Source organism: Leucoraja erinacea, chromosome 27 (genome assembly GCF_028641065.1).
Source record: "Leucoraja erinacea ecotype New England chromosome 27, Leri_hhj_1, whole genome shotgun sequence".
In the NCBI taxonomy this organism is placed as follows: Eukaryota; Metazoa; Chordata; class Chondrichthyes; order Rajiformes; family Rajidae; genus Leucoraja; species Leucoraja erinaceus.
Genome location: NC_073403.1, coordinates 22,481,731 through 22,767,102, shown reverse-complemented (window position 1 = coordinate 22,767,102; position 285,372 = coordinate 22,481,731). Strand labels below are relative to the sequence as shown.

Here is a 285,372-nt window from a genome sequence, read left to right as displayed (position 1 = left end):
AATTCTGCAGAATAATTTGGTTCAGTCTGCATGACGTCTGAAGAAGGGCCTGGACCCAAAACATCACCTATTCCTTTTCTCCAGAGATGCTGCCTGACCCGCAGAGTTACTCTAGCATTTTAGAAACATAGAAAATAGGTGCAGGAGGAGGCCATTTGGCCCTTCGAGCCAGCAATGCCATTCATTGTGATCATGGCTGATCGTCCCCAATCAATAACCCGTGCCTACCTTCTCCCCATATCCCTTGATTCCACTAGCCCCTAGAGCTCTATCTAACTCTCTCTTAAATCCATCCAGTGATATGGCCTCCACTGCCCTCTGTGGCAGGGAATTCCACAAATTCACAACTCTCTTAGTGAAAAAGTTTTTTCTCACCTCAGTCTTAAATGGCCTCCCCTTTATTCTAAGACTGTGGCCCCTGGTTCTGGATTTTGTGTCTATCTTTTGAATGATGTACACGCGGCTGTCTTGAGAGTGATCACCAATGACTGCTCCAAAAATCCCCCGATATTTTTAAGGTGCAGATTGACAGATTCATGATTGGTAAGGGTGTCAGGGTTATGGGAAGAATGGGGCTGAGAGGGAAAGATAGATCAGCAATGATTGAATGATAGACACAAAAAGCTGGAGTAACTCAGCGGGACAGGCAGCATCTCTGGAGAGAAGGAATGGGTGATGTTTTGGGTCCAGACGCTTCTTCAGACTGGTTAGGGATAAGGGAAACGAGAGAAATAGACGACGATTTCGAGAGATAAAGAACAATGAATGAAAGGTATGCAAAAAAGTAACAATGATAAAGGGAACAGGCCATTGTTAGCTGTTTGTTGGGTGAGAATGAGAAGCGAGTGCCACTTTGGTGGGGGAGGGATAGAGAGAGAGGGAATGCCGGGGCTACCTGAAGTGAGAGAAATCAAAATCTACTTGCTAAATTTTTGTAAGGTGTCCTTGAGACTCTTGAAAGGTGCCCATAAATAAAATTTATTATTATTATTATTATTAATATTCATACCACTGGCCTTAAGCTGCCCATGGGAAATGTGAGCTGCTGTCCACCAAGATTGTGCTACATGAGAACAACATCATTTGATGTGAAGATAGACACAAAGTGCTGGAGCAACTTAGCGGGTCAGGCAGCTTATCTGGAGAAAAAGGATGGGTGATGTTCTGGACGGGACCCTTCTTCAGACTGCTGATTGAGGTATGCCTGCAGCGGAAATAGCACCTGGTGTGCAAATGTAACTCACGCCACGAGGCATCCGCTCAGATTTCCAGCTTGTCTCAAAACCACCCGGAAATCTTTATTATCACATTTCACTCCATCCCAAGTCTATTATTAAGACTTGCTGCTGAAATAAACTGCTTTATGGGGATCTAATTTCCAGGCCATACCACAAATGTAGTTTCTTAGTTTGAAATATCTTAGGTACTTAACAGGAATCTGAGGGGTAACCCTTTCACACAAAGGTGGTGGGTGTATGGAACGAGCTGCCAGAGGAGGTAGTTGAGGCAGTGGCTACCCGAAAGTTTAAGAAACATTTAGACAGGTACATGGATAGGACAGGTTTGGAGGGATATTGGCCAAACGCAGGCAAGTGGGACTAGTATAGCTGGGGCATGTTGGTTGGTGTGGGCAAGTTGGGCTGAAGGGCCTGTTTCCACGCTGTATCACTTTATGATGTTCTGCAAACGTGAAAGCTAATGCCTCACAGCGCCAGAGACCTGGGCTTGATCCTGACATCGGTCGTTGTCTGTGCGGTGTTTGCAAGGTCTCCCTGCAACTGCGTGGGTTTCCTCCGGGTGCTCCGTTTTCCTCACACATCTCAAGGATATGCGGGTTTGTAGGTTAATTGGCCACAATGAATTGTCCCTAGTGTGTACGGACTGGATGGACTGGCCATTGACAACGCCCAGAGGATTGTCGGCTGCCCTCTCCTTACCTTGGAGGACTTACACAGTTCCCGCTGCACCAAAAAATCCCAGAGCATCATAAAGGACATTTCCCACCCCGGACACTCCCTGTTTGAACTGTTGCCGTCAGGCAGACGGTACAGATCTACAAGGACAAGGATGAACAGACTAAAAAACAGTTTTTACCCCACTGCTATAAAAGCACTAAATGTAGCCGCCAAGGAACGCAGGGGCGATACATACTAAGGGACTGTGGTACACGGTGAAATCGACAGAAGGATGGAGGGTTGGGTGTTTATGCGTGCTATTTTCGTGATATTTATTTAGTTGTTTATCTTTTAATATTTTACCTTGTATGTATCGTTAGCTTTTAGAAATGTTTGAATGGTGCACTGACTGGCTGACATTTTTAAATTTCGTTGTACATGGTTCATGTTACAATGACAATAAAGAAACTATTCTATTCTATTCTATTCTATTCTGGATGCATAAATGCGATAACAGAACTAGTGTGAACGGGTGATCAGTGATTGACTCTGTAGGGTGAAGGGCCTGTTTCCATGCTGTTTCCATCCAAACTAATCTAACCTAATAACTAATTTTCAGTCTTTATTATTTAACCTTATAACTAGTTCTACCTATTATACTTGATATCTAGGTTTACATCATGAAATTAAATTTAGATGTTTTCCACAACACACCATTAGACGAGATGTGGATTCTTCACATACCTTGTCCTCCTGTCACTGGCAAAATAAACTGGCAAAATAATTTAACCCAATGAATTTTGTAATATATTTTACAATATTTTACCTGATGGTTAACTTGTGGGAATATATCCAGGTGGCGCAGCGGTAGAGTTGCTCCCTTGCAGCGTCAGAGACCTGGGTTCGATCCTGACTATGGGTGCTGTCTGTACAGAGTTTGTACATTTTCCCATGACCTGCGTGGGTTTTCTCCGGGATCTCCGGTTTCTTCCCACACTCTAAAAGGTACAGTTTGTAGGTTAATTGGCTTGGTATAAATGTAAATTGTCCCCAGTGTGTGTTGGATAGTGTTAGAATATGGGGATCGCTGATTGGCGCGGACTCGGTGGGCCAAAGGGACTGTATCTTGAAACTAAACTAAACAAAGACACTGGGAACGTGATCGATGGTGCTGAAAATGGATGCCGTACTCGAGAAAGGAGTACCCATGAAGACAGGGGAGAGGAGAGAAAGACGGAGAAGAATGCCAAGAGGGGAAGAAGAGGACATTAAGAAGGAGGACTGACCAGAAGGATTTGGTGCATGCTGAAGTTACAGAATAGATTCAGCAGTAATAAGCGAGGTTGGTAAACCCCAAAAATGTGGCATAAAACCCCCAGGAATGCTCGATCCGTAAGCCTTCAGATTGAAAATGAATGGTGATACGAGCCTGTCACTGGAATGTGCTCTGCCTGCCGATTACTCAGGAAGTGAACAGTTATTCTTTCCACAACAGCTGTGGAGGCTCCCTGTTCCTGGACTGCATGGTAGGACAGTAACAAGTAACATTATGTGGAAGCAAACAGCTGGAGAACTCATTTATTTAGAAACCGTGAATTGGCTTATTTTTAACATCGGTATTGCCCAATGCCAATTGACACTTGGGAAGAGGAGAACACTTGGTGCTGTATTAAGAGATCTGGAGCTTCTTTTTAACCCTTGAGTTATAAACATAGAAACATAGAAAATAGGTGCAGGAGTAGGCCATTCGGCCCTTCGAGCCTGCACCGTCATTCAATATGATCATAGCTGATCATCCAACAGTATCCTGTACCTGCCTTCTCTCCATACCCCCTGATCCCTATAGCCACAAGGGCCACAATTAACTCCCTCTTAAATATAGCCAATGAACTGGCCTCAACTACCTTCTGTGGCAGAGAATTCCACGGATTCACCACTCTCTGTGTGAAAAATGTTTTCCTCATATCGGTCCTAAAAGATTTCCCCCTTATCCTTAAACTGTGACCCCTTGTTCTGGACTTCCCAACATCGGGAACGATCTTCCTGCATCTAGCCTGTCCAACCCCTTAAGAATTTTGTAAGTTTCTATAAGATCCCCCCTCAATCTTCTAAATTTTAGCGAGTACAAGCCGAGTCTATCCAGTCTTTCTTCATATGAAAGTCCTGACATCCCAGGAATCAGTCTGGTGAACCTTCTCTGTACTCCCTCTATGGCAAGAATGTCTTTCCTCAGATTAGGGATAGAGTTGTGATACTTTCACAGCATTTTAGGGTGGCACAGTGGTGCAGCGGTAGAGTTGCAGCCTTACAGTATCAGAAACCCGGGTTCAATCCTGACTACGGGTGCTGTCTGTATAGAGTTTGTACATTCTCCCTGTCCTGCGACTGCGTGGGTTTTCTCCGGGTGCTCAGGTTTCCTCCCACACACCAAAGACGTGCAGGTTTGCAGGTTAATGGTAAGATTAAACGAGAACTTACCAGTTCGAAGTTTGATCATTATTTTATGAGGAGTACGTTGAGGGAATACGTGAAGAACCCCGCCAGGATGCATGCGTGTCATTCTTCAAAGCAGCGGTGTGAAATCACAGATAACTGTAATGACTAAACATAGTAAGATTAGAGAAGAAGATACCAGTTGAGTATATGATCAAGGGTGGGAGCGGAGGGCACGTATTCCCTCAACGTACTCCTGATAAAATAATGATCAAACTTCGAACTGGTAAGTTCTCGTTTAATCTTACTATTTTACTTCGGAGTCACGTGAGTGACTACGTGAAGATTTTAAAGCTCTGTGATTCCATGCCGTGGAAACGAGTCCATGCATCACATCTGCTGTGATTATGGGGAGAATAGTGTTAACAATATTAGACATCAATACAATATTGAAAAACAACGATAAATTTATTAACACCAAATTATAGCCCCTATTTATGGGGTAAAATTATATTATAGAACTTAAAATTGTTTCTGCAAATGTTCCAGGTTCAATTACTGGTTTGGTATAAAATCGTTGGAAAGTTTTCTCTGTTGACCATCCTGCTGTCTTGAGGATTTGGTCCATAGGAACATCCAACTTCATAGCTGCCGATGTAGCTGCAGCCCTGGTGGAGTGAGATTTAAAAATGTTAGTGTCTACTCCAGCCTTTATTAGGACATGTTTTAGCCATCTCGAGATGGTCTGGACTGTCACTTTTTTGTGTGGCTGTTTGTAGCTGATTAAAAGTGCCATTTCTTTGCCTCTGATGATCTTAGTATACTCCATATATAATAGCAAGTGTGTTACAATACAGAGACGATCATCTGTCGGGTAGGCCCTGAATTCTATTTTTAGGCCTGCTGACCCCTGTCTGTTCTGTTTGACTAATTCATTGATGTGAAAAGTTAAATTTCCAGATGAAATAGTCATGTTGTCCAGCCTTAGTTTCTGTAGCGACTGGACCCTTTGTGCCGTGACCAAGGCCATCAGCATGACTGTTTTCATAGTCAGTTTCTGTAGGGACAGAGCTGTAGCTGGAGACCAGTTTCTTAACATGGTCTGTACAATGCTCACATCCCATATTTGGGAGTACCTGGTTCTTGGGGGATTAACATTAAAAATGCCCCTCATGAGTTTGGTTACCAGGGGGTGTGTCCCAACAGAATGCCGCTCTGTTCCATGCCACAGGTATGTTGACAGAGCACTTCTGGCGCAGTTGATGGCACTATAACTGAGCCCCTCATCGTAATGGAGGCTTGCCAGGAATTCCAGAACAGATGGGATGTTCATAGATCTGTGGGTAATGTTATTGTTGTGACAGTACATTTCCCATTTTTTGATGTACACCAAGTACTGTTTTTTGGTGGACTGTTTGTGGGCCGCTGAAATAATATCCACTGTTCGGTCCATCAGTCCCAGGTGTAGTAGAGGTGCTTTCAAACTCTACAAATTAATAGGTTTATATAATTATGACATGGGTGACTTTCCCTTGTTACGTGATGAACCAGTAAATTAGGTCTATGATGGATGGTGATGCATGGTTCTAATACCATGTCGAGTATCACCGGGAACCATGGTTCTGTAGGCCAGTCGGCTATTATCAAAAAACCAGACGCAGAGTCTTGCTGTATTTTCTTTAATACCCGACTGATGAGGCAGAAAGGAGGGAATGCATAAATAAACAATTTCCCCCAATGCAGCGAAAATGCATCTGTTGCCGCTGCCCCAGGGTCTGGTTCCCATGAAACATAGTTCAATAACTGGTGATTGAGCCTGGATGCGAATAGATCGATATCTGGTGTTCCATACCATGCTGTAATTTCAGCAAATACTTTTTTATTCAACATCCATTTGGTATTTTCATTGAATTTGAATGACCTAGTGTCTGCCACTAAATTTAGTTTACCTGGTAAGTAGGTAGCAGATATCCAAATATCTCTCTGGATACACCATTGCCAAATTGTGTTGGCCAGATTGTCACATGATGTCGATTTGTTTCCACCCATATGGTTGATATATGCTACCACGGTGGTGGTGTCAATTTGTAGTCTAACATGCTGGTGATATAACCCAGAACAATATGACTTAAGGCCATGGAATGCACCTAACATTTCCAGGTAGTTTATGCCCAGTGTTTGTAATAATGATGCCTCCTGTGCATTCCATCTCCCTCCACAGCTGGAGATGGAATTGGTAGCACCCCAACCAAGTGCACTGGCATCAGTTTGTAGTACCATAGACGGGTTTCTGATAATGATTGGATTGGAACAATGGCCAATGTTATCTTTCCACCATTTTAGTTCCATTATGGCCTCTGTTGGTAGCTTCATTGGTCTGTCAAAATGACCACCATTAATTTTGAGTGCTCGTATTTTAGCCCTCTGTAAATTTTGATAATGTAAAGGTCCGAATTGTGTGGCTGGAAACGCAGCCACTATTTTGCCAATTATTCTTGCTACCAGTCTGATGGATGGTTTACTGATGTCAATGATTTTGCTGCAAGCCTCTATTAAGGCTGTAACCTTTTCTTTCGGAAAAGTCACTGACATGTGAACTGAGTTAATGGTGAACCCCAGATAATCCATTGTGGTTGAAGGCGTTAATTTAGATTTAACTGGATGGATGATAAACCCCAGTTTTTCAAATAATTGTTTTGTGGCTGTTACCGTTTGTTTAGCCAATTCCAAAGTTTTGCCCACAATAAGTATGTCATCTAGATATGCCATTACCATGTGTTTTTGTTTCCGCAGAAACGCTAGGGCTGGTTTCAAAATTTTAGTGAACAGCCTGGGGGCTGATGTTAGCCCATTAGGTAGTGCCCTGTACTGCCAGTGCTGACCCATCCAGTTGAATTTTAAATAACATCTGTGGTCACCTCTTATGGGTACTGTATAGTAAGCATCTTTTAAATCGATGCTTGCCATGTAGTAACCTTTGGAAATCAATTGCTTAGCAGTAACAAAGGTTTCCATCTTGAAATGAATATATTGTACGAAAGTATTCAAATTAGTCAAATCTATGATGATGCGGCAACCACCATCTTTCTTGTTTTTGATAAAGATATTGGACACAAATTCCTGTGATTCGTGTTGGGTTTTCTCAATTACTCCTTTTTTATAAAGCCGCTGTAGTTCAGCATGTGCTTTTGATTTTTCTTTGCCTGTAAGCACAAACATTCGGTTCGGTACATGCTGAACTGGAGGGTTATGTTTTTGTATAAATTCTATGGCATATCCCTGGATACTGTTTAAAATATAAGTGTCGGTAGTTAACTTATTCCATGCATCCAGATAGAAGTGTAATCTCCCACCAACCTCCATGCTCCCTTCAATTCGTAAGGAACCAGACCCACCTACCTCCATGGTTACCAGTGGTAGGTTTATTACTTTTTCGGTATCCTCCGTGGACGTTGAGGCGCCGGTGTCTGGGTCTGTAGTTGGGTTGGTGTTGAGGGTTTGCGCATTTTCCAGGAAGGCCGGTCTGGGCCATGGCCTAAAAAAGACCGATGCTGAGTGTACCTGGCCTTCGAGCTTTCACCAGTTTGTCTTGTCCGACTGGTGGGTGCGTAGGGGTGCTGTTTCTGGCCGAAGTAGTTTTTAGACGCTGCTTTAATAAGCCCCAGGGTTTTAGCCTCTTCGTCAAGTTCTTTTACCTGTTTGGATAAGTCATCTCCAAATAATAATATTAGTGGTTTGGAGGTTCCGGGTTTGCACAGGCCTGCAAATTTGGGGTCTAAAGCCAGTTGGATGGCACTCTTCCTAATACTATTTAACTCGTATTGGGAGTTGCAAAATAAAGCCAGTGCATCCTGCTGATCTTGTGTCATGTCTTTTTTGTTTATTGTGTGGGCGAAAGCCGTAATTCCCGCTTGTAGGACTTTCAGAACTTTCTGTAGTTTCAAGTCCCTGGCTCTGATTGAGGCTCCGACATGTTTCCAAATACATTGGTTGACACTGGGAACATTCAGTGATTTGCAGTTCCCTGGTAGTAAGTGTCTTGCTGTGGTGTCCAATAATGCCTGTCCTTATAGCTGATTGAATGACATGTAGTCGATACTTAAAGTTATTTTAGGTTCCAGGTTTTGGCCAGTTTGGTCGGGTTGAATGAACTGGGACACCATATCCAATAGGTTTTTGTTTTCTTGCACCCCATGCACACTAGGAGTATGTTCTGCACCCCTCTTCAGGGTCAGCCCAGAATTGACCCCCCATACTCCCCTCTGATGAGGGAGAAACACTGTGCAGCCCTACAAGAGGTACTGCTGTAGGACTTACTAGCTGCCCACTGTGACTAGTCTCCATCTCCCGGAGCCTGTCACTTTGGAGCATTTGCTCCATCAGCCGCTCCAACCGGCTCCAATGCTCTCGGGCACTGGCCGCTCGCGGCTGCTCCTGAAGCCGCTCCAACCGGCCCCAATGCTCACGGGCACTGGCCGCTCGCGGCTGTTCAAAGTCGGACTCATCGGAGTCAACGACTGTCAGTTTTTTGCTTCGCTTTACTGCCCGGCCGCGGTGTTGATTTGGCCGGTGCGGGGGCGAAGTCGGGCACAGCTGTTCCCATTACGGGAGATTGGTGTGCCGTTGGCCGCTGCTGGCTGCCCGCAACTCCGCGGTTCTCCCCCGCCAGCTTTTTCGCAGCCTTCTTGTTTTTCTTGGATCTGTCCATGCCTCCACCTGTGATAATAGTAAGTGGAAAGAACGCTGAGTCTCCTTACCTGCTGTTCCCGGCTTTTAAATTCTGCCGCTAAGGGGAACGTCGTTCCCCCTGCTGTGACTCGTTGCAATGCGTGTAGCGATATGACACGCATGCGTCCTGGCGGAGTTCTTCACGTAGTCACTCACGGTCACTCGACTCCGAAGTAAAATTGGCTTCTGTACATTGTCCCTAATGTGTAGGATAGAACTCGTGTATGTGTGATTGCTGGTCGGAGTGGACTTGGTGGACCAAAGATCATGTTTCCACACTGTATCTCTAGGCTAAACAATCAAACCCCCCATCCTGAACTAGGCATTCAAATTGATTGTAGGTCCATCTCCATGTTCGGAAATGTCAATGCACTTTACAGACCAGAGTAGTTCGTATTTGGCCAAGGAAGCAAGTCAAGATTAGAAATCTCTTCAATTACTTCAAGTGAGTCTATGTCAATGGTTATGATAACAGCAGAACTAAATCTCTTAGGTCTGTAAGGTGATAGGGGCAATGGTTTGGCTTGGATGGCTGTGGTCACAATTTGGGCTGTTCTTTAATTTCACTACGGGGAAGCTGGGATTGCTTTCTAAGATATCGGTCAGTTCTAAGTGTGAAGGAAGGCCTTGACCCAAACCGTCACCTGTCCATTCGCTCCACAGTTGCTGCTTGACCCACAGAGTTCTTCCAGCACTTTGTGTTTTGCTCAAGGTTCCAACATCTGCAGTTCCTTTGTAGTCGTTTCTGTGGTTCTTTCAGGAGGATGTTTTCATCAGGAAGTTCACAGAAATGTTGTTAGCCCTTGCTGTCTCCTCCGCTTCCTTAGCCCTCGAGCTGTCTCCTCCCATCCCCCAGCCCTCGGGCTCCTCCTCCTCCTCTTTTTCCTTCCTTCTCCCCGCCACCCCCTATCAGTCTGAAGAAGGGTTTCGGCCCGAAACTTTGCCTATTTCCTTCGCTCCATAGATGCTGCTGCACCCGCTGAGTTTCTCCAGCATTGTTGTGTACCTTCAGGAAGTTCAACGTGGGTAATTTCAGGAAACCACTCACGTTATGTAGGTCTCAGTGGCTTCTCAGATATGGATATCATGTTTTTCTATGAGGCATCTCCTGAGTCAGGTTGAGCAGCAGTATTCTAGTTTGGTAGACCAGGGCAATGGAAGCAGTTGGCTGAACTGCCCAAATGGTATCAACGAGTTTCAGCATGAGATGCATTCTTATCGACCTTAGGTCCGATGTTCTGGAGGTGTTACCAGTAAGTCTGCAATTAATGATGAGTGATTCCATGCAATTTCAGAGTTGTGTTATGGGCAAGTGGTGATCTATGTGAGTGATGGTCCCTTTACCATTGTTTAAGAATTTAATCACAAAGGATCATCAGAAATAACTAGTTTTAGTTCTTTAGTTTTTTGTTTTTAAAGATACAGCAATGAAACATCGAAACATAGAAATTAGGTGCAAACAGGCCCTTCGGCCCCCCGAGTCTGTGCCGACCAGCGATCCCCGTACACCAGCACTATCCTACACACACTAAGGACAATTTACAATTTTACCAAAGCCAATTCACGACAAACCTGTCCGTCTTTGGAGTGTGGGAGGAAACCAGAGCACCCGGGGAAAACCCATGTGGTCACAGGGAGAACGTACAAACTATCTACAGAAAGCACCCATAGTCAGAATCAAACCGGAGTCTCTGGCGCTGTAAAGCAGCAACACTACCCGCTGCACCACCATACCGCCCTCTACTCTCAGCATCACAATATTCCTTATTCTTCTTTAGGTCAACTAGGACACATGCTATATAAACTGGCTAAATAATTTCATCAAAGGATTAGAATAATTTTAGCAAATGTGGTTGAATCGTTTAGACACTGCCCTTTATTCAATTTGACTTCTTTCCAATCCTTTATAATGGGACGTATCTCCCCACCAGCTGCAAGGGTTTTAACAGCAACGCATTTTGGCAATCCAGATTCACTAGTCGATTGGGGTTTACAATGCAGCACAACAATCTGATCTCAGCAGGGCAGAGCTGAACGTTCAGTGTGCTGAAACAGGAAAGATAGGAGGAAAGAACTGCAGATGCTGGTTTAAACTGAAGATAGACACAAAAAGCTGGAGTAACTCAGCGGAAAGGCAGCATCTCTGGAGAGAAGGAATGGGTGACGTTTCGGGTCAAGACCCTTCTTCAGACTGGTTAGCGATAAGGGAAACGAGAGATATTGCTTGTTCTTCAAATATATGGTGGTCACCTTTTTCAATCTAATTGCACTTTTCACAATGAAGATCTTTTTTGAACCATTGAAACACCAACCATACCGCTTGATTTTCAAGTTGATTGAACATGACAACTGGCTGCTGAGAGGGTAACCATTTCATTAACTGAAAATTGGCCAGTGCCGACCATCTTAAGAAACTAATTTATTGCTGGAGTCGTGCAAGAGATATATAGAATGCAGGCATAGAACAGTACAGCACAGGAACAGGCCCTTCAGCCCACAACACCTATGCTGAACATGATGCCTAGATCAACTAGTTAGTATGTCGGATCTATTTTATCGAATGTTTTTGAAACTCAACAGAAATGTTTTGATTTGATTGTTTATCAAATAAAGGTCCTAAATAATCTGAAGATGTTTTTTTAGTTCAGTGAATGAGATATCCCAATATGCAGAATGTTGGGGTTTGATTCATGTTCATAAGTCTTAGAATCACAATTAGGCCCTTCGGCCCATCAAGACTACTCCACCATTCAATCATGGCTGATCTATCTTTACCTCTCGACCCCATTCTCCTGCCTTCTCCCCGTAACCTTTGACACCGTCACTAATCAAGTACCTGGCAATGTCTGTTTTTAAAAACACGCAAAGACTTGGCTTCCACAACCATCTGTGGCAGTGAATTCCACAAATTCACCAACCTCTGGCTAAAGATATTGCAGCTCCTCTCCTTACTAATGGTACGTCCTTTTATTCTGAGGCTGTGCCCTCTGGTCCTAGACTCTCCCACTAGTGGAAACATCCTCTCCACATCCACTCCATCCAGTGGCTTTCATTGATTAATTTCATTGTGTGAAGGCGGGTAAGTTAATCAAACCATGTTAAATTAAGCGCAGGAATGCCTGCTCGGAGAGTTAGCTGAAGACTGATTAAGCACTCTTTTTATTATCTGAGTCTTTCAGTATGAAGATAGATACCATGAATAAACACTGTCAACCAGAGAACGTATTATTCCCAGGGATCCATCCGTCTCTCAGCTTTATAATTTGGATGATGTTTCTTAAGATTTAGCTTTCTATAAGAATAACTTCTTGTTACCCCTTCCTTCATACCAAATTTGTGAAAGAAGAACTCAAGAAGATGGCATGGTGGCAGAGTGGTAGAACTTCTGTCTAACAGCACCGGAGACCCGGGTTTGATCCTGACTAAAGGGCCTGTCCCACGAGCATGCGACCTGCATGCGGCAAGCGCGACCTAAAGGGCCTGCCCCATGAGCATGCGACTGCGTGCGGCAAGCGGGACCAAACCAGAAGTTCGAGCGAAGTCCGCGGGAAGTTCACACGTGACGTACGGCGTCGAGGCGGCTGTGGGCCGGCAGGCCGTTGCTGCGCTGAATTTTTGAACACGGTCAGTTTTTCGGAGCCCCGCGCGATGTTGGGACCAGCTCCACACAACGCCATATGGCTCCGGCGATCGAAGTGGGACCGGCACCGCGAGGCCCTATGGCTCAAACGACCAAGTTAGGTCGCACTTGCCGCATGGAGTCGCATGCTCGTTTGACAGGCCCTTTAGGTCGCGCATGCCGCATGGAGTCGCATGCTTGTGGGACAGGCCCTTTTAGGGTACTTGTCTGTACACAATTTGTACGTTCTCCCCATGACCTGCATGGGTTTTCTCCGAGATCTTTGGTTTCCTCCCACCCTCCAAAGCCGTACAGGTTTGTAGGTTATTTGGCTTGGCATAAATGTAAAAAAATGTCCCCAATGTGTACAAGGTAGTGTAAGTGTGCGGGAATCGCTGGTTGGCACAGACTTGGGTGGCCGAACGAAGGGCCTGTCTCCGTTCTGTATCTCCAAACTAAACTGAACTAAAGGTTGATCCAAGATGGAGGGAAATGGCTTATCAACATTTTTAAAAGTATTAAGCATTTCATTCACTAAGTAGTTCTGGTTTGCAGCTATCGGATCTCGTTGATACCCTACTGGGGATCATGTGTCAGTAACATGCACTGTTGTGATCACAGCAGGCTCTCTTAGTCACTGGTATAATCCCTGCACCACATTTAACTGCCTTTAGTCTTTTCATGTATTCATACCACGGTATGTATGAAATCGTAGACGGCATTTACAGACTATAATTTAACCATAGGGTTTAGATTACATGAAGAAACCACTGGATGTTTGTGGAGATGGCAGGGGACGTCTTTTCTGTTTTTGATCGGCAATTTTAATCGCCAGATTCTTCCCACTTCCCGCTTCAGAAAACATAATTAAACAGGCCACCGTCTCTTAGCCTGCTGCAGACAATTGTACAGCCCAGCAGCCAGTATCACCGAATACAATCCAGCATTGAAAGCCGTGCCTGGCCCTTTGCTACCGGCCATATATTAATATGTTCCGGCTGCCTCCTGGAAACACACGCGGAGGGCAATAATAATTGATCTCTGGCAATAATAATTCTACGCAGCCTCAGAATCACGACTAGGAGGATTGGCAGCCGTGCAGTTGTACGACTTGCAACAATTGCATGCTTTCATTTTTCTCATCTCTCCATCAGACATGTCTCCGATGAAGCCACAAGAATGTTACCAGCAAACGTATCGTGACTCAAAGACCAGGGTAGCATGTCTGTAGATCACTACAGCAAAAAGATGCTTTTAACTTGAGCGCTTGGTTTCAGTTTTAGTTTAATTTAATTACCAAGGTACAGTAAAAAGCTTTTAGTTGCGTGCTAGTGTCAAGTGATATGGGGAGAAGGCAGGAACGGGGTACTGATTGTGGATGATCAGCCATGATCACATTGAATGGCGGTGCTGGCCCAAAGGGCCGAATGGCCTACACCTGCACCTATTGTCTATTGTCTATTGTCTAATCAGTCAGCATAAAGACAATACATGATTACAATCAATCCATTTACAGTGTAGAGACACATGATAAGGGAATGACGTTTAATGTAAGGTAAAGCCAGCAAAGTCCGGTCAAGGATAGTCCGAGGAACATCAAAGAGGTAGATAGTAGATAGTTGATGGATATGTTCCATCAGAAGTCCAAAAGCCATTTTCTGTTGGTTTCCAAACATCACAGCAATGGTTTACAGGGTTGGAGTTTGCTGGCAATTGCTGGCACTCTGCTGCAGAGCTGAAAGCAAGAATCTCTGCATTCTGGTGTGATTGGCAAGTACCAGCCCAGCAAATCTGAAGTTTCTTGTGCAATCTTGTCTACTTTGATTCCAACGAAGTGCTCAAGGGTTCAATGGCATGTACCGACGTACAATGAAACTCATTTTGGCATACAGTTCAGTACAAGTATTACTAGACATAAGCACCTTAGATACAGTACAAGTATATAGGAAAAATACACCAAGCCAGTTTACAACAATCACCAGGCTTGGCACCATTTTCAATTCCCAGTTGTTGTAAGTGCAAAGATTCTTAACCATTCTTAATAAATGAGAAACTAATTAGTTTTTAGAAGTTGAGAATGGAATTAGGCAAAGTTAATTGGAAGGATCTGCAACTTTAAAATCCAATATCGAAAAGAAATGTACTTTTATGTCTATTTAGTTCCTCCTGAGAAGAATGATCGATGAATGCAATCATTTATAGATAATGTTTTGTACGATTCAACCTGTGGTCACAAGCATAGCCCAAATGAAGGAGCCTTACACATAAATTGCTGAGGAGATTAATTTAGGTGGACATTAATTTAACCAACTATAAAATAGCATTCGTAAACCAACATCAATTGACAAACATTTCATTTGCTCTGTGTCGAACCACTTGCTGTAAAGCAAGGAAACACAAAGTTTTATAGGGGTGGAAAAAAAAAATGATGAGCAAAAAATTACCCAATTAAAAATCTAATTAAGTACTGAAATAGACAAAGAGTCACTCATTGAATTAATTAATACATTTATAATGAAAATACAGTAAAATATGGATAGAAAAGGCCTTATACTCCTTGCAAAATATGACTAAATGGTGGAGAGACTGAGGCTATAGATTCATAAATAATGAGAAATGGCAATACAATTTAAATATACCAAGAGACACTGCACATAAAGAATAACAAATTATGACAAGGGTGGGGACTGGAGATGGTGCAATGCAGAAAAGATTAACAACCTGGCTCATTGTTCTTTAGAAAAGGGAAGATCAGGGTTTGACCTGATAGATCTTATAATGGATATTTCCATCTTAAGATAAAAGGAGTATAGATCATTGATAACCTAATCAAATTCAAGGTGTTGTAACTGCCCCCTTATTTGTACAGGTATATTCTATCTGCTCAAATTAACTGAAATTAATTTAGAGATGGTCGCGACAAACCATTGTTTGTAATATTTTTCATATTTCCTTGTGATAAAGGGGGCCATTCAGAGTTTGTGCGTACATGTGGAAGATGCAGTAATAAATCCAATAAAGATTTTTGGGCAACAACTTTACATAGTCATTGGTTAGATTGTGAAACTCACAAGAAACAGCTGAGATGACAAGTACTGAGGCACCAAGGAGGAACTTGTCCTGCACCAGCCATATCGAAACAGTGACCAAGAAAGCACACCAACGCCTCTACTTCCTGAGATGGCTTAGGAGGTTTGGCATGTCCCCAACGACTCTCACCAACTTCTACAGATGTACTGCAGAAAGCATTTTATCAGGATGCATCACAGCATGTTTCTGGAACAGCTCCATCCAAGATCACACGAAATTGAGGAGAATTATGGTCACTGCCCAGACCATCATGCAAATCAACCTCCCTTCCATTGGCCCCATCAACACCTTCACGCTGCCTCTGCAAGGCCACCAGGATAATCAAGGACAAGCCTCACCCCAGACATCTGCTCTTCTCCCCTCTCCCATCAAACAAGAGGTGAAAACACACCACTCCAGGTTCAGGGACAGTTCCTTCCCAGCTATTATCAGGCAACTTAACTATCCTATCGCTAATAACTAAATGTTATTCTTTTTAACCTATGTCTGTAAACTGTGGATGCTTGGTTGTGATCATGAAGTCTTTCCGCTGACTGGATAGCAGGTAACAAAAAGCTTTTCACTGTACCTCGGTACATGTGACAGTACACTAACTAAACTAAGCTGCGAGAGACGGAAATGATGAGATTGGAAATTATTACCGTGAGGGGAGGCTTGTGAGGCATTTAAATATTGGCAATGAAGTGCTGGGCTGAATGTAAAATCAAATAGAATTTGATGCCAGCTGCAAAAAGAAGTGAAAATCAAATCATTGTTTGGTAATGCTTAGAAAATGCTTCCTCTGAAGTCCCTTCCAAAACCAGGTCACTTCCTCCTCTTCTTTTGATGGTGATCCAGCTGCGTCTTCCTTTGGCACCAGGGCTCTGCTCAGTTCCTTCCAACATCTGATGAAGTAACTTGTTCCTAACCATCAATTATTCCAAATTGATATATCCAACAAGCCAAGAACCCGTTGCATTTAGTAAAGAGGCGGTCACTGCCAATGTGAATCTCTGCCGCAGTGAGTCACACCCAGACTGCACAGAGGGTCATTCTACAGCACTGTCCAAAATGCCTCAGGTGCATTCCTTTCAATTCATGTCTTTATTTATTATTGCTTTCTCAAAGGAATTTCCTATTTGAGAGATCTAAATCTTCTCAGTGTTTCTGAGTGTAATATTTGTATAGTTTCTACCATTCCCAGGCCAACTTCTATTTCTTCCTGCCCAGTCCTCAACGTCAGTGAAAGTCATGCTTTGAAACGAGATTCCTTTCCTATTTTTCTCATGGTTACATCTCCAAACATTGAAGAATACATCCATTCTGCCAAAGATTGCTTCAGAAACAACTTCACTTCAGAAGAAGCTCTCTACGGTGTGTGTTTTCATTGCAAGCCATTATATGGCCCGGATGGCACGACAGGAAGGGTTCTGAAGGAATGTGCAGACCAGCTCTCCGAGGTCTTCACGAAAAAGCCTGTTATCAGCAGCCTTAATGACTACCGACCGGTCGCTCTCACACCAGTCATCATGAAGTGTTTCGAGAGGCTGGTCCAGCAGCACATCAAAGCCAGCCTCCCGCCCACCTTCAATCCACACCAGTTTGCCTACAGAGCAAATAGGTCCACTGAGGATGCCATCGCCACTGCTCTTCACACTGCACTGACCCACCTCGAACACCAGGGGAGCTATGTGAGGATGCTTTTCATTGACTTTAGCTCCGCCTTCAATACCATCATCCCCAGCAGACTGGTCACCAAACTCATGGATTTAGGACTCTCCCAACCCATCTGCCTCTGGATCAAGGACTTTCTGTCTAACCGCCCACTGGCCATCAGACTGGGCCATCACCTCTCCACCCCCATCACACACAACACCGGCTCCCCACAGGGCTGTGTGTTGAGCCCCCTCCTCTACGCCCTCTACACACACGATTGTGCCCCCGCCCACTCCACCAACACCATCGTCAAGTTTGCGGACGACACGACTGTGGTTGGACGTATCTCAGGAGGAGATGAGACAGCTTAGAGGGAGGAAGTCCAAAGACTGGCAGCGTGGTGTTCAGACAACAACCTAATCCTAAACACCACAAAAACAAAGGAAATTATCATAGACTTCCGTAAGAACAGTGCAGCCCCCAAACCCCTATTCATCAATGGGGACTGTGTGGAAAGGGTCTCAGACTTCAGATTCCTGGGCACACAAATTACGGAGGATCTCTCCTGGACTACAAACACCACCACAGCAGTCAAGAAGGCCCAGCAGCGACTCTACTTTCTGAGGATCCTCAGGAAAAACAACCTGGAGGAGAAGCTGCTGGTGTCCTTCTACCGCTGCTCCATCGAGAGTGTGCTGGCGTACTGTATAACCACATGGTATGCCAGCTGCTCTGCAGTGGACAGGAGAGCCCTTCAAAGGGTCATCAACACCACACAAAAAATCACTGGCTGCCCACTGCCCTCCCTGAAGGACATCTTCAGCTCTCGCTGCCTTGGCAGGGCAGCCAACATCCTGAAGGACCCTTCCCACCCTGGACACAACCTGTTCCACCTGCTGCCCTCTGGCAGACGGTACAGGCCTTTCAAAACTCGCACAAACAGACTCAGAGACAGCTTCTACCCCATAGCCATACGTGAACTTAACAATGCAAAATAAGAAATAACTCTCACATTCAACTGTATGGTTCTACCTCAGCTGCTATTGTTATTTATCTGTAATTTTTTTTTAATATGTATATATTTTTACCTTTTCTTATATATTTAAAATTGCTCTTGTGAATCACACCGTGGGATTGACTTTTAAATTTTGTTGTACCATGTGCAATGACAATAAAGAGATTCATTCATTCATTCATATAACCAATATTAACACAATAATCTGTATGGCATTTATCAAAGAAGTTAACTAAGGTCTGAAGAAGGGTCTCCACCCAGAATGTCACCCATTCCTTCTCTCCAGAGATGCTACCTGACCCACTGAGTTACTCCAGGTTTTTGTGTCTATCTAAGCAAGGTCATTATTACCAGCCCACATGGTATAAATAATTCCTATAATATACCTCCAGATTCAGGAACAGGTTCTTCCTAGCTGTTATCAGGCAACTGAGCGATCCGCTCATCAACTCCCACCTGGAGACCTTTGATCTATCTTTAATCAGATTTTATCGGATTTCAATGTAAAATCTTGCACTAAATGTTGTACCCTTTATCCTTTACCTGTGCACTGTGGACGTCTTGATTGTAATCATGTATAGACTTTTCTCGTACTGGATAGCACATTAATGAAATGTACCATGGTACACATGACAATAATGAATTAAACTAAGCAGAATTTTGGACATTCATTTCCAGTTAATCAAGAAGTCTTGGAACTCCGGTACTTCTAGATTCGCAGATTTTCCAGATAATTCAATGTTATTCTTATTAATACATCAACGTACACTCGGTTCACTTTTATTTAGATGTTACACAGGAAAGTTGTAGTGCAGCATTACACGGATAAAGGCATTTTGCTCACGGTGTCCACTCATCTGCACTAGGTCTCATTTACCTGCATGAGGTCCATAGCCTTCTAGGCCTGGGCAGATTACGTGATTCTTAATGTCGCTGGAGAAACAGCCTCCACCCCCCCCCCCCCCCCCCCCCCCCCCCTCTCGGGCAGCACATTCCAGATTCACCACCTCAGGCAGCGTATTCGAAATTCAATAAATAAATAGTCTTATTTTTTTCTCCCATTGAATCCATTAAGTTTATAGGATGCTTGAGAATCATGCACTAGTGAAAGACACAAAAATGCTGGAATAACTCAGTAAGTCAGGCGGCATTGCCTGGAGAACATGGATAGGTGATATTTCGTGTTGGGATCCTTCTTCGGATTGAATTCAAGGAGTGGGAGGGGTTGGGGGGGGGGGGAGATAACTAGAAGAGTGGAGGGGCAGGACAAAGCATGGCAGGTCGTGGGCGAATCTATGGCCAATATGCGACCGATTATTTTTTTTTGACAGGTCAATGGTCAGAGATTTACACATGCAAGGTGTGAGACTAAAGGATTAGGGAGTTGGGAATTGTGAAGCTAGAGGATTGATGGGACATGTAGGTGGAGGGGGAGAGGAGGGGAGAAATAGGTGCAAGTTAGCCAGGGCTCAGGACGGGGGTGGGGGGGGGGGGGGGGGGGGGGGGGGGAAGTGAGGATGAGGGGGGGGTGGGGGGGGGGGGGGGGGGGATGTATTGTAGTGGTCACCTAAAGTTGGAGAATTGGCAGCAGTGAGTTTAGTAGGGACATACAGTGCCCTCCATAATGTTTGGGACAAAGATCCATCATTTATTTATATGCCTCTATACTCTACAATTTGAAGTTTGTAATAGAAAGAAATCAGATGTGGTTGAAGTGCACATTGGCAGATTTTATTAAAGGGTATTTTTATACATTTTGGTTTCACCATGTAGAAATTACAGCTGTGTTTTTACATAGTCCCCCCCATTTCGGGACTATGTGTTTAAATGCCTCCTTAATGCAGGTATAAGAGATCCCTCAGCACCTAGTCTTTCCTCTAGTATTTTGGTGACTTTTAATGCTGTTTATCAACATGAGGATCAAAGTTGTGCCAATGAAAGTCAAAGAAGCCATTATGAGACTGAGAAACAAGTATAAAACTGTTAGAGACATCAGTCAAACCTCAGGCTTACCAAAAACAGTTTGGAACATCATTAAGAAGAAAGAGAGCACTGGTGAGCTTACTAATCACAAAGGACTGGCAGGCCAAGGAAGACCTCCACTGCTGATGACAGAAGAATTCTCTTTATAATAAGGAAAATTCACCAAACATCTGTCCGACAGATCAGAAACACTCTTCAGGAGTCGGGTGTGGATTTGTCAATGACCACTGTCTGCAGAAGACTTCATGAACAGAAATACAGAGGCTACACTGCAAGATGCAAACCACTGGTTAGCCGCAAAAATAGGATGGCCAGGTTACAGTTTGTCAAGAAGTACTTAAAAGAGCAACCACAGTTCTGGAAAAAGGCCTTGTGGACAGATGAGACGAAGATTAACATATCAGAGTGATGGCAAGAGCAAAGTATGGCGGAGAGAAGGAACTGCCCAAGATCCAAAGCATACCACCCCATCTGTGAAACACGGTGGTGGGGGTGTTATGGCCTGGGCATGTATGGCTGCTGAAGGTACTGGCTCATTTATCTTCATTGATGATACAACTGCTGATGGTAGTAGCACAATGAATTCTGAAGTGTATAGACACATCCTATCTGCTCAAGTTCAAACAAATGCCTCAAAACTCATTGGCCGGCGATTCATTCTACAGCAAGACAATGAGCAACAAAGTAGTTTTTCAAAGCTAAAAAATTGTAAATTCTTGAGTGGCCAAGTCAATCACCCAATCTGAACCCAATTGAGCATGTATTTTATATGCTGAAGAGAAAACTGAAGGGGACTAGTCCCCAAAACAAGCATAAGCTAAAGATGGCTGCAATGCAGGCCTGGCAGAGCATCACCAGAGAAGACACGTAGCAACTGGTGATGTCCATGAATCGCAGACTTCAAGCTGTCATTGCATGCAAAGGATATGCAACAATATACGAAACAAGACTACTTTCATTTAAATGAGATTGCTGTGTCCCAAACATTATGGTGCCCTGAAATGGGGGTACTTTGTATAAACACTGCTGTAATTTCTACATGGTGAAACTAAAATGTATAAAAATACCCTTTAGCAAAATCTGACAACATGCACTTCAACCACGTGATTTTTTTCTATTACAAATCTCAAATTGTGGAGTACAGAAGCAAATAAATAAATGATGGGTCTTTGTCCCAAACATTATGGAGGGCACTGTATGAAGTATAAAGGTGGGGGCAGGAAACAGGGCTGTGGTGTGTTTAAAATGAATGCAGGTTGGAAAAGGCCCTAGTAATTTTTAAAGAAGTGCAGGAAATGGGCCTGGGTGAGTTTAGAGTAAGTGTGGAAAACATAATCAGGTGTGTTTAAGGGGAACACTGCAAATTGAGCTTGTTGTGCTTACAAGGAGCACGGGAAACATAATTCAGTGAGTTTAAAGAGAACGGAGGAAACAGGGCCCCAGAGAACCAAACACTGAAGCACTGGGATCTCTAAACAATCAGGATGGATTATTAGTTTTTCTGCTTCCCTTCCCTTCTCTGCAAAATGTTTAAATCATTTTGCTTAGATAAGACCCAATTGGTGAAAAAATAAAGTTCAGACTTACCAATAAAAATAAATTATTTATTGTTGATGTCCTTATGACAATCACAAACGCGAGGACAAATCTTCATTTTATTTACTTTAGAGATACAGCGCGGAAATAGGCCCTTCGGCCCACCAAGTCCGCACCGACCAGTAATCCCCGCACATTAACTCTACTCTAGGCACAACTTTTTACATTTATACCGAGCCAATTCACCTTCAAACCAGTACATCTTTGGGGTATGGGAGGAAACTGAGGATTGCGGAGAAAACCCATGTGGTGATGGGGAGAACGTACACACTCCGTACAGACAGCACCCGTAGTCAGGATCGAACCTGGATCTCTGGCGCTGCAAGGTATGCCACGGTGCTGCCCATAGATTCATAATTTGTATATTATTATTTTGGTGGGAGATGGTGGTGTGTTTGTGTGTGCTAGGGTACTGAGAAGGCTAATGCAGAATTAGGGAGGGGGGTGAGGTGGGGGGGGGGGGGGGGGGGGGGGGGGGCTATGGCAGTGAGGCTGCAGTGAATGGGTAGAGAGTGATTGCGCGGGGAAATACATGTAGTATTAGTGCTGCAGAACATACCTCACAACTCAGACAACACGGCTTCAATCCTTACCTCAGATAACTCTGCATAGAAACAGAAACGTAGAAAATAGGTGCAGGAGTAGGCCATTCGGCTCTTCGAGACAGCACCGCCATTCAATATGATCATGGCTGATCATTTAAATTCAGTACCCATCCCTGCTTTCTCACCATATCCCTTGATTCCATTAGCCCTAAGAGCTATATCTACCTCTACGTGGAGCTTGTGCTTTTTCTTCATGTGATAGGATGGGTTTCCCATTTCCCATCACATGCCAAAGCCATGCTGGTTGGTTGTCAGCATCTTATAAATGTCTTTAGTAAAATTATCCCGAGTGTAGTTGTGCGGTAGAAAAATCAGAGAGCGAGTTTAGTTTAGTTTAGAGATACAGTGCGGAAACAGGCCCTTCGGCCCACTGGGTTTGCGCTGACCAGCGATCACCCCACACACTAACACTATCTTACACACACACTCGGGACAATTGGCATTTATACCAAGCCAATTAGCGTACAAACCTGTACATGTTGGCGTGTGGGAGGAAACGGGTTTTCCCTGACAAATAATGTGTCACAAATTATGGAAGTAAGAGAGGCAAAGGAACAGGTGGGAAAACACTGAGAGCTGACATGGAGTGAATGGGTCAAATGACTTTCTGCTCCATCATAAGAAATGTGAAGTGTTGTATTTTGGGAGCAACATGAGCAGGACCTCACAGTGAATGGTCAAGCTCTGGGATTGTTGTAGACCAGAAGGATCTAGGAGTACAGGTGCATAGTTTGTTGAAAGTGGCATCTCAGGTAGATGGGGTGATAAAAAAGGCTTTTGGCGCATTGGACTTCATCGGTCAGAGTAATGAGTGTAGATGTTGGGAGGTCATGTTGCAATTATATAACACATTGGTGAGGCTGCATTTAGAGTATTGTGTTCCGTTTTGGGCACCATGATGTAGGAAAGATGTTGTAAAGCTGGAACGAGAGCAGAGAAGATTTGCGAGGATATCGTCAGGAATTGAGGTCCTGAGATACAGGGAGAGCCTGAGATTAAGCAGACTCGGGTTCTATTCCTTGGAGTGCAGGAGGATTAGGGGTGATTATAAGATCACCTCTGTCAGGTGAGAGGAATAAATCAGTTAGACACAGAGTCTCTTGCCCAGAGTTGGGGAATCGAGAACTAGAGGAATTATGTTTAAGGTGAGGGGAGAAAGATTTAATAGGAACCTGAGGAGTAACTTTTTCACACCTGGTGGTGGGTGTATGGAACAAGGTAGTTGAGGCAGGTACTATTGCAATGTTTAAGAAACATTTAGACAGGTGCATGGATAGGACAGGTTTAGAGGGATAACGACCAAACACAGGTAGGTGAGACTGGTGTAGATGGGACATGTTGGTCGGTGTGGGCAAGTTGGGCCGAAGGGTCTGTTTCCATACTGTAAGACTATATGAATATGTCACTATGACTAAGAAGATATACAAAAATAGGAATGTGAAAAGAAGCACAGATGTTCCCAAATAAATCAGGGTTGGGATCAGGCTGGGGGGCAACTTAGAAACTTTTATTCCTTAACCCTAGATCCTTTTGATTGATCCGTATTGATCATGTCTCCAATACCTTACTGCTCCAACATATTAATCGATTATGTCAAAATCTGATCCTAATTAAAACCAAATTCCATGACTGCAACAATTCATGACTTAACTGGAAAATAAAATCTTCAAATGGCAGAATCCTTGTATCTAACCACTTTCTCGTTGGCACGGATCCATCTCAGCTTCTAGGTAATGCACCTTCACCCTGATGAACAGTATTGGCATCAGCCACTCTGTGGCCAAATTCAACACACCTCCCTCAGCCCACAACAATGCCGTTGATAAACTGGCAGAGCATACCACATACTGTGCCATGAGCTGGTTTCTGTGAGCTGTGCACTCTGAAATTTATAAGTTTGCATTTCTAAAGTTACAAAGCAGTGGCCAGATGAAGTATCTAAAATTTCAAGATCCTTATAACGTAATTATTCAGAATCGTACAAGTGATTCAACGAGACGAGGGGGTTGCTGTTTTGTTAACAGTTGAAATGATTAGGATCCCAGTTACTGAGGTCTAAATTCCTAGATCCCAGAGCAGGTAAGGCTGACTGTGTGGGCTTCATTATACAAAAGATCCACAATCTTATACACCCCTTAATTATGAAAGGTACAAAAACTGCCTGGAGCATAAATAGGGTTATCAACATGTTTTGTCCTATCAGCTTTCCTTCCTATATTGGCAAGTCAGTGTTTATGCAGTTAACAACCAAAGAAAAGCAGTAAAAGCAAAGAATGCTTGCCTTGCTTAGATTTTTTTTTAAACCTTGATAGATCCAAATCATATTTGAATGCGTCTTTACAAGAGGCAATGGTAATAAGGGATACTTTTCTTTTGGTGTAGTGATGAAAAAGAATGAAAAATCATACAGATGATCGCCGAGTCTACTATTATTGTTAGTGTTTTTGAAGTGTTGGAAGATGAAAAGATAGATCTTATGCTTTCATTGTCAAATGGAATGTTGCTTCCTGAATGCTCATATTTATCCCCCTGAGTGTTAAACTGAGTGCAGAAAACATGCATTATCATATTAACCGACCATAATGCCCCATCTACACTAGTCCCACCTGGCTGCGTTTGGTCCATATCCCCCTAAACCTGTTCTATCCGTGGACCTATCCAAATGTCTTTTACGAGTTTATGTAATATGTCTTTGCATATTCACGATTAGAAATTGTTGAAGATTCACAACAGTATAAAAAGAGCTATTCCTCTCAGTGTTAAATGGTGGACTTCATTCTGAGAATATATTCACTTGTTCTAGACTCCCTACCAAAAGAAATATCCTCTCAGCATTGCCCTGTGAAAACCCCTTAGGATCTCATGTTGCAATGAAATCGACCCCATTTTTCAAAACTCCAGAGAGATTAGGCCTGTTCGTCTCTCTTGCTCCTCATAAGGTAGTCCCTTCATCCCAAGAATCAACCTAATGAACCTTCATTGTGCCACCCGTCATGCAAGTAGATACTTAAATAAGGAGATCTTATAGAAACATATAAAATTATTAAGGGATTGGACATGCTAGATGCAGGAAACATGTTCCCGATGTTGGGTGAGTCCAGAACCAGGGGCCACATTTTAAGAATAAGCGGTAGACCATTTAGAACTGAGATGGGGACAAACTTTTGTGGAATTTGTGGAATTCTCTGCCTCAGAAGGCAGTGGGGGCCGATTTGCTGGATGCTTTCAAAAGAGAGTTAGATAGAGCTCTTAGGGCTAGCGGAATCAAGGGGTATGAGGAGAAGTCAGGAACGGGGTACTGATTGTGGATGATCAGCCATGATTACATTGAATGGCAGTGCTGGCTCGAAGGCCTACTCCTGCACCTATTGTCTATGTATCTATGTATCTCAAATTATAGTTTCACTGGATTACAATTGCTCCAATAACTCCGTGCTCTTTCACTTTACAGTATCTCACCTGCACCAGACGCCAACATTTTATTTACCTTCCAAATTCCTTGCTGTAGTTAAACAAATAACTTTCTACATTTCTTGAGCAGCGACTCCCAGATCTTAATGAACTGCCACACCTAGGGCAATATTTTAATAATGAACTATTATTCTTCTCCATTCTTTCTAACAAAATGTTAACCTCATATTTCCCAATGAAATATGATATCTGTCATCACAATCCCCATTCAGTTAATCTGTCCATATCCCCTTTCAGAATCTGTGTGTCCTCCTGACATAGAAAGCACACTTTCTCACTTAAATACACAGCAAATTTTTCTTGAGGTACAGTGAAAAGCTTTTGTTGCGTGTTCACCAGTCAGTGGAAAGACAATACATTTGAGCCAACCACAGTGTACAGATATTACAACGCACCTTCATTATCATGTCACTAAAATGGTTGTAAATTCCCAAGACCCAGCTGATTATTGCATCATCCCAGTAGTCACAGGTCGCCAACAAAATCAGTTGTTTAACTCTCCTTTGTGCTTAATATGTTAACCAACCTTCTGTCCACGTTGATATACTACACATGTATGGTTTCCTTTTACGTAACCTATAAACCTCAAAAGCTCTTGTTAAACCTCTGCCATCTGGTTTGTGATTCCCTTACCCAGTGAGAAAGACTCTGGGCTTTTGTGCTATCTATTCCTCTCATGATTTTATACACCTCTAAGATCACCCCTCAACCTCATGCGACCCAGGGAATAAAGTCCAAGTCGGCCCAACCTCCCCCTATAACTCAGGCCGTCGAGTCCAAGCAATATCTTTGTAAATCTTCTCAGCCTAATGGCATCTTTCCCACAGCAGGTTGTCCAAAAATGAGCATATTCCTCCAAGTGCAGCCTCACCAACTTCTTAAAAAGCTGTGACCTCGACCTCAGAAGCTCAGCAAAAGTTCCCTCACATAAAGCCCTGCTACCACTTCCTGAAGAAGGGTTCTGATCCAAAACGTCACCTGTTCCTTTCCTCCAGAGATGCTGGCTGATCCAGCACTGAGTTACTCCAGCACTTTATGTCTACCCCTTCCTAATCACACATATTTTTCTAAGTGTTGTTAGCACTTCCTTATTAATAGATTGCAGCATTTTCCTGATAATCCTGGCTACACTGGCTTGTGTAGAAGGGTCTCGACTGAAAACATCACCCATTCCTTCTCTCCAGAGATGCTGCCTGACCCGCTGAAATACTCCAGCGTTTTGTGTCGATCTTCAGGCTAACTGGCTTATAGTCCTAGTGTGTCTCCTGAGGCTGGTTGAAGCTACCTACCTACAGTGCTTTGTCTCACATTACAGTGTCTCAAACAATGCAGCCCCCCAAGAAATTAACAGCTGCTGCCGTGCTCAGAGCAATTAGAGTCACTAATGAACCTTGTAGATAATCTTACACCATTATACATACATCTGCTGATGCCTCTCCAGAGAACACAAATCTCTGTTTAAACTGCTTTTGTTAGGGCCTGTGCTTTCAGTGTATGGACCCTGTGCTTTGGGTGAAGCCTCCATGTATGTATGTCTGTAGTTCCACTTCTTGCTTTCCTGACACGTGTCCTCTTGTGAGCACGTCATCCAACCCACAATGCAAAGCACATCTGAGGGACTGTGCACAGTTGGAGGTGACAACGTTTGTTTGGGATGTTAATCCAAAATTTGATCCAAATTTTCAAATGGATGCAAAAATTCCCTTGGCACCATGTAGAGCCATGGACAGCATGGAAACATGTCCTTTAGTCCAACTTGCCCACATCGACCAACATAACATACCTACACTAGTTTAGTTTAATTTAGAGATATAGCTTGGAAGCAGGCCATCCGATCCACGCCGACCAGCGATTCCCCCTACACAAGAATTTCATTGTCCTATCAGGGACACATGACATTAAACTCTCTTGAATCTTGAATCTTGAACTAGCACTGTTCTACACACCAGGGACAATTTCCAATTTTTTACCAAAGCCAGTAACCTACAAACCTAGTCTGAAGAAGCGTCTCGACCCGAAACGTGACCTATTACCTTCGCTCCATAGCCAGCCCAACCTCTCCCTATAACCCACAGACTCGAGTCCTGCAACATCTTTGTAAATCTTCTCTGCATCCTTTCCACTTTAACAACATCTCTCCTGTAGCCGGGTGACCAAAACTGAACACAATACTCCAAGTGTGGCATCACCAGCGTCTTGTACAACATAATGTTCCAATCTCCTTTCCAAAGATCTTAGCTCTGCGCTAAGATCTTTGCTCCTTTCCTTTTCTCCCTCTACCCTGTGCCCCACCTGGAGTTGCTCCTTCAACCTACATTCCTTCCTGTGGCTTGACAATTTGTGCCTCTTCTATCCTTATCTCACACTTTTTTGTCTTTTCATCTTTGATCCTTGCCGAACCACCTTCCTATCAATGCCATCCCCTCCCCCTTCATTCACCTCTCACTTAACAGATTTAGTCTTCCTCCCCCCCTCCCAGCTTTCTTCCTCCCCCCCCCCCCCTCTCTCCCACCACAATCAGTTTGAAGAAGAATCCTTACCCAAAATGTCACCTATCTATGTTCTCCAGAGATGCCGCATGACCCACTGAGTTACTCCAACAGTTATTGTTTTTAAACCAGCATCTGCAGTTTCCTGCATCTCATTCCATACTCATTTCCATGTTTGAAGAAGGGCAGCCTGCAAAAAACGCCTCTTCACCACCCAATCTACCTGCGACACCACCTGTAATATCTACTGTGATCAGCAGCTAACATTACCTGTGTCGCTTGGGAACTTTTCACACCCAGCAATGTGGAGTGTGCCCATTGAATCCCCCTTCCCTGGGCCACTGACTTGCCAGTTAGCCACTGATCATGTCCAAAGATCACATTGCATCCGCCTCCACCATCACCCCTGGCAGCATGTTCCAGGCACTCGCCATCCTCCGTGTAAAAAACCTGTCCTGCACATCTCGTTCTAAACTTTGACCATCTCACCTTAAAGCTAGGTTCTCTATCTTTGACATTTCCACCTTGGGAGACTGTCCACCCCATCCATGTCAGAGAAGTGACTTCAAAGTCCATCAGCTACTTTGGACACAGCATCCATGCATTCAGCTGGACTGGGACCACAGCGTTGCCAGTGGTATGTGGAGTCATGAGAAACATTGATTGAGCTGAGTTTTTGTTTATTGCCATGTGTAGCGAGGTACAGCGAAAAGCTTTTTTGTTGCATGGTAAACACTCAGCGGAAATACAATAAATGATTGAAATGGAGCCATCCACAGTGGGGGAGTCTAGGACCAGAGGGCACAACATCAGGATAAAAGGACTTGCCTTTTGATAGGAGATGAGGAGGAATTTCTTCAGCCTGAGGGTGGTGAATCTGTGGAATTCATTGCCAAAGGCGGCTGTGGAGGCCAAGTCAATTGGTATTTTTAAAGTGGAGATTGACAGTATGCTGAGGGACTAGAGAGTATTCTGATGGATAGGTTATACATGCAGTTGGATGGGCAAGGGATGATTAGGGATAGTCAGCATGGTTTTGTACGTGGGAGGTCGTGTCTCACAAATCTGATTGTTTTTTTTGAAGACATGACCAAAAAGATCGATGAGGACAGAGCTGTAGATGTTGTATACGTGGATTTCAGCAAGGCATTCGACAAGATTCCTCATTGTAGGCAGCTCTGGAATGGTAGATCGCATGGGATACAAAGAAAGATAGCTGAATAGATAGCAAATTAGCTCCATAGAAGGAAGCAGCGGGTGATGGCGGAAGGTTACTTCTTAGACTGGAGGCCTGTGACTAGTGGTGTACCTCAGGTTTGGTGCTGGGCCTGTTACTGTTTGTCAACTACATCAATAATTTGGATGAGATCATACAGGGCAAGATGAGCAAGTTTGCTGATGATACAAACGTGGGTGGGTTTTTGCAGATGGTGAAGATGGTTGTGAAAGATTGCAGCAGGATCTGGATCAATTGGCCAGGTGGGCTGAGAATGGTTGATGGAATTTAATACAGACAAGTGTGAGGTGTTTGCAAGGGCAGGATCTAAACATTGAATAGTAGGCATCTCTGGAGTGTTGTAGAGCATAGGGATCTAGGAGTACAAGTGCATGGTTCCTTGAAAGTCGAGTCGCAGGTAGATATCAGATTCAGATTCAATTTTAATTGTCATTGTCAGTGTACAGTACAGAGACAACGAAATGCATTTAGCATCTCCCTTGAGGAGCGACATAGCAAACGATTTGAATAAATAATAATAAGTGTCCGGGGGGGGGTGATTGGCAGTCACCGAGGTACGTTGTTGAGTAGAGTGACAGCCGCCGGGAAAGAAGCTGTTCCTCGACCTACTGGTTCGGCAACGGAGAGACCTGTAGCGCCTCCCGGATGGTAGGAGGGTAAACAGTCCATGGTTGGGGTGGGAGCAGTCCTTGGCGATGCTGAGCGCCCTCCGCAGACAGCGCTTGCTTTGGACAGACTCAATGGAGGGGAGCGAGGAACCGGTGATGCGTTGGGCAATTTTCACCACCCTCTGCAATGCCTTCCAGTCGGAGACAGAGCAGTTGCCATACCATACTGTGATGCAGTTGGTAAGGATGCTCTCGATGGTGCAGCGGTAGAAGTTCACCAGGATCTGAGGAGACAGATGGACCTTCTTCAGTCTCCTCAGGAAGAAGAGACGCTGATGAGCCTTCTTGATCAGAGTAAAGGTATTGTGGGTCCAAGAGAGGTCATCGGAGATGTTGACTCCCAGGAACCTGAAGCTAGAAACACGTTCCACCTCCGTCCCGTTAATGTGGATGGGGGTGTGCATGCCACCTCTGGACTTCCTGAAGTCTACAATGAGCTCCTTGGTCTTCTTGGAGTTAAGGGCCAGGTTGTTGTCAGCGCACCATGCTGCTAAGTGCTGGACCTCCTCCCTGTAGGCCAGCTCATCGTTGTTGCTGATGAGGCCAATCACCGTTGTATCATCTGCATACTTGATGATGGTGTTAGTACCATATACGGTAGTTAAAAAGGTTTCTGGCACATGGGTCTTCATCAGTATCAGTCAGAGTATTGACTACAGACATTGGGAGGTTACGTTGCAGTTGTATAAGACGTTGGTGAGACTGCATTTAGAATATTGTGTTCAGTTATGTGCACCATGTTATAGGAAAGATATTGTCAAGCTTGAAAGGGTTCAGAGAAGATTTATGTGGATGTTGCCAGGACTAGAAGGTGTGAGCTATAGGGAGAGGTTGAGTAGACTGGGTTTCTATTCCTTGGAGCGGAGGAGGATGAGGGGTGATCTTATATAGATGTACAAAATCATGAGAGAAATAGATCGGGTATATGCACAGAGTCTTTTGCCCAAAGTAGGGGAATTGAGAACCAGAGGACATAAGTTTAAGGTGAAGGGGAAAAGATTTAATAGAAATCTGAGGGGTAGCTTTTGCACACAAAGGGTTGTGGATGTATGGAACAAGCTGCAGACGAGGTAGTTGAGGCCGTGACTATCCCGACAATTAAGAAGCAGTTAGACAGGTACATGGATAGGACAGGTTTGTTTGGGATACCAACCAAGTGCAGGCAGCTGGGACGAGTGTAGCTGGGACATGTTGGCCGCTGTGGGCAAGTTGGGCTGAAGGGCCTGTTTCCTTACAGTATCACTCTATGACAGATTCTTGATTAGTGAGGGTGTCAAAGGTCATGGGAGAAGGCAGGAGAATGGGAATGAGAGGGAACGATAGATCAGCCATGACTGAATGGCGGAGTAGACTCGATGGGCCGAATGGCCTACTACTGCTCTTATGAGTTATGAACTTATGAAAAGCATTGGGGAGGTGAGCGGGACCCGGGCCATTGAGAAAGTGGGAACATTTCTCATTATACAGACAGTGACATTGTGCAAGGAGGGTTTAGGGTCGCCTGGTGCAATCTCTAACTCCCTGGAGCTTCAGGCATCCTGTCGCTGTACAAGCAGAGCACTGGCCCTCGCATGCAGCTGTCTGTTGGTTATAAGGAAGGAAGTGACATTGCATGTTTGAGCAACCAGGTTTGACACATCAATGGCGACACTGATGTCTCCTGTAAAAGGCTAGTACGATTTCAAAGATAAAGGTTAAGGCAGTTATGACCTTGCCAGATAATGACAGTCTCACGCCGCTGGAGGAACTCAGCTCCATTCCTGGATAAAGCACGCTGTATCATTCAGTTCTCAACCCAGAGCGTTTACAGATGGGAATATATATTGTCTTCCTGCAGATCCCCCATTACAGAGTTGAGTAGATAAGTGAAGAGCACCTCTGGTGAACAATGCTTGCCCTTCCTGAGTCGATCCCCCTTTTCTTCAGCTAAGCTGCTGAGATTGTGGAAAAAATCCCAGCAGAGAACCTATTGTCATCTTCCTGGAACTAATGAGAAGCAGTAGCACACTTTGGCAGGGTGTCAGGGGTTATGGGGAGAAGACAGGAGAATGGGGTTAGGAGGGAGAGACAGGTCAACCATGATTGAATGGCAGAGTAGACTTGATGGGCCGAATGCCTAATTCTGCTCTTATCATTTATGACCTTTCCTACAATGTTCCTGATAACCAAAATTGTAACAGGGAGCATTTATATACAAATAACTACCCATCCCTTTGAGATAGGGCTTTGTATTTGACAATTTTCTGACCCGGATTTTCTTACATGTCAAGTGATAACTTGGAGCTTAGGTCAAGCTCAGATGGGCGGCACAGTAGACTTGATGGGCCGAATGGCCTCATTCTGCTCCTCTAACACAGTGTATGAACTTACGAACTGCGCTGCTGAATTAATGCTGTTTCCAAAGGAAAACGACACATAATACATTCAATAGAACGTTTTTGCTTTTTAATGCAAATACAAACAAGCTTTACATGTTATGAGGCCGTCGATTCAAATTGTATGCATTCTTTGTAGGTATAGTAATTATGCAAATTCAAACCAGAATTTACAGAAAAGGTGAACGAATTGATGTTTTTTTGGGCAGTTGAATGTTTCCACCTCAGTGAGAATAAATCGGATATACCTGCTGCCGCCCCTGGATTTTAACCATATGCTGCGTATAAGATAAATTCCTCATGCCACATTGGGCAAAGAACACCCAGAGGGCCGTACAATGGCACAGCGGTAGCGTTGCTGCTTCTCAGCGCCAGAGACTTGAGTTTGATCCTGACTATGGGTGCTGTCTGTCAGGAGTTTGTACATTCTCCCCGTGACTGTATGGGTTTTCTCCGGGTGCCCTGGTTTTCTCCCACACTCCAAAGACGTACAGGTTTGTAGGTTAATTGGCTTTGGTAAATTGTACAATTGTCTCTAGAATATGTAGGATAGAGTAAGTGTGTGGGGGTCGCTGATCGGCATGCCGAAGGGCCTGTTTCAGCACTGCATCTCTAAACTCAACTAAGCTCATGATTCCAACTGGTGAAAGCCCAGGTTTCAGTGCTAGAGCAGCAAAAACAAAATTGGATGAGCTGCAGTGTAGAAGGTACACTGTGCAAAGCTACCATTTTGTGCTCTGTCCTTGGGTCCACCATTGCAAACCCTGGTAGCACATTTTGCCCTCGTCTGGGGTCTGGGAACGAAAGCAGGTCAGTATTTGGGAATCCATTCGGCGTTACATCAAATATTCAATCAGGACCTTGTTGGAGGCTAAGGAGGTGTTTGAAGAATAGGATAAGGCACTCAAAAAGACAGCTAACATCATCAGACACCCACACTATGCACCCATTTCACTCCCGCCTTTGGGACGAAGGTGCAGGAGCCTGAAGCCAGTAATATCCAGGTTCAGGAGCGGCTTCTTCCCAACAACCATCAGGCAATTAAACACGGCAACCTCAAAATAAGCTCTGAACTATATGGAATTGGGGACATTATGTTTGTACTATTATTGTCTATTTATTTATCTGTATATATAGAAATATATATGTGTGTGTGTGTGTGTGTGTGTGTGTGTGTGTGTAGATATGTGTGTGTGTGTGTGTGGTGTGTGTGCAGTATATATATATGTATAGAGAGAGAGAGGAGAGAGAGAGAGAGAGAGAGAGAGAGAGAGAGAGAGAGAGAGAGAGAGAGAGAGAGAGAGAGAGAGAGAGAGGAAGGAACATATAAATGTATTTTGAAATTTTGTCTTGCCTTTACAGAGTACTATGTTTACATACTTGTTGTGCTGTTAAACACATGGCACATGTACTGTGGCAATGATGGTGGGGTGTGGGTACTATAGACGAGAAGCCATGTTATGTGATTTAGTGCAATCCCAGTCCAGAGCATGTGGTGTAAGCAAGGTTGTTCCAGGGGTGTCGGGCAACAGTTGTTCCCATCAGCATCATGGTACAATTTCCCATCTGGCAATATTCCAGAAGTACCATGGCATAGATGAAGGATGTCCAATCCTAAACTACACCAGACTTGCAGACTCTCGTTGGTGCCCGATTGAATTTCCATAGTAACGTGGAGCAAGCAATCCTCTTTATTTTCAGTCATGCAGCTTTGGAATAAATAATTTGCAATCAAATTTTTAAGCCAAACTTTTGTAGGGATGGAGCATAAGGGTTGACTACTCAATGAGTGGGCCATGTGAGAGAGGTTCAAGGGGGATGGTGTGGGAGCAACGGAGGCAAGCGGAGGTTGATTGAGGATTTAACTTGTTTAGAAGAAGCATTATAAACAAAAGTTGGTACAAAAATGTGAATGATAAAAAAGGCCAGTCCATCACAAACTCGCTTTAAGATTTTTTTCTCTCTCTCTGTTTGACCAATTATGGTCCGGTTTATTTTCCCTCAGGGTGGAACAGTAACGACAACATTGCGGCACGGTGGCACAACTGGTAGAGCTGGTGCCTCACAGCACCAGAGACGCAGGTTCAGTCCAGACCTCGGGTGCTGCCTGTGTGGAGTTTGCACGTTCTCCCTGTAACCGCTTGGGTTTCCGCCAATGTACTCCGGCTTCCTCCCACACATCCCAAAAAAGTGCGGGATTGTATGTGTAGGAAGGAACTGCAGATGCTGGTTTACACCAAAGGTAGACACAAAATGCTGGAGTAACTCAGCAGGACAGGCAGCATCTCTGGAGAGAAGGAATGGGTGACGTTTCAGGTCGAGACCCTTCATCAGATTGATTGACCCCTGTAAATACTGTAGCTCTGAGCGTGTAGGGAGTGGATGAGAAAGTGGTGTGAACGGGTGATTGACTCGGTAGGCCGATGGGCCTGTTTTCTAAAGCTAAAACTAAAACCCGCACTTCCATGTTCAGCTGGAGAGAGGCAGATGTCAGAAGTTGTCCGATCTACTCCTTGGTATCGTGCTCCACCAAGTGCTGGCAATGGGAACTCCCAGCATTTAAAAACATCACAACACACTCCACCCATCTCCTATCATGTTTACCAGCAAAGCATTTTAACTGCAAACAAGCATGAGAACAGAATGTGAGTGAGAAGAAGCAAGGAATGAGCAATCATCTGAACTACTAGTAAAACTAAAAGTTGAAGTGCCCTTCAACAGTCAACTATTGTTTCATAAGTTAGAATGGGTATTGCTATTATATCATTGTTAAAGTTTGTTGTCTACTATTATCAAAATAGAAAATGGGGTCAAGGAAAGAGCATTCATGTCGCGGCCCTGTTTCCACCAATCTTTCCACCACCAAGCACAAGCACAAGACAGACACCATTGTATGCAGATGCCGAGAAGTGTATTCAGCTCCTGCTGAACAACTTCTAACCTTGTGTGTGGACTCGACAAGACGAAGAAGAAAATAGATGAAAACACACGATGCCTCACCTGCTGTTTGTTTCCTGTTTTTATTTCAGATTTCCAGCATCTGCAGTTGTTTTGCTTTTTGATTATTGTTATTCACGTGAACCTTTTCACCCTTGATAATGTGGTTGGATGCTAGAAGTGGCCAAGATGAGGTATGTTTTGTTATGCTGTAGAATTCGCAATTATTAAAGATCCATCCAAAATAGGAATTTCACAAAAATGTTAAGATAATTGTTTTAATTCCATTAACCTAGCGTCAATGAAACCAATGAAAAATGATGTTAGTCTTGATGGACACAAACTAAACCATGAATTTCCAGTGATGACTATGCTTCACTAATATTACTGCCCTTCTCTGTGGTAAACTGAGGAACATTTCATAGGACAAGCCTCGCTGATCACGTTGCATGGGTGACAAATTCTGTTGATCTACCAAGTGATCCAAAACAACAGAGACTGATAAAGAAAATGGTAGTTCCAGCAGATGTGGTACATTAAGCTGCAGCAAATGAGAATGTCATTGTTTTGTTGGTCGGTACATGTTTAAGGTGAGAGGGGGAGAATTTATTAGGAACCCGAGGGACAACTTTTTCACGCAAACAGTAGTGAGTATATGAAATGAGCTACCAGAGTAGGCGCTTGAGGCAAATACTATGACAACATTTAAAAGACATTTGGACGGGTACATGGATAGAAAGGTTTAAGAGGAATATGGATCAAATGCAGGCAGGTAGGACTAGTGTAGATGGCGTATCATAGTCACATGGACAACTTGAGCCAAAGGGCTTGTTTCGATGCTATATGACTTCATGACTATGACTGTATGACTATGACAAGTAAACGCTCTTGACTCTTGAATATTACCAATTCAGACCACCAGCCCCGATCCCTGAATTTTGTTCAAGGGGTGTGGGCATTCAAGTTTACATTTATTGTCACATGCATCAATTGGTCCAGTGAAATTTGAGTTACCATACAGCTATACGAATAAAAAAAGAACACAACACACAGTAGAAGTTAACATGAACATCCCCACACAGCGGAATCAACAGCTCACTCTATCCACAGTATCCCCATTTATCCTCAATGGAGTGTATGTCCTCGGATGATGTGCCCTCCTAAAGTCCACGATCAGCTCCTTAGTTTTTATGATGTTCAAGAGGAGGCTGTTATCCTGGCACCAGAGTGCTAGATCAGCCACCTCCCCCCAGTAGGCCTTCTCATCATTGTCTGAGATCAGGCCCACAACCACAGTGTCATCAGCAAAATTAATTATTGAGTTGGAGCTGAACCTAGCCACACAGTCGTGTGTGTACAGGGAGTACAATAGGGGGCTGAGGACGCAACCCTGGGGCGATCCTGTGCTCAGGGTGAGTAAGGCAAGGCAGCGCCTTTACCACCTCAGGCAATTGAGGAAATTCGGAGTGTCTCCGAGGATCCTCCAGTGCTTCTACTCAGCGGCTGTGGAAAGCATCTTGTCCGGAAATATTACCATCTGGTTTGGGAATTGCTCTGCCCAGGACAAGAAGTCTCTGCAGAAAGTAGTGCGTTCGGCCGAACGCACTATGGGAACTTCACTCGCCCCCCTGCAGGAACTATACATCAGGAGGTGCAACTCCAGAGCCAATAAAATCATGGGAGACCCCTTCCACCCCAGCAACGGACTGTTCCAGCTGCTACGGTCAGGCAAACGCCTCCGTTGCCATGCTGTGAGAACGGAGAGGTTGAGAAGGAGTTTCTTCCCAGAGGCCATTCGGACTGTAAACTCCTATCTCACCAGGGACTAACTTTACTGAACGTTTTTCCTTCCGCACACAATATTTAATATGTAAAAGAATATGTGATTGTGTTTATAGTTTGTTTGGTTGTTTGTTTGTTTGTCTTTTTGCACAAAGTCCGCGAGCATTGCCACTTTTCATTTCACTGCACATCTCGTATGTGTATGTGACGAATAAACTTGACTTGACTTGACTTGAGGAGGGAAGGCAATAAAGTCCAGTCATCTTCCTCTTTGTTGACTAGCAGGGCCAGATTTAGGGGCTGCACAGTGGCGCGGCAGATAGAGCTGCTGCCTCACAGCGCCAGAGACCTGGGTTGGATCCTGACCTGAGATGCTGTTGGTGCGGATTTGAATGTTCTTCCTGTGACAACGTGGGTTTTCTTCGGATTTCCTCCCACATCCGAAAGACGTGCAGGTTTGTAGGTTAATTGGTGAGTAAAAGAAGCTCCTGGTATGTGGGGAATGGATGAGAAAGTGGGATAACATAGAACTAGAGTGAATGGGTGATTGTTGGTCAGCCTGGGCTCGGTGGGCCTGTTTCCATACTGTACCTCTGGACTAATATAGTCATTGGAAACCTCCTTTGTGCTAGTAGAGACCTCATTCCTCCTTTAGACAATAGACATTAGGTGCAGGATCAGGCCATTTGGCCCTTCGTGCCAGCTGGCAAAGTGCCTTCACCAAGAAAATGGTGCCTGTTCCACATCTACATGTCACAGCCTGTGCATTCGAAACACCCTTATTTGCCACCATTTTCCATTTGGGGAGTAAATGCTCGAAAGGGCAATTCCAGCAAGAGGCAGTTTAGGATTGCCCCTGGCTAGAAGGGACCGTGCCAAAGATGACGGGGAGAAGGTAGGAGAATGGGGGAAAATAGATCAGCCAAGATCGAATGGGGGAGCAGACTCGATGGGCTGAATTTCCTAATTCTGCTGAAGATAGACACAAACAGCTGGAGTAACTCAGCGGGACAGGCAACATCTCTGGAGAGAAAGAATGGGTGACGTTTCGAGACCCTTCTTCAGACTTCTGAATTCTGGTCGTATATCTTATGAATCTTATGAATCTTTATCCCCCACAATCAATATTCGCCTCAAAGGAAGTCTTACTTTGTGCTTTTGAAAATGGAATCCTTCAGTTCCACTTGGTTAATCTTCATTTTTATGGAGTCAGGCCTGCTCCTCCGTGCAGGCACACAGCCAGTTTGCTCTGTACGTTTGCTTTCATCTGCAGGGCCCTGGCTTTACTTCTTTTTAAAACTGTCCCATTTTAGAACAAGTTGCAGAATTGTGCCTCAGTGTTTGTTTACAGTCTGCAGGAAGTAGCGTGGATACCACAAGTGAAATAGCTGCAACCGTCGAGCATTTCTGACACATTTGTAGAGATGAATCATGAAAGACGTTCTGTCAGGAGGCAGTGAACGCTGGGTCAGATCATGCGCCGCTGAGAGTCAGGGGGTGAGCGCTTACAAAGCAAATTAAAAATACTGGCAGCGTTGTTTCCAGAATAAACATAATTGAAGCAGCAATGTTTTTTCCCATCGATTTTTGCCAGATGTTGTTGCTGGTGAAGCATCGCCGCTGCAGAACTTAGAGCAAAGGACCATGGCATGTGCAAAGAGTTTACTTTTAATTCTGTGCCTTGCCCAGCCTCGGATAGGAGACAAACAGCAGACAGGATTCCTGCTGCTTATTGCCTCCTGTTCAAGTGAATGCACGTCTGTATGTATGTGAGTGATTCTAACTACGGGTGCTGTCTGTGTGGAGTTTGTACATTCTCCCTGGGACCGCGTGGGTTTTCTCCAGGTGCTCCGGTTTCCTCCCACACTCCGAAGATGTACAGATTTGTAGGTAAATTGTCACTGGTGTGTAGCATAGTGCTAATGTACAGAGTCGACTGGTCGGCATGTACTTGGTGAACCAAAGGGTCTGTTTCTGCGCTGTATCTTTAAAAAAGGATGTGAGTGTGAATGAATGAGGGTGTGAATGTAAGTGTGCGTCAACATGAGTGAGATCTAGTTTTTGTGAGTGTACATATGCATAGAACTACATATTTATGCTATGTTGTGACGTCCAGTCCTCACTGATTTAATCATGGGCATATGTGAACAGCTCATGTTTAGAGATTGCATACCAGTGAGTATCAAAACCATCAGAACACATGGGAAAGATCTGCTGGAATGAAATTGTGGGAAAATTCTAAGATATGAGCAGTTCAAAATAACACATATTTTTTCAGGAAAACGAACAAGCTATCCAATTTAGCCTTTTGCTGCATTCTTTCCATTTATCTCAGTCCATTCTCAGGCTGGGGAAGTGCCAGAATACCACTGCGTGATAATTTCGTAAGTTCATAAGTTCTAGGAGCAGACTTAGGCCATTTGGCCCATCAAGCCTACTCTGTCTTTCAATCGTGGTTGATCTATCTTTCCCTCTCAACCCCATTCTCCTGCCTTCTCCCCATAACCACCAACATCTAATCAAAGAGTGATACGCGAGACAAAAGGAAGGTGATGCTAAATTTGTTTAAGTTAAAATGTTTAATTGGGAACAAAGATACATAATTGTACATGAGCTAGATCATTTTTCATTAATTCATCTGATGCAAGGGTGGACATAACTGAGAGAAAAGTGTGAAGTGTCTCAAATGGATAAACTTTTAGCAATTGCACAATCCTGGCCATCACCCAACTTAACTAATCCATGTTGCACTCATTCATGGACTGTGCAAAATCACTATCATCCATCTTGAATTGATTTTCTGTAAGATCATGACACATTTGATAAAAGTCACAGCAATTCAGTTATTCAACACCAAATTGAGGCATTCCAGCATTTGTTAAATATGTGAATACGAGAATATTCACGAGAGGGGAGCTAATGTTTGTAATGATTCCCGTTTGCTTTTTATCCCCACTTTTAATTAATTAAAAAATAATTAATTATGTTTGTCTTTGGATTTTCCCTACTTTATCAACAACGGTGATAGGGTGAAATGGTTCTGCAACGATAGAGTTTCTGCCTGACAGCACCAGAGACCCGGGTTCGATGCTGTCTATGGGTGCTGTTTGGATGGACTTTGTACGTTCTCCCTGTGACTGTGTGGGTTTGCTCCGGGTGCTTCACTTTCCTCCCACACTCCAAAGATGTACAGGTTTGTAAGTTACTTGGCTTAGGTAAAAAGTTATAAATTGTCCCAAGTGTGTTGTGCGTGCGCTGGAGTAACAGGGAAAGCTGGTGAGTGAGGACTCCGTGAGCCGCAGGGCCTGGTTACGTGCTGTATCTCTAAACTAGAATAAACAACTAAACTTGTCTTCCAACTTCAATACCATCATTTCCATATGGGAAAGATGGCATTGTGCTGGAGGTGGATTATTGCCAGGACTGGAAAATTCCAATGATGTGGAAAGGTTGACCAGACTGGAGATGTTTTTATTGGAACAGAGGTGGTTGAGGTGAGATTTAACTGAGGTGTGTAAAATCTTGGAGGGCCTAGATGGAGTAAATAGGAAGGATGTATTGACCTTGGAAGATTGAAAGATAACCAGGAATTGACTGCCTGTGAAGCAAATGAAAAGAACAGATTATTATTTATTTCTATTTTCTTCAGCACAAAGAACATCTGTGCTGAACATGATGCCAAGACCAACTCTTATCAGTCTACACATAATCCATATCCCTCCAATCCCTGCATATCCATATGCATAAAATTAAAGTAATGAGTGGAAGGATTAAAGTGCGGGTGAATAAACTTTCTGTTTAATGAGAGGAAAGTGGAGACCTGCAACTTATTATTGGAATGATGGTCGAGCTGGAAACCTGCATCACATTTAGACGGTACGTGAGGAGTTCTGATCTGCCTACTTTGAAGAAGTTCTCCTCCTCTCCATGTTCTCCAGAGATGCTGCCTGACCTGCAGAGTTACTCCAGCACTTTGTGTCATTTTTTTGTAAACCAGCATCTGCAGTTCTTTGTATCTATTGTGAGCTGGCTAAAGAAATTCCTCGTTATCTCCATTTTACAGGTACGTCCTTTTATTTTGAGGTTGTGCCCTCTGGTACTAGACTCTCCCATTACTGGAAACAGCCTCCGCATCCATTCTATCTCAGCCTTTCATTATCCAGTAAGTTTCAAGGCGATCACTCCTCATCTATACTGCAGTGAGTACAGGCCCAGAGCCTTCTAAACGCTCCTCATACATGAACCCAATCATCCATCATGGGATCATTTGCGTGAACCACCTCTGGACTTCCTCAAACGGCAGCACATCCTTCCTAAGACATGTCGCGGGGGTGATGCCTGTTTGGTCGTGAGTAATCGCCCAAACAGTCGTACCTTTTTCTGGTCACTGCTGGATTTTCAACATTTTGAACATTTTCGGTGACCTGCAGCGACCATGACGGGTGCTGGCAAGTCGCCGAAAATAAGTGGAACAGGCCCTAAAGAGTCGTAGCGTCTTTCTGGTCGCCGCTGGATTTTCAACATGTTCAAAAATTTTCAGTGACAGTAGGCGACAGTGGGTTGACGCCCATGAGCGTAGCTTGACTTCTCCTGACGTAGCTACTGTTGTAGGTTGTCGCCAGGTGACGTAGGTTGTCGCAGATGCTGACTTCGGTGAATTCCATTGGCGACTATCAACATCAACATATATCAACCCGCGACAGGTACCGCCGACTGAATTGTGTTCAGTTGTCGCCGACAGGGTTGTAGCTTGTCGCCGGTGGACGTAGGTTGACTTCGGTTGTTGGAGGTTGGCGCCTGTGTCATCGTAGGTTTTGTAGGCGGACGTCCTAATGGGTCGCCGATTGTCGGTAGCTTGATGTCGACTTGGTGGTAGGTTGTTGTAGCTTGTCGTAGACATTGTCGTAGCGGGGGGGTATCCAGTCGCGGGCTTATCGGCGACCTGCTACGACGATGACAGTCACCTAAAAAATCGCCTAAGTGGGAGGCCCTTTACTTTTATATTCTAGACCTCTTGAAAGGAATGCTAACATTGTATTTGGCTTCCTTACAACTGACTCAACCCGCAAATTAATCTTTTGGGAATCTTGCACCAGCATTCCCAAGTCCCTTTGCACCTCTGATTTCTGAATCCTCTTGCCATTAAGAAAATAGTCTACGCCTTTATTGCTTATTCCAAAGTGCATGATCGTACACTTTGCTACGCTGTATCAATTTGCCACTTCTTTGCACGCTCTCCCAACTTGTCCTTTTGTTGATGCTCTATTTACTTAATACTACTTGCCCCTCCACCTGGCATTTTTCTCGTTGCGCGCTACCTATAGTACTAGTATTTGGCATGAATGTACTCATGTACAGCATTATCTGATTTAATAGGATAGCTTGCAAGCAAAAGCTTCCCACCTCAGTATCTCAGCACATGTGACAATAACAAGTCAATCCGATATGTCTAAGGTAGTACTATGAAGTGTTTCACTGTATATCAGACATTAGGTAAATGCAAACTATTGTTATCACAAGATATTTGTAAAGAAGATACAATTCTCTCAACTGGAAAAAGGACACAAAGTGCTGGAGTAACTCAGCGGGTCAGGCAGCATCTCTGGAAACACGGATAGGTGATGTTTCGGGTTGGGGCCCTTCTTGAGACTCAACGGGACATTTGTCCGGAGCAGTTTGCCGTTGTTATATTGTCACTGGTTGCTTTTCCCTTCCACCACTTTGGGTGGGTTTGGGAAATCAGTGATTTTTCTGTACTTGTAACCCACAGCACGTAGATGATAAATGTAGAACTCCAGAATGTGCATGAATGCAGGATTTATGTAGTGAAAAGAAATTGCCAAGTCTGAGCAGCACTCAGGCCCCTGAAAGAGAAAAGGAATTATCAGTCATTCATCAAAAACATAGAAAAAAACAATCTTTTCACAAGTCTTTTTAAACAATGCACATCACTTCTGTATACAAAAATATATAGAACATAGAACTGTACAGCACAGGAACAGGCTCCGGCCCATTATGACCAAACCAAATATGATGCCAAGTAAAATTAATCTCATCTGCCTGCACATGATCCATATCCTATCATTCCCTGCATATCTATGTGCACTTCCATGTCACTGTTGTATCTGTCTCCACCACCATCCATGGCAGTATGATCCACGCACCCACTACTCTGGGTAAAGAATTTGCCCCACATGTTTCCTATAAACCTTTCTCCTCTCACCTTGAAAGTATCCCCTCTAGTCTTTGATATTTCCACCGCTGGGAAAAAGGTTCTGACCATCGATTCTATCTATGTCTCTTATAATTTTATATACTTCTATCAAATCATATATATACCCTAACTATATATATCATATATCAAGAGTCAAGAGTCAAGAGTCAATTTAATTGTCATTTGGACCCCTGGAGGTCCAAACGAAATGCCGTTTCTGCAGCCATACATTACACACAAATAGACCCCAGACACAACATAATTACATTTAACATAAACATCCATCACATAGCTGTGATGGAAGGCCAAATAAACTTCTCTCTCCACTGCACTCTCCCCCCCCCCCCCCCCGATGTCAGAGTCAAAGTCATAGCCCCCGGCTGGCGATGGCGATTGTCCCGCGGCCATTAAAGCCACGCCGGGTGGTGCGAGGTCGCACACCGGGTCTTGATGTTGGAGCCCCCGGTGTGCGCTCGCAGAGTCCGCGGCCATTCCAGCCGCGCGGGGCAGTGGTGTCAGGCCCTGCTCCAGGAGCTCTTCGACCCCGCAACTCGGGCGGGAGAAGTCGCCGCCGCAGAAGCCCCGAAAAGCGGTCTCCCCCCAGGGAGCCGTGGGCTCCCGGCGCCGTCGTCCACAGACCTGTAGAGAGCCTCCGACTCTCTGGTAGCAGCAGCAGCAGCAGCAGCAACAGCATCAGCAGCAGCAGCGCTCCTCCACTGCTCCGGACTCGGCCAGCTCCGCGACGGCAACGGTGAGTCGACACCCGAGTCCCCGGTCTCTTCCTGTTGGAGGCCGCTCCTCGTTGCGGCCTCAACGACGACTGAGACCCGACGAGAAAAGGTCGGGTCTCCAGTGCAGGGAGAGATTCAAAAAGTTTCCCCCCCTCTCCCACCCCACCCCCACCCCCCCACACACACACCCCCAACATAAAATAACAAACACTACATAAAAACACAGACAAAAATAATAAAAACGCGGACAGGCTGCAAAGGCCGCTGCTGGCCAGAGCCGCGCCGCCTACCGGTGCCCTATCTGTGCTGCTTATAATTTTATATACTTCTATCACACATATACATCATATATACCCCAGCCTCTGACATTCCAAAGAAAACAATCCAAGTTAGTTCAAGAAAGGCACAAAATGCTGGAGTAACTCAGTGGCTCAGGCAGCATCTCTGGAGAAATTGAAATAGTTCATTTTTATTCCAAATTAGATCAATCTCTCCTTTTTCCCTAAAACCCTCTAATCCAGGCAGCATTCTTTTATAAACCTCTTCTGCATCCTCTCCAAAAAGTCCACATCCTCCATGTTACCGGGCAACCAGAACTGTACATAATATTCCAAATGCCGCCTAACCAAAGCTGCAGCATGACTTCCTGCAGAGGCCACCCCATCTGAAGTCCCGTCACCCCTTTGCTCCATATGAAAAACAACTCCTAGCATCCATCCAGCCAACTGAGACAAATACACTGGATAGCCACCAAGTGGTCACAGGAGTGGAAGGCAACCTCATCTCCATTACACAGCTACACCAGATAAAAGCTGTCCAGGGCTTTTTCCTCCCCAGAGGAGCATGGGTGAAGCTCAACACGCTTCGTACTGGAGTTGGGCGTTTCAGTGCCAGCATGTGGAGATGAGGACTTCGCCAGAGCCCGGCTTGTGAATGCGGAGCAGAACAACAGGCAGCTAACCATGTCATCTCTGGGTGCCCACTCTACCACCCACTTAATGGAGCTCAGGTCCTGGCAGACATTGACGCAGAGACAACAACCTGGCTGCTCAACACCCGGCTTGATATCTAACTATTCCTTTGGTTTATGTTTCATTCACAAGAAGAAGACTTCCTGACTCTTGTTGTTAATGGCCTGACCAGATGAAGGCAAGATATGAACATCTTCTTTCGCCAAAGTAGCATTAAAGAAATTTCAAGTTACAAAACAATGTGCTAACCTCCATCTAAAGATTGTTGTTGATGTGCGAGGTAGATGGAGGAAGTGTAGATGGCTCACAAGTTTGAATTGCTACTTTACAATATCATTAATTAATCTGTTAATTAATTAAAACAATAACTTTATAAAAGATTTACATTCCGGTTTGAATATTTTGGTAATACTTCAGTTTTTAATGAATTCTGAGTGCAACCTTTTTCCTCAGAGATAAACTTATCCAACTCAAAATATAATTTTCCATTATTACAAATGGTGAGTCTTAACCAACCCGGGTCTTTCCATCACCATGAAGTTTACACGTTGCACTCTAGTTCTGGGTTCAGCTCATTATCATTTAATAATTAATTTTCGATCCTCTTGGAGATAATTAAATGACAATAAATCAACCATATTTTATGTAACCTCTCACTCTAAGTCTCCACATAACCCACTAGACATCTCATTTCTGATTAGAAACCAAATGTGTTTTTGCAACAGGAGCAAAGTTCATCCATCACAATTTTTTGTTCATGGCAAAGCTAAAGTGTTGGGCAGGAAAGCAAGACAATTTGCAGCTCTTTCAGTGGAGATTTGATTTGCAGACACCTAACTTGTATTGTTTGAACATGAAGTTGAAAATTAAACCTACTCAATCTAAACATCGTGCCCCACATCATTGGCCAGTTTGAGATCTGTTAGCCCTGAAAAAGGCAGAACTTCCGAAGACGAGTCCTGACCCAAAAAGTTGCCTATCCATGTTCTCCAAAGATGCTGCCTGACCCGCTGAGTTGCTCCAGCACTTGGTGTCTCTTTTTATCAGCCAGAGGTTACACTGGTGTCAATCTTCGTTGAGATGGGACAACATGGTGGCCTCGCGGTAGAGTTGCTGCCCTACAATGCCAGAGACCCATGTTCGATCCTGACTGCGGGTGCTGTCTGTACGGAGTTTGTATGTTCTCCCCGTGACCCACATGGGCTTTCCCCAGGAACTCTGGTTTCCTCCCACACTCCAAAATGTCCCTAGTGTGTAGGATAGTGTTAGCTGGTGATTGCTGGTGAGCATGGCCTTGGTGGGCAGAAGGGCCTGTTTCCACGCTGTATCTCGAAACTAAACTAAAAATAAAATGAACTAAGTTGTCCATTGCACAAATGTGCCGATCAATACGATAGCGAAGAAAATATGGTGCATTCACCTTAGGAGTCAGCAGAGGTTTTTTTCGTATTCAGATCAACATTTAGGCACAACCCAGTAATTAAACCTTGTATCTGTTGATAGGGATGGATTAGCTATAAACTGCAGCAGCTGTCACTTGTGCAGTTGTTGTTGATCAGTTGATGAAAATATATGACCTGCATGATAGGTTTTAGATGTGAAACATATGGTAAGCTTCAGCAAGAGGAATAAAGTTTCAAGGATACAAACTGATAAGAATGCGTCTTGCTGCACCTGCACGGTGGCCAAATATTATTCTCGCTCCAGGGTCACAACAACATAACTAGCACAGTGTATTGCTCACAAATTCATCCTTCAATGGCTGATGTTTGCTCTGCTGACAATTCCTTGCTTGCCATCTGCCACAAAATGAGTCGAAGGATATAAACCCATGAGATTACAAAACACACAGAGAACACCTGCCGACCTGTTGAACCAAAATGGAGGCTCTCAGAGTGAACAAGGATGATGGTGATAAGCTGTACTTGCTGGGGCCATGCCATAGGTAAACCATTGCCATGTTCTAATAAAAACATGCTCGTAATTTATTTTTATCATTAATCTTTATAATAGAAACATTAAAAAAAAAAATAGGTGCAGCAGTAGGCCATTTGGCCCTTAGAGCCAGCATCCAACTGATCATCCAAAATCAGTACCCTGTCCCTACTTTTTCCCCATATTCCTTGATTCCTTTAGCCCTAAGGGCTAAAGAATAAATCGGCATGGACCATTCTCATGGGAAATTGCAGACAGTTTAATTCCTCATGTATCAAGCTAACACTACTGCATGATATTAATTCCACTAATTTTGATTTGATTTTTTTTTTACAGGCTATCATGCCTGATATTATTGCAACATCATGTTTGCTAAATCGATCTTTTATTTGGAGGATGGAACTGCAGATGCTGGTTTAAACTGAAAATAACACACAAAACGCTGGAGTAACTCAACAGGTCAGGCAGCATCTCTGGAGAAAAGAAATAGGTGATGTTTCAGGTTGAGACCATTCTGCAGACCAGATCTTTTATTTGTTTGTCCGTTTCCTCACAATATGTGTGTGGAATGCACTACCTTTGATCTCGAGTGGCAGAGTGGCGCAGCCGGTAGAGCTGATAGCTCACAGTGCCAGAGACCTGGGTTCAATCTTGACCTGGGTAAGATCCTAGCCTCAAGGTTCTGCCCATGTTGAGTTTGCAAGTTCTCCCTGTGACTAAGCGAGATTCCTCCCGGTGCTCCGGTTTCCTCCAACATCCCAAAGGCTTGAGGCTTTGTAGGGTAGTTGGCCTCTGTAAATTGCCCCTACTGTGTAGGGAGTGGATGAGAAAGTCGGAGAACATAGAACTGGTGGTCAATGGTTGGCGTGCACCTATTGGGCCCAAGGGCCTGTTTCCATGTTGTATCTCTAAACTTTAAACTCTAAACTTGAAATATTAACTCTGGTTATCTATCCGCAGATGCTGCCTGGCCTGTTGAGTATCTGCGACGTCCTGAGAGAGAGGCTTCACTGTCAGAGATGTTGTGGCTTGAGTGAAGCAGGGAACACGGGCAACGATCACCCTCTCTGGTGAATACAGAGGATCCATTGGCAACACTGCAAGGATGAACAAGGGACTGCAGAGCATTGGTCCATATTACTCAGCAGATATCACTGAAACAATTGTCCAGTGGTCACATCATAGTCTTTATGGGATGTTGCTGTGCTTAACATAGGTGCTGTTTATCCCATATTACATTAGCACAAAGCTTCAATGAGCTGTGGAGTAATTTGGACACATTGACATCACAAAAGTGTGGTCTAAATGAAGTTCTGTCTGAAGAAGGGTCTCGATCCAAAACGTCACCCATTCCAACTCTCCAAAGATGCTGCTTGTCCCGCTGAGTTACTCCAGCATTTTGTGTCTACCTATTCTTCTAACCTTTTTCCAGATTCCTGATATGTAGGTTTTGCCTCTTTATTTTCCCCAGGTTTTGGAATTCCTACAGAGCAAAATATTCTCACAAGTGTGAATTTTAAGCCTCAGATTAGCCTCCGGATTATATCATTCACACTGGTATGTCGGGAGTGGATGTGAAAGTGGGGCAGCATAGAGCGAGTGTGAGCGTGTGATCGATGGTCAACGTTGAGTCACTTGAGCCAGAACAACTCAGTGAGGGCTTTCTCTCGGGTTGCTGCAGACACCCAGCAGGCCAGGCGGCATCTGGGGACTGATAATCAGAGTTAAAACGCTTTAGGTTTAGATTTTAAAGTTTAGAGATGCAGCCAGGAGACAGGCCCTTCGGCCCACCAAGTCCACAGGGGCCATCGATCACCCACTCACACCAGGCCCAAGTAATCCCGCTTTCTCATTCAATCCCTGCACACTAGGGGGCAATTCACCGAAGACAGTTAACCTACAGATTATCTGTATCTCTAAACAGATCTCATGGTCTTGGTCGACAAAAATGCTGGAGAAACTCCGCGGGTGCGGCAGCATCTATGGAACGAAGGAATAGGTGACGTTTCGGGTTGAGACCCTTCTTCAGACTGATGTGGGGGTGGAGTGGGGGTCACGAAGAAGAAAGGAAGAGGCAGAGAGACAGTAGGCTGTGGGAGAGCTGGGAGGGGGAGGAGAAGGAGGGAGAAAGCAAGGACTACCTGAAATTGGAGGTCAATGTTCATACTGCTGGGGTGTAAACTACCCAAGTGGAATATGAGGTGCTGCTCCTCCAATTTGCAGTGGAACTCACTCTGGCCATGGAGGAGGCCAGGACAGAAAGGTCGGATTTGGAATGGGAGGGGGAGTAGAAGTGCTGAGCCAGCGGGAGATCAGGTTGGTTAATGTGAACTGTGCAGAGGTGTTGGGCGAAGCGATCGCCAAGCCTATGCTTGGTCTCACCGATGTAGAGCAGTTGACACCTGGTGCAGTGGATGCAATAGGTGAGGTTGGAGGAGGTGCAGGTGAACCTCTGCCTCACCTGGAAAGACTGCTGGCGTCTTTCATTAAAAAAAAGTATCATATCTTCGTCAAAAAATATCACAACCAGACCTGCCATCCTTCTGAAAAACTTCTTAAACAATCACCACAAACACTAAATATTGCAGCCCCATCACAATGTCTACATTTCACACTCTTCTATGTGGTGATGTGGGCCACCACCCACTTGGAGTTTGGGATGAATCCTTTTAAAGTGATCAGCTGTATTTTTATTGCTTGCTGCAAAGTTTGCCCAAATGCTTGTAGGGCATTCAAATTCTAACCTTGATCTGTGTTATACCCTGTGACAAACCAAGATAGAATTATTTTCATTGAATGGGCTATATTAAAGGCATGTCTGATAAAGCCTGCATTGATATCAGCAGTTATCACAATGCAAATTGTTTATACTAAGTCCAGCTGATAGAAACATCCACAGTCATTAACTTTTATCATTTCAACACAGGAATGGTGCAGGAAAGTGTGTGGTGGCTTCACATATATTGATGAACTGCCATTCGGTTTACAGTGGCATTGAGGGACCAATGTCTTCATTGTGTCTGGCATGTCTGACTGGTGTATCAACAAGACTATAGACCCTCGTTCAGAAAGACCCTACAAAGTGGCTTTTATAATCATTGCAGCTTTTACATTGAAAAGTTTCTCACTCACTCTCTCTCTCTCTCTCTCTGCATTCCGCAGCGAGTCAAGGTTACACTCCCATGCCAAAGCAATCAGTGAGCTGGCTGCTTCCCACAGAGAGCAAAACTCTTTCTATAAACAAGGTCAAGCCAGCTGCTTTGATGGTTTGGAGGAGAGGATGCCGGAGATTCTTGGTGAGGTGGTCGTGAACCAGGAATGGGATGGTATCTGCGGACCCACATCCCTATCCCAGTTCACTACACTGGGCACAGGCCAACTGTAATATTGTGAACGGGTGCCCTTCCTGTTGGAGTGTAACCGGTTCGCTGGGTTGTGGAAGAATTTCACTGCAGCACCTTGCCAAGGCATTCAGGGAAAGTGAAAGAGTTTCAGAAACCCACACTCCAACGCTGCCTTGCGGTGACCAATATTTTAAGGGCGTCCGCAATCAGTTTCAGGGAGGATGTTGATCAGCCGTCCAGTTTCTCGTTTCCCCACCGGGTCATCACAGGAGAGGTCCACCACACAAAGTGCTCACTTCCAGCAATGTTCAGGAGGTAAAAATGGACAAGTCAGAGGAAGTCGGTTTCACCTTGGTTTACTATTTTAGTTTAGGAGATATAACGTGGAAACAGGCCCTTCGGCCCACCGGGTCGGCACCAACCAGTGATCACCATACACCTTTTGCCCCTGTCCCACTTGGGAAACCTGAACGGAAACCTCTGGAGACTTTGCGCCCCACCCAAGGTTTCCGTGCGGTTCCCGGAGGTTGCAGGTAGTTGCAGGTGGTGGAAGCAGGTAGGGAGACTGACAAAAACCTTCAGGAACCGCACGGGAAACCTTGGGTGGAGCGCAAAGTCTCCAGAGGTTTCCGTTCAGGTTTCCTAAGTGGGACAGGGGCATTACACTATCCTACACACACGAGGGACAATTCACAATTTTTGCCGCAGCCAATTAACCTACAAACCTGTACGTCTTTGGAGTGTGGGAATGAAACTGGAGCACCTAGAGAAAATCCATGCAGGTCACGGGGAGAACGTACAAACTCTGTACAGACAGCACCCGTAGTCAGGATCGAACCCGGAACCCTCGCGCTGTAAAGCAGCACCTCTACTGCTGCATCACCATGCGCTCTTCTTTAAATTTACTTTTTAAATTAAAATAATATTCATCCCTCCTGTCACAATATATACTGGAGCAAGTCTACTTGTGTAGCATGTGCATGATTTTCAACACATCAAAAAAACACATTACTGTGACAAAACAGGAATAAATAAGCACATTAAAGTAAAGTATTTTAATTATAGGAATGTAATGTTTAATTTACCTAGATTATATCTAGATTTACCTCATTCTGTCTGAATGTTTCCATTGTGCTACTGACATGTCTCCCATCTCCTTTCCAAACCATTGATTCCATCTGCGTTTGACGCTGCCTTGGAAATGCAGCCAACACAATCAACACAAGAAAACAAATCTTTTCCCAGCTCCCGTTGGACAGAAGATACAGAAGCCTGAAGGTACGCACTACCAGACTCAGGAACCGTTATCTTCCTCGATGTTATGAGGCTTCTAAATGTCCTTGCATAAGCTAGGAGACTGTCTGATTCACCTCTACCCCATTGTGGACATTGGACTTTGGCTGTAGACTGGTGCACTTCAAGGCTAAGAACTATATTTTGAACTCTGTATCTACCGTACTTAAGTTTGCTGTGTATTTATGTATAGACCTCCACTCTCCACTGTGCCTCATTGGCAAGAAAAAACACAAATGGCAAATATCAGGACAATTTCAGAGGACATTCTGGGCTTCTACTGGTTCATGTGTCATGTGTAAATGTGCAGTCTCTGGGTATGTGTTCAACCTGGTGTGTGCATTTGACCTGTACTGATTTAGAAAAATCACAGTGGGCTTCAGGATGTTCAGAGGACATTCTGGGTAACTGGTGTGTGCATGTGTATGTGTGTGTATATGTGTTTTGTGTGCATGTGTGTATGTGTATATATATGTATGTGTTTACGTGTTTGTGTGTATGTGTTTGTGTGCGTGTGTATGCATGAGTGTATTGTGTGCATACATATGTATGTATGTATGTATGTGTGTATGTGGGTACGTATGTGTGGTACGTATGTGTGTGTTTGTGTGTGTATATGTATGTGCATGTATGTGTGTGTGTGTGTGGGCGCATTTGTGTGTGTATGGGTGTTGCGTGCATATGTGTACACACATGCCTTATCTTTGCCACGTTATATCCTACACCCCAGCTGTTTACACATCAATTAGCTCTTTGGCATGGGTCCTTATTAGGCTGGACATTTTACCACATTAATGGGTGCTACAGAAATGCGTACTGTCATTGACAGTAAGTAGTGGACTTACGTCTCCAGATGTGTAATTGATGAACTTCCAGAGCCAGAAGTTTTTGGCATACCGACCTCGAACCAAAAGATTCTCCAGTGAAAGGGGCAAAAACGTCTCTCGTTGGTGGTTATCTCTGGAATCTCCTGGTCCAATTCCAAGTGTCTCCATGCATTTTCCCAGCGCCACGTCCTCCACATGGGAAGTATGATGGCAGGTCTCATCTTTGAAGGCTGTCACATACCTTTTCAGTGCTTCCCTGCTCAAAATGTAACCCGCCCCTCCGCTCATGTAGCCCTGTTTGTGGTACATCTTAAAGTGCCTGCCCATGTACACAGCATCATCGGGGCTGTACTTGGAGAGCAGGAGCCTGAGATTCTCAACGATGACATAGGTATCATCGTCGGCCTTCAGAAACCACTCGGCCTGGTCAATGTGATGTTGGTGCACATAGTGGAAGGCTTTAATGGTTTTGTGGTACAGCTGATTTCTGCCCTCTTTGGTTTCCAGTCCAATTGCAGGGAAGTCCGGGTTGCTTTCGGAGCTCATGAACAGCAAGATGTTACAGCGCTTGCCCCAGGTGGCTTTGATGTGCCTGGCTTTAGTCTCCAGGTTGGCAGGTGCCGTCATCACCCAACAAAGGATGCGCACCTTCTTGTACAAATCATCTGATGCCGAGTGATTTCTCTCTGGCAATAATAAAAACACATTGCAACACCGTCATTAAATCCAAGCTGACAACTTCTGTGTTTAGCTTAGTTTAGAGATACTGCACGGAAACAGGCCCCTTCGATCCACCGAGTCCGCACCGACCAGCGATCCCTGCACACTACCACTATCCTACTTTAGGGGTGATTTACAATTTTACCACACAAATTAACCTACAAACCCGTACGTTTTTGAAGTGTGGGAGGAAACCGGAGCACCCGGAAAAAGCCCACAAAGGTGACTGGGAGAACGTACAAACTCCGTACAGACAGCACCCGTAGTCAGGATTGAACCCGGGTCTCTGGCGCTGTAAGGCAGCAACTCTACCGCTGAGCCACTATGCCAGCACCTATGTAATGGAGTAAATCTGCTTCAAGCATCATTCAAAAACCAAATTACTGGTAACAATTATAATGTGGGAAAACCAGTATAGGACCATGAGAAAAAAGAGACAAAGTACTGGACTAACTCAGTGGGTCAGTAGCACCATCGGAGAACATGTATAGGTGACGTCTTGGGTCAGGACCCTCCTTCAGAAGACTGAAGAAGTCCTGTGTTCACCTATTACCACTCTTTGACATGCTCCTCCTATCTTCTAGCTTTCCATCCATTCTGCCCCCCCCCCCACAATCAGTCTGAAGAAGGGTCCTGACCCGAAATGTCACATATATGTTCTCCAGAGATGCTGCCTGACCTGCTGATTTACTCCAGCGCTTTGTGGGTTTTTTTTTTTGTAAACCAGCATCTGCAATTCTTTGTGTCTACATGGGACAATGAGGGTTTGATTGAAAGATACAGCATGTAAACAGGCCCTTCGGCCCACTTCTCTTTCCACTTTTTTCTCCTCCAGAAGTGTCCCATCCTGGAATGCTGCCTGTCCATTTCCTCCCCAGATGCTGCCTGACCCACTGAGTTTCTTCACAACTTTTTATCTTGTTCAAGTTTCCAGCTTCAGCCATCACATGTTGAATGGACTATCTTTTACTCATCTACCCTATAATTTTTTACCAATTAGTTTAAGGCTATGCCTCCAAGTCAGTGACTTCAGCGAGAAGGGAAATAAGTTTCATGATATATTGTCTAGACCTGCCTAGGCCATCCAAAGACGTACAGGTTTGTAGATTAATTGGCATGGTATAAATTTAAGCTGTCCCTAGTGTGTGTAGGATAGTGTTAATGTATGGGGATCGCTGGTCGGTGGGCTGAGAGGCCTGTTTCCACTCTGTATCTCTAAACTAAACTATAATAAATGCCCAAGTGCTGTTTTAAAGCAAAGATACTTAATGGCAGTCAATTGTTGATCTATGCCTCTTCACTGAATCTGTACCCTTTACTGCAGTGGCCCTCTCTCCAATGATAGGACAGGACTCGGAGATATGTCCTCTCACTAGCCAGAGAATGGGAGGCTAGCTGATGTTTCTCCGAGTCTGAAGAGGTATCCCGATCTGGAATGCCATCTACCCATAGCCTCCACAGATGCTGCCTCAGCTACTGAGTTACACCAGCAAATTGTATTTTACTCAAGATTCCAGCATCTGCAGTTCCTTGTGTCTGCCGTTTCTCTTTCGTCATGATTGTTGTGAACTCAGGCTTCACACACACTGATCACAAGGTTCCTGATCATCAACTCATTACAGCAGGCTAACTGGCTTATTTACCAACTCATCCACCTGATGTCATAATAAATTGGGATGAGCAGATAACTATGCTGGGCTGTGATAGATTTCACTGTTGACTTGGTTTATCCTCCCTTTGCAACTAAAACAAGTGATCTGACCTGGGATCAATAGTGACCCAGAGATGTCCATATGTCAATTACTTTATAATTATACTGTGGGATGTGATTTCTCAATTGGAACTTTGAGAATAACTTTACACGTTTTGAGATACAGCACATAAACAGGCCTTTCGATCCATCAAGTCTGTGCCGATCAGTGATCACCCTGTACACAAAACGCTATCCTGCACTTGGGACAATTTTTACAATTTTACTGAAGCCAATGAACCTACAAACCTGCACATCTTTGGAGTGTGGGGGGGAAACCGGTGCACCCGGAGAAAACCCACGTGACGCAGCCACAGGGAGAATGTACAAATTCCTTGCAGACAGTACCTGTAGTCAGGTTCGAACTAGGATCTTTGGTGCCGTAAGGCAGCAGCTCTACCGCTGTGCCACTGTGTTCCCTATGCTGGTGGATAATAAGCACAGAAATTTTCCTTATATGCAGTCAGCCTTTCCTTTATCTACCTTGGCAAATCCTACGAGATTGCCAGACAAGGTATGGAGTTAAGGAAGATAACTAAACAGCCTGGCTCTACTAGATTCAACCAGAAAAGTTCAATAATTCCCACATCACTATAATTGCCCAGCAGATAAAGACTTGGTGATCAAATTGGGCCTCCTTTTAAATATTATCAGTCTACAATTCATTAATTCAAGGAAGACCTTTTAACTTTGAGAAGATAATTGCCAGCTATAGAAGAATGAAAATCAAATTATCATAGAAACAGAAAATAGGTGCAGGGGTAGGCCATTCGGCCCTGCGAGCCAGCACCACCATTCAATATGATCATGGCTGATCAAACCAAATCAGTACCACGTTCCTGCTTTCTCCCCATATCCTATGATTCCGTTAGCCCCAAGAGCTATATCTAACTCTCTCTTGAATGCATCCAGTGAGTTGGCCTTCACTGCCTTCGGTGGCAGAGAATTCCACAGATTCACAACTCTCTGGGTGAAAACATTTTTCTTCATCTCAGTCCTTAATGGCTTACCCCTTATTCTTAAACTGTGATGCCTGGTTCTGGACTCCCCCAAAATTGGGAATATTTTTCCTGCATCTAGCCTGTCAATCCCTTAGGAATGTTATACGTTTCAAAAAGATGCCCTTCTAAATTCCAGTGAATATAAGCCCAGTCATGCTATAAAGAGGTTAAATAACATTTGAACTGCAGAAGCTTTGCTAACTATTGCAGGTGAAATGATCAGTCAAAAGATTACTTAACAATTTCAGCGACACAAAACAGATTAGTTACTTACTTGAACTATAATTCATCATTCCATTTCCATGAAGCCAGTAATGATGGAAGTTGTAGCGATTATGATCATTTTGCGTGCTGCCTTGAATATGTAATTTGGCCGTGTTAATGAAATAGGAGCTGGTGAAAATTCCGACTGCAATTCCAATGATGTATTTGATAAGGGACCTCATGGATCTTGAAACTGCCATTGTGTTCTGAGCACGACAAAAACAAATCACTGTTTAAGTCAAGAAAGGCAATGAATTAAAATGCATTTAATCTTACCAGGGCATCTACTTTATCAACTCACATTCAAAATAGATTTCAACATGACTTGTTCAAGGACACCTTGGTAGGTTAACTGCTAGCTTAGTAGCAGCTGTAATTCAACCCAAGAGCGATTTTTTAGTATAAGCAAGTTAGGGTTTGGAAGGAAAAAAAAAAGAAAAATGTACTTTCAAACATTTAAATTTTGTTTTTGAAAATTAATTTATACATCCAATGAGATTTACCCTCATTGGATGTATAACCTACATAATACAGAGTGTATTATTATCAGACCAATTAACTGAGGGATTGATGTTGAAGAATTGCCAGCAGTTTAGTTTAGTTTTGTTTAGAGATACAACATGGAAACTATGGCCCACCGAATCCATGCCGACCGGCGACCCCCTCACACTAGCACTATCCTACACACGAGGGACAATTTTACAAGTTTTACCAAAGCCAATTTACCTACAAACCTGTACATCTTTGGGGTGGGGGAGGAAACCGGAACACCCTGAGAAAACCCATGCACTAATAGGGGAGAACGTACAAACTCTATATAGACAACACCTGTAATCAGGATCGAACCCGGGTCTCGGGCGCTGTTAGGCAGCAACTCTACCGCTGTGCCACCATGTCGCTCTGTTCTATAGTCACAGTCAGTTCTCTACAAATAAAAGACCTAAAGTGCTGGAGTAACTCAGCGGGTCAAGTAACATCTCTGGAGAACTTGGAATAGTTGACCTCAAACCATTTTGTATTCCAAATCTATGTTGTAAAATGTATGTGCAGTTCTTTGGATCTCAAGAGTTCAACACATGCATGTTTATCTATTTTGATTAGCATTCAATGTTAGAAGAGAGCACCATGTCATTGTTGATATAAGAATACAAATTAAGATACAATTCCAATTAGTTTAGGCTCCATTCTAACTACTGTAAAGGCCAGGCGATACTACTGTCTGGAAGCAGTTTGATACGTTCTCACTTGACCAAGTCAGATTATGATCTTGACTTTGAAATTATGAAATTAGATTTGAGGTCACTTGCACCACCAACCATTTTGCATTCATGTAATGAGCTGTAGAATTTGCACATTTCAGTTGCATTATTACATATCCTCCTCAATCAGCAGAGTAACCTGAAATGTTAAATAGCCAATTAGGTAAAGAAACATTTGACTGGTCACTCCTCGTGCCTGATATTAGATGTCGTTGCTTGAGAACTAATTAAATCTTGGACCTCACAGATAGGGCTGTTTTTGTCACCTCTCAATTTGAGCACATTGTTGTGCAATGGATGGCAGTTACAGGGGGATTTTGCACCAAATTATTTGAACTTCCCCAGTCTCAAACCATTGAAACCAATCAAGGATTTCTACCACAGCGGTTAGTTAACTCAGTTGAGGAATATACATTGAAGGCTTCTATCAAAGAACAATTCTATCTTCCATTAAAATGTTCCTTAAAACCTCTTTTATCCTGTTCCTATCATTTCCTATATCACTTCATATCAAACTTTCAATTAACATTCTACTTTACTGAACTACAATACAAATACAAGTTGTGTTAAGTTTAGTTTAGTTCAGTGTAGTTTATTTTATTTTATTTTAGTGTAGTTTTGTTTAGTTTAGATACAGCATGGAAACAGGCTGTGATGCAGGATGGTTACTGCTATGCCACTGTGCTATCTGAAATGGTATGATGCTGTTTCCAGCCTGGGCTAAGTGTTTAATGGTGGAGGAAACCAATCATTACTGCAGGATCAATGTATTTAATACTAAGAATCACACAGCCTGTAACCATTTCTTATCTGTGACATCCATTCCCGAATACTCTAGACCTTATTATTGCCATCCCTTTAAATCAGGTTTAAACCATTTCACCGACCTTGAAAATAATCTTAATTTGCTGTTTCTTCCACGCCCTCGGACTTTCTTTTCTTTGGGCCTCTCGATCGACGAATCACCTCTCGTTCTTTTCCTGGACTTCTTCAAACAGCTATTTGATTCTTTTCTCTGTGACAAGCTTTTCTTTATTTCATTGCTGCTTCGGATCTGCATTTGGATTAGATAATGAATGTGACGATGAGAATTGTTCTTGTCAGTTAAAAAAGAGCAAACAACAGTCACCTGTGTTCTTTCAGTGTTAGCTCATTGCTAATTATCCCTACCTGTCTCCTCCAAGAAAATGTCCTGAATCACAAATTACAGATGTATAGTCACAAATTATTAACACACTTTATAACAGAACATTCACAATGACTGTTGGTGCTGAGGCAAACAAATGTATTTTCATCATGCATGGGTAAAATTTCAGTTGGAGAAGCTATTACTTGGTTTGTAAAACAAAAGCCATCTGAATACATAAACTGAATTTAGTTCAGTTTAGAGATACAGCACGGAAACAGGCCCTTTGGCCCACCGAGTCAACACCGACTGGCGATCCCCGCACACTAACACTATCCTACACACACTAGGGACAATTTTTACATTTATACCAAGCCAATTAACTTACAAACCTGTTTGTCTTTGGAGTGTGGGAGGAAACCAAAGATCTCGGAGAAAACCCCCGCAGGTCACGGGGAGAACGCACAAACTCTGTAGTCTACCGTTGTGCCACCATGCTGCCCAAATTCAGAAAGCTTTGAAGAAAGATATCAACCCAAAACGTCACATATCCATTTTCTCACAAGATGCTGTCTGGCCCGTCGAGTTACTCGAGTGTCTATCTTTTGGTGTAAACCAGCAACTGCAGTTCCTTTTTATTCCATAAAGGGAATTGTTTGATAGCATAACTTGTATCATTGCACCTTCACAGCCTGTGTCTGACATTAACTCTTTATTAGCACCTCAAAATGTTATGGACTTTTAAAATATATTGACAACGGAGATCAACTTTGTCATGTATCTGAGGAAGTGAAATGTATGATTTGAATGAGAATTTCTTTCACATTTGTTTTTTGAACAATACCTTGCAGTGGACTACATAGACTTTTTGTGGCCAATGCTGTAACTAGAAAATTATCAGCTTTTATTCTCAGTCGCTATATCGGAATTATCATATGGTAATTGTGAGAAAGCATCTGCATCACATTTTATTTGGAACATGTGACAGAACTAATCTAGGCAAGGTCTTATACTTCCTGGACAGTGTCCAGTTCTCCATTGTTCTGTGGAACTGCCATCAGCTGCACTTCACTGTAAAGAAATTCCCATCTGTAAGGATGTGGAGTTGGAAAAGTTACTTGAGAGTATTCAGAGGGATAGGTTATACAGGCGTTTGGATGGGCAAGGATGTCTCACAAATCTGATTGAGATTTTGAAGATGTGACCAAAAATATTGATGGGGGCAGAATTGTATATATTGTTACATGGACTTCAGTAGGGCATTCGACAAAGTTCCGCATGGTAGGCAGCTCTGGAAGGTTAGATTGCATGGGATCCAAGGAGAGATAGCTGAATGGATTGCAAATTGGTTTCATGTAAGGAAGCAGTGGGTGATAGTGGAAGGTTGCTTTTCAGACTGGAGGCCTGTGACTTGTGGTGTGCCTCAGGAATCGGTGCTGGGCCCGTTACTGTTTGTCATCAACATCAATGATTTGGATGAGTTTAAATTCCAGTTGGAATATTTTGGAGGACCAAGAAACCAAGAACATGCCGTGCAAGATTAGCAAATTTGCTGACGATACAAAAGTGAGAGGTTTTGCAGGCAGTGAAGATGGTTGTGAAAGATTGCAGCAGCATCTGGATCGATTGGCCAGGTGGGCTGAGAAATGGTTGATGGAATCTAATAAAGAGAAATGTGAGGTGTTGAATTTTGATAAGTCTGACAAGGGTAGGACCTACACAGTGAATGGTAGGCCTCTGGGGAGTGTTGCAGAGCAGAGGGGTCTATACAGGTACATGGTTTCTTGATGGTCGAGTCGCAGGTAGATAAGGTGGTCAAAAAGGCTTTTGGCACATTGGCCTTCATTAGTTGAGTATAGAATTTGGGAGGTCATGTTGCAATTGTATAAGACGTTGGTGAGACCGCATTTAGAGTATTATGTTCAGTTCTGGGCACCATGTTATAGGAAAGATATTGTCAAGCTTGAAAGGATTCAAAGAAGATTTATGAGGATGTTGCCAGGACTGGAGGGTCTGAGCTATACGGAGAGGTTTGCTGGGTCTCTATTCCTTGGAGCGCAGGAGGATGAGGGGAGATTTTATAGAGGCGTATAAGATCATTAAAGGAATAAATTGGGTAGATGCACAGAATCTCTTGTCCAGAGTAGGTGAACCGAGGACTAGAGGACATAGGTTTAAGGTGAAGGGGAAAAGATTTAATAAGAATCTGACGGATAACTTTTTAACACAAAGGGTGGTGGGTGTATGGAACAAGCTGCCGGATGAGGTAGTTGAACCTGGGACTATCCCAATGTTTAAGAAACAGTTAGAGAGATACATGGATAGGACAGGTTTGGAGGGATATCGACCAAACGCAGGCAGTTGGGACCAGTGTGGCTGGGACAAGTTAGTCGGTGTGGGCAAAGGGCCTGTTTCCACACTGTATCACTCGATGACTTTAACTAATCATCTTTGGCTTTGGATTTGTATGAAAATGCTATATGCATCTTTTTTTTTTTGATGGTTAATACACATTTAAGCAATGTGAAAGAGGTCCTGTAGTGAGACAATGTACCTCCTGAGAGTCACATCAGACTTCTCAAGCCCCAATTCGCACCTGCACCTAATTTCTGATTGCTTAGGATGAGAATTATTCTTTAACTTATGTATTGTTTATTAAACTAAACTTTTTTCCCCTTTTTTATTGCTTTCTGTGATATACTAACTAGCGATTTCAATTAGAATAGCTTTTAATGCACTCCAGTATTATCATGTTCCTAAGAGCAGGAGCTGCTCCACATATCGAGCGCATGGACTATTTGTAAATGGTGACAAATATGACTGATCTGTGCATGCCTGATCTGCGCAAAAAGAATTTCACTGGGCAGTGCACACATGACAATAAAGCACCATTGATGAATTAGGAGCAGAATAAGGCCATTCGACCCATCGAGTCAGCTCCACCATTTGATCATGGTTGATCTATATTTCCCTCTCAATCCCATTCTCCTACCTTCTCCCTAGAACCTATGGCTCATCATTTTATATTAGCACATCCTCAACATTATTTCCTTCTTAAACAATTCCCAAGAAATCTATGTATGTGCTGGAAGACTCACAGATGTGAATGCTTATATTAAGGGTCCCGATATAAACAGTTTGAGGCTGAGCAGCCATTTTATCGTCATCTACAGGACGCCAAAATCTGCGCCCAAGATGAGGCGTTCCATACCAGGTCATCGGAGATGTTCTCATTCTTTAGGGAACAGGGGTTCCCCTCTTCCATTACAGATGAGGCCCTCACATGGGTCTCCTTGATATCCCGCAGCTCCGCTCTTGCCCCCCATTTGTCCTCACCTTCCACCCCATCAGCCGTGGCTTACAGCACATAATCCTCTGACATTTTGGCCACCTCCAACGTGACAACACTTCTAGCCACATCTTCCCACCTCCACCCCTTTCCACTTTCCACAGAGACTGTTCCCTCCACAACTCCTTGGTCAACTTGTCCCTTCCCACCAAAATCATCCCCTCCCCAGGTAATTTCACCTGCAACTGCAGGAGGTGCTACACCTGTCCCTATACCTCCCCCCTCAACTCTGTCCAAGGACCCCAACAATCTTTTGAGGTGAGGCAGAGGTTCACTTGCACCTCCTCCAACTTCATCTACTGTATCTGCTGTTCCAGGTGTGGACATCGGTATATCGGAAAAAAACAGCATCTCATATTTTGCTTGGACAGCTTACATTGGGCAGTGTACCCATCACCTCTGCCACCAGGTTAGATCTGCTCATGAAAACACCACTCCCTGCAGATTTGGATCGCAGGCTTGGATAGAATGGATATGGAGAGGATGGGAGTAGTGGATGAGTCTTGGACCAGAGGTCATAGCCTTAGAATTAAAGTACATTCCTTTAGGAGGGAGATGAGGAGGAATTTTTTTTTAGTCGGTGGGTGGTGAATCTGTGGAATTCTTTGCCACAGAAGGTTGTGGAGGCTATCAATGGATATTTTAAGGCAGAGACAGATAGATTCTTGATTAGTACAGATGTCAGGGGTTATGGGGAGAAGGCAGGGGTTTGGAGGGAGACATGGATCAGCCATGATTGAATAGTTGACCAGACTTGATGGGCCAAAAGGCCTAATTCTGATCTTATCACTTAGGAGTCATTTCCCTCGATGTTACACAATGTACTTAACTGCAAGTATATTCACTGTCATAGGAATGTGCCCAGCAACACTGTCTCTTCAACCCAACGTTGCATTTGTTCAAGGCAACAGCATATCTCACCTTCTCAGCACACCCCTGCCTTCCCGGGTCGGGGGCAATAAACAGCCATCCACACCTCGATCCCAAAGTAATTACTCTATTCCCTTTGAGAAAATACTAATATACCCCACTTTTAGTGGAAACGCAATGAAAATGTCTTCAGTAGAAAACATCTCAGCTGAATGAATCTGGTCAGTGCCCAGTCTGAGAGTGGACCAGCAATTCACAGGGTTACTTACGCGAGTCCATTGTTTCATTTAAAGGGTTGGATTCACGACCACCTGACATAAATGAACGTATTTCCCGACCATGCCGCTGCTTCAGCTCGTTTGATTAATTGCATCGTTTCATCATTTTCTGCTGTCTTCATTTCCCTCTTGGTTCCCCGAGATTGTTTCAACTACCACAGAGGGCTTGAGGTGCCTGAAACACCCGGAGAATTTAACGACTACCCGTGATGGTGTTGTCTGATAATTTATTTTTATCTCATCCACTCAGCTGTCGGGAAATGTAGTCACGCAGTTTCTTATCTTTCCTCTCAGAGGCGGGAGCCTGAGATGAAGGTGCGCTAGACAAGGCGACCTTACCTACACTCCAAGGTGAACAGCGTTAGAACATGTGTAGGAAGGAACTGCAGATGCTGGTTTGCACTGAATTTAGACACACAATGCTGGAATAAATCACCGGGACAGGCAGCATCTCTCAGGAGCCGGAATGGGTGACGTTTCGGGTCGAGACCTTTCTTCAGACCAGACCGAAACTTCACCCATTCCTTCTTCCCAGAGATGTTGCCTGTCCCGCTGAGTTTCTCCACCTTTGTGTGTCTATCTTCGGATTAAACCAGTATCTGCAGTTGCTTCCTTCACATCAGGTCTGACATATATTGTTAATGACAGGCTTCAGTCCAGTATAGGGTCATCATTAAATACTTCCCTCCAGTACAAATACATATTGCTTCTCATTGCAACCTTCTGCCTAATTAATCACCTGTTCATAAAAAAAATGCATCTGTAGACATTCTTCTCCCTATCACATTAACCGCCCATTACAAATCCATGTTGACTTTCTCTTATCAATTCAAATTTATCAGAGTGCTCAGTGACGCTCCGATTGTCACAGATTTTATCACTGCATTTTTTTCAGAAAGCTGAGAGGTTACATAGTAATTACCAAAGATAAGGTATGATAATGGTGTAATTTAGTTCCACAGAGGAGGGGGTGGTGGGTGCACAGTAGTATAGCTAGTGGAGCTGCTGCTCCTTCTCCGTGTTACTGCATGGGTTTCCTCCATGTGCTCTGGTTTTCCCTCAGGTGCTCAAAGAAGCTTAGGCCAGTACATAAAACGGCTGCCGTAGCATGTGAAGGGTAATAAATGGGGGGAATATGTATGCCAATGTGGGGAGAATACAACGGGATTAGTGAGTTATGAGTGTAAGTGGATGCTGTTGTTTGGTAAGGACTCAGTGGGTGGAAGTACCTGTTTTTTTAGTTGTGTGACTGTCAATAACCAGCAGGGGATAATTTATTAATTTGATTGAAAGATGCAGCGTGGAAACATGCTGGTGACACAGTGGTAGAGTTCCTGCCTCACAGCACCAGAAACCCGGGCTCTTTCCTGACTACAGGTACTGTCTGTACGGAGTTTGCATGTTCTCCCAGGGACTGTGTGGGTTTTCTCTGGGTCCTTCGCTTTTTTTCCCTCTCACATTCCAATGACATACAGGTTTGTAGGTTAACATAGAGCTAGTGTATAAGTGATTAATGGTTGGCGTGGACTTAGTGGGTCGAAGGGCCTGTTTTCATCCTGTATCTCTAAACACAAAAACAGACCCTTTGGCCTGCTGAATCCAAACCTACCTTTGATAACCCGTACACTAGTTCTGATATCCCACTTTAGCATCCATTCCTTACACGTGAGGGACAATTTACAGAAACCAATTAACCTACCACTCATCTTGTAGGATGTGAGTGGAAACTGAAGTACCTGGAGGAAACTTATGCAGTTAGGGAGAATGTGCAAACTCCACACAAACAGCACCTAAGTCAGAATTTAATGCAGATTTCTGGCACTGAGGCAACAGCTGTGCCACTCTCTAAGTTTTGCAAATAAATATTATACATCAAATACAAGATTATCTATATTTTATGTTGAACAGATTCAGACTCAAATGCATTTGATTATTGACCAAACGTTTCCTTTAATCTTAACCTGGTTAGATTTTAAACCTGTAATAGTTGAAAAGGATTCATTTTACTAGCCATTTCCTTCAATGACTATTTTAAAATACTGGTCACATTGTACTCACTGAAACCAGACTAAGTAACGTTAGTTGGTTTCAGGGGGAGATGAAGTGAAGGCAGCTCTGCTATAGCATATGTTTCCATAACTCTAGTTGGATATAACGGATGGATGAATTGGGACAAACATTGTTTACGTACCTGAATAGAATTGGTTATAATGTGATTTTGATTGGGAATGAGAGAACCACTTAAAAGTTACTTTGAAATTGACCAGCAGAAAAAAGCTGTATTGGGGGGGAAAAAAAAACCAGTTAAAGTGGGAGAAAACAAACGCTTTCTCTGTAACCTCACCAAAGCTTTCAGGTACTGTTGGCTGCTAATTTCACCATGAGTGGCCATAGAATTTGTCAAGCAATCGCTTCCATTGACACATGTATAGTGATACTCTGGGTGGGAGATTGCAACCTTCACATAGTCCACCCTGTTTCGACTAATGCAATCTACCCGATGCGCACAAACAAATAGATCAAATAGAACAAGTTGACCTACAACTTTAGGCTGTACACGCCATATGCAAGAAGAAGAAGAAGTGATTATTAATCAATGTAACATAAAGCTTTTGTTTCAGAATGGACTGCAGATGCTGGAAAAATCAGTCTGAAGAAGGGTCTCAACCCGAAACGTCGCCTATTCTTTCTCTCCATAGATGTTGCCTCACCCGCTGAGTTCCTCCAGCATTTTTGTCCAACATAAAGCCTTTAGTATTTTTAGGTTGCACTAAAAAAAATAAACATAGTTATATAATTTAAAAAAATTCTATTTAAAAATCCTTGTGAAAAATATCTTGTTATTCTGAATCTGTAACTTAATAACCCCAAGCCACCGTTCTCCATTCACTCAGTCATTTTTATAATTAGACTAGACCAAGTAGTGGGGTGGAGAGTGAGGGCAGAGAGAGAAGGGAGAGAGACAGAGAGAGGGGCAAGAGGGATAGGGGGGGTGGAGAGGAGGGTAAGTGAGGCGGGAAAGGAGGGGAGGAGAGAGAGAGGGTGAGAGTGAGTGGAAGAAAGAGGGGGTGCTGAGAGGGGGGTGAGGGGAGCAGGGGGGGAGGGTGGAGGGAAGAGCGTAGTGGGTGTGGAGGGGAGGGGGTTTAGGGGAGGGAGGAAGGGTGGGGGAGGGGATGGAGTGGAGAGAGAGGGGGAGAGAGAGGGTGTGCTGAGAGGGGGGTGAGATGAGGGGAGGGGGAGAGGTGGGGGAGGGAGGGAGGCAGAGGGGGAGAGGTGAGAGGCAGGGGAGGAGGGGAGAGAGGTGGGGGAGCAGGGAGGGGGAGGGAGGAGGATGGATGGGAGGGGGGTTTAGGGGAGGGACGATGGGGGAGGGGATGGATGGGAGGAAAAAGAGGGGGGGGGGGGGGGGAGAGGGGAGAGAGGAGAGGGGGGAGAGGAGAGGGGGGGGAGAGAGGAGGGGGGAAAGGAGGAGGGGAAGGGGGAGAGGAGAGGGGGAAGAGGAGGGGAAGGGGGGAAGGAGAGGAGAGGGGGAAGAGGAGGAGGGGGAAGGGGGGAGGAGAGGGGGGGAGAGAGAGGGGGGGGGGGGGGAGGGAGGGAGAAAGGGAGGGGAGGGGAGAGAGAGAGAGAGAGAACGGGAAAAATCCTCGGCACACATATGGCGGAGGGGGACTCTGAGCGAGGTGGTCAAAAATGACGGCCGTAGGTGGCGGCGTTCTCTCGGAAATCGCACCACAGATCGCCAAAATCCGGTCAAGAACAGAGTTTTAGTAATATAGATTTTCAACATGCAAGATTTCTTAGGAACACAACTACTTTGTTATAGCAGAACGACCTGTTCTGTTAAAGTCTCTGTTGTGCAGATTTACAAAAATAGTGAGAAAGCAAGATTATTTGATGCGGCTTTAAATAAAATCCAACTTTTGTTGCCTTTTATGCCAATAGTGTATTATTATAATCAAATATTAAGACCTTTGCTAAGATGATGATAGCTAACTTCCAGCAAAAAATTATCATTACAATCCCATATTCCAGTTTACAATTTCACAACCAGTTGGTTGCTTTGGATTTTGGATTAACTCTCTGTAATAATTAAACCTGTTTCTTTTCAGTTAGTCTGCATTAATCCAAGTGAACCAGCAGAGGGCAGAACTATTTCTAGAATTTGCCATTCTTGGGGGAAAAAATATTATTTTAGAGACGATAGGTAAATATTCAGGGTCTATTATCACTTCATTGAAAGCAAGAGAAGTGTCAAGATGATATCCTTATTCCGAAGCTTTAAATATTTCATCTCCTGATGAATCATCCAGCACTGGGGCTGGGGCCTGGATCAGCGCTGCAGAGCCGTCAGGAGGGGCCCCGGCGGAAGTGGACGGGCCATGTGGGAGTCGGGGAATGCGCCGTAGGGAACAAAGGAGGACCTGGCGAGGGATACTTTATAATTTTGTGCTATTTATGTGGTGACTCTTTGCATACCTTGGGTATGTGAAACAAAGAACATCTGTGTGACTCGTCACGTCACAATAAAGTATTCATTCATTGGACTCCTGGCAAAGGGGGACCTGGTGTGGATACTGTGTATACTTTGTCAGCGTCTTTATGTGGCGACTATTTGCATACCTTGAGTATGCAAACAAAGAATTTCACTGTGACTTGATAATAAAGTATTCTTTCATTACGTCAGTTTAAAGACACAGCATAGAAACGGGCCTTTGACCCACTGAGACCATTGATTGCCTTTGCATACTAGTTCTGCTATCCCACTTACTCATCCACTCCCTACAGAGGCCAATTAGCCTACAAACCCACATGTCTGGGATATGGGAGGAAACTGGAGGATTGGGGAAATCACCCCGTCACAGGGAGAATGCACATAACCCACACAGACAGCACCCGAGGTCAGGATTGAACCGGGTCTCAGGCGAGGGTTTGATCCCGATCTCTGGTGCTGTCAGAGAGGCAGCAGCTCTACCACCTGCACCACTGTGCTGCCCTTCATGATCTGCCTTTTCAACCGTGCTCTAAGATGGGAAGATGGGTTACAGACGTATAAAGCTTCTAGTTTATCATGACTATTAAATATGGTATTTGCCCTAAACCACCTAAATTAAAAAAAGCAACTTACATCTACGAAGTGCCTTTAATGTAATAAATTGTCCCAAGGAGACACAAGAAACTCACAGTCGCTGGAATCTTGAGCAAAACAAAAAATGCTGGAGGAATTCAGCAGCGCAGGCAGCATCTCTGGAAGGAATGACCAGGCAATGTTTCGAGTCAGTACCTTTCTTCAGACCTAAACCTGTCCCAAGATGCTTCACACCAGTTTAACTAACAAAATTTTACTCCAGATCACATATGAATCTCTTGAAATAGGGTAATTTATTAAGGAGTATCATAAAGTGGAGATAGGGGAATGGCAAAGCTTATGTTGAAATTCCAGAACTTTGGAGCTAGACACTAAGCCAGGGATCAGTCGAAAGTGTTTTAATTATTATGTACCGAAAACAGAAAAATGAATTTCTTACTTGCAGCAGCATAACCGGTCTGTAAACACAGTACTCATAGATGACACAATAAACAAAAGAACGTTTAATAAATTAAAAATATATATATATTGCTGCAAAATAAATTCCCCAAGTTCTTTACATAACCAAGACAGTTTGTATTCATTGTTTAAGAGGGAACTGCAGATGCTGGAGAATCGAAGGTTACACAAAAAAGCTGGAGAAACTCAGCGGGTGCAGCAGCATCTATGGAGCGAAGGAAATAGGCAACGTTTCGGGCCGAAACCCTTCTTCAGACTCTGTCTGAAGAAGGGTTTCGGCCCGAAACGTTGCCTATTTCCTTCGCTCCATAGATGCTGCTGCACCCGCTGAGTTTCTCCAGCTTTTTTGTGTAACCAGTTTGTATTCATTGTTTAGTTGGTGTTTGTTGTGTTCAACAGCCAGATGGTTGTTGGTAAGATGATCCTTAATCTGGCCATTACAGTTATCAGACTCATACTTTCTTCCCGATGGCAGAAATGAGATGAGAGTGTGGCTAGGATGGTGTCAGTCCTTATGATACCGGCCCCTAAAGATCCATTTGATGGTGGCTTGGTCTATCCATAATAGACCGGGGAGTATTTACGATACAACTTTATTCATCCCAGGAAGGAAATTGATCTGCCAAGTCATAAAAACACAAAATACATGAAACATGATATTAAAGTTACGGTTTTTACTACATTTTGTAATCTCCTACATTCCTGGGTATTTGACTTGTCAAACCAGGTCATAATGCAACCAGTCAATATGTTCTCCACTGTACACCAATAGAAGTTCAAGAGAGAATTCGCTGACATACAAAATCTCCTCTGTCTTCTAAGGAAGTAGCATTGATGGACAAAACTTCCGAGATATACACAGCCAGGAACTTGAAGCTGTTGACTCTCTCCGCTATCGGCCCGAGGATGAAGAATGGTTTGTGGATCCTTGGCCTTCCTCTTCCAGTCAACAATTAGCTCCTTGGTCTCACTTGACGTCGAGAACAAGGTTGTTGTCTGGCACCATTCAATCACACAATCAATCTCACTCCTATATTCTGTCTCATCATTACCCGTAATTCATTCACCAATGGTGGTGTCGTCGGTGAATTTGAAGATGGAGTTGTAACTGTGCCAGGCAGTATAGAGTATAGAGTATAAGGCTGAGCACGCAGCCTTATTCGACCCACCGAGTCCGGGCCAAGCATGATCAGCTAATTAACCTACAAACCTGCACGTCTTTGGAATGTAGGATTCAACCGGAGCATCCAATAAAACCCACGCAGGTCACAAGGAGAGCGTATAAAACACGGTACAGACAGCACCTGTAGTCAGGATATCAACCATATTATATTAAATACAATACAATCAGTTTTATTCGTCACATTGCACATAAAGTGCAAGTGAAATGAATTTGCCAACGGCGGTAAAATGTGCAGGGAGCTGGTGTCAACTGCGTTGTTAACATCATTCAAACACATGCAGTTTACAGCAGCTCTCTGCATATTTGATATATGGTTGATATTTAAAAAGAATGAATTTAATAAATGGCACAGTGGCACATCTGATTAATTAACCTCGGCAAATTGCCTTCTGGTGCGCAGCGAGTAGATGTGAAAGTGGGATAAAATAGAACTAGTGTAAATGAGTGATCAATAGTTGCCGGAAACTCAGTGGGCCAAATGTCCTGTTTCCATGCTGCATCTTTGCTAATCTGGACTATAAATCAAAATGTGAGATTATATTAATGTGTATATTGAAATTTTACGATCACTAACAAACTCAGAATGAACAGCGTTTTGGGCGGCACGGTGATGCAGCAGTAGAGTTGCTGCCACAGCATCAGAAAAACCCCGGGTTCTTTCCTGACCATGGGTGCTGTCTATGCAGTTTGTACGTTCTTCCCGCGACCACGTGGGTTTTCTCCAGGTGCTCCAGTTTCCTCCCACACTACAAAGACTTACAGGTTTGTAGGTTAATTGGCTTCAGTAAGAATTGTAGATTTTGTAGGATTGTGTTAGTGGTCGGGGATCACTGGTTGGTGCGGACTCGATGGACTGAAAGGCATGTTTCCACAACGTATCTCTAAAGTAAAACTAAACTAGCATTCTGGTCTGCTGGATTGAATATTGCTCCTCTAACATTCTATGGATGTGGGGAAACTAAGTGAAAGATGTACATTTTAATCCAGATTTCTGAAGGCGCGCAGTTTTTTCCATTGGTCGTGGGACCGGAACCAAACGCCCACGGCACCGACTGGCTCTGTTCCGCCCGGACCGGCGAGGGGTTGGTTTCCGGTTGTGTGCCGGAAGTGGCGGAAAACAACAACGGTCAACGGCGCGAGTGGTTGCCGATTGTTGGAGCTTCGGAGCCGCCGCCGCCACAACCGCGGGCCGGAGCCACAACTACAGGCCGGAGCCCCAGCGCGAAGATGCAGGAGGATGCCCCGCAGGAAGGTGGGCGTCTTGCCGCGCAGCGCCGCCTCGCTCGCGTCCTACCCGCGGGTTTCCCCCGATCGCGGCGGATTCCTCTCCAGCCCCCTCCTCTCCTCACCCGCCCACCGCGGGGTCGGGCCCGGGCCCGCTCACACCACTCGCCCGTCCGCCGGCGGGGAAAGAGATGGAGGCCGGGCCCACCGGCGCCGCCGCAGCCTCTCGGCCCACGGAAAACTCCAGAAGCCGCTGCGCCGAGCGCGGGGCCCGCCAACGCACCCGCCCCGCCCCCCTCCGCCCCAGCCCCGCTGCCATTGGCAGAGCGTCCGTCACTCAGCGGCGGTACCGCGCCCCCTGCGCCGCTCCCATTGGCTGACCAGCCGTTTGTCCCGCCCTCACCCGTCGCCGGCTGCTCCGATTGGTGGAGGAGCCGTCGCTCCCCGCCGAGCCCGCCCGCTGATTGGTTGCTGGGGAGCGCGATGGTCGACCGATTGGTTGGAGCTGCTACCACTCAACACAGACCCCGCCCGCTGATTGGATGCTGGTGGAGCGGAGGCGTAAACCCCGCCCTCGCAGCCCGTCCGCTGCTCCCATTGGCCGCACGTCTCTCACTCAGCCCGTTACCCGCTCAACCCATTGGTTCCTGGCGAGGGCGTTGCTTGTTCTGCCCTCGGGCTTTGCAGGAGAATGGACGCGGTCTGTGCAAAATAACACAGTGGCAGCTGCTCATAGTGGGGGCTGGGGCCGAGCCTTGCAGTGCAAAGCAAATGCCATTGCATTTATTGCGTTGCATGATAATTTGAAACTACCTGATAACTTAAACTACATTTGTTGCATGCATTCGACATTAACTAATAACCTTGGAGCAAAGCTGTCATTTCCAGATCAATGTTTCCGGTAATGATTTACAATTTTTAATTTTGGTTCCTACTTTCGAATAATTTTCCAGTATCTAATGCCTTGAACCTTTTTTTAATGTTGCAATTCTGTTTCGAGTTGATAAAAAAAACACGGAGTACTGCAGGAACTCAGCGGGTCAGGCAGCATCTATCGATATGGTTGTGAAACCTTCTTCAGTGTGAAGAAGAATCTTGACTCGAAACGTCACCTGTCCATTCCTGACCGGCTGAGTTCCACCAGCAATCCGCGATTTACTTAAGATTCAAGCATCTGCAGTTCCTCGTGTCTCTCAAGTTGGTGAAGCTCTTTTAGTGACGATGAACTTTTGTGATTTACTTGTACTGTTGCTCCATGTGTGTAGTTAGTTCATTGCAGTTGCGGGCAGCCGATCAGTGAACATGCACCCGCCTGCCCGATTACCTTCAGTTTCAAAGTTATTTTGAGTAGCATACTTTTACATATTTAGGCATCATAGAAAGCACTGTAAGTTTAAAGCCCTCTGACGTTTTGTACACTTGTGTAAACAGTAGTAATTTGTGTAAACAGCGTAGTAAATGTTTCCATTCCTCATGGACCCAGTTTCATTTCAAATATAATGCATGAAACAAGTAAATCTCTTGCAAACACTGCGCTTCGTTCCAGCATTTTCTGCTCGCTTCTTATCTCCAGTGTCAACTGTATTTTGTTGTTTGTCCTTGAGGTGCCTTCTTGTGGTTGATGATCAACATACTCCATATTTGCAATTAAAGTTATATTTCCAACTCACTAAAAATGGAAATATCATTTAAGACGTGTTTGTTCTTGGCATCATGTTCGGCATAGATATTGTAGGCTAAAAGGCTGTACTGTTCTATGTTTTTAAAAAGATTTGCATTTAAGTGGCAGATTTCTGATGTGCCAAGATAATTTATACGTAATTAAACATTTATGAAATACAATCTCTGTTGTACTCAAAGGACAGAAATTATAGAAATTAGGATTTCTATAAATTAGGACACTCCTGTCAATGGTGAGATTGATTGAGAAGTAAATATTGGTTGGAATATCAGCGTTAATTGTTTTGAAAGATATCATGAACTCTTGCAACTAATAGAGAGACACAAGATGTTACAAGAAAGAATGCATCTCCAACAATGCAACACGTTCCTATTTCTGCTCTGTATTTATGGTTTTTAGTTTACGCTTTGTACGCTAAGTTATGCTGCAATGGTTTTCATAAAGAGGTTTGTCTCTTTAACAAGTGTGTACTGGAAACTGCCTTACCTGCTGAATAAAAGCTGGTGACAATCTTCTTTGAGGTTAAGATTACTGCAAGATGACATCAGATCTATCTGCTCTGGCAGATTCAATAATCTGAAAGACATGTAGGTGTAAAGGTCAGTTCTGAAAGCTTGAAGAGTCAACTACACTGTACAGTACCTATCTAGTAGGTTTGTGTTCTTAGGTAGTCCCTCAGGTAGAAGATGGCTTGCTTCCACTATGCGTCCCACGTCCCAGGAATGTTATGAGTATGTGGTAGACTCCGTTGTGGTTGGTACATGTGAGTTGTTTGAATTGTCAGTCACTCATTAAACATTTTGCTTGGTCTCCAGGTGCTTCTATGAGAGAGATTTGAGCTGTCTCATATCTTCTTGACATTGTTTTTTGCCCATTGTTATTTTAACTAGTTTAAAATTTAGTTTAATTTGAGCAGCGTAGGATCAATTATTTTCTTGCATCACCCAGAGTTGTTAGTTTTGTGTAAGGAAATGTTGAAGATGTCACTTAAAGAAGTATTTTCTTGACTTGGGAATCGCTCATCATGTTGGAGGTCGGAGTGGAGAAGTTGTTTTGGCATTCTGATGTGTTTCTTTGTATTTATCCTATTGATAGATGTGGTTTTTCATTGGAGCTCGTTGAGCTTGATTAGTACCTCTGTTGCCATGGATGGAGAAGAACCTAGCATTGGGTGGCCTGTCCTGCTAGTGGCCTTGTAAGATTTTGCAGAGGCATTGTTCACAGTGCATTAATGACACTTCATGTTACTTGTATATCAACATGGACAGTAACAGTAGATTAGTGAAGCACTATCATTTTACAGATGTTTAGTATGCTATGAAGAAAGAAACGGCAATGATTTCATTGAATTGTTGTAAATATATCACCTAAACCACTTAATCTCACTTTCTGGGCTCCACCTTCATGGTCCTGCAGGTCAGGGCTTTTCAACAATCCATCCAAATACTTTGGACTTTAGAGATACAGCGGGGAAACAGGCCCTCAGCGATCACACTGTACACTAGCACTATCCGACACACCAAGGACAATTTACAATTTACGGAAGCCAATTGCTACACAACTGCATGTCTTTGGGATTTCGGAGGAAACCAGTCCACTGGAGAAAACCCACGCAGTCACAGGGAAAATGTATAAACTCTGTACGTTGCCACTGTGTCGCCCTACTGTTTGAAAAGGATGAGAGTTTCTATTTCTACCAGTCTCCCAGGCAGTGTTTTGAGCCCCCACCATATTCTGGATGGAAAACGACCACCATTGGTATCAGTTTGGACTTTAGCCTCTGTGCATGTATTTCATCCATACGTCTTTGATTGGTTTGGGATTTGGAGACTTTATGAACTTGGGTATTCTTGGAGTGAGATGGTCACAGTTGTCATAGCAGCAATGCTTGTTGAATGTTAGTTGAATAACATGGGTGTTTGCTTCAAGAGACTGGTGATGGCACACATTAACTCCAGTGGCCAGCCTTGATCCACTTCAATTTGCTTACTGTCGCAACAGGTTGACAACTGACGCCATCTTCCTGGCCTTAAACTCATCTCTCGAACTCCTAGACAACAAGGATTCCTATTTACCTACTATGGCTCCATCAGCAACACCATAATCATATCCAAGCTCATCTCTCATCAAAGCTTTGACCCAGGAATCAGTTTCCCCACTGCCGTGTGATCCTCTATTTTCAGACCCACAGACCACAGTCAGTAGGATCGGTGACAGCATCCCCTACACAATAATTCTCAATGAGGTCCTGCAAGGATGTGTTCACTTCTCAGTTCTTTACTATGCTCCTTGTGTATACACAACTGTACTGCTAAATTCAGCTATAATTCCATCTATAAATTTGCAGATGACACCACTATTGTGGGCCGAATGACGATACCGAGAACAAGATGGAGTACTTAGTGTCTTGGTACCAGGGCAATAACCTCTCCCGCAATGTTAGTAAGATGAAGGAGCTGGTAATTGATTTCATGAAGCATGGTGGAGTATATGTCCCAATCAGTATCAACGGTGCGGAAGTAGAAATAGTTGAGTGCTTCAAGTTCCTTGGAGTTAATATCACCAATGATCTGTCAGGAACCAACCACATTGATATGAAAGCTGAGATGGCACACCAGCACCTCTACTTCCTGATGAGATTGAGGAAATTTGGTACGTCTCCAGTGACTTACAAACTGCTACAAATGTACATTGAAAGCATACTGTTGAGTTGCATCACCGCTTAGTTTCAGAACAGCTCTGGTCCGAGTTGTAAATGTAGCCCAGTCCATCACACAGACCAAACTTCCCACCATCAACTTCATCTACATGCCATGCTGCCTCAGAAAAGCAGCCAACATAATCAAAGTTGCACCCCAGTCTTTCTTCCTTCTCCCTACTCCCAAACAGCCAAAGCTACAGAAGCTTAAAAGCATGCACCACCAGACTCCTGAACAGCTCTTCCCCTCTGTTATCAGGTTTCAGAACGGTCCTTCCATATGCTAGGGTATTGTCTGATTCACGGCTACCCCTGGTGAACATTGGACTGTCTATGAAACTAATGCATTACGATACCATATAACCATGTAACAATTACAGCACAGAAACAGGCCATCTCGGCCCTACAAGTCTGTGCCGAACACTTATTTTCCCCTAATCCCATCTACCTGCACTCAGACCATAACCCTCCATTCCTTTCCCATCCATATACCTATCCAATTTATTTTTAAATGATAAAATCGAACCTGCCTCCACCACTTCCACTGGAAGCTCATTCCACACAGCTACCACTCTCTGAGTAAAGAAGATCCCCCTCATGTTACCCCTAAACTTCTGTCCCTTAATTCTGAAGTAATGTCCTCTTGTTTGAATCTTCCCTACTCTCAATGGGAAAAGCTTATCCACGTCAACTATGTCTATCCCTCTCATCATTTTAAAGACCTCTATCATGTCCCCCCTTAATCTTCTGCGCTCCAAAAAATAAAGACCTAATTTATTCAACCTTTCTCTGTAACTTAGTTGCTGAAACCCAGGCAACATGATATTGAATGATACTGAAAGCTATATTCTACACTCTGTACCTTCCTCTTTGCTCTGTCTATAATGTATGGCTCTGACAATTGTATTTGTGTATGGTACGTCTGATCTATTCCGATAACATGCAAAACAGCAGTACACATGACAGCAATACACCTAAACCTAATCTTTGTGAGAAGAATATGGTCACTATGTGGTGTGATATTTCTCACACCAAAGTTCCCAGTGATCAAGACCAAAACTAGAAGGTGTTACAAAGAACAGAAATATTTTCAACTGAAACAGATCCAGAGGTTTATGTAACCCTTAAATTCAGAGGGGATGTATTTCTGAAAGACTCTGTGACAAAGTTAGAGCAGTGATACCATCCTGAGTTCTAAGAAGATACTATTATAGCTGGGAACAGAATTTACTTTTTCTTTCTTAGAATCTCTGTAAACTCTCAAACTATGTAATTTGTTAAGTGTTTGCCAGACTTTGGACTGATCAATGGGCGGCACAGTGGCGTAGCGGTAGAGCTATGGCCTGACAGCACCAGAGACCCAGGTTCGATCCTGACTACAGGTGCTGTCTGCACGGAGTTTGCATGTTCGCCCCGTGTCCTGCATGGATTTTATCTGAGATCTGCGGTATCCTCTCGCTCTCCAAAGACGTATAGGGTTTGTAGGTTAATTGGCTTGGTGTAAATGTAAAATTGTTCCCAATGAGTGTAGGGTAATGTTAATGTGCGGGGATGACTGGTCGGTGCGGAATCGGTGGGCCGAAGGCCGCTGTATCTCTAAACTAAACTAAATTAAAACAAAATGACAAGCTGATAGCTACCCGTATAGCCAGATTTCAGAGGTTAGCAATAAGTATCCAGTCACCATCCTAAAATTAGGTTTCTGCTCCTTGCTTGGTAAAATCGCCCTATGCCCACGGTCACTATTCACTATCAGTCGTCATTCTGCTTGTTTCCTCTCTTGCCCTACTGTGTGTTTTACTACTAAGCATGTAGGAAAAAATACCTAGCCTACCAGCCTTTCCTTATTACTCAGACCAACCTTCCAGACCTGGTAACATCCTTGTAAATTTTGTTCGCATTTTTTCCAGTTTAATGACATCTTTCCTATGCAGAGTGATCAGAACTGTACATTGCACTCTAAATGTGGTCTTCCCAACATCTTGTAGAGCCGTAATGTGTTAACGTTTGTACTCAATACCCTGACCGATGAAGGCAAGCTTGCCAAATACCTTTTTCACCACCCTGTCTATCTGTATCGCCACTTCCATGGAACTATAACTTGATCTCTGTGTTTTACAATATCCAGTGCTCTGGAAATAACTATTGAAAAGAAAATCAGCTGGAGCAGTCACACAAATCTTGTTGCTGTGAGAGAGAGAGGGGATATCCTGGTTGGAGACTGGATATTCCACAATGAATGACTCGCCTTGAGCTCTTTCACCATGTACAATACCCCAATCTACAACACGCTTGATGGAATACTCTCCATATGTGTGGATGAGTGCAGCATTAATAACTGTCAAAAAGCTTAATGACATTCTGGAGAAAACAGCCTGTTTGATTTGCGCTCCTATCAACCACCTTAAAAATGTATTCCTTCCAGTTCTGTTGTTTAGTGGCATCTTTCTGAATTATCTAAAAATGTTACTCCGTTCTTCAAGAGGGAGCGAGGCTGAATTCAGTGGTTGCTAAGAGTCCATTATTAAAGATGAGGTTTCCGAATACTAAGAAGCACATGATAACATAGGCCAAAATCAACATGGTTTTGTGAAGGGGAGATCTTACATGACAAATCTGTTGGAATATTTGAGGAAGTAAATAACAGGATAGACAAAGAAGAGTCAATGGATGTTGTTTACCTGGATGTTCAGAAAGCCTTTAAGGTGGCTAAACAAGATGAGAGCCCATAGTATTGGATGGGAAGACACTTGCATCGATAGAAGGTTGGCTGAATGGCAAAGAGTTTTTTTTTTCTGGTTGGCTGCCAGTGACTTTTCCAGAGATTTTTTCCTGGTTGGCTGCCAGTGACTAGTAGTGTTCCGCAGTGGTCAGTGTTGGGTCTGCAACTTTTCACGATTGCTGGGTTTCAAGAAGACAGCTCACCCGCACTTTCTTGAGGGCAATTGCAGATGGGTAGTAAATTCTGTACTCGTCAGCATGTCCACATTCTGCTTTATTTTAATATGTAGCTAGATGTTGGTGTAAGTTTGAGGTAAACTGTATCACAATATCTTTAACAGACTGTTGTGTTCAATTTAGAAACATAGTCATAGAAAATAGGTGTAGTAGTGGGCCATTCGGCCCTTCGAGCCAGCACCGCCATTCAATATCATAGCTGATCATCCTAAATTAGTACCCCGTTCCTGCTTTCTTCCCATATTCCTCGGTTCCGTTAGCCCTAAAAACTATATATAATTCTCTCTTGAATACATCCAGTGAATTGGCCTCCATTGCCTTCTATGGCAGAGAATCCCACATATTCACAACTCTCTGGGTGACATTTTTTTTCTCATCCCAGTCCTAAATGGCTTACCCTGTATTCTTAAACTGTGACCCCCTGGTCCTGGACTCCCCCAACATCAGGAACATTTTTCCTGCATCAATCGAGCCTGTCCAATCCCTTAAGAAATAAGGACTTAAAAACTAATTTGAGGATTACGGACATTATTACAGACCTCTTTACAATGGATTTTGTTTCTAGGGGACTGTCTCTTTAAGAATACAGGCTGCTAGTTACACTGCGAAGGTCATTGAAAATGACAAGCATTGAAATAAACGAGCTCGGTATTCCGACTGCGCATGCCCAGGTCATAGGTCACTCGCCATAAACATTATTGGTAGTTGAGCAGCTGAACCTTGGTTTCATCCATATTTTCCAGCTTTGTTTCTTCTAGGTAAGAAATGACTGCTTTCAAACTATGAATTAGTTGTATTTATTGTTCCTTTGTGCAAAGCCACGATGATTTTGTCGTTTTTATTGCTTTATGCTTCGGTGAGTGAGCGAGATTGTGCTGCTGCGTGGGGTCAGTGGTCGGGGTTGGGCCCGGATGTCTGGCGCTGCGGGCACTGTTGAGTTGCTGCTGGGCCGTCCCTTCCTGGATGTCCTGTCCCTATCCGGGGGCGGCCAGAGGTGTCCGGGGTGGCTCTGGGCTGGTGGGGCGCTGGCTCCAGCTCGGCTCTGCTCCGGCTCCTGGGCAGGCCGTGGAATGTCGGCTGCTCCTCTCTACTTGTCCAGTGGGTGTCGGTTGGCCCCCTCGGTGCCGGCGGTGGCTGAGTGCCGGTTACCGGCAGGGATACACAAGGGGTGCTGCGGTGGCTTGGCGAGTCAGGGTCTCGACCCGAAACATCACCAGGGATGCTGCCTGTCCAGCTGAGTTGCTGCAGCACTTTGTGCGAATCCCCATTGATGGTTGGTTCTCGCCTTTCACCGGCGGGGTGGGGGGGGGGGGGGCACGGGGGGGCGGTCCGCGGGTCCGGACCGTTGGGGAGCGGGTTCCTCGAGAGTTAGAGTCGGGTTGGGCTGGAGTTGGCGCTTCTTCACCGCTGTGGGCCTGTGGGCCGCTGCTCGGGGCCGGTGTCCTGTCGGTCCGGGGCAGCTGGTTGGCCCAACGGGGCAGGCGGAGTTCAGCTGCTGTTGGTGCTTCTCCGCGCTGGCTGTGGGCTTGGGGCCGCTGGTGTCCCGTCGGTCCAGGGTCGCCCCGGAAGGCTCCGGCTACCCCCTGGGTGGGGATGGGATGGCTGGGAGGGGGGGTCCGGTGGTGGTTCGGCAGCGCTTGTGGCGCCAGAGACCCGGGTTCAATCCAGGCTGCGGATGAGGTGCGGGTGTGTGTGCGCGCGCTCTCCCCTGTCTCCCACTCGCATCCGACCCCTCTCGCTAATGCACCGTGCTCTCCCGGTACCTGGCACCCCTGTTCCTCAGATTTAATATATTCTTACACATAAATTATGAATAAAGATAAGAATTTATACGCAGTCTATACAGTCAGCGCTTTATTTGCTTTTTCGTTATGGCGAATGACCTTTGACAAATTCCATGATTCCTTGCGTTTTTTGGAATATCGAACTCACTTATTGACAATCAATTGCTTCCAGGGACACTGAACTCTTAAATAATGTAACAAACAACGTTTAGTACTTTAATTTGCAGCAACAAAAATACATGTTTAACTGTTAAAAAGAACTTTGTACATTCGGCAGGTTAGGGCAGAATAATGTGTTTGGAAGGAGAAATATAGTTAGCGTTTAAGGTTGATATCCTTTCACCCTGGCGGGCAGTTTGTCGTGAGAGTCTCACTTAGAGAGTGACAGGGTTTCCTCACCACCTTGCCACCCCAACATCTTTTGCTCTGAATACAGGAATCAGTAGTAGGGCAGCAGTTATGCTGTTCCCCAGCTGCGCGAGACAAGGTGGTACCAGGCGATCTTGAATGAATGATGAATGAATGAATGATGATATGATGAATGAATTATATCTTTTTATTTCAAACGATTAAAAAAAAAGAAGAAAGAAAAGATGAAAATGAATAAATAAAAAGAAAATTATATATATATATATATATATATATATACACATATACATATACATATACATATACATATACATATACATATATATATACATACATACATACACACATACATATATATACATGTACATATATACATACATACATATACACACATATATGTACATACATAAATTAAAAAATCAAAAGCCAATTTCGACATAATACACATTAGACTCGTTCTAAAAGGGATAGGAAGAAGCCTATGCTTGTCAAGTCCTACCCCCATTCTTCGTGGGCCGTTGAGATCCGTGTGGTGAGGGAGGTCCCACTGGGCTCTCAGTGCCAATGCTCCAGGAGGAAAAGCCCTTACTCGGTTATTAGTGGACCATTGGCAATAATGGACACCATTCCCCCCCCCCCCCCCCTTCCCCCCCCCCCCACTATGCTCAGTTATACCAATGGCTTACTGGAGTTATTATAAAGTTATATTCCTTTCAACTACTTCCATCCTTTTTACATAGTAATAAACTGAAGTCAGCTGATGATTCAGTTGTGGAACATGCATGGTAATCCTTGGTGAATTTAGGCAGCAAATAAGCCTGTTCAACATGCTGGCACCTCTACAGTGTTCATCACTTAGCAGCACAGTTGCTGTTTTACATGCTTATTAATTTTGCAGCAGTCCCTGGTAATTTATGTTCAGAATTATCCCTCTTGGTTCATAGTGCAATCATTTTGATGCGGATTACTCAATGACTTGTTGCTATTGCCTTCCCCTTTTAATGCAGAAGGAGGCAATAAATAAAATGTTGCCAACCGCTTCATGTCTTGCACCTTTTAATTGTTTTATGTTTGTAAGTTTCAATATTCATCTGAGATTGTCCTTTCATCATATGATTGGTGAAACTATTTTCCACTTTGCTTTTCTTCTGGGTTTTTGTTATGTCTCAGATCAAGGCTGATCTGAGACATATATTCTGGATGCTCCTGATTATGTATTTAATAATTCCATGAGGAAGAATGTCAATATACTTCAAGCAAACCTTTCTTTCTCATTTATTGGAACCTTTCCCTCATCTTAACATCTCTTGCATCCATCCTACGGTGTAAACTTTGAGGTGTCAGTTACACTGAATTGCGCCCAACATTTGCTTCTCCTATCTCTGATTTCCCTTGCCCTTTCCCCCTCTGTCCCCTCTCTCAATCACTGCATCTATAAGATCATAATCATGTGATAGGAATAGAATTAGGTCATTATCAAATCTACTCTGCCATTCAATCATGGCTGATGTTTACATGATCCTCGTAGAGCAGGAGGTAGCTTGCTTTATCCTATAGTGACATTAATTGATCCCTTTTCTTTTCAACACTGCCATTCAGCTGGGTGTAACTGGTATCTCACCTCATTTGCTACCAAAGCTTTCGTCCATGCCTTTGTTACCCCCAGATTTCATTGGTCTAATATATACCTGGCTGGCATTCTTCTTTTAAACAGTCTTTAAACCAAATCCGAGAAGAACCAAAATTGCTCCAGACTTTCATTGATTTGCATGTTGTTTATCACTACTGTGCTACTAACACAATTCTCAATGACCTTTGTGATATTGCCATTCCTGATTTTTGAACAGCTTCCAGTCTTTATCCATTTGAGATACATGACTTGCTTTGGTTTGTATCATTCCACGTCTCTGTATTTAATCACTTCACTCTTGGTCGTAACACCTTCCTTCAAGTGCCAACTCCAAGAGCTCAGCAATTCCTTTCCTGACTACATCTCTCTCTCTCCGTCTTTGAGATGTTGCTCAACACAATTTTTTTTTAAATTTACTGACATAAAGTACCATCGGTTGTTTGCTGCGTTAGATATCCTACGTAAAAGGAGCTTGCTGTTGATTTGTCGAACTCTGATGCCATTTATAAAGTCTTAAGGTCATCAGTGATCTTAAGTCTTAAGAATGGGTAGACTGGGCTTGTATTCACTGGAATTTAGAAGGAAGAGAGGGGATCTTATAGAAACACATAAAATTCTTAAAAGGCTAAATGCAGGAAAAATGTTCCCGATGTTGGGGGAGTCCAGAACCAGGGGTCACAGTTTAAGAATAAAGGGTAGGCCATTTAGGACTTAGATGAGGAAATACTTTTTCACCCAGAGTTTTGAATCTCTGGAATTTTCTGCCACAGAACGCAGTGGAGGCCAATTCACTGGATGTTTTTAAGAGAGCGTTAGATTTAGCTCTTAGGGCTAAAGGAAAAAGCAGGAACGGGGTACTGATTTTGGATGATCAGCCATGATCATATTGAAAGGCGGTGCTGGCTCGAAGGGCCGAATGGCCTACTCCTGCACCTGTTTTCTATGTCTATGCTTCTAAATTGAACACCACAGTCTTTTAAAGATATTGTGATACAGTTTACCTCAAACTTGCACCAACATCTAGCTACATATTAAAAGAAAGCAGAATATGGACACGCTGACTAGTACAAAATTTACTACCCATCTCCAATTGCCCTCAAGAAAGTGCGGGTGAGCTGTTTAGGGCTAATGGAATCAAGGGTTATGGGGAGAATGCAGGAACGGGGTTCCTGCATTTTGAATGATCAGCCATGATCATTTTGAATGGCGGTACTGGCTCGAAGGGCCGAATGGCCTACTCCAACACCTATTTTCTATGTTTCTATCAGTTATTGCACTTTCTTGCACGCGCGTACAAATTTCCAAAATTAGTTATTTCTGTCCTTTTGGTTTGTTTCTGTATCTATATTCAAGGTTACACGTCTTTGTCCCAGTTACCAGTAAGCAAAATTCCTCTGTCATCTTTATAAGTATGTTGTAGGCCTATCCATTTATGGCAATTTCATTGACATACCTCGAAAGTTAGCCAACCAGATATCTCGATGTTCCATGTTTATGTCGTTGCTTCCACAAATTCTCACGATAACGCTGTCACAAGATCCCTGGGGAATCAGAGCTTAATACTAACGCGACTTGGAATTATACATTGTTCAGCAATTTATCCAGAAAAATGTTGTTTCCTTGAGTTTTCAATATACATAAAATGCTGTTAGCTTTGATCATATTTCACTAAATATTAATGAAAGATTACATTACATTTAAAAAAACTTCACCTTGTAACTTTCCCTTTAGTGTAATTTAATCTCTGGAGGTTGAATTTATGATTAGTTGTGGCATTAAATGATACTCATTTTATAAATAACCATTTGGATGATGTGCCAAAGCATTGAAATCTGTAAATTGTCCCCTAGTGTGTTGGGAGTGGATGAGAAAGTGGGATAACATAGAACTAATGTGAAGGGGCGATCGATGGTCGGTCTGGACTTGAGCCAAAGGGCTTGTTTACATGTTATATCTATCAATTAATCGATCAAAATGAATGATATGGAATCTTTTTTTCTGAGGGGGGGGGGGGGGGAGGTGTAATTTGTGTAATATTGTTTCTTATATACGAGTTCCTACGTGAGAGTATTCATTTAATTGACAAAGATCTTAGTACGTTTTCGCAGGTGACTTTGCGTGTGGGAGCAGTAATACAAAAGTTAGGATCTGTTATTAGGAATGTAGTATTAGGACTGTTTGGAAAGGGCAAATGGTGAATGGCCTGTTAAAGACTTCAGAAGAAAAACATCAAAAATAATTTGACTGTTTCCAGATAATAATCCAGAATTAACATGGTTATTAAAGTTAAATACTCTTTGGCATTGATTCTGGTCCTGAAAAAGAATTGCAGTACCTATCTTTTGTATAATGCGATCCCAGTCCCAATCAGAATGAGTTCAGTGCTTTCTTGAAGGAATTTGATGAAACTCTGAACCTATTCCAGGGTCCTCTTGTTTTCTGGGAATGGAATTTGTGGCATGACTTCTAACCCGTATCTTGAATTATATGTTGAAATATGACCAATTGATTCCCCTCACTTAGTCTGAAGAAGGGTCTCGACCTGAAACATCACCCATTCCTTCTCTCCAGAGATGCTGCTTGTCCAGCATTTTGTTTCTACCCCCTCACTTAGTTCTCTACTTAAAATATATTCTCATCATCACTACGGACAATTAACCTACCGGCTACTCCTCTAGTGTTTGTATGTCAATGCAGAGTTGGGAACCAAAGAATGAATAGGGCATGTTCTCACTGTTTCAGTCACACCATGCTGATTGTGTTCCCTCAGGAGGCATCCTAACAAGGTGAAGTGGAGGCCTAGTGTGTAAATGGACAGTGATCGACGGAGGCAGGTATGGACATTATGACTATATGTTTGGGGAAAGCGGTAACAGTGTGATTAACCCATGAACAATAAGTAGTAAAGGAATGAAATGTTACGTTTTTGAAAAGAGTAATTTGGAAATGGGACTTTTAATGTTTACTTTTAAATTGACAGGATAAAATAAATGCCAAAAGAGATTACAAAATGCTTCCTTATGTTTAGGATGGTGCTTTCTGTTTGAATATCGGGCTAAATGTCTTTGGATTGAGAATTAATGTTGTAAATCCTTTATGCAACCCCTCATCGTTTAGATCATTGAAACACATTGCTTTATCCTCTTTGAGGCTATGGCAATCTCTCTAAATAGTCCTGCTCTGTAACCAGTGTTTTATAGTTTAATATGCTTTCTGATTGGCGTCCTTGATTGACCCTGCCTTTCCAGGGATTTGCATGATTTTAGCTGCCCATTTTACCAATCCATATTCGGCAGTTTTGTGTTACCAGCAAACTTTGACAATTTTCCTTTAGTACCACTACTTCAGTCACCGATGTACTTCAAAAGCAACTGTGAAACAAGTGCAGAGCCCTACGGATACCAATTCCCTCATATTTGATATGCAGCCATTTATCACTTCTGTTGCTTCTGATGCTTACCCAATTGCTAATTTCATGGGCTTCTATATTGCTACCAGATCTGTTAACCAGACTTTATCCAACATCTTTTGAAAGTCTTCTTATACAATATCATTTGCACCACCCTCAAAGTCCTTTCAGAATACACAATTGAATTTGTTGACCACAATATTTCTCCAAACTTGGCTATCCTTTATTAATTTATTCTACCAACCTAGCCTATCTATACATTTTAAAGTGTGTGTGTGTGTGCCGTCCGAGCCGCCTGTGCACCGAGGTCAGGTCCGCCCTCTCCCTCCGTACGCATTTATGAGTATACTAGTCCAAGTGGGAACCCATTGGGTCCCTGTCACATGGGAGGCCTGGTCCCCCAATGCGACCCATTCCCCAGCGCAATATTCCATCACTCACCCATTCCCCATCACAGGAGGCCTGGTTCCCCCAACGGAACCCGTTCCTCCAACACAATATTTGACCACTCACCCATAGCGAGGAAATCCTGCATTTTCTTTAGTCGAATTGTCACGTTGGAAAGTTAGCAAGTCTTTATGATAATACTAGGCCAAGTGCAGACCCGTTGGGTCTGTTCCCCCAACGTGCAATTGTGTGGGGGTGAGAGGGGGGGGCGTCACGCAGCGTCACACACACTAACTATCCCCCCCCCCCCGCACTCACGCTAATTACCCCCCCCCCCCCTATTACTTATCCCCCCTTTTACCCAACCACCCTATCCACCCAACTAGATTAGGGAGAGGAGGAGGGGGAAGGAGGGTCCCCCTGGAAGGATCCCCCTCCCCCCCCCCCCCCAACCCCCTAAGGGGGATGGGGTGGATGGGAAGAGGGGGGAGGGGGAGACCCCTGGGACGCATAGCCCCCATGGGGAGGGGAGGGAGGGGTGGGGAGGGGGGAGGGGGGGAGGAGGAGGGGAGGGAGGGGGGAGGGAGTAGAGGGGGGTGGGAAGTAGGGTGAGGGGGGGGGGGGGGTCCCCCCCCCCCCCCCCCCCCCCCCCCCCCCCCCCCCCCCCCCCCCCCCCCCCCCGGTGAAATCTTGGTGGGGGGGGGGGGGGATAGAGGGGACTTGGGGGGGGGGGGAGGGAGAGGGGAGGGGAGCAGGGAGGGAGGAGAGGAGGGAGGGGGGGAAGAGGGGGGGAAGGAAGGGGGGAAGAGGGGGGGGGAGGGGAAGAGGCGGGGAGGGGGAGAGGTGGGGAGCGGGGGGGGAGGGGAGGGGGTGTGGGGGAGGGGGTTTAGGGGAGGAATGGTGGGGGAGGGGATAGAGGGGGGAGAGAAAAGAGAGAGGGAGGAGAGGGGGAGAGGGAAGGGGAGAGGAGGACAGGAAAGGGGGGTGAGAGGAGAGGGAAAGGGGGTGAGAGGAGAGGAAAGGGGGGGGGGAGGAGAGGAAGGAAGGGGGGGGGGGGGGAGAGGAGAGGGGGGGGGGGGGGGGGGAGAGGAGAGGAAAGGGGGGGGAGAACCTAAAACAACATTTTAGAACCAAAAAGGACACATTCTGCAAGCGTTGTGGAACCAAAAGAGACACTTTTTGCAAACATTTTAAAACCAATAGACACATTCTGCAAGTGTTTTAGAACCACTAAGGACACTTGCATTTGAGTAGACATGTGTTCAGTGTTATTCACAGCTCAGAGAAACGTGACCCTCTGCCTTCCTCCAGCTTGCAGACACTGACCAATTCCTGGTTTTATAGTCCCTCCCACCTGCCGCCTGCAGGGGCAGCAGAGAGAATGGGGAATTTTGTAAAATCATTAATATCTCTGTCATTTTTCATCGACGGGAACAATCCTCGGCACACACATGGCAGACGGGGGCTCTGAGCAAGGTGGCCAAAAATGACGGCCGTAGGTGGCGGCGTTCTTCGGAAATCGCAGCACAGATGGCCAAAACCGGTCAAGAACAGACTTAGTAATATAGATAATGCAAAAAAAATCTATTCATTGTATTTTGTGAACCAGGATGAGGCAAAGAAAAGAACATATTGCTTCCACTATAATCATTCTGAGTTGAAGTTTAGATGATAACAAAAACAACATAAAAAGAATATGGAGAATATGGAGCATACTTAATAGTATTATCAGAAATGGCCCGGGGAAAACAAACTACCCAAAATATTTTATTGATAAGGACAATGAAAATTATAATATGGAGGATGTAGCTAATAGCTTTAATAATTTTTTTGTAAATGTTGGACCAGACCTAGCTAAACAAATCCCTGACCCAGGGACATCTGGAGAAACTCATGAGAATTTATTGGAGAGAAATCCCTGCTCTATGTTTCTTATGGCAGTAGATGAAAAAGAACTGTTGGACATTGTTAAAACATATAAAAACTAAATGTCTACTGATTTCAACGACATTGACATGTCGTTAGTTAAGATGGTCATTGAGGGGATTTCCAAACCTCTAACATTCATCTGTAATTTATCTTTCCAAACCGGTACTTTTCCAATCAAAATGAAAATAGCAAAAGTCATACCAATATACAAAACTGGGAACAAGCATCATTTCACAAACTATAGACCTGTTTCTTTACTCCCTCAATTCTCCAAAATACTAGAAAAAATGTTTAACAATAGATTAGACATATTTGTAGAAAAGCATAAATTAATCACTGAAAGTCAATATGGATTCAGATCAAACAGAGCAACATCACTTGCAATAATAGAATCAATTGAAGATATCACAAACGCTATTGACAATAAACTATATGCAGCTGGGATATTTATTGATATAAAGAAAGCATTTGATACGATCAATCATGATATTTTATTAAAAAAATTAGAAAGGTATGGCATCAGAGGTCTAGTACTGGATTGGATAAAAAGCTATTTAAGTAACAGGCAACAGTTTGTGAAGCTGGGTAGCTACAGTTCTACATGTTTGGACATTGCTTGTGGTGTCCCCCAGGGGTCAGTGTTGGGTCCAAAACTATTCATCATGTATATAAACGACATTTGTAATGTGTCCAATGCCTTGAGGCTTGTCTTGTTTGCAGGCGACACAAATATTTTTTGTTCTGGGGAGAATTTAAAACAACTACTGGACAAAATAACAAAAGAAATGGGCAAACTGAAAACATGGTTTGACAGGAACAAAATATCTTTAAACTTGAGCAAAACCAAAATAATGTTATTTGGTAATTGCAGGTCAATTACACAAGCAAATATAAAGATAAATGGGGTTGAAATTGAACGAGTTCATGAAAATAAATTTCTTGGGGTTATAATGGATGATAGAATCAGCTGGAAATCACACATTAAACATGTACAATCCAAACTGTCAAAAAGCATTTCTGTATTACACAAAGTTAAGCAGGTTCTGGATCACAAATCACTCCGCATTCTCTACTGTTCACTAATCTTACCCTATTTAAATTACTGTGCAGAAATCTGGGGCAATAACTATAAAAGTTTGCTACATTAATTAACTATTCTGCAAAAAAGAGCAATACGTATTATTCACAATGTCAGGTATCTGGGTCACACTAATCCATTATTCTTACAGTCAAAATTATTAAAATTAGAATATTTGGTTGCATTTAAAATAGCACAGATAATGTTTAGGGCCGTGGAGTAGGATTGTGGAACAGTTTGAATGTGGAGTTAAAGCAATGTCCAAATGTGAACCAGTTCAAAATGACATACAAAAAACTTTTTTTCACAAGGTACAGGGATGAAGGGGATGGTTGACAAACAGGGGTTAATGTTTATTTATTATTTTATTTATTATTTATTTATGTTTTTTGGTTACTTCATACATATTACTTGTATGTGTATATCAGTTGTATGTGTGTGTGTGTGTATATATATATATATATGCCTGTATGCATCTCTAAAAATTGTCTAGGGTACTATTATTATTAATTCATTATTAAATATGGAAGAAGGGTTTAGGGAGAAGGGGTGAGATTAAATAAGTTATTCTTCTTCTCACTCCTTTTCGAGCTTGTAAAGAAAAAGTGTTGGACATTTAAATTTTGCTTTATGCTTTTCATTGCTTTGCAAATATTGCCTGGAATGTCCAATTGTTTGACTACTTCGATTTTGTTGTTGTTATTTATTCCTATTTATGTCTTTACTTGTTCGGAACAAATAAACAAATAAATAAATAAATAAGTTTATGACCTGCTTGCATGATGGAACTTAGGCATTGCTTGCCACGGTGCTGGTAAGGATGTAATTTTTGGTGTAAGGAAATACTAAGCAGATCATTCAGCAACTAATGCAAAAGAAACTGGGTTAATATTGAACTGTCATTGAACTGAAATGTTATTCCAAGTTCCCTCTCCCCAGCTATGGCCTGATGTGCTGAATTTTACTAGCATTCTCCTTTAGATTTTTCTGAAGTATCCATCTAATCTTTTACCATCTTTGTTTACGCTTCCAGATTTATTGAACGTATTCTTGTGACTTCTTCTCTTGTAATATTTCAATTCCTTAGGAACAGGAATAAGCCAGTCATCTCACACAGTCCTGCCATTCAGCTGGCTGATTTAAGTATCAACACTTTTTTTCCTTGTTCCCTTGTTATTGGTTCAAGTCTTATACCAGAGATTTGAGCATGAAAAATATAGGTTGACATTTCAGTACAGTGCTGAGGGTGTGTGGCACAATTGAAGATGTTGCCTTTTTTCTAAATGAAATTATTTGACAAATTCCCCAGATTATCTCAAGTGGAAGTTAAAGATTATTTTGTAATAATCTTTAACTTATTGTCCAAGATTCCTTTGAATCTTGGACAATATTTATGTCTCACATATTACAAATCAAACAGATTATTGGATAATTATCAGATTTTGGTGTAAACATGCTTTGGGCAAATTGTCAAGTTTTGTTCATCGGTTATGACAGAAGTACCCTAATTGTTTGCAGCACATTTTGTGATATCCTGAAAAAGGTGTGAAAACATTATACAAAAACAAGAAACAAACAGCAGTCTAACCATCTAATTTGTTTAATCATCTTTTACACCCATGATTATTAAAATTTAATGGATTTCTAATTTTAAAATAGTGCACCAAGCAAGCATCTATTGCTTTTTATGAGGGAATGATTAAGCTTTAAGCCCCTGTTCCAATTACGTGTGCTTGACACGCTAATTACGCGACCTCGTGGTCGCGTCGAGGCGCTACGGTCCCGCGAAGGTTGTGCGCGACTTCATGCGTTCGCACAGCCGTCTGGAGCGCATGACGTCATTTGAAGATGGACACAAAATGCAGGAGTAATTCAGCGGGACCGGCAGCATCTCTGGAGAGAAGCAATGGGTAATGTTTCGGGTCGAGATTCTTCTTCAGTCTGAAAGACGGGTCTTGACCCGAAACGTCATCCATTCCTTCCCTCCATAGATGCTGCCGGTCTCGCTGAGTTACTCCTGCATTTTGTGTCTATCTTCAATTTTCTTGGCCCTGCTCTGGGAGTAGGAGTGGGGGCAGATCCGGACTGCAACGGCTGTGAGCCCCAGGCTGAGTTTGACGATCATTTGCCTGCTTCTGCTGCTGTTAGAAACATAGAAAATAGGTGCAGGAGTAGGCCATTCGGCCCTTCGAGCCTGCACCTCCATTCAATATGATCATGGCTGATCATCCAACTCGGTATCCTGTTCCTGCCTTCTCTCCATACCCCCTGATCCCTTTAGCCACAAGGGCCACATCTAACTCCCACCTGTTGGAGGTGAGACGTGGTGTCACGCCAGGGTCTTGGGCCTGTCCCACTTTGGTTGTCAGTTACGCGACAGGCTGGTGGCGCGCAAAGATTTTGTTTGCTACAAAATTTCATAGCCCCGCTCAAAATCGCGCACAACTCCATGCCGCTCCGCGCGGCCACACAATGCCCGTGCGCCTCAACACTACGACGATGTTGCGATATTTGTGTGCTAAGGACACGTAAGTTTTTAGTACCATTAGTGATACTGTTTTCCAACCAAGTCTTGCTCTGATTTCGACCACCATTTTTTTCATTTATTCTATCAATTCTTTTGGATGTTCTGGAATCCTCAATCAATTCTAGTTTTTGAATCTCCTCAAACCTTTCGACAGCCATTCACGTTGCTGCACGTAATATCAAAGTGTTCTTTTTGTACAGTAATGCCCAGAAATGTGGAATGGGGAGATTACCCAGCAGAAAAAGTACAACTCTCTCCCCTTTTTTTTTTTTTAAACTTCTTTGATTGTTGTCTTAGTTTTTTGTCTCTATCCACTTAGTAAGCTGTTTAAATGAATCCCAATTCATGTAGGATTTTTATTGATCATGTTTTTTTTATTGGATGTTGTTAGCTTTTTATCCTTTAAAAAAACAGAAAATACAATGCTATTAGTTTTGGGTGAAAATAGGTAACCTTGTATCAACTCTACACGGTGGTGTGCATGCAAGTATTTATCTGCCTCTTTTATTTTCATGTTCTATTCCATAAGTTTGCGTATTAATTCTTGCTATTTTATTAACTGTCTCATCTTCTAATCTTGATTGAGATCCAGTTATTTCAGCCTCGTACTAACTGACAAACAGCATTGCATACTGCTCGTAAAAAAATGAAAAATAAACATACATTCAGGCTCTTCTTAATTGGCTTAAATTGAGGGAGGGGGCAGATAATTTTCTTCAGTGCAATCATTTGAAAACACATTGCATGACTGTTAATGGTGGTGATTGCTTGAATTTAAAAAAAAAAAAGAGATTTTGATTGGAGCTCAAATCATCAGATGTGTCTTTTGCATAATTCCATGCTGCTTCCATATTTACGATATGATAGAACTTTATTTATCCCAGGAGGGTAATTGGCCTGCCAACAGTCATAAAACACAAGATACATGAAACAAGGAATTAAAGTGATGAGTGGAAAGGATTGGGGGATGTGCAAAGATTGGAGAGGGGGGGGAGGGGGGGGGGTGGGAGAGGTGGGTGGGGTGGGTGGTGGTGGGAGGGGGTGGGAGAGGAGGGGGGGGGGGGGGGAGGGAATTCAGTCAACCCACGACAGAAGGGGTAGGAGTTGTATAGTTTGATAGCCACAGGGAATTGTAGCCACAGCAACAGAACATTTCTGATAGTTCTTATCCCTACCAACAATTTATGCCTTTCTTTCACCATAGACTTTGTGTCTTCCGTTTCGCTCAGCTTTAGTATTAACCTTGTTTCTCAATTAATGCATTTTAAATGTCATCATCACTTCATGCCAATCTTGTTCTGTCTTGAAGTGGAACATTTATTATCAGCTTTATCTATAGGGTGTTCTGCAACGTTTAGGTGGATTGACTGGCTAATTTATCAATATTTCTGGGATACTTCCAGAATGCATAATCTGGGAAGTTTACAATGGAAAAAGTGTTTTTTATTGTGTCAATTTTCTCTGCTTTGATTTGTTTAATCCTCCTTTCTGGCCTCTTGATCTGATGCTGCTGGACAGCTCTTGACACCTGCTGTAATCTGTCATTAATTTCCTGTGGCTCATTGTTGTAATTAGGCTATTTAACCGCGGATGGATAATGGCCAAGTGATTGGTCAAAGAAGCTAATAAATGCTGCAACTGCGTATCAGCAGTGTACATGGGTACATGGAATCTCTTCAGGGCACAGGTTAATGATCTAGCGAATGGGAAGTATTGGATATTTTACAGTGGGATAGATAATTGAGCGAGTTAACTTGCACATCAGGAGAAGTGTAGGGAGGAACCGTGTTCAAATGTGTCAAGCGCTTAGACCTTCTGCTAGGAAGATGAGAAGGGATAGATAATAATGGGAATGTGTTGCCCTCATCAAATGGAGGACAGCAGTACTGATAAACAGAAGAGTGTTCTATTTTTGTTTCTAGTATAAACTAGGTATGTTACAAAACCTACCTGAATCGTGGCTGAGCATCTGCCCTACCCCGTGTGTGCGATTTTGGCGCTGTTTAGAGGGGGCGGGTTTAAAACGCGATTTTTACTAGGCTGGCGCAATCGAAAATGTTCAACCTAGTAAATCATTAACGGAAAATCGCTGAAAGACCCCGTCGCAAAAGGTATTATTATTTTTTATGGCCATGTATAATAATTATAGTAGTTTAAAAATCACTCTCTCAACCCGCAACCTCTCGCAGCCCCAGGGTTTTATAAAGCAAACAATTAAACGTATGTACCTTATTTTTACATTAAATGGGGCTTGTATATAACCCTGTATATAAAGTTTTCTACAGCGAATAGTTCATTTTGGGCTCTTTATATCCCGCAGTATTTTTCTGGGCACTTGAGGGCACAAATCCACTGCAATGTGAACGTTCTAAACCAGCGCGTTCACAGGAACCCACTAGAAAGCCAATTTAAATGGACTTTAATTTACAGCAATTGAACACTAAATTCCTTCCATTTGGCCTATAAATTGATGTAAATGAGATTTAAAAATCATGTTTTATTTCGAATTATTTGTGAATATTATTTGGACACTTGGGCTATTTAAAAATGTTAATCATTTATTAAGAAATGGATAGATGTTTAGATCTAGTAATTGAAGTTTGAAATTAGCTACAATTGGGTAACTAACTAATTATATGCTTTAATTTCAGGTCATCCAAGTAAGATTATTTTATATTTGTTTCAGAATGCTTCAATCTATGATACTGAAAATTTCATTCAGTTCCCTTAATTTTTAAGAAGGTTATGTGCTTTTGACTGTCCACGATCACAGCTTTTTTGTTATGTCCATAGAAAATCAATAGGGAACAAGATGCTAATTTCCGAGTATGAAAATGGCCATAACTTTTTTATTACTTGAGATATGAAAGCGAATTAGGTGTCAAATTAAACTTATTGTTATGCTTTATCTGATGGGATAAATTGCAGACTTGATTTTTTAAATCTCAAAATTTTGTAACATTGCTATATAAACATCAAGATTTCCAGGGTCAGGTAGAACTTTGGTTAAATGTGCAATGAAGCTAATGTTTTCACTGCTGCAACAGCTTCTCTTTGAATGATCAACAGGACATTCCCTGCTGTGCAACACTAAACCATAGGATTTTCATTACATGGGGTTTTTAAGCAGATTTGCCAATATGTGCCAAATTATGACCGACATCCACTATAAACCCACTGACTCCCATGGCTATCTGGACTACACTTCTTCCCACCCTGCCTCCTGTAAGGACTCCATCCCCTACTCACAATTCCTCCGTCTACGTCACATGTGCTCCCAGGATGAGGAGTTCCACGTCAGGGCATTGGAGATGTCATTCTTCAGGGAACAGGGGTTCCCCTCCCCCACCATAGATGAGGCTCGCACCAGGGTCTCTTCCATACCCCGCAACACTGCCCTCTCTCCCCATCCCTGCACTCGCAACAAGGGCAGAGTCCCCCTAGTCCTCACCTTTCACCCCACCAGCCGTCACATACAACAAATAATCCTCCGTCATTTTCGCCACCTCCAACGTGACCCCACCACTCGCCTCATCTTCCCATCTCCCCCCATGTCTGCCTTCCGCAAAGACCGCTCCCTCCGCAACTCCCTTGTCTATTCTTCCCTTCCCTCCCGTATCACCCCCTCCCCGGGCACTTTCCGTTGCAACCGCAAGAAATGTAACACCTGGCCCTTTACCTCCCCTCTCGACTCCATTCAAGGACCCAAGCAGTCGTTCCAGGTCCGACAGAGGTTCACCTGTATCTCCTCCAACCTCATCTACTGCATCAGTTGCTCTAGATGTCAGTTGATCTACATCAGTGAGACTAAGCGGAGGTTGGGCGATCGTTTCGCTGAACACCTCCGCTTGGTCCGCAAGAACCTACCTGACCTCCCGATGGCTCAGCACTTCAACTCCCCCTCCCATTCCCAATCCAACCTCTCTGTCCTGGGTCTCCTCCATTGTCGGAGTGAGCAACACTGGAAATTGGAGGAACAGCACCTCATATTCCGCTTGGAGAGTCTGCATCCTGCGGGCATGAACATTGAATTCTCCCAATTTTGTTAGCCCTTGCTGTCTCCTCCCCTTCCTCAGCCCCCGTGCTGTCTCCTCCCATCCCTCAGCCCTCGGGCTCCTCCTCCTTTTTCCTTCCTTCTCCCCGCCACCCCCTATCAGTCTGAAGAAGGGTTTCGGCCCGAAACGTTACCCATTTCCTTCGCTCCATAGATGATGCTGCACCCGCTGAGTTTCTCCAGCATTTTTGTGTACCTTTGTGTCAAATTATAGGTAGTTTTATGATGTCAAGTCAAGTTTATTTGTCACATACACATACGAGATGTGCAGTGAAATGAAAGTGGCAATGCTCGCGGACCTTTGTGCAAAAGACAAACAACAAAACAACCAAACAAATTATAAACACAATCATAACACACATATTCTTTTACATAATAAATAATAGAAGGAAAAAAACGTTCTGTAGAGTTAGTCCCTGGTGAGATGGGCGTTTACAGTCCGAATTGCCTCTGGGAAGAAACTCCTTCTCAACCTCTCTGTTCTCACTGCATGGCAACGGAGGCGTTTGCCTGACCGTAGCGGCTGGAACAGTCCATTGCAGGGGTGGAAGAGGTCTCTCATGATGTATACTGATTACCAAAGAATCTATAGCAAGTAAGATAGATCACTTGACGAAAAAGACGTAGTACGGTCATGGGCAGATTCATGGGTATTTTTCAGCCCCATTTCCGTAACCGGATTCCGTCTCCGCACCAAAGATCCCATAGCGGAGCAAAGATAACTAGTGCGGAGACGGATTGCATTTAGAAGGAGTGATCTATCTTGCTCCGCTATAGGATCTTTGCTGATTGCAAGTAAGTGATTTGAGATGCTAATTTAATGTTGAATGATAAATAGAGCCAAATAAAAATGTTATTAAAAATATGAATTTCTGGTTGGAAGAAATAGATCATCAACCAGACTGGTTAAAAATGGAAAAGGAAGATTGTTTACCTTTTGATATCGGTTCGATACTATTTGCTACGTCTAAATTAAACAAACAAATTTATAGGGGAAACCCTATAATATTTAGTGCTATACGAATTTGGAAACAATTAAAAAAGACATTAAAATTAGATAATTTATCACTTTTTCTTCCAATTGTGAATAATCCTTTGTTTAAGCCTTCATGGTTGGACGGGGGTTTTACACAATGGAAGAATTACGGAATTAAAAATATGGGACAACTTTACAAGGAAGGCACTTTTCTGACATTTCAGGAGTTGCAACAGACTTATGGACTTCGATGAAATGATTATTTCAGATATCTTCAACTTAGAGATTATGTAAAATCGAACTCTCAAAATTTTCGAATTAGAAACTCAGAAATTCTTGATGAATGTTGGAACAAACATCCTAATACAGAAAAAATAATATCTTATATATATAATATCTTATTAGACAGTGATATTCCTTTGACGGGCTTACACAGACAAACATGGGAAAAATAATTAAATCAAGTAATAACGAAAGATACTTGGGAAGAAAGTTTGCAACACATACATCAGTGTTCACTAAACGCCAGACATTCTCTAATACAATTTAAAGTAATACATAGGTTACATTATTCAAAAACAAAACTACATAAAATGTTTCAACATATCTCACCTATATGTGATAAATGTCAACATTTAGAAGCTACATTATCTCATATGTTTGCAAACTGTATAAAAATTAAAAAATTCTGGGTAAATATTTTCAGTATAATATCTAAAGTAACCAACACACAATTGGACCCAGATCCAAAATTAATAATACTCGGAATATTAGAATTAAATCAAACATTTAGAATAACACAAAGAAACTTTATTGATTATAGTTTAATAACAGGAAAAAAATTAATTCTAAAATTTTGGAAAGGCCCTACGGCCCCCACAATCAAAATGTGGATTATAGAAATGACGGAGACCTTAAACGTGGAAAGAATCAGATTTTCCCTGTTGGACAAACAGGAATTATTCGTTGGAATATGGTCTCCTTTTATTGATTACTTAAAGGGTCAGAATAGTTCAGCACAGGAACCTGACTAGCACTCGGGCTAAAGAATGGATGAAATGCTATACTCTGAAATGTACGAACATATCTCGAACGAAGTTTTTTATTTTAATAAATTTTTCCATTCTTCTTTAACTATCTCTTTCCTTTTTTTTTTGTTTTGTTTTTTGTTTTTTTGTTTTTGTTTTTCTTCTCTTTCTTTTCTTTCTTTACTTCATCTAGCTCTTTAGTTCTATCTAGTTTAAAAAAAAAGGAAGAAAAAGGCAAAAAGTATTGGAGACAATGTAATAATAACTGACAATATTATCAATTTAAAAATGTAAGACTGTAATGATGTAATAGGTTATGTACCTATCTCCAATAAAAAATATTTTCAAAAAAAAAAAAAATAAAAAAAATAAATAAAATAAAAATGTTAGCAGATTATTTGATGGTGGATTGCACCTTTGGACAATAAAGCCACAAGACTTGCACATTATCGTTGTTGCACCAACTTTAAAAGGAATATTGATTGATCCTGTCAAAATGTTACCTTTTCAATAGTTAACCATTTCTTAAGAGACTAAATGTATGTCAATGGTGTATTCTGGGGTTTTAAAGTTGACCTGTTGTATATTCTGTTTCAGCGCCAGGCAGGTAGCAGCTCTGACGGCACCGAAGATTCAGACTTTTCCGCTGATCTGGATCATACGGACAGTTCCGAGAGTGATGGACAGCCACGCAGATCTACCAGATTAACCAGGTCTTCATTACGGAATAGCCAGAGTTCTCAAGGTATGACTGCAAGATATCAGGAGGAAAATTAATTAAGATTCACTGCAAAGAAAACGGTTTGATCACTTTTTCCATGCTGGCCAACAATGAACTGTTTGGGCTAATCAGTTTTCAATATGTAGTCTTGTCGACTTTGACATTAAGAAACGTGTTTTATCATGCACTTGAAATATGAGAGGTTCTATATTGAGCATCTTTTCAAGAAAAGGATTCCAGGCCACACCAACGTTTGCCTGGAAATATTTATTTCTCGACTGCATTCTAATCCTACTTAAAGTGATCTGTAGTATGACTTCTGGCACATGGGGCAGTGCCAAATGTAGTCTCTTCTAAATTTGCTAACCTTTTTGACCATGGGTCTCAAATAATACAGCTGTACATGTTTCAAATAACAAATCTCTCCTGACCTTGTGCGTTTAATCTACATCTTTCCAAATGACAATCCCTTAGAACTTGGTTCAGTAATTTTCCCATCACCGATGTTATGCTGATTAACCTTTAATTGTTCAGTCAACTGCATTCTTTTTAAACAATGGAGCTCTTTTAATGCTTTTAAATTCCTCCAGACACATACTTATAGGTTGGAACAGTGGAGTAGAATAGACTAGTAGAGTTGCTGTCTCACAGCGCCGGATACCTAGGTTAAATCCTGACATTGGGTGCTATGTCTGTGGAGTTTGCACAATCTCCGTGCATGTGAGTTTAATTCTGGTGTTCCAGATTCCTCCCACTTCCGTAAGACATGCTGATGGGTATGTTAGTCAAAGTCAAAGTATCCTTTATTGTCATTCAGACCTTTCGGTCTGAACAAAATGTTGTTGCCTTGTAGTCATACATATAATAAAATAACAAAACACACAATAAACACAAATTTAACATCCACCACAGTGAGTTCATCAGACACCTCCTCACTGTGATGGAAGGCAAAAATCTTAAAGTCCTTGTCTCTTCCCTCCTTGTTCTCCCTCCATCTATATGTATTGTCTTTGGTTTCAGATAACACAGTCTTGGTCTGTTCTCATTTCTTTGAAATTGGGTTTCTCCAATTGTTGGAAAAAAAAAGAACTTTTGGGTAATTCATAATATCAAGTGTTTTGAAGCATTTTATTGTGTTCCTGTTTAAGACACGGACATAATTAGAATTAAGCGAATAATTAATTACGAGGTTCAAGGTGCAGCACAGAATAAGTTATTGGGATCGTTACATAGTAATGATGTGATTGATATGTGCATCATTTCCATAAAAAATAATCTTGCAATACATTGTTTGTGTGCAGTTCCACAACTGCCTTTCTGAAGTTCAATACTTTTTAAATATACATTGAAGATTTTTGTTCCATTGTTCTTGAAGATGTTTACATTAAGATTATTGGAAGTTTTTGAACAGAGCAGAAAATAATACATTTGTGGAGAAAACAAAATGCTGGAGTGACTCAGCAGATCAGGCAGTGTCACTGGAGAACATGGATAAGTGATGGTTAGGTCGTGCCTCGCCCCGAAAAGGGTCTTGACCTATAACGTCGCCTATCCATGTCCTCCGGAAATGATGCCTGACCATCTGACTTACTCCAGCACTTTCTGTTCCAGCACCTGCACTTGCTTGTTTAGACAGTTGTGGATGTTGACATTATCCTCAAAAAAGATGAAATGCAGCAACCCTCACGGAAAACAAGTAGCAAATTTTCAAAGTATAGAGCTTTGATAATTTCGGCACAAATTGTGCTAGTAATCACATTAAATAGTAAACATATTTAAAACATTACTTTGACTGATTAATAATTGTAACAAAAGCTGAAACGCGATATACCACATGCCATCCCCAGGTTATGAACACCAAACTTCTAGACATTGCTACATATGAGCGAACTCCCATATTATTGAATTCAAAAGTCTGACATACATGCCTACATTGGCTTCTAAGGACAGCAGAACTAGTTTCCTCTCCCCACTTTTAGATTTTCTTTCTCATTTGTCATCTGATGCAATTCATTACAATACTATGCCGGTACAGTTACCATATCAAATGTTTTTAATATATTTTTCGACTTGTCAAAATTCGCTTCTGAACCTCTGTAAAAAATGAAATTTATTTGTTACTTGGGGATGGCCTCTGTTATAAATAACATTTTGCATATATAAAATATATATAACAAGTGCTGGAATTTCACGGTGTGTAAGAGTGAATGATCATCAAAAATGGTCTTGTGCTGATAATTTGACTTTCAAAGTTGTGCTTAGTAATTGTTTGTTAAATTAAATAAATAGGATAAATCTCGGCATTTTCTTGTGTGTTCTGGTCTGCATAAGCTCAGTTACCTGATTTATTTACTCTGAACCTGTTTTCAAATTGGTTGATCCAAATTTAAATTATCTCAATTAAAACTGGTTGTATGGTTAAAATTTCAAAGGGTTTTAAGAAAATAAACAATGCAATGCATATTAAGCACCAAATGATATTACTTTATTTTAAATTCAATTTAACAAGGGTTGGTTGTAGTTTGTTTCTCTAAGTCAAATATTGTTGATCTGATTTTAGCCTCAAACTTTTGACAGATTCCAGTCCAGTGCGCCAGATAACTTCATATGCTTCAGATGAGCCTGCTTATGCCACAAGAAGAGTGACACGCAGCCAACAACAGACCACTCCAGTCACACCGAAGAAATACCCTCTGCGACAGACCCGCTCCTCTGGATCAGAAACAGAGCATCCTGTCGAGTTTTCTGACAAAGGTAAAATCATTGATGACTTTAGAGCTTGTTGCCACCACCTGCCAGTTTCCTCATGGTAGACCTTAGGGTCCCCTACCATCATCTCCACTACCCCCTACTGGCACACGGAGTTCCCTCTTGGAATGTATCTTGTTTATCAGGATTGTCACATACCTTTGAGTGTATAGGAGAGCCATCTCCCTAAACCCTGTCATCGCCATGGGAGACAGTGTGTAATACTGAAGAGTGTTCCTTTAACTCCTCTGCTGTGTTGAATTGACTGAGCTCCAGCAAGGAATCGTGTTAAGTTCTATTTTTAGCCTTGCCTCTGAGTATAAATCACTTTTGTGCTGTTTCCCAATGGATTTTAGCCATTTTTGTGATTTTTTTTTTGTTTGTGGAGTACTCGTTTAATGTTAATGACACTATATTTTAGCAGTTTAGATATAAATAAATAAACCATTTTTAGAAAAGTAATTTCATTAATTTTCCATTTCCGTATTTTTTCTTAAATTATGTGCTGGTATCTAATTTATTTTTTATATAACCACCTTCAATATTTCCTCTTTATAGCATGTGTATTTTACACACAATCAGAAAAAAGACCATACAGCTATAGTAAAATTAATTATTTTGGTTATTTGTTCATAAAACTACAAATTTTTATTGTGATGGTTAATTTGTTTTACAAGGTTGGGCTGGGTGGGAAAGAGGGATCTAAAGGGGCTTGAGGTATTTACAATTCCAACAAAATATTACACGATTTGAAAGTTTGTAAAGATTGTTTTAAAAAAAAAAAATTAGAATGCCTATCAATCATCCAATTTTTGAATTGTAGGTGACAATGATTAATATTCCGTTAAAATAGTTTGTCCGCTTCACCTATATCTGATTTGTGTCTCTGCTCATATTATAGATTGATTGAAATAGTTCAGTTGCGATCCAGCTTCGCTGTAAACTGTCCTGCCTTTTTAAATCAAGGCCACGCAGTGAGATAACAAGCTTCTTGTTTTGTATTGTAACGTCAATGAGAAAAGATTCCATCTATTCAGTTGCCAACAAATTCAGATCCTACTATTGCTGAGATTTTACGTGGCTTATCTGGGAGCTGTGAATTTATCTGAAGGGTCACCATGCTTGTGCTGGAGCTGCTTTTAAGTTCTTTCATGCTTTCATTGAAGCTTGTTTATATAGCTTATTGTTCTGTCCACAGCAGACATGTGCCCTGCGCTTGTATTGAACACAAAAGGAGGTTTACGGTGTCATGGTAACCATATTTGTCTTCTCATTCACTCCACATCATGTTTATTTGGAAATGCTATGTTCGTGCTATAGTTTCCCTGATTGCCACGCATTATCCAAGCCTCTGGTGCAATTAGATTTTAAAATGTGTCTATTGTGTTTCTTCATGTTAATAATGAACTCTGGAAAAAGCAAATGGTCTGCTTGAAACATGCCAAAAACTTGAAACCGACTTCACTCAACATGCTGTAAAATCCATTTAAATAACCTGGTCAAACTAATGTTCTTACCCACTGAAGCATGGATGAACCATACAGATATTGATGCTAAAAGCAGTACATTGAATAAATGATGAAACAAAGAACTGCAGATGCTGGTTTACACAAAATTACACAAAGTGCTGGAGTGAGTCAGTGAGTCGGGCATCTCTAGAAAACATGGCTAGATGTTTTGGGTCTGAACATTTCTTTAGACCGATTGCGGGGGCGGTAGGGGGGGGAGAGAGCTAGAAGAGAGGAGAAACAGGACAAAGTGTGGGAGCCGATAGACACAGGCAAAGGGGTTTTTGTTTCCACCATCTGCCTCTCAAAACCCCCCCTTCGCCTGTGTCTACCTACCACCTTCCAGTCTGAAGAAGAATCCGTACCCGAAACGTCACCTATCCATGTTCTGCAAAGATGATGCCTGACCCGCTGGGTTACTCCAGCACTGTGCATCCTATTGAATAAATGATCAGGGCTTTTAAAATTGAGAAACCCAAAGGGAAAGAAAATTAACGAAATCTGCACAAATTCATTGGTAATGATTTTCAAGGACACAGAATTATTGCCCAATAGAATTTGAATCGAGCAAAAAAACTAGGCATGATTCCCGCAGTAAATTGATAATGTCCTTTAAAATGTAATTGCCAGGAGGGTTGTTTTCTGAATTTGGCCTACGGACTGTTCATTTGAAAATAATTTGTGGGTTTGATGTAACTTAACAAAGTTATCTCCAAGTCTGTTGAATTCTTCATTCATTTAAGTCTAGAATTTCAGGACCTCTTGTGATTTCCATACTGTTGTCTAACGTACTTCGGTCCTGTGGAACATCTTGAATATCTTGGGAAGATTTCCTCCTGTGGGGGGAAAACAACCATTTCTGCTCTAGTATTAACTAATCACTTCTTCATTGCTCCTCATCCTTGCATTTCCAGCTCCATTCACCACATGACAGCAATTCGATTTTAAATTGATCAAACCTTTTTTCAAATTGTATGTCATCAATAACTCCTAGTGATGAGTCCTCACAGTGTTATCAATAAATGAGCAATTCTCTTTAAATGGGTCTGAAGTAGGGTTCCAACCCGAAATGTCACCCAGCCTTTCTCCAGAGATGCTGTCTGGCCCACTGAATTACTCCAGCACTTTGTGTCTATCTTTGAGATGTCTTCCTCATTTTACTTCTTCAAAGGCATAGACTAATCGCTATGCTTTTCTGTGTCAGAGATTCCATTTTGATTAGTTTGATCAAAAACCCAGTTACCAACCTGAAGATCCTTGGTGTATGTGTGTGCATATGGAGGAAGGCTATGGGACATAAGTCAAGTCAAGTTTATTTGTCACAAACACATACGAGATGTGCAGTGAAATGAAAGTGGCAATGCTCGCGGACTTTTGTGCAAAAGACAAACAACCAAACAAACTATAAACACAATCATAACACACATTCTTTTACATAATTAATAATGGAAGGAAAAACGTTTAGTAGAGTTAGTCCCTGGTGAAATAGGCGTTTACAGTCCGAATGGCCTCTAGGAAGAAACTCCTTCTCAACCTCTCCATTCTCACCGCATGGCAACGGAGGCGTTTGCCTGACCGTAGCAGCTGGAACAGTCCGTTGCAGGGGTGGAAGGGGTCTCTCATGATATTGTTGGCTCTGGAGTTGCACCTCCTGATGTATAGTTCCTGCAGGAACGGAATAACTTTAAACCGTGCACTGCTTGAATTGATTTAGCCTGCACAAAATTACTGCACCACATGGGTCTTGAATTGTGTGGATATTATAGCTTGAGGCAAGTCTTAACTCACAAATTGAGGCCTGCTTTGATGTTATTTGAAGGGGTCCTGACTGCCGGATATTACCAAGGTCTTCATTTCTGGTGATCACAGTCATGGTCCCTACCATAAACTCCTGAGGACTGTCACCCCAAACCGAACTCTGGTGGCTTATTCATTTCGTATGTAACCCCTATTTGGAAAGGTAGAAGGAATTCACTAGATGAAAATTATCTTTTCTCTCAGTAAGTTTATTCCAATGTGCTTGTTGTCGTGGGTCTTGTACATCGTAGAATTTTGCTTGGGTGAAGCCTCAGACAAAATACAGGTTCTATGCACAAAATATTTTTTAAATGATGTTACAATTCAGGACATTGTGTGCCTCATATCAGCCACACTTGCCAATACATTAATTGTTTCCTCTATCTCAACACTTTCAAAGTCTCAGTTCTTTTAGTCTTCCCTAAAATGTGAATGAAATTTCCAAACTAGGAATGTTATATTCCACGTAATTTCATGGCTTACAAGCAGAAAATGTTGCTGAAATGATATGTACAATCTAGCTTGTGTCAAACTTTTTTATTGAAGCATATTTGTCACTTTCTCTCTCTTAGTGATCCTTTATTGTTCTCTTATCACATTTGTGAGAAACTGCAAAACTACTGCTCTGTTTTTGTTTTACCCTCGCCTTTATAAGAAAAGGCAGTACCTCTTGTGCTTTTTCCAAAGATGTCTACTTGTGGAACGCCTTGCCTCTCTCTCACTATTTCTTCTTTTTAAAACTTTTAAGTGCAACCTGAATATTCCTACCACATTGACTTTTTTTTTGTACTTTTCGGTCCAGGTAATGTCTTTAAACCGTCATAATTGGGCTGCTCGCACAAGTATTTTTAAAAATTGGTTATGTAAAAATATTAGAGACTGTTTATTAATTTGCACTTTTAAAACTCTATTTTTAGATACCAAAACTGCAGTCGACCACGATGAATCTCCCCCACGTACTCCTACAGGAAATGCTCCATCGTCTGAGTCTGATATTGATATTTCCAGTCCGAATGCGTCACACGATGAAAGCATTGCAAAAGATGCTTCTATGAAAGACTCTGGAAGTGACCTTTCACACAGGCCAAAGCGCCGGCGTTTTCATGAGAGCTATAATTTCAATATGAAGTGCCCTACTCCAGGCTGTAATTCTTTAGGTAAGGTATTTTTCATTGTTTGTGGAATGTTTAAAGAATATTCTCAATTCATCACACTGAAAACCCTACAAAAGGATACCATAAGAAACTGCAGAAGCGGGAATCCTGAGCAAAACAATGTTCTGAAGGAACTCATCGGACCCATCTGAAGAAAGATCCTGACCCAAAATGTGACCTGTCCATTCTCTCCATGGGTGCTGCATAACCCTCTGAGTTTCTCTAGTACTTTTTGTTTGCCACAAAAAGACAAAATGGGTTACTGCTGTTTTATCAACAGGCAAGACTTTCTTTTGTGTGACAGAAATCTGCTCCAATTTTACATTTCATTCACAATTCTTCTGCAGTCTTTGAGCAACATAATGTGTTGGCATGTAGCTTGTTGAGAAGTATAATGAATAAGTAGTTCAAATTGACTTTACTCATTGCATGGAAGGATAGTTGTGAAATTTTAATCCTAGTATCCAGTTATTTCCAATAAAGGGTGTTGTTGCAAAAGTTAGGATGTATTCTTGATAGTTTTTGCCTTTTATCCAGAGCCAAAAAAACGATAATATACATACAAAATATGAATTGAAGGAAGACTTTACCAAGGCGTGAAGCATACAAATGGGATTAGTACAAGTGGGTGCTTGATTTAGATGGCTCTGATTTAGCTCAGATTTACTGAGGCAAGGAGCCTGTTTCTATGGATACCCAAGGCCACTTGTTTCAGCCGGTCTCGAAACCGGGTCATCCTGGAGTGTTAATCTCATTCATTCAATTCGCAAGGTACGATCACTGCGTATTTAAAATTCAGCCAATTTATGTTTTTGTGCACTTGCATCGCCCAGCATGTTATTAAGGTTTTCATTTTTTTACTGCAGAGTTCCTTTTCTTGCCACCATCAGCCTGGCCAAATTGCTTTGTTTAATTGTGTAGGAGGAACTGCAGATGCTGGTTTACACTGAAGATGGACACAAAATGCTGGAATAACTCAGTGGGACAGGCAGCATCTCGGGTTAGAAGGAATGGGTGACGTTTTGGGTTGAGACCCTTCTTCAGACTGAAGCCCCGAAACGTTGCCCATTTCTTCTATCCATAGATGCTGCCTGTCCCGCTGAGTTACTCCAGCACTTTGTGTCTGTTTTGTTTAATTAATACGTTTTCTTTGTTACTGTGATTCTCTTTCTTGTTGTCACCAGCTCATTGAAGTTTGTTCCCTAAAACATTGCATTCTAAAGAATGCTCTAGAATTTCTGACAGTGCCTTTGTGACATTTGTGTATATATATAGTGCCCTCCATAATGTTTGAGATGAAGACCATTTATTTATTTGCCTCTGTACTCCACAATTTGAGATTTGTAATAGAAAAAAATCACATGTGTTTAAAATGCACATTGTCAGATTGTATACATTTTGATTTTACCATGTCAAAATTTCAGCTGTGTTTATACACAATACCCCTTTTGTCCCAGCTTCGCACGGGAGGGCTCACGCACACGCACGCATTGTCATTTCATTTCCAATTAAGCATTGAACTTTCAAGCACAGGCAGGGCAGCAGGCCAAATAACTCGTTGCATTGTCATTAGGGGCTAACAAATCATTTATTGCAAATACATTACAGACTCACAGTTCAGTTTATTCACAGCTTAGAATGACAGCCATGGCCTCTCCGTCACGATCTTGCAGAGTGACTGACTCGCGTACAGGCATCCAGGGTTTTACAGTCCTGCCCCAACCCCCCCCCCCCCCCTCCTGGAAGGGGCGTTACCTTAATCACAGTGATTGACAGGTGAGAGGACCAATCAGCTGATCTCAAGGTTTATTAAACACTCATTACTTTTTTATTTTTCATTGATGGGGAAAAATCCTCAGGGCTGGCTCAGCGGAGGAGGACTGTGAGTAAGATGGCCAAACATCACAGTGATACAGGGTAGCCTTTTTTTCTAAAATCAATATACAGCGCAGACAGGAAGTGGTCAAGATATAAACTTTTAATTATATAGATTTCATGGGACCCATAATGTTTGGAACACATGGCTACAAAGGTGTTGGTAATTGCTCAGGTGTGTTTAATTGCCTCTTTAATGCAGGTATAAGAGAGCTCTCAACACCTAGTCTTTCCTCCAGTCTGTCCATCACTTTTGGAAACCTTTATTGCTGTTTATCAACATGAGAACCAAAGTTGTGCCAATGAAAGTCAAAGAAGCCATTATGAGACTGAGAAACAAAAATATAACTGTTAGAGACATCAACCAAACCTTAGGCTTACCAAAATCAACTGTTTGGGACATCATTAAGAAGAAAGAGAGCACTGGTGAGCTTACTAACCGCAAAGGGACTGGCAGGCCAAGGAAGACCTCCACAGCTGATGACAGAAGAATTCTCTCTACAATAAAGAAAAATCCCCAAACACCTGTCCGACTGATCAGAAACACTCTTCAGGAGTCAGCTGTGGATTTATCAATGGCCACTGTCCGCAGAAGACTTCATGAACAGAAATACAGAGGCTACGCTGCAAGATGCAAACCACTGGTTAGCCGCAAAAATAAGATGGCCAGGTTACAGTTTGCCAAGAAGTACTTAAAAGAGCAACCACAGTTCTGGAAAAAGGTCTTGTGGACAGATGAGATAAAATTTAACTTGTATCAAAGTGATGGCAAGAGCAAAGTATAGAGGAGTGAAGGAACTCTCCAAGATCCAAGGCATACCACTTCATCTGTAAAACACAGTGGTGGGAGTGTTATGTCCTGGGCATGTATGCCTGCTGAAGGAACTGGCTCACTTATCTTCATTGATGATACAAATGCTGGTGGTCGTAGCATGATGAATTCTGCTAGACACCCTATCTGCTCAAGTTCAAACAAATGCCTAAAATTACACGGCGGTTCATTCTACAGCAAGACAATGATCCCAAGCATACTGCTAAAGCAACAACGGAGTTTTTCAAAGCTAAAAAATGGTCAATTCTTGAGTGGCCAAGTTAATCACCCGATCGGAACCCAATTAAGCATGCCTTTTATATGCTGAAGAGAAAACGGAAGGGGAATAGCCCCCAAAACAAGCATAAGCTAAAGATGGCTGTAATACAGGCCTGGCAGAGCATCACCAGAGAAGACACGTAGCAACTGCCGGTGTTCATGAATCGCAGACTTCAAGCAGTCATTGCATGCAAAGAATATGCAACAAAATACTAAACATGACTACTTTCATTTACATGACATTGCGGTGTCCCAAACATTATGGTGCCCTGAAATGGGGGGACTATGTATAAACACTGCTGTAATTTCTACATGGTGAAACCAAAAGGTATAAAAATGGCCTCAATTAAAATCTGACAATGTGCACTTTAACCACATGTGATTATTTTTTTTTTCTTTTTGTATTACAAATCTCAAATTGTGGAGTACAAAGGCAAATAAATAAATGATGGGTCTTTGTCCCAAACATTATGGAGAGCGCGGCATGAGTGAACTCGGTTAATTTGCCTTTCAGTATATTTTTCTTTATTGTGCTCTAATGAGGAGCTCTCACAGAATCAGCCCTCGATAAGTAAGAAATGCAAACGTTGTTGTATGCAATAAAAATATTTAGCCCTGTTTTATCTTTTTGTGTACTAATGGGCCTGTCCCACTTAGGCGATTTTTTTAGGCAGCCACAGGTGACTAGTTTGTCGCCACATGTTCGCTGGTGGTCGCTGGGAGTAGTCTCAGTCGCGCAAAAAGTTGTAGCATCTTTCTGGTCGCTAAATTTTCAACATGTTGGAACTTTTTTGGCGACAGTGGGTTTGACGCCAATGAGCGTAGCTTGACTTGGGTGCTGTGGTAGGTTATCGCCAGGATGATGTAGGTTGTCGCCGGTTTTTCGGTGACCTACAACGACTATGACAGCCACCGGCCTTTGCCTAAAAAATCGCTACGTGGGACAGGCCCATAAGCCTGAAGTTATATGTGATGATGTATTTAGTGTGAATGATGGCAATGAATTGTATATTTGAAATGGATACAAGTATTCAAAGTATGTTCTCTTTTCCTTTTTACTTGAGTTCTGAAACAGCAAATCTGTACTAATGTCTATGCTGACACCTAGTGGAACTTCAGCTGAGGTTTCTCCTCAGCTTCTATTACATGCCAGTTTCTGTAGAATTGTTTATATTTGCCAAAATAACTTCCCACACAATTTTTCTCCACTGTGCAATCTGGGGGGAGAACTGAATATGATGATTTTAATTTTCCTCTGAACTGTTTTCTTGTTGAGGAATAATTACTGTTTATAGATCCTGATGTAACATTTTCAAATCCTTGAGGTATTACAAATTAATTTGATATAGATAATTCCTTCTGCAATAGAGATATTGTTGTAGGCAAACGTCACAAGTAACATATCAATGTCTCCTGATGGCAAAGGAATATGTGATGAGACCATTTGTTTTGGATTGAAGTTGAGAGAGTTCATACTAAGAATACCTTTGGATTTCAAGTACAATCAGGACTTTTTTACAACCATTTCAAGCCTCAGATGGAACTTGATTGGATATAGCTCCCAAAAGATGAAGCATTGAACTTTGCATCACGTGGAGATGCTAGTCTAGATTATATGCTTGAATCTTGTGATGGCCTTGCAGCCAGTGATTTGGTTAAGAATATAATGTTTAAACAAGCTGAAAGTTAGAAAGCAATAGATAAAAGGGGAAAAGTTCAATTTCCTTTCTGTTTTGGATGAACATTTGCATTGGTAATTTGAAACTGAGAACATACCTGATATAACTATCTGATGCACATTATAATTTGAATTGAGATGTGATTTTAATACGTTTACAGGTGAATTTAAGTTCTGACTATATGGGTTAAAATGTGTTTTGAAATATATTCTTACATGTAGTTCATTTGGTTAAATATAGGTCACTTGACTGGAAAACATGAAAGACATTTCTCTATATCTGGCTGTCCATTGTACCATAATCTATCTGCTGATGAATGTAAGGTAATGTACATTATATATGATGCTGCTCTATATAAGTATACAGATACCAATTCTGCGAAAAATAATACTACATTTTTGTTAGATGGCAAAGGGGATAGAGTGATGAGACCATTCATCACCATGCCTTTTTGAAGTTATTTTATTGCTCTGCTTTTAGATTTCCTTATGATCATATTTAGCCTGGCTTAATGGCTGACACAATTTAAACAAAAAATCCCTGGGTTTTAAGAAGTCTAGTAATTAGTTGCAGTTTTGGACCTTTCAAGCATATTTATTGTGTATGGTATTTGAATTTACGTTAGTTTAGTTTACTGACACGGCGCAGAAACAGGCCCTTCGGCCCACCGAGTCCGTGCCGACCTGCGATCCCTGTATCCTACAGGAACAATTTTTATCGAAGCCAATTAACCTCCAAACCTGTACGTCTTTGGAGTGTTGTAGGAAACCAGAGCACCCGGGGAATCCCCACGTGGCCACGGGGTGAACATACTAACTTTGTACAGACGGCACCTGTAGTCGGGATCAATCCCGGGTCTCTGGCGCTGTAAGGCAGCAACTCTACCGCTGCGCCACCATGCTGCCCTAATGTTATGGAACATATTGCAACGTGTTATAAATGCATTGTTGTAACGAATGACATGAGCATTCATTCTTCGGTTCTGCTAAACTGCTCATTCCACTAATTTGTTTGAGGAACCTGTGAGTGCTGAATCCTCTGCAGTTGATGATTCATATATGGATGATATAGTATCTGGTTGTTACTCTTGGTTAGCGTGAAGAACGAACTTTTCAGCCTACTGAACACGTTGGTTTGAATATGTGGTAGAAACAAACTAGGAACTGCACTATCATTCCTTGTATTCTATTTCTCAGAACTGGGAAATCACTGCCGACATAAATGTAAGGATCATGAATGGTGAGCTGAGAATTTCTTTTTTATAGCCTATTTGGAGAAACAAAGCAGGAGTTTGTTTATTTCAAGTGATTTGTTACAATTGGTCTCTGAAGATCTCATACCACCTTAAATCTAAGCAAATCTATGTCACAGCAGTGAATTACCTTTAGTTATTGAAGACTCTTACTGGACTCTTTAAGACCAATTCGTTTGATTTCAGATTTGAACATAGACCATTGTACCGTACACTGGCTACAAAAGAATAAAAGGCAATGTGCATCAATACTGTTCTACTTTCTTCCTGTATTCTTAGTTGCCATCACTCCATACATTTCTGGAAAGGGAGTAGGTGTTTGCAGGGGAATAATTGGTTAAAGATAAATGAGGAAGAAGAGACGAGAAGGAAAATAAAGCATAGTTGAAGAAAGTTAGAAAAAAGGAACTGTAGGTGCTAGTTTACAAATTGAGTGCTGGAGTAACTCAGCAGGCCAAGTAGCATCACTGGAGAATATGGATAGATTATGTTTTCGACTGAAGAAGGTTCCTGACCTGAAACATCACCTATTTATGTTCTCCAGAGATACTGCCTGCTCCATTGAGTTCATCCAGTACTTTGTCTCTTCATGGATGAAGAGAATTGCCTGGAAGATTAAGGACAGAGTTTGGAGAAGCAAAAGTGTGTGAGGTATTGAACCGATAGCGAAGATACAGAGCCCACCTCTTCATTAATTGCATCTATATCCAATAATGTCAAACTACAGTAAATAGTGGAGTAGGAACATTTAGGATTATGCATGTTAAGTTTGAATTGGGTTGTTTAATGAAATACCTAGAAGCTGGTTAACTAATGTTCTGCCCATCCAGTAAATCCAGTATTTATCTAATTGTTCATATTCTGCTGTCTGTTGTCCTTTGTAGGTTAGAGCTCAGCAACGGGAAAGACAGATTGACGACAGAGCATTATCACAGAGACAAGATGAAAATAACAGACATGCAACTAGACATCAGGTAAGTTTTCTAAACTTTTACTACAGTCGGACAAATTATATGTATGAAGGTAAATACGACAACAGATTTGGTCATATCATGATTTCACAAACTGATTGAGATAAATTAAATTCTCAATGTTAGGGAATTAATAATTCCGAATCTTGCAATATGTTCATTCAGACCCCAATATGGAATATTTGTAATCACGTCTGCTATCCTTAGTTGGTCATTCTTCCATGCACCTCCAGGAGGAGGAAGTATTTCAAAATGAGTGAAGGGTTAAGGGTGGATGAAGTAGGAGATCCAGAAGGACTAGAAAGCTCGGGTGAAGGAGGGCGGCGGGAAGCAAATGCACATGGACAGAATAAATGGTAAAGAAGAAATGTAGCCGTGGTCAAGGAGTGAAGAAGGCAATGTTAAATAACTAAGTAAGGAAGTAGGACAAAGTGATGTCCTGAATGGGAAATTCATCCAGTTGGTAATTTCTGTTTCAGCCCTTGGGACTGAATATGGTAAAGTAATGTTGTAATGCTAGTGGTGAAACTAATAGCTGTGTTCTTAAGAGACGATGGTATCTGATTACTGTGGAGTGGTCATTTGTAGAGCAATATTTCTTCAAACGCTGATTATTTTTTTCGTCCACACCATGTCAATTTCCAGAATAACTTTAAATTGATTCATTTGTTCCTGATTTAAATTGCATTATAATCAGTTCAGCCTGCATAACATAAAAGTGTTTCCTAAGATTAATTACAATTACAAATATATCCAAATAGCATTATTAAAACACACATTTTATAGCAGAACTATCTGTACTTCTATTGTCGTTTGCCAGGATTCATTTTTCAACACACTCTGGTTTGAATGCAGCAAAAATAAATTAGTGTCAATAATCTTTATTTTAATCCACCAGTTATGTTAGTAAATTGCCCCAGCTGCTTCATTTATATATTAATTTATATTTGGTATCTGTAATTGGATTTCACCTTTTGGTGCGCTAAACATTTATTCTCGTGGAACTATCTTATAATTCTCAGCAAATTTGGGCTGGTGTGGATAAATATTTTCTCAAGCTTGCCCCTTGTCTGCAGGCTCCAACAGAAAAACAATTGCGATACAAGGAAAAGGTGGCAGAACTTCGGAAGAAACGGAATTCAGGGTTGACCAAAGAGCAAAAAGAAAAATATATGGTAAGATTATTATGCCAAGCTTTATTTCGACATATGTGATCTACACACATTTCATGTGTGGTTGAGATCATTATATGCAAAAGGTAGGAACTGCACTTCATTAATCATAAGTGGTGAGCTGATTTTGAATTGATTGTGTAAATCGTGAAGGGTCTTTTGTTTTCCGTTCTTATTCCCTTTTTTAAAAATCGAGTTTTTCCACCTTGCCCATCAAATTATTAGGAATGGAGTTGATGTGGAGTGGGTTGCAGAGGACATTGAACAATTTTTGCTGATGTAATATGTTAATCATGTGATTATCTGCAGGTCCTTAGCTCATTTAGAATCCACTGCAACCATTTTTACATATTTTTGCTCATATACAGAAAATTGTTTGCTGTTCTATCCAACACTTATTACAAAATAAGTGCCTGCAAAATCAGCCAATGAACAATGGATTTGCCTTAAAAAAAAAAAAAAAAATCAGTAATCTGTAAGACTTAAGGAAATGAGAAGCCTTTAGGAGGGGAGGAAGCAGTGGGGGTGGTGTAGAGGGAGATTTGAGGACCAGTTTGGTCAGCAGAAGGTTAAGGGCAAGTATTGGCTTCTGGGTGCAATTGTGGACTGGAGATCTGTCATCATCAGTTACGTGTGATGTGGGAGAGGACTAACATCTTAGATTTAGGACAGAACAAAATTAGTCCAGCATATCATCTGGTGCATGCTAATTTGATAAGTTTATCGCAACAGAACTGAATTTCAAAAGGTATGTCTGGTGTGCAGCCACTCATGAATAATATGTTTAGCACAAATAACACATTTAACATGTTTAGCACATTTAGTTCCCCCCCCTGATCTCTGACTTATCCATGAACCAGACAGTTCTGTTTTGAAGAGTCTGTGGTCTTACACTGGCGGATGGATTTGCGCTCCTAATGCTCCTGTCATTTGCTCAGTATGTCCGACCATAATTTGACTTCTCCGAACAAATATTGTGCATCAATATATGGTCATATCACACCTGGACTTGCTATCATGAGAGTGCGGTGAACCTTCATCAGACTGAATGCTGAGTTGGTGGGTTTCACATATCGGGAGATTTGGTCAACTTAAGTTTTTATTCACTTTAGTTCGGAGGTATATGTGGGGAATCTCGTTGAAACTTAACGAAATTCAGATAGAGTAGAATATTTCCACATGCCTGGGTGCCAAGAACAAGGGGCATAGTCGACAAATAGTCTGAAGAAAAGGTCTTGATCCGAAACGTCACCAGAGATGCTGCCTGTCCCTGAGTTACTCCAGCTTTCTGTGTCTATCTTCGGCATGGTCTTGGGTTACAGGGCAAAGTATTTTGGACTGTGATGAAGAAAGATGTTTCCACTTTGACGAAGGTGAACCTGTGGAATTTGCTGCTTTAGAGGGTTTAGATATCAGATCACAGAATATATATATGAGATGGCAATAGATACAATGTAAAAGGCATCAAGGGTTATGGGGAAAGAGCTGGAAGGTGGTAGTGAATGCAATGAACAACCATGATCATATTGAATGGCAGCACAGTTTGAATGAAAGGTTGAATTACCTACTCTTGCTCCTAATTTGCAATATTTCTTTGTTTTTTTTAATACCCTATGTTGTATTCTTTAAATTAATACTTATTAATTTGCTAAATAAATAATCTCAGTGTAAAACGTAGAAAGTAGGTGCAGGAGTAGGCCATTCAGCCCTTTGAGCCAGCAGAATCAGTACCCTGTTCCTGTTTTTTCCCATATCCCGTGATTCCATTAGCCCTAAGCGTTATATCCAACTCTCTCTTGAATGCATCCAGTGAATTGGCCTCCACTGCCTTATGTAGCAGAGAATTTAACAGATTCACAGAACTCTCTGGGTGGAAAAGTTTTTCCTCCTCTCAGTCCTAAATGGCCTTCCCTTTATTCTTAAACCATGACCCCCTGTTTCTGGACTTCCCCAACATCGGGAACAATTTTCCTGCATCTAGCATGTCCAATCCCTTAAGACCTTTATATGTTTCTATAAGATTCCCTTGCATCCTTCTAAATTCCAGTGAATATAAGCTAAGTCGATTCATTCTTTCATCATATGTCAGTCCCACCATCCCGGGAATTAACCTGGTGAACCTACTCTGCACACCCTCAATAGCAAGAATGTCTTTCCTCAAATTAGGAGATCAAAACGGCACACAATACTGCAGGTGCAATCTCATCAGGACCCCGTACAACTGCAGCAGGACTTCCTTGCTCCTATACTCAAATCCTCTCGCTATGAAGGCCAACATGCCATTGGCTTTTTTCACTGTCTGCTGTACCTGCATGCTTACTTTCAGTGACTGATGTACAAGGACACCCAGGTCTCGTTGCACATCCCCTTTTCCTTATCTAACATTCAGATAATAATCTGCCACCTTGTTCTTGCCACCAAAGTGAATAACCTCATATTTATCCACATTATACTGCATCTGCCATGCATCTGCCCACTCACCCAACCTATCCAAATCACCCTGCAACCTCGTAGCATCCTCCTCACAGCTCACACTGCCACCCAGCTTTGTGTCATCCGCAAACTTAGAGATGTTACATTTAATTCCTTCTTCTAAATCGTTAATATATATTGTAAATAACGGGTCCCAGCACTGAGCCTAGTGGCACCCCACTAGTCAGTATTTTTTTGTGATGGAGCTGGATTTTCAAGTTTTTTGATTTGATGGAAAAACATTTATGATAAATTTGCTTAATTTTTAATTGTTATGTATACCGGCACCTTTTGTCGACCGAAACACTGTCCATTGAAGAGTACTCGGTCTTTGCACTACATTTATAGCTGTAGATTTGGGGTGGGTGATTGAGTTTACCTTGTAGGCTACAGTGACAATTAATGGATGTTATTCAAAGTCAAGAAGAGTAGTTGACTTTACATTTGTGTAATTAGAGTATTGGGTTGTTTTTCTGTTTATATCTAAAAGTATACCTGATTTGGTATGGTCTCTTAATTATCCCCTTGTATTGTTTGCATTCAGGAGCATCGGCAGTTACACGGAAATACAAGAGAACCCCTTTTGGACAATCTTACATCTGATTTTGACTTAGAATTATTCCGTAAAGCTCAAGCAAGAGCCTCCGAGGATCTGGTATGAAGTGATTTAAGTCTATTTTGCACCTTATCTTTATTCCATTAAAGTAGGAATGTAGAGAAATAAAAATGAAATTTAGTACTGTGAATAAGGATGTTAGAAATTTACGGGAGGAAAATGTTTTTATACAGTCGCTTTTCAACAGTAAACTTTACAGTCCATGAATGTTCAATTAATTCTTATAATACAATAAAATTAAAACTAATTTAAGCCAAACTAATTGTTTTTTTCAGACCTCATTGGATACTTTTAAAATTTAGAGTTGTTAGAGAAAAATCAACATTGATTATTGTTTCTAGTGTTATGTGAGAGTTGGGGTGGGGAAGAGTTAATAGCAAAACAGTTGAGTAAGATTATTCTTTTAGATTTATTTTGCTGTTGATGTTAAAAAAAACGAAAAGGTTTTGGTTTAAATTATACAAAATAACTTTCATGTCAAAGCTGAGAAAGGGAGTAATTTCAGCAATGATTCAGCATGCAATTGTGGAAATAGTTTAGGTTGAAGATTGAATGCCTATTTATAATCCTCATACTGTTAATGTCTGTAACCACTTGGATCTCATATCATTAGCACTTACGACATGCGGAAACATCACAGGAAAACAGATCTTAAAGTTTATGCTACAGATCATGGCTGTGAAAACAGATGTCATCTCACCTTTTGCACTAAAATTTGTGTTTAGCCATGTCTGCCTTGAGTTATCAAAACATTAAAAATAATTATATTTGGGCTACTAATGCCCAGTTCCCGGCAACCAAGTGTGCCCATAATATGACGTGGGTTGGCTTCTAGTTAATAATGTTCTGAATCGTAAAAGGTATACAGTGATAAAAGTGTGAGATGCATGAAACTACATTTTGTCCCAGTCTCCTAGTGTATTTAGCCTGCGAGCTTGATACTAACACTGGATGGCAGTATTGATAAACTATTCATTACTAAAAAAGCAAAGTGAACAGTATTTTTCTTTGTTTTCTGGGACCACAAAATTCTATTGGTTTCAATAATGTGTATTAGTTTGTGTTTAGTTAGTTGAGCGCTGCTCTTTATGCAGATAAACAAGACAGAATTTTAAATATTTTCACGTGGGATATAACAAGCAGTAAATTGAAAATAATAATGTAATTGTTATTATTTTTTTCCTATTGCGAGACCAGAGTTGCAAACCATTCTGATTACCTGAACATTATTATACACCTTCAATTGTCTTTCTTTACTGTAGGAGAAATTGAGGTTACAGGGGCAAATCACAGAAGGCAGTAACATGATTAAGACCATTGTGTTTGGTCGATATGAACTGGATACCTGGTACCATTCTCCTTATCCTGAAGAGTATGCTCGTCTAGGAAGGCTATACATGTGTGAGTTCTGTCTTAAATACATGAAAAGTCAAACCATTCTTCGGAGGCATATGGTAAGTAATTTGGTAGCAAAAGTGGTGTGTTGAATTAGCTCAGATTTAATTCAATATTAATCATTACGCAGAGGCAATTCTTTTGTAAGGGATATGTCGGTGACTTGAAGTTCTGCAGCAGCCCCAGCATTAATTGATCTTCGCAGGCAACTAAAGGTTATGATTTATCTAACATGGCTGTCCTATTTTCAATAACATTCAGTGGCTGGGATTTTTGCAGTGGTTGCAGCAAAACCATACTAAACCTGCCCAGGCAGCACTGGAGGTCAGGATTGAACCTGGGTCATTGGAGCTGTGGTGCAGAAGCTCGATTAGAGAAGCTCGATTGGAGAAGCACCTCTGCTGTCCTGTTCTTAGTGGTCAAAACAGATTTGACCTGGGTGTCTTACCTGCAGCAGGTTTTGCCATCTCTGCCAACTACATTTGTGATGGAGTTGTCTTTCTTACAGTTTGGCTTTCTTCCCAACCAATTGTTCAAGCGCTTTTGATTGCAACATGCGCCTTAATTTAGTTCAACAAAGAAACTGACATTACTAAAGAACCGTTACTAAAGTACAGAAATTATGGTTAAGAAGGAACTGCAGATGCTGGAATATCGAAGGTACACAAACATGCTGGAGAAACTCAGCGGGTGCAGCAGCATGTATGGAGCGAAGGAAATAGGCAAAGTTTCGGCCCGAAAAGTTGGCTGTTTCTTTCACTCCATAGATGCTGCTGCACCCGCTGAGTTTCTCCAGCATTTTTGTGTACCTCCAGAAATTATGGTTTACTGTTGGCGAGGTGCAGAAACAATGCATAAAAAAATTAATATAGAATGAAATCAGATAATATTGGAATAATTCATCAGATGCCCACCTTCTGTGAAAAGAGCAACATTCAATATTTTGGTCTTTGAGACTTCGGCAGATCTTAAGGTGAAATGGGCAGGCAGAAATCCCCCTGATGAGAATGGTTGGCATTCCTGGGGGAGAAGTGGTTCAGTGAATTTAATGGTAAATGAAAATCAAAAAATGAAGCAGATGGGACACAAAGTGCTGGAGTAACTCAGCAGGTCAACCAGCATCCCCGGAATGTGGAAAAAAAATGTGATATTACTTTAAAAATGGGAAAAACTGTGTTGTAGTGTTTAATGTACAGCATGTCAAATACTTTTTTAATTTTGTGTTTTATTCTGTGTCGAATTGTGTGTACAATATTTTATGTTCAGCTGTCAGTAGTAATTATCCTGAAAATTATTTTAATACTTTCTAAAACATTAAATAATTATCTTATCACTATTTTGGAAAATGAGTGGAAGTTGGATCACGAAGAACTAGTTGAAGTGGAGGTGGATAAATATTTGATAGATCAAAAAAGATTGAGGGATTTGGAGTAAAGCTGAAGAAGAGGATTTGTGGTCAGCATAGATCAGCCGTGATAACATCAAATGAGGGCCAGGCTTGGAGCCTGACAGCCTTCTGCTAGTCAGATTTTCTTGTGTCCTTGATCATGCAGCACAAGTGGTAGAGCTGGTACAACAGCTGCCTCACAGCTCCAGTGACCCAGGTTCAATGCTGACCTCTGCTGTGTATGTGGAGTTTGCACATTATCAACGTGACGACGTGAATGTCTTCTAGGAATTCCAGTATTCTCCCACAAATCATTGATGTGTGCATTGATATGTTAATTGGTCGCTGTAAATTCCCTCTAATATATAGATGAAAGGTAGAGCCTGAGGAAAGTTGGTGGGAATGTGGGGTGAACAAAATAGATGATTACTACTGGGGGCTGAGGACCGTCTTATATATGATTGTTTGAATCTTGGTTGTTCTTGCACTTGCTTTCTGGTGTGGATTATCATTGAGCTTTAGATTAGTTCCTTTACGTATCTTGACATTTATCTATCGTAATCTTTTACTCAACTGTAAAAAGAACATTACATTCCGTTCTTGAAGATGACATTTTAGCATGCCATAGAGCACCATTTAGTATTATCTCTTGATTAACACGGTATCAGGGGTTATGCGGAGAAAGCTGGAGAATGGGGTTAGGAGGGAGAGATAGATCAGTTTTGATTGAATGTGGCAGAGTAGACTTGATGGGCCAAATGGCCTAATTCTGCTCCTATCACTTATGACCATTTCAAAGTTTGCTTAAAAAGATTATCATCCTTTTTTCTGGGCGATTTTACTGGTTTTAAATGCAACCATCGGATGTTTTATGTAATATGTGCATAAGTATTGCAGCTTTATAATAACCAAATAATGGATAGTTATTAATGAACACTTTTGGCCACTTGTATTGTACTCTGCAAATATTTACCTCATTGTGTAGGGGAAACAATGTTCCCTAATATAACATTTTCTCCATAACAAAGAGGAAAGTAAATTTGATCACTAATCTCTAAGTTTATAGAATTCCACATTGGTTTTATGTTAAACAGAAGGTATATAAAATTAACACAATTCAAGGAAATGATATAGAAATGTCAATTTATTCCATGGGTAAGCTCAATGACTCTTATTTTTTTTTACTACTTCCAGGCAAAATGTGTATGGAAACACCCTCCAGGTGATGAAATTTACAGAAAAGGAAATATATCAGTATTTGAGGTGGATGGGAAGAAAAATAAGGTACTTTGTTTTTTAAAAAAAAAGATCATGGATAATGTTAATTTTGAAATTACCATTTTTGAATTTATTGAAAGCCTCTTGGAAATGGTGTACCAAATATATTTGAATCAATCCCATTTCAAAGCTTAATTATTTTACAACATCCAAGTAACGATTTCAAAAGCTATTATTAATTGATGTATATTTCCTCGAACAAACTCAATGATAATTACATACAGGTTTTATGCCAACTGCAGATTTTGAAATTATACCCTGTATATCCAATCCTAAAATTAATTTATTATTAGTAAAAAGATTGCTGAGGAGATCTTCAATCCTAAAAAATAGTTATTTGGCCATGATTTTCTGTCACTTAGCCAACTTCTTGCCCATACATGACTGCTGCTCCTATTATGCCATAGGCTTCAATCTTGATGACAAGTGTGTTATGTGGCACTTCATGAAATGAGGATAATTAATTACGTTTAATTGTTGGCAAATCAAATTTTGTGTTATACCCCATACACCTTCCAGTTACAATGTGTCACATCATCCTGTTAGACCGGAAATTAATTGTCATCTGATGTATTGGCTTTTATAAAATGCAATGAAGGAAAGTTATGTTTTTTTTAATTTGGCCTATAAACTCGCGTGGAAAGTGAGTTGAGGGATGGAGATCACATTCTGACTGATTGTTTGGTGAGAATAGGGTTTCAAAATGTGCTGGATTTCCACAATTAGTCTGTCCAAAGCAAGCGTTGTCTGCGAAGGGCGCTCAGCATCGCCAAGGACTGCTCTCACCCCAACCATGGACTGTTTTACCCTCCTACCATCCGGGAGGCGCTACAGGTCTCTCCGTTGCCGGAACAGCAGGCCCAGGAACAGCTTCTTCCCTGTGGCTGTCACACTACTCAACCATGTACCTCGGTGACTGCCAATCACCCCCCCCCCCCCCCCCCCCCAGGACACTCCTCCCACAGGAAAAACACTATGACTGTATGCATGTAAATAGATTTATTTATTGAAATCATATTCTATGTCGCTCTTCCAGGGAGATGCTAACTGCATTTTGTTGTCTCTGTACTGTACACTGACAATGACAATTAAAGTTGAATCTGAATCTGAATCTGATTAAACGACTTTCTTGGAATAAACAAGAGTGCACATTTTATTTGATCTGTAGCTGGTAAAGGAGGGTATTGATTTATCACTTGTTCGAACCTCAAACCTTTCTTCTATGGAATGAACAGTTCAGCTGATTAAGACAAAGACGCAAGGAACTGCAGGTTCTGGAATCTTGAGCAAAATACAAAGTGTTGGGGAAACTCAGCAGGTCAGGCAGCATTTGTGGAGGGAATGGACTGAGACGTTTCGGGTTGAGTCGGATGAAGGATTCTTCCATAGATACTGCCTGTCCTACTGAGTTTTGCTCAGCAGATTAAATGTTCTATCTCCACTCAATGTTCAGATACCCAATACAGAAGATTTCAAGCTTGGAATGCTTTGATAACAGCAGTAGTGTTTTGATAACAGTAGGAGGGTTCTATTTATCTTCATTTCCTTTGAAGAGATCGCCTGCTTTTAATTTCTCTCTAATAACTTCTGCTAAGCGAATTTATGTGAGGAAAGTCTGATTTTTTATGACATTTTATTCTAAATGGATTGATTTGATCTTTTTTCTTTTACTCTAGATCTATTGCCAGAACCTATGCCTTCTGGCTAAGCTATTTTTGGACCACAAGACATTATATTATGATGTAGAACCTTTCTTGTTTTATGTGATGACAGAAGCTGATAATACAGGATGTCATCTTGTTGGATATTTCTCCAAGGTAAAGGATGTTGATGGTTTTATGCCTCATTTTGCCAATTTGATTGACGGCATAAAATGTTAAAGCCTTAGGCATTAAATTACTGCTGATAAAATACTGAACATATACTGGTCTGGAAATTTGCCATCCAAGTAATGAGCTTAATCTCCATGTTGTTACATGAAATGATTCAAATATTTTTAATGAGGTAATGACACTACGTCGATTTTAAATTGTTGCAAACTGCTTGATGATTTGCATTACTTCGTTGGTAGCCTTTGGGTTAATCTTCTGGTAAGTTTCAAGAAGTTGAAACTGATGAAACATCCTGCATAACCTTATAGCAACCTTGCAAGAGTCCTATTGTTCATAGCAGCAATGCCACCTAATTTGTAGCTCCGGTGAACATTTGAAACCATTTTCTTTTGTTCCATCATTAAATAAATGATTCTAAGAGATTTGTCAAAATTTCTCATTTTAAAATGTATTCTTTCCCTTTCATCCTTTTTAAATCAACCTCTCAATTTCAATTTAGACTTTAGAGATACAGCACAGAAATAGGCCCTTTGGCCCTCCTGAGTCTGCACCGATCATTTGTACACTAACACTATCCACACACACTAGGGACAATTTACAATTTTACCAAAGCCAATTAACCTACAAACCTTTGGAGTGTGGGAGACTTTGGAGTCTGGGAGGAAACCAAAGGACCTGAAGAAAAGCCAAACGGTCACGAGGAGAATGTACAAACTCCGTACAGACAGCACCCGCAGTCAGGATCGAACCCGGGTCTCGGCGCTGTAAGGCAATGGCTCGACCGCTGCACCACTATGCCGTCCTGCTACACCACTGTGCTGGCTAACTTTATTTCTGCTTCTATTTTTGACTCTAAATCTCACTGGTTGCTTCTATCAAATTCCACTTCCCTTACGTAGAGCCCACTCACCGAAACCAGAGCGTCAAAATATTTAGGAGATGAAAGAACACCACTAATGGGACAGATACAAAAGGCTTCCTTCCAGAAAATATTCATGAGAAATGTTTTTTCTTGCATTAATTTAATGAAGTAATTTAAACTGCTCCATTAGCATTAACAAGAAATGTTAAATATCTTTCCTCATTTGGTTAATGAAATGATAATTTATGGTTATGTTGATGAATTATGGGCTGCAGATAATACTAAAATAATTAATATTGAAACGACATTGAAGCACCGTCCAATACCAAACTTGTGTAAATATGTAAAAGATGGAGCGGCACAGTGGCACAGCTGGTTGAGCCGCTTCCTCACAACATCAGGCATCCGGGTTTGATCCTGACCTTGGGTGCAATCTGTGAAGAATTTGCACATTCTCCATGTGACCACGTGGCTTTCCTCCAGGTGCTCCGGTTTCCTCCAATATCCCAAAGGTTAATTGGCCTCTGAAAATTGTCCCAAATGTGTAGGGAGAGGGTACAAAAGTGGGATAACATCGAACTGGCGTGCATGTGGGCCAAAGGGCCTGTCTCTTCGCTGCATTGCTGAACTAAGCTAAACCAATAATGTGTTGGGTGGGTGATTAACGTGAGCAAATCAAACTACCTAACAACTAATTTTATTTCTTTACTACATCTTAGCCAGTTTTTACAATTAAAAAAAAAAAAACAATCTGCAATCTGGAAGATAAGAGATTCAAACATAATAGGTTTCTTTACCAAGGGAATGTCTAAATAAACATTTTGTAAAGCTCAGAGTGTTTGGGCTATGTAATATTAGCATAAAATTCATAAGCAATTGAAGCAACTATCAAATCCTCACAGGGCAATTGAGCTGACGGTTCCTTTTGAGAAATTAATCTGTTTGTGGTGCTTGAATCTGTCTTAGCTTATTCAGAGAAGTTTTTTTTTGTCGATGCATTCACGGTATCTCAGATCCGTAATCAGCATTCGGTCAGAGCATATCGAACCCAGGAGGCTTTGTGCAAATAGAGTAAACATTTCACTGAATAGATTCTGCAGTTATTCAAGCCACCTGGGAAATAATAGCAGGGATGTTACCAATTATGCCTAAAGCCAGTATATAATTTGTATTCTGAAGGATTCGAGCATTAGCTTTGCTCATCACTAACAGCAAAAATAGTGATTCCAGGTTTGAAATTTCTGGGGAAAAAAGAGTAGAGAACAGAAAAAATTCTTAGGTGCGTCAGAGTTCATCCATCAATTATCCCAGCTCGGTGTTGTGACAAATATGTTTTTGTTTGAATATGCTTAGAAAAAAAAGTGAAACTATTTCAAATTAATTTGGACTCTCAAAGGTTAGAACAGATCTGACTACATAAAACCCTTGCTGTGATAGATAGATTACACCTAATTCCTTAACCCTTGCTGTGCTGAGATGATTAGGCTGGACCGCCTTCTTGATTTATTGCAGATCTATTTCGTTTTTGATGCAACTGAGTGTCTTCCCGGAGGAAAGTTGAAAGTGATTCATACTATGGAATTGTAGTCATCGTCTTCTTGTGTTTGAGGCAGCAGAAGTTGTGTAGCCAGTTTAATGTGCTGTTGTCGAGGGTCGTGAGGTCTACAGGGCCTGTCCCACTTGGGCGTCATTTGCGCGTCATGCAGGTGGCGCGCGAGGTCTTTGAGCATCCCAAAATCCTGGGGCGCCGCGCGCTTCCGCATGTCACTGCATACGCCACCACACCTCGCCACGCGCCATGCGTGCGTCATGTACGTCATGCGTGCGTCACGACGGGCCAACCAATTTTTAGGATGTCGCGTAAATGACACCCATGGGACAGGCTCTTTACACCTTCACCAGGGGGGCGGAGGACAGCGCAGTCAAAAATGACGTACTGCACTGTTTGCTGGTCTGCTCCACGCACGCTGTTGAAAGCAGTCCCCAGCGATGCATGTTGGTGTTGAACCAGCCGGCCCCTGGAATTGTAGTCCCGTATTGGCAAGACTGGATATGGATGACAATTTCCTGTTTTGAACATCAATTTGGATTCTTATAGCAAACCTGTTGCTGCACGACCTTTTTTTTTAAACTAGTAGTAAAGTACATTGGAAAGAAACAACTTTTGTAATTTAAGTGGCTGGTGGCGCAGCAAAAGTGTTGCTGTCTTTCAGCGCTCGAGGCGATCTTGACTACGGGTGCTGTCTGTACGGAGTTTGTATATTCTGCCCCTGACCAGTTTCCTCCTACAGACACAAAGACGTGCAAGTTTGTAGGTTAATTGGCTTCAGTAAAAATTGTAAATTGTCCCTAGTTTGTAGTGTGTGCTAGCATAATGGGGATAGCTGGTAAGCGTAGACTCGATGAACCAATGGGCCTGTTTCTGTACTAAGTGGCTGTACTATACTAAATGACTGTAGTGGGATTTGGATTTGTATTATCAGGATTATTAACACATTAATGACAAATAAATAGCAGGAAGAGGTTGTTTAATCCCTTATGCTGCTCTTCCATTGAGTGAGGTTATGGCTGATCTTGTGCTTCAGCATGACTAAAGCACTAATTCCATATCTTTTGATTCTCTCAATATGTAACTCTCAGTCAGTCTTGAATATTGTAAGCAATGGAACTTCCATTGCCATCTCAGTTAGCAAATTCCAAAGATTCATATACTCTGCATATCATCGCATCCTACCATTGAATGATTGAAACTTATTTTGGACACCGTGACTCTAGTGTATACATCCCAGTCAAGGGAAACAACAGTCATGCATTTACTCTGTCAAGATTTCATCACATGAAGGGCCATTTTAGTTTAGAGATCCAGGCCTTCAGCACACTGTGTCCGCGCCGACCTGCGATCCCCGGACACTAGCACTATTCTAGACAATAGGTACAACTTACAATCTTTTAGGAAGCTAATTACTCTACTAATCCGCACGTCTTTGTAGTATGGGAGGAAACCGAAGATCTCGGAGAAAACCCACACGGCCACGGGGTGAACGTACAAACTCTGTACAGACAGCACACGTAGTCAGGATCGATCCCGAGTCTCTGGCGCTGTGAGGCAGCAACTCTACCTCTGTGCCCCAATTTTATTTGAACCTCTGTACCATTCTCTACAAATGCTGAATATCTCCAACATTTCCTGCTTTTATTTTCAGATTTTTAAATATCTTTGCCAAATATTTTTGCTTGCTGTGTCCAAGTGAACAACTTCAGTTTATTTGGTTAATCCATCGAACTAATCTCTAATCCCGACAATTGTAGTATCTCATCAAACATCATTCCTTAGATGGGAAGCTGTATTTACACCAAAGTTGCATTGTAATGTAGACAGCAAAGCTTCCTGGTGTTTGCATTATCTTGCTCTGCTGTAATAAACTGGTTTTAATCATAGTTTCTTTGTTAGTTCTGTTCAGTAAGATACATTTAATATTATACGAGATTTGAAAATTGGGACATTTTCTTTCTTCGTAAATGATCTGGTTTTGGAATTTGCAATTCTCTCTAATTGAAAGGAAGGAAATGGCTGATTGCGGCGAAGCTAATGTCTTGGGCAAATTTATAGACTTGTCATTGCTGTAACTTTAGGTGAAAAAATATGAGAAGCTTCATGGAACAGTGTTAAATTGGCTGGGAACAGTTTGAAAGATGTGTAAATTGGTTGATTCAACCCTTGTGTCCAATAAAAATATATTGGCCTCAAATTATATGGGAGATGCTTTCTTCAATTTGAGGTTTGGGTCATTGTTTGAACTGCCACCTTGGAATATTTATGCACAAACTCCTACAGATCTGTGTCCTTGCAACTCCTCTCTAACATTGTATCTGTTTGGTATGGATTTTCTCGCACTCTTTCTCTCAAGCAATATCAATGCAGTATTCTGTATTTAAACTTTATTTGTACATGTCCACTAGTTGAAAGATGGTAGAAAAGTCATTTGGCACATTGTTCTTCATCAGTCAGAGTATTGAGTATAGAACATCAATGTATTGAGTATAGAACCTCCTATACATCAGGAGGTGTAACTCCAGAGCCAACAAAATCATGGGAGACCCCTTCCACCCATGCAACGGAATGTTCCAGCTGCTACGGTCAGGCAAACGCCTCCGTTGACATGCTGTGAGAATGGAGAGGTTGAGAAGGAGTTTCTTCCCAGAGGCCATTCGGACTGTAAATCTCACCAGGGACTAACTATACTGAACATTTTTCCTTCCAATATTTAATATGTAAAAGAATATGTGTGTGCTTATGATTGTGTTCATAGTTTGTTTGGTTGTTTGTCTGTTTGTCTTTTTGCACAAAGTCCGCAAGCATTGCCACTTTTCATTTCACTGCACATCTCGTATGTGTACGTGATGAATGACTTGACTTGACTTGACTTGAGAAGTTGGGAGGTCATGTTGGAGTTGTAGAAGACATTGGTGAGGCCGCATTTAGAATATTGTGTTCAGTTCTGTGCACCATGTTATAGAAAAGTTGTTGTCAAGCTGGAAAGGGTACAGAGAAGATTTACAAGGTTGTTGCCAGGGCTAGAGGGTATCCATATCGATTGCACATCCTCCACGCTAATGTCCTTCCTTTCTATTGCGTTGATCTCCTCTCCAACCAGCAACACTACCCCACCTCCTTTTCCTGTCTGTCTATCCCTCCTGAATATTGAATACGTTCAGAAAAGATTTAAAAGGATATTGCCAGGACTAGAGGGTATGAGCTATAGGGAGAGGTTGAGTAGGCTAGCACTCAATTCCTTGGAGCACAGGATGATGAGAGGTGATCGTATGGAGGTGTATAAAATCATGAGAGGTATAGATCGAGCCTTGTTCATATCTTTAGTAGACATGCATTATAGTTCTGTAGGTAGGAAAATAGTAATAAGATTAATCTCTTCAAGTCTTTTTCAATGTATTACTTTATGTGATGCCATTTGGTAACGTGTGTGATATTTGGTTCACTTTCCAAAGAATGGCCCTTACAAACTCTGTAGATTTTTAAAAGCTATAATGTTCATATATTTAGCAGTCATGCATTATAGTTATGTAGGTGGGAAAATAGCAATGAATAAGATAAATCAATTACAAGTCTTTTTTCAATGTATTGCTTTATGTGATGCCATTTGGTAACATGTGTGACATTTTGGTTCACTTTCCAAAGAGTGGCCCTTTAGAGGGATATGGACCAAACACATGCAGGCGGGACTAGTGTAGCTGGGATATGTTGACTGGTGTGGGCAAGTTGGGCCGAAGGGCCCGTTTCCATACTGTGTCACTCTTTAACTATACTGATCAAGAGGAATTCATGTTGTTTCCCTGAATCTCAGTCACACTGATTTGCCATATTTCCCACCAGCAGGATATGGTTTGGGAGACCAAATTAATTGGGAGAACAATTAATATGAGTTATATTAATTCCTGGCTCAGCGTTTCCTTTATTTTTCAGTTATGTGTTTTTTTTCTCATTTTGGCTGTGAGCAAGTTCCACTCTCTCTTACCACACAATTGAGGGAGGTCTATTGAAGAAACTAAACTTTACTCTGGAATTCCATTCCTTCGCTATTCTATCTCCTGCATAGTATCACTTTTTATATGTTAACAAGTGCAGACCCGTTGGGTCTGTTTCCCCAACGACGTTTGCGGGGGGGGGGGGTCTGCGGCATCACACTCACATTAACCACCCCCCCAAACACACAGGTGGGGGGAGGGGGGGAGAAGAGGGGGAGGGAGGGAGAGGGGGAGGAGGAAACGGGGACAGATTTGGGAGGGAAAGGAAGGGGGTAGAGGGTGAGATAGGGGGATGGGGAGAGAGAGATGTGGGGAGGGGGGGGATGAGGAGGGAGATGTGGGGGGGGGGAGAGTGGGGGGAGGAGAGTGGAGGGGGAAGGGGTGGAGAAGTGGAAGAGTGAGGAGGGAGGCGGAGGGGTGTAGGGGGAGTGGTGGAAGAGGGACAGAGGGTTAGGGGGAGGGGGGAGGGGGTGTGAGGGAAGGGGGTGGGGTAGAGAGTGAAGAAGGGGGGGGAGAGAGGGATGGGTGGGAGAGGGAGAGGGGTGAGGAGAGGGAAACATAGAAACATAAGATTCTATAAGATCCCCCCTCATCTTCTAAATTCTAGCGAGTACAAACCGAGTCTATCCAGTCTTTCTTCATATGAAAGTCCTGACATCCCAGGAATCAGTCTGGTTAACCTTCTCTGTACTCCCTCTATGGCAAGAATGTATTTGGGCTTTGGGCATTGGGCATTGTGACATCACACGATGGAACGTTCACCAGGGGATGGGGCTGGGGCTGGTGCAAAGGCATATGTAAATGGATCCATTCCGATTGGACATCTGCGAGCATTGGGCATTGTGACATCACACGATGGAACGAATCAAAAGGCAGAAAGGCAGCCGGACAGACGGCAGGCGGCGGACAGACGGCAGGCGGCAGCCACACATTTTAAAATATAGATAGATGGTATTGTGTCAAGTTTGCAAATTGTTTTTTTTAATTTCGTAAAGCTTACTGCCACTCGTATATCAATCTCTACTCTTAGTTTAGCTTAGAGATGCAGCATGGAAACAGGCCATGCTGACAATCGATCACATTAGTTCTATGATATCCTACATTCTGATCCATTCCCTACACATTTGGGGCAAATTGCAGACGTCAATAAACCTGTAAACCCATACGCCCTTGGGATGTGAGGGCGAAAAAAACTGCAAAAAGTTGTGAACACTTGCCCAGTCCATCACCGGCTCTGACCTCCCCACCATCCAAGGGATTTATCAGAGTCGCTGCCTCAAAAATACAGTCAGCATCATCAGAGATCCACACCATCCTGGCCACACACTCATTTCATCCCTGCCACCAGGAAGAAGTTACAGGAGCCTGAAAACTGTAACGTCCAGGTGCAGGAACAGCTTCTTCCCGACAGCCTTCAGGCTATTAAACACTACAACCTCAAATAAGCTCTGAACTACAATAGACTTATTATTATTATTATTATTATTATTACACTACTATTGTTTATTTTTTTTGTGTGTACATATATGTGCGTGTGTGTATATATAATATATATATATATGTGTGTTCTTGTGAGTATGTGTATATGTATACACACTGAACTTTTTTTTGTTTATTATATTGTTTACAGTGTACTAAGTTTACAAATTCTGTTGTGCAGCAGCAAGTAAGAATTTCATTGCTCTAACTGGGACATATGACAATAAAACACTCTTGACTCTTGACCCATGTGGTCACACGGAGAATGTGCAAACTTCACACAGATGTTAAAATGAGTTCTTTTTGCCCGTCTAATTCAAGAAAACTTGAGTCAAACCATTGCTGCTAAAATCAATTCTTTATTCTGACAGCGCTGGATAATTCTTTAAACCTTCCAACACAGAGTTAGAAACTCTGGAGCAGGTCGAAAGAACTACTGACTTTGGCATAAATGTAACACATTATATAGGTAAAAGACAAGGATGATACAAAAGGAGTAGCTAACTATTAACCAATCATTGTGGTTTACCATACATTTAACTTATTTGCATTAACCAATCAACTAAATCCTTTCCATTGATTGACAACACATATCGTCACATGATTTTCCCTTTTCCGGCCCCTTTACCTTCTTCCCATCTGGTTTCTTCAACCTCTTTGCTCAAAATAATTTTATTTCAATAAAGCAAAATCTCAGATATAAAACTAATTCTCAGAATATACACATAATACAGCAATCACACAACACATACACACAAAACATATTTTCATTTTTGGAAAAGAAAGTTATTTCTAAAACTTCAGATTTAAACAAAGTCTAATACTTACAATCGTAATTAAACTCAATACACTTCGCAATTAATTTCCTTACAGCTACATCGTTAAAATACAGTTACTTGTGGATTACAAAGATTAAATACAAGTTTTGCCTCATTCTTACAAAGTGGTAAAGACAGTTCTAATCACACAATTCTCAACTACTTTCTCAGTTTTCGATAACCATAAGAAATCCTTTTGCAAAGGTCACACAACCATCACCTATGCCTTATCTCTTATCCCAACATAAATACATTTAAACAGCACAAACTATCTCACAGACTAATATCTACCCTTGGTGCCTACAATCCACTACCATAAATCCCCTTCATGACACAGCCAAGCTCGGAAGATGTGTCACAAAAGAAGAAGGATGGTGCTCATGTCATGGAGAAAGATCCCATTGACAACAACCTAAACCAAATACAACTTCTGACAGCATGATTATTGCTTCAAAGCAATAAATAAAGATATGCCTATTCAGATCAATATTTCCATGTTATGATAAGCCATATGTTCTCCTGTGTGTGCTCTTTGTTCGTTATTTCTTTGTGGAGACATGTATTTCTGAAAGCCCCAAATCCAAGCTCTTCTCTTGCAACTTAACACAAGTTCCTTAAGAACTTATCATTTGAGCAATTTTATTGTATAATATTTCCTCACAGACAGCACCTAAGGTCAGGATCGAACCTGAACCTCTGGCTCTGTAAGACATCAGATCTACCAGTTTCGCCACTATGCCGCCTCCCAGCTACCCTTGTTGAGGGTATTTGCTAGCCCACTATATCTCACCAGTAAGCTGCATTTACTTCATGTGCCTGTCTGTTACATTGCAGGCAGCTGATAGAGATAGTGTTTTACCATGTGTGAAAATAGTTATGGAAGTACACTTTCAAAAGAATAGGCAGGGGGCTTTCATCAACTTTATTGGCCTGTCAAAAGAAAGGTACATAAATGTCATGTATTTGAATGAGAAATTGCTACAAGGGAATAATTTCAGTACAGTGCAGTGTTCAATCATTAAATTGATGGCTTTTGTATTTGCTGTTTTTGTTAAGAGATTGAAGATAGAGGAGTAGCCTTTGAAGATCTGCAAGTAAACAATACCTGGTGCATTATATATATTTTGATTTCATTTTCATTTCAGGAGAAGAACTCATTCCTCAACTATAATGTGTCATGCATTTTGACAATGCCACAATATATGAGACAAGGATTTGGAAAAATGCTTATTGACTTCAGTACGTATTGAAGTATAATGATAGTAACTATTTGGACTGTTAACTGAATACTGTTCTGATGCTGGTTTAATGCAAATACTGAATGTAAATTGACATTGTCTCTTGATTTTGTGACAGCAGAGAGCGCAGCCACCTCTGGGGTAGGGTGTTTTATTACCTTTAAAGGAATAAATTAGGTGTAGGCTCAGTTCATTTCAACTATTTTTTTTCCCTCCTCTGTTTATGTACCAATATACCAAACTTTTTAATGCAGCATTTTATGTGGGATATTAGCATATTATCATATGTGCAAATTGCTTACTGAAATTTCTTCAAAAGCCGTTTAGTGAGTGTAATGCGTTTTGGAATGTATTGATATCAAGAAAAGCACTTTATAAACACAAGCCCTTTCTTTATTATAATATTGCCACCCTAACAAATTGTGCAAATGCTGGATTGATACTTTATTGTCATGTGTACTTGGTGCAGTGAGATTCCGTGTTTGCATACAGTAGAAGTGTGCAAGAGTCGCCATGTAAAGGGTGCCGACATAAATCACAGCAGTTGCCAATTTTTTAAATCTGTATTCAGCATAATGAATACTTCATTATTTTTCGATTTTTCGATTAATAGTGAAGTGTCAAACCACCCTCTAGATGATGTAATACTTATTTTGTAGTTTCCAAATAACTTGTTTGGGAAATTAATCCCCCATGCTACAAGATAATTGTTTTCAATCATATTTTCTCTGTAAATTTTGTTCTGTAAGATGTATTTAATATAGTAGATATAAAAATCGGTGCATTTCCTATATTCATAAATGATCTGGTATTGGAACTTTCATTTCTGATCTGGTATTGAAATTTTCATTTCTCCTTCATTCAAATTGAAAGAGAAAGTTGATTGTGATAAAACAGTTAATGCCTTAGTCAAAATTTGTATGTTGGGGTGGAAAAAATGAGAAGCTTCATGAACAGTATTAAATTGACTAGAAATAGTGTTTGAAAGAAGGGAGTAATGGTTGACTCAACCCCATGTCCAACAAAAATATATTGACTCCAGTGGAATTTTTTTCACTGTTGCCATTTGAGTGTCTTGCACAAGTTATTAGCTAAAGCTTCGTAGATATATAAAAGGCAAGTTTTTTGGTCCTGATTGCCCTTTTCACCTGTTGCAAAATTTGAGCATTATCTTTGATTTTCTGAATTAAATATCTGGACCGTTCTCTTGCTTATTTCAAGGATGATTTTGTCAGTTGTAACTCTGAAATAAATCCAGATTGTTTAATGTTTCACCACTTGGCTGAAGCTGTCATTTAATTTCTCGGTTTGGCAAATGCTTTATCCACACTTATGATAAAAATCGTTTTTTACCACGGCATAAGGATAAACCAAGTTTTTGATGCATATTGATCATTTAAATGTGAGATGGCAAATAATTATTCGCCTTGCATGTAAATTTGCAAAATGAGTTCATCCTTGTAATGCAGATTTATTTTCCTTATAAGGCTATTTGTTATCGAAGGTAGAAGAGAAGGTGGGTTCCCCGGAGCGACCACTATCAGACCTGGGGCTCATCAGCTATCGCAGCTATTGGAAGGAAGTGTTACTACGCTATTTGCACAACTTCCAGGGCAAAGAAATTTCAATCAAAGGTGAAAATAATTTTTGGGTTCTCGTATAATGTACCAGTTTTAAGACAGGACCTTATGTTTTGTTGTTTTACATGCAACATAGAACCTTGCAGCACAGGAATGGGCCCATCGGTCTGCAATGTTTGTGCTGAATATGATGCCAAGTTAAACTCCCTTCACTTCCGCTGCCGAACTGAAAGCCTCTCAAGTATTACTATCCTATCTACCTGCATCTTCACTAAACTTTCCCCCTCTTACCTTATACTGCAGCTATGCCCTCTAGTGTTGGTGCCTTTTATACTTTACATCGGTTATATTTGAATATTTAGTTTAGGTTTAGTTTAGAGATACATCATGAAAAGACGGCCTTCACCACTCCAAGTCCGCTCCTACCAGCGACCCCTTTATACTGACACGATCCTGCACACACTTGAGATAATTTCCAATTTTAAGCCAATGAACCTACTAACCTGTATGTCTTTGGAGTGTGGGAGGAAACTGGCTGAAGCACTCGGAGAAAACCCACACAGGCCACATTGATAATGTACAAATACCGTATCAACAGCACCCTTAGTCAGGATTGAACCCGGGTCTCTGGCGCAGTAAGGCAGTAATTCTACCACTATGCCATCCTCCTATCAGGTATGCATAATACACAATGCTGGTTGTGTTGCCATTGTTTTTCCTATTGAAACAAAATTAAATGATTGTCAGGGCATCTGTTGTTGCAATTGCTCACCCTCCCTGCACCATCTTGATCTAAACTTAGGCTACCAACAATGCAGATAATAGTAGTTCCCCATTTGAATGCAGCTAACTTAAATTACATTGATGATCAAATATGATTCACTGATACTTTATCAATGATACTAAGATAGGTGGGGTTGTGGATAATGAAGTAGATTTTCAAAGTCTACAGAGAGATTTATGCCAGTTGGAAGAGTGGGCTGAAAGATGGCAGATGGAGTTTAATGCTGATAAGTGTGAGGTGCTACATCTTGGCAGGACAAATCAAAATAGGACGTACATGGTAAATGGTAGGGAATTGAAGAATGCAGGTGAACAGAGGGATCTGGGAATAACTGTGCACAGTTCCCTGAAAGTGGAATCTCATGTAGATAGGGTGGTAAAGAAAGCTTTTGGTGTGCTGGCCTTTATAAATCAGAGCATTGAGTATAGAAGTTGGGATGTAATGTTAAAATTGTACATGGCATTGGTGAGGCCAATTTTGGAGTATGGTGTACAATTTTGGTTGCCTAATTATAGGAAGGATGTCAACAAAATAGAGAGAGTACAGAGGAGATTTACTAGAATGTTGCCTGGGTTTCAGCAACTAAGTTACAGAGAAAGGTTGAACAAGTTTGGGCTTTATTCTTTGGAGCGCAGAAGGTTAAGGGGGGGACTTGATAGAGGTCTTTAAAATGATGAGAGGGATAGACAGAGTTGACGTGGATAAGCTTTTCCCAATGAGAGTAGGGAAGATTCAAACAAGGGGACATGACTTGAGAATTAAGGGACAGAAGTTTAGGGGTAACATGAGGGGGAACTTCTTTACTCAGAGAGTGGTGGCTGTGTGGAATGAGCTTCCAGTGAAGGTGGTGGAGGCAGGTTCGTTTTTGTCATTTAAAAATAAATTGGATAGTTATATGGACGGGAAAGGTATGGAGGGTTATGGTCTGAACACAGGTGTATGGGACTAGGGGAGAATACGTGTTCGGCACGGACTAGAAGTGTCGAGATGGCCTGTTTCCGTGCTGTAATTGTTATATGGTTATATGGTTAATATGAACAGCTTAGCAACTTGCAAAAACTTCTCAACTTGCAGGCTCTGGAGTGGATCGAGTGGAGGTTTACAAGAATGATCCCAGGAATGAGTGGGTTAGCATATGGGGGGGGGGGGGGGGTCATCGCCTCAAAATTAAATGACATTCCTTCTGGAAGGAGATGAGGAGGAATTCTTTGCTACAGAAGACCGTGGAGGCCAAGTCAATGGATATTTTTATATCAATAGATATATAGATTCTTGATTAGTACGGGTTTCGGGTTATGGGGAGGAGGCAGGAGAATAGGGTGAAGAGGGAGAGATCGATCAGCCATGCTTGAATGGCGGAGTAGACTTGATGAGCCGAATGGCCTAACTCTGCTCCAATCACATGATCTTATGGCAATAAATTGTAATCTTTGCTAACGATTCCACTTCATCAAATAGAGTTTTCTCACGATTATTTGAATATTAAGATTGATATCTGATTTTATGGATATCAAACCATTTTTGCAATTGTTTGGGTTGGTCCAAATTTGTTAATAGATCTGCAAAATAGTCTGTATGATTGAGGGCATTTATTTATATTCAGTTGGAAACCTTAAAATAAAACAGAAAATATTCAAAATTCAAAAAAAGATGGCCATAACCTGTTAAGAAAGAAATTATTTCCTTTCTCCATAGATGTTGCTTGATCTGAGCATTTCTACCATTTTCTGTTTTAGTTCAGATTCCAACATTGGGGTGGCATGATGGCCTAGCGGTAGTGTTTATGCCTTATGGGCCTGTCCCACTTAGGCGATTTTTTTAGCGACTACAGGCAACTGCCGCAAAATTTTCAACATGTTGGAAAAATTTCGGCAACAGTGGCGGCAATTTTTGCTTTTGGAGGAGCTGTCGTAGGTTGTCGCAAGGTGTCGTAGGTTAATTCCATTTAAACTAGTCCCTGGCAGTCGCCTAAGTGGCCTAAGACTGACTCATTACAGTGCCAGAGACCTGGGTTCGATCCTGTTTACGGGTGCTATCTTTTTAGTTTTTAGGTTCTCCCCGTGACCTGCATGGGTTTTATTCTGGGATCTCCGGTTTCCTCCCACACTCCAGGCGTACAGGTTTGGTAGTTTGATTGGCTTGGTATCATTATAAATTGTACCTAGTAGGATACTGCTAGTGTACGGGGATCGCTGGTTGGGTTGGTCTCGGTGGTTCGAAGGACCTGTTTCTCCGCTGTATCTCTAAATATAGATAGGATAAATATATTGCCTTTGTCTTAATGAATAGAACTTTACGTAACATAGTACTCCATTTTTGGCAAAATGAGCACAAACTTACTAATACTTTTTAAAGATTTAATCTCATGTAAATGATCATGCATTCAAGCCACATTTCCCATAGAAATTAAACCACTCTGATATTTTAAAGTTTTAGTCAAGGCCAAATATGTTGTCATTGCCAAGCACAATAAAACATCTGGAAAAGCTGCTGACGGATGTTATTATAGTAGTGTTTTCTTTTAAGACGCTGCAATGAATTTGCAGGCAATCTGTACTTTCTCAGTGAAAGAAATGCTCTATATGTGGGCATTTGTTACTCAAAGACACCACTTTTATAATGCATTGATGGTTTCCTCAAATTACCCAACAATCTTTCTCTCCAGAAATAAGTCAAGAAACTGCCGTTAATCCTGTGGACATTGTCAGCACCCTTCAAGCATTACAGATGCTGAAATACTGGAAAGGAAAACACCTGGTTTTAAAGCGACAGGTAATTTAAAAATCCTATTAATTGAACAAATTGTTTACAATCTCCTCAGACTTTTCATATCAAGTGTAATGCTGAAATATGGCATTCCTCGCTAATATTTTGAAAAACATAGCACCAAATAGCAAATCCTGTGCACATTAGGTTTCAAATTTGGTGATGTACATCAGCTTCCGTCCCTTTCTCCCGTGTGTGGAATCTGATGACAAATTGATGAAATATTTCTGATTAATAGTTAATGTGAAAATGCTCATTGGAAAGGATTGAACATGCATTAAATTTGTGCCTTTCACAGATGTCCTGAACTCCTTCAGAGCTAATAAGTTATATTTGAACTGTCAACACTGTTCATTTGTAAGCAAATATAGTAGTCAATTCCCTATAAAGAACAATAAGATAAAGGTTTTCTATAGTTTTTGAATTATACTAGTGGCCAAGATTCCTTTGCATTTCTTCAATGAGTGTAAAGTTTTAAGCTTTCCTCTATCTGTTAAATGTAATGCATGACTTAAAGTCTTGTCTGAAAGAGATTACTCCAGGCAATGCATTGCTTCTCAGAAATGTATTGACTTAACTGACCAGGTTATAAAAAGGTGTTTGAACAATAGACAATGGGTGCAGGAGTAGGCCATTCGGCCCTTCGAGCCAGCACCGCCATTCAATGTGATCATGGCTGATCGTCCCCAATCAGTACCCCATTCTTGCCTTCTCCCCATATCCCTTATCTTTAAGAGCCCTATCTAGCTCTCTCTTGAAAGTATCCAGAAAACCGGCCTCCACCGCCCTCTGAGGCAGAGAATTCCACAGATTCTGTGAGGAAAAAGTGTTTCCTCGTCTCCGTTCTAAATGGCTTACCCTTTATTCATAAATTGTGGCCCCTGGTTCTGGACTCCCCCAACATCGGGAACATGTTTCCTGCCTCTAGCATGTCCAAACCCTTAACAATCTTATATGTTTCAATGAGAATCCCTCTCATCCTTCTAAACTCCAGAGTGTACAAGCCCAGCTGCTCCATTCTCTCAGCATATGACAGTCCCGCCATCCCGGGAATTAACCTACGCTGCACTCCCTCAATAGCAAGAATGTCCTTCCTCAAATTAGGGGACCAAAACTGCACACAATACTCCAGGTGTGGTCTCACTAGGGCTCTGTACAACTGCAGAAGGACCTCTTTTCTCCTATACTCGACTCTTGTCAACATGCCATTTGCTTTCTTTACTGCCCGCTGTACCTGCATGCTTACTTTCATAGACTGATGAACAAGGACCCCCAGATCCCTGTTGTACTTCCCCTTTTCCCCAACTTGACGCCATTTGGATAGTAATCTGCTTTCCTGTTTTTGATACCAAAGTGGATAACCTCACATTTATCCACATTAAACGTCATCTGCCATGCATCTGCCCACTCCCCCAACCTGTCCAAGTCACCCTGCATTCTCATAGCTTCATCCACACAGTTCACACTGCCACCCAGCTTTGTGTCATCTGCAAATGTGCTAATTTTACTTTGAATCCCTTCATCCAAATCATTGATGTATATTGTAAATAGCTGTGGTCCCAGCACCGAGCCTTGCGGTACCCCGCTAGTCACTGCCTGCCTTTCTGAAAGGGACCCGTTAATCCCAACTCTTTATTTCCTGGTCAACCAATTTTCTATCCATGTCGGCACTCAACCCACAATACCATATGCCCTAAATTTGCCCACTAATCTCCTATGTGGGACCTTATCAAGTGCTTTCTGAAAGTCCAGGTACACTACATCCACTGACTCTCCATTGTCCATTTTCCTAATTACATCCTCAAAATTCCGGAAGATTAGTCACGCATGATTTCCCCTTCATAAATCCATGCTGACTCAGACTGATCCTGTTATTGCTATCCAAATGTGCGGTTATTTCCTCTTTTATAATTGACTCCACCATCTTCCCCACCACCGATGTCAGGCTAACGTCGATAATTCCCTGTTCTCTCACTCCCGCCTTTCTTAAAAAGCGGGATAACATTAGCTACCCTCCAATCCACAGGAACTGATCCTGAGTCTATAGAACATTGGAAAATTATCACCAATGCATCCACGATTTCTAGAGCCACTTCCTTAAGTACCCTGGGATACAGACCATTAGGTCCTGGGGATTTATCAGCGTTCAGTCCCATCAGCCTACCCAACACCATTTCCTGCCTAATGTGGATTTCTTTCAATTTCTCCGTCACCCCAGATTCTCTAGCCACTACTATATCAGGAAGATTATTTGTGTCCTCCTTAGTGAAGACAGATCCAAAGTACCTGTTGAACTCATCTGCCATTTCCTTGTTCCCCGTAAAAAAATCACCTTTTTCGGTCTTCAAGGGTCCAACTTTGATCTTAACTAATTTTTTCCTCTTCACATACCTAAAGAAGCTTTTACTATCCTCCTTTATATTCTTGGCTAGCTTACGTTCGTACCTCATCTTTTCTCCCCGTATTGTTTTTTTAGTTATCTTCTGTTGCTCTTTAAACATTACCCAATCCTCTTGCTTCCCACTCATCTTTGCTACGTTGTACTTCTTCTCTTTTATTTTTATACTGTCCCTAACGTCCCTTGTCAGCCACAGTCGCCCCTTACTCCCCTTGGAATCTTTCTCCCTCCTAGGAATGAACTGATCCTGCACCTTCTGTATTATTCGTAGAAATACCTGCCATTGTTGTTCCACTGTCATCCCTACCAGTGTATCTTTCCAGTCAACTTTGGCCAGCTCCCCTCTCATGGCCCCATAGTCCCCTTTATTCAACTGTAACACTGACACCACCGATCTACCCTTCTCCCTCTCCAATTGTAGATTAAACCTGACCATATTATGGTCACTACCTCCTAATGGCTCATTAAACTCAAGTTCCTTTATCAAAATCCGGTTCATTACATAACACTAAATCCAGAATTGCCTTCTCCCTGGTAGGCTCCAATACAAGCTGTTCTAAGAATCCATCTTGAAGGCACTCTACAAAGTCCCTTTCTTGGGTCCAGTACCAACCTAATGTTCCCAGTCTACCTGCTTGTTGAAATCTCCTATAACAACCAAAGCATTACCTTTGCTACATGCCAATTTTAACTCCTGATTCAACTTGCACCCTATGTACAGGCTACTGTTTGGGGGCCTGTAGATAAGTCCCATTAGGTTATTTTTACCCTTACAATTCCTTAGTTCTTTCCATACTGACTCCACATCTCCTGTTTCAATGTCACCCCTTGCAAGCGACTGCATTTCATTCCTCACCAACAGAGCTACCCCACCCCCTCTGCCCACCTGTTTGTCTTTTTGATAGGAGGAAAACCTTTGAACATTCATTTCCCAGACCTGGCCCTCTTGCAGCAATGTCTCTGTAATTCCCACAACATCATACTTGCCAATTTCTAACTGAGCCTCAAGCTCGTCCACTCTATTTCTTATACTTCGCGCTTTATACAACACTTTGACCTCACTATTCTCGTCCCCCCTCGCACCGCTCGCAATTGGCCCTGACTTTACTCTTTTATCCCTTCTCAAACTTTTCTTCCCATTAATTAGAATCTTTTGTAATTCTTCCTGTAGTCACTTCCCCTTCAACTCCATCTGTATACTCCCAATTTGTCAATCCCTCCCCCCCACTATTTAGTTTAAACCCACACGTGTAGCCCTAGCAAACCTGCCTGCCGGAATATTGGTCCCCCTCCAGTTAAGGTGTAACCCGTCTCTTTTGTACAGGTCACCCCTACCCCAGAAGAGATCCCAATGATCGTTAAACCTAAATCCTTGCTCCCTGCACCAGTCCCTCGGCCACACATTCAGATCCCCTATCTCCCTGTTCCTGTCCTCATTAGCACGAGGTACTGGAAGCAATCCAGAGATGACCACCCTAGACGTCCTGCCTTTCAGTCTTCTTCCCAACTCTCTGAACTCATGTTGGAGAACCTCCTCCCCCTTCTACCCGATGTCATTTGCGCCTACGTGCACACTACTGCGGCATTTGCACCTCTCTCTCTCTCTCTCTCTCGAATGTTCTGAATTTGGCTCGTGACATCCTGAACCCTGGCACCAGGGAGGCAACAGACCATCCTCGCGTCTCGTCTGCCGCCACAGAATCTCCTGTCTGCTCGTCGGACAATGGAGTCACCCACCACTATGTGTCTGCCCAACGTTGGTTTCGCCGGTCGAGTCCCATCTCTAAGATTGGAGCCACCGACATGTCTGCCGCTCGGACTGGAAGCATCGTCTCCCCCCGACAGTTCCCAAGAGGGCGTACCTATTTTCATTAGGCACAGCTACCTGGGCCTTCTGCACTCCACGGTTACCACCCTTTCTCTCAGTCACACACCTGCGTTCTTCCCGTATCCTCGGTGTGACAACCTCACTGTAGGTCCTGTCCAGAAAACTAGTTTTCCCGGATAGCCCTGAGGTCATCCAGCTGCTTCTCCAGTGCCCCAACACGGTCCTTCAGGAGCTGAAGCTGGACACACTTGCCACAGTTGTAGCAGCCAGAGGCTCCATCCGTGTCCCTGGGCTCCCACATTCTGTAAACATCACACCGTCTTATCTGTCCTGTCATGTGTTCACCTCGTCCCGTCCTCTCCTGCTTTTTGCATAGCCTCCTCTCCTCAGCCTCCTCGCCAAAGACTCACACTTTTCTCACTGACGCTCCCCGAGAGCAGCCTTGCTTATATTGACTGATAAATTGCCTAATTTACCAATTTATAAACCAAATTCCTCAGTTTTAAACTGTTGTTCCCCTGCGACTTACTCACCTTTCCCACGGGTTTCAGCCAATAAGCTCTTCTCCCTGCTTCTCTTTGATTGCTGCTTGTCCAAGATCCACGTCAGCACTGGGCTAATACTGACTTTTGGCGCTCTTTTTAAACTGTTTTTCCCCCTCTGACTCACCTTTCCCATGGATTTCAGCCAATAAGCTCTTCTCCCTGCTTCTCTTTGATTGCTGCTTGTCCAAGATCCACGTCAGCACTGGGCTTCCACATCATCACTAAATCTTCTGATCCGAAAACCAGCCCAAAGTTCGACGAAAAAAATTTGTCTACAAATAGGTAAAATAGTTAGGCCTTGCTGTGTCATGCTCATGTCAACTTTGGTCATGTGCCCACCACTACAACTTTCAGCAATGCTGCTTGAGAAAGGTGATGGGACATTGAGTGGTTGCAGTGACATCAGGACAATATCGCCATGATTGGGAATGCCGATGTGGGAGGAATTGCTTTCCAGCAGTCCCAATTAGCATAATAGCATTGAAATCTAATTGAATCAGGAATCCCTAATAGTGGTGGTTCCTCAAACAAAGTGATCTAACTTTAGCCAGTGGTGCACAGTGAGCCTTGTGCAGAAAATGATAAAATCACGTGAATTATTCCAGTAATGCCTTGTTGAATTTCCAGAGTGAGGCAAAGCCACAGGGAAGAGTGATTTCACATATATTTCTGCATAAAGTCAATTTCCAGTCATGTATTATTTTTAAAAATGCATTATGTCATTGAATTTATTCGTATGGCAACCCAAATTTCACTGTACCATTTGGTGCATGTGATAATAAATGTAAACTTGAACTTGAAACTTGAATTTCTAGCTCTCAATTTTTGATTATGTCTGATATTTCCCTTTAAAATACCCATCAAATAATTGCGTCACACATTATATTCCATGTTGGGCAATCTGTTTCTTGAAATGGAATATAACAAACATTTCACATCAATATGTAAATCTAACCAGGCAGTTCAAAATGTGAGAGATCATTCTGCAATCTTAACATCACTCTTATGGTAATGTTACTCCTGCATTATTCCTATTGAAGCTTATTGAGAAAACGTTCAGTAAACGTATGGGGAAGTGAATGGCAATGGTATTTATGCTGCGGTGCTGGATTGGGACCCTGGTGAGGTGAATTTCTTGTCACTTTCACTCTTCATCCACTCCTGACCTACTCAAATTGATCTCCAGTTCCTTGGTCTCCATCTGTCCCTTCTCCCTATTGCTTGCCTTATCGTCTGATATGCAAGAAAACCAGACAAGGCTCAATACTTAATCTAATCAACACCCAGCAAAGTAAAGCTTTGCAACATTATTTACAATGTGTGTGTCTGGTTTGCATTCATCCAATCCATTCAATGCATTTTACACCTAATTGCCAGGGTCTGCAGATGTTCCCTCTCTCTTCCTGCAGCTCTGATCTAGGCTCTAGACAAACTGGCACCATTTTGCAGCTTGCCCCATTTCTACAGAAAGCACTTTTAAATTGACTAAATGGCCTAGCAGCCCAGAAGCCTTTACTCAATTTTAGGGTCCTAGCATCTCCAATTTGGCCAGGATTAACAGGATGTTTAAAAAGTGTACTGAAGAAAGTTCAGGATGTGTGCGTCACCGTTAAAGTGAAGGGTAAACAGGCAAACGTAAGGAAGCTTGGCCTACAAGGGAAATTGAGACATTAGTCAAAAACAAGAAGAATGTATTGGACAGGTATAGGCAGCTGGGATCAAGTGCATCCCTGGAGGAGTTCCGGGACCTAAAGAATAAACTACTAAAGGAAATCAGAAGGGCAAAAAGGGGCCAGAAGATAGCTCTGGCGGGTAGCATTAAGGACAATCCCAAAATATTTTATTATAAATACACTAGACCAAGTGGGACCCGTTGGGCCCTGTTCCCCCAACGCAATATTCCCTCACTCACCCGTAGCCTCCAACTGCGCAGGCGCGGCTGACGGGTTCCCGTTATGACGCCAGAGATCCCCATTGTGACGCGAGTCACAGCAATCCTCCCCCGACTGCGCCTCGCCATCCCTCTTCCCATATCCACCGTCCCCCCTCATTCCCCAATACTCCCTCCCCCTCCTCTTCACCCTCCCTCTTCATTCCCCTCAACTGCCAGCCCTGTTTTCCCCAGCAAGGCGGCGATGAAGTTGTACTTGAGGCGGGGGGAGGTGTGCAAGCGTCCTGGGGGAGGGCTTGAGGCGAGGCCTGTGGGGGGGGGGAGCATCCTGGAACCAGGGGAGAGGAAGGACTTGAGGTGGGGCTGTCGGGGGGAGTGAACGTCCTAGAGCTAGGGGGGGAGGGGGGGGGGGGGGGCTTGAGGGCGGGGGCTGTCAGGGGGGACTAGCATCCTGGGGAGGAGAGGCTGAGGGTAACCGGCGCGACCTCTACCCTCACCGGCTCCAACCCCAGCCCAGGGCCCGGGGGAGCAGAAATTAAAATAGGAAATTTACTCGTGGAGCTGTCGGGTCACTTTTGTGATGGGGAAAAAAGATGACGGTCTGAAATTTTGCAAAGGCCATGCTGAGGACCCATGGGATGTTCTTTGTGACGGAAGTGGGGGCCGCTGTTTTATTTTTTTTTACGTTTTAAACGTCAATAACTTGTAAAATATACCATTAATCTAAACAAAAATTGTAGCGTTGTTTTTGTGCAGGTATAAACCGGACAAACAAATAAGATGAGAGTTGTAGTAATATAGAGATAGACAGACAGACCGATACCTACCTTCCTACCTACCTGTATTTACCGAAGAGAAAGATAGTAGCACCGAGGAAATTGGAGCAGCAGTCACTGGAAGTGTCTTGAGAGCAGTCAGGGTTACCGTCAAAGAAGTACTGAAGGTACTGTCGTGTTTGAAGGTAGAGAAATCTCCAGGGCCTGCAGATATATTCGAGGACATTGCGGGAAACTAGAGAGGAAATTGTGGGAGCCCTGGTTGATTGAATACAGGAGAGGTGTCAGAAGACTGGAGGGTGGCCAATGTTGTGCCTCTTTTCAAGAAGGGCTGCAGAGAAATTGCTGGGAACTATAGATCGTTGAGCTTTTACATTTGTTGTTGGTAAGTTACTGGAGAGTACTCTGAGAGATAGGATAGACAGGCATTTGGATGCGCTAGGGCTGATTATGGATAGTCAGCATGGTTCTGTATGTGAGTGGTCGTGTCTCACAAATCTAAGTTTTTTAAGACATAACCAAAAATGTTGATGAGGGCAGAGCTGTAGTTGTTGTGTACATGGACTTTAGTAAGGCATTCAACAAGGTTCCGCTTGGTAGGCTGCTCTGGAAGGTTAGATCGCATGGGATCCAAGGAGTGATAGCCGAATGGATAGAAAATTAGCTCCATGGAAGGAAGCAGAAGATGATGGTGGAAGGTTGCTTCTCAGACTGGAGGCCTGTGACTAGTGGTGTGACTCAGGGTTCGGTGTGGGGCCCGTTACTGTTTGTCATCCACGTCAATAATTTGGATGAGAACATACAGGGCAAGGTTGGCAAGTTTGCTGATGATACAAAAGTTAGTGGTTTTCCAGATAGTGAAGATGGTTGTGAACGGTTGCAGCAGGATCTGGATCGATTTGCCAGGTGGGCGGAAGAATGGTTGATAGAATTTAATACATAGCAGTGTGAGTTGTTCCATTTTGGGACGTCGAACAAAGGCATGACCAACAGTAAATGGTAGGCCTCTGGGTAGCGTTATAGAGCAGAGGGATCTATGAGTACAGGTGCATGGTTCCTTGAAGGTCGAGTAGCAGGTAGATAAGGTGGTCAAAAAGGCTTTTGGTATTTTGGCCTTCATCAGTCAGAGTATTGAGTATAGAAGTTGGGAGGTCATGTTGCAATTGTATAAGACGTTGGTGAGACTGCATTTAGAATATTGTCTTCAGTTCCGGCCCCCATGTTATTGAAAAGATATTGTCAAGAATGAGAGGGTTACATAGAAACATAGAAACTAGGTGCAGGAGTAGGCCAATCGGCCCTTCGAATCCCCATTCAATATGATCATGGCTGATCATCCAACTCAGTATCCTGTACCTGCCTTCTCTCCATATCCCTTTTGCCACAAGGGCCACATCTAACTCCCTCTTAAATATAGCCAATGAACTGGCCTCAACTACCTTCTGTGGCAGAGAATTCCACAGATTCACCACTAACTGTGTGAAAAATGTTTTTCTCATCTCGGTCCTAAAAGACTTTCCCCCTTATCCTTAAACTGTGACGCCTTGTTCTGGACTTCCCCAACATCGGAACAATCTTCCTGCATCTAGCCTGTCCAACCCCTTACGAATTTTGTAAGTTTCAATAAGATATCCCTCAATCTTCTAAATTCTAGCGAGTACAAGCCGAGTCTATCCAGTCTTTCTTCATATGAAAGTCCTGACATCCCAGGAATCAGTCTGGTGAACCTTCTCTGTACTCCCTCTATGGCAAGAATGCCTTTCCTCAGATTAGGAGACCAAAACTGTACATAATACTCCAGGTGTGGTCTCACCAAGGCCCTGTACAACTGCAGTAGAACCTCCCTGCTCCTATACTCAAATCCTTTTGCTATGAATGCTAACATACCATTCGCTTTCTTCACTGCCTGCTGCATCTGCATGCCTACTTTCAATGACTGGTGTACCATGACCCCCAGGTCTTGTTGCATCTCCCCTTTTCTTAATCGGCCACCATTCAGATAATAGTCTACTTTCCTGTTCTGGCCACCAAAGTGGATAACCTCACATTTATCCACATTAAACTGCATCTGCTATGCATTTTCCCACTCACCTAACCTATCCAAGTCACCTTGCAGCCTCCTAGCATCCTACTCACAACTAACACTGCCCCCCAGCTTCGTGTCATTCGCAAACTTAGAAATGTTGCATTCAATTCTCTCGTCCAAATCATTAATATATATTGTAAATAGCTGGGGTCCCAGCACTGAGCCTTGTGGTACCCCACTAGTCACTGCCTGCCATTCTGAAAAGGACCCATTTACTCCTACTCTTTGCTTCCTGTCTGCCAGCCAGTTCTCTGTCCACATCAATACTGAACCCCCAATACCGTGTGTTTTAAGTTTGCATACTAATCTCTTATGTGGGATGTGGGACCTTGTCGAAAGCCTTCTGAAAGTCCAGATATAACACATCCACTGGTTCTCCCTTATCCACTCTATTAGTTACATCCTCGAAAAATTCTATAAGATTCGTCAGACCTGATTTACCTTTCATAAATCCATGCTGACTTTGTCCAATGATTTCACCACTTTCCAAATGTGCTGCTATCCCATCTTTAATAATTGACTCTAGCATTTTCCCCACTACTGATGTTAGACTAACTGGTCTGTAATTCCCTGTTTTCTCTCTCCCTCCCTTTTTAAAAAGTGGGGTTACATTAGCTACCCTCCAATCCTCAGGAACTGCTCCAGAATCTAAAGAGTTTTGAAAAATTATCACTAATGCTTCCACTATTTCTGGGGCTACTTCCTTAAATACTCTGGGATGCAGCCTATATGGCCCTGGGGATTTATCGGCCTTTAATCCATTCAATTTACCTAACACCACTTCCCGACTAACCTGGATTTCACTCAGTTCCTCCACCTCATTTGACCCCCGGTCCTCTGCTATTTCCGGCAGTATATTTATGTCTTCCGTAGTGAAGACAGAACCAAAGTAGTTATTCAATTGGTCTGCCATGTCCTTGTTCCCCATGATCAATTCACCTGTTTCGGACTGCAAGGGACCTACATTTGTTTTAACTAATCTTTTTCTCTTCACATATCTATAAAAACATTTGCAGTCAGTTTTTATGTTCCCTGCCAGTTTTCTTTCATAATCTATTTTCCCTTTCCTAATTAAGCCTTTTCTCCTCTTCTGCTGGACTTTGAATTTCTCCCAGCCTCTGGTAGGCTGCTTTTTCTGGCTAATTTGTATGCTTCATCTTTTGTTTTGATACTATCCCTGATTTCCCTTGTTATCCACGGATGCACTACCTTCCCTGATTTAATCTTTTGCCAAACTGGGATGAACAATTGTTGTAGTTCATCCATGCAGTCTCTAAATGCCTTCCATTGCATATCAACTGTCAACCCTTTAAGAATCAATTGCCAGTCTATCTTGGCCAACTCACGTCTCATACCGTCAAAGTTACCTTTCTTTAAGTTCAGAACCCTTGTTTCTGAATTAATAATTTCACTCTCCATCCTAATGAAGAACTCAAACATTTTATGGTCACTCTTGCCCGAGGGGCCTCGCACAACAACACTGCTAACTAACCCTTTCTCATTACTCAATACCCAGTCTAGAATAGCCTGCTCTCTCGTTGGTTCCTCTACATGTTGGTTTAGAAAACTATCCCGCATACATTCCAAGAAATCCTCTTCCTCAGCACCCCTGCCAATTTGATTCACCCAATCTATATGTAGATAACTGTTTTACCTTTGTTGCAAGCATTTCTAATTTCCTGTTTGATGCCATCCCCAACTTCACTACTACTGTTAGGTGGCTTGTACACAACTCCCACTAGCGTTTTCTGCCCCTTAGTGTTTCGCAGCTCTACCCATATCGAATCCACATCCTCCAAGCTAATGTCCTTCCTTTCTATTGCGTTAATCTCCTCTCTAACCAGCAATGCTACCCCACCTCCTTTTCCTTTCTGTCTATCCCTCCTAATATTGAATATGTTCAGAAAAGATTTACAAGGATGTTGCCAGGACTAGAGGGTATGAGCTATAGGGAGATCTTATAAAGGTATACAAAATCATGAGCGGTATAGATCGGGTAGATGCACAGTCTTTTGCCCGGAGTAGAAATCGAGGACCAGAGGACATAGGTTCATGGTGAAGGGGAAAAGATTTAATAGGAATCTGAGGGTTAACTTTTTCACACAAAGGGTGGTGTGTGTATGGAACAAGCTGCCAGAGGAGGTAGTTGGGGCTTTGACTATCCCATCGTTTAAGAAACAGTTAGACAGGTAAATGGATAGGACAGGTTTTTAAGGGAGCTGGACCAAGCGCAGGCAAGCGGGAGTAGGGTAGCTGGGACATTGTTGGCTGGTGTGGATGAGTTGGGCTGAAGGGCCTGTTTCTACACTGTATCACTCTATGACTAAAACATGGTTTTGGCACAGTGGCACAGCAGTGGAGTTGCTGCCTTACAGCACCAGAGACCCTGGTTTGATCATGACTGCAGCTGCTGTCTGTACTGAGCTTGTATGTTCCTCCCTGTGACTGCGCGGGTTTCTCCGGGTGCTCCGGTTTCCTCCCACACTCCAAAGACATGCAGGTTTGTAGGTTAAGTGGCTTCTGTAGATTGTAAATTGTCCCTAGTATGTAGGATCGTGCTAGTGTATGGGGTGATTGGTGATGTGTGTACTCGGTGGGCCAAAGGGCCTGTTTCCACGCTGTATCTCTAAAGTCAAAGGTGAATAATTATTTTCTGAATTTTGGGTGCCAATAACTTTACAGTAATGCTTCAGCATGATAATACTAAATAATAATTAATAACTAAATAATTGTTTGTGTTATCTTTATTTGGCAATTTTTTTTGTTATGATTTAATAACCCTGCAACAGTCTTATATAATAATCGATGCATTAGCTTCCATCATCTGCTTTTTCTGTTTCTCTTTAGGATCTAATAGATGAGTGGCTGGCCAAAGAAGCAAAGCGAACAAATGGAAACAAAACCATAGACTCCAGCTGTTTGAAGTGGACGCCACCAAAAGGAACTTAGTTGGTCATTGTTTCTATCTCAGCCAAGACAACTCCTTGTAACAGCTAGTGAATGCAAAGCAGAAGATCCATAGCAAATCTTTAGCCTTACCCGTGTTTGTCCTGCAGAGGGCATAGTAAAGCGTACTACCCCAGCAAACATAGAATTGTGCTTTTATCCCATTTGTTGTTTGTGGTAACATTTCCAACAATGCAACTTGACACATGTTGTTAGGAGAGACAAATGGGCTTGAAATTTATAGTTGTACAATCTGAAATATATTCAAACACTCACAAACTTGTTTTTTGTTTGTTTAAAGGTTGATGCTTTTAAAGTTTTCTCTGAAATGTTCAGCCTTAAACCTGAAGCTAAAGAATAATTTTATATGTCAAAGATGAATAAATAAGAATGGTGCAATCCCTGTTTGGATTGTTTGATATGTCATTTCAAGTTTTTAAAATATTTTAAGTAGTAATGTTATTAATTCGCCCTCCATTTTAAAGGCTTGAATTTGCTTTTTAATGCATTTCACGAATGGTACATTTTGTGAGTGATTGGAAAACAGCAGAGGGGGGTAGAGTGCAGTGTTCATCTCTTTCATCAGCCTGATAACTTATCTACTGCTCGTTTCATCAGCAAGATGTGATCACCTGATATATTGTAAACATCATTCAAGTTGTGTACTTTTCATGATATTTGGTAAAGTAGTATCTTGTAATCATGAGATTAAATGTACCTCCTAACTCCCCCAAATGTACCTCGTTAGCACTATTATATTGAAAAGCACAATTTAATAAAGCTTCATTTTGTTTTAAAATATCTCTAAAGCACCCAAGATAATTCACTCTTAGAAAACCCGTAAGGAAATTATGTTATATCAGAACAGTCATCCAAACATAATTCATGATGAAACTTTGAAAATTTGACTATTATTAATAAAATTCTGCAATGTATCAATATATAGCATTATCCTGGCATAGTGAAGACGACAGGATCGATTTAATAAGCACTCCGTCCTTCCCCAAAATTCCCAAATTGGGTATGTACTGTTGGCAAATTTAAAATGTTTTAACTAATTAAATACAAATCTTAATCCAAATGAGGGAATGCGTGAAGCTTTGTATTGGAAAAATGTGAAGCTTTGTATTAGAAAAATATTGTTACAGACAAAACTGGTTTTGCGGGTGAAGGCATTGAATTGTTCATGAGATTTCTATAAAACTGGCCCATTTTACTCTTTTACAGGTACAAAGTTTTGAGTGAGGCTGTATTTGGTATTGTAGTACGCACAGTTGTCACGTGGTGTCTTAACACACTTTTAAAGTTAAATCACTGGCAGCTAAACCTAGCACTAAACAAAAGCTTGGCATCTTTGTAAATGGAGCCTTGTTTGGTCTGAATAGAAGGGTACCTGTTTTGCCCTTTAGAATGAAACCGGGGTACGCAATTAGTCACTGACGTTGCTGTGCCAAAGTTAGAATTGAGGAACGTTGCTTAATTACTTGTTGTACCAAATGTGATGTAATGCCTTCTGTACCTGCTTATAAATAAAGCATGTTGTACAGTGTGTTTTCAACATTTGTTAATGATTTTTTTTGATGTTATATTAAAAAGAACCCTGTAAATTCCAACAAATTGATAGTTTGGAAGAGATTGTTGAGTTTTATTAGTTTTCAGCCGATTGATTCAAATATTTACCATACTGTAATATTAGAAATAAAACAGCTTGGAAATCACATAAATGAAATGAACTGGTCAGGTGCAAAGAAAGGAATACTAACCTGGGCAAAAGGAGAGATAAAAGTTAGTCAACTAACTCTGTAATAGAGTGAATTTTTCCAAGGTTTTGACAATGAATAAAGTAATGTGACTTGATACTTAGGAAAAGAACTACAATAGGAAGTACAAAGAAAGTCATGGAACAATGTTTGATAAAAGAGCAGATTGAACATGCAAAAGCATTAGTTGAAACACAAAGGAGAAAAGTCCGTAAGTCATAGGAGCAGAATTAAGCCATTCAGCTGATCAGGTCTACTCCATTATTCAATCATGGCTGGTCTATTTTTCCATTTCAATCGCATGCTGGTGCCTTCTCCCCATAATCTTTGACACCCTTACCAATCAAACCTGTCGATTTCTGCTTTAAAGATACCGAAAGACTTGGCCTCCACAGACCTCAATGGTGGGAGGGATCCCTTTGCTGGGATTCATTCATCCCAGCAATGAATTCCACAGATTCACCACCCTCTGGCTAAAGTAATTCCTCCTCGTCCCCTTTCTAAAGGTACATTCTTTCATTTTGAGGCGGTGCCCTCTAGTCCTAGACTCTCCCACTAGTGGAAACTGCCTCTCCACATCCACTTTACCCAGGCCTTTCACTATTAGGTAAGTTTCATTGAGGTTCCCCGTCACCCTTCTAAACTTCAGCGAGTATAGGCCCAGACTTGTCAAACGCTCATCATACAGTAACCCAATCATGCCCGGGATCATTCTCATAAACCCCTTCTGTACCCTCTCCAATGCTTGCACATACCTCCTCAGATATCAGGTTGAAAGCTGCTCACAATATTTCAAATGCCGTCTGGCCAGCGTCTTCAAAAGCCTCAGCATTGCATCCTGCTTTTATATTCTAGTCCTCGAAATTAATGCTAATATTACATTTGCCTTCCAATTCAACCTGCCAATTAACCTTTTGGTAATCCTGGTCCTTTCAAGGTCCTTTGCACCTCCGATTTCTGATTTCTATCGTCATTTAGAAAATAGTCTTTATTTCTACTACCAAAGTGCATGACCGGACGCTTTTTGCTACGCTGTGTTCCATCTGCCACTTCTTTGCCCACTCTCCCAACCTGTAGAAGTCCTTCAGCAGACTCCCTCCTTCCTCTACGCTCTCTGCCCCTCCATCTATCTCCTTATCATCCGCAAACTTGGCCACGAAGCTATCAATTCCAACATCCAAATCATTAATATCCAATGTGATGAGTAGCAGAACCAGCACCGACCCCTGCGGAACTCCGCTAGTCACCAGCAGCCAACAAGAAACAGCCCCCTTTATTCCCACTCTTCATATTCTGCCGACCTGATATCCATGCTAGTATGTCCCCCTCTAATACCATGGACTCTCATCTTGTTTAGCATCTTATCAAAGGCCTTCTGAAAATCCAAGTAAACATCTATTGACTCTCCTTTGGCTATCCTGCTACTTATGTCCTCAAAGAATTCTAACAGATTTGTCAGGCAAGATCTCCTCTTCACTAAACCATGCTAACTTTGGTCCATTTTGCAGGATGTACAGGAGCCCACATCGGGAACACCGGATGCAGTAGATGACGTTAAAGGAGGTACATGTGAACCTCGGTCTCACCTGAAAGGACATTTGGGGCTCCTGGGAAAGTACCTGAGGAGAGGATGGTCTGGATGGGAAGGGGTGAGTGGAAGTTGCGGAGGGAGTGGTCCCTGCAGAAGGTAGAAAGGGGTGTAGATGGGGAGATGTGATTGGTGGTGGGGTCATGTTGGAGATGACGGAAATATCAGAGGATGTGAGGGTTGGTGGGGTGAAAGGTGAGGACCTGTAAACTCTCCCTTTTGCGTTTAGGGGCAGGACAAACTAGATCATCTGAGATCTATGGGAGTCATCTGTTGTTGACCCTGTTCTGTCCTGGTCTTTTCTCGCCTCCAGCCCATACATTCAGTCTGAAGAAGATTCCTGTCCCAAAACATCACCTATTACAGAGGTGCTGCCTGAGCCACTGAGTTACTCTGTCTACCTGTAATGTCTTTTTTTTCCAACTGGATGAGAAGATGAATTGGCATAACCCTAAATAGACTACTATATTAATGTAAGAAACACAAAGAAATGAAACAAAAGTGAGTGGTTTTGCAGATAGTGAAGATGGTTGTGAAAGATTGCAGCAGGATCTGGATCGATTGGCCAGGTGGGCTGAGGAATAGTTGATAGAATTTAATACAGAGAAGTGTGAGGTGTTGCATTTTGGGACGTCTAACTAGGGCAGGGCCTACACAGTGAATGGTAGGCCTCTGGGGAGTGTTGTAGAGCAGAGGGATCTAGGAGTACAGGTGCATGGTTCCTTGAAGGTCGAGTCGCAGGTAGATAAGGTGGTCAAAAATGCTTTTGGCACATTGGCCTTCATCAGTCAGAGTATTGAGTATAGAAGTTGGGAGGTCATGTTGCAGTTGAATAAGACGTTGGTGAGACCACATTTAGAATATTGTGTTCCGTTCTGGGCACCATGTTATAGGAAAGATATTGCAAGCTTAAAAGGGTTCAAAAAAGATTTACGAGGAAGTTGCCAGGAATTGAGGGCGTGAGCTATAGGGAGAGGTTGAGTAGGCTGGGTCTCTATTTCTTGGAGCGCAGGAGGATGAGATTTTATAGAAGTGTACAAAATCATGAGAGGAATAGATCGGGTAGGTACACAGAGTCTTGCCCATAGTAGGGGAATCGAGGACCAGAGGACATAGGTTCAAGACAAAGGGGAAAAGATTTAATAGGAATCTGAGGGGTAACTTTTTCACACAAAAATTGTGGTGGGTGTATGGAACAAGCTGCCAGATGTGGTAGTTGAGGCTGGGACTATCCCACTGTTTAAGAAGCAGTTAGACTGGTACATGGTTAGGACGGGTTTAGAGGGATATGGACCAAGCGCAGGCAAGTGGGACGAGTGTAGCTGAGACATTGTTGGCCGGTGTGGGTATGTTGGGCCGAAGGGCCTGTTTCCACACTTTATCACTGTGACTCTTAAAAACCTTTGTGATCCCAGCAGTAAGAGTAGAAATGAGGTTTGTTTGGACATGTATACAACGTTAAGAAGGATGATCAGATGAAATAAATATCTAAAATGAAGCGGGAAGTGTGCGTGTCAGCGGCTCCTCTCAGCCTACATGGATCGGTTAGAGCAGTAGTTAGACACACCGAGGGGCATGCAGGAGGCAGAAATGATTATAAACTAGTTTCAGGGCAATGGTTACACCAAAGGTTCTGCTAGATGGATGGGTGACTGCCAGTAGAGTCAGGCAGGTAGTGCAGGAGTCTCCTCTGGTTATCTCCCTCTCAAACAAGTATTCCATTGTTAATACTGTTGACTGCATGGCCTTTCATGGACAAATAACACCAGCTGCCAGAGTAGCGGCACCACATCTGGCTCTGCTGAATCGCAACGTAGGACTAAGTCGTCTTTGGACAGTTTCCAGGGAAAAACCCGGGGAAAACCAGTGCGGTCATGGGGAGAACGTACAAACTCCGTACAGACAGCACCCGTGGTCAGGATCAAACCCAGGTCAAAGTCAGCATGACTTTGTGAAGGGGAGGTCTTGTCTGACAAATTTACTGGAATTCTTTGAAGAAGTAAATAGCAGGACAGTCAAAGGAGAGTCAGTAGACGTTGTTTTCCTAGATTTGCAGAAAGCCTTTGATGAGGTGCCACGTGGGAGGCTGCTAAGGAAGATGAAAGCCCATGGTATCAAAGGGCAGATACTAGCATGGATATCAGGCTGGCTGGATGGCAGAAGCCAAAGAGTGGCAATAAAGTTTTTTTTTATGGTGGCTGCCAGTGACTAACGGAATTCTGCAGGGCCCGGTGCTGATGCCTCTGCTCTTCACGTTGTAAAACTAATGATTTGGATGAGGGGATTGAAGGCTTTGTGGCACAGTTTGCGGAAGATACAAAAATAGGTGGAAGGGCAGGTAGTGTGGCGAAAGCAGGGACTCCGCAGATGGACTTGGATAGGTTAGGAGAGTGGGCAGGGAAGTGGCAGATGTAATATAGTGTAGGAAAGAGTGGAGTCATGTGTTTTGGTAGTATGAATAAAGGCATAGATTATTTTCTAAATGGGGAAATAATCCAGAAATTGGAGGAGCAAAGGGACTTGGGAGTGCTGGTGCAGGATTCCCAAAATGTTAATCTGCAAGTCGAATTGGTAGTAAAGAAAGCAAATGCAATGCTAGCATTTCTTTCAAGAGGGCTTGTACACAAAAACAGGATTGTAATTCTGAGGCTCTGGTGAGGCCGCATTTGGAGTATTGTGAGCAATTGTGGCAACATATCGGAGGAAGGATGTGCTGGCTCTGGAGAGGGCCCAGAGGACGTTTACAAACATGACCCCAGGAATGAGTAGGTTAACATACGATGCGCTTTTGATGGCAGCAGGCCTGTACCCGGTGGAGTTTAGAAGAATGAGGGGGAATGAAGAATTCCTAATAGAATTAAAGGACGTTCTATTAGGAAAGAGTTGTGGAGGAATTTCTTTAATCAGACGGTGGTGAATCTGTGGAATTCTTTGCCACAAAGGTTGTGGAGGCCAAGTCAGTTGATATATTCAAGGCAGAGATAGATATATTCTTGATTAGTATGGGTGTCAAAGGTTATGGGGAGAAGGCAGGAAACGGGGTCGAGAGGGAGAGATAGATCAGCCATGATTGAATGGTGGAGTAGACTTGATGGGCTGAATGACCTAATTCTGCTCCTATCACTTATGACATGAACTGGTGGATTGACCCTACTGGGCCTTGTATGGGGAGTTATGGCTGGCCAGATGACTGGCTTTTCTGTGGGAGAGCATTTTGGAAACTATTTACAACCCAAGATTTAAGAGAGTTATGATTAGGATAGGCATAGGCCTGGAACTTGAGGGAACGACATTTGAGGAAGGCAAATTACAACATTATTAAGCAGCAACTAGGGAATGTAAATTAGGTGCAGATGTTATTGGGTAAGTCCACATCTGACACCTGGAAGTCATTTGAAAATCCAACTGATCAGGACTGGCAGGATCCAATAAGGAGAAGAGGCGGGGATGGCAAGGGAACCTTGGATGACAAGAGAGGTAAATTTAGTCAAAAACTGAATTAAGCCTTTGTTTTAGAAATATGAAATCAGAGGGCCATTGAGTAAAATAAAAGCAGGAAAGAACTCAATCAGAAGATTAGTAGGGCCAAGAGGGCCCCTTGAAAAAGTCCCTCACAAGTAGGATTAAGGAGAATCCTCAGGCATTTTATGCATGCATTAAAAATGGGAGATTAACTAGGGAGAGGGTAGGACTGCTCAAGAATAAAGGAAGGAATTTATGTTTGGAGTCAGAGGATGTAGGCGAGGTACATTACGAGTACTTGGCATCAGGGTTCACCATGGAGAAAGATAGGGAGGGTAGTGAGAATGTGCCATCAGGAGTGGTAGTGAAAGCAGATATAGTGGTATTTAGAGACTTTTAGACAAGCATATGGATATGGAGGGGTATGGATCGTGTGCAGAGAGAATTAATTTGACATTGTTGGCCAATGGCCTGCTCCTGTGCTGCACTGTTCTACATTCTATGTTTATTGTTGATGTAAAGTGTGACAGTCTTGCAGTATTACAACGGTAAGGAGGTAATGAGAATCAAAACATTTTAATGTAGTTGAAAGAGGTGACAAAAACAAAGCTGTAAAACAATATGGAGCCCATTGAGTATATGAAAAGAAAAATCTGGGTAATGCTTCATCTTGTAGCAAAACTAATGGATATGATGAAAGTTTGTTCATTGGCAGGCGTGATTCAAAAATAGTAAGTCATAAGGTTTCAATGTTAACTTTTCTACAAGGAATTGGAGAAAGGAAAATTAGGTGGCATTTATAATCTATGTGTACTTGCTGGAAGGCAGGGAGGAAGCAATAAATTAATGTCAGTTTAAAGTGAAAAGCTCTCCTTGGTCAATACAGGTCTATTATCTTCCCAAAACATTGGTTGTAAATTTGATAATATGGAGTTCTGAAGAGAAAGATACTGGTTCACTAACCTTCACTTCTTTGAATGTCATACCCTGTTTGACAATAGACAATAGGTGCAGGAGTAGGCTATTGAGCCCTTCGAGCCAGCACCGCCATTCAATGTGATCATCCCCAATCAGTACCCCATTCCTGCCTTTTCCCCATATCCCCTGACTCCGCCATCTTTAAGAGCCCTATCCAGCTCTCTCATGAAAGCATCCAGAGAACCTGCCTCCACTGCCCTCTGAGGCAGAGAATTCCACACACTCACAACTCTCTGTGAGAAAAAGTGTTTCCTCGTCTCCGTTCTAAATTACTTGCCCCTTATTCTTAAAGTGTGGCCCCTTGTTCTGGACTCCCCCAACATCGGGAACATGTTTCCTGCCTCTAGTGTGTCCAAACCCTAAACACTCTTATATGTTTCAATAAGATGCCCTCTCATCCTTCTAAACTCCAAAGTATACAAGCCCAGCTGCTTCATTCTCTCAACATATGACAGTCCCGCCATCCCAGGAATTAACCTTGTAAACCTACGCTGTACTCCCTCAATATCAAGAATGTCCTTCCTCAAATTAGGTCCAGTTTGGTCTTGTGGGCACTACAATCTATACTTAAATAATCCCAGAAGGCTTTTTGACAAAGTTAGGCATGTTAGGTTATTGGGTGGAATGCCGATTAGAGGAGTAGAATTGAACTGCAAATAAATGCAGGACTCAGTATTGAGAATAGCAATAGCAGTAGCAATTTGACCTCAACAAATCTGCCAACATGGTGGCCCAGCGGTAGAGTTGCTGCCTTAGAGGTATTTACAGCCCCAGAGATTCGTGTTCGATCCTGACTACGGGTGCTGTCTGTACTGAGTTTGTACGTTCTCCCCATGACCTTGAGGGTTTTCCCTGGGGTGCTCCAGTTTCCTCCACACTCCAAAGACATGCAAAGGTTTGTAGGTAATTGGGTTCGGTAAAAAATGTAAATTGACCCTAGTGTGTAGGATAAACAAAATTAAATAAACTAAATTAATAAACAGACCTGGTCTATTTTCATTATTAAAAATATTTTAGATGAGACAGTAAAATTGTAGAATTTAACTAGAAATTGTAGAATAAGCTGGACAAAATATCTACATGGATGTAACATGTTGAAATGTTGATGTGGTGGAGGGTACAGTGAAAGAAATCCAGGAAGCTTGAGTTTCATATTATCTGGCTAATTCTGAAGTGCAATAATGAAAATAATAGTTAACTTTGTCAGCAAAATCACATATTAGAATTAGTAAGAAACAAGATCAACTTTTAAAATGTGTAGGAAGGATCAGCAGGTTGGTTTACACCAAAGATAGACACAAAATGCTGGAGCAACCCAGTTGGTCAGGCAGCATCTCTGGAGAAAATGAACAGCTGATGTTTCGGGCCGAGACCGCTCCCCAAACCGAGAGTCATGAGAGAGGGAAATTAGAGGTATGAAAAGGCACAGAACAAATCACAGATGACTCAAGAAAGGTGGAGCCCACAATGATCCATTGTTGGCTGTGGAAGAGGTGATAATGAAGGGATACAAACAGTGAAACTAGCAGGACTTCTTAAATGTTGAGGCTAAACCTTAAATGCAGTTTTGGTCCCTGGTGAAAGTGCAAATAATCAAAGTTGTTCCCAAGCTTTAGAATTTTGAATTTGGAGGAAGGACAGGAGAAACTGTGTTTCTAACCTTGAATAGAATCTGCTAAAAAGTAGTCTTCTAGACATATATACAAGATTGTGAATGGATTGGAAGATATCAATCCAGACAATTAAATGGATGGTGAAACCACCGCACAAAGTAGGCTGGAATAGGTTAAATGTAAATTTACAAAGATCAGTTAACATATGAAATGAATTATTGAATTTAGTGAAATGCAAGCAATGAAATCATTCAAGAGCAAGTTGATGTTTTAATAAATGTCTTTCCGGATGGATTTGTCAAATAGCCTTTCTCAGCTATGATTAACGTATGATCTTTCCATCAGTCAAGATGATTTGAGACCTTTTGTGGTCACACAGGCTTCACAAAATGTCCTTGCCTGCCCATTAATTTACCATGTAAAAGGTTGCAGATGCATTAAGGTACAGAATAAGACAGGAGAAATGAACCACAGCTGCATGGAATAAATATGCCATTTCAAAGTATTGAGTGATGCTAAATCATTATGTTGTCCTTTCATTTCTGTAGTTCACCAAAGGAAGCTTGTAAATTGCAATGACATTTGTCTCAGCTTTTTGTGAAAGTGTCGGGTGACTTTTTCTTCAGTTTATTAGTAATGGTCAAAGCCAATCTTGGATTGTGCACTTGCTGTTGTGATTGGGAAACTCAATGCAAGAAACCAAAAGAGGTGTGTAGAAAATAGAAGGGATGCATTGAATATTCCTGAAGATGTTGCTAAAACAGGTGACTTTGGGTACCTAATTCTTCCATACTCTTCCTTTCCTGCAGCGTTGCTTTATGAAAGAGTTCTCACTCTACTGTAGTTGATTTCACCCAAATGTATATTTCCCCCAATTGCTTTTCTTGCATGGAAAGGGTGAAGCTCAAAGTGTTGCCACAGTTACAACTTCTACAGATTCATTTTGTTGCATTAAGGCTGTCTCAGCAGCTTTCTGATCCTTCAAGGCTTTTGAGGAACTTACCAGGAAATAACCTGGTGTCACTAAACATGTGGTTTAAGGATTGAACTGAAAACAGAAATTGATTTTATTCTAAACTTGTAAAAATCAAGTTAATAACATCGCTGTGAGTTACTGATCTTGATTGTGGTGTTTAAGAAGAAACTGCAGATGCTGGAAAAGCGAAGGAAATGCTGGAGAAACTCAGCGGGGGAGGCAGCATCTATGGAGCAAAGGAAATAGGCGACGTTTCGGTTCAAGACCCTTCTTCAGTATTGATTAAGTTGTTTCTGAGTGGAAAACCTCAAACTCAACCCTGAAGCATCAACAATATTTCCATTAACAGAGTCCAGCTCTTTTACTTTAGACTTTATATTTTAGGGATACAGCGTGAAAGCAGGCCCTTCGGCCCGACGAGTCCACGCCAACCAGCGATCACCCCCACACACGAGCACTGCCCTGCACACTAGGGACAATTTACAATTTTTACCAAAGCCAATTAACCTACAAACCTGTACGTCTTTGGAGTGTGTGAGGAAACCACAGCACCCGGGGAAAACCCACATGGTCGCAGGGAGAATGTACGAACTCTGTACAGGTAGCAACCATCGTCAAAATTGATGCACTTCAGCATGTTATTATGTTAAAAGGTTTTCCATAAATATGTTGTTAAAAGATGATAATTTAAAAAAATATTCCTTGCAGAAGCATAAACCCTCATGAATAATATATGGCATTTTAAGAAGAGTATTTAGGGTTGGCTATGAGACTGGCTAAGTAATCACTCTATTATGAGTCCTGCAAAACATCTGAGTCTGGTAAAAAAAGGAAGTAAGTACGAAATGCAGTTCTGTACCGTCCTTTATTTAAAGCAGTCAGTTCTCCATTAGAGAAATCAAAAGATATGAGCAGTGATGGGACTGTGCACTGCCTCTTTGATGTGAGCACCAAATGGGAGGTTGCCGTGGAAAGTATTGAAGAAACAACCCTTTTTGCCACCTATCTACTTCTCCACTGGAAAATGAGCTGATGCAAAATTGACAACCTTTCTCGTGACCTGACCAAAGGCCAAAGCCAACGTTTCTACTGTGGAACAAAAGCATGCAGTTTAGTTTAGTTACAGCACGGAAACAGGCCCTTCGGCCCACTGAGTCCACACCAACCAGCGATCCCCATGCATTAACACTACCCTGCGCACACTTGGGACAATTTTACATTCATACCAAGCCAATAAACCTACAAATCTGTACGTTCTTGGAGTGTGGGAGGAATCCGAAAAACTCTGGGAAATCCCTTGCAGGTCACGGGGAGAATATACAAACTCAGTATAAGCAAGCACCCGTAGTCAGGACCGATCCCGGGTCTCTGGCTGCAAGGCAGTAGCCCTACCACTACGCCACCATGCCACCCTCGATGCGTTTCAAATTAAATTCCATCTCTATCACAGACATTGGGATTTGATTATATTGATCTCCAATTTGTTGAGAACAGCTTCTTTCCAATAACTATCAGGCTGTGGACATTACGAACTCCAACTAAACTACGAACTGCCTTGATTGCACTGGGACTTCAGGCTATGTTTTTATTTTTGCACGGTATTGTTTTTGAGGCAGGTACGTACAGCATTTAAAGGACATTTTTGGCAGGTACCTGGATATGAAATGTTTAGAGGGATATGGGCAAAACTTGGGTAGGTGGGACTAGCGTAGATGGTAAATCTTGTTCAGTATAGGCAAGTTGGGCCAAATGGATGTTTCCATGCTGTAATGTATAACTACGATAAGCAACTGTCTCTGTCTCTCCCCGTCTCTCCCTCTCCCTGTCTCTCCCTCTCCCTGTCTCTCCCTCTCCCTGTCTCTCCCTCTCCCTGTCTCTCCCTCCCCTCTCTCTCTCCTCTCCCTGTCTCTCCCTCTCCCTGTCTCTCCCTCCCTCTCTCCCTCCGTCTCTCCCTCCTTCCCTCTCCCTCTCCCCTCTCTCCCTCCCTCCCTCCCTCTCCTTTCCCCTTCCCTCCTCTCCCTCTCTCCCTCCCTCTCCCTCCCCCTCTCTCACTCCCTCTCCCCTCCCTCCTCCTCTCTCCCTCTGCCTCTCCCTCTCCCCATCCCGCCTCCCCCTCCCCTCCCTCCCCCTCCCTCCCCCTCCCTCCCCCTCCCTCCCCCTCCCTCCCCTCTCCCTCCCCTCTCCCTCCCCTCTCCCTCCCTCCCCTCCCTCCCTCTCCCTCCCTCCCTCTCCCTCTCTCTTTCTCCCCTCCCTCTCCCTCTCCCTCCCTCCCTCCCCCTCTCCCTCCCTCTCTCCCTCCTCTCTCTCTATCTCTCTCTCCCCACACCCTCTCTCAAACTTTCCCACTGTCTCTATCTGTCTCCATCTCTCTCTCTCTCCCTGTCTATGCCTCTCCCTATCTCTCTCTCTCCCCCTCACCCTCTCTCTTTTGTCTGACTCCCCCTCTCTCTGTCTCTGTGTGTCTGTCTCGCTCCTCTGTGTCCCTTTCTTTTCTTTCTCTCACCACCTCCCTTCTCTACATCCAGAAAATGTAGATTGCCTCAGAAGCTGCACTATTCCGTTAGTTTCTGGACCGTGCACACACAGTCTCCCTTGTACAACACAGAGCAGAGCCTGCAAAACGATCTAGTCTCATTAACGTCAATACAGCCAGTCATGTCCATTGTAAACATTTCCTGGGCACCTGGAAGAAGCATTGAGCAGAGACACAGATTTCCTGAACAGGGTAAAGAGCAGTCAGAGTTCCCCAATTTTCCTTTTCATTTCTACGCGCACTCACATTCTGGATTGACAGATATCTCCAGCCCACTCTGAAGTGATGCCCGATGGGCTGATGGGGAGGGGGGTGGGGAGAATCTATGATTAGTTGGAAATTAAAGGGGAAAGATAAATGTCCTGCCTCTTCAGTTTCGAGACTGTAATTGCTGTGGAAGAATCTTTTGCGAGTGCTTAGAGCGGCACAGTGGTGCAGCGGTAGAGTTGCTGCCTTACCGCGCCAGGGACCTGGGTTAGATCATGGCTGCATGTACTGTCTGTACAGAGTTTGTACGTTCTCCCTGTGACCATGTGGATTTTTTCCAGGTGCTCTGGATTCCTCCCACATTCCATAGACATGCAGTTTTGTAGGTTAATTGGTATATTATCCTTTGTGTCTACAATCGAACTTGTGTATGGGTGAACGGTGCAGATTCGGTGGAAGCTGTAACTCAAAACTAAACTAGACTTCTCCTATCCTGGTGTGGAGTAATTGACTCCAGGTCCCATTGGCATTAGTTATCTACCAGTGACATGGGCACTGGGATTTATTCATTTGTTAGACTTGTCGGTAATTATTAGCGGGTTATTTGAAAAGAATATAGCCAATGCTCAGGACACCCATAGACTTGGTTCATTCATCTCTTATCCAGTAATTCTAATGGAAAATTCAGCTGCAGGATGAGCTGAAACCCACTTTATCAACAGAGGATCGATCATTTTCCCAGTCAGCGCATCTCAGTGATTTGTTATCTCCGTGACTGCATCGGGTGGCGCCGCGGGCCGGCAGCTTCGCCAGCGGCGTGTTAGTCCTTTTGACTTTTTTTGTTTTTTTTAGTATGTCTAAATATATGTTTTAGTGTGGTGGGTGAGGGGGGGAATGGGGGGAAACCGTTTTCAGTCACTTACCTCGATGGAGATGCGACTTTTCTCTTTGTCGCATCTTCGCCCCCCCCCCCCCCCCCCCCTTCGCAAACTAACAACTGGATTGGTGCAGTCTTTACTCGGAGACCGGCCCAGAGCTTCAGCAGCAGGAGCGGCGCAGAGCGGGTCGTTCCCTTGCCGGGGATCGCCAGAAGAAGTGCTCCGACCGCTGGCCTGCGGCCTGTAACATTGTGAAGCCGCGGTCTCCGGTAAGAAAGCGGCCGATTCGGGAACTCCAAGCTGCGGAGTGTGTGTTCCGATCTGTCCCAACTCTGTTGGAGTTTTGATCATCCCGACGAGAGAGATTATACATCGGGCCGTCCGTAGCGGCGACTACGGAGGGTTCATGGCCCTGACCACGGTGAACAAAGGAGCAAGATTGACTGAACTTTATTGCCTTCCATCACAGTGAAGAATGTTGATTCCACTGTGGTGGATGTTTATGTTAAATTCTATTGTGTATTGTTCTATTGTTCTTTTTGTTGTATGGCTACATGGTGACTCAATTTTACTGTACCCCTAATTGGTGTATGTGACAAATCAATGTGAAGTTGAACTTGACCTTTCATTCATAAGTCTATTGGGAAAGTGTGGACACAGCTGCAACTTTGAGAGGATAACCATGGTAATATGTCAATGGGTGCTTCCTAATAACATTATGGATTTTCCATCATATATGTCGCAGTTCTGTTGCCTGTTTGCATAAACTCCCACCGATGTTGGTAAGCGACCAGAATAAATCAGTTTTTACACTTTACAAGATGCATATTTTATTGATCCAATAGAACAGACACAAAAAGAACCATCAGTTTCAATGAGACACGAAAAATTAACATTTTTGTTGGTAAAGTGGATAGCTGCTCCTGCTTCCTAGTTGGTAGACCACAAGTCGTAAAACTGTGAACTCAATATATTACTTTATGTTGATTAATTTAATAATAGCCAATTGAAAGAATATGAAACCTCACCTGTCCGAATCTTGATAAGCACATAACATGCATCTATTTGGACTCTGGGTTTTCAAAAGTCATTGTTAAAAAAATATTTTACATTTAGGTTACTCGAGATTTCATTCTTTCTCTCCACAGGTGGCTATTAATAAATGTATAGGAGTTGTCAAAGCTCTGTTTTAAACAAATGGCATTTAATTAGGAGTGCATATTGTTAAGAATTTTAAACAAATCTAACTGAGTTAAAACCATGAAATTAACAGTGCATTGATACCACAGAGCCCTGATCCATTTCCAGCACACAATTGTGACTTCAATTCTTTAATTATTTTTTTTTTTTAATGCAAGTTTCAAAAATACGAACATTCGTCATCCATTTCTATTGGTGGTTATTACCATTGTTTGATTCGGATTCCTGTGTCATTGTGACCTTTAACTGAGAGGATTTACATAAAGAGATTAAAATATCTAACAACTTTGACAAATTATGCTAGACTGGTGTAAGGAGAGGCTTCACATCAGTCTTGATGGTCGCTAAATTCTGAGGAACTTGAGCACAACCTTCGGATTCGTGGTCACGTAGCCAAAATGCCCTTCATGATGGTATGGTGTCGAGGGCATTTGTGTGGTGTTACATTTGCACTACATTATTTGCGCCTCCTTCCATAGTACTGAATTCTTTCCCATTCAGGTGGTGCCTCTGAAAAATAGAAAAATGAAATTCAGTGCACCGGGTTTCCTGGTGTTTCAGCAGATTTACCAGTATTTTACCTTTAACCATCTAGAATTGCAAGACTTCCCTTAGAATTAAAATATCACCACCTATGAGTTTTCCTCCAGGTGCCCCAGTTTCCTCTCCCATCCCAAAGATGTGCGGGTTAGTAGGTTAATTGGCCTCTATTCATTGCCCCTGGTGTGTACAGATTGGACATGAAAGTGGGATAGCATAAAACTGGTTTGAATGGGTCAGTGACCAGCCTGGACTCGATGGGCCAAAGGGCCTGTTTGCATGCTGTCCCTATCAATCAATCAATCAATCAATTCAATTGATTTAAGTTAACTTTACTTGATACATTAGTTAGAATTGGGATGGCCATTAGTTGGTGGTGTCTCCATTGCTCTTCCGTATGATACAACATCCCTTAGTGTCGTAACTTAGATGCTGGCATTCCACCTCTGAATCTGGATTCCAAATCCTGACCACATGGATGAAATAGATGTTGCAATTTTTCTGAGAGGGTTTGGAGATTCTAGCTCAGATGGTTTTTTTCTCCAGGGCGAAATTGCAAAGTTGAATATATATAGCCCAGTCCATCACACGGACCAGACATCCCACCATTGTCTCCATCTACACTTCATGCTGCTTTAGAGGAGCAGCCAAGATAATCCAAGACATGTCCCACCCTGGTTATCCCTCCTTCTACCTGCTCCCGTCCAGCAGAAGATACTGAAGATTGAAAGCATGCACCACCAGACTCAGGAACAGCTTCTTCCCCGCTGTTATCAGGCTTCTGAATGGTCGTTCCAAAAGCTAGGGTACTGTCCTATCCATCTCTATGCCATTATGGACATTGGAATTTGTCTTTGGAACTGGTGCGCTAAAATGCAGAGAACTATATTCTGCACATCTGTATCTTTGCTATATCTATTGTACTTGAGTTTGACAATGACATTTATGTATAGTATATCTGATCTGTTTGGATAGCATGCAAAATAAATCTTCTCACCTTTCCTTGGAACATGTAACAATAATAAACCCAAACTAAACTCTCATTGTCAAAGCCTTAAAGTGAGAGGGGGCAAAGTGTAAAGACGATGTGTGGGACAAGTTTGTTTTTTCCACAGCGAGTGGTGGTACCTGGAAGCAATCCTGGCGGTAGTGGTGGAGGCAGATAGGATAGTGGTGTTTAAGAGGCTTTTAGATAGGAGCATGGATATGCAGTGAATAGAGGGATATGGGATGAGATTTGTTTATCTTGGTATCATGTTCAGCATGGACATTGTGGGCCAAAGGACCAATTTGTGTTCTATGTAACTGGCATCATCCTGTATGGCAATGAGTAGCATTAGCACTCTGAAGAGCTTTTAGGAAATTCACATTACTGAAACATATGGCAAGATGCTACCGATCTGAAGAACTATGTGTTTGCTTTTCATAGATTCATACAGCACGGAAACAGGCTCTCCAAACCAACGTGTCAATGCTGATCAAGACACCATGTCTAAGCCAGTCCCGTTTTGCCACCTTTGGCCCATATCGCTTTAAAGGTTTCCTATCCATGTACCTGCCCAAATCATTTTAAATGTTCTCAACTTATTTTTTTTACCCATGAATCCAATCATTCGGATTGAAGCTGATTAATAGTGAACTTTATTAAGTGAGCTATGTTGTCAGTTCTAATCATTTTGTTTGGATTGTCTCCGTTTAATTGGTGCTAACAGCCAAATAAAATTAAGGAAATATTAACACACTGCGTGCGGTCAATCATATTCAGAGGTTGGAAGATAAATACATGGATTAAGCCAACTCGTCAGAGACAAAGGAGTAGTGAGCTGGATTTATTCTTGTCAAGTTTGTGCATGTAATGGGATCATATCGCAGAGTCTATTCTGCCCAACTGGCCTGTTCTTTACTTGCACTTGGTGAGTTTGCTACTGGTAGTCAATGCAAAAAGTGTTTCACGTGTATTGCTCTTTTAACGGACCACAGAAATGAGCCAAAATCCTCAGTAAAAAGCTACAATTCATGTAAATAAGGGTTTACATTAATTTTCCAGACAGCTGTGATGTGAAAAATGGAATGTGACGAGGATTGATAAATTCAAGTGGATTTGAATGACCAGAACCTGCTGTGTTCCCACACTGAGTGAGGACAAGTAATTGGCACCGTGGCTGCCTCACTGCGTCAGAGAACTGGGTTCGATCCTGATTTCCGGGCTGTCTGTGTGGAGTTTGTATGTTCCTTGTGTGACCATGTGGATTTTCTCCAGTTGTTCCAGTTTCCCGTGGGTTTGTGGATTAACTGGGCCCTCTAAATTACTTCTGGTGTGTCGAGAATGGATGGGAAAGTGAGATAACATAGAACTAGTGTGAACAGGTGATCAATGGTTGGCGTAGACTCAGTGAGCTGAAGGGCCCGTTTCTATGCTGTATCTCTCAATCAATTAATTCAATCAAAAAAACAAATTCAGATACGAGTGACATACCAGCACTTGAAGACCGACGTCCCATGAGTCCAACAAACATCTCTCCCTTTTGTCCTAATTTAAAGACAGGAAAAATTATCATAAATGGGAATTAAATACACTTCTGCATCTCCTCATATCCATTTAAAATACACAGTGCATCTTGTGAAAAGAATCAAATGTTACATGTTATTTTTTTTTCTTCAGTTCATTGAAGTTAGGATTGGTAATATTGAGAAGTGCTGTTCTCTCAACAATGCTTCTGCACCCACTTCCGAGGAAGGGCCCCACTATTGCTCCGCTGGACATCCGGACCCACTCATACCCTGCGAATTAGTCCAGATAACCTTCAATCCTCTTGCATTGGTACATCACTGGTTACGGGGAGAAGGCAAGGGGATGGGTTTAGGAGGGAGAGATAGATCAGCCATGATTGAATGGCTGAGTAGACTTGATGGGCTGAATGGCCTAATTCTGCTCCTATCAATTATGACCTTATGATCACATTCGGAGAAAGCATTTTTGTTGTTTCAATATTTTTCTCTTGGGAACCACAACCTCAACCACTCTGTTTGTAGATACAGCATGGAAACAGGCCCTTTAGCTCACCGAGTCCACGCCAACCATTGATCACCCATTCACACCAGTTCTATGTTATCCCACTTTCTCATCCACTCCCTACACTCCAGAGGCAATTTACAGAGGGCCAATTGGCCAACAAACCCGCACGTCTTTGTGACGTGGGAGGAAACCGGAGAACCCGGAGGAAACGCACATGGCCACAGGGAGCACGAGCAAACTCCACTGAAGCAGCACCAGAGGTCAGAATCGAACTCGGGTTTCTGGCGCTGTGAGGCAGAAATTCTATCAGCTGCACAACTGTGCTGCCCGTTTTGTGTAAATAAACCAAACTCGCATTGCCCAGTTTAGTTTATATACTACTGTTTATAAACATTTGCAGACCATTTTATGTCAACGATGACATTTATTCTCTTTACACAATGCCAAACGTGCATGGGAATGCTGTGAAATCTGATCTGAAAAGCATAATTTACTGGCACTTAATGTTGAGGTGTGTTCTTTACAATGAATGAATCTCTGCTGTTTACTGCAAGACTTTTCACAGTAACAGAGCTAATAAATATTTCAATGTGAAAGCAAATGCACAATGGATCCTTGGGGAAAAAGTGAAGGAATTAGCAATCAAATGACGTGGGTCATGTATTAGCAATGTAAGATTGATAGCTTCTGACTTTCAGAACACTAACGGTTTGGCAGAAATGTAATTATAGTCTGATTGCTTGTATGCAATAAAACCCCAATGCTTTTAGCATAATTTCTCTCTGAACTAATATTAAAAAGGGAAAGTAATTAAAGTTGCTTTTATTTTATTGGACTGCTTCAGGTAAAAGATAGACTCTAACGGGATTGGCCCCAAGGCACACAGTACAAGGATGAATTCAACTACATTTCTGTTTCAAGTGTGATTCTTATCATTACTTTCAAAACCTGGGATGTTAAACAGTGGTGCACGGAGATGGCACAGCTTGCTGGCATGAGAACCAGGATTTAAGTAGCTATCCTGAGACTGCCACTTCCATAACAAGACGTTGGAACAGCTCTTTTAGGAGGTTGAGAGGGTTGTTATTAGGATAATATTCAACACCATAGATCCACAGTCAAAAATGTAAAATTATTTCAGAAATGCATGAGAAGGTTATGAGAACTGTGGTGTGCTACGCACCCGACAACAGTGCCCCCAAAATTGTAAGAGAGAAACATAGAAAATAGGTGCAGGAGTAGGCCATTCAGCCCTTCAAGCCAGCACCGTCATTCAATATGATCATGGATGATCATCCAAAATCAGTACCCCGTTCCCGCTTTTTCCCCATGTTCCTTAATTCCGTTAGCCTGATGTAGCCCAGTATCCGTTACATACAATAAAAATAAATTATAATACATGTAATAAGCTGCAAAGGTGCCATGAAGGGTTTGATTTGGTGATTAGGTAATTAGAGACTCCATCACTTACCAGTGATTCTAGACAGGAGGAATTAAATGAAAGAAATTGATATCATCACTTAAGAAACATAGGCAGAGGCGCAGGAGATTTTAGTTTTGCAGAAAGGTTGGATAAAACAGCAAGGAAGTTGCCAGGACTCAAAAAACTGAGCTGTTATTCCTTCAATTGCAGGAGGCTGAGTGATGATCTGACAACAATGTATAAAACCATGAGTGGTTTAAATACACAGTCTTTTTCTTTGGGTACGGGAATCAAGCATTCCAGGGCATAGGTTCAAAGTGAGAGGGAAAAGATTTAATAAGAACACATGGGCCAACTTTTTCATACAATACAGGTTGTAGGTGTATGGAACAAGCTGCCAGAGGAAATGGTTGAGGCAGGTACGATAGTTACATTTAAAAGACATTTGGGCAGGTTCACAGATAGGAATGATTTAGCGGGATATGGCCAAACATGGGCAAATGGGACTAGCATAGAGGTACATCTTGGTTGGCATGGACAAGATGGGCTGATGGGTCTGCTTCTGTGCTGCATGACTCTATGACTATTACAGTGATGGAAGTCGGATTAAAAAATAGTCTTGGAAATGTGAAGTATTTTTCGGTATGGATTAGTATGAATGATAAGCCCTCAGAAACAAAACACCCTGTTGATCTCCTGAATGAGTTATTCCATGCTCTATAATTGTATCATTATTTATCTCAAATCTTCTCTTAAACAGTTTACTTTTTTTGATTGTCAAAGCAGTAGGAACATGTTACTCTGTAGGAAGGAACTGCGGATACTGGTTTAAAATGAAGATAGACACAAACTGCTGGAGTAATTCAGTGGGTCATCTCTGTGGGTCATTCATTCCTTGTCTCCAGAGATGTTGTCTGACCAGCTGAAGAACTGTTACTGAATGGTTGTTGATACTTATCTTTATGTTAAAATCAGAGAACATCTTTAGTGATACTGATGCAGGTAAACACGCATGAATGCAATTTACTCTCTGGATTCCAGTTCGCTTAAGTAGAATTTAAATTTTAAAAAATCAGAGTTTGTGTGGTTCAGCTCAACCTGCGATAGACACTTGTAATCTCTGTGAAACGACAGTAAATGAAAATGTAGCTTCATTTAGCAGCAGGACCTCAGTGAATTTGTTGCGGTATAATGCGTGGAAGTAAAAGTTACAAAAAGGCTCTGGCTGTCTACCCTATCTATGCCTCTCATCATTTTATATACTTCCATCAAGTCTTCCCTCAACCTCTGGCATTCCAGCAAAAACAATCCAAGTCTATCTAACCTCTCCCTGCAGCTGAACCCCTCTAATCCAGGCAGCATTCTGGTAAACCTTCTCTGCATCCTCTCTAAAGTCTCGTCATCTTTCCTGTAATGGAGCGACCAGAACTACATGCAATACTCCAAATGCAGCCGAACCACACTCTCATAGAGTTGCATCATGACTTCCTGACACTTCCATTCAGTGCCCCTGGCAATGAAGGCAAGCAGACTCAACACCTTCTTTACCATCCTGAAGTGGTTGTGTCATTATGAGATCAAACTAAACAATTATTTAAGCTTTTCTATATATTGGTTAATTTGCTGAAATTATGAATGATTTCCCATCAGTTTACAGTTCTTGTACGATTATCATCATCACCCTGCCCCTGAACCAAAAAAGCACATTGCTTTAGAGAACCATTACCTCCAGCTTCTCTTCCTCCTTGAAATGTCTTGCCCTTTTTATTACTTCCCAGATTCCATGCCTGTCTTTTTTTCAAATCTTTGGTTGAATCTACCAAACTAGATTTTCATGCTGCACAGATATGAAATAGCGCCAAATCTGAACTATGGGCATTATTCTTTGTAAATGTGATGGTAGTGCATCGAGCCACCTGTTTTGCTGTATCCATCTGTGGTCTTTACCACATGCCTTTAACACATCTCCCCTACTGTCCCCCTCAGTGGGACAGTCCTTGCTTAGTTCCATTCTCAGCTCTCTAATTGCATGAGAACACTTTGATTAATTACGTCTGTTTTCCATTCTATGCACTCCAGAGATCTTCAAGGATCTTTCCGGAATTGTTTTTACTTTCTTATTTATATGCAGTGCCTCGGTAATTAACTAATTACCTAATTTGTTGTTTAATATCTTGAGGGGAATAGTCAGGGTGAATGCACAGAGAATGTCCATTTAAGTGGAGAGGAGCAAGATTTAATACTAACCTGAGAGAAAACCTATTCACTCAGAGGGTGTATGGAATGAGCTGCCAGAGGAGGTAGGTGAGGTGGATCCAATAACAGCATTTAACAGACACCTGGACAGGTACGTGGATAGGAAAGGTTCAGAAGTATATGAGCAAAATTAGTGAAAATGGGACCAATTTGGATGGGGCATCTTGTTTTGCATGAATGACATGAGCCGAAGGGCTTGTTTCCATGCTGTATTAGGTCTATAACTAATGCCTTCTGAGAGCATACACCTTAACAATAAACACAATCATTCAGACAGACTTACTTTTACGGCCAACAATTCCAGCTTGTGTTGGGCCTGAAAGAAAAAAAACACTGCATGTTACATGGAAAATGAATCTGAATGAATACTGCTCATAACTATTTGTATAATATCTCATCACCACATTTCCTAAGGTGTTAACATGGTTCCAAGGATACCAGAGGCTATCTGTAATTCACCTGTGGGTTTAGATCTCAGGCATGAGAAAGGACAGGATGTTCCAGTTTGATATTGAACAATGGATAAAAACAAAACCAAGTTTAATCATATTTTGGTCAGCCAGCCATGGGGAGATCCACAAACACGATTCAGAAAAATAGGTGAGGTGGTATAGCCCAAGTCATTCCTAGGACAAATATAACATTAGCAAACCTTATGGTGGATTCACAGGTGTGTGGGCTTTTATCTAGTTTTATCCATTCTCTCTTCTATTAATCTCTGAGGCTTTGCAAGTGAGAACACATACACATCTTTGAAAACAAAGCATTAAATCTTTTTGTAAAAATCAAACTTTGCTGTGAATGGCAGGGCTCTGGGGAGCGTCGTAGAGCAGAGGGATCTAGGAGTGCAGGTACATTGTGCCTTGAAAGTGGAGTCACAGGCTTGCAACACATTGGACTTAATCAGTCAGGGTATTAAGTATAAAATTGTGGTGTTATATTACAATTGTACAAGACGTTGGTGGAGCCACATTTGGAGTACCGTGTTCTGTTCTGCTATAGGAACAATGTTGTTAAGCTGGAAAGAGTGCAGAGAAGATTGACGAGGATGTTTCCAGGACTTGAGGGCCTTAGCTACGGGGAGACGTTGTGCAGGCTAGGACTTTATTCTTTGGAGCGCAGGAGAATGAAGGATGATCTTATAGATGTGTATAAGATAATGAGGGGAATAGATAGGGTGAATGCACAGAGTCTTTTACCCAGAGTAGGAGAATCAAGAACCAGAGGACATAGGTTTAAGGTGAGAAGGGGAAAGATTTAATAGGAAACAGAGTGGCAACTATTTCACACAGAGGCAGGTGGGTGTATGGACCGAGCTGCCAGATTAAGTGGTTGAGACAAGTACTATAACAACATTTGAAAGACATTTGGACAGGTACATGGATAGCAAAGCAGCAAATGCTGTTTCAAGTGAAATACATAGATTCCCAATGAAGTGTCCAATCGGTAAATTTGTAAATTGTAAGTGAGTGGAAAGGAAAAGATAAACAGCAAGGAAGTTGGTGAGCAATTAAATCTCCATTAAATGTTAATGGGAGCTATTCAAGGGAAAAGTGCATTAATTGCTGTCATTTTAATTGTGTGTGATTGGAAAGATTAATGTCAGTTTAGGAGAGTATGTAAAATTATAAACTATTAAAGTTCTAATCAAGAAAGATTGAAACATAATTTAAAATAGTTATAATTATTGATAATGATTATTGAAGATCAAAACCAAGATTGGTATTGAACTCGTCAGCCAATACGGTGATAATTTTCTTAAATGCTGAAGCCTTGTGAAAAGATGAATCAAATTATAGCAGGGATAAAATTAATCTTATTGTTATAATATTAATCATAATTTCATCTTCCAATATAGAGCTGCTGCTTCACAGTGTCAGTGTCAATGATGCTGATTTGTTCCCGACCTCAGGTGCTGTCTGTGTGGAGTTTGCACGTTCTCCCTTTGATCCAATGGGTTTCCTCCCACATCCCAAATACGCGTGGGTTTGCAGGTTAATTGGGCTCTGCAAATCTCCCTTAGTGTGCAGGGAATGGATAAGAAAGTGGGGTGACATAGAACTAGTGTGAATGGGAGATCAATGGAAAACGTGGACTTGGTGGGCCGAAGGGCCTGTTTCCATGCTGTATCTCTAAACTGAACCAAATAACATATCAGCCAGAATGTTAAATTAAATTGAATAAAATGCACGATAATCAATTGTGTAATAGTGGTAAAGTAATATGTGTATGATATTATTTAGCCTCCAGAAACCGATGACCAAGGCAGGGAAAAGAAATAGGCTTCTCACAATTTTACATTCCAAAAGATGGAGAATTTTAGCAGGGGGTTTTACAAGTTTTGAAAAACAGTCCTATGGTCTCTTACTGGGAGAGAAAGATCAGAAACACAATATTTGATACTAGGATGGAGACAAACCGCAAAACTAAAATGAGGACACAGGGAACTGCAGATGCTGGAATCCTGTGTGGAAGTATATCAGCGGGTCAAGCAGCATATATGGAGCACATGGATAGGTGACGTTTTGGGACGGGACCTGTCTTCAGAATTTTTAGAACGTCGTCCGAGATCTTGTGCAACATGGGAACAATGTTAGCAAATGGTCTTAAGTAGGCGCAGGTACATGATGTGGCGGATAAATGATCTTTCAACAGAACAATGGCAAATGTCATTCCACAGAGAATTCCACAGATTCACGACCCTCTGGGTTAACCTTCGATTCTCCAGCATCTGCAGTTCCCTCTTAAACAATGGCAAATGTCATCACTGGGAAGGCGAAATGCTGGAGTAACTCAGCGAGTCAGGCAGCATCTGTGGAGCCAATGGACGGGCAACGATTCGGGTCGGGACCTCTGTCCTTTCCTTCCACGTCTACTGCCTGACCCGCTGAGTTTTGCTCTAGATTCCGGCATCTGCAGTTCATTGTGTCGTAACCATGAATAGTAGGATCAATGATCAGCACATGATCAATGTGTCGGGCGGAACTGCAAATGCTGGTTTACACCGAAGATAGATACACAATGCTGGAGTAACTCAGCGAGTCAGGCAGCATCTCTGGAGCGAAGGAATGGGTGACGTTTCGAGTCCAGACCCTTTCTTCAGACTGAAGACTGAAGAAGGATCTCGACCCGAAACGTCACCCATTCCTTCTCTCCAGAAATGCTGCCTGTCCCGCTGAGTTACTCCAACTTTTTGTGTCTATCTTCAGGACATTCACAATGTGCAGTCAATTATGATAGGACAAGAAGACTCCACTATAGATAACATAAAACAAAAAAAAAACATTTTATTTACCCAAAGATAGCGATAGATAACGCAATAGTTGAAGCAATAGATTAAACTCACAGGAGGGATACACGAATAACATCAGATGGAACCGCTTACCAGAAGAGCGTTTCCCCATCAAACCGTAGAATTTATCAATTTTTGCTCTTTTTACCAGGCGCGCAAACTGCTGGATAAGATTGGTGTCTTCTGGTAGGTTTTCCTGAAGATAGCGCAAAAGGTTCAATATTATTTCTATTCCCAGTCTTTAAAAATATATATTAATGCATTTAATTCCCGGCAGATACATGAGCGGTGGAGAAAATGGTTTGAAGTGAAATTCGGGATGAAACGTAGAACCTGTTGGATTGACAATTGGGTAGCTGGGAGCTCAGGTACTCAAGGCGCGAAGGCAAAGGGAACTGCGGATGCTGGAATCTTGAGCAAAAACACAGGCAACATCTGTGAGAGGGAATGGGCTGAGGACGTTTGGGGTCGGAACCCTTCTTCAGACTGATCTTCCGACCAAACACGCCACCTGCCCATTCTCCATCGTCTGGGATATAAACTTGTAAAAAGTATTTTCCTTTTCCCTGCTTTGGTCACCAGTTCCTAGAGGCTTAATAAAATCATGTCTTGCCTGATCCACTGTGTCCCTTCCAGCACTTTGTGTACAGAGAAGACATGGAACTGTGTTATAAAACGCATTGTCAAATTACATTCCTTGCCTTTCTGAGTTCATCGGTATTTTTTTCTCACACGTGTGATTTAGTTGATGAAATATTCAGAATGTATCGTCGTCTATCGTTGAATTCATGATTATTTATTCCGGTGACAATGAGTCTATGGCTAACATTTATAAAGCGCATGAATTCCGATACAGCGGCGTGGAGCCGGTTTGGAGAAAGTTGGTGGGACGCACTAACTGGAGACCTGGTCCACGCCACAAGTTTATTTTTAGAGAGATACAACGCGGAAACAGGTCCTTTTGGCTCACCTGTTGCCACCATTTAACCTGTTACACTAATTTAATCCAATTTTATTCTCGCTTTATTACCATTAATTTCTGCCGCATACCACTCTCTGCACGCAAGTGTAATTTACAGAGGACAATTAACACACCAACCCGAACACGTCTTTGGGATGTGGGAGGAACCCCACGCGGAACATGCAAACTCCACACAGAGAGCATCCGTGGTCAGGATTGAACTCCAGTCTCTGGCGCAGTGAGTCATTGAGCCACAGAGCGTGGAAACAGACCCTTCGGCCCAACTTACCCCAACCGACCAACTTGTACCATCAACACGAGTCACACCTGCCTGCGTTTGGCCCATATCGCTCTAAACCTGTCCTGTTCTGTCCATGTGCCTGTCTAAATGTTTCTTCAATTTTTCTTTAACCCAGAGGGTCGCGAATCTGTGGAATTCTCTGCCACAGAAGGCAGTGAAGGCCAATTCACTGGATGTTTTCAAGAGAGAGTTAGATTCAGCTCTTAGGGCTAACGGAATCAAGGGATATGGGGAAAAAGCAGGAACGGGGTACTGTTTTGGATGATCATATTGAAATGCTACTCCTGCACCTATTTTCTGTTTCTAAACGTTGCGATAGTGGCCCGTCTAAAGTACCTCCTCCGGCAGCTTGTTCCACCACCGTTGGCATAATTTGTATAATAAGTCAGGCAGCAACTCTACCAGCAGATACTTTGTGCCGGGAAATAATTATTGTGTTCTCTGTGGCCACAACTATCGAGTCTGGTGTAACAATTTACTTGTCTATTTCTTCCCAGTCCACTGGGATAAAGAGCTCGCTATCCTCAATCAAACCTCCGTCACATCTACACAACTCGCTGATCTCAGGGTGTTGCTAATCTCAGGGTGTTAACGCCTGGCTCTGTCCGGGTGAATTCCAAAAAGCTCGGGTTTGCACAACGACATTGGGAAATGAATGTGTATGATATGGCGCCAAGAGGCAACCTGTCGGCTCGCTGCTAACCTCAAATCACAAATACTGGACCAAAACAAAACGCGAAGAGGAAGGATGCGACGGGGATGGCGTGGAGACATTAAGTTACGGAAAAGAGCTTAGAATACGGGATCGGGTTCCAACTTTGGGGAGTTGACACATTGGCCAGGGAAGAGGAGAATGTGTACACAACGAACAGCAAACAACCTAAATAAGGGTCCCGACCCAAAACATCACGACCACCTATCCATTTTCTCCAGGGATGCTGCCTGGCCCGCTGATGACTCCAGCACTTTGTGTCCACCTTTGGTATGAACTAGCACCCGCAATTGAATTTTATTACGGAAACAGGTCTTGCAACCCAAGTCGTCCGTGCCGACTAAAACGGTCCATTTTAGGTAGTCCAATTTGCCCGCGTTTGGCCCATATCCCTCAAAACCTTTCTAATCCATGTACATGTCCAAATGTCTTTTTATGTTGTTATAGTACCTGTCTCAACTACCTCCTCTGGCAGCTTATTCCATATACCTACCGCCCTCTGAGTGAAAACGTTGCCCCCTGATTCGTATTCATTCTTGCCCCTATCGCCATAACCCTTTACCCTGCGTGAAATACTCGTATATCTCTTCAGCTGACAATCCCGGTCGCGCTGACTGAGGAAATTCGAGGACACCAACTCAAAGTCTGATCTCTGGAGACGAAATGCCATTGGAGAGTGAAACATGTAATAATTCTCTCCAATTCTCATTTAACTCGTCATATAGGTTAGCGTTTTTCCATCAAGCTTCTTACCCACTACTCCTACCCCCAATCCATCATCTACACTGTTCCTGTCTCACAATTCCAATTTGAACACAAACTCAATGCTGGAGGAACTCAACGGACCAGGCGCCATCTGTGGAGGGACAGGCGATGTTTCGGGTCGGGAGCCTTCAGACTCCAACCTTGAGACCAGTCTGAAGAAGGATCGGGTCTCAACCCGAAACGTCACCCATTCCCTCTCTCCAGAGATGTTGCCCGGCCCGCTGAGTTACTCCAGCTTTTTGTGTCTATCTCCCGACACCAGACGCCCTCCCATTCCCTCTCCAGATGCTGCCTGACCTTCCGAATTCCTCCAGTACTTTGTGTTTTGCTCTAGATTCCAGCATCTGCAGTCTCGTGTTTCCACAATTCCAACGCCCGTCTTGTCCCTACTCTCTTCCAGATTCCACCCCTCTATCCAAGCCACACACCCCCATCGTTTATCAAATTGCTTCAATTGGTGACGCTGGGAAGTTTCAGCTTGAGTTCATTGTATTGCGCGGTTGCCCTGGGCAGAATAACGCGTTTAGAAATGTATATGAACGACCTGCAGACGCTGGTTTAAACCGAAGATAGACACAAAAAGCTGGAGTAACTCAGCGGGGACAAGCAGCGATCGCCGGAGAGAAGGAATGGGTGACGTTTCGGGAGATGGGTCTCGACCCGAAACATCACCCATTCCTTCTCTCCAGAAATGCTGCCTGTCCCCCGCTGAGTTACTCCAGCTTTAACACGTTTAGAAGCGCCGCACGAAGTGAACGGGCACGGGTTTACCTGCCACTTCTCGCTGTCCAGACTCCACGAATCCTTCTCGGCAGCTGGCGACGGCTCCTCGTCGCAGTAAGCGTGTGCGATCACTGCAATCAGCAGAAGGATGGCTTTTACGCTCTCCATTCTCATGGGCGGTGTGATGACAAGTCTTGAGATCCGAACTCCTACTTATAGTGGAGGGAAAGAACGTGACTCAACCTACGATATCAATCGAAGTGGAAAGTAAAAGCTCAAATATATTCACACAAAGAGAAAGAAGGAGAGTAATTAGAGAGAGAGAGACCGAGAGAGTTCTACGACTAAAGCTTATATCTTCCTACTTACCAAAGTTGAGTTTCACAACCTCGGCGCGGGTTCACCTGCCTCTCTGGCTTCTCCCTGGCACCTTAGTGCGCCCAGGACTCATTTATAGGAAACCTCACAGTGATCCAGAGGACGAAGACCCTCCTTTTTGTTATTGAAAGCGAATGAATCACCGACCTGTCGTTTCAGATTCAGTGGAAGGAGGGAAATAAGAAGCGCTCTCCTGACAATTAACATGGGAAGGGCGAAGATACAGCCAATGCGGGATAGGTCAGAAACGCAAGAATCATTTGCAACGAAGGCGATTAAGGACTCAAGATGCAAGAACCCTCCCTCAATCTGACCTTCCCTGAGAAAAAAACGCACCTCCGTTTTTGTCACTCGGCACCTGTTTAACGACAGACACTTTACGTAAACGGTTAAACTACCGAAACTTCTAGTTCGTGATATTGTTATTCCGTTAACATATTTCAATTTCCCTCTTGGGACAAACAAAGTTCTATCGTATCGTGTCGTATATGTAATGTTAATGGGGAAGATAGACACAAAATTCTGGAGTAACCCAGCGGGTCAGGCAGCATCTCTGGAGAAAAATGATGGGTGAAGTTTCGGGTCGAGACCCCTCTCATAGAAACATAGAAACATAGAAAATAGGTGCCTTCGAGCCTGCACCGCCATTCAATATGATCATGGCTGATCATCCAACTCAGTATCCTGTACCTGCCTTCTCTCCATACCCCTCATCACTTTAGCCACAATGGCGACATCTAACTCCCTCTTAAATATAGCCAATGAACTGGCCTCAACTACCTTCTGTGGCAGAGAGTTCCAGAGATTTACCACTCTCTGTGTGAAAAATGTTTTTCTCATCTCGGATCTAAAGGATTTCCCCTTTATCCTTAAACTGTGACCCCATGTCCTGGACTTCCCCAACATCGGGAACAATCTTTCTGCATCCAGCCTGTCCAACCCCTTAAGAATTTTGTAAGTTTCTATAAGATCCCCCCTCAATCTAATAAATTCTAGTGAGTACAAGCCGAGTCTATCCAGTCTTTCTTCATATGAAAGTCCTGACATCCCAGGAATCAGTCTGGTGAACCTTCTCTGTACCCCCTCTATGGCAAGAATGTCTTTCCTCAGATTAGGAGACCAAAACTGTACACAATACTCCAGGTGTGGTCTCACCAATACCCTGTACAACTGCAGTAGAACCTCCCTGCTCCTATACTCAAATCTCTCCAGACCCTTCAGGGAGTTGCCTGGTCTAATAAACCGTGACATTTTTTCTAATTCCCTTTAGAAGCACTGGTCACATTACTCGTTGACCTGAGCCATGAAGTTGTACTAGAACCAGGTCATTTGGCCCGTTTTATCTATGCTGTGCTATGGTGCTTCCTCTTAGTCTGGCCTGTTATAGAAATGACGATATTCATGATATATGATACGATCCTTCCACTCTCATTTTTTTAAACCCAGAAACATATTTTATTGTCCATATCTTTCTCCTTATGAATAGGCAAATGTTTGTATGAAATATGGAATGTATAAATCTGTGTGGTCAGCAAATATGAGGGTTCCAAGAGGGAAGGTCCCAGATGGGAATATAGCCAAAGGAACAATCCCATGAGAAATGACTTTGGTTTTGGGCTGGGATGCTGGTGGTTGGATACCTCCTGTGAAAGTATTCATCAACACAGTGACATGTCAGAGTTCGAGGAAGGAAACTGAATCACTAGATTGGGGATGTGAGTTGGAAGGACTTCTTCATTTAAATATATTGGATCTGGGTTAAATTGATTTGAAAGTGGGACTGTTGACATGCACTTTCTTTCTCTCTCCACTGATTCGGGATGACCTGCTGAGTATATCCGACAATTTTGATCCATTTCTGATTATGGATGTGTGACTGAGCTACTGGGGATGTTAATATGGATCAGTGGGACAAGGTAATGTTGGATGCATAGTGGTTTGATGGAGCTTTTAATCTGGATTTCAGGGTGAGTTTGTGAAGCTGGTAATCCTGATGATTGAACAGATTTCTGGGTAAATTGGTAGAACTGGCAATGTTGATTTATATATCGTATGGCAGAGTGGGGGTGATATTGAAAGGACCAATAATTCTGTGTACATGGTGAGTTGGTATATCTGCTTGAATCTATCCAATGGATTGCAGAGTTCGTGTGGCTTGAATTAAGTTACTCATAGTCTCATACGGGCCTTGGCTGAATTGGGAGTTAGCAGCTCTGATCTCAAACTAGCAACAAGTAGAGAACATCTTTATGGGAGGAAGATGAATATTGAAGGAAAACCTTGATGAATTAAACCAACTTTTACATATTTGAAATGTTAGTAATATATTTAGAATTGAATGCATGCACATTACAGTGGAAGAAAAAATTGCTGAAGGAACTCAGTGGATCATGCAGCATCTGTGGAGGGAAGAGAACAAACAATATTTCACTTGCAGTTTGCTTTTACGAAAAATTCACGCATTTGCAGTCTCTTGTGCCTTCATTGTACTTGATAGATATTCTCCTTCATGGCGGGAACGATCTACATATGAACATAGAAACATAGAAAATAGGTGCAGGAGTAGGCTATTCGGCCGTTCGAGCCTGCACCGCCATTCAATATGATCATGGCTGACCATCCAATATCAGTACCCCGTCCCTGCTTTTTCCCCATATCCCTTGATTCCGTTAACCGCAAGAGCTACTGTATATCTAATTCTCTCTTGAATACATCCAGTGAATTGGCCTCCATTGCCTTCTGTGGCAGAGAGTTCCACAGATTCACAACTCCCTGGGTGAAATAGTTTTTCCTCGTCTCAGTCCTAAATGGCCTATCCCTTATTCTTAAACTGTGACCCCTGGTTCTGACACCCCCAACATGAGGAACATTTTTCCTGCATCTAGCCTGTCCAATCTTTAAGAATTTCATATCTGTCTAAAATATCTAAATTCCAGTGAATACAAGCCCAGTTGACCCATTCTTTTTATCATATGTCAATCCAGCCATCCCGGGAATTATCCTGGTGAACGTACACTGCACTTCGTCAATAGCAAGAATGTCCTTCCTCAAAACTGCACACAATACTCCAGGTGTGGTCTCACCAAGGCCCTGTACAACTGCAGTAGGACCTCCTTGCTCCTAAACTTAAATCCTCTCGTAATGAAGGCTAACATGCCATTAGCTTTCTTCCATGCCTCCTGTACCTGCATGTTTACTTTCAGTGACTGATGTACCCAGGTCTCGTTGCACTTCCCCTTTTCCTAATCTGACACCATTCAGATAATAATCTGCCTTCCTGTTCTTGCCACCAAAGTAGATAACTTCACATTTATCCACATTATACTGCATCTGCCGTGCATCTGCCCACTTACCCAACCTATTAAAGTCACCATACAGTGTAAAGTCATCCTCCTCGCAGCTCACACTGCCACCAGCTTTGTGTCATCCGTAAACTTGGAGATGTTATATTTAATTCCCACATATAAATCGGGTCCCAACACTGAGCCGTGCGGCACCCCACTAGTCACTAATCAAGGTGTGTTTGGGGGTTCATCTCATGTCAGTTTTAATCTTTGGCAGGCACTATTTTGGTTGGTCTCTGTAAGGCTGGTGTATGCATACAGGTGCACCAAATATCTTCCTGATAGATGAATCTCAGTCTTTACTTCACTTTGTACAATGTGAACTGATGATGAGGACAATTTTCCCAAGCTTGGGTAGAATGCAAAGTAAACTTCACTACAAGAAACCTGAGGGAAGAGAAAGGAGGTGAAAACCATCCACCTTTCAGGCAACAAAGGTTACAGGGTAAAAAGCAGGAGAACGGGATTGAGAGGGAAAAACAGATCAGCCATGAACTAATGACGGAGCAGGCTTAATGGGCTGAATGGCCTAATTCTCCTCAAATGCCTCAAAGGAAATAAGAAAAGCAACATGTCCAGTTGAATAGGTGTGATCATAGCATTTAAATCTCCAACAGGAGTGGAATGGTGTAAGCATCAAAAAAGGAGACCCGCTCAATGGGTCAAGTAGCATCTGTGGTAGAAAATGAACAGTCAAAGTCTCAGGTCAAGACCCTGCCTTTGGACTCACCTGCTCCTACAGCTCCCCTTTTGACTATTCCCCTCCTTGTTTGACGCCTGACCTACTTCTTCTTCTTCTTGCGTATGGCGTGTACAGCCTAAAGTTGTAGGACAAATTGTTCTATTTGATCTTATTTGATTGTGCACGCTGGGTTGATTGCATTAGTCGAAACAGGGCGGACCACAATCTTCCACCCCGCCTGACCTACTGAGTTCCTCCAGCAGTTCTCCTTTTGTTCATGAATTTCTGTATCTGCAGTTTCTTGTGCCTCTGTGCAACATTATAAGACACTGTTACATTTATTTTACAGCACATGGCAATATCAATGAAAACAAACAGAGGTCCATTCTAACCACTGTGGTGGAAGTCCCCTACATGCGGTTTAATGAGATGTAACATTTTTGTGTTGAGGCAGATTATTCCCCAGCTCGGCTAGAAACAAAGAGAAGCACCTTCACAAAAAAGGGGGAATAAAAAATGAATAAAATTGTGGATTTGTTAAAGAATCACTTGAAGCAAGATTATGTGAAGGTCTGTTTGATTCACAATAAAGAAACCCTAATGAAATAGGGGCTGAGAAGATTGCTGAATTGAGGAAATCATTGGAACAAAGGAAAATGTTAAGGAGAGGTCAATGTGTGGAATCAGTGAAAAATCGATTCAGAAGTGATCATTATCAGGAGTGAATCTATTTTAGTTTAGTTTAGTTTATTGTCACGTGTACCAAGGTACAGTGAAAAGCTTTACATTGCCTGCTATTCAGTGGAAAGCCAATACATGATTACAATCGAGCCATACACAGTGTACAGATACACAATAAAAGGAATTACGTTTAGTGTACGATAAAGTCCGATTAAAGATAATCTGAGGGTCTCCAGTGTGGTAGATAATAGCTCTGGACCGCTCTCTAATTGTTGATAGGATGGTTCAGTTGCATGATAACAGCTGGAACAAAAACTGTCCTTGAATCTGGAGGTGTGTATTTTCACACTTCTGTACCTCTTGCCTGATGGGAGAGAGGAAAAAAGGATGACCGGGATGAGACTCGTCCTTGATTTTGATGGTGGCCTTGCCGAGGTAGTATGGTGTAAATTAGTCAATGAAAGGGAAGTTGATGTGTGTGATGATCTAACCAGAGAGAACAGATTGAAACCTGCTCATGTGTAAAAAATGCAAGTAAAGCTACGGAGAACTGGCAAATGAGAGTGGAAATGTTTGATGTAATGGTATGCAAAGTGGATAAATGATGTGACACTGTTCTAAAGCAAACAACACATCATTTAAAACAGTTAAACTAATTCTGTTACCGCTGAGGAGGGAAACATGAAATCTGAATTCTAGTTGAGACAAGAGAACTGTTATACTGTGGTTTGAAAAAGGTACATTGCTGAAGCTTGTAAGAGTTAGAATGGTACTGTTGAGCAAAGAAAATGAAAGTAAGAAATTAAAAGAGCTAGCTCAAATATTCAGAAGTTTCCACAATTCTCAGCATGAAGACTGTGATACAGAGGAAAGATTCACAATGTTTAATTAAAAACAGGGCCGACTCAACAGAAGTGGAACCACTGATTGATGTGTTGAAAGTGAATGACAGGAACGGTGGATTTGCAATGGTGCAGTGATGAGAATAAACAGAATGAGGTGAGAAAAGACTCTACCTGAACTTAAGCTCCAGTTTCCTCTTGCATGCCTAAGACATGGACATTGACAGGTTAATTCCATTGTAAGTAGTTTCTTGTGTGTTGGTGAGTGGTGGAATCTGGATGAGAATTTTAGGCTAGTAGAAATAGGTCACAGAGAAAATGGGATAGTTCTGTGAACCGATATTAATGATAGGCTGAAATGGATGCTAAAGATCTAAACCTAAAACACAAAGAAAGTAAATGCTGTTACTGAATTAAAGACTTTTCTCTGAATTATTATGTTCTGTCCAATTCCAGCAATACTTTTAGCTTCAGCGCACCAAACGGTGCAAAGTGGGGTGGGGTAGTGGACTGAAGCTTCTTCTTCTTGTTATCAAGTCCACACACAAGATTAGAAGTTGTTCAGCCAGAGCTCAAATTCAAGTTCAAGTGAGTTTATTGTCATGTGTCCCTGTATAGGACAATGAAATTCTTACTTTGCTTAAGCACACAGAAAATAGTAGGCATTTACTACAAAACAGATAAATGTGTCCATATACCATGATATAAATATATACACACATGAATAAATAAACTGGTAAAGTGCAAATAACAGAAAGCGGTTATTAATAATCAAAGTTTTGTCCGAGCCAGGTTTAATAGCCTGATGGCTGTGCGGAAGTAGCTATTCCTGAACCTGGTTGTTGCAGTCTTCAGGCTCCTGTACCTTCTACCTGAAGGTAGCAGGGAGATGAGTGTGTGGCCAGGATGGTGTGGGTTTTTGATGATACTGCCAGCCTTTTTGAGGCAGCGACTGCGATAAATCCCCTCAATGGAAGGAAGGTCAGAGCCGATGATGGACTGGGCAGTGTTTACTACTTTTTGTAGTCTTTTCCTCTCCAGGGCGCTCAAATTGCCGAACCAAGCCACGATGCAACCGGTCAGCATGCTCTCGACTGCGCACCTGTAGAAGTTAGAGAGAGTCTCCTTGACAATCCGACTCTCCGTAATCTTCTCAGGAAGTAGAGGCGCTGATGAGCTTTTTTGATAATTGCGTTAGTGTTCTCGTACCAGGAAAGATCTTCAGATATGTGATGAACATATTTCTCGGCATCTGCATACAATTGGTGTCTGTCTTGCGCTTCTTGTGCTTCTTGTGCGTGGTGGTGGAAAGACTGGTGGAAACTGGGCCGCAATGTGAACGCTCTTTTCATGATCCCGACTGAAGCTTAAGAAAAAGCTTTTCATGTATTCCAAAGAATCTCTACTGACGCAGATGTGACAGGTTATATTCAACTCGCAGAGAATAGATTTATCTGGTGATGTGCCCCTTACAGCGTTGGTGCTCTGTTGTCCCAATGGATGGAAGGAGGATCTGAAAAGCCAAAATATTTTACGTCAAGCAGTAGGTATGTTGCAAAGCCTACCTGAAGTGTCGCTGAAAATCTGTTCCAGCCCATATGCGCGATTTTGGCGCCGTTTAGAGGGGGGCGGGTTTAAAACGCGATTTTCCCTAGGCTGTTCAAATCGAGGGTGTTCAGCCTAGTTAATTATTAACGAAAATCGCTGGAAGATTCCGTCACTTTAGCTATTATTACTTTTAAGGGCTTTATCTAGTTGTCATAGTAGTTTAAAAATTAACCTATAAACCCCCGACCGCCGGCAACCGGCAGGGTCTCATACAGGGGACAACAGAAGGTAGGCTGTTTATTTTTACATTAAAAAGGGCTTCTTAAGATCCCTTTATACAAAGTTTAATGTTGCGAGTAGCTCATTTTGGCCCCATTACATCCCGCAGTATTTTTCTGGGCATTTGAGGGCACAAATCCACCGCAATGTGAACGTTCTAAACCAGCGCATTCACAGGAACCCACTAGAAAGCTGATTTAAATGGACTTTAATTTACAGCAATTGAACACTAAATTCCTTCCATTTGGCCTATAAATGAATGTCAATGAGATTTAAAAATCATGTTTTATTGTGAATTATTGTGTGAATATTATTTGGACACTTAGGCTATTTAAAAATTTTAATCATTTATTAAGAAATGGATAGATGTTTAGTTCTAGTAATTGAAGTTTGAAATTAGCTACAATTGGGTAACTAACTAATTATATGCTTTAATTTCAGGTTATCCAAGTAAGATTGTTTTATATTTGTTTCAGAATGCTTCAATCTATGATAACTGAAAATTTCATTCAGTTCTCTTAATTTTTAAGAATGTTATGGGCTTTTGACTGTCCTCGATCACAGCTTTTTTGTTATGTCCATAGAAATTCAATAGGGAACAAGATGCTAATTTCCGAGTATGAAAATGGCCATAACTTTTTAAATACTTGAGATATGAAAGTGAATTAGGTGTCAAATTAAACTTCTTTTTATGCTTTATCTGATGCAATAAATTGCAGACTTGATTTTTTTAAATCTCAAAATTTTGTAACATTGCTACAAGCAGGTATCAAACATCACCATCATGTTTGGAGTGTAGTGGTTTCTTAAGTACATAAATGGATGTAATGTCATTTTTTACTCAGATTGCAACCCCCTGATATAATTGTTCCTGAAAGTGAATACAGGGTCACATAAGTTCATATGTTCTTGAGGCAGAATTAAGCCATGAGGCCCATCATGTCTACTCTGCCATTCAGATCATGTCTGATCTATCTTTCCTTTTCAAACCCATTCTCCTGTCTTTGCCCCATAACTCTTACTAATCTAGAATCTGTCAAGCTCCACCGTCAAACTTTCCATGGACTTGTCCTCCTCAGTACCTGTCTCAATGGTTTCCCCATGAGTCAGAGAAAGACTTTAACCTGGAGATCTTATGAAAATGTCCTTTGTTTTTAAAGCTGGGATTAAAATGCTTTTTGTCAACATCATAGATGAATGCTGAAGGAATCCAGGAACAAGTGTTGATAAAGCATCACTAGATCATTATGCCTGTGAAGAATGTGCAATTCAAATGGTGCACAACAATAGATTACTAGACTAAGTGGGACCCATTGGGTCTCATGTACACACGGGAGGGCTGGACCACAACACAATATTCCACCTCTCCACCAATTGCAATATTGGTGGCCTGTGGGGGCTTTCTGGAGTGCTAGTATGGGTGTTATGGGCCGAATGCAGGCCACCAAACTCAATCCCGTAGCATTTCAGGCAGAGTGGAGGCCACCAAACTCAATTTCATAGCATTTCTGGCAGAGTACAGGCCACCAAATTCAATTTCGTAGCATTTTATGCAGAGTGCAGGCCACCAAATTGCCAAACAACTCATTGCATTGTCATTAAGGGCTAACAAAGCATTTATTGCAAGTACATTGCAGGCTCACAGTTCAGTTGATTCACAGCTTAGAATCACAGTTGTGGACTTTCCACTCGCGATCTTCCAGAGTGACTGACTGACGTCCAGGCGTCCGGGGTTTTATAGTCCTGCCACCGCCCCCCCCCCCCCCCCAGAAGGGGCATTGCCTTCATCATGGTGATTGACAGTCGAGAGGACCAATCAGCTGACCTCAAGATTTTTTAAACACTCAGAACTTTTTTATTTTTCATTGATCGGAAAAATCCTCAGGGCTGCCTCAGCGGAGGAGAGCGAGTAAGGGCCAAAAATCATAGTGATGTGTGGTAGCATTTTTTCTAAAATCAATATACAGTGCAGACAGGAAGTGGTCAAGATGAGACTTTTAGTTATATAGATAGACAGGCTGGAAGTCACACTTTACCGGAGATATGGTCTCCAAAAGATTTGAACTAGCTTGGCAGGGGATGGTGGAGGTGGGTGGGGCAGGGACATGGAATATGTAATGTAGTAATATATGTATCTAACTGTACATATCCGTTAGCTGTCTTCAAGGCCAGCAGGAGTCATTTGAGGCCCTATGGTGTAATGGTCTCTGTAAGGGCTCTGAATGTAGATATTATATGTACTTCGCAAGCTTGAAGCAAATAAATAAACTTCCGAAAACATGGAACTGCAAAAGTAAAATTAATACCAGAAGGTGAATGAAGGCAAAGAACTTTTCGGTAAAACACGCTTAAATATTCCAGGCACAGAAGTGCTTGCTGTTTGTTTCTGTTCTCTACCGCTGTCACCGTGACTCGTGACACAGAGTGGAGAAACTAGATGCAAACAGGTACATTATTTAAATGTGAAGATGATACTTCAGGAAGCTCTCATGAACAGCAGCAGAAAATGCCAGTGTATTTCAAGTACCATTGTGGATGTCGGTCCAAAGATAGGAAAATGTGTGCCAATCATTAGGACTGGTGCCAGGTTTTATAACTCCACTTTGGAAATTTCAATCAGCGAGATTCACAAAGAGTCTATTATACAGAATGAAAATGCGAATTGAATGAGCAGTTGTTACAGGTAGTCCATTGCGCCTGAACCTTTCTTTCCGAAAGTCATCCATTTGCTCATCCGTTCATTGTTTGCCTAGATAATACAAAATCAAGTTGTTATCATAATTCCTACAAAGCAGAGAAACCACCTGATCTCTTGATCTACTTCTAGCCACTGGTATCATTATCCCTTCTGGGCCTGAACCAAACATTATCAGCATACTCATTCCCCATTATGATGCCATTAACTCTGCATTTTGTTTGATAAAGCAGTTGCAGCCAATATCTTTGGATGCGTTGAGAAGACTGTCCTTTGTTAGTAAAACGGTCAAATAAAATTCCCGTGTTAGAAATTATTTTATTTGCTGCTCTATATTATGAAATTAGTGTGGACATAAATTAATTTTCAGCTCCATTGGAAATGAAGCCAAATTATACATGGCATTAATATCAGGGTCAACCCAGTGCAAAGGTTCAGCAGATTGCACTGATCAATATGCACTTTGTGTTTCTACAGTTTCACGTGGGATGTTCATTTTGTGCCAGTGCCAGAACACATGTAGCATTAGTCGACAATACCATCGGTCAAGCTATTCACTCTGGAATCATGAGCTCCCCCTCTTGATGGATCAGTGACAGTACAACCAATTTCAAAGAGATGAATTGGCCTGTACACATTACGGTTTATGTTCTCATACATCTGAGCTAAAGTTCTCTGCTCTACTATTCAATTGCACCATTACTAATGTGTACTTCAGCTCTATATAACTGGTGGAGCTTCATGTCCTTGAATAAAATTGTCCTTAACAAAAATATGGCTATCTCACTTTTGAAAGCTCTAATTATCATTGTATTCATAATCTCTGAGGACGTTTCTTGAATGTGTGAATCACTGGCACTGTGTATTCACAGTCATAGGGCCATTCAGTCATAAAGTGTGGAAACAGGTCCTTCAGCCCGATGTAGCCATACTGATCACCATGTCCGATCTTCACTACTTCCACCTGCCTGAATTTGGCCCATATCCCTCCAAACCTGTCCTATCCATGTATCTGTCCAAATGTTTCTTAAAAGTTGCGATAGTACCTGGCTCAACGTCTTCCTCCGGCAGCTCGTTCAATGTATCCACCACCTTTTGTCTGAAGAGGTTACCTATTAAATCAGGTTCCTATTAAATCTCCCCTCCCCTTTACTTAAAACACATGTCCCCTAGTTCTAGATTCCCATACTCTGGGCAAGAGATTGTGCATCTGCCCGATCTATTCCTCTCATGATTTTGTGCACCCGGAGAAACGTTGCAGTGGTGAAATTACAGTGCTGTTGATTTCAGAATCTAATGGAACTGTTTCTTAATGTTTCTTGGGAACCAAACTGGTTTGCAAATGTTGGCAGTCTGGGCAGAAATCCACCTCTAAAAGTAGATAATAAATGTCACTAGATGAGCAAGACGAGTGAAAATATTAACAGGTGAAAGACTACCAAGAAACAAGATAACCTCCAGAAAATAGCAAGAGTCTGCATACAAAATATTGTCTAGACATTTACTAAAACTAATGTCCTGGTGCAGTGCAATGTTATAATTTTCTGATACAATTTAAATCAACTTTAAGTTGGTCTTGGAATTGTCAAGATTTAAGGTGCCATAACAGAATGTATTGTGTGTGAGGTTTTAAATTATTTTGCTTAGTGAGATTGTATATCATTCATTTATCAGACAATTCCAATGTATGAATCTATTCATACATATTTCCAGTAGGACTTTTGCAGAAAACAGAAAAGGTTTGTTTTAGCACAGCCTAGATTCAACCTCAGTTTTCAAATACAATTACAATGCATTAACCTAGCTGAGAATTAATATCCACATATGAATTCACCTTAAATAATGATCCCCCATTTCACCTATTGTGTTATAATACACTGTCTGAATTAAAGATGGATTTAGATTGAACAGTAACTTTCAAAAATAAATTGGATATTCCTGCAGAAAGAAAAGAATTTGCAGAGCACGTGATAAATAGCAGGTCAGTGGGAAAGTACATGGATAGAAAAGGTTCTGAAGGATACTCGTCAAATGCAGGCAAATGGAACTAGCTCATATAGGTATTCTGGTCAGCATGGACCAGTTGGACTGAGGGACTTGTTTCCATGTTGTATAACCCCAGGAGCCTATGGACTGAATTGAGTTGTTATTTTCAAATAGTCAGCACAAATTGGTGTGTTGGCTGGCCTCTTTCCATGTTGCGAGATTCTATCATCTCTTCATCCACCTGCCAACAAAGTAAATATGTTTGATGGTGGAAAATGTCCAGACTCTTGTCTGACATGAAATTAAATAATATGCAAGCTGTAACAATGCAGATAAGGAAATTTAGGTCAACAGGGAGAAATCTATGAAAATAAATTGGTTAATACTAGGCGGTATGAGACTAGGTAAATGAGGTAGCACTTTTCGGATGACTTAGTTCTGCAATAAAATGTAATGGAAGGTAGGTAATGGATGTTGAATTACTTATATAAGAACATCATCTAACATTTATTAACGGATGGAGTTGAGTGTCAAAGCAAGTTATGTTGCGTTTTATTCATCTCGTATGTTATGCCATATGCTAATCTCTTGAAGCATTTTATTGCAGTGGATGTAAGTACTACCAGATGGTAGTCATTGAGATCGGTCATCATGCTCTAGTCTAGGAAGGAGCTGCAGACGCTTGTTTACACTGCAGATAGACACAAAATGTTGGAGTACCTCAGCGGGTCAGGCTGCATCTCTGGAGAAAAGGAATAGGTGATGTTTCGGGTCGTGACCCTTCTTAGGAGATGACTTAGAAGGGTCTCAACCCAAAACGTTAGCTATTCCTTTTCTCCAGAGATGCTGCCTGACCTGCTGAGTTATTCCGGCATTTTGTGTCTATCACCATGCTCTTCTTGGGAACGATAGATGCCCTTTTGATGCAGGTGGGAAGTTCAGACCGTGGGAGTGAGAAGTTGAATATGTCCTTGAATATCCAGCCAGTTGGTCCAGGCTAGTCTCTACCGTACGGTCAGGTACGTCGTCAGTGCCAGATGCTATGCGGCGATTCACCCACAAGAAGGATGTTCTGATGTTAGCCTCGTTGAATGAAACCACAAGTTTGTCAGGGACTGCGTTGGTTCCTATAGGTGTCTTGATTCTCCATTTCAAAACATGCACTGCTGTAGTAAGGGAACAACCATTGTTCATCAGAGAAATGGATTTTTTCTTAAAGAGGGCCAATGAATATAGAATACACATCCTGCATATACATATTTTAAAGATCTTTCATTTGAAAATTCACCTTTGCATCTTTGCATTGCATCTTCTTATGAAAATTCCAGAAAGTAAAAAACAAACAAATGTAAAGTGTAACAGATCAGGACTGTACTTGATTGTGAAAATTTAACATATGTTTTACAATAATTTAGGCGAGGTAATTAATGGCCTGATGTCTAGTCTGATGTGACTGTTTTAACTTTGATAAGCATTGAGATGTAAAATGTAAGTGCAAATGCCTAGATTAGAACAGACAGCTCAGTTTAGCAGAGCTCTTTGAGTGTTAATATACCACTCGGGCAAATGCGATTAATGATACTTTATCACAGTTGATTTTGTGGCTTTGGTACAAACATCAAATGCCATTCCGATGCATTGAATACAAACCAGGCTAACATTAAAATGCAATAGCAAGAGATTGCTGGAACGCTGGAGTTACTGCTATTCAGATGAGACTTTAAACTGAGATCTTGCCTTCTAACTAAGTGGAAATAAAAGATCCCAGGTAAATTTTTCATAAATGATTGAACAATATCAGAGCCTTTTTCCTTGGTTGGAAACGTTAAATATTAGAGGGCACAGCTTAAAAGTGAGAGGGGCAAAGTTTAAAGAAGAGGTTAGAACTTAGTTTAGTTTAGCGTAGTTTAAAGACACAGTATGGAACCAGGCTCTTTGGCTCACCGAGTCCACACAGACCAGCAATCTCCGATTATGAAAGAAAACTGGCAGGGAACATAAAAACTGACTGCAAAAGTTTTTATAGATATGTGAAAAGAAAGAGATTAGTTAAAACAAATGTAGGTCCCTTCCAGTCAGAAACAGGTGAGTTGATCATGGGGAACAAGGATATGGCGGACCAATTGAATAACTACTTTGGTTCCGTCTTCACTAAGGAAGACATAAATAATTTGCTGGAAATAGCAGGGGACCGCGGGTCAAAGGAGTTGGAGGAATTGAGTGAAATCCAGGTTAGCCGGGAAGTGGTGTTGGGTAAATTGAATGGATTAAAGGCCGATAAATCCCCAGGGCCAGATAGGCTGCATCCCAGAGTACTTAAGGAAGTAGCTCCAGAAATAGTGGATGCATTAGTAATAATCTTTCAAAACTCTTTAGATTCTGGAGTAGTTCCTGAAGATTGGCGGGTAGCAAACGTAACCCCACTTTTTAAGAAGGGAGGGAGAGAGAAAATGGGGAATTACAGACCAGTTAGTCTAACATCGGTAGTGGGGAAACTGCTAGAGTCAGTTATTAAAGGTGGGATAGCAGCACATTTGAAAGTGGTGAAATCATTGGACAAAGTCAGCATGGATTTACGAAAGGTAAATCATGTCTGACGAATCTTATAGAATTTTTCGAGGATGTAACTAGTGGATAGGGGAGAACCAGTGGATGTGGTGTATCTGGACTTCCAGAAGGCTTTCGACAAGGTCCTACATAGGAGATTAGTATACAAACTTAAAGCAAACGGCATTGGGGGTTCAGTATTGATGTGGATAGAGAACTGGCTGGCAAACAGGAAGCAAAGAGTAGGAGTAAACGGGTCCTTTTCACAATGGCAGGCAGTGACTAGTGGGGTACCGCAAGGCTCAGTGCTGGGACCCCATCTATTTACAATATATATTAATGATCTGGATGAGGGAATTGAAGGCAATATCTCCAAGTTTGCGGATGACACTAAGCTGGGGGCAGTGTTAGCTGTGAGGAGGATGCTAGGAGACTGCAAGGTGACTTGGATAGGCTGGGTGAGTGGGAAAATGTTTGGCAGATGCAGTATAATGTGGATAAATGTGAGGTTATCCATTTTGGTGGCAAAAACGGGAAAGCAGACTATTATCTAAATGGTGGCCGATTGGGAAAGGGGGAGATGCAGCGAGACCTGGGTGTCATGGTACACCAGTCATTGAAGGTAGGCATGCAGGTGCAGCAGGCAGTAAAGAAAGCGAATGGTATGTTAGCTTTCATTGCAAAAGGATTTGAGTATAGGAGCAGGGAGGTTCTCTACTGCAGTTGTACAGGGTCTTGGTGAGACCACACCTGGAGTATTGCGTACAGTTTTGGTCTCCAAATCTGAGGAAGGACATTATTGCCATAGAGGGAGTGCAGAGACGGTTCACCAGACTGATTCCTGGGATGTCAGGACTGTCTTATGAAGAAAGACTGGATAGACTTGGTTTATACTCTCTAGAATTTAGGAGATTGAGAGGGGATCTTATAGAAACGTACAAAATTCTTAAGGGGTTGGACAGGCTAGATGCAGGAAGATTGTTCCCGATGTTAGGGAAGTCCAGGACAAGGGGTCACAGCTTAAGGATAAGGGGGAAATCCTTTAAAACCGAGATGAGAAGAACTTTTTTCACAGAGAGTTGTGAATCTCTGGAACTCTCTGCCACAGAGGGTAGTTGAGGCCAGTTCATTGGCTATATTTAAGAGGGAGTTAGATGGGGCCCTTGTGGCTAAGGGGATCAGGGGGTATGGAGAGAAGGCAGGTACGGGATACTGAGTTGGATGATCAGCCATGATCATATTGAATGGCGGTGCAGGCTCGAAGGGCCGAATGGCCTACTCCTGCACCTAATTTCTATGTTTCTATGTTTCTATGTACACTAGCACTATCCAACACACGAGGGCCAATTTACAATTTTTACCAAAGCCAATTAACCTATAAACCTGTACGTCTTTGGAGTGTGTGAGGTAACCGGTGCACTTGGGAAAAACCCACATGGTCACGTGGAGAATGCACAAACGTCATACAGACAGCATTCGTTGTCAGGATCAAACCTGGGTCTCTGGCGCCATAAAGCAGCAACTCTACTGTTGTGCTGCCATGACGCGCCTAAAGTTTTTAAGCTGTCAGAGGAGATTAGATTATTTTCGCATCATGTTCAGCTTAGACATTGTGGGCTGAAGGGTCTGTCGCTGTGCTGTACTGTTTGATATTTTGCATTTCATAATCATCAGTTAGGTCATTTCAAAACCGGTGCTTGTGTGAAATGACTGAGCCCAAATTAGCTGCAATATTTTGTGTATTTTAAAAGGAATTAATTGGTGCTTCATGCTGTGGAAATGGGGCAACATTGTATTTTGAAAAAAACAGTTTTATTTATTTGGCTCATTACTCTTGTCTCCCTTCTCCTTACCTTCTCTCTCTTTCCTTCTTATTTATCCCTGTATCAAAAATCCATTATCTCTGTAAAGCTGTCAAGGATATCTGCATTAACACAATATTAACATTGGTTTGCAGCAGATGAAAAATGTGCTTGTTGATTTGGTGATATCGGGGAGAATTCACTCATTTAACAAGGTAGAAGTCATCCTAAACTTGGAAAACACAAAATGGTTGTGCTTTTAACACATTTATCCTGTTAGCATGAACCCCTTTTAGAAGTCTGTTTAAAAACCTGTCCACTAAAAGTACTTTCCTCCGAGAATCTTTCTTCCGATGGACGAAGGAACAGGTAATGGCGGTCAATAGCTTGTGGTGGGGAGAGAAATGGAGAAATCATTATCGGTATGAAGCAAGTGGCACTTATGATTTGACTGGGCTCTCGAGGTATTGATTTCATACTTAGAAATAATGTATCTGCCATTACTGTTCTGCCACAAGCAATGGTTGAAATACTTCTTTCTTGTGACATGATTAGGGAGCACAAATTAGCATTTTCCACCTCAAGGGTTTGGTTCGAGAACGTTAAAGGCAGTGGAGTTGGCCAGATAATTTACTGCAGAATTAACCATCCTGAAAATCCGTAAGGATGATTGTTTTGTCAGTGTTATCATCTGAGGCTTCTGAAGGATCATTGTGCTCTCAGTGTTACCCACTGATACTCCTGAAGCATCAATCCATCAGCCTTTACTTTGTAAAAGGCAACTATATGTGTAATGTGGTTTATGCTGGGCCATTTAAATTGAATCCAGCTTCCCTGCACTCTGGAGATTCAAGGAACTACATATGCTGTATTTTCATAGAAAACAATAGACGCTGGAGGATCTCAGCAGGTCAGACACCACCTGTAGAGGGAATGGACATATGTTGTCTCTGGCCGAGACCCTTGCTCAATCTCATGGTCTGAAGAAGGGTCTCAACATGAAACATCGCCTGCCCATTTCTTCCACAGATACAGCCTGACCCACTGAGTTCTTCCAGCACTTCATATTTTTCCCTGCATTCTCTCTGCATGCAAAGACATCTGATTTAAATTAAAAAAAAAAAACGCATATTCTCTTTATTTTGAAAGATAAAACTACCTTCAAATATTTCTCAGCAAAGCTTTTTTTATTTTTTTGTTTGTTTATTTTATTAGAAGTTAATACAGCACAAAACAGTACAGTGGCACCTAATTTTAGGTGCCAACTATGTAATACCGTAATCCATTCTATGTACAACCTCTAGTTTTATGTTATAAGAAGGAAGTAAGCAGAACAAGAAAAAGAAAACAATAGAAAGGGGAAAAAGTGGAAAAATAGATGGTAGAGAGTAGAAAAACGTGTGTATATAAAAAAAAAATATATATAAATATATATAAATAAAGTGTGTATATAAAAAATAAAAAAAGGAAGAGAGAAAGTGGAAAGTAGAAATAGAAGAGAAGGCCCCTTAAAAGAGAATTTTTCAAATCTGTATTCAGAGATGTAACTCTATCCGCGTCATGAACTGAAATCAGCAATCCTTACGGCACCGCTGCATCACATGATTCCAAAAAGTCGATGAAAGGAGACCAACTCTTTAAGAATTGGTCATATTTATCTATTAGTCGGAGTCTCATTTCTTCAAGGCGTGCTATGTCCATCATATTCCTAATCCACATTTTAACAGTTGGTGTGGTTGTATTTTTCCAAAATTTAAGTATCAATTTCTTTCCAATTATTAACCCATAATTAAAAAAAACATTTTGATCTTTATTTAAATTGGTATCTTCTCCTATTATTCCAAATGTAACCCATTCCGTTTTGGGTTCTATTCTTGACTTGAAAATCTTTGTAAATATATCAAATATATCACTCCAAAATTTATTCAACTTTGTACATCCAACAAATGAGTGTGTTATATTAGCGTTTTGAAACAAACATTTATCGCATCTGGGAGAGACGTTTGGATAAAATTTATTCAACCTCGTTTTTGAATAATATAGTCTATGTAATAATTTGAATTGAATTAAATTATGTCTTGCATTAATAGAACAGTTATGTGTATTCTCAGCAAAGCTTTGCACGGGAATTCATTATAGGATGAAATATCTCCCTGGAGAATCTTTTACAATCAATCTCACGACCAGAAGAAATAACCATCGACTCCTTATTCTGCCATCGTACCTGATGCAGAAATCCCATCCCATTTAAATACAAGGGAGAAAAGAGTAGCTAGGAAAAAAAATAGAACATAGAACATAGAACATTACAGCACAGGAACTGGCTGTTTGGCCCACAATATCTCTGTCGAACTTAATGCCATGATCAACTCTTACCTGCCTACACAGAATCTATATCCCTCCATTCCCTACATATCCATGTATCTTTCCAATAGTCTCTTAAATGCCACTATCGTATCTGACTCCATCACCACCCCCAGCAATGTGTTCCGGGCACTCACCACCCTCTGTGTAAAGCATAACTAGCCGAGAACATCTATACAACTAAAAGTCTCATCTTGATTACTTGCTGTCTGCGCTGTACATTGATTTTAGAAAAACACTACCATATATCGTTGTGATTTTTGGCCATTTTACTCACAGTCCTCCTCCGCTGAGGCAGCCCCGAGGATTTTTCCGATCGATGAAAAATAAAAAAGCTATGAGTGTTTAAAAAATCTCGAGTTCTGCTGATTGGTCCTCTCGCCCGTCAATGACCACGATGAAGGTAACGCCCCTTCCGGGGGGTTGTGGCAGGACTATAAAACCGCGGATGCCTGGACGTGAGTCAGTCACTCTGGAAGATCGTGAGGGAGAGTCCACAATTCTGATTCTAAGCTGTGAATCAGCTGAAATGTTCAGCAAAGTATTGCAATAAATGATTTGTTAGCCTTAATGACAATGCAATGAGTTGTTTGGCAATTTGGTGGCATGCACTCTGCCCAAAATGCTATGAAATTGAGTTTGTTTGCCTGCACTCGGCCTGAAATGCTACGAGATTGAGTTCGGTGCCCTGCACTCTGCCTTAAATGCTACAGCATTGAGTTTGGTGGCCTGCATTCTGCCTGAAATGCTATGGGATTGAGTTTGGTGGCCTGCACTCTGCTTGAAATGCTACAAAATTGAGTTTTGTGGCCTGCACATTGCTTCAAATGCTACTAAATTGAGTTTGGTGCCCTGCTCTCTGCATGAAAAGCTATGAAATTGAGTCTGGTGGCCTGCACTCTGCTTGAAATGGAATTTCAAGGAATAGCCGTGAGTGAACTGCCAGCCCATCAGCCCTGAGTGACTGATCTGGCAGCCTACCAGCCCTGAGTGGCTGAGCTGCCAGCCCACCAGCCCTGAGTGACTGAGCTGCCAGCCCACCAGCCCTGAGTGACTGAGCTGCCAGCCCACCAGCCCTAAGTGTCTGAGCAGCCTGCCACCAGCCCTGAGTGGCTGAGCTGCCAGATCACCAGCCCTGAGTGACTGAGCTGCCAGCCCACCAGCCCTAAGTGTCTGAGCAGCCTGCCACCAGCCCTGAGTGACTGAGTTGCCATCCCACCAGGCTTGAGTGACTGAGCTGCCAGCCCAAGAATCCATTTGGCCCACAATGTCCATACTAGCCCTCTGGAAACCAGTTCCTTTGACCCACAACACCCATGTTAGTTAGCGCTCTAGAAAGGCCCCCCCCCCCCCCCCCCCCCCCCCCCCCATCCCATTGGCCACCAATATTGGAATTGGTGGCGAGCTGGAATATTGCATTGGGAGACCAGCCCTCCCGTGAGAACATGGGACCTGACGGGACCCACTTAGTCTAGTCTCCTTTAAAGTTTGCTCTTCTCACCTTAAAGTAGGTGATGTAAACAGTTGTTTAAAAGGGTGAAACTTCACTGCTCAGGCTAGATGCAGTAATTCTCTCAAGGAATACTTTTACATCACAATAAGATATTGTGCCTAATAAAGTAACTGGAATGTTGTTATCAATATAATGGAATAATCAGTCAAATCTTTGGAAAATCATAATGAGACATACTTATTTTATTTTATAGAACTTATACTGTTCCTGTTGCTAAACAATTATTTTATGCGTCAAAATGTTATAAATTATTTGACTTGATATAATTGTGCTAATGGGTTGACACTTAATTCTTGATCATTAATTTCAGTAATTTGTTTTGACATCTTAGTAATGACTACTGGACTTCAAAAGTAGTCTAATGTAATTTCAAGCTTTCCAAAATGCTAATGCTATTTAAAAGGAATTGTTTAATTCAAGATTTGATTATGAAAGTCACCGCTGGATAAAGGTCCCTGTTTTCTTGCTTTCAGTTCTAAGTTGTGCAGTGCAGCTTGTCAAACATTTTTGTGTGCTGAGAGGAATTAATTTATCAATTATGCCAGGAAACTGTGCAAACGTACTGTCAATTCGTGGGGAGAGTTGATTATAATTTTATTTGTAAATGACAACAGACAATAGACAATAGGTGCAGGAGTAGGCCATTTGGCCCTTCGAGCCAGCACCACCATTCAATGTGATCATGGCTGATCATCCACAATCAGTACCACAATCACAAACATCCACAATGTTTGAATATGTATTTGCGAATGACAGTTCCGTCCTCTGTTAGTGTATGTATATGTCAGACTTGGATTTATTTAAAAACTCAGGCTATGGATGAATTGTTGCGTCGGGAATGCTCAAGAAAACCCAAGACTGAGGTCCATACCAAGACAGCTCCATACTGAGCTGCTAATGAGGGATGATATATTTGTGTTCCACCATCTGAACAGTTGCTTTGATGGTTCATCGCTGTCATTTTCTGCTTTCTGCATATTATTCATGCTTCAATGTTGCCTTGAGTACCTTTCTAATAAGATGACATTTGCCAATAAAATTAGATGCAGGAATTGCAAATCATTCCGGAGCTGCTTTGTCGAATGGCTTTAGAATTGATTATTTTGGCAATAACGCAATGGGAACATTCAAAAGTGATACCAAAAAGCAAATTAACTTTAGTGTTCCAGACTGATATCAACACGGAGCTTCCATTTGTTTCACATAATCGTGTGAAAACAAATCTTCAATCCATTTTCCAAAGTTTTACTGAAATGGTTATATGTGGCTAGCTAAATTATTGGAAAATGAAATTAGGTGCGGAATCTAAATGCTTTGAGAGCATGTTCAAAATTGTTTAATTCTTCCGAGGAATTAGCAAAATAAAGATGATAACAGATAGACACAAAATGCTGCAGTAACTCAGCGGGCCAGGCAGCATCTCTTAATAGAAGGAATGGGTGAGGTTTTGGTCGAGACCCTTCTTCAGTCTATGTCAGGGGAGAGGGAGATACAGAGATATGGAAGTGTAAGGTGGGAGAACGAAACATCAAAGGGGGATAGATGTCTGAGAAGCCATGAACCACAGGAAAGGTGTGTATGATTTTTGAATGTACTACCCTGGTAGGTCCATGTTTGGCCCATATCCCTCTAAACCTTTCCTGTCGACGTACCTGTCTAAATTTATATAACTAAAAGCCTCATCTTGACCACTTCCTGTCTGCGCTGTATATTGATTATAGAAAAAACGATACGAAATATATCGCTGTGAGTTTTGACCACCTTACTCACAGTTCCGATTGATGAAAAATAAAAACGTTAGGAATGCTTAAAAAATCTGGAAGTCAGCTGAGTAGTCCTCTAGCCTGTCAATCACAAGGATGAAGGTAAAACCCCTTCCCGGGGGTGGGGGGGGGGGGGGGCAGGACTATAAAACCCCGGATGCCTGGACGTGAGTCAGTCACTCTGGAAGATCGTGTGGGAGTCCAAAACTGTAATTCTAATTGTGAATCAACTGAACTGTGAGCCTGCAATGTACTTGCCATAAATGATTTGTTAGCCCTTAATGACAATGCAATGGGTTGTTTGGCAATTTGATGGCCTGCACTCAGCCTGAAATGCTGTGAAATTGAGTTTGGTGGCCTGCACTCTGCCTGAAATACTATGAAATTGAGCCTGGTGGCCTGCACTTAGCTTGAAATTGAATTTCAAGGAATAGCCGTGAGTGAACTGTTGGCCCACCAACCCAGCCCACCAACCCTGAGTGACTGAGCTGTCAGCCCACCAGCCCTGAGTGACTGAGCTACCAGCCCTGAGTAACTGAGCTGCCAGCCCACCAGCCCTGAGTAACTGAGCTGCCAGCCCACCAGCCCTGAGTGACTGAGCTGTCAACCCACCGGGCATGAGTGACTTAGCTGCCAGCCCAAAAACCCATTCAGCCCACAATGTCCATAATAACCCTCTGGAAATCAGTCCCTTCGGCCCACAACACCCATAGTAGCGCTCAAGAATGCCCCCCCCCCCCTGTCACAGGCCACCAATATTGGAATTGGTGGAGAGGTGGAATATTGCGTTGGGGGACCAACCCTCCCGTGTAAACATGAGATCCACTTAGTCTAGTATCTGTTAAAATACCTGCCTCAACTACCCCGTCCGGCAACTCAATCCATATATCCACCACCCTCCGTGTGAAAAAGTTACCCCTCCGCTTCCTGTTAAATCATTCCTCTCTCTCCTTAAACCTCTGATTCTTGATTCCACAAACCTGGGTAAAATACTCTGAGTATTCATCCTATCTCTTCCTCATGATTTTATACACCTCTATAAGATCACCCCTCAGCCTTCTGCGCCCCAAGGAATAAAGTCCCGGCCTGCTGAACCTCTCCCTAGAGCTTAGACCCTCAAGTCCTGGCAAGATCATCTTAAATCTTTTTTGTGCTCTTTCCAACTTGAAAGAGAGAATTAATGCTAGCAGCAACGTGGTAACTGAATCTCTACTAAACAGGAGATTATTTTTCAAAATAGATTCTATTATGTCCTTTGCCTACTGCATTCAATGTGATCATGGCTGATCATCTAAAATCAGTACCCCGCTCCTGCTTTCCCCCCTATATCCCTTGATTCCTTTAGCCCTAAGAATTAAATCTAACTCTCTCTTGAAAACATCAAGTCCATAGGGATTGAGTGGATTTGTAAATTTTAATGAAAACAATTGTGAAGAGGGTGGAGTGGGAATCATTGCATTTATTGGCTGTATCTGGTTTCTCGTTGTAGTATAAATAAGAGTTAATGTATTGGTTGGAACAAAATGTAAAGTGTGGTCTAATTTTTAGATATGTTATTGTACTAGTCACTGCCGTAAGATAAATGTTTTAGTTCACTTCGAGTACTCATCTATACTAATCCCATTTACAGATATCGGCCCATAGCCTATCATGCCATGTCTATTCAAGTGTTCACCTAGATACTTGTGAGACAACACTTGTTAAATGGTGTGAGACGTCAGTGCGTCTTAAATGTCAATGTACCAAAAATTATTTCCAACATTAGTACTGTCATACATTCGATTCCTAATGAGCTTGTTCCATCATATATTTTAAAACGTTTTAAAAACACTTTAAGATGCATTATTAATGTTATCTATGTTGTGTACTTTCCTCTGTGCACTATTGAAAAGATAATGACTGTCGTCCCTTGAGGTTTATGTGCCAGATAATATTCAGTGTGCTTAGCATTGTCCATTTAGGTGCTGTACCTGGAAGACAATAATTGAAAAGTAATTTAAACAGTTATCACAAATGTCATTATACAGAATGTCAGAACTCTCCCTCAGTCCCAATCATTAATCACTCATCAATTGTTTCACAGTGTTAGTCCTGTTCTGCTTCCGTCGAATCACAAAGGTAAGCCCTGACTGTAAATGTTGCCTTTCTACCCAGTTTAAGTAATTTATAAATGGCAGCCTTTAATGAGTTACTATTGATCTCTGAAAAATCACCTTGTTGTGGAGATCATACCAAATATTGAACTATGAGTGAGAATGATTCAGCTGCCTAATTGGTGGTATTAGCAGTATTTATCACTTTGCAATTTAGTTTGAATCTGTGGCTTAATTCCTTTTTGGTATCTCCGATTCTTTCCATTGCATCTCATCTCTTACAGTTGATTAAGGATTGAGGAGAGAAGGCAGGAGAATGGGGTTGAGAGGGAAGGATAGATCAGCCAAGATTGAATGACGGAGTAGACTTGATAGGCTGAATGGCCTAATTCTGCCCCTGGAATTTACGAATTTATGAACTTAAGATTTAGCCAAAGACCTAAAATTTGGCAACACCATTCTTCCTCAATAGAAAGGGGCTACTTCTTGTTCCCAACCTCTGTTCAGACCCACCCACTTGATCAATGGCCATTCTGTGTTAAGGTCTGTGGGAATGCTGAAGAGCATTGACGTGGGTTGGAGACAGAATAGAACGAACACGTACGTCTTGGAATTTGACAAGAGATGAAAGGTGGAGTGAAGTAATCTTCCCGACACTGCAGTAGATATAAGTTTTCACTTAAGAATGGCAGCACAGGAAGGGACATTAATATGTTTTCTGCAGGAAATTGAAGTTTTGAATGGCAGACTTTAGTTCCAATTTACACCTTGCAGAATGTATCACCAACTGAGATTATTTGAGCTCGAGATCTTACAGTTCAGCTTTTCTATTTTTCATTCACAAACTGTGACCATGAGATTGAAACCATTATTTAATGATTATCCTCAATCCCTATAGAAATGAGTAACAATTTCAGTTAAGGATCATCTCACCTTCTTGAACCATGTCACATTTTGCTCTACTATCCTTAACCATTTGGAGCTGTTCTTACACGAAGCAGGGGATGTACAGTACTACACACACCAAATCATAATACACTATACAAAGTAAAGGGTATAACTTTCATAAGTTAAAGTAATAATAGATATTCTTGAGACGGCGTGAGTAAATCTGATGGAATTTTTTAATAGACACAGTTTCATAGTCACCACCCAATAGTTTTAAAAATAAATGTCAGCTTGTTAAAGTAATTTTAACTTTCCTAACTCTCTGGGTGTGATTTCAACTCATGCCATCGGATTATTACTTTAGACACTGAGGAAGACTAGAGGAGGAATCTGCTGGGAACTGAGGTTTGTGGAGCAAATATTGACACCTACTTTAGGTATGTTGCAAAGCCTACCTGAATCGTCGTTGAGAATCTGTCCCAGCCCGTGTGCGTGATTTTGGCGCTGTTTAGAGGGGGCGGGTTTAAAACGCGATTTTTACTAGGCTGTTGCAATCGAAAATGTTCAGCCTAGTAAATCATTAACGAAAAATCGCTGAAAGACCCCGTCGCAAAAGGTATTATTAGTTTTTATGGCCTTGTATAACAGTTATAGTAGTTTAAAAATCACTCTCTAAACGCGCGACCTCTCGCAGCCCCAGGGTTATATAAAGCAAACAATTAAAGGTATGTACCTTATTTTTACATTAAATGGGGCTTCTTAAGAACCCTGTATATAAAGTTTTCTATAGCGAGTAGCTCATTTTCGGCTCTTTATATCCCGCAGTATTTTTCTGGGCATTTGAGGGCACAAATCCACTGCAATGTGAACGTTCTAAACCAGCGCGTTCACAGGAACCAACTAGAAAGCTGATTTAAAATGGACTTTAATTTACAGCAATTGAACACTAAATTCCTTCCATTTGGCCTATAAATTGATGTAAATGAGATTTTAAAATTATGTTTTATTGTGAATTATTTATGAATATTATTTGGACACTTGGGCTATTTAAAAACATTAATCATTTATTAAGAAATGGATAGATGTTTAGATCTAGTAATTGAAGTTTGAAATTTGCTACACTTGGGTAACTAACTAATTATATGCTTTAATTTCAGGTCATCCAAGTTAGATTATTTTATGTTTGTTTCAGTATAGTTCAATCTACGATAACTGAAAATTTCATTCAGTTCTCTTAATTTTTAAGAATGTTATGGGCTTTTGACTGTCCTCGATCACAGCTTTTTTGTTATGTCCATAGAAATTCAATAGGGAACAAGATGCTAATTTCCGAGCATGAAAATGGCCATAACTTTTTAAATACTTGAGATATGAAAGTGAATTAGGTGTCAAATTTAACTTCTTTTTATGCTTTATCTGATGGGATAAATTACAGACTTGATTTTTTAAATCTCAAAATTTTGTAACATTGCTACCTACTTCTGCCCGTGACAGAAATGCTAAATTACTTTAGATTTACTTTGGGCATACAGCATGGAAACAGCCCCACCGAGCCTGCGCCGACCAGCGATCCCTGTACACTACTACAATCCTACATACTATGGGCAATTTATAATTTTACCAAAGCCAATTAACCTATAGATCTGCACGCCTTTGGAGTGTGGGAGGAAACCGGAGCACCCAGAGAAAACACAGGCAGTCACAGGGATAACATACGAACAGCACCCATAGTCAGGATCAAACCTGGGTCTCTGGTGCTGTAAGGCAGCAACTCGTCCACTGCGCCACTGTGCACTCATTGGTTGACAGTGGTTTAACAAAGCAGGAAGTGGTGCGCTGGAGAGAGAAGAACTTGCTTCAGGCTCGAACAATGCCACAGTAGGCAGTAGGCCCCCTTCGGTCATGACTGACCATGGGTGATGCATCCTAGTTTGCAGGTGATGTGTGGTCGGATGCAAGCCTGGTCGATGTCATATGGAGGACAGGATGTTGCCCATGTAGCACGTCCCATTCTCCACGTCGCTGATCCATCCAAAAGAACAGCAGGGCCATTACAGTTTGGCACCTGCGCCGTCGCAGGAGCTGCCAGAGCGAGGTTGTAGACAACGACAAACTGCCTTAGGGGCTCCAGATTTTCTTGAGGTTTACTCCAGGAGCATTTTCCATGACTGGATATGGCCACAAGGCAGTGGAGGTTTTACATCAGAGTGTTCCCTCACCTAGATGGACTGCCTTCCCAGGCTGATGAGCCCCGATCTGCCCGAGACTCATGGGGGTGGGAGCATCTACCTTCCCGTGCAGGTCTATGGCACCTGCCCTCTGCTCACACATCATTCCTTTCAACTGTCTTTTATAGTCCCAACTATACTATATTGGGATAGTAGACATATGGGGGAGATTAAAGTTTAAAGAAGAAAGACAGCAGTTGGGAAGTTAGCTTGTCTGGCCCTGTGACAAGAAGTAAACATGGAAGAGCAGAGAAAAGTAGTAACTAGAAGAGAGACCCTTTCAGCTTTTGAACCTTTACCATTCATTATGAATATGCCTAATCCTCAAACTGATGACCATGTACTATAACCATAGATGCTTTTGAATCCAGGTGTCACAAATCTCTAAAGGAAGACTAGGCGAGAAATGTCAAAGGAGGATGAGAAAGGAATATGGATCACATTTTATGAGGGCATTGATGTTGATGTTTTCGGAACTCGCACAATGGCAACTTCTCCCGCCCGAGTTGTGGGGTTGAGGGTGACCTGGAGCGGGGCCTTGCATCGACCGGCGCGGCTTTAACAGTCGCGGCGGGGCTTGCCATCGTCCGCCGAGGGCTCCAGCATTGTGACCCGGAGCGGGGCCTTGCCTCTCCCAGCGTGGCCTTAACGGCCACGGGACTTGCCATCGCCCGCTGAGGGCTTTAACATCGGGAGACGAATGGAAGACAGGGGAGAGACAAGACTTTGCCTTCCATCACAGTGAGAAGGAGATTCACTGTGGTGGATGTTTGTGTAAATTGTGTTGGTTGTGTGTCGGTTCTTTTCTTGTTGTATGACTGCAGAAACCAAATTTCGTTTGAACTTCTTTTGAGGTTCAAATGACAATAAATTTGTATTGTATTGTATTGATTCCAGGGACAATGGGATGTGTGCTGGAAAGAAGGAATGTATATAAAATGCAAGAGAATTATGAATTAACCAAATGGACAAATTGGGAAGTAATAGGTTAAATGCAACGAAGCATTAAATATAGAGCAAATTAAACTAAATTTGCTCTATAAATTAAACTAAATGAAAACGGATTTTCCAGGTCTGGTGAGGTGATTTATTGATCCTGAACATGGCAGAGAAATTAATTATATTTCATTGTCGTTTTGAGATTGGATATGAGCTTAGCTTTGGAAAGGTACCCTGCATAATGATGATTTACAAGAAAAAGAAAGCAACTGCTACCTAGGAAAGTTATAGATTGGTTAGTTTGATAATTGTTCAGGAACTTTTGATGGAAGCTAAAATTATTATTATAGGTCTTGATGAAAAGACACTAAAAGGCAACCAAGATGGATTGCAAATAATATTGACAAAACGGATGGAGTTTTTGAGGAGTGGCCGATATCGCAAATGGAGTTCACATGATTTCCTAAAGCCACGGGCATACAAGAGGCAAAATATTTAAGTCAATATGGCATTGGAAGGATTCTATGCGTTTTTTTTGGGGGGAACAGTTGGCGTTAAGAGAATTATACAAGTGGCTGGTAGTACTTCATTGAGTTCTGATCTTAACACTGATTTTTATATAGAGATGGAGTAAGAGATACTTTTGCCGACAAATCTAAAATTGGTGGAATGATCAATATTAATTCCAATGACCAAAGTTTCACAGGGTTATTGAGATGATAAAATTAATACGTTCCAGAAGTTCAAATTCAGTAACAACAAATGTGTAATTGAAAGGTGGTATTTTCTAAAGAAAAGACAAGCAATTGCAGCTTGTGGAAGAGCAGGTGGTGTCGGGTGTGTTGAGGTACAACAATAGTTAGTTTTGTTGTGTGTGGTCCCACTGCCTCGCCTGCCTCTCTGCTCCCCATTGCCCTGCTCTGCAACCTGTGTTGGGATCCACAAGGTCAATCTTTCCATCTTTCCAGCACGGTTGTCAGGGGTTATGGTGAGAAGGCAAGAGAATGGGGTTAAGAGGGAAAGATAGATCAGCCATGATTGAATGACGGAGTAGACTTGGTGGGCCAAATGGCCTAATTCTGCTATCACATATGGACTTATAAATGAGAGCAGCCCGGTTCCAATCAGTTAGCCATTCCTCTTCCCTAAACATTTCTGTCTTTCCACCTCTCTCCCTTTCCACGGCTACCTCTTCTATTAAATTGCTCTTTAAAGCCCATCTCTGACCAAGCTTCTCTTCATCTGTGCTAATGTCTCCGAAGGTGTTTTGGTAGCAAATACTGTTGGCTAAAGATTCTGTGAAATAGAACATAGAACAATACAGCATGGGAACAGGCCCTTCAGCCCACAATGTCAGTGCCAAGCATAATACCAAGATAAACTGATCTCCTCTGCCTGCACATGATCCCTATCCCTCCATTCCTTGCATAACCATGAGTCAATCTAAAAGCCTCATAAATGCCACCATCCTCATCTGCCTCAATCACCACCTCTGCCATCTTGTTCCATACATCCACCACCCTCTGTGGAAACAAACTTGCTCTTAACATCTTTAAACTTTGCCCCTCTCACCTTACAGCTATGCCCTCTTGTCCTTGAACTTCCATCCTGGGATTAATGTTCTCACTGTCTACTCGAACTATAGCTCCCATAATTTTATATAAACGGTTCAGGATGTAACTTTTTACACAGTTCAAGTGGATTTGGATTTATTTCTACTTTAAACTAATTACTAAATTTTCTGATTTAACTTGATGTTCCAGTATGCTTATTCGCTGCAGTTTGCTAATTGCTTTGTTTTTTACTTCGATTAGCAAATCAGCGTGTTAGTGTTCAGGGATAACTGATTTACAGGATGCTCATCATCTGTGGATACAGCAATGATCAAACAATTTCGGGCATCACAATATTAAAATAACCTTTCGGGAAGTGAATTAGGTTTTAGGATAATGTGATAAACCACAAATATTTTAATTGACATTGAAGAATAGATGATCCATTTAAAACAATAATACGTGCTTTCTTAAAATCCTCTGTCATCTCTCACTTGTAGACAGACACAAGGAACTGAAGGGGCTGGAATCTTGGTCGAAATACAAAGTCATTGAGGAACTCAATGGGTCAGGTAGTATATGTGGAGGGAATGGACAGGTGATGTTTAGGGTTGGAATCATCTTCAAACTGAAGAAAGGCCACAACCCAAACCATTGCCTATCCATTCCTTCCCCGGATACCGAGTTACTCCAACACTTTGTATTTGAGCTCTCCCTTGTATATGCGCACACACTCACACTCACACTCACACACAGTCAGCAGCACTTCCGCAATCAGCATGACCTCTGCACTCACCGGAAATTACGCAATCAGCACGACCTGTCCACTAAGCGGAAGTCACGAAATGAGCGGGTCTTACACACTCACAGACACACACACACACACACACACTCACACACGTGCACTCATACACTCACACTCACAGACACACACACTCACACACTCACACTCACACACTCACACACTCACACTCACAGACACACACACTCACACACTCACACACGTGCACTCACACACTCACACTCACAGACACACACACTCACACACGTGCACTCACACACACACACACACACACGTGCACTCACACACACACACACACACACACACACACACACACACACACACACACACACACACACACACACACACACACGCACGCACACACACACACACACACACACACACACACACACACACACACACACACACACACACACTTCTCTGATTCCAGTCTTATAAGGAAACATTAGCATCTTCTTTATTAAGCAGTCAGGCAGATATGGCGAAAATAAAAAACAAGTAGACATTTCAAGTTGATAATTTCTGATGATAAAATCTTGGAATCTATATGAAAGCATAAAGTACAGGTATAGCATAATGTCCATCCTTGCTTATATTGATCATCTGTTACAATAATTGCATGTTTTTTTCACAGTCGGATGACTAAATATTAGACTCCACATATCATAATTCCAGACACAATGCATTTCATTTGTGGTTTTAAAAATGGACCTATTTGAAATGCTGCAAGGGCTTTGGGATTTAAAGTAAATAGGATCCATTTAGATTGGATTTCATTACCAATCTGTACCTTTCTGTTCCTGAAGTTGGGTCATAAATGGCTGATTATGTTGTTAATTGAATATCGACTTATACTTTGATTAATTGAAGGAAATAATTCAATTGATGTCCTTTTAATATTTCCAGTAACCAGGTTTCAAGGAGCACAAACATCATCTATCTTCAGCTGTCACCGACGCATCTATGTTGAACCCTCTTCTTGCACAATTTTTCAAACTGCATTGTTTAATAATGGACAGGTGAATGCATGAATAGAGTATAGTACTGGGCACCTTGTAATGCTTTGTAGAAACTATATTTTAAAAATCATTTTGAGTCCAAAAGTTGAAGTACTCTCAATATTCTTCCTTTGAGAAAATTCTACACAACAGATCAGTCGTTAAAATGAAAGCAAAGATAGACACAAAAAGCTGGAGTAACTCAACGGGACAGGCGGCATCTCTGGAGAGAAGGAATGGGTGACGTTTCGGGTCAACGCCGTCTGAAGAAGGGTCACCAATTCCTTCTCTCCAGAGATGCTGCCTGTCCTGCTGTGTTACTCCAGCTTTTTGTGTCCATCTTTGGTTTAAACCAGCATCTGCAGTTCCTTCCTACACATTTAAAATGAAAGCACTTAGGGTTGAATCAAAGCACAAAGTGTTGGAGAATTGATTGATCGATCAATCAATCAATCAATCACTCAATAAATCAATCAATTAATGGCACAGTTGGTAGAGTTGCTCCCTCACAGCACCAGGGACCCCTCCCTCACAACACTAGGGACCTGGATTCGATCCTGACCTTGGGTGCAGTCTGTGTGGAGTTTGCACGTTCTCCCTGTGACCACATGGAACTCATCTGGATGTTCTGCTTTCCTCCCACATCCCGAAGATGTATAGGTTTGTTGATTGCCTCTGGTGTATGCATGAGAAAGTGGGATAACATAGAACTAGTGTGAATGGGCGATCGATGGTCGGTGTGGACTCAGTGGGCCATAGTGCCCGTTTCCATGCTCTATGAATCAGGCTGTTTCTGTGGAGAGAAAGATGATATTTCTGGTCGGGACCTTTGTAAGACTGATAGGAGTAGAGAGGGAGGAAGGGGAGGGGAGGGGGGGATATGAAATGGAGAGGTGGGGGCAGGACAAAGCCTGGCAAGTGATACGTGGGGAACTTTTCATTTGCAGATGGGTGGAGTAGGTGACAAAGGTTAGAGGTAATAAAAGCATGTCAGATAAGGGGAGGAGGAGTGCAATTTAAAATCGGAGGGAGGGACGTGGGTGGGAGGGGGAAGTGGAAAAAGAGGGTTTGTGGAACTCAGGGATGAGAGTCATGTGTACACTGTTTTGAATGAATAGCCGCTATTTCCACATAATATTAAATCCTCTGAATAATCCCCAACAGGTGGGATTGTGAGTAGGCAATTTATCCTGGACAAGTTGAAGAGGCAAATGCAGCGACTGACATGCAAGAAAAGGCAGACAAAAATGCTGGAGAAACTCAGCGGGTGCGGCAGCATCTCTGGAGCAAAGGAAATGGGAAACATTTCGGGCTGAAACCCTTCTTCAGACATTACCCATTTCCTTCGCTCCATAGATGCTGCTGCACCCGCTGAGTTTCTCCAGCATTTTTGTCTACCTTCGATTTTCCAGCATCTGCAGTTCCTTCTTGTACAAGAAAACTCGGGTCCCTTTGTACATCAACAGTTCCCAATTTATTACCAGTTAAATAATTTTCTGCCTCTCTGTATCTCCTACCAAAGTGAGTAAGTTCACATTTATCCACATTAAACCCTAATCTTTGAAGGGGGGTCATAATTTCCACTGCTCTTCAGTTCAATTTGTTTCTACATGAGTGAGCTACCTGTGTAGTGAGAGACAATCAGCAGAACATTATCTTAATCAATGAGATTTAAAGAGTCTGCAGAAGGGTCCCCAAATGAAACATCACCTATATATCTATGTAGGTGATGTTTGGTGATAGGTGACTGTCAACCCAGGCGACTATTTGCGTGCTAGCCACAGAAGCAAATCTACAATCGCATATTACAATTGCTCCACACACTTAAATCTTTATTCCGACAGCAACATTGCTTAGACTGTAAATGGCTCGATTGTAATGATGTATTGTCTTTACACTGAATGGACAGCACGCTACCATAGTTTTTCACTGTACCTCAGTGCATGTGACAATAAACTAATCTGTATGTACCAACTATCCATGTTCTTCTGAGGTGCTGCCTGACCAGCTGAGCAACTCTAGCACTTCGAGTCTTCTTCAGATTTAAGGTCGAGTCAGATGCAGGTAGAGAATAAGAGATCATAAAGTTGTGGAGTAACACAACGGGTCAGGCAGCATCGCTGGAGAACGTGTGTAGGTTTAGTGTCGCGTTGGGATTGTTCTTCAGACCCGTTTTCTTGAGTCTAAAGAAGGGTCCCGACTGGAAGCAAGAAAAGACCGGGACAAATCTGGGCTGGCAACAGTTTACCTCTGGAAGGGTGGAGCCCATTGTTGGCTGGGGAAGATGTGCACTTGCCCCCTTCCTTTTCTCCCCCCCACCCACCTTTATCTTTCTTTATCTGAAGAAGAGTTCCAACCCGAAAAGTCACCTATTTCTTTTCTCCAGAGACGTGGCCTAACCTGTTGAGTTACTTCAACATTTTTTGGTCTAGCCTCACAGCTCCAGTTGGCCAGCGGTCTATCTTGATCTTCACTGCTGTCTATGTGAAGTGCGCACGTTCTCCCTGCCTCCGTATGGGTGCTCCAGTTTCCTCCCACATCCTGCAGAGGTACAAATTGGTAGGTTACTCGGCCATCTGATGTGTAAGTGGATGGTGGAATCTGTGGTTAGGGGCGTTGGTTGTGGAATTGATGGGAATAGGAATGCTCTGAGCTAGCACAGGCATGATAGGCCAAATGGTCTCCTTCTATTCCACGAGGAAATATAAACAATATGAAAAACAAAGAGGGAAAATACTATAAAAAAAACCTTATGGGAGGAAACCAGAATGATTTAATTAAAAAAAATCTAGAATGTTACTTGTAAGGATAAGATCCACAATTTATATTATATGCTAATTTACTAAACAGCTAACAATGACCTGTTTTCTTTATCGTTGTTATTTTTCTGCATATATTTAATTCATTGTTCTTTATCTCTCTACATCATCGTCTATATCTCTCATTTCCCTATTCCCTAAAGTCTGAAGAAGGGTCTTGACCTGAAACATCACCCATTCCTTCTCCCCAGAGATGCTACTGTACCTGTCGTGCTGAGTTACCTGTTTCTATCTTATTTTATATTATTTGCTTTCTGGGCTGAAAATGGCAATTGACACAGTAGGAGCATAATCAACATAATTAATGAGCTACTGGTGCTGTTAAATATTGAATATTAAATGTTATATATAAATGGCAATTAAGAATTGGAAAAGTTCTTGGTTTGATAGCGTCCTTTGTATAATCTGTGTTGCAATGCAAAATTCACGTCCAAGTTGGGCACTCAATTTACGCATCAACTTTGTGTAAAGAGCAATGTGATAATGATCAGATAATGTGATTTATAGTGCTGCGTGGGAGGTAGCAATCAGCCAACATTACAATAATATATTTTCCTTTAAAATAATGCTGTGAATTCCTTTGCATCTCACCAAGAGAGCAGACAAAAGCGGGAACACCAGGCACCGCAACAACCTCAGAGACTTTCACTGCATGTTGGCTTGTGGAGTCTGAAGATGGGTCTCGACCCGAAATGTCACCCATTCCTTTTCTCCAGAGATGCTATCTGACCTGCTGAGTCCCTCCAACTTTAAGTGTGCACCTGTTGTTCAAGACTTTGTGGTGTTGACCTGGAAGTTAAAATAACAACTTCATGAAATTGCAGAGAGATTGTAAATATATTTTCATTTTTAGCAAGACCAATGGTAATGTGAGAAAGGAGGTGTTGATGCTGGTTTACAATAAGAAAAGACACTAAGTGGTCCGAAGAAGGGTCGTGACCTGAAACGTCATCTATCCACGTTCTCTAGAGATGTTGCCTGACTTATTGAGTAAAGGACCTGTCCTACTTGGTCGTCATTTGCACCTCATTTACGCGTCATATGTAAAATAGGTCAACGCAACGTGACGCGTGGGTTGCGTGAGTGATGCACGCATTATGCATGTTGAGGTGTGGAATCGCAAGCGGTGGCGAACGGTATTGCGCGGCGCTCCAGGATTTCATAGTGTAATGAAATCCTCGCGCGCCATCTGCGTGACGTATCGTGTACGCACGCTGACGCATTGGCTACGCACGTTGATGCATTGACGTCGCACGCTGGTGTCCCGACGTCTCGCGTGTATCGTGTGGTGACGTCTGGTTAGGTCACCGTGCGTTGACGTTCGTAACCATGTATCGCCGCGCGCCGCAGGGTAATCTAATGATGTCACGCGCACCAGACGGCTGTGTTGACGTGTGATTTGCGCGCCACGTCGTGCATCACAACGCATCGACCTATTTTACATATGACGCATAAATGAAGCGCAAATGACGGCCAAGTGGGACAGGTCCTTTACTCCAGCACTTTGTGTCCTCAATGATTACGTGACACAGTATGTCCGGCAGTGTGGCAATTTTGGACATGAAAGGCACACTTTTTCACTAAAGCTGGTGCACAATTGATACATTAATAGTGATGAGCACAATCAAATCTGTCCTTGTTATGGAAACAAATTGTGTGCCCAGCATTTCTGATATCAAGGGTATCAGCAGATATGATAGGAGTGTTATTAAGATTTATTATTAAGATTATTGAAGTCACTGCCTCAAAAAGACAGCCAACATCATCAAAGACCCACACTATCCTGGCCACACACTCATTTCACCATTGCTATCAGGAAGAAGATACAGGAGACAGAAAACTGTAATGTCCAGATTCAGGAACAGCTTCTTCCCTACAGCCATCAGGCTATTAAACACGGCAACAAATACGCTCTGAACTACAACAGACTATTATTATTATTGCACTATATTTGTTTTGTTCATTTATTGAGTATGTGTGCATGTGTATATATAGACACTGAACCTTTTTCTCTTGTTATGTACCACGTTTACATATTTAGCTGTGCTGCAGCAAGCAAGAATTTCATTGTCCTATCTGGGACATATGACAACCAAACACTCTCGACTCTCTTACCTCTCTTGAGTGTTTAGGAGTTTTTTTAGACATGTGACTATGCAGGGAATGGAGGGATATGGAACATATGCTGACAATAAGGATTATTTTAAGTAGGCATAATATTCAGAACAGTCATTGTGGGCCAAAGAGCCTGCTCCTGAGCTATATGGTTCGATGTTTATATGTATCGGGTGAAGCAAATCTTCTCATCTCAAGATATGAGAATTATCCTTCCTTTTCATTAATTAACTCTCGGCATTTGACTGTCCTCTGATATAAAAACATTTCATGCTTTGCATTTTTATGGACTGGATGTTTTAAACTAATTGATTTTAATGTATTGCTTTATAGAAGGAAACATGTTAAAATTATTTCTTGTCAATGAATTGCCTTTAAATCTGCAATCAATGTTCATGTCGATTAAGATATTTTTAACGCATTTTATAATAAATGATTTATCATATTGACTGCATTACAACGCAGATCTTTAACGATAAAAGAACATTGCTGAACACTGTGTATAGTAGAAAATGCCTCTTGATGTTTTAGATAGAAGAGAGCTCACTAATCGATAGTTTCTCAAGTGCAGATTTATTATTAAGATTAAGATGGAACAAAGGTCTTTAAACTCTCTACGTAACTTCATTAGTATCAGATGGATGTTCGCTTGATCATGTTGTTTATTAATGTAAAGGAGCATTTTGAAAGTCTAGCGCTGTAGTAATGTGTCAGTACGATTATGCTGCACTTGTATGCAGCATGTAAACTACCTGCTATGAGGCAACATGATCTCCGGGGTGGATCGAGATTCTATGGAATCACAGATGGGAAAAATTTTAGACTTAATCTTGATTAACTTAAAAATGTTTTGTCTGCAGGCATCTGCTTGTTCCAGAATTCAGGGCATGCTTTCCGCAGTCTTGTACTTGTAAGCTCTCTGAGTTGAGATGGTGCATTGAAGATATTTGCAAAGTCATGCAGGAAATGACTTGAATGCACATTGTGTGGTTTGCCTGCAGGAAGAGACAAACATGGGTTAGTTCCCATCATAATCCCTGATCCAGTCATCCAGTCAAGTGGGCGAGAGGGGTCTGCTCATCAATTTGCACTTTGTAGGAAAATTCAATTCCAAAGACGTTCACAATCAAGGCAACCAGATAGCTGCTAATGGGTGTAGACGCTATACAAGTGATTGCAGACAGCATTCAGATTAAATCAAAGTCTTGACTCCATGTGAACTGAGTTTTAAAAGGTTGTAAAGCCGGTTCAATGCAACTTGGAACAAAATGTTCACTCACTGAAGACCAATAGATGCATTGATATTCTCTTTCTTGAGTTGTTAACTTTCTTAACTCTTGCGCATTCTTAAGTTAATTAAGAATAAAATAATTACGACTTTAATTATTACACATGTTTTCCTGTTTCTGTGCAGTATGATGCTAAATAGTGCTCAGGGTGAGGCAAGACACATTTATTTATATTTGTTTCTGTCTTACTGCATTTCAAGTTAGAAATTAATTTAAATCAATGTGTGAGTTAACCATCGTTGAACAATGCACAACACTAAAGGGGCTGTCCCACTTGGGCGACCTAATTGGCGAGTTTAGAAGAGTTTAGGAGAGTTTGAAAAAATGTCATGTTGTAGACCTCCTTCAACTAAGTAGAAGATCTCCTTTGACCTTCTTTGACTATGTTGAAGACTAGCTTCAACTAGCTACGACTAGCTTCGGGAAAATTGGACACCGAATAGTGGAGAGTGAAGACTACCTCCTTTGATCTCCTTCGACCTCCCTTCGACTATGATGAAGACTATCTACGACCACCTTTGATTACCTTAGACTACCCTCGATTATCTACGACTTGCATGCCAACCTACTACGACCTACTACGACTAAACGTACGAGTAAAAAAACTATCGATTTTTTTCCATGGCGACCTTTTTTTACTTGCAGGCATTTTTCAACATATTAAAAGATACGTCGCGACCCAGCTCAGGCCTTGAATACATGGGTACTCTCGAGCATGAAGGAGAGTTACAAAATCCTCCTATGACCTCATGTCGACCATGCTGCGAGTATGAGTCGAGGGCAAACTCGCCAGAACTCGTGGATTAGGTCGCCCAAGTGGGACAACCCCTTAACTAACACCATCCCTCAGCAATGATATTCTATAAACTTTAGGTTGCACTATGTAATTCCCTCTTTTATGGTCTGGTTACCTGGCATTGCTGATTATTACACAAAATGCTGGAGTAACTCAGCGGGCCAGGCAACATCTCTGGAGGGAAGGAATGGGTGAAGTTTTTTTCAGACAAAGAATGGTCTTGACCCGAAACGTCACCCGTACCTTCTCTCTGGAGATGCTTCCTGCCCCGCTGAGTTACTCCAGCATTTTGTGTCTATCTTTGGTTTAAACCAGCATCTGCAGTTCCTTCCTGCACATCGCTGATTATTACTTGATTGTATTAATATATATTTATTTGTGTTATTGCAATAACAAGTCCGCAAAGCTGCAACGGAACCCTTCCTTCCATTTCCCTCACTCCCTCCCCCCCTCCCTCCACTTGCCCCCTTCCTCCTCACTAGTCATTTTTACCGGTTACCAGTACCTGTACCAGTTCCCCACTGTTTCTCTTGAGATCACACCTTCCCTCCCAACAACTGATCTACCTGGCAACACCCTGGCTGAGGTCATTTGTTGCTGCCCTGATTGGTTCTGATCTTTTCTTGCAGCCTCCAGCTCTTCGCCTCCCCTCCCACCCCTTAATTTCAGTCTGAGGAATGATCGCAACCCAAAACGTCTCCCACCCTTTTTCTCCAGAGATGTTGCCTGACCCGCTGAGTTACTCCAGCACTTTGTGTCTATATTTGGTCTAAACCAACATCTGCAGTTCTTTGTTTCTGCAAGTAAGAAATTCATTGTTTTGTTCCAAATTAAACACTCTGGTTTCCTGACCATCCAACATTTGATAATTTAAAAGCAAGATGCATGATTGGACTGTTTTATTATGTTGCAGGCAGTATATACATTTTTGAAGAATGAAAATAAATTAGAAGCTTTCAGTTGAGGCAATATTTTCTCTGGCAGAAATAGAACTTAAACCAACATCATCGATTAAATTGAGTATATCTGAGTGTATGTGGACAGCACAGTGGCACAGCTCCCGTCTCACATCGCCAGAGACCCGCGTTTGATCCTGATGACGGTTGCTGTCTGTGTGGAGTTTGCATGTTCTCTGATTGTTCCGGTTCCCTCCCACATCGCAAAGACGTGCAGGTCTGTATGTTACTTGGCTTCTGTAAATTGTCCCTGGTGTGTAGGATGGAACGTGATCAATAGTTGGCGTAGACTTGGTGGGCCGAAGGGCCAGTTTCCATGCTCTATCTCTCAGCTCAATCTGGATATTGAAGTTGCAGGTTTGGTGTCACTCGTTGGATTTCTACGCCACATGACAGCAACTTGTTCAAAATTCATCCTGCATTTTAAGTGAAAAATCAAATGAAGGATTTGTGATGGATATGTGACCTATGATGATAAATAGAATGATTTTTGTAGAAAAAAAAATAGATGTAGCACATCAAACCAAGAAAACTGTGGTATAAAAATAATCATGCCCAGTTTTGGCAGGAATAGTTGGAGAATATTTACATGATCAATATTTTTAATGGGCAATATTTGACATAAACGGATCTGAGAAGTATTTTCAAAGTCCTTTTGTGTCATGCAGAAATATATTTAAAAAATCCCAAATGTTGGCATTTCTGAGCTGTCCCGATATCTTCAGAAGTGGATTGTGGATTTGTGACTGATTGGCTCCACTGGTTTGTTTTAGGATTCCTGAGGCATTGTTATTATTGTTATTATTTAATTGGGATTTGAGATTTAATCTTCTCACTCACCCAAGTACGTAGTTTACTTTTAGACTTTGGAGATACAGCATGGAAACAGGTCCTTCAGCCTACCGAGTCCAGTACTACCTTACACACTAGAGACAATTTACAGACCAATTGACCTGCAAACCTTTACATCTTTGGAGCTTGTGAGGAAACCGGAGCACCTGGAGAAAACCCACAAGTTCACAGGGAGAACATACAAACTCCTTATAGGCAGCACCTATAGTCAGTATCAAACTGGGGTCTCTGGTGCTCTAAGGCAGCAACTCAACTGCTGCGCCACAGCACGGCCCTGCTGTTGGAGTCAAGGCAAGGAGAGAATCAGACCCAATATTAAGGTTGTTGTCTACCAGATGTAGATAAATAGATACATAGAAAATAGGTGCAGGGGTAGGCCATTCAGCCCTTTGAGCCAGCACCGCCATTCAATATGATCATGGCTGATTATCAACAATCAGTACCCCATTCCTGCCTTCTCCCCATGTCCCTTGATTCCACTAGCCCTAAGAGCTTTATCTAATTCTCTTTTGAATGCATCCAGTGAATCGGCCTCCTGAGGCAGAAAATTCCACAAATTCACAACTCTCTGGGTGAAAAAGGTTCTCCATTCTAAATGGCCTACCTACCCCTTATTCTTAAACTGTGGCACCTGGTTCTGGACTCCCCCAACATCGGGACCATGTTTCCCCCATCTAGCTCGTCCAATAATTTTATGTTTCTATAAGATATCCTCTCATCCTTCTAAATTCCAGCGAATACAAGCCCAGTCGTTCCATTCTTTCATCATATGACAGTCCAGCCATCCCGGGAATTGACCTTGTGAACCTACGCTGCACTCCCTCAATAGCAAGAATGTCCTTCCTCAAATTTGTAGTGATCTCTACCCTACTCTACCATGCTGAGTCCTGGACTACTATAACAGGCATGTATAGACACTTGGAATATACGAGCAACATTGTGATTGCAATATCTTCCAAATTTTGTTGCAAGGTATGTAAATCAATGTCAGAGCCAACTCCCGGCCAACTTCCTTCACATTGACATTTTAATTACTGTCTGATAGCTATGTTGAGCAGCCCACATAGTTTGTGTTTCTGACAACAGGCTCCAGAAATGGATTCCAAGCACTGCCATGGATGGATATTGCTAGGCCAAGAGAGAAAAAGGTTAAAATATGTGCTCAAAACCTCCTTGGACAAATGACAAATGCAACGTTTCCATTGAGGTTATGCATTGGGAGAACTCAGAAATCCTATTTAATCAGTGCACCGCCTGACTGATTATTTTGTCCCTTCAGCCATCTATGGGAATGTCTATGGCTCCAGTAGTGGCCTCATTGACCACCTCAGAACCCATAGAGCTGGGGGTGGAAGTAAAACATCCTTGAATGTGGGACAACCTGAGAAGGACTAGTCCAGGAAAATTGCTAGTCAGAGTAATGGAATCATGCAGCACAGAAGCAGGCCCTTCGGCCCATTGAATCCACGCTTGGGCCAACAAGCACCCATTAAGCCAAATCCTACATTTTTCCCCTTTTATTTTCTCCGCGTTCTCATGAGTCAACTGTTTAATTGTCATATGTACCGAAAGAGAGCAATTAAATTCTTACTTGTGGCAATAGTAAGTGGCGGCGCTGGGGGGTGGGGGTTGAAACGGGGCTTGCTGTCTCTCCCTTCGGGGGAATGCGACTTTTTTGTCGTATCCCCCTTCTCTGCCTCCGTCTGCGCTGAGGCCTAATGGTGGAGCTGGCGACCTCGAGACTCCGGAGGCAGAGCCAGTCAGGACTCACCCTGGGCTCGCTCCCGTGAGGGCGGCCCAGCTCGGGGCTGGAACGGCGTTCCCGTGAGGGGCTGTGACGCTCCCGTGAGGGCGGCCTGGCGAGGGGCTGAGACTCTCCCGGAGGGGCTGTGGCGCTCCCGTCGGAGCGGCCCAGCTCGAGGGAGGAACGGCACTCACGTGAGGACGATCCGGCTCGGGGCTGGAACGGTGCTCGGGTGGCTGGGACGGCGTTCTGGCGGCGGTGACCTGAGTCCTGGGTTCAGCCGCGAGCCAGCAGCTGCGTCCGTTAGACTGGAGGGCGGCAGCTTCGACCACCCCGGGCCGCGGTGTTTGAGCCGGCCCGTTTGCGGGGTTCGGTGAGCCGCGGGACTGTTTGTGCCATCGCCCAGTGGGGTATCGCCTCAGTGCAGAGGGAGAAGAGGAGGGAAGAGACTGCAGCCCTAAGATTTTTGCCTCCATCACAGTGAGGAGGTGCTTGGAGGATACACTGTGGTGGATGTAAATTTGTGTTTAGTGTTGTTTATTATTGTATGATTGTATGTATGACTGCAGGCACGACATTTCGTTCAGACTGTAAGGTCTGAATGACAATAAAGGAATTCAATTCAATTCAATTCAATAGCATAGCAGGTATGTAATGTAAGCACGGTGCTCAACAGGTAACATAAGAAAATCAAAAAATGGTTTCATAAACGAAAATCCCAATATTAGTGCAAAGCAAAACTAAAGTTCAAAGTCCCTAGTGCAACCAGGACAGTTCGTAGTTCAAAGTTTAACTGTGTTGGTAGTTGTCAAGAGCCTGGTCCTTGTTCAGAAGAAGCTGTTTTTTTAACTTGGAATATATGGTTTTCAGACTCCTATACTTTCTTCCCAATGGCAGGAGTGAAATGAGAGTGTGGCCAGGGTGATGTGGGTTCTGGATGATGCTGGCTGCCTTTGTGAGGCAGCACCTCCTAGAGATCACTTTGATGGAGGGGAGGTCAATGCCTGTGTTGGACCGGACAGTGTTCACCACTTTTTGCAATCTTCTTCATTGAAGAGGGTTTGAGTTGCTGAACCAGGCCGTGATGCAACCAGTGAATATGCTCTCTACTGCACGTCTACACCTGTAGAGGTTTAAGAGAGGATTCATTGACACACCAAATAATCTCCATCTTCTGAATCTGAATCTGAATCTGAATCTTCTCAGGAAGTAGAGGTGTTGATGGGGTTTCTTTATGATTGGATCAATATGCTGGGCCCAGGACAGATCTTCAGAAATATGCACACCCGGGAACTTGCAGTTGTTCACTCTCTCCACCACCGACCTCTCCATGAAGACAGGTTTGTGGATCCTTGACTTCCTCTTCTAAAATCAACAATCAGCTCCTTGGTCTTACTGACTTGTGAGCATGGATGTTGCTGTGGTATCATTTAATCATGGCTAATCTATCTCTCCCTCCTAACCCAATTCCCCTGCCTTCTCCCCATGGTTGTGGAACCATTCAATCAGATGATCAATCTCCATCCTATATTCTGATACATTGTAACCAGTAATTTATCCAACAGCAGTGATGTTGTCGGTGGAGAAACTGTGTCTGGCTACGCAGTCATGGGTGTAGAGTGAGTAGAGGAGGGGGTGAGTACACAGCCTTGAGGCAATCCCTGTGATGATAGTTGTCAATGAGGATGTGTTGCTGCCATAGTTCTGATTTGGTAAGTCAAACTTAAAGTGGTACATATAAACCGGGTACTATTTAAAGATCGTTTAGTTTAGAGATACAGCGCGGAAACAGGTCCTTCAGCCCACCGAGTCCGCAGCGACCAGCGATCGTCGCACACTAACACTACCCTACACACACTGGGGACAATTTACAAATATACCAAGTCAATTAACCTACAAACCCACTTTGGAGTGTGGGAGGAAACCAAAGGTATTGGAGAAACCCCCACAAGTCATGGGGAGAATGTACAAATTCCATACAGACAGGCATCCACAGTCAGGATTGAACCCGGGTCTCTGGCTGCAAGGCAGTATCTCTAGTGCTACACCACCATGACACCCCGCGTATTGCTTCATTTTACTTATTTTGTAGAATTACAGTCGTTGTTTAATAAACAAGAAAAATAAAAATGTTGTGGCTCTTTTTCCCAAATCAGTTTGAATAAGGTGAATATCTGCTATTACAATATCCATCCATCTTTTAAATTTAATGTGCCCCAAATTATTAACCCTTCAGCGATCCTGAGCTATCTTTCAATATCATTTTGTTTTGGCTTTTAATTGGGGGTGTGGTGTGTAAACGCCTTGTTATTGGCTGTAATGTAATATATTAATAAAGATTGCTAAACTTCATGAATAAGCAGAAGGTTATTCTCAAATTGGATTGCTAAAAGCTTTCATGTTGATTTTTAAAGTAGAAAGTAAATGTCCTTAACATCGAAGTAATTATGGTGCAGGTGACTCATTTCAATGCTATTACCATGATTACCACATTTTAAAACCCAAGAGGTTCTCAATTGACTGAAATGTACTGAAGAAGGCAGAATCTTGTCATCCAATATTAATAATACTGTACTTTTAGTATGTATTCTAATGTTCTCCCATGCTTAGAATTTGAATCAATTTCCAAACAAGCTGCCTGCCATTGGCATTAAAATAGTTTAATTTAGAAAGAAAAATAAAATAACCAAAATAAATATACACTGTGTTTCTTAAAGGAGTCAAGTGGAGAGAAGCAATTGAGTACTAGATGTAATTCAATCTTCCCAACTAGACACGACATTCATCCTTATCTCTGCCATTGGGGCACCGCATGTGGCTGCAGTATAAAGTCATAGTGATATAGTGTGGAAACAGGCCCTTCGGCCCAACTTGCCCACACCGGCCAACATATCCCAGCTACACTAGTCCCTCCTGCCAGCATTTGGTCCATATCGCTCCAAACCTGTCCTATCCATGTACCTGTCTAATTGCTTCTTAAATTTTGGGATAGTCCCTGCCTCAACTACCTCCTCTGGCAGCTTGCTCCATACATCCACCCACCTTTGTGTGAAAAAGTAACCCCTTAGATTCCTATTAAATCTTTTCCCCTTCACCTTAAACCTATGCCCTCTGGTCCTCGATTCGCCTAGTCTGGGCAAGAGACTCTGTGCATCTACCCGAACCCATTCCTCTCATGATCTTATACACCTCTATAAGATCACCCCTCATCCTCCTGCACTCCCAGCCTACTTAATCTCTGCCTATGGCTCAAGCGCTCTATTCCTGGCACCATCCTCGTAAATCTTCTCTGTACCCTTTCCAGCTTGTGTGACTTATAGGACATGCTCCACCGCTTAAAAGTTGCACTGCCCTTGAAACCCAGTTCTTTTGCTGTCAAGACTGTGGAAAAGGTGACAGCAATATAGTGATCCCTACAAGTTTCCCTCTAAATTGTGCCAGTTTCCTAGATATGTATGGCCATACTTTCAAACCTCTGGGCTAATTCCCTGCTTAACATTACTCTGAGAACATTATCACCACCAGTCTGAAGTAGATTGAGAACAATGTTCTTGGAAAAGTTGGAGGTTATAACCCCAGGGTGTTTCATACCTTTTTCTTATCAGCAATATTTCATGTCTAACAGCTCACAGCAAAATACATCAAAACACTTCTGTCTGCAAAATGTAATTACACAAGGTTTCTACAGAATGTTCATGTAAGATTACTATTAAATTGTTTCCATTCCTCTCTTTTGACTAGAGTCCATTGTAGCTCCGTAGCCATTCTCCCATCACGCTCTATTTCCCATGCTATCCCTTTAACCCTTTCTGTCCAAGGAATCACTATTCATGTTACAACCTAAACCTTTCCTTATAGGTACATCGGGGTGCCAGGGATGGTGGTGGAGGCAAATATGACAGTGGTGTTTAAAAGGCTTTTAGATCGGCACAGATATGCATGGAATGGTGGGATATGGATTATGTGCAAGCAGATAAGAGTTGTTTTGGTATCATGCTCAGCACAGACATTGTGGGCCGAACGGCCTGTTCCGATGCGGCACTGTTCCATATTCTATGTTCTAACCAAATGATTTGGGGCAATTGATTCTCAGCCACCCCAAATCGTCCTCCTCAGTCTGAAGAAGGGACTCAATCCAAAACGTCACCCATTCCTTCGCTCCAGAGATGCTGCCTGCCCCGCGGAGTTACTCCAGCATTTTGTGTCTATCGTTAGTGTAAACGAGCACCTGCAGTTCCTTCCTACACATTTTGTCTCCTTTGTCATGCTTTTCGCTCCTTGTTACAAAAAAATAGGTCAATGTATTGAGCAAAATTTGTTAATGTTTCTGTTCATTTTGAAGCATTGTGCTTTGAACAGATTGTGACAGTCTATTGGCAGTGTGAAGAAATATTGTTTAACCAGGATAATATGCTATTCTGTTTGTACACTATGTGGACCGTTGCATATTATTTCAAAAATATAACATCTACATGAAGAAAACCATGAGGATCTTTAGTTATTGTTCCATTCATTAATGGGAACTCATTGATAACATTTGCCAATAGCGACTTTTGATATTCAAGTTTAACGCATGTAGCTCAGATGAGAAAGCAATTACTAATTTTTTTTCTATCAGCCTGAAAATTAAAAATGGGAACTTCAATATACCAATTGTTGAAGGAAATAATTTTACCCTCGGCTTTCAGTCAAATGTAACTTGCTGTGGAGTGAAACTGCAATAAGACAGTCTAATTCTACAACTGCCAATATCTTCTGAAAGCTCCATGAAATGGGAGTCCCGCAGGACTGTTCCTCTTAATGTTGTACGGCTAAGGTGGCTGAGATGTTTGTCTTTCACTCTTCACAAGCCTTCAAATCATTTACTCGCATTGATAGCTCAGTTAAATATTCCAGTCATTAACAAAACCTGTGAATCAGTTGCTGTTTATTCTCCAATCCATTGTGTGAGCGTGAAAAACTAATCTTGCCTTGGACAAATGCATCTTATGAATTGAATTGAACCCCCTGAACCTTTGAAACCTTTTGGGAAATCACAAAGAAACGAGAATTAACAAGAATTGTGAACTGCAATATTATGGAACTCTTTGATTGCTGGTCAGAGCTGCTGTCCAAAGATCTTAGATCTTTGCTGCTGTCTCACAGCGCCAGAGACCCAAGTTCGATCCTGACCTTGGATGCTGTCTGTGTGGAGTTTGCATGTTCTCCCTGTGAACCCAGAGGTATTCTCTAGGTGCTCCGCTTTTCCTGAAGATCCCAAAGACGTGCAGGTTTGCAGGTTAAATTACCTTTGTAAATCGGTCCTAGTGCATGGGGGAATGGATGAGAAAGAGGGATAACATAGACCCAGTATGATTGGGTGATTGATGGTTGGCATTGATTGTCTATTTGGAATGAAAAGAGGATATGATTAAAATCCTTGAACGGTCACATAGCAACCGTGCAGGGAGAAATAGATTACAGGATGATAAAGGGCCTGTTTCCATGCAGTATCTTTCAATCGACCGTTTACCAGTGAGACATTGTGCTGAATGGTCTAACATAGGCAGTAGAATTCTTCCATTTATGATTAAAATTGTACACAGCTATCTTTCCTAACATGCTCCAGTTTTCGTTTTGTCCTGAAAGTTAATCTTTGCATTGTGAAGAATACGTTTTGCTTATGGACTTCATGAGATGGGTGTAAATTGTGCTTTCTCATTAGCACAACTTGTTCCCTCATGTTAGTTTGAATTTTATCGCTGTTATGCTCTGTGTAGAAATGCAGGAATATTCTCACCAAAAGATGGATTTCATCAAATGTAACCTTTCCAAAGCAAAATACACAGATACCGGAAATGAGATATGAATACAGAAAGTGTTGGAACTACTCGGCAGATCTGGCAGCATCCGTGGAAGAAGAGGCAGTGTCAACATCTCAAGTCAACATCCTTTCATAAATACATCACCCTGCAATGTTAATTGATTTCTCTCTGTATGGTTGCGATGTGACCTGTCTAGGATTTCAATCATATTCTCTTTTTATTCCAAATAGAGAACATCCTCCTGAATAGTTCTCCTGAATACCTCTATTCAGCTTTAACTTTGGTTGATTAATAGAGAACTTAAGGATCTAAAAATGCCAGAAGAGCATTCTGCTAAAGTTGTGCCTGCTTTACCTTCTAATAATTGCTCCTGTTTGATCATGTACTTGGGGTAGATAGAATCTCCAACCAAGATTCAAGATTCAAGATAGATTTAATTGTCACATGTGCCAGATGGCACAGTGAAATGAATTCCCATACAGCCATACAATAAAAATAAACAGGACTCAACACACTATAGAATTTAACACAAAACATCCCCACACAGCAGAATCAAAGTTTCCCACTGTGTGGGAAGGCACCAAAGTCAGTCTCTTCCTCCACTGTTCCCCGTGGTCAGGGCCTCCCCAAGCCCTCCGCAGTTGCAGCTACGGGCGGCCCGATGTCCAGGACCGCTCGCCGGGATGATACAAGTCCGACGTCGGGGCTGCGGGACGTCCTCAGCGGCGTGGACACCAGAGTCGGCCCCCTCCTACCGGAGTCGGCGGCTTCCAATGTCCGTAGGCCGCGCCGGGTGGAGACTGCTGCTGTAGGCCCTCTACAAGGCGCCCCAGGACTCCACGATGGCGGTCAGCGCCGCCCGCGTTGGAAGCTCTCCGCACCAGAGCTCCACGATGTTGGAGCAGCGGCCCAACGCTCCGGAGCTCCAAACGGCGACCCAGGTAGGCATCGCCCGCTCCGCGGTGACTCCAGCGCTGCGCCGCCGCTGTAGCAGCCCTGGTCCGGTTCCCGATCCCCGGCAGGAAAGGCCGCTCCGATCCAGCTGGTAGGCCGTGAGGTGGGGGGCGAGGACGCGACTCGGAGAAATAGTCGCGTCCCCGCCAGGAAGAGACTTGGAGACGGTTTCCCCCTTACCCTGCCCCCCTCCCCCACATAGAAAAGTAAAAGTTTCCCCCTAAAACAGACTTTGGACTAACTAAAAATAAAAAAAGATAGAAATGACATACAGGCTGTAGGTAGAGGCTGTTTGCTTAGACCAGAGCTCCGTTTAAGCAGTCTTGGCCAAATAAAGTTGCTTCTAAAATCCCACATTTTAACTGTGATGATCCAGATTTTAAAGAAACATTTTTCATGTATAACACTTACTTATTCCCAAACTACAGACCAACTATCCCAAAATGAACATCTGAAGGGAGGATCTACATGAAATTGGGATTATTCTCAATTTCAATTAAACAAAATAGCTAAATGCATGAACATCAATATAACTTGTGTTCTTACTGTATTGTAATTGTGCTGGTTCACCATATTGTGCATTAATGTACTTTTGTACCCGTGACAATAATAAACCTAAACCAACTTTGCGCATCATTAGATTTTCCAATTTAAAAATGGAACAAGCGGCACAGTGGTGCAACGGTAGAGTTGTTGCCTAATGCCCCTGTCCCACTTAGGAAACCTGAACGGAAACCTCTGGAGACTTTGCGCCCCACCCAAGGTTTCCGTGCGGTTCCCGGAGGTTGCAGGTGGTTGCCGGAGGTTGCAGGTAGTGGAGGCAGATAGGGAGACTGACAAAAACCTCCGGGAAACGCACGTAAACCTTGGGTGGGACGCAAAGTCTCCAGACGTTTCCGTTCAGGTTTCCTAAGTGGGACAGGGGCATTACAGCGCCATAGACCCAGGTTTGATCCTGACAAGTGCTGTCTGTATGGAGTTTGTATGTTCTCCTTGTGACCGCGTGGGATTTCTCTGGGTGCTCCGGTTTCCTCCCCCACTCCAAAGACATACAGGTTTGTAGGTTCATTGGATCATGTAAGTTGTAAACTTAGTGTGTACGGTGAGATAGCTGGCCGCCGCAGACTCGGTGGGCCAATGGGATTGTTTCCACATTGTAACTCTGAAGTCTAAAGTCTATACTACTATTCTCATCATTCTCTGCAGAATGAAACACATCTTAGATAATACTAGAGTCTCTAACTCGAATGGGTCCAATGTTTATGTGCTTTTCAAGGTAATTAAAATTATACACAATTATATTATTCCCTGTCACTGACTTTGAAGGAGCACAGATGCATAGGGAAAGTTTTTCTAGCAGGTTAGAACTGACTATTTAGTATCTGCGGGACTGTTGTATTTCTTACTTGTTTCTGAGGCTCATGGAGTGCCATGCGTAGAATATTTTATAATTTGATGTTGAATCATCTCACACATATGTCACCTGGGCAATAATGATGCACTTGATGCATTCAAGTTCTTTTATGTAAATGCCAGGGCACCCTCATAAGAAGACTTTATTTGAAGGTTGCTTTTACCTAATGGATATTTATTCAAATGACATATTTGATATTTTGGTGCTGTCATCTTGCATAATTATTATTAACTCTTAGAAACATATTTGTGTGTGGATAATTAACTAGAGAAATGAGAGAATTGACAGAGCTCACTACATTACACAATCATGTCAACAAATTGCCTTGAAGTACATTTGCCCTTGACAGTGATCAATGCTGAGAAATTATGTTAGTTGGTATTGCTCACAGCAGCCCGACAGAGGTTTTGTTCAAGAGGCCACTAGAGATAGACTTAGTAATGCATAAAGCCCTAGGTGTCACTTGGCTGTGATGCTTTCCCTCTTTTTTTCTGAAGACTTAAACATCGTGACCCAATGGATCATCCTGGATAAAGAAATTAAATTATTTTCCATGGATGGTGATGGAGGCCAAGTTATTGGGCATTTGAAAAGTGGAGATCGATGGATTCTTGATTTGTAAGGGTGTCAAGAATTGGGTTAAAAAGGCAAAATAGATCAGCCATGATTAGACTCAATGGGCAGAATTATGCTGCTCCCATGTCCTATGTCCTTATGGTCTTTTTAGTTTAGTTTAGAGATACAGCGCGGAAACCGGCAATTTGACCCAACAAGAGAGAACGTACAAACTCTATGCAGCCAAACACCCGTAGTCAGGATAGAACCTGGGTCTCTTGCAGCAACCCGACCACTGCATCACCGTGCTGCCCTTATGTCTAATGAAATGGAAGATGGCTCCAGTGACTGTCATGGTGCCGGGAGCAGATCTTCAGGCATACGTACTATGCACAGCAACACTGACATCTTCGTACCTAATGACCAGGTTCTTGTCAGCAATTGAGAGGAAGCACTGCTTCCCATGTTCCCGATTTCTGTTTTGCTTTCCCTACTTCTCCAGCCAATGTTTCCTACCTCTCCAGTCACATGTTCTTTCTCCCAGCCTTAGCTTCCAGTACCTTCAGGCAATTAGACTGGTACAGCAGATCAGTAGGGCCAGTTGCCGAAGAACATGGTCTCACTCTTGATGCAGGAGTGCTGGCCTCCATAGACACTAGACTCCAAGATCAGTTCAAACTAGTCATGGATCTCTGGACCAACCATGTCTCTGAGCAGGTTAGTGTGTGGTCCATGCACAAGGAGGCATTTACCCGAGTGCCCTCACTGCCTGGCATCATTCAGGCATCATCACCTCTCACCCCTCTTATGCCTGTGTCCTTCCTGGTAGATTCTGCAAAGGACTGAATACAATGTAAGGTGGAGGAGAATGGGGAACTTTGCCCAACTCCATGTTTGATGGGGAAGCTTTTCATTTCCCCCAATTACCTTTGAATGCGCTAGAGCCTCTCTATTCCCTCCCCAGATGCTGCCTGGCCTGTTAAGTTCCTCCAGCATGTTGTTTTGCTTAAGAGCCTTAAGATGTTTTACCTGGTCTCTGGATGGATATTATTCTGAAATGTTTGGGCTAACGGAACATTAGCTTTAATTAGAGTTCAATTTCTCTTGTTTTGCAAATGTTTTGATTGTGTTATAATTCTATATACAATGTCTGCACCACCAGTCACTGTCACCCTTTGAATGAATGTCTAATCTCTCATGTACAAAATGTTCTGTTTTTAATAAAAGCAAACCAAATCAAAAGCTGAAACTCAAAACAGTAGAATGTCATAATTCCCTTCCTCTTTGGAGTTCATTGCTTCTGCCAACTGCTTATGAATCTATATAACTAAAAGTCTCATCTTGACCACTTCCTGTCTCTGCTGTATATAGATTTTAGAAAAAACGCTACGATTTATTGCTATGATTTTTGACCATCTTACTCGCAGTCCTCCGCTGAGGCAGCCCTGAGGATTTTTCCAATTGATGTAAAAAAAAAAGAAAAAAGTGTGTTAAAAAAATGTTGAGATCAGCTGATTGGTCCTCTCACCTGTCAATCATCATGATAAAGCTAACACCCCTTCTGGGGGTGGAGGACTATAATACGTCGGACGCCTGGACGTGAGTCAGTCACTCTGGAAGATCGCGAGGGAGAGTCCACAACTGTGATTCTAAGCTGTGAATCAACTGAACTGTTAGTCTGCAATGTACTTGCAATAAATGATTTGTTAGCCCTTAATGACAATGCAATGATTTGTTTGGAAATTTGGTGGCATGCACTCTGCTTGAAATGCTGTGAAATTGAGTTTGGTGGCCTGCACTCTGCCTGAAATGCTGTGAAACTGAGTTTGGTGGCCTGCACTCTGCTTGAAATACTACAAAATTGAATTTGGTTACCTGCACTCTGCTTGAAATGGAGTTTCAAGGAATAGCAGTGACTGAGCTGCCAGTGACTGAGCTGCCATTGCTCACCAGCTCTGAGTGACTGAGCTGCCAGCCCACCAGCTCTGAGTGACTGAGCTGCCAGCCCACCAGCTCTGAGTGACTGAGCTGCCAGCCCACCAGGCCTGAGTGACTGAGCTGCCAGCCCACCAGGCCTGAGCTGCCAGCCCCAGAATCCATTCGGCCCATGCTAGCACTCCAGAAGCCCCCCCCTCCCACTGGCCACCAATATTGGAATTGGTGGAGAGGTGGAATATGGCCTTGGGGAGCCATCCCTCCCGTGTGAACATGGGATGCAATGGGTGCCACTTAGTCTAGTCTTTATTAAATGGCTTCTCTCTTCTCTGAGAAATTAAGCGTGTGGCACGGTGGCGCAGATGTAGAGCTACTGCCTTACAGCGCCAGAGACCTGGGTTCGATCCTGACCATGACTGGCTGTCTGTACGGAGTTCATACGTTCTCCTTGCGATATCCTGGGTTTACTCTGAGATCTTCGGTTTCCTCCCACACTCCAAACATGTACAGGTTTGTAGATTAATTGGCTTGGTATAATTGCAAAATGTCCCTCATGTGTGTAGGATAGTGTTGGTGAGCGGGAATCACTGGTCGGCACCGGCTCGGTGGGCAGAAGGTTTTGCTTCCGCACTGTATATCTAAACTAAACTATTGTAAATCTCAGGGAAAGAAAATGTTCATCTCGTGGTTCAATTAGTGTTAAGTAGATGCACAAACTATCAGCAATTCCGGGCTTTGGTCCAGAACTCCGGATATCAAACAATATTTTCTTATTGCCATAAGACAGGATGTATTTGTGGTCACCACAACTACTGTTAATTTATCAATTTAACATTGCAACAATATATACACACTGGGAAAAGGAAGCCTGTAACCAGAGAGGGAAGGAGAGTTTGTGAATGTTTTATGATGTTTGTAGAGTAATCTGTAGACTTGATCACTGCACATTACCATTTTGGCAAATTAGTGAGTGTACATGTTTTGTCCTGCAGTCTTGTTTATGATTAAATATCATCTTTACTACCCCACGTCCTGCTTAGTATCACCTTTCCATTTGCAGATTCCGCCTTCTTGCTAATTCTACCACAATCCTTAACTCTATTGGGCCAAATGCAGCCTGGTGGGGTTAATGTAGATGGGCCATGTTGGTCGGCATGGGCAAGTTGGGCCGAAGGGCCTGTTTCCACGCTGTATGATTAAATTTCTGCCTTTTGCCTGAAACCACATCTTTTTTCCATTGAACTGGGCATTGTCTAACAACTTTGCAATTTTGCAGCAATATCTTTTATAATTTCCTAAATTTCATCAGCAGTATGTCCCAAGATGGTTACCAGAGTCACGCTGCAGCTCACAGCTAGCCCATTGATAGATCATTCCATACACTGTGCTCTATCTAATAAAGAATGTAAAACATCTGATAATATGAAATACCTACACACTTTGGTCCTGTGGTTGCAAAGTTTTATTTATCCATAAAATCTAGGTAGTGGTGTGGAATTGTCTTTGTTCCTGAAGTTTGAGGTCTCAAAGGCTTTTCTCCATAAAGTCTTGCGTTACCTGAAATACAAAAGAAAAAAGGGGATGGTCTCGGATTTATCCTTTGGGGAGTAGATGGAAGGGACTATTACATTCACATCAGGGTGTCACACCAGCTGAATTAAAGGAGGTTATGTATGGAGGATGCCACAGAGTGCGGTGAAAAGCATGTTGATGAGCGCTAAGCAGTCAGCAGACAATACACAATTACAATCGATCCGTCCACGATGTACAGGTACATGATGAAGGGAATAACGTTTAGTGCAAGATAAAGTCCAGTAAAGTTGGATTAAAGATAGTCCACGGGTCTTCAATGAGGTAGATAGTAGCTCAGGACCAGACTCTAGTTGTTGGTAGGTTCAGCAGCCTGATAACAGGTGGAAAGAAACTGTGAATCTGGATGTATGCGTTTTCACACCTGTCTCTCTTGACTGATGGAGCGGGGAGAAGAGGCTTGATTATCCTGTAAAATTCCCTGGGACATTTCATTGCAGGAAAGGCACCATATTTCTTTCCTTCTGATGCAATGTTGGTGGCGTTGCAAACATACCTGTTCAAAACTTTAAATGCATTAACTTGACACGAGGAAGGTACCTGGAAGTTTTTTTACAGAGGCCACCTAATATGAAAATTGTGAGAAATCTCCTTGCATTCTATGTTGAAACCAAATGAACTGGGCTTCACCCACATTGATGTTCATTGAGATCCATGGTGGTCTATAAAGAATGGGTGTTAATTGGATTCTTCCCCTATAACAATGTACTTTGGAGAGAGTACAAACATGGTAGATGAGGAGAGTAGGAAGGAACTGCAGATGCTGGTTTAAACCAAAGATACTCAAAATGCTGGAGTAACTCAGCAGGATAGGCAGCATCTCTGGAGAGAAGGAATGGGTGAAGTTTCTCTTTAATCTCTTTAATTATGTGGCCCTACTAATATTCTGATTCAGCTCTTTCCTGCTTTTATTTTCCTCAAGGGCCCTCTGATTTCATCTTCCTAAATCAGACACAGGCTTTTTTTTTTTTAACCAAAAACAACCTCTGCTGTCAAGTACGGTGCTCTTACTTTGTCATCCTTGCCTCCTGTCCTTGCTTGGGCATGTCCTGATCAGTTGGATTTCTAAATGACTTCCACGTTTCAGATGTGGACTTACCCAATAACAGCTGCTCCTAACTTACATTCTAACTTCCCAAGCAAGGAGAGGAGGCAAGGATGACAAGGTAAACTCTTCTCCTTATTCTCCCGAGCTGTAGAATTTCTTGCACAGATTCTAAACATGCCGTTACACAGGGGAAGATATGGAGCGCAGAATACAATAGACAATAGGTGCAGGAGTAGGCCATCCGGTCCCTCGAGGGATGAGAGTGGATGGACGAGCTGGACCGAAGGGCCTGTTTCTGCGTTGTTCGATTCCATGAGGAGTTGAAGCCTGGGGCCATGATCATATGGGATAGCAGGGCAAGCATTGAGGGGCCGAGTAGGATATATTTGCTTCTAAGATAGACAAAGGTGCTGGAGAGGCTCAGCGGGTGCAGCAGCATCTATGGAGCGAAGGAAATAGACAACGTTTCAGCCCGAAGCGTTGCCATTTTCCTTCGCTCCATGGATGCTGCTGCACCCGCTGAGTTTCTCCAGCTCTTTTGTCTACCTTCAATTTTCCAGCATCTCCAGTTTTGGTCTCCTAATCCGAGGAAAGATATTCTTGCCATAGAGGGAGTACAGAGAAGGTTCACCAGACTGATTCCTGGGATGTCAGGACTTTCATATGAAGAAAGACTGGATAGACTTGGCTTGTACTCGCTAGAATTTAGAAGAATGAGGGGGAATCTTATAGAAACTTTCAAAATTCTTAAGGGGTTGGAGAGGTTAGATGCAGGAAGATTGTTCCCGATGTTGGGGAAGTCCAGAACAAGGGGTCACAGTTTAAGGATAAGGGGAAAGTCTTTTAGGACTGAGGTGAGAAAAACATTTTTCACACAGAGAGTGGAATTCTCTGCCACAGAAGGTAGTTGAGGCCAGTTCATTGGCTATATTTAAAAGGGTTGGATGTGGCCCTTGTGGCTAAAGGGATCAGGGGGTATGGAGAGAAGGCAGGTACAGGATACTGAGTTGGATGATCAGCCATGATCATATTGAATGGCGGTGCTGGCTCGAAGGGCTGAATGGCCTACTCCTGCACCTATTGTCTATGTCTATTCCTTAATTGCTGCTTAATAATGTTGTCATTTGCCCTCCTCAAATGTATTGCTTTCCCTCAAGGTCCACATCTATCCTTATTCATAACTCTCTTAAATCTTAAGTTGTAATCACTGTTCCTGAAATGATCTCCCACTGGATCACAAAAGCTAGTTATCTGGCCAGCCACATTTCCCAATACAAGACCCAGTATAGTCACTCCTCCGGTTGTAACTATTCACCATTAAGAAATCCTCTTGCAATATTTCAACAAATACTGCTGTTTCTCCACCTTACCTTGATCATCACTGACATCTCTGATTGTTCAGTACCTTTCCATTTATCTGAGAACTTTCCAGCTTAAGTTATTCTTAAATGCCATCTAAACTAACTGATGTGATCCATATCACTGTCACGTGCAGCGAATTATGAATTTTAATTGACCTTAAAAGTTGTGAGAAGTCTAATTCTGTTGGTGCTTAGCTTGCATTTGCATTCTCCTAATGGTATTATGCCAAAAGGTAGAAACAATAATAATAATAATAATAATACATTTTATTTATGGGCGCCTTTCAAGAGTCTCAAGGACACCTTACAAAAATTTAGCAGGTAGAGGAAAAACATGTAAGGGGAATGAAATAAATAGTAGAGACATGACTAGTACACAAAGTAAAGACAGAATTCAATTCAAAACACAATATGAGGCAATTAATGCACAGATGAAAAGGGAGGGGGACGTGGGGCTAAGGATAGGCAGAGGTGAAGAGATGGGTCTTGAGGCGGGACTGGAAGATGATGAGGGACACGGAATTACGGATCAGTTGGGGGAGGGAGTTCCAGAGCCTGGGAGCTGCCCTGGAGAAGGCTCTGTCCCCAAAACTGCGGAGGTTGGACTTGTGGATGGAGAGGAGACCGGCTGATGTGGATCTGAAGGACCGTGAGGGTTGGTAGGGGGAAAGGAGGTCAGTGAGATATGGGGGGGCCAGATGGTGGAGGGCTTTGTAGATGAGGATCAGAATTTTGTAGGTGATCCGGTGGGAGATGGGAAGCCAGTGAAGTTGTTTGAGGACAGGAGTGATGTGATGCCAGGATTTGGTGTGGGTGATGAGTCGGGCGGCTGCGTTCTGGACCAGTTGGAGTTGGTTGATGTAGGTGGAGCTGATGCCAAGGAGAAGTGAGTTGCAATAGTCCAGTCGGGAGGAGATGAAGGCATGGATGAGTCTTTCAGCAGCGGGGGGTGTGAGAGAGGGTCTGAGTTTGGCGATGTTGTGGAGATGAAAGAAGGAGGTTTTAATGACATGGCGGATGTGAGGCTCAAGGGAGAGGGTGGAATCAAAGATCACGCCAGGGTTGCGGGCCTGGGGAGATGGGGAGACAGTGGTGCCGTCGATGGTGAGAGTGGGGTTATTGATTTTGCTGAGTGTGGCTTTGGAGCCTATGAGGAGGAATTCTGTCATCACTGTTGAGTTTGAGGAAGTTATGTTGCATCCAGGTTTTTATAGCTGACAAACAGGAGTTGATATGGCAGAGGGGGGGGGGGGGGGGGAATTCGATTTTATGCCGAGGTAGATCTGAGGTGTCATCGGCGTAACAGTGGAAATCCAGGTTGAAGTGGCGGAGTATCTGACCAAGGGGGAGAATGTAGATGATGAAGAGGAGGGGGTCGAGTACGGAGCCTTGGGGGACGCCTTGAGTGACTGTGGCTGTAGTAGAGGTGTGGTTGTGGAGAGAGATGATGTAATACGTGTCCTGAATTTACAAGGATGTTGCCAGGACTTGAGGGTCTGAGCTATATGGAGAGGTTGCAAAGGCTGGGACTATATTCCATTGAGCATAGGAGGCTGAGAGGTGATCTTATAGATCTGTATAAGATCATAAGGGGAATAATGATAGGATAGGTACACAAAATCTTTTACCCAGTTTAGGGGAAATCAAGAACCAGATGACATAGGTTTAAGGTGAGAGGGGAAAGATTTAATAGGAATCTGAGGGGCAACTTTTTCACATAGAGGTGGTGGGTATATGGAATGAGCTGCTGGAGGAGGTAGTTGAGGCAGGTATAACAACATTTAAAAATACCCTTTTGGATAGGAAATGTTTAGAAGGATATGGGCAAAGGGGGCAGTTGGCAGTAGTGTAGATGGGGCACCTTTGTTGACATGGGCAAGCTGGGTCAAAGGGCCTATTTCCGTGCTGACTTTATGACTATGATTATGATTATACTGTAAACGCAAATATCCCAGCTTCTGTGCAAAAGAATGCTCCAGCTATTTAAATCTCCATTTCTAATTGTTCCCCCATTTTTTTCTGGTGAAGTTGCATTTTTTTCTATTTCGTTGGAACCTCATCTAGAACTGAGTGTTTGGAATGACACAATATGGGGTGTTACATTCTATACTTGCCATAGAATTCCATCTTCTACCAAGTGCCATTTCTAACAGCATGTAATCTGCACATCTCTTCACTTAACTTGGGGGCGGCACAGTGGCGCAGCGGTAGAGTTGCTGCCTTACAGCGCCAGAGACTTGGATTTGATCCTGACTCCTGTATGGAGTTTGTACATTCTCCCTGTCTTCTTCTTATCGAGTCCACACACAAGATTAGAAGTGGTTCAGATACAGCTGAACACACTTCTCAGCATCTGAATACAATGGTGTCTGTCTTGTGCTTCTTGTTCTTCTTGTGCGTGGTGGTGGAAAGATGGGTGGAAACAGGGCCGCGACGTGAACGTTTTTTCCTTGACCCCCATTCTCCCTGTCACCATGTGGGTTTTCCCTGGTGCTCCGGTTTCCTCCCACACTCCAAAGACGCAGGGGCAGAAATCCCGGGGGGGCCAGGTGGGACCCGTCCCCTCCCTATTTTAAGAGGTGGGGGACATTTCCCCCCCCCCCCCCCCCATCATCTTTTGTAACCCAGATTTTCAAAAACGGTGAAATCTCTGCTTTCCGTGAGACAGTGGGGGTGGGACTGCTGATCGAGGGTGCTGATTGGACGAGAGAGATGTCGGTCAGCAGGCAATGGGGGCGAGACATGATAATTCAGCGTGATGATTGGAGGAGGGAGACGTGCAAAACCACTCTCGGCACAGACCTGCGCCTCATCCGCAGCCAGGATCGATCCCGGCTCTCCGGCGCTGCCCCACACCCGAGGGTGGCCAGAGACGTCGGGAATCAGACGGGCGTGGTGCTCCCAGGCCCACAGCCAGCGCAGACAAGCAGCACTAAACCCAGCTCAACTCTGCCTGTCCTGCCAGGTTAACCTACAGCCCTGCCTGGTCCTGCGGGAAATATGACCCAGGCTTACAGTCAGCGTGGAGAAGCAGCGCTGATGCCCCATCAGTCCAGGCAGGGCTGTAGGTTAACCCGGCGAGACAGGCAGAGTTGAGCTGCATTTAGCGCTGGATTGAGCCTCCGAAGCCTCGCGCGTATGTGTGTGTGAGTGCGCCAATAAATTGTGTCCCCCCCCTGTCCCCCAGTCCCCTCCATATTTTGATAGCGACTTCCGTGCCTGCGAAGACGTGCAAGTTTGAAGGTTAATTGGCTTTGCTTAAAATTGTAAATTGTTCCTAGTGTGTAGGATAGTGTTAGCATACGGGGGTCTCAGCGCAGGCTCGTGGGCCGAAGGGCCTGTTTCCATCTGTATCTCTAAACTAATCTCTAAACTAAATTAATCTGAATCTTCTTTATTAAAATTAACAATTGTAACATAATATCACAACTTCTATACTCAATGTCCCTAAAGATGAATGACAGTGTGCCAAAAGTTGCCTTCACCAACAGGAGTGGAATCACTGGAGAGGGACCCTGACAAGGTTTGTCTGATGTCCCACTTACAACCTGAATGCATGAATAACACTGAATCCCTTGTTGTGTATTATCTATTATTACCTGGTGCATTTAATGGGTGCATTGACTTTCTTAGTCAACGTTTCATTGGGCACAAGCCTGGATCAGATCCATTTCAGTGAATACTTATGCCCTTGCCAACATGCCATATTAGTCTTTTGAGGTGGGCAGCCAAACTTGCTCATCATCGACTGTTTTGACTAAGTCTTTTTATGATCTCCCCAAAGCCTGATAGTCCTGCTCCAACTCCTGTTCTACTTTGTGCTTCAAAATGTATTTTTCTCTTCCCTGACAGCACACCATAGTTTGTGTGTACTCTGTTTTACTGATGTTGTTCACTCTATTCTTAGGTTCATTTTCTCATCACGGATGAATTGACACAACCTAAACTCAGCCTCTGACGTACTCACTGATGCAGACTTGTGAAATTTGCACAATCCAGCCCACTGCATGTGAAATTTCTACGCTAACCTGAGATAATTCTTAAACTGGAAAACTGAGCATCCCCCACACTCATTTCATTCAGGAGATTTAACGTGAAATGCGCAATGCTCGTAAAACATGTTCGTTCTGGCATCATAACTTCACATCTGCACCCATGTAACTAAAGATACGGAGTCATAAAATCATACAGTACAGAAACAGGTCCTTCAGCCCAACACATCCATACCAACCAAGCTGGCTATCTATGCTAGTGACATTTGCTGCCCTTTTGACCCATATCCCTCGTTCCTATCTATGTAATGTATCTGTCAAAATGTCCCTTAAATGTTGCCATTGTATCTGCTTCAACCACCTCCTCTGGCAGCTCATTCCACATGTGTATACTCCCACTTATGTGTGCCAGACTTGATGCTGAAGCAACCACTATTTCTCCTGATGTCCGACAGCATGTTGCATTTAGACTAACAGTTTACCTCGGCCAATGTTCCATCATTTTTTTGGAAGCAATGTCCCATAGACATGGTTATCTTGCATGCCCGTTCAATAATTAACTCTTGAGTGGTCAGCATCTTAGACTGGATGTGCTCATCCATCTGTGCACACATAGCTATTATGCAGCATGCAATCCAGAAACTCTGTGAAGTTGCAAGCGATCTTTAGGAGGAATTATCTCATCTCTCTTGACCTCTGGCAATGGTTTCCAAATGTCCATATCTGTGGCAGTGCTGATCGAAATGAATTTGTAATTTCTTCACTTTGTTAAACAGGATAAAGAAGACAATGATAGATATTCCACTGTTAATGGAGAGAAGGACATAAAGCGCTGGAGTACCTCAGCGGATCAGGTAGCATCTCTGGAGAACGTGGATAGGTCACATTTTGGGCCGGGATCCTCTTCAGATCTTTACATAAAGTGGCATTAGTTGTCATTGGGCAATGAGGGTACCTTATCAGAGAAAAATATCTGGAGGCGGAGCTGATGGAAGAAGTTATTATGCAGCATAAATTCTGTTGGGCTCAGAACCCGTATGGGTGTAGAGGCACAGAGGTAAGGCCTTTGTAGCAGCATCTGCAGTTCCTTGTTTCAACATATGAATGCAGAGTTCTGGCTGAGACTGGAGATTTTGTCCTCAGCACGGTAACTCTGGAATTTAAATTCCATTAAGGATTCATTCTGGATGTCAAATAAAAACTGCTCATTAAGTAATGTTGACCACAAAAACACCAGGGTCACTCATTTGACAATGATGATAATAATAATTGAAAAAAAAAACTTGCATCCTGAGCCAGCTATCTGGCTAGAGAGTTAAGACCAGTCACAGAGTCATAGTCATATAGCACGGGAACAGACCCTTCAGCCCAACTCGTCCATGCTGACCAAGATGCCCCATCTAAGCCAGGCCCATTTGCTCACATTTGGTCCAATTCACTCAAAACCTTTAGAGTTGGTGGATTTAAATACAGTGTATAGATGTGACTGCCCATAAGGTGAAATGGATTTGAAAAAATAGCAAGGTAAGAAAACAGATTTAATGTTTCAGTATGAAGAATGTTCATCAGAATTGGCTTCAAGGGTCTTCGACCTGATATGTTAACTGTGTTTTTCTCTGATGCAGCCTAACCTGCCGGGTGCTTCCACATTTTCTGTTCTTATTTCAGTTTTCCAGCACATAAAGGATCCCAAGATACCTCTGTACATCAATGATGTTTAGGGTCATGCCATTAATTGTTTACTTGCCCCTTATATTCCACCTCCCAAAGTGTTATACCTCACACTTAAGCTGCATTTGACATTTTATTGCGTATTTCTCTAACTGATCAATATCCTGCCATTTCCTTCCTTTCTTCTCCTTCCCCCCACCCCGACATCAGTCTGAAGAAGGGTCTCAACCCAAAACGTCGCCTCTTCCTTCTCTCCATAGATGCTGCCAAACCTGCTGAGTTTCTCCAGCATTTTTGTCTACATTCGATTTTTCCAGCAGCTGCAGTTCTTTGTTAAAAATATCCTGCTGCATACTTCAACAGCTGCAACTCCTGCAATCTTTATGCCATCAACAAACTTACTAACCAACTCATCTACCTTTACGTGTGCAAGTTATTTATTTGTATCACAAACAACAGAGATCCCTGCAGAACTACACTGGTCACAGACTTTCAGCCTTAATATTGTCCGTCCACCAGAACCTCCTGTCTTCCATCAGTTAGCCAGTTCTGAATCCATATGGCCAGGTCACTGTCAATCCTACGCTGCCTATCATGGGGGACTTTATCAAATGCCTTAAAAAAATCCACATAGACGACATCCATCGCCTTACTCTCATCGATTACCTTCATCACTTCCTCAAACAACTCGAAAATGTTAGGGAGAAACAACGTGCCTTGCGTCTGAGAAATGCTCTGAGGAAGGGTCTCGACGTCACCTGCTCTTTTACTCCAGAAATACTGTCTGACCCGCTGTTACTCCAGCATTTTGTGTCTACCTGCCATCTGCAACCCTTAATAATCTAGGAAAAATCTCATCAGGTTCTGGGGATTTATCCACCTTAATGTTCATGAGCCCCAAACACATCATCCTTCTTAATCTCAAACTGCTCTTGCACATTAGTATTCACAGAGGTTCACAGGATTAAAATCAGAACTGCCAAAGGACATGTCACAGACATTGCCATGCAAGAACATTTTTAACTTTTATTACTCAAATCATTTCATTTGCAGGCTGAGGAATGGACAAAACAGGAATGGATAAGAGGATCCTTGGTTAGAACCCATAAAATGTTGACTATGATTGAAATTTGTAAGATTGGAGATTAAAACAGTCCATAAAAAAGTGTGTCATTCCTGTGTTGGTGCACAGGAACATATCAATGATTAATGGCCAATTTGGACTTGTCATCCCTCATGCAGGACTTACTGCGAATCTTTGCGCTCCTCTTTGGCTGCTATTTGTCAGTAAATCCCTTTCAGGCATTTCATTTGAATCTCTGATTTGCCCACTAACTAAAAATCTATTGATCTCTGTCCTGAATAAATTTAGTGACTGAGCCTCCACCCATTCTTGGGTGGAGAATTTAAAAGATTTATTGGTCTCTCATCTCAGTCCTGAATAGTCAGTACTTTATTTTGAGACCATGACCCCAATCCTAGATCGGAAGCAAGGAGAAATATGATCCTTGTGTATGTGCCCTGTTCAGCCTCGGAGGAATTCTGTACATTTCAATGAGATCACTCTTAATCTTTTTCTAAACTCTAGAGTATACAGGCCAATTTTAAAACCAGCTTGTTATCCATTTCAAATTATCATTTTACTTATCCATTTGGGTGCTTCTGATCCTAAGCCTGAGCCAATTTGCTCGTTTCTATATTTTCCATGCAAATTCATTTGGAAATGATACAGCTGCAAACACAGCCGTACTGAGAGTGAAAACAAATTAAGAAAACGAATTAAAATGTAATTCAAATCCGCTGCTCATTTGTAATAAAGCATACCAATAATCAGCAACTAAATATTTTGGAGAATCACATTCATCAAATTAGAAACATAAAACATCTCTCTCCACACTCATCAGGTTCAATATAGTCATTAAATGTGAAGCAGATTATCGATCCTGCATCACTATATCCACTAGCACTGCTCTAATGGATACTGTGGTCCTAAGTAATTATGTTATAAAAATGATCTTTCAGCAAATTGTGAAGTTAATATGTATAATATGTATAATCTCTTTTTTTAATTTTGTTTTTTGATATTCCTCTCTATCATATTTGAAATAATTTTCCCAGTGCTTTAAAGGAAGCATAAATTTTAGAAATATTTAATTACGGATATAATGGTGTAAAGCAATAATTGACCAAAGCAAGGCAGTGATTCTGGCATGATATGATGTGCAGAAAGGAACTGTAGATGCTGGTATACACTGAAGATAGACACTAAATTTTGTAGTAACTCAATGGGCCAGGCAGCACCTCTTTTCTCTGGAGATGCTGCGTGAGCCACTGAGTTACTTCAGCACTTTGTATCTATCTATGATATTATGTATAGTGTCATTACTTGTTCCCTTTTGTTAAATAGTAAAGAAATACTTTGTCATATTACTTTCTGATATAGCTGATTCACAAAAGATCAAAAGGGGTGGACGATGTGTTGAAATGTTTAATGCAACAACAGTGTTTTAATCAATATACAATAAATGAGAACTTGTAAAACATAAGATGTTATATTGAAGTCCTTCCATTATGTTAATTTTTCTCACTTACAACTCTTCCCCAGATCATCCTCAATCTTCAGCATTTGTAGATGTTGTAATTCAAGCTTGTATTTTCATTCATCAAAATTCACTCTTGTCAAACAGTTGCAGTTAGTTTAGAGATACGGCATGGAAACAGACCCTTCGGCCCCACTAAGTCCAGGCAAACCATTGATCACACATTCACACTAGATCTTTGTTATCCCACTTTCTCACCCACCAACCAACAGATTAGAGGCAATTTATAGGGGCCAATTAACCTACTAAACTGCAGGTGTTTTGGATGTAGGAGGAAACGAGAGCACTCGGAGGCAACTTACGTGGTCACAGGGAGAACGTGCAAACTCCACACGGACAGAACCCAAGGCCAGGATTGAACACGGGTCTCCGGCGCTATGTGACAGCAGCTCTACCAGCTGCACCACTGTGCCACATTAGCTAGTCTTGAGCACCTGGTGCAAATTCTTGGAGGGTTAAACCCTAGGTTTAGGGAATAAATGGGAAGTGTTGAATCGAATACTGAGAAAATGTATAGATATGGCTTTTGATCTTTAAGCAAAAGAACAAAGATTTTAGGAATGAAAATAGGATCACACTCAGCAGGGTTACTTATTGAGACTGTGTTTCTCTCTAAAGATGCTGTCTGAACTTCCCATTAATATACCATAACTGTTGAACTCCTTGCTTTAATAAACCGACCCACCTCTGCCTTAAAAATATTCAAATACTGCTTCTGTTGCTCTGTAAGTCAGAGTTCTGCAGACGCATGAACTTCTGACACTTTAGTTAATTTAGTTTAGTTTCTTGCCGTGTGTACCAAGGTATAGTGAAAAGCTTTTTTGGCAAGTGACAGGCAGGTATAGGTGAGCTGGGTTTAATTGGCATGTGGGTGGAGTGAGTGACAAAGGCTAGAGGTGAAAAGGAGACCAGACGGTGCCAGATATGGAGGGAAGAGGAATGAATTGTAAACCCAAAGGGAGAGATACAGGTGGAAGAGGACAAGAAGGAGGGGTAAAAGTTTCCCTAATCACTAGCTTACCTGCACATTGGCCTTTTGGCACTGAGAACCCTCTCCATCTCAGAGCTCCACAGACCGTCACCGCTTGAAACAATATGGTTCTATATTTTGGCCAAAACGGATAATTTCACATTTACTATACATGGGATCTTCGCCATTTTATTTTATTCATCTACATCTCTTTGTAACCACGGTATTTCCTCTTCAAACTTTTCCATCCTACCCATTTTTGTGCCTTCAGCAGATTTAGCAATCATACTTTATCTTCTCTGCCCTCATCCAAGTTATTGATATAAATAGAAAGATGCCCTTGCACAGATCCCTGATGCAGTTCAGAGAAAGATCAATTTATGCCCACTCCCCCTTTCTAAGACGCAGCCAATCTTCTATCCTTAACCTATATTTTACATCCTCAATCATGAGCTTTTAATTTCCACAATAATCTTTCTTGAGGCATCTCAATAATATTTTATTATAAATTATTAGGTAACATGGAATAGGCCATATAGATTATGTACACACACACACACACCTATCTGAGGATGGCATCCAAATGAAGGCTATAATCATGAGTAAATGATAATTACTTAATCTAACCTGCACTAGATTATTTTGTTGTACTTTCTATTAAGTATTCATCATACCTGAAACTCTATCTATCTTTTCACCATTATTGATTGGCTTTCATCTCCCCATGAATTGATGTAGTATATCTTTAATCTCATTTAACAGTGTGGCCTTTTCATTTGCATGACGGCTTGCAATCTGTCCTCCAACCGGTAGGCGGCGCGGCTCTGGCCAGCAGCGGCCTCTGCAGTCTGTCCGCGTTTTTATTATTTTCTGTCTGTGTTTTAATGTAGTTTTTGTTATTTTTTTGTTGGGGTGTGTGTGTGGGGGGGGTGGGGGTGGGGTGGGATCTTTTTAAATCTCTCCCTGCACGGGAGACCCGACCTTTTCTCGTCGGGTTTCCGTTGTCGTTGGGGCCGCAACGAGGAGCGGCCTCCAACAGGAAGAAGCCAGGGACTCTGGTGCTACTCACCGTCGCCGTCGCGGGGCTGGCCGAGTCCGGAGCGGTTGGAGCGGTGGAGGAGCGCTGCTGCTGCTGCTGCCGATGCCGCTGCTGAGTCGGAGGCTGCTGCTGCGGGTCTGCGGACAGCGGCGCCGGGAGCCCGCGGATCCCTGGAGAGAGACCGCTTTTCGGGGCTCCTGCAACGGCGACTTCTCCCGCCCGTGTTGCGGGGTTGAAGAGCTCCTGGAGCGGGGCCTCACTACACCGCCCCGCGCGGCTGGAATGGCCGCGGGACTTTGCGAGCGCACACCGGGGGCTCCAACACCAAGACCCGGTGTGCGACCTCGCACCACCCGGCGTGGCTTCAATGGCCGCGGAACAATCGCCATCGCCAGCCGGGGGCTTTGACTTTGACTCTGACATCGGGGGGGGGGAGAATGCAGTGGAGAGATAAGTTTTTTTTTGGCCTTCCATCACAGCTATGTGATGGATGTTTATGTAAAATGTAATTATGTTGTGTCTGGGTCTATTTGTGTGTAATGTATGGCTGCAGAAACGGCATTTCGTTTGGACCTCTAGGGGTCCAAATGACAATTAAATTGACTCTTGACTCTTGACTCTTGACTCTTGACTCTCTCCTAGAGAAAGTTATTACACGTTACTACACTTGCCTTCTTCCCAACCCCAAAGGAGCTTGTTTCTTCCTATTATGCTCGATGCTTAGTTAGCTCTGGTTAGCTTGCACAGACTAGTGAGTGGAATCACAACCAAATTAAACCTGTTTTTGAGCAAAATACAAATTGCTGGATAATCTCAGCGAGTCGGGCAGCATCTGTGAAGAGAAATGGACAAATTATTTTTCAGGTCAGACTCTTCTCCAGTCTGAAGAAGGGTTCCCACAAGAAATGTCATCCGCTCATTTTCCTCCACAGATGCTGCCTGACCTGCAGAGTTCCTCCAGCACTTTGTGTTTTGCTCAAGATTCCAACATCTGCAGTTTCCTGTTTCTTAACCTGTTCAGTGCCACCCCTGAGTATGCTCGGGTCACAACCAATAGTGGAAAAAAAAAAACACTTGGCAGTGAACAGGATAATCCCGGTTTTTTTGCTTGATGTTTCTACATCATCGGAAATATCTGAAGAGTGTAAGGATTAAGGATCTAAGGGGAACAACTGATGAGGTGATATTTTAATGCAATCTATCTTTTTAAACAGATGCAAATTATTTCAAAGCCGTATTTGAGGAGCAGGGGGTTCTCTGAGGTGCCGTGAAGAATGCTCATTCTCTCACCAATTTATTAAACAGATTATCTGGTCATTATCTGGTGCAGTTGATAGAGCTAATTCCTCACTTCAGAAAACTGGATTCGATCCTGACCATGGTTTGCTGCCTGTGTGGAGTTTGTACGTTCTCCCTGCTACTGCATGGGATTACCCTGATGCTCCGGTTTCCACCCAAATCCCAAAGACGTGGGTTTATAGATTATGTGGAGAAAATGAGATAATATAGAACTAGTGTGAAAGTGTGATTGATGGTCGGAGTGGACTTGGTGGGCTGAAGGGCCTGTAGCTATCAATCAATTCCTCAAATAAAGAGACAAATAGTTTAATAAATAAAAAGTTAAATGAATACATACATAAATAGATAATTTAATGAATAGGTAAATAGACAGATGGAAAAATAAATAAACAAATAATTAAACAGAAACATCAATAATAAACGGGTAAATAAATAACTAAGCAAACAGACAAATACATTGAAAGATAAACAAACAAAATAAACAAAAATAAATAAATAGATTAGACAATAGGTCCAGGAGTAGGTCATTCGGCCCTTCGAGCTAGCACCGCCATTCACTCTAACCATGGCTGATCATCCACAGCCATGATCAAAGTGATTGATAGATAGAGAGATAAATGGATAATTAGATAAAGAGATAAATTAATAAATAAACAAGCAAACAAATAAATAAATATAAATATAAATTTGTTGATTGATTAATCGATGAATTAATTAATTGTTGTTTGTGGGATTTTTTTTCTTCCATAAATTGCTTGCCAGGTTTTCTTTATTATAAAACACAGGGCACCGCCAAAGATTTAGTTAGTGTTAATGTGTCCGATAATTTGGAAAAGGTGTCGTATGAGAGCGTGGTACCTTTTTATTATTTTCATCTACATGCTCTTTCTCCATCTTTGGTTACAATGTATAGAAGCCATTACTCCAAGAGTCAAGATTAATTAATTGTTCCATTGTCATATGTACTGACAACAGAACAATGAAATTCTTACTTGCAGCTGCATAACAGTCCTATAATGTAAACTCAAAAGGCATTAGCTGCTATTATGCTCCTTTGTTTCAGCAGGCAATTGACCTTAATTGGGACCCTCCTCAGTTGCACAATGCTAATTGTTTAATTAAGCTATTGCAAAGTTGAAATTAACTTCTCTGACTTTCCTCACTGATGTCTTTATAATATTAGCAACTCGTGCAGCTGGATTGGATGCAAGTCATCCTTGATTCCAAGGGAAAATGAAGAAGAAATTAGAAAAACTATATTTTTACAGGTAAATAGCATTCCGTATATAGCTCAGTTGAAGGCTGAGTAAAGTGACCACGTTGAGCAAAACATTCACATTTTCATTTTTATTGTTTCTTCATATTGTCTGATGATTTTACAAAAGTCTCTTTCTGGTGATTGAGCTATTCCTTTCAATTCGGTTGCTCTTCCCAGAGATCCGTGTTGTAATATGAAAGCATAAAAGTTTATCTGTCAGCATTATCTTGTCCAATTTGAATCAATTATTATGTGATTTTTCCTTTTAGGCCTGGCCCATCCTGTTTCCTTTCAACTCTTAGTCAACAGTAATCATTCTCTTATCTTTACTGATTGATGCTTTCGTCTGCCTGGATGTACCTATCAATATGACTGTCAAATGAAGTTTAATAATGGTCTTTATTTTGAAAAATGGGGAGATATAATTTCCTTTATTTGAAAATGGTTGTTTTGTATAACAGTCTCTGACGTTGTTGGATGGGTGATTTGGAGCTGTCCAAATTTTGTCTTTCTGCTTTAGTTGACTCAGATGGTAATTATATCGCAATTTATTCACATCCATAGTATCCAGAATGTCAGGCTTATTGTGTATATCGAATGACTCAATTAGCATTTGTTCTGAGAGCTGATGGAATAGCAAGCACAACAGACTACACATTAGCCCACAAAAAAAATTGTGCTTTTTTCTTGTATTCCAACATTGATTGGAATTTCAACAGCCTAAGCAGAACATGAGGGCTATGTTTCTCCATAACGAAATAGACTTTTTTCTTACTTGTTACTCAATGGTAAACATTTCTATTGCTGGCTCATGGACAGAACTTTAATAGAAAGACTGCATTTGTATAGAACCTCCTCACAACTTCAGAATATCCCAAGTATGGAGTAGGTGAAGAAGTGCATTGCGAATATAGTTACTGTGTATTGTGAGAAAATGTATTGTATTAAGACGTAACTTGTTTTAAAACCGTGAATCCATATGTGGATTCCTTGCCTCACTGGTTTAAATTTTGCTTTTATAATGTGTTTCTGGAAAATCAACAACAAACAAATTAGATCACAGTGGGAGCAAAACACAAAGTGCTGGAGAAACTCAACAGGCCAGGCAGCATCGGTAGAGGGAATGGACTGCCAACTTTTCAGGTTGGTTGTATTTTTCAGTTTGTAAGAGGTCCAGACATCTGTCTATTCCCTCCGTCGATGCTGCCTGGCCTGTTGAGTTCCTCCAGCACTTTGTGTTGTGTTCAAGATTCCTATATCTTTATGCCCCTGTCCCACTTAGGAAACCTGAATGGAAAGCTCTGGAGACTTTGCGCCCCACCCAAGGTTTCCGTGCAGTTCCCGGAGGTTTTTGTCAGTCTCCCTCCTGCTTCCACTACCTGCAACCTCCGGGAACCGCACCAAAACCTTGGGTGGGGCGCAAAGTCTCCAGAGGTTTCCGTTCAGGTTTCCTAAGTGGGACAGGGGCATAGTTTCTTGTACCTCCAGATCACATTGAGACTTGCTGACAGAAATTATACCTTGACTTTTGGGACATGCGAGTTAGTGTTTGGTTGTAGAGCTGTTTTAAACTCGGAGCGTGTGAGGTGTCTTGGACATGGGTCGGGAGAGATTAGACCAAGGGGGATAGGATAGTTGAGGTTTAAACAAAGGGTGTATGAAGAGGGGCCTTGACCCGCAATGCCAACCATTCATTCTCTCCAAAGATGCTGCCTGTCCCGCTGAGTTACTTCAGTTACTGCATTTTGTGTCTATCATCATACTTAGGTTGAATTCCCACCTGTGAGAATTGTGGTGTCCAAGACCAATGGGTTTGTGTTACTTCCAAAGGGGAAAATAATGATACTGGATCCTGGAGTTTGGAGACTGGGTGAGATGTGTCGGCCAGATATCTAAAGCCTTTTTACAGTGTGCAGATCAAAGCCACGTTGTGAGGGAATGAACAAGACATTGGGAGAAGTGAGTGGGCAGAGATCGGAGGCCGGGGGGCGATGTCTGGGGATGAGACCCATGCAGAGGTGGGGGTTGGGTTGCCCTGAGATTGTAACCTGGGGCTTTTGAGGAGAATGGAGATTGTGAAGAATGGCTGGAGATCACAGACAGCGAATGCAAATGCCCAGTGATCAATCTCCAAGTGTATGGTGAACAAAGATGAGAGCATTAACGGTGGTTAGGGGAAGTGTTGGGGCCAGGTTAATTTCCAGAGAGCTAAGCATGGCTAACAAGGTGGGTGAATGCATACATTGGGGGAGGGGGCATGGGGGGCACTAGTACGGGGCCGTGGAATTGGGTGGGAGGCCTGAAGAGAACGTGGATGTTACAGAAGTTGAAGGGACTTTCCCAAATATGAGATCCCAGGCCCCTTTTGAATAGTAAACAGTGGCTCTATGAAAATGTATTTTCTCTGGAAAAGAAAGTGTTCTACAGGGGTAGTGGGGACACACCTTGAAAAATAATTAACATTACTTTTAATATCGTAAGGAAAATAATAATATCCTGTTGTATCTGAAACTGAAATTGCATTATGCTTACATTTTATAGACCCGTCAGGACTCAAATGAAGATAATAAAGGTATTTAGACCAGGCAAACTACTACTCGGGAAGAAAGAACAGCAGATGCTGCTTAATACACAAAAGGATAGAGAGAGCTAGAATAACTCAGCAGGTCGGGCAGATTCTCTGGAGATGCAGCCTGACCTGCTGAGTTTCTCCAGCACTTTGTATAATGTGCAGATCTTGGAAATTACCAATCTTAACTGTTAAAATAGGAAAATTCTATTAGTAAAATCCCTGAATTGTGAATAGTAAAACGCACTGTTGTCAATCTATAGATATGTGGATATGTTGGCATTTCATGGGTTAATTACAACTTCTTGTATCATTCCCCATTATTTTGGCCTGATGCTTAAATTGATGAACCAACAATTGAATTTCAAATAAGGATAGTCTACTGTAAAAGGTAAATTATGTCATATCAAACATGCTTTGAGAATATTTTATTGCTTTTGGTTAAATTGTTAAACACACGATCATTGGAAGGTAATTATAAAATGGTTCAATCATACATTTTGGTCTGACGATAGTTTCCTGGACATATCTTCGAATCTCTTCGAATTGTGTATTGTTGCTGTCCCTACTACTTCTTGTTTTGTTTCATTTTGTTTATATGTTTGTAATTTGCTTGTTTTAATCTGTAAAATGCCCTTGAGAAACAATTTCATTTAGTCATACAAGTTGTAGAAAGATAAAATCACGTCGTTCATCCAGGGATCAGTAATCCCATGATTAGTTTCTGTGCTGTATGTGTCATGTTTGGAATGAAGCAGCTTTGTAGAATGGGTCGGGCATTTTTTGATATATGTGCTAATTTCAAACTCTGATCAAGACAGCTTTGGTAGAATTACCCAGTAAAGAAAGTCTTGCATTTCTGATGTGCAATGTCAAATTGGGTTTCGGCCCGAAATGTTGCCTATTTCCCTCGCTCCGTAGATGCTGTTGCACCCGCTGAGTTTCTCCAGCATTGTTGTAACATTACTTAATCTACAATTAATTACTGCATTGTGAAATGACTATTTCACAATAAAATGCAACTTTGTAAACAAGATGTGAGAAAAAGTCACCAGCCACATGACGTTAATCTATTTTTAATGATATTGTTTGAAAGTTTTTTTTATGATCATGGCATATTGTTTGAAAGTTTTTTTTAACCAGAACACCTGAAATTTTTGTTCTTCCTTAAATGTTGCATTGGGATTCATTTGGAATGTGCTTTAATAAATACTTCACTTAGGCAACAGTTGTTAAATTACTTTTTTAACAAAAGCAAAGAAGCACTGTGGATCCGTATAAAATCATGAGAGGAATAGATTGGGTAGATGCACAGTCTCTCGCCCAGTGTAAGTGAATTGAGGATCAGAGGACATTGGTTTAAGGTGAAGGGGAAAAGATTTAATAGGAATCTAAGGGATAACTTATTTTCTTTCACACGAAGGGTGGTGAGTGTATGGAACAAGCCGCCAGGGGAGGTACAGGCTGGGACTATCCCAACGCTTAAGAAACAGTTAGACAGGTGTATGGATAGGATAGGTTTGGAAGGATATGGGCCAATTGGGGGCAGGTGCGACTTGCGTAGCTGGGACATGTTGCCCGGTGTGGGCAAGTTGGGCCGAAGGGCCTGTTTCCACACTGTATCACTCTATGACTCTAATTATAGTAAATGTTAAACTCTCAGTCTCCTGTTATCCAAAAGTGAGGAAGTAATGAGTGGTACTTGCTCTGCTAATGCAAGTTAAAACAAATTCATAGGCTGTGGAGACTGGTGTAATGTAGGCCATCTGTACTACCAAATCTGGAAGGCTTTGAATGCCCTGAACTTGATGTCTACCTGAAACCATTAGGAGAGATACTACATTAACAGTTTGTTTTCCTATGTTTTAAATCGGAGCTAGTTGCAGCTTTATTATGAAGCCATTAACGGTGGCAGCCAATAGTTGAGAGACTCTCCCGACGCCGGAGCAACATCACCCGGCAAGAACGGCCTGGAACATCGGGCCTCCGTAGAGGCAACTGTGGAGGCCTCAATGGGCCCAACTATGGGTGAACTGGGGTTGGGGGCTGGACTTTGTGCCTTCCTTCATGGTGGGAACCACTGTGGGGGGATGTTCTTTGTGTTTAAGACTTTCATTGGTGTTATGTCTGTATTCTTTTTTTTGTGTGCTGCAAAATGGCAAAAAGCATTTCACTTCACTACACCTGGGTGTATGTGAATGTGACTGATAAAATACCTTTGATACTTTTATAATGGATCCGTATCTATATTGGGGTGCACAGATGTGCCTCTAGGCAAGATAAATAAAAGGGGATGAGATACGATTTTGATTCTGGGCCTTGGGTAACGTGCGGACGTAACCCTGAGGTTAGAGAACCGAAGATATGAATGAATGAATTGATAAGTTTATTGGCCAAGTTGTACACATACAAGGAGTTTGCCTTGGAAATGCACTCCTCCTTCCCCTTGGCCCACATCGTTCTACACAAAAACAACTTTAGTTTGACCTCTGCTAAATATGTAGATGGAAAAGTTGCTTTGCCATTGCTGCTGTTATTAGGATATAACTTTGCATTTAAACTAGATTACAAGCCTCAGCTGAAAGTCCTTGGGTAAAACATGTCAACCGAGGAGACTTGTACAGTATTGGGGAAAAACATGGATTCTGATATTATACCTTCATGCACTGCACTTAATGAGCAAGGTTGGGGTCAAGGAAAGAGCGTTTACGTCGCGGCCCTGTTTCAACCAATCTTTCCACCACCACGCACAAGAAACGCAAGACAGCCACCATTGTGCAGATGCCGAGAAGTGTGTTCAGCTCTGGCTGAACAACTTCCAATCTTGTGTGTGGACTCGATAAGAAGAAGAATGAGCAAGACACCCAGGATTCGCTGCACGGCCGAGAAGACTCCCGGGACGTGCCGCGCAGAACCAAACAGCCAACGGGCTGCTGAGAACAAAGAGATACCCGGCGGAGGTCTGGCGAGACCAACTGGGGGGAACGAGCTGCCGAGAGCGAAGGGGGACCCAACGTGTGGTGGCAGGCCTGGTTTGCTGCTGTGAGAAGCTAATGTGCTTAGATCTTTTGAAACTTTAGTTTAGAGATACAGCGTGGAAACAGGCCCTTTGGCCCACTGAGTCCGCACCGACCAGCGATCCCTGCACATTAGCACTGTCCTACACACATACAAAAGACAATTTACACTTATACCAAGCCAATTAACCTGCAGACCTGTACGGCTTTGGAGTGTGGGAGGAAACTGAAGATCTCTGAGAAAACCCACACGGTCACGGGGAGAACATACAAACTCCGTACAGACAAGCACCCGTAGTCAGGTTCGAACCTAGTTCTCCGGCACTGTAAGCGCTATAAGGCAGCTCCTCTACTGCTACACCACCGTCAGAAACGTGTACTGCTTAGGTGAAGTCTGCTGTACGATTTTACCGGGTTGTATGCAAAGAGAAAGAATTTCACTGTACCTTGATACATATAACATTTGTCATTGAATTGAATAATTGACAAGAGATCTGCAGCAGACTATAGGAAAAGGTGCCCATCAGCCGAACTCTGCAAGATGTTAAGGGCCTGTCCCACTTGCGTGTCCTTGGCACCCAAATTGAGGCGCACGGGCATCGTATGGCCGCGTGGGGCCGGTCCCAATTAGAAGCGCGGAGAGGTATGTAGTTGTGCGCGACATCGCGCAGGGCTCCGAAATTTTTGTAGCGAACAAAATCTTTGCGCGCCAACGGCATGTTGCAGAACTGACGACCAAAGTGGGACAGGCCCAAGTCCCTGGCGTGACGCAACATCTCACCTGCAGCAGAAGCAGGCAAACGATCGCCGAACTCGGCCTGGGGCTCACGGCCGTTGCGGTCCGGATCTGCCCTCGCTTCTACTACCACAGCGGGGCCAAGAAAATTGAAGATAGACACTGTAGACTAGCGCATGGTCCTTTAACATAGTGACCTCACCACTACTAACCACTCCCCATATCACCAGTATAATTGTAACCTCCCCACCTCTAGATCGCTCTCTAGCTCCGGTGACAGACCACGGACAGCTAGGGCAGTAATGTGTATGAGTAGTGTGATTGGTAATAAAACAGTAGTGAAGACATAGTGCGTTTTGACTCGTCTTTACAGACACAAAATTCAGGAGTAACTCAGCGGGACCGGCAGCATCTCTGGAGATAAGCAATGGGTGACGTTTCGGGTCAAGACACTTCTTTTCAGACTGAAGAAGAGTCTCGACATGAAACGTTACCCATTGCTTCTCTCCAGAGATGCTGCCGGTCCTGCTGAGTTACTCCAGCTTTGTGTCAATCTTCAAATTACGTCAATAACTCCAGACAGCTGTGCGTACGCATGTAATCGTGCCCGACCTTCACGGGAACGTCTCAGCTCAACGCGACCACAAGGTCGCGTAATTTGCGTGCCAAGGACACGTAAGTGGGACAGGCCCTTTAGTGTTGGAACTGATCACCTTGGAACTTGCTTTCCCTCTTGGCAAATTAAACATTTATCTTCTGTGCTGACGGAAGCAGAATTAAGTGGGACATTGTCTGGGGATGTCTGATATTTAACCGTCAACATCCATGACAAAGGGCGGACATAATGGTGTGATGATTCACAGAAGAAGATGTAAAAAATGATTGAAATATGCTAGGTTTTAATCAGCTTGTGCACTTGAATTCCAGATAACAGCTTTGAACAGATTTGAAAAAGCATCAACTAAAGCCACCTGACAAATTTCACATTTACTTAAGCGTGTTCCAAGCTGCATTCCCCATCATGTGCTCAAGTGGTGTGTTTATATTTCTTGGTGGAGTGATAATTTGCATCAAATTTGGGCCCATTTTACTTTGAAAATGTAAAAACTGTGTAAATCATGTTCTTTGCTGTTCCCTGTACATTAAACCCTGAAGAAATGGGCTAAGTTCACTTGTTTCTGTTGTAGTGAAACGTGCAATGAATTTTCTAAGGAAGAAAGGACCCCCTGTTCCAGAGTAGAGGAAGGGGAGGATTTTCAGTTTGCCTAGCAATCTGTGGACTGAATGAGAATGATAGTTTTGTGCCAAAAAAGCTTAGTTTTCTTCAGTTCTTCTATTCTACCAATATTATGTGGCTGAGCAAATACTATTGTCATTTGATTTAGGACAAGTCTTCAAACACTATACTAAAGTGTAGCCGCATGGCCTCGATGGGCTGAATGGCCTCTGGGCTAAATCATCCCCGAAGTCTAACCCTGACCCCATGTGCCAAAGGTCAAAGTTCAACTTGCTCACAAGAATGATGGCATGCAAGTGTACTGCCAGATTAAAATACTGTTATAGTGTTGACACAAAATGCTGTAGTAACTCAGCAGGATAGGCAGTATCTCTGGAGAGAAGGTATGGGTGATGTTTCGGGTTGAGACCCTTCTTCAGACTGATGTCAGGAGAGTTGGCGGTACATAGATAAGGATGTGTAAGTTGTGAAAACAGGACAAAGGGAATGGAGATCAAGAAAAATGTAGAATTGATAGTTGGGAGAAAGTAACAACAAAGCAAGCAGAGATGAAATGTTATAGTGTTCTTGGATGTACCTGTAATGAATGGCATGGTGAGTTCTTGGCTACGAAAGAAATGAGCTTTTTGTGGAAAGGGGGCTGACGTGTCGTGGGTGGATCAGAAGATGAGTGAGTAATTTGTCAGCTTAAGATCCTCTAAGATTCAGATCCAGCAGGGAACGTCGGCTTAGTTTAGTTTAGAGATACAGAGTGGCAACAGGCCCTTTGGCCCACCAGGTCCACGCACACTATCACTATCCTACACACACTAGGGTCAATTTACAATTATACCACGGCAATTAACCTACAAACCTGTATGTTTAAGAAGAAACTGCAGATGCTGGAAAATCGAAGGTACACAAAAATGCTGGAGAAACTCAGCGAGTGCAGCAGCGCCTATGGAGCGAAGGAGCGAAACCTGTATGTCTTTGGAATGTGGGAGGAAACCGGAGCTCCCGGAGAAAACTCACGGGGAAAACGTGCAAACTCCGTGTAGACAAGCGCTCGTAGTCAGGATCGAGCTTGTGTCTCTGGAGTTGTAAGGCAGCAACTCCATCGTTCTACTACCACCGATCAGACAATGATTCCACGATAGGATCTTGATGCAAAGCATAAGCAAGGTCATTGTGAGGGCAAGCATGAAGCAGGCACCAATTTATTACCATCTGCTCAATCATTTGGTTCTGATTGGTCAGTTAAAGAAGTCTGACCAAATACGGTGCAACTACTCTGCGTATGAAAGACTAATGAGGTGATTCATAGATCATGCAAAAAAATAGAAATAAAGGAGTTCACTTTTTTAATCGAGATACTTAAAAAATCAGAAACTAATCTCTTGTGGTCTATGGTAGACAAAGCTGGAAAAAATCAGCGGGTGAGGCAGCATCTATGGAGCGAAGAAATGGGTGACGTTTCCGGTCGAGACCCTTTTTCAGACTGGTCTTGTGGTCCATACTGTCTAGTTAAATTTTAGACAACCATTTTTCGCCATTTTTACTTTTCACGTTTCTGTTGTACTCTGTATTGAAAAGTATTATTAATTTGAATTGTGTAAGATACAGATGGCCAATGTGCATCTTGGCAGAATGCCAAGGAATAGGTGATGAATATTTAGGTTTAATAATCACTTTTGATTAAGATTCCACCAACTCTCTTTTTAACATTTTTACCAATCCTTTCCCCTGAAGCATACCCGTTGTCTCCTAGACTTGACTATACACTTAATTGCAATGATTTTGCCAGGAAATGTAATCCCTCGGTATTCATCAAATGGATGAATTCTTATTTCAAGTTCAATATTTAACTTGTGTCCAATCAATTTTGAATCTATCTTGAAAATAACAATTGTAATTATTACTGAATGTTTTACTGAATAGCTATGGTATTAAACATAATTAAAGATCAGTTCCTGGAGTGATTACTTCATGCCCATTGTTATTAATGTTTTCTTTTTGGCATTGGCAGACACTGACATTGTTTTAATGTAATTGATCTTTCCGTTCCAAATTAAATAGAGATATTTTGGCCAGATAAAAATAGTGCAACTTTCTTCAAAATTGAGGCTACAAAATGTTTGTGTGGGTTTATTCACATTTAATATACTTTCCTCGGGTACATTGACAGTGAGAGTCAGAAATTGTTCTTGGTTATCATTATAAGACTCGGGTTTGTAAAATGTAGAAACTTGGCCTCGTCAATCAAGAATTGATGGATTAGAATGTGAATGAACTGAACTTTTTTTCATTCCAGTTATTATCTTATTAAACTATCAACTGCCTTTAGAATTCGGGTTTCAGAATGACCCCTGACGTTAACCCTGCAAAACTATTAACAATAGGGGCAGCCAAAAGTTTCTTTGCCTTAAATTAATAATTTGACGACAAAAAGTATGCACATATCGAAGATGGAGGTTGACAGAAGGATATGCTGATGCTGGAAACTTGTGCAGAAGGGTCCCGCCCTGAAACATCACCTACCATATACACTGAAGATGCTGCTTGACCCACTGAGTTATGCCGCCAGGTTATGCTTTACTAACAAAGGAGGTATCTCTGTCCATCATGTCAACGTCACCTGTTGACTGTAATATCCCAGAATTAATCGCACTTCTCTATTTCAACTATTTATTATCGTGCTTCAAGATACATGGGTTTCCACGATCATGTAATTCCTGCACAAAGAAATTGTTCCCAATCTTTGTCGTTGCAGCTTGATGATTTTAAATAAAAGATGATTTATCATCGACTGCCCAAGCAGGCAAGGGTTAAGAGTAATTTGCTTAAAATCCTCAATCGAGGAGAAGGGTTAGGAACAATATTCTCTTGCAGTCAAATTTTTTGTAATTTCTTCTTGTCATTCTGCTTTATTTATTCTTGTGTTCCTTTTTGATCAGATTTGTTGGCTGGTTAATGTTAAACAATGATCTCTGCTCTCAAATCATTACTATCTCCAGTTATTTTAATTTATCGTTCAATGTTCATGTAGATTTTACCTTTTTCAATGCAAAATCCATGTGTTGCATCAAACAAAAAGCTGGAGTAATTCATCTGGTCAGACAGCATCTCTAGAGAAAAGGAGTTTTGGGTCGAGACTCTTCTTCAGACCTGTTACATCAAACATTTCAGTAGCAATCTCACAACAACCAATGACCAAGAGATTGCAGAGAGTCATGGATGTAGCCCAGTCCATCTCACAAACAATCCTTTCACCCAGTGACTCCATCTATACTTCTCCCTGTCTCCCGAAAGCAACCACCATAAATGGGGACCATTTGCACCCTGGTCGGCCCCTATTCTGCCCTATCCTGCCGGGCAGAAAACACAAAAGCTTGGAAGCATAAACCAGTAAATTCAGCCACAGTTTCTTCCCCTCTGTAATTAGACTACAGAATGGTCAAATAAGCTTGGGTGTAGTCCCGATCTTCCAACCTACCTCATTACAGACCTTGAACTTTTTTCAGCCTGTGCTTTCTCCCTAATTGTATAACACTAATGCTGTAATACTATATTCTGCACTGTGGTATTTTTTCCCTTGGCTTTGTCTGTTATACTTGTGTGGGGCTTGATTATATTCCTGTACTGCATGATTTACCTGTATAGGTTGCAAATAAGTTTTTCACCCAATCTTGGTACATATGACAATAATAAATCACCTAACCACCCAAACTGTAGAAAATTCTCCTGCATGTACAGTTAATCATACCTGGTCTGATATTTTTTGATTTGTTGACCAAAATGTTCTGCGATTTAACTCATTTTTCTTTGTAATTATTCTCTTATTCTTCTGATAAATATTTTTGAAAGAGATGCAATGCAGAACAAATGAATTAAAAAAAAAAAACACCGTTCTAGTCTGCCAAACATTCAGTCCGTCTCGTATGAAATGATTCTCTGGAGGCTTCTGAATAGTGTCGTTTTTAATAGATAAATGTGCATTGATTATCTGAGGCATGAGACCAGCATTACCTTTCAGACATTAGAAAAGTTGTTGGGTTTAGGAGTGATTATCATTTTTACTGGGAAGCACTCCAATAGGGACCCAGTAACTAACAGAAGATTAATTTCCTAAAAGTTCAAAACCTTTTTGCTGCTTTCCTTTCAGCGTAATGATTCAATTAATCTTTTGTTTGCTTTTTCTCCAGAGTAAAATGTAATAATTTCTGACTTGTCTCCTCTTTCTCTGAAAATTAAACTAAAAGATTCTAAATTATAAATTCTTCCAGTTTCGAAACTGAGCTGTGGACAGGCTGCTAAGTCACATGCATGCCTCACCTTTCATGGAATAATGCTATTTTTCTTTCCATCATTGGGCTTTAACCATGTTTTGTTGTGGAATGCCAATTCTTGGCACTCCTGGGACATATAGGACAATACACCGTGATGCTGGGATGGAACTCTGCTTTGGCAAGTCCCTTGCCAATAATTTAGATACCAATCTCCACTGCCTCCCCTCCAGTCCCACCGTACTGGCATTAAACCCCCACCATTCCCAATCCGACAAAGATTAGGCCGTAACTCCCAAGGCCCCAGTTGTCCACCCCCTGCAACTCTCCAATACGTCAGATCACACCACCACTCTCTCCAACCCTTTGATCCACCTGAAGCCTGAGGACCCTTCAATCCTTATCATCACCTGACTCCATCACTGCAAGGCCCCTGGATGAGACCTTCAGCTTTAACTGGCCTGTCCTCACCGCCTACTCAAACAGTCCTCTTGATTGCCTGCTGCTCTAGATATGGTCGGTGTGGTGGCACAGTGGTAGAGTTGCTGCCTTACAGCCGAAGAGTCCAGGGGCTTGCTCCTGACTACAGGTGCTATCTGTACGAAGGTTGTACATCCTCCCTGTGACTGCCTGGGTTTTCTCCAGGTGCTCCAGTTTCTTCCTCCATTCCAAAGATGTGCAGGTTTGTCGGTTAATTGGCTTCTGTAATTTATAAATTGTCCCTTGTGTGTAGGATAGTGCTAATGTGCGTGGTGATCATTGTTCGGCGTGGTGTCGGTTTGCCAAAGGGCCTGTTTCCGCACTGTATCTCTGATCTACACTAAGCTAAACTAAAAATGGAGGCATATGAATGCAAAACCATGACAAAGTAGAGATCGCAGGCACTGATCAAGAGTTGAGAGTGTTTAATTGTTTTATGCTTCCAATCATGCTGGCTGTGCTATCAGTGTTCAATATGATTGAGTTGGGTCGGGTACTTTTCGGCGCCGTTGTTTCGGCGCCTCCTTTTATAATATCTGTACTCATCAGAACCCTGACCCTGACCCAAACACCCCGAAAAGGCGAAACGGCGGTGCCTAAACGGCGGCGCGGAATGGTACCATTCCGGTTACCTCTTTGTAGAACCTCTGTTCAGTCTACAAGGACAACCTTGAATTGCTAGTTGCCTTTTAATATAAACCTTCATCCTACTTCCACTTTAGGCAAATGGCTGGGCACTTTGTGCCTTTTTATTGTAAACTAGCTTCGCCAGTTCCTTGTTTCTACATATTGAATTTAGCAAGATCAGTTATCCAACCACAGTGTTTTTTTTATCTTTCTCCTTCTCTGTGTCTCCGTCTGTATGCTTCCATTTTAATTTTACTTGTTTCTCTTCAGTTGCTATCTGCCATTTTTAGAAGTGATTGTTGCCTTGACAACTTTGCTGTGCCCCCTACCACTGTTTCTCCCTCCGTTCATTTCATCCAAGGCATTGGTGCTACATAAAACGCACTTGTTTACTCACTTTTCCAGCTTAGTTTAGAGATACAGTGCAGAGACAGGCCTTTAAGCCCACCGAGTCTGTGGCGACCAGTAATTCCTGCACAATAACACTATCCTACACACAAGAGACAATTTACAAGTATATAAAGCCAATTAACCTACAAACCTGTTCGTCTTTGGAGTGTGAGAAGAAACCAGAGCTCCCGGAGAATATCCACGCAGGTCACGGCGAGAACGTACAAACTCCATGCAGACAAGCACCCGTGGTCAGGATCAAACCCGGGCCTCTGGTGCTGTGAGGCAAAAACTCTACTGCTGAGCCACCATGCCACCCAGTTCTGTTAACGAGTGGTTGACCTGAAATGCCATTTGTTTCTTTCCCCGCTGTTACTCTCTGACCTGCTGAATACATCCAACATTATTTGTTTTTGTTTTAAATTTTCAGCATCTGTGCTTTTTGGTCCAGCGAATCTCTAAAGTCCTTATACCAGGTGTACAATGATGTATTCCTTATAATCCATCCACGAAACGTAGCCTTGCAAGAACACAGCCTACAGTCCCAGTGTGACACATCCCTTCCTCACATCATCCATTACAATGTGACAGACAATTACTCAGGCGTGTGCTCTGGGCTCATTCCTACAACATGCTGGCATGATTCTGATGAAGTTGGTTTTGTTTATGGCCTTTATCAGGATGTGACAAGGGGCACTTTCATCGTATTAGTCAGAGACTTCAATTTGGGTCTTGGTGGTGGAAAGGCAGAAGAAGGAACCCCTTGGCTTTCTGCCAGATAGATTAAAGCTGTGTCAGCTAAACATTGACAAGGCACAGATTTCTGCTGCCTGTACTGTGTGGGGAATCTGTCTTTGTTAGGCAAACTAATTTATGGAGAAACAGGAGTCATGACACTACAAAGGAATGGGATACAATCTATCGAGTCTCTTCAGATCAATCTTGAATTTATTAAAAAAGGGCGAATACTTATATTTATACTTATATTTTCTGTATGGAGTAATTATTTAATCATAACGGGACACAAAGCGTAGGAGTAACTCAGCAGGTCAGTCAGTGCCTCTAGAGAATATGGATAGGTAATGTTTTGGGTCGAGACCCTTCTTCAGACTGAAGAAAATCCTGATCTGATATGTTAGTCTGAAGAAGGGTTCCAACCAAATTCACACCTCTCTATGTTCTCCAGAGATGCTGCCTATCCCGCTGTTACTCCAGCATTTAGTGTCATTCTGTGTAAACCAGCACCTACAGTTCCTTGTTTCTAATAATTATTTATCATTGTTGACAATCTTTGTAATTATAATTTAAAACCAGAGCTGCTGTTCTTCTAATTCCCAGTCTTCTGAAATCAGAAACAACACCAAACCTGGCTGCATTTTCTACCATGACACAAGGATTGTAATGGAATTAGGAGGTACTGGCTGTTTTTAAACTCTTCATTGAGATACAGTGTTAATCTATCTGGCAGGAAAACAAGGGACCTTCTTCTAAGCTATTCACGCTAATTATCCAGATAACTTTGGTCTCCTAACCTGAGGAAAGACATTCTTGCCATAGAGGGAGCACTGAGAAGGTTCACCAGACTGATTCCTGGGATGTCAGGACTTTCATATGAAGAAAGACTGGATAGACTCGGCTTGGACCCGCTAGAATTGAGAAGATTGAGGGGGGATCTTATAGAAACTTACAAAATTCTTAAGTGGTTGGACAGGCTAAATGTAGGAAGATTGTTCCCAATGTTGGGGAAGTCCAGAACAAGGGGTCACAGTTTAAGGAATAAGGGGGAAATCTTTTAGGACCAAGATGAGAAAAACATTTTTCACACAAAGAGTGGTGAATCTCTGGAATTCTCTACCACAGAAGGTAGTTGAGGCCAGTTCATTGGCTATATGTAAGAGTGAGTGAGATGTGGCCCTTGTGGCTAAAGGGGTCAGGGGGTATGGAGAGAAGGCAGGTACAGGATACTGAGTTGGATGATCAGCATTATATTGAATAGAGGTGCAGGCTCGAAGGGCCGAATGGCCTACTCCTGCACCTATTTTCTATGTTTCTATAGGAGTTGAATCCCACTGAGGCATTGGCAAAGTTTAAATATGATTTTTTATTTAAGTCACAATAGGAATTGTAGTGTCCTACAACACGGAAACCGGTCACTTGGCTGAAAGGTCTCTGCTAAATGTCAATTGCACATTGAGATTTATAACTATTCCCACAGAATCACACATTTAAGATAATGTCCCCAAACTCCTCCATCACATTCCGTGAGAATGTTCAAATTCCCCTGACAGGAAAGACTCACCAGAAGACATAGAAGCAGAACTAGGCTGATCATGGTTGATTTATTTTTTTCCCTCTCTACCCTATTCTCCCAGTAACCTTTGACGCTCTTACTAAGAAACTATCAATATCCGCTTTAGAAATACCTGATAGCTTGGCCTCCACAGCTGTCTGGCAATAGATTCCACAGATTCACCACCCCCTGACTAAAAATATTCCTCCTCATCTATATTCTAAAGCAATGCTCTCTTATCCTGAGACTGTGACCTCTGGTCCACAACTGGAAACATACTCTCCACATCCGTTCCATTATTTAGTAGGTTGCCCTCAAAATCCTTCCACAATACATCCCTCAATACATCTGCAATGATGGGATCTATGCATCGCTATAGTGTGTTGCCCAGGTAAATCCACACAAGAAACAAGAGACACACTATTACTATAAACACAAAATGCTGGAGTAACTCAGTGGGTCAGGCAGCATCTCTGGAGAAAGGGAATAGGTGACGTTTCAGGTTGAGACCCTTCATCAGGTCCGAAGAAGGTTCTTGACCTGAAACATCACCTATTCCTTTTCTCACAGATGCTGCCTGACTCGCTGAGTTACTCCAGCATTTGTGTTTTTCTTCAGTGTAAATCTGCATCTGGTGTGCCTTCTTTATCATTCCGACACTCTTGCGCATCAGCAAATTCATAGAAAGTATCAAAACAGTACAAACAAGTGATTTCCAATTAGCCTACTAATTGATATCCAATTCTTGATTTTGGCAGAGCTTTCAGTTCCAGACTTTGTTATATCCTTGGTTCAAGTGTGTATTATTCCAGAGCTGAGAATGCCCTTGACCATCATCATCATCATTGAAAACATCAACGGGCACGGTGCCTTACAATGCTATGTACGCGCGTGATCGCAACTTCTACTGAAGTGTGGATGGCCGTTGGCTCGCTAGGAGCTCATCCGCCGTTTGACAGGCCTTGTTTTTGGTCCACAGCCCCCTCCTCACCTGGCAAACCAGGTGGGGGAGACGGTTTAGTTGCTGACTATCCGACCATGGAGCAGGTAGCACGGGATTACATGGTACCCATGGCGGGGGGACTCCGCCCGACCTGACAGCCAGATAGTAATTAATAGATTGTGGCAACAAGGAGCTTTTGTAAAGTTGAAGTCTGAAACAATCAACTGCAACAAAAGCATTTCCCTGACTTATGGTAACAGGTCATAGATGTGAAATATAAACTCTTTTTGTGCACCAATGTTCAGACCTGCTGATTACTGCCATTATTTTTACTTTTTACTCCACTCAGTGTAGTGATTTGAACACATATAAAGAAGGTTGTTGCTATTGGAGGCCAATGACTTGGACCAGTATTCCTCTGGATAGTATCTTCACCCTAAGATTCTTTAGGTTTGTTATCAATGACCTTTGCTCCATATAAGGGGTATGGTTAGTGATGATTGTACAAAGTTCAATTTGATTCCCAACTCTATATAAGTTTCAAGAGTCAAGAGAGTCAAGAGTCAATTTAATTGTCATTTGGACCCCTAGAGGTCCAAACGAAATGCCGTTTCTGCAGCCATACATTACACACAAATAGCCCAGATGACATAGCTGTGATCCAAAAAAAAAATGATTTTCAAAGTCAAAGCCCCCGGCTGGCGATGGCGATGTCCCGCGGCCATTGAAGCCACGCCGGTTGGTGCGAGGTCGCACACCGGGTCTTGGTGTTGGAGCCCCCGGTGTGCGCTCGCAAAGTTTGCAGAGAAATGTCAGCATCTTACCAGCATGAGGATAATCTGTTTTGTCTTGTGCACAGGTGACACTTTCAGACTATACTGTTGCTCCCCTGAACAAGAGTCAAGAATGTTTAATTGTTATGTGTACTGACAATGGAACAATAAAACTCTTATGTGTGCCAACATAACGGGTAAGTGCATTGAATGCAATGTAAAAGCATAAATGCAATAAGCATAAAAAGTCAATAAATCAATCACTGCAATACGTGTGTGAAAGAAAACAAAGTCCATAAGGGCAACCAGAAGCAACCCATTGTTCATAGTTCAGGTTAGTGTTGTGCACCTGAAGGTTGTTGGGAAGATGCAATTCCTGAAACTGGCTGTCATGGTTTTCTGACTCCTGTACCACCTTCCCAATGGTAGGAGTGAAGTGAGAGTCAGGCCAGGGTGGTGTGGCTGCCTTTTTGAGGATCTCCTGCAGATTCTTTCAATGATTGGAAGGTCAGTGCCCGTGATGAGCAAGGCACTGACAGCCTGCATTCATCCGCCTTTCAATAAGTTCATGCCGAGCATATGTTGAAAGTCCTATCCCGCATTGTGTCAGATACTCTTGATTCCCTTCTCCCACTGCCTATGCGCAACAAAAGCTTTACACTGTACCTCAGTACACATGACAATAAACTGAATAAATAAATTGAACTGAACATTGCAACTTTGTGCTTATTTATCATTGTGCTTATGTGTAGTATGATTTTACTGAATTGTATGTGAAACAAAGAATTTTTCTGCATTTGTGTGCCTTTGTACATGACAATGAAGTATCATTGAATCATTATTGAACCACTGATCGGTAAGGTGACAGTAACAATTGCTCTGATTACTCCGCAGAATTCGAGAATAAAGCAGATTTAATGGCCTGAGCATTGAGCAGGGATGGATTGCCTGATTATTAATTGGGGAAACATTTTTTTTCTCACAATTATAGGTATATTAATAATTATTAGTAGCTTTAGCATCCTTTTTATGCTGTTAAACATGTTTGTGAAAATGATTTTTAAATAGTTTACTTATTTTATAGATTATAAAACAGCGTGGATATGGTATAAGCTGAGACCCAATTCCTGGAATCAATTGCAATTCATCTTTATCATCCAAAGTAAAACTGTGTGATAACAACATTGCATTTCCAGTTATTGACATTGTATTGGCAAAATCCTATTTTTGCATCCATAACTTTTCACTTTATCTGTGTTCATGAGAATATGTGCCTAATTGTAGAAATGATCAATTTCTCTGACAATAAAGAATAATTATTACTTTGAAATCCCGAATTAGTAATATAGTTGTTAATAATAGTCTTTAAATGTCCTCTGATTTTTGAGTCTGTTAGTCTTGTTCAATGAAATAAGACCAAGTTGTTCATATGAATAAATCAAATCCAATTTATAGATTTAGAATCTGTTTCTTCCCAGCTGTTACCAGGCAACTGAATCATCCTACCACAACTAGAAAGTAGTCCTGAACTACTATCTACCTCATTGGTGACCCTAGGACTATCTTTGATCGGACTTTGCTGGCTTTACTTTGTACTAAACGTTATCCCCTTATCATGTACCTATACACTGTAAATTGATTGATTGTAATCATGGACTGTCTTTCCGTTGACTGGTTAGCATGCAACAAAAGCTTTGCACTGTACCTCGGTACACGTGACAATAAACTGAAACTAAACTGAAGTTATTTCACGTGACAAAGTTGACTGTGAGGTTAATGGAAATATCATATCTGAGATCCACTGAATCAAATTCCATATCTCATCATTTCACTGTGAAAAGGCTGACCTTAATCTTCACCATGCCCTGCATTGCAGATAGCTATTCATTCCGGTACCCGTTCTTTCAGTCCACAACTTAGTGATCTGTCAATTTTTTTCAAAGATTTTTAAAATACAGACTTAATTTTGTCGTTTTGCACTGTACTCGTATTGTATTTAAATTTTTTTATATTGATTAATACTTCTGCTACCTCTTTATCGGCAGGTTGGATTTTCTGCCACTATTCAATGTCAAATAGATTTTAATGAGAAAGATAGGAACAAAGTATTGGAGTAACTCGATGGGTCAGACAGCAACTTGGAAGAAAATGGATCGGTGACATTTCTGGTCAGGACCCTTCTTCAGACTGACCCAAAACGTGGCCCATTCATTTTCTCCAGAGATGCTGCCTGACCCGCTAAGTTACTCCAGCACTTTGTGTCCATCTTTCCCATTTAAAATCTATTTGTTATTGACGATCTATGGTTTAGCCAACATCTGCAGTTCCTTTTTATTACAGGTGCACAACCTTTTATCTGGTGTTCCGGAAACCGAAAAACTCCGAAAACCGGCCATTTTTTCCAGATGTCGTCTGCGCACCAAAGCTCGCATTTGGCGCCAAACTTGACCCGAAACGACCCACGGTCAACCCAGGTCTGTACTACTGTAGCGGCTGCCTCCTCCCCGGAGACCGGGAGACGCTTAAACATCTGTAAATCATTGCTTAAATGTTAGTCAGTTAGTTTGGAGGGCTTTTATGTGAAGGGGGGGTGAAGGGGTAAACTTTAATTCTTAGTCCCCTACCTGGTCGGAGAGGCGGGGAGCGGTCAATGCCTTACCGGATCGCCGTGCAGTAAGCTCCGCAGCGCTGTGGCCGGTGGGGCTGCGGGCGGCGCCGGTTGTAGCTCCGACCCCGGCAACTCTACCCCTGGCTGCGAGGCGCTCCAAATCCAGCGCGGCCCGCGGCCGGACACCACAGCTCCGAGAATGTCGGGAGTCGGCGGCGTCGCAGCGCTGGGATACCAGCGGGGAGCGGGCAATGCCTTACCGGGTCGCCGTGCGGCAAGCTCCGGAGCGCTGTGGCCGCCGACTCCCCAACGTTCGCGGAGCGTCGCTGGATTTGAGCCGCGCAGCCAGGGGTAGAGTTGCCGGGGTCGGAGCTCCAACCGGCGCCGCCCGCGGCCGGACGGAGCCCCCAGCTCCGCGAGGTTGGGAGTCGCCGACCAGGTAGGGGACTAAGAATTAAAGTTTCCCCCTTCACCCCTACTCCACCACCACCACATAAAATCCCTCCAAACTAACTGACTAACATTTATGCAATGATTCTCCCGGTCTCCGGGGAGGAGGCAGCTGCTCCAGACTTTTCAAGCCGCCCGCGCTACCTACCTAATCTACGCTAAAAATCTTCCATTCGGAAATCCGAAAATGTCCGAAATCCGACAAGTGTCTGGTCCCAAGGCTTTCGGATAAAAGGTTGTGCACCTGTAGTAATAAAAAAATAGGATTTAATAGGATTTTTGCTTACCCAGTGCTAGTCAATTGCTCCTATCTGAACAGTGAATAGAAATAAACTGTGGTAATGCATTTCAACTAGTACAAAACAGTTAGAATTCATGACAAATTTAAAATTATAAAAATCTAGATACATCTTTCTCTCTGAGTGCCTGAGTTGACTAATTTCTTGCACTCTGTCATTTATTTTGTCCGTTCCAACAACTCTTTGGTTGAGGAGTTGGTGACCAGTGATTAAATGTCAGCTAGTTTACATCCACTGGCTGTTACCAACACACATTTCATCCCCAAGGAACACAGGGTGGTTTGGTGGCGCTACGGTAGAGTTATGGTCTTGCAGGCAAAGACCCGGGTTCGATCCCGACTATGGGTGCTGTCTGTGCAGAGTTTGGACGTTCTCCCCGTGAGCGCATGGGTTTTCCTCAGGTGTTTAGTTTAGAGATACAACACTGAAATAGGTCCTTCGACCCACCGAGTTGGTGCTAACCAGCGATCCCCATGCATTAACGCCATCTTGCACACTCTAGGGACAATTTGCACTTGTACCAAGCCAATTAACCTACAAACCTGTGCGTCTCAGCAGTGTGGGAGGAAACCGAAGATCTCGGAGGAAACCCACTGGGAGAGAACGTACAAACTCCATCCAAACAGCACCCGTAGTCAGGATCGAATCTGGGTCTCTGGCGCTGTAAGGCAGCAACTCTACCGTTGCGCCACCATGCCCTCCGCAGGTGCTCCGGTTTCCTCCCACACTCCAAAGACATGCAGGTTTGTAGGTTAATTAACTTTGGTAAAAATTGTGAAGTGTCCCTAGTGTGTAGAACAGAGCCAGTGTACTGGGATTACTGGTTGGTGTGGACTCGGTGGGCCGAAGGGCCTATTTCTGCATTGTATCTTTAATCTAAACTAAATTTGGAATTACAGCAAGGAAGTTTGAAATATCTATTTTTTTGTCCAGCTGTTTTGATGGAATTTTGGGTCAATTAATTAAAAAGTGGCAGTATCAATGGTTTATCGATGGAAACAGTTCAGGCACAAAATAAATTCTAAAAATAGTGTGTTCATAATGCTATAAGTTTCCAATATATAGGCTATGAGTCTACAATTGCATTTTGGGCCCCTTGGGACCATTGCTGTGCTATTTCCAGCTGATATTATAGTTCTAAATGTTGGTATTAAATATAGTAAGGTTTTACCTTGTTGCTTTCAATGTAACTGCAAATTTGTAGATTTTTGGGGATGTTAGAATATGGTCCAAATGTGGACGAATGGGATTAGTGTAGATAGGCAAAATGGTTGACATGGATGGGCACATGTCTGGGGTTGGTATTAGGCAGTCGATGCTGAGGAGAATAGACTGGCTACAGCACAATTATCAGGGATCCAAAACGTCATCTTCCAGCAATTTGGTGCGGCACAGTGGCGCAGCGGTAGAGTTGCTGCTTTACAGCGCCAGAGACCTGGGTTTGATCCTGGCCACAGGTGCTGTCTGTACAGGGTTTATATGTTCTCCCCGTGACCATGTGGGTTTTCTCCGAGTGCTCCGGTTTCCTCCCATACTCCAGGTTAGTGGATTAATTGCCTTCTATAAATTGTAAATTGCCACTAGTGTGTAGGATAAGTGCTAGTGTATGGGGCAATTGCTGGTCAGTGCAGACTTGGTGGACAGGAGGGCCTGTTTCCATGCTGTATCTCTAAAGCCTAAAATCAATTCCCAGTTTATTAATTTCTCTTCAAGGCATTCATGCAAATCTTTACAATGGGCTCCATCCTACCCAATGCCTTGTTTCATTACACCAAGAATTAAATTTTGAATGCAATTAAATGCTATCATGTGCCGAATCCCCAATCAATACCCTTCTTGACGAGCCAGTCGCAGATTCTCTTGGGCCACCTATATAGAGTATATTTATATTGATCCATTGTACATAGTAAAGTGACAGTATTCATCTAGAGATTCTGATGGTGATTGATGTCAGCAACCTTTGCTTCTTATTTTTCTACCATAATGTACCGAGCTGCTGGCTTACGACAGCCATGCCAATATTTCAATTAAACTATTTTTCCACCTGTCCAAACTAAAGTGAAGTCTTTAATCTTGGACTCTCTCCTGAGACTGCAAGGAACTGAGCATGATTAACAGCAAGTAATTCTGTCTTGTAAATAAAGCTCTTGAGACAAATATATTTACGTGCTAATGCTTGCAGACGTGTTTGAAAAGATTTATGCAGTCTGAAATGATGCAGTTATTTGACAAGTAAATATCTTTGCATTTTCTTTTCCCTGGGATCAACTGCATTGACGTGAAGCTTCCACATTCCCCAAAATCTCATTTTCCCTGATGCTGTAAATTGTTCTCATTAAAACTGTGAAACTTCTTTAGTTTAGTTTAGAGATACAGCGTGGAAACAGGCCCTTCGGCCCACCGAGTCCTCGCTTACCAGCGATCTCCGCACGCTAACACTATCTTATGGGCCTGTCCCACTTAGGCGATTTTTCAGGCGACTGCCGGCGGGGACAGGGCAAGCAGGGGGAGTGCTGTCTCAGTGAAATTCGCATGGTGCAAAGCCAATGTAATACAGACACACACCACAATGAACAGGAAGGTAATTAAGATGGTAAAAGCACAGTAACGGCAAGGGTCGCTTGTCCATTAAGAGAGGGGGGGAAAGGGGGAGACGGGGTGGGGAGAAGGAATAGAGACAACTTTTAAGAAGCCAGAGATACACGGCTGTGAAGCTCGGCGGACATTAACATTATCGGTCGGTATTTCCTTGGTTCTGAAAACTACCGTTGATTTATTTTTTCCCCAATGAGCCAATGAAATTCACCGGAGAACCGATGAACTCCTGGGGACCCATTGCCACGGCACCTATAGCACAAAAATTCTCGCTACTTTCCATGGCGCTTCATTCTGGTCACCACTAATTTTTCAACCTGTTGAAAAATTAGCGGCGAGCAGAATGAAGCCACGACTTGATCCGAGAATACGTGAACTACTCACGACCATGAAGGCGACTCCCCGGCTACCATCTGCAAACATGTGACGACTGCATAGTCTCCTGTATTTGCATAAAAAGTTGCCTAAGTGGGACAGGTCCATTACACACCAGGGACAATTTTACATTTATATTAAGCCAATTAAACCTACAAACCTGTACGTCTTTGGAGTGTGGGAGGAAACCTAAGATCTCAGAGAAAACCCACGTGGTCACGGGGAGAATGTAAAAAATCTGTGCAGACAGCTTCCAAAGTCAGGATAGAACCCGGGTCTCTGGCGCTTCAAGGCAGTAATTCTATTGCTGTGCCGCTGTGTCAGCCTGGGACATTTCAAACTAATGGAGGTGGGAAAGGTTTGGTTGATCAATGGTCAGTGTGGACTCAGTGGGCTGAAGGGCATGTTTACATGCTATATCTCTAACCTAAAATTTTAAAGATGTTACGCTGAGTTACATTTAAACTTGTGGTCTACATTGAAAAAGATAAAGGGGAAGGCACATAACCTTGTTGTGAAAGTTTGTGTAATGGACCTACTGCAACAAAACCCAAGAACAAATAAGTCAAGAATGGGGTCAGGGTCTTGGTCGAGGTAGCGGAGCTGGTAAAGCTGTTGCCTTGTAGCACCAGCATCTCTGTGATCGTAAGGACTTCATTCAGCAGTGACATGGCTGTTTTCCTGATTTTTTTGTTTCTCAAAGAACGCCCACACACTAGTTCTATCCTCCACACTTGGGACAGTTTACAGAAACCAATTAACCTACAAACCTGCACGTCATTAGAGCATGAATGAGAAAACCCACGTGGTCGCAAGGAGAATGTACAAACTCCATACAGACAGCACCCATCGTCAGGATCGAACCCGAGTCTCTCGCACCACTGAGCCACCCTTTGGTCTAATCATAGCTGATAAGTTTCTCCTCTGGAGGGTAAATTTATAAATTAATGTTAAATAGACCAGAGTAATCTATTTAATCCCAGTTTATAAAGGATCTTGAATGGGAACTGAAATAAGAGCTCGAAAAGACTTCCGCTGTTATTTAAATTGCTTACAGCTCAAATAGTATTTCATATGGCAAAACATAAGTGCTAATAATTAATAGAAAATGTGTTACTATTTTCCCCATGTATCAGATGTGTAAATCCCTGGTGTGAATAGATGGTTGAGGGATGGGTTAATTTTACGATGTAATATTACTAAAAACTATTTGGATTAGAGCAGTGTTGGAAGGGGTGGTAAACTGAAATGAAGGGAATTCTCTATTTTCTGTCTAGTCTTAACCATATACACCTGACCGTCTTTGATTGCAACATATCCCCAATTTGTGATCTCGCAGAATCAAACCTTTTATTGTTAAACATGACAAATCACCTGAGTGAGCGTTGAATCAAGAGCGTTGTGGGTGAGTGTGTGGGCAGGCGTCATTTTGATGCAGCTTTAGGAGACCATTTTGAAGAGCTGGTGTACATTTACCAGAGTTTGGTGTGATGTTGTTTTAAGTTGCATAAGTAAGCATAATCATCAACTGATGAATTGTACCAGATTTTAAATTGATTCTCTGCATGCATTGTGAAAGTAAAGATGGAATAAGTTGTAATCAGTCGGTGTAATCCATTATACCTTGCAATAAATGATCGAGAAATTATTATATATACAGTAAATACATTGTACATTCATCCTCTAGAAATTTATATCTGTAAATGGTCCACATAAATCAAGATCATTGGCAAAGGGTTTTTATGTTCAACATCTCCTGGTGCAAGTTCTTAGGAAGATGCTGTTCATTAAATTGTTTCATACATATTATTTAGTCAATTTTTTACATGTTAAATAAAGTAAAGGGCCTGTCCCACTTACGCGACCTTGACAGGCGACTGCCGGCATCCGTGATAGGTCGCCAAAATTTTTAACATACAGGCTGTATGGTCATGAGAGGTCACCCGCGACATGTCGCCAGGGGTCGCCTGTATGGTTGTGAGAGGTCGCCAAAGAGTCGTAGCGTCTTTCTGGTTGCCGCTGAATTTTCAACATGTTGAACATTTTGGCGACCTATCACTGGTGCCGGCAGTCGCCTGTAAAGGGCGCGTAAATGGGACAGGCCCTTTATCCATTAATTAAAGTGAAGGAATATACACTGTAAATAATTCAGCAAAGTGGCAAGTTAGTGCTATAATTAGGTGAGTTTAGGGTATTGTGAATTAAAGTAGGCTGAATTGTAGTCATAGAGTCATACAGCATGAAAACAAGCCCACCTTGACAACGCCTACCAACATGCCCCATCTAAACTTGTCCCACCTGCCTTCTTTTGGCCGTGTCCGTCTGAACCTACCCTACCCATGTACCCGTCTAAATCTTTTTAAAATGACGAGATAGTACCTGCAATCATCTGGTGACTTCTGATGGTGAGAAAAGAGAAAATGATGGTAACATTATAAAATAAAAGGGGGAAATGATAGGAGTGAATAGCTGATCTGTCAGCAAGTAAAATGATCATCAAGAGAAGTGACAGTTACTCGAGGAGAGGCTCCAATATTACAAACAAGAACCACAACAACTTTGTGAGCTGAAAGATTTGGGTATTTATTGATCTTTCCGTATTTATTCTGTTTACAGCTCAGGACGGATATTGTAAGTATTTGAAGATAAGACACAAAATGCTGGAGTATCTCAGCGGTACAGGCAGCATCTCTGGAGAGAAGGAATGGGTGACATTTTGGGTCGAGACCCTTGGGTCTATCTTCAAATTAAACCAGCATCTGCAGTTACTTCCTACACATATAGTAAGCCTTCATCTGGAAAAAGTTTATTTTCACAAGGTAAGGGAGTGGATTTTGGCAATTTAGTGTTCAACTTATGCAGAGTGAAGTTAACTTTGTGGGCTGCCAGCTTTGATTCCAGGATGGTTTGCAGCCTGGAGCACTGATTGATAACTTGTTTTCTTTGCCTCAGTAAAGTACTTTATTTAATTTGGCTGAGTGTAATATTCTGTTAAGATATATAAGCACTTGTTGATAATCTTGCTGGCGGCACTGTTGACAAACATTGCTTAACACAGGATACAATGAGCAACCAAATCCAATCCCATCCCAAGCATCTTGACCTTCATCTTGTCAAATTTATAACCCTCAAGATGGAACATAAAGCTGAAAAGTCTTATTTGTTCATGATATTCCCTTGCTAGACAACTGAATGTAAGAATGAAATGGTTAATGCAAATGCATCTAAAGTCTCAAAAGGATGTTATTAGCTTACGTTGACCCTTTTTCCACTTTAGCAGCCTCTAACATCAAGAAAGACAACAGTTGTGAACATCATTCTAGATTCCCTCTGATTTATGTCTTCTATCTGGGCGGCACGGTGGCACAGTGGTAGAGTTGCTGCCTTGCAATGCTACAGTACCAGAGACCCGTGTTCTATCCCGGTTAAGGATGCTGTCTGTACGGAGTTTGTTCGTTCTACTCATGACAGCGTGGGGTTTCTCAGAGATCTTCGGTTTCATCCCACACTCCAAAGACGTACAGATCTCTCATCTCTGAGAAAAGAAGTGGGCGGCACGGTGGCACAGAGGTAGAGCTACTGCCTTACAGCGCCAGACACCTGGGTTCGATCCTGACCACGAGTGCCTGTCTGTACGGAGTTTGTACGTTCTCCCTGCGACATCGTGGGTTTTGCTTCGAGATCTTCGGTTTCCTCCCATACTCCAAAGATAATTGTAAATTGCCCCTAGTGTTGTAGGTTAGTGTTGGTGTGCGGGGATCGCTGGTCAGTGTAGACTCGAAGGGCGGTGCAGGCTCGAAGGGCCGAATGGCCTACTCCTGCACCTAATTTCTATGTTTCTATGTTTCTAGACTTGGTGGGCCGAAGGGCCTGTTTCCATGCAATATCTCTAAACTAAACTAATCTGATGTGGACAGATTGCTGGACATAAGGATATTGCAGGAATTATCTCAGTATGAGAGCTACGATCTTAAACATTAGAAATCGAGTGAACAGGGAAATAAAGGAGACAAGAAGGGAATAAACTGAGAATGAAGGGAAAATGAAGTCAGATGATCTTGTGTCTCCAAAAGAAAAGAAACAAGTATGGTATTATAGCTGGGAAGAGGTTTCAAGGTTGTACTTCAATTGAGAGATCTAAAGCGATGGCTGAAAATATTGGATTTATAATTGTTATAGAACTCTTACACTGAGGAAAAGATGATTGCCCACAATTAGGTCACGTGACACCTTTCTTCTGTGCATTATTTAGTTCAATATCCATAAAAGTGATTCATAAATGAACATCAGAGTATTCTGAGATAAAATGTTATTTCTGTATGCTTTGTTGTTACCTTCTCCTAGCTAACAATAATCTCTTCTACATTGTCCTTGAGCCGCATCCCCTTTGATGTCTTGTTTTCACACCTTATACTTCCTTATCTCTGTGTCTCCCTCTCACCTCTGAAGAAGGGTCTCGACACGAAACGTTACCCATTCCTTCTATCCAGAGATGCTGCCAGGCCTGCTGAGTTACTCTAGCATTTTGTGTTTATCTCCGATGTAAACTAGCATCTGCAGTTCCTTCCTACAGAGTATTCTATGTAGATTGTAATGCCTGATCTTTTTGTTCTATGACCGTTTGGATTTTTTTTTAAAGATAGGCCATGCCTCATTGACTCGGAAGTCCACAATGTCTTCAGCCTCATCATCAGTGAATAGTCCTGCATCCCCCTCCCATTGGTACGGAACATTTGCATTTTTCAGCTTGAAATTGTGCAATATGGTGCATACTGTAGCGAATCTTTTAACTTACACTTGAATGCAATATATATGCTTTAAATTGGATTGGAGCGTTTTTGAAAGGGGGGAGGCTGTGCGATCACTGATCACTGGCCTTGGGGGTACCCGGTGAGGGAGTGGAGCAACCGAGTAGGGAGAGGGTGTCGAAGAACAGTGTACCCCCTCCCAGGATAGGAACTTTTTGAAATTTGATGTATTAAAATCATGTTTTAGTGCACTGTAGAAGTATGATTTCAATGTTTTTTGTATGAAGTATTTTTAAGAGGGCGTGAGAGTTTGCTTGAGGGCGTGAGTCTCACGCTCAAAGCGTGAGAGTTGGCAGCCCTGGTTAACTGCTTAGTGACAGTAAAATACTATTAACTGCTTGGGAGCAGGTTTGCTAAACTCAGTGGCAAAGAACAGTTTGTGAGCTCAAGATTAGGAGCCTGGACAGAACTGTGAACAATGGTCTCTCCATGGTGCGAGGTGCTTGATACATCCTATTCACTCTATGTGGCTAAGGAAGCCTGTTTGTTTGCAGAAAAGAACTGTGGATGCTAGTTTAAACTAAAGAAAGACACAAAAAGCTGGAGTAACTGTGGGTCAGGCAGCTTCTCTGGAGAAAAGAACTAGGTGACGTTTTGGGTCGAGACCCTTCTTCAGACTGAGAATCAGGGGAATGGGAGCAAGAGATATAGATGGTGATGTAGAGAGATGTAGAACAAATGAATGAAAGATATGCAAAAAAGTGACGATGATAAAGGAAACAGGTCATTGTTAGCTGTGGCCGAGGTGAAAACAAATACAGACAATGAGACTCAACTAGAAGACTTTGAAGCTGGTACAACAGGTGTGGGAGGTTTGGAGAGAGGGGAGTTGCAAGGAGTATGTGCAGTGTGAAAGTTGTTAGTTGAATGTCCAGATGCAATTAGAAGAGAATGGGAACAGGAATTAAGTTTAAAAATTCCCAAAGACAGATGGATAAATATCTTCTATACATACATAACTGTTCGATTAATGTAAGACATATCCTAATCTAATTTAAAATATTACATAGACTATATTACTCGAAAACTAAACTGAATAAAATTTTCCCAAATGTATTCCCCTTCTGTGCAAATGTTTAGCCCAAGAACCAACTATAGCTCACTCCATCGTTTCTTGCATAAAACTTCATACATTTTGGAAAGAAATCTTTGAAATCTACACAAAAGTTTTAAAAACAAAACTAGACCCCCCCATACAGAATTGATTATTTTTGGAACAACAGATGCCTGCTCTAAGCTATCAATATTTCAAAGACGTTTCCTCAACGACGGCCTGATAATGGCAAAAAAACTTATACTCAAATTTTGGAAAAATGTATCCACCCCAATGCTTAAAATGTGGATCACAAGCATGTCTGAGATGCTACATCTAGAAGATATGAGACTCGTCTTAGCAGGAAAATCAGAGCAATTTTTAAAGATATGGTCTTCATTTATTAATTTATTACGTATAGTATGGTGCAATACAACTCTGGAAATAAACCGATTTACGAATTAGGTGATGGGTGTGGTAAGATATGAAGCAGGTATATCCCTACACAAGGGTTCCTTTTTTCTCACTTGTTTTCTTTTTCTTCTCTTTTTTTTCTTTTCTCCTTTTTTTTAACAGTTTGATGGGTTTTGTCTTTATTCTTCTACAGGCTATCACTTGTTCACCCCTGGACTGCCCATCTGGTACTCTTTAAGAGTTTACACGTCACTACTTCCTTCACTCTTTTATTCTCTTGCTCTCTTCTTTCTTGATCTACCTTTTTCCTTGTTAAATTTAAAGTAGAAGTTGTACACAAAATGTTTGTCATGTGCCGCGGTTTATACTACTGTACACTGCTTCTAATAAAAATACAAATTAAAAAAATGTTTGAAAAAAAGAATGTCCTGTGTCTACTAGTCATGTACACTCTTTAGTCCTTTAGTTATAATTCCATAGTTTCTTTGGGTTGTTAGTTATGATATGTTCAACTTTTAGTTATAGAGTCTGCAGATATTTGAATGTTTTGCTCTGGTGCAATGTAACTGTTGTGCCTGAATAAAAAGTTTTAAATACTACTGATGGATTTGGTGAATCATTGAGGATTCAGTGATCCTTCAGGTCTGTCCGTATGAATGACTGGTTAGCACGCAACAATAGCTTATCACTGTACCTCAGCCACAGTAAACTAAACCAAACCAATGGAGGGTCTGTGATCAAAGTGAAGGTTGGCCACCATGCAGTGATGTGTCGTTGCAGGTGATAACCAACTCACTGTGAAACTAGTGAACACCTTCACTAAGAAACTAGGAATGGCCATCACTGAGCCATGAACCAGAGCTCAACCGGACAGGCTCAACTTTACACAAGTACTTTCTATTTGAGGGCAATGCAGAGAGAGGCTGGATATCCATTAGTGAGTGACTTGCCTCCTTGACATGACATAAAGCCTTTTAAGTCATTTTTGTGGAGCACTCGGTCAAAAATCAATGCACTCCTCAGTATGTTTTCATTGAAGTTGTGTTCTCTGTATTTTTTTTATTGCAGTATCAATAATTTATGCATGTATAGTGTTGCGTCTGGGTGGTTGTCAGAAACTTGAGCAGTTCTATGGCAATTTATTGGCCTGACACACCACTCGGACTAATTTGTTGTGCCAGTTTGACTGCAGGCACTAAGTCTAAACTGACCAAGGCACTCTTTTATTTTACTGATTTGTGCTGCGTTGCTAACCATTCACATATCAGCCTATCTTTTTAATTACTTTGCAATATTATTGTCAACACTGTAACACAAAATCTCCAATGAAATACTGTCTCTGGTAAACTATCTGAGATGCCGGACATCTGAAACAGAAACAAATCAGTGGGAATGCTTTGCAGACCATGCAGCTTGTGTGAAGAGAGGAACAAAGTCAATGTCTCAGGCAATGAATGTTACCTCCTTAAATGTCTGCTGACAACCTCATCGGGTACAGTGTGGATGAGTCAGGATGAATTACCTTAAGGTTCCTTAGCACAAAGTATAGAGTTTAGTTTTTAGTTTAGAGATACATTATGGAAACAGGCCCTTTGGCCCACTGGGTTGGCACCGACCTGCCATCCCTGGATATTAACACCATCCTACACTAGGGACGATTTTTTACATTTATACCAAGCCAATTAACCTATGTCTTGGGAGTATGGGAGGAAACCGAAGTTCTTGGAGAAAACCCACGCAGGTCACTAGGAGAACGTACAAACTCTGTACAGACAAGCACCCGTAGCCAGGATCGAACCTGGGTTCCTGGCGCTGTAAGGCAGCAACTCTATTACTGTGATGCCCGGGTCTGTCAATTATTATGGTAGCTGGTCAAATCCAGATAAGGAAACTATCTAATGCCTTCTCCCAGTGCTGCTTAACCAGGGGACACTTTGGGAAAAGGATTAAATGCATCAAAAGCCTAGAGTGTATTTTGATTGTGGGTCTTACCAAGAGTGTTTCAATGGCAACTCTATTGATTGAGCTGCTTGATGTAGGATGAGTGGGTAACCCGGTCAGTCTGATGGTAGGTGTGGAGGTTTGCCCGCTCATTGACTTTCTGCCCCCCCTTTCCAAGATTCCTGGGAAATAGCCTTGCACACAAGGTTTGAAAAGTGCACTTTAAGGAGTGCAAACATCTTCCTATATGAGAAGCAATGAGATCCTGGACTTACAAAAGCAGATAAAGCTTCTACAGGCCATTGCATCCCGTATGAATGACAGTGAGCAAATACCCAGTTAATACAAGAAGGCTTCATGAGTGTCCACATTGTCAATGATAGCAGATCCCAGCACAAATGCAACAGACTGCGATAAAGCAATTGCAGCAAATCTTCAATCACTAGTAGTGTGAGGATAATGTATCTTGGACTGCTCCTGAATCCTCCACCATCAAAGAATGTGCTTTTAGACCAATTTGATGTATAGTGCAATGTGTGACAAACACACCTTCTACAGCTAGAGGTCTGGAGTCAAGAACATTCCACCTGAAGCTCTGATGGCATTCTTTGGAGGTCTGTCCTCCTTTAGTGAAGGTTCCAGTGTGGCTACAACTCTGGGAACCAACCATGTGGAAGATTGCTGAGATATGTCTCGTAAAGATGGACAAGTCAAATCCTGGTCATTATTGCCCTACCAGTATTCTCTCAAAACTCAATATAGAGAAAGGGGATGTCATGGACTATTATGAAGTGCCACCTATTCACCAATGACATGCTCACAGATTGTTACCTCTGCTGGGGTGGGGGGGGGGTTGGAGATTGCAACCTTCACGTGCTCCGCCCTGTTTCGACGAATGTAATCAACCTGGCGTGCACAATCAAATAAGATCAAATAGGACAAGTTGTCCTACAAAATTTTAGGCTGTGCACGCCATACGCAAGAAGAAGAAGAAGAAGACCTCTGCTGGACCTCTTGACTCAAGCCGTTAATTCAGAGCTTTCAAACGTACATAGAGGAACAAAATTCCAGAGGTGAGATCAAAGGTCAAGAATGTTTTTTATTGTCAAATGTGCCAAAACCAGACCAATTAAATTCTCACTTGCTGCAGCATAACAGGTCTGCAAAAACAATATGCACTGACACAATTAAGGAAAGTTCAATAAATTTAAAAAAAAAACAATATTGGTATAAAATAAAAGCCCACTGTCTATAGTGCACCCAAGACAGTTCATAGTTTAGTTGGTGTTTGTAATATTCAATGGCCTGATGGTTGTGAAGAAGCTGCTCCTGAACCTGGAGGTCACGGTTTTCAGACTCCTATACCACCTTCCTGATGGCAGGAATTAAATGAGAGCATAGCCAGGGTGGTGTGGGTCCTTGTTGATGTTAACTGCCTTTTTGAGGCAGCGCCTCCTATAAATCCCATTGACGAGTCAGTATTTGTGAAGGACTAGGCTGTGTTCACCACATTTTGTAATCTACATCCTTGATGTTCAAGTTGTCGAACCAGGCTGTGATACAACCAGTCAATATGCTCACTACTGCACACCTGGAGAAGTGTGAGTCACTACCCTGAATAACAAGGTAGCATTTGAGTGAATCAAGGATTCTTGGCAAATCTGAAGTCAATGGGAATGAAGGGTGAACTTTCCACAACTGGAGTCATATCAGGCAGAATATAAAATGGTTATGCCAAAGATCTCGGCTCTGACATTGCTCCAGCCAATTCTCACGGAAGCATCTTGTGCCCTGACAATGGGTATTATTCACAAAACATACCATGACTACTCAACAAGGGTATTTGAAAGCAGTTCTGCAACCTCCACCACCAGGAAGGAGTTGGGGTGAGGCACATGGAAAGACTGCCACCTGCAGGTTCACCACTGAATCACACGCCATCCAGGCTGGGAAATATGTCATTATTTCTTCATTATCACCGACTAAACACTGGACCTTCCCTTCCAATTGCATCGAGGCTCTACCTTTTCCAATATAATGCATGAAGAAAACTAGCAACTATCTGGTCATAAGTAATTGGAGATGGGCAATAAATGCCTGGCTTCTCAACAATGTCCGCATCCTGTGAACGAAAAAGAAAGATGGTCAAACGAGGAAAGATAGAACTGCTCTGCCGATGACTAGAAGTTGCAGAGGGTTGTAGACGCATCCATCACACAAACCAGCCTCCTTCAACTCCATCGACAATTCACACGGTCTCAGAAATGCCAGTCATATCCCAGTCACTCCCTCTACCCTCCTCTCTTATCAGCCAGAAGATACCAAAGCTTGAAAGTGCATACCACCAGATTCATAAACTGTTTCTTCCCAGCTGTTATCAGACTCTTATTTGGACCACTTGTATGTTAGGGATGAACTCCTGATCTTCCAGTGTACCTCATTGCAGTTCTTGCACTTTTATAGAGTCATACTGCATTCTTTATATAGCCATGCCGATCAAGATGCCCCATTTGCCTGTGTTTGTCCCATATCCCTCTAAATCTTTTCTATCATTTTCTTGCCAAAATGTATTTTAAATGTTGTCATAGCACCAGCCTCACCTTGCAGCTTGTTCCATGTACCCTGCACCCTCTGCAAAAATATTGTCCCTTAGGTTCTCCTCTCAGCTTAAAATAAATCTTTCCCCTCTCAACTTAAACCTATGTTCCCTGGTTCTTCATTCCCCTATCCTGGGTAAAACACTCTGTGCTCCAAGGAATAAAATCCTAGCCTGCAAAACCTCTCTCTCTCTGTCGCTCAGGCCCTCAAGTCCTGGCAACATCCTCGCAAATCTTCTCTGCACTCTTTCCGGCTTAACAACATCCTTCCTATGGCAGTGTGGTCAAAACGGAACTTTTTGCCAGCCCTTTCTCTGCAGCAAAAACATTATAGTCTGCACTCTGTTTATTTTCTCTGATGCTCTACCTATTGTACTCGTGAATGACGTGAATGACCTGGTTAGTGTGTAAAACACTATTTTTCCACTATATTTTATTAATGTTATAAAACAATATCAAGGCATACAAGGCAATATAAGGCATACTTATTAATGAGGTGACAATTAGGGAGTAGGAAGAATGGGGGGTAGGTAGAGGAACACAGCTCTTAATGTTAGTAAATGGGATGAATATAGATGTTACTTGATGGTTGGCACTGCCATGATGGACCAAAGGACCTGTTTCTGTGCTCTATGCCTCTATGGTGCTTCGAGTCGAGTGACACTGAAGGATGATATAGGCCCCTCTTCTCCCCTCTCCCATCAGGCAAGAGGTACAGAAGTGTGGAAACACATACCTGCAGATTCAAGAACAGTTTTTTCACAGCTGATGGCGATCATGACAGAAGCCTTCTCGTGGCGATCCCTGGAAGTGATGACGCGATGCACTCTGTGACGCATCGGGCGACAGTTCTGTCAACATGTTGGATGATGACTGAAGCCAACAGCGAGCTACACCGTCTGACCCACGAGCGAACAAATGAACAGCTGGTATCAGGCAATTCAGCTAGACTGTGATACTGACCTCCCAATTACCTAATTGGAAACCTTTGATATTTTTAATTAGACCGTATAAGACTTTATCTTGCACTAAATGATGTACCATTCACCTTTTATCTGTACACTGTGCACAGCTTGATTGTAATCATGTATAGTATTTTGTTGACTGGATGGCATGCAACAAAAGGTTTTCATTGTACTGCGGTACACGTTACAATAATAATACATTAAATTAAACTAAACTATGATGGGGGAATCAAGGAAATTAGCTAAGGTAAAATTTTAAAAGTTATGGCAATCATGTCTGGATTCTATTTGTTAGATTTTACAGAATGGCAGAGGAAGCATTTCTAGCCCGGACTAATTCTCATCACAAATGCTT

The 285,372-nt window shown here is 42.3% G+C and overlaps 3 protein-coding genes across 9 annotated transcripts; 1 reads left to right on the top strand and 2 right to left on the bottom strand.

The window, feature by feature from the left end:
- Window positions 1-42,026: 42,026 nt before the first annotated feature.
- Window positions 42,027-64,472, bottom strand: LOC129710351 (glycoprotein-N-acetylgalactosamine 3-beta-galactosyltransferase 1-like). Of its 2 annotated transcripts, XM_055657290.1 has the most exons (5): window positions 63,482-64,472; window positions 58,755-58,921; window positions 56,619-56,814; window positions 52,892-53,559; window positions 42,027-43,422 (listed from the first exon to the last, which is right to left on the bottom strand). In XM_055657290.1, the coding sequence occupies exons 3-5, from the start codon at window positions 56,806-56,808 to the stop codon at window positions 43,252-43,254; spliced, it is 1,029 nt and encodes a 342-aa protein (XP_055513265.1). In that variant the 5' UTR covers window positions 56,809-56,814; window positions 58,755-58,921; window positions 63,482-64,472; the 3' UTR covers window positions 42,027-43,251. The 2 variants fall into 2 exon arrangements, with proteins under 2 accessions (XP_055513265.1, XP_055513267.1); XM_055657292.1 differs by lacking the exons at window positions 58,755-58,921; window positions 63,482-64,472 and having other exon boundaries at window positions 56,619-57,018.
- A 6,840-nt stretch (window positions 64,473-71,312) lies between these two features.
- Window positions 71,313-151,987, top strand: kat7b (K(lysine) acetyltransferase 7b). 4 transcript variants are annotated; one of them, XM_055657288.1, is made up of 17 exons: window positions 71,313-71,470; window positions 85,333-85,396; window positions 98,548-98,695; window positions 101,249-101,425; window positions 102,621-102,671; window positions 105,642-105,881; window positions 110,763-110,845; window positions 112,659-112,748; window positions 113,822-113,920; window positions 116,934-117,044; window positions 118,268-118,459; window positions 120,982-121,071; window positions 122,742-122,882; window positions 132,746-132,839; window positions 134,326-134,472; window positions 137,868-137,974; window positions 150,340-151,987. In XM_055657288.1, the coding sequence occupies exons 2-17, from the start codon at window positions 85,373-85,375 to the stop codon at window positions 150,439-150,441; spliced, it is 1,896 nt and encodes a 631-aa protein (XP_055513263.1). In that variant the 5' UTR covers window positions 71,313-71,470; window positions 85,333-85,372; the 3' UTR covers window positions 150,442-151,987. The 4 variants fall into 4 exon arrangements, with proteins under 4 accessions (XP_055513263.1, XP_055513261.1, XP_055513264.1 ...); XM_055657286.1 differs by having other exon boundaries at window positions 102,618-102,671; XM_055657287.1 differs by lacking the exon at window positions 71,313-71,470 and adding an exon at window positions 72,139-72,343 and having other exon boundaries at window positions 102,618-102,671.
- Window positions 151,988-165,237: 13,250 nt separating this feature from the next.
- Window positions 165,238-180,134, bottom strand: si:ch211-131k2.2 (protachykinin-1). 3 transcript variants are annotated; one of them, XM_055657283.1, is made up of 6 exons: window positions 180,011-180,134; window positions 179,671-179,831; window positions 176,254-176,356; window positions 173,152-173,184; window positions 168,650-168,703; window positions 165,238-166,143 (listed from the first exon to the last, which is right to left on the bottom strand). In XM_055657283.1, the coding sequence occupies exons 2-6, from the start codon at window positions 179,794-179,796 to the stop codon at window positions 166,091-166,093; spliced, it is 369 nt and encodes a 122-aa protein (XP_055513258.1). In that variant the 5' UTR covers window positions 179,797-179,831; window positions 180,011-180,134; the 3' UTR covers window positions 165,238-166,090. The 3 variants fall into 3 exon arrangements, with proteins under 3 accessions (XP_055513258.1, XP_055513259.1, XP_055513260.1); XM_055657284.1 differs by having other exon boundaries at window positions 179,992-180,064; XM_055657285.1 differs by having other exon boundaries at window positions 179,671-179,834; window positions 179,992-180,062.
- Between the last annotated feature and the right edge of the window lie 105,238 nt (window positions 180,135-285,372).

Excerpts from the sequence above, each read along its gene's own strand:
- LOC129710351 (XM_055657290.1), bottom strand. The coding sequence starts at position 56,808 with ATGGCAGTTTCAAGATCCATGAGGTCCCTTATCAAATACATCATTGGA. Across the intron at positions 53,560-56,618 it reads AATGATGAATTATAGTTCAA|AGAGAAATCACTCGGCATCA; the intron begins GTAAGTAACTAA and ends TATTATTGCCAG. Across the intron at positions 43,423-52,891 it reads TCAATTACACATCTGGAGAC|GGGCCTGAGTGCTGCTCAGA; the intron begins GTAAGTCCACTA and ends TTTCTCTTTCAG.
- kat7b (XM_055657286.1), top strand. The coding sequence starts at position 85,373 with ATGGACAGTGATCGACGGAGGCAG. Across the intron at positions 85,397-98,547 it reads ACAGTGATCGACGGAGGCAG|CGCCAGGCAGGTAGCAGCTC; the intron begins GTATGGACATTA and ends ATTCTGTTTCAG. Across the intron at positions 121,072-122,741 it reads TGGATGGGAAGAAAAATAAG|ATCTATTGCCAGAACCTATG; the intron begins GTACTTTGTTTT and ends CTTTTACTCTAG.
- si:ch211-131k2.2 (XM_055657283.1), bottom strand. The coding sequence starts at position 179,796 with ATGAGAATGGAGAGCGTAAAAGCCATCCTTCTGCTGATTGCAGTGATC. Across the intron at positions 168,704-173,151 it reads TGGAATTGTTGGCCGTAAAA|GACAAAAGGGAGAGATGTTT; the intron begins GTAAGTCTGTCT and ends TCTTTAAATTAG. Across the intron at positions 166,144-168,649 it reads ACGTCGGTCTTCAAGTGCTG|AGGCACCACCTGAATGGGAA; the intron begins GTATGTCACTCG and ends TCTATTTTTCAG.